This window comes from Phyllobates terribilis, unplaced genomic scaffold (genome assembly GCF_046119375.1).
Source record: "Phyllobates terribilis strain yellow unplaced genomic scaffold, ASM4611937v1 Scaffold_10__3_contigs__length_209671492, whole genome shotgun sequence".
Lineage (NCBI taxonomy): Eukaryota > Metazoa > Chordata > Amphibia > Anura > Dendrobatidae > Phyllobates > Phyllobates terribilis.
In genome coordinates, this window is record NW_027362770.1 from 71,905,303 (window position 1) to 72,193,660 (window position 288,358).

At 44.7% G+C, this 288,358-nt stretch overlaps 2 protein-coding genes across 16 annotated transcripts; one reads left to right on the plus strand and one right to left on the minus strand.

Moving 5' to 3' along the window:
• Window positions 1–60,333: 60,333 nt before the first annotated feature.
• TCF7 (transcription factor 7) lies at window positions 60,334–227,708 on the plus strand. Of its 15 annotated transcripts, none has more exons than XM_073649577.1 (12): window positions 60,339–60,749; window positions 60,822–60,888; window positions 72,658–72,764; window positions 154,052–154,181; window positions 162,183–162,273; window positions 172,691–172,777; window positions 180,838–180,948; window positions 198,339–198,501; window positions 202,368–202,475; window positions 205,844–205,892; window positions 211,701–211,773; window positions 226,451–227,705. In XM_073649577.1, the coding sequence occupies exons 1-12, from the start codon at window positions 60,579–60,581 to the stop codon at window positions 226,755–226,757; spliced, it is 1,464 nt and encodes a 487-aa protein (XP_073505678.1). In that variant the 5' UTR covers window positions 60,339–60,578; the 3' UTR covers window positions 226,758–227,705. The 15 variants fall into 15 exon arrangements, with proteins under 15 accessions (XP_073505682.1, XP_073505676.1, XP_073505681.1 ...); XM_073649576.1 differs by having other exon boundaries at window positions 60,340–60,749; window positions 202,368–202,487; XM_073649575.1 differs by having other exon boundaries at window positions 60,336–60,888; window positions 226,451–227,707.
• Window positions 227,709–276,938: 49,230 nt separating this feature from the next.
• Window positions 276,939–285,161, minus strand: SKP1 (S-phase kinase associated protein 1). The gene is made up of 6 exons (XM_073649590.1): window positions 284,970–285,161; window positions 282,720–282,816; window positions 282,324–282,397; window positions 279,887–280,030; window positions 279,364–279,504; window positions 276,939–278,166 (listed from the first exon to the last, which is right to left on the minus strand). Exons 2-6 carry the CDS (start codon window positions 282,814–282,816, stop codon window positions 278,131–278,133), a joined length of 492 nt encoding a protein of 163 aa, XP_073505691.1. The 5' UTR covers window positions 284,970–285,161; the 3' UTR covers window positions 276,939–278,130.
• Window positions 285,162–288,358: the final 3,197 nt, after the last annotated feature.

Below are 288,358 nucleotides of genomic sequence, written 5' to 3' on the forward strand. Positions count from 1 at the left end.
GCAACCTTACAATATATATTGTAAGATAGCTCACGGACACATACTTGATGGGAGGTATGTATCACAGAGATGGTTGTCATCTGTGACGTAATCCTGGAGTGTTGCTCTAGTGCATATAAGCACTAAGAGGATTGTTTTGTGCTCTGGGCCAGCTTTTACGGGTAGCCGGAGAGATGGGCGGGTCTGGCTAACCACATACCTCACCTCTGGGTGTGGTTAACAAGTTAAAATTGAGGCCGTTGTTTGGCACATGGTCTGTGTATGCAGGGAGAAGGCTTTTTGCTTCTGGACGGTTTATGAGGTAATAAACCGACATGGACATTTAAATGAAATCGCTTCCTGTTTGCCTCCTAGAAACCCCACAATATATTATATACACAGTACAGACCAAAAGTTTGGACACACCTTCTCATTTAAAGATTTTTCTGTATTTTCATGACTATGAAAATTGTACATTCACACTGAAGGCATCAAAATTAAGAATTAACACATGTGGAATTATATAGTTAACAAAAAAGTGTGACACAACTGAAAATATGTCTTATATTCTAGGTTCTTCAAAGTAGCCATCTTTTGCTTTGATGACTGCTTTGCACACTCTTGGCATTCTCTTGAGGAAATCTGGTCAATCGAACCAATTCTGAGACAGTGGTGAAAGTTGGATAGCTTTATATACAAATTGGAATTGACAAATTGGTATAACATTCAGAAACATTGATAACAACCTATTCTTATGACCTTTTTCTTGTAGGACGCCTGTAAGAAATAAACAACACAATTAAAACAATCAGCATCTCTTCAGCTGGAGCTTTTCGTACGTCTTCAACCAGCTCTCTCTATCTATGCTTTAGCAGTTCTTTGATTCTACAAAGTCTTCTAAGAAAAATCAAAGCATGAAAACAAGTCTTTCCATTAGGCAACTGTGGCGCCCCTGAGGGTTCGGTCGCCACAGAGGTATTGCATCTTACCCAGAGGTGTGGTATCTCACTCTCAGGTAAGGAAGGAGTATGGCTCAGGACCCTAACACTACATTCACTACACCACATTTCCGGGGGACAGGGCGAGATTGCTCCTACGGGAGAGCACAGTCCCTGATCCCTGGCTGGAGTGGGGAGGAACCACCTAGAGAGGAGGAACTATGTAGTGGATGGGTGGAGGACGTAGTTTCTGGGAGCACTGGAGTAGAGGTATAAGAGGGAGGGAACCATCTTAGATCAGTGTTCAGTTCCAGTCAGACAGACTGAGGAGAAGTCAGGGAGCAGAGGCTCTGCATGAGCCCTGCTCCACAGGCGGGCCAAGTCAGGAGGCCTGAGCCTGAGAGAGGAGAGGGAGCAGGATGGTTCCAGGAACGAGAAGTGAAGGGACCCTAGGGATACGGGCTGTGCAGAAGGCCACCCGTACGCCCGTTGCTACCAGGAGGTAGAGGGGTCAGGCCAGAACAGGGAACCGGGTCCCTCAACTAGTAGAGAAACCATAAAGGCTCAGTTAGAAACCGGAGGCTGCAGTATTTCAAGTACTGCAGGCCACAAGTCCACACCAGTAGCCCTAAGAAGGTAGCCACATAGGACCCAGGGGACGGAACATACGTCGCCCGCCAAGGCCCGAGTGTACCGGAGAGAAGTGGCGCTGGGTGTGAGGTGCAGGAAGAGGCCAGAGGAAGGTACACAGAACGGGGTCCTGATAAGTGCTCTGGAAATACCTGAGGGTGGACTGGACCCCTCACTGAGTATGCACAGCACGACGGGGGAAGATTGCTTGGTACCTGTAATCTGAACTACAACAACAGTGAGTAAAGACCCTGGGACTGCACTATCTTGTCTCTGTGTTCCTTGCGGCGCCAGCACTCACAGCACTAGAACGCCCTGCACAATCACCACCATCATCTAGTCACGCTGCTCCTGTGGGGAGTCACATCACCTTGCTGCACATACCACCAGCTTCAGCGGACTGCTCCGCAGCGGCGGTTACAAATAACCGCATTCCACAGGAGGCGTAGTCGGACATTAACACCTTTACACATAGACTACCCTTGGTTTGACCGCCCTGGGTCACGGACCGGGTCGCCGCCACGGTGACTACAACCCCCAGCGTCTACAAGGCCCGGCTCCGGGTACCCCCACGGCCCAGGGGGCGCGTCACAACATCTTCCATATTGCCTCTCAGTGGTGAATACCACTCAAGTGGGCTTACCTGGTCCACAGGCAGAGATACCTGTTTCCAGTCGACAGTCCTTGGCACTTGACTCGAGTCACCAAGTGACTCATACGTCAGCATCACGGGCCTCCTCATTTCTCGAGTCGATATCCTCCTGGTGGGTTGTTCCTCAGATACCATGGGTTCTTCGGTCACAGGAGTTTCTTCCGCCGCACTCATTTCCCGTACATCCTCAGATGCTCTTGGAGTTGCCTCTGTAAGTTCATGTACTTCTCCTGAATCACGAGTTTCCGCACGTTCTGGTAATTCCGCTCCTCCTGAGTGTCGATTGGTCTCTTCAAGGACCGGTGTTCGATCATCAGATCTGAATTGGACTTCATCTGTACTCCTTGGTACGAACTCTGGAGCCGCAGGACTTAATTCGCTCTCCTGAGGATGGTACATCACTCTCCTTGTCGGTCCGAGAAATTCAACGGTGTGTTCTTCTCCATCGGAACTTTCAAGGTCACTATCTACCTCCGGAGCGTCAGTCTGTGGTAGTCCCTTAGTCGATATCGGACGATGTCGGTCTACTTCTGGGAAGTCTTGTTGTGGTGGGAGATAATCACCGGGTAGTAGTAAATTCCGATGGACTATTCTGGTTTTCTTGTCTCCCGTTTCCAATTGGATTTCATACACTGGGGTGTCATCAGCTTTCCTCCTTACGACCGCATACACCTTGACTTCCCAGTACGAACAAAGTTTTCCTGGACCGCCTTTCTCACTTACGTTCTTGACTAGCACCCGGCTTCCCGGTGCCAATTCTGCTCCATAACATTTTCGATCATAGTGCTCCTTACTCTTGCTCTGTCCTTGTGTAACCACTTTGGACGCTATGGTGTATGCTTCTGCCATCCGTTCCTTCCATTTCCGAACGTACTCCGGATATGTTCTGTAAGTCTCTGACACCGGAGTATCGAACATGATGTCGATTGGCAGTTTTTGCGATCGTCCATACAATAGGAAAAAGGGTTAGTAACCTGTTGCATTGCTCTTTGTACAGTTATAGGCATGTACCACTTTTGACAGAGAACTCTTCCAGTCTTTCTTCTCATCAGCTGTTAAAGTGCACTGTTAAAATGTTCCACTTGTCCATTACCCTCTGGGTGATAGGGCGTTGTGTGGGATCTCTGAATTCTATAGTACTTTCCTAGCTTGGCAAAGAGCTGGTTCTCAAATTCTCTTCCTTGGTCATGGTATAACCTCGTAGAGAACCCAAACCTCAAAGCAAAATCATTGAAGATCTACTCTGACGCTGTTCGACCTGATTTATTGGTGGTGGCATATGCTTGAGCAAATTGAGTGAAATGGTCCATCACCACCAAGATGTATTCGTAACCACCCTTGCACGTCTCGAGATGCAGAAAGTCTATTGAGACCATCTCAAATGGATACGTAGTTTGAATGTTGCCCATAGGAGCTCTATGGATTTTCCCTTTTGGTAGTTGTTGAATAGACAGGGGGTGATCTTGTTCTCCCGCTTTTATGGTGATTTCCACCGTCAACGGACACCACAATGGTGTGTCTTCCTCCTGATAAGCTTGTATTGCTTGGGTAGTGCTCTCAATTGCTTCCAGACTAACTTCCTCCGAGCATTCTTGCATGAACTCCTCAGGCTCTAGTGGCACTCTTGACAATCCGTCAGCATCCGCACTGCATTTTCCTGGCCTGTACTTGATGCTGAAATTGAAGTCAGCTAGTTCAGCGACCCATCTCTGACCCGTTGCATTCAGTTTGGCTGTAGTAAGGACATAGGTCAAAGGGTTGATGTCAGTGTATACCTCAAACTCTTTGCTGTAGTAGAGATAATGTCTAAATCATTCACAGATAGCCCATTTCAGTGCCAGGAACTCCAATTTTCCGGAATGTAGATGGTAATTCTTTTCGGCATCTGTTAATGTTCTAAAACCGTAACCGATGACTCTCAATTTTCCATCTTGATGCTGATACAGGGCAGCTCGCAGTCCAACTTGAAAAGCGTCACAATGAAGAACAAATGGTAAGTTGAAATCAGGATATCCCAAGATGGGTGGTTTTACCAGATAGTCTACTAGTTCTTCCAATACCTCCTGGTGGTCTGCTGTCCAGAGCATGAGCTGTTGGGACGAAACGACGTTGTTTCTTTTAAGCCCGATCCTACCCGCATTCTTATTTTTCTCCGTGGGTATTGTCGTCTCTGTCGTCTCCCCCAAGAGGAGGTATAGTGGGCGGCAATCCTGGAGAAGTTCCGAATGTAAGTACAATAGTAGGAGAGGAATCCTAATATCTGCCTCAACTCCCCGACGGTAGAGGGCCGCTTGTCTTTTAAGGCCAGTACCAGAGCAATTTCTGCTGGGTCCATGGTATATCGTTCTCCAGACACAATTTTCCCTAGAAATCGGACTTGCATTTTGAACAGTTCACACTTCTTTGGGGTCAACTTAACTCTGTGTTGTTGATACCGTTGTAATACGGTCAACACGTGTTCAACATGCTCCCAGAAGGTTTTGCTGTGTACCACATTGTCATCCAAGTACGGCAGGCAGATATCGTTCATCAATCCTTCTAAACATGTCTCCATGCTCAACTGGAATTCGGCTGGAGCTGAACTGAGCCCAAACGGTATGCTGATCCACTCATATAATCCCCACGATGTGATGAATGCTGTGAAGGGTCTAATGGACTCTTCAACAAACCCTTGGTGGTATGTCTTGCCCTGATCGAGGACAGAGAACCAGGTACTTCCTGATAGGCTATCCAGCATATCTTGGATCTTTGGTATTGGGTGCCAATCAGGTACTGACTTTCGGTTTAGTTCCCGGTAATCAAAGCTGAGTCTCAACGTACCGTCCTTCTTCCTAACACAAACAATAGGAGAGGAATAAGACGACTTTGACTTTTGGACCCAACCTCTGTTGATTAGCTCTTGTAAAAACTCTTTCACTTCATGGTGTAATGGTTTCGGCACAGACATGTAACTTCTGATTATTGGGGTCGTGTCTTTCAAATCTATTTTCAACTGCAACGATGGGATACAACCTATATCAGAGTCATCTTTGGAGAATGCATGACACTCTTCTCTCAGCATCTGTTTTGATACCGCTCAATCTTCAGTACACAAGTGTTCCATGGGTACTGGGGGATCCCAGGACTCCGAGGTGGATCATGCAATTTCTTCCCCTGGGCAACTCCTGTTCCTTGGTGGGGAGACTGAATTCACTGTAGACCCCTGGGCGGGTCTCACAATGGCTGAATATACCGTTTTAATGGTTTCAATGTGACCTAACACAGTCTTTGGATCTAGTCTAATTTCGTGTTTCATAGTATTCATCACCAGTACTGTCACTCGAACAAACCCACCAGTAGGAGTCGTAAGCATAGTCTCACCTAGAACTAGGCCTTCTGGAAGTTCTGAGGAGTCTTATTGCACGAACAGTCTTTAATGGACTTTTCTTCACCTCACCCCCACCATTTGGTTTGCAGGGATGATGGCTGGGCACCAGCCTACCTTGACTTCTTTTAGGTCCATTGTATTCTGTTCTTTCTTTACTCTATGAATCACATTTTCCGCCACGGCGTTGGGTATAGCAAGTGATGTGGCAATTGCATCCACTACCAGCGTCCCTGACTTGTGGTTTGTGATGACCTCACTGATTACATTATAACCCAGGTTAGGATCCCCTGTCATGTTCTGATCACTAGTCATGAGAGAAGGTACCAAAAGCTCGATGGTGTTGCTGTTCTTCATGGCCCTCAGTTGGAAAGTCACTTCCACCCAGTCTATGAAAGGGATTTCGGTCAGGTTGACAGCTTTGCCGTGGAGTTCCACTGGTCCTAAGAGCTCTTTTAGCGACCGAAGGCAGGTATGTGGCAGGTAGCGCCTTCTCCATTCTTCATTTAAAAGGCTCGCTTGGGCTCTGGTATCCCACAGTGCTTTTACCAGGAGTCCACCTAGCTGACACTGTGTAAAACACCTTTCTCCGATTAGGCTGATGAGGCTATCTTTACTGACCGAGGAATCCTCCTCCCAGGAGTACATCATTTGACCTCTGCACTGGGCATTAAGTAACTGATGCCCCTTTCTTTCTTGCAGCTGTTGTAGATGGGAACACACTTGGGGATAGTACTGATGCAGCCATTTTACCTCGCCGTTCTGGGGTTCGGTGAGATTTGGATTTGCTTCTGGGGCCTCCTCCGTGTCGCGGTTACCAGTCACCCACACTGGCAACCTCCTGTCTTTTAACGCAAACGACCGTGACCATTGGCATTCCTTGGCATAATGTCCTTCCTCACCACATCTTAGACAGTGGACACACACCTTTCTCTGATTTGATGAATGGCATGCTTCACAAGCTGGGTATCTTCTGTTTTGGAACCCACTCCTGTGTCTGAGGGATACAAGTTCAGGCCTGGAACAAATCAACTTTTTCACTTCAATCAACTCGGCTCGCAGTTCTCCTATTACTTTCTCCCAGTCAGCGCTGGCGGTCCTCTCTTTTGTTGGTGCTTTAAGGTTCCCTCTCAGAGACGGCTCTATAGGGTCTCCATGATGATCTTCGGACTGGCCACTGGGGTTCTCCAAGTTCAGCTGTCTCATTTTGGTGATTTTAGGAGCAGAGCCTTTCTTTAACTTCTGTTCGCTCTGTGACTCCAAACTAGCTGCCTCATTCATTTTTTCAATTAGGACTTAGTCCAGAATGCCAAGATCTTCTAGGTACTGTTTCAGCTGCAACTTAATGTCTTTGCAGATTAACCCCATTCCCAATGATCTCAAGAACTTCTTCTGAACTAGTCCAGCATCAAACTTCTCTTCCGCTTCTACATCTCTGGATGCAAACAACAGTCTATCCTTCAGTTCAATTGCTCTGAACAAGAAACTTCAGGGTGATTCATTATTTTTCTGTGAGGGGTTAATGAGTCAGTGGAACAATTCTGAAGTACTCTCTTTTTTATAGTGCCCTTTTAAAATCATCTTCAGCTGTTGCAAGGTCAGTTGACTCTTCATTTCTAGCATACTCCAGAGGTTCAATCCTGGGCTGATCGCTTTCACCACCCCCTCAATGATCTCATCTGGCTGGTAGCATTTCTGTAAGCCTGCATCGATCTGATGCAACAAGTTCATATAAGACAGCCTCTCTTTCTGTTCACACTCTCCAATCTGTCCCAGGATCTTGAATTCTTTCCTTATGGTGAGTGGTGTTAGAGAGGACGGTCTCCCTGATTTATCTAACCTGTTAAAGGTCCTGTCTTAGTCTGTCACCCATTCAGAGGTGTTGGTCAATTCCTACAGGGCTGTTGTTAGGGCTTTGAATTGTTCTTTCAATTACTGTAGTTCAGTCTGTGGACAGAGATTCCCGCTTTTGGTAATTGGTGCTGCCCCTCTATCCTCCAACTTTAACCTGGTTAGAAACTGTGTTACTTCCTGGAGGAATGTCCCCATGACGTCTTCAGCTTCTTTCTCCCCCAGCTCATCCATTTTTGCATTAATGGCAGCTAACAGTTGCCTGCGGTTGTGTGCTTTAGAAATCTCTTCTTCTGACATCTTCATATGTTCTGCTATTGTTCTCAATTCTTCACAGGTTAACTGAAGAAGCAGCTCATTAATTCTGTTCATTTGTATTTCCACATCCATTGCTGCTAGTGAGTTTTCTTTAGGGCTGGTCCCATTTAACTGGTGTAGCAGAGTTGAGTTGAGGTGCTGTGCTGCTGTGTTTTTCCAGACACTTTTCCTCTCCTCCCTCTACACGCTAATTCCCTCTCAGGACTCCCTGTACGGGCCACCAATGTTACACGCACGCCGCTAGGTTCAGATAGGGGCGAGACAGGTTACATGAATTCTTTGGAATCCTGGGGGAACCGTTACTCAGGGCGACTATAGACCATGTGCTGCAGCTTCTCTCAGGCACACAGGGGTATTGACCCTCAGGCACAGACACGTAGGTTGTTTCACTTGCTGACCAGACACACTTGGCAAGAGTCCTCATAAATGGTAGAACAGTAGCATTTAATAAGAAGCCGCACAGCCAGTGCAAGTTAAGTCTTATGAGCAACAGGCTCCAGTGACAAACAGTACAGTTTCCTTAGCAGCACAGCAGTTCACAGTTTTCCCAGTACTATAAAACAGTACAGTTCTAGTGCAAAAGCACATTAATCAACACAGCATTTTTTACAGCACAGTTAGATGGAGGAGGGGGGAGGGTTTGCTGAGGGAGATGATCCCTGTGACACCATTTCTTACAGTCCTTATCTTTCTGCTTGACAATACTCTGCACTGCTAGTTCAGGATCTCTACCAGACCTGTGCTTAGCTTCACTCCTCACTTGAATCCTTTTCACTTGCAGGGGCTCTTCAGTCAGATGCAGAACACACACACCACCTTTCTCTTCGGGTCCAGCCAGACAGTAAACAAATTCCCCACAATCCCCCTGGGACTCTGCTAAATCCCTCCCTGTCTCCTGTGACTGTGTTATCCCCTCTAGTTGCTGGATGCTTCTGGAGCACAACACTTCCTGTCTCATGTGCTTGTGTTACTTCTAATAGTTGCTGAATGCTTTTAAAGCAACAACACTACTTGTGACTGTGACACTCTGCAGCAGCCCTACTTCTGCATGTCACACATTGATATCCTACAGATATATAATTTCACATATATGATATGAAGGGACATATTATAAACTTGCACCCTTTAATACCTTTCATGTGAAGTTTATTCTAAAGCCATTTAGGCTTGCATAACCAATAAATAAATAAGTGAAAAAAAGCTACGTGGGATCCCCACTATTTTTGATAACCAGCAAATTTAAAGCAGACAGCTGTGAGCTGATATTATCAGGCTGGGAAGGTCCATGGTTATTGGGCCCTTCCCAGCCTTTAAATACCAGACCTATTATATGCGCCAATTTTGGCACTTTGGCTTTGCTCTTCCTGATTTGGTGAATTGGCAATCGGGGTAATGGTGCTTGAGGTTGATGTCAGCTGTAATGTATCAAAAATCACAGCTGCCATCCAGCACTGGTGTTAGTAATGCAGATGTGTCTATCAGACACCCCCATTACTAGCTCAGTACTCACAAAAATACACACACAAAAAGAAAACTTTATTTGCATAAACACTCCTCGACACTTTCCCTGGTTGGCTAATTTATACTGATGAGCAAAACAGAAACAATGTTTTGAACTTTTGACTTTCAGCCTCCATATCTCACCATCCACTACTGACTTGAACGTGAGACTACCATCATTTTATAGACAATCATCTTGGCTATCTCATACATACATTTGACTTGCAACTATTTAGCATATGATTAGTTATGCAGATTCTTGTCATGTCACTGCATTGTTACTGTTTTGCTCCTAAAAATCTAAATTTTAATTTTTATAATTTTGTAAAGTAGGCAAGTTGTAGCTTGGTGATCCTTGCTTCGAGTGACATATCTGGCTGGATTTGTTCCAAAATTGATGTGTTCTTGCCATCAATGGTATTGATAACATTCTTCTCCAGGACCACATTTTTTCTTGTGTCTTCTTTTTTTACTGTCGAGGTTTGACATCTGACGCACCCCCTGGGCCGTGTGTGTGGGGATACCCGGAACCGGACCTTTTGTGGATGCTGGGGGTTGTAGTCCTTGCGTGGCAGGGACCCGGTCCCGTGGCTCAGGGTGGTCAACCCAAATGGCGGTCTATTTATAGGGTTTTGTGATTAAATGTCCGACTACGCCACCCGTGGATTGCGGTCAGAGTGAACCGCCGCTGCAGGGCAGACCGCTGAGGCTGGTGTTGTCGGTGCAGCTGAGGGTAGTATAACTCCCCACGGGAGGAGTATAGCCTCAGGGCAGTAAATAGGGATGTTGGTGGTAATGGTGCGCGGGAGCAGCAGTAACCACACGGAGTCTGTCTTGCAATTCAGGGTCTTTACTGTTGGTGGTATTAAGGGACCTGTCCGGAATACAGGTTAACAATGGAGGCCTGGTCAGTCTGAGAGCAACTGGGAAATCCCGCTGGTCAGGGGGAGTTTGTAGGCCTACCGTGCTGACTTCACTCTTTCTTGGCTATCCCGCTGTAGTGTGGTGGTAGCCCACGTCTCTGAGTGTACCGTGTTGTTCTCGCCCGTATGACTGGCGACTCGGGCCTTCCGTACTTCTCACCCCTCCGGGGCAGTAGTGGTCCCTCTCGTGTGGCTGAGCCTCTGGGCTTCCTTGAGCCAGAGGACTTGAAGTCCCCTGCATGGTGGTTTTCTGCTGCTGGGCTTATAACCCTCACAGCCTCGGACTCCAGTGTCCGGCTTTGCAAGTCTCTAGCCAGGATGAGCTCTGCTAGTTCCCCTCCTGGCCTTGTGTTCCTCCTCTGCCTACAGGGACTCCTCAGCCTGCTGCTGACCTGTCCCTATCTGCAACTTCACTGGAACTTCTCTCTAACTTGTCTGTCTAACCCCGCCCCAGATCCAGTTTATAAAGGGCAGATTTCTCCTCTCCCTGGACTGAGGCAGGAGGTGCTGCATGCTAATTGTTCCCAACCAGGGAACCTCCCACCTGCTCTCAGACATGACATTGCTGCCACTGTGGCGACCAGACATGGGGTGCTACACATCCGTATGTTACCACAGAAAATGCCAAACTATACCAAGCAGTGTCTTCGTCACCAGTGAAATGTTCCTCGATTTGAAGACTTTGTCCAGTGACTTCACTGTTGACTTGCCTAACTGTTCTCCTATTGACTTCCAATGTTGTCTCTGTATCTTGAATGATCATTGACCGACTAGGTTGAAGTCCTTTACAATTTCCAGTTTGTTGATGTCCATCACAAATGTGTCCTGGTTATACCTGGCAGTAGTCAATATCTTTGTCTTCTTTGAGTAATAGTCCCATGTTCAAACTTTCCATCTTGACACTCCGTAATAAGTCCTTCATTTCATCTACACTTGTTGCTATCAATGCTGTATTGTCTGCGTATTTAAGATTGTTGATGATTCGTCCAGCAATTTTGATTCCTTCTTCTATTTTGGCATGTCCAGCCTTCCTGAAAATGTACAGTACATGTCACCAAGTAAACAGGAGACCTACTGCTAACATTGTTCTTCCTCATATAGTTTTTGTTGGCATGTGTGAATGAGCCAGGAAATTTTGGCCCACCATTATTACATGTTAGAGACTAGCATAAAGAGATTCTTCAGGCATATTATATTAATGACCTATCCTCAAGAAAGGTAATAAATATCAGATCGATGGGGGTCCGAACTCTGGCACTCCACAGATTCTCTGTTATAAGCTCTGGCTACAGCCAGATGTAAACATTGAACAGAGCTTTTCTGTGCATCTTGGCTCAATGTGTATCGACTCAACCTTTGCTGGTTACTGTACACAAGCTGTTATTCAAGGAGCTGTTCTGCAGTACCTGGCAGCGTCTGCTTCACACTGAATCGAGCAGCACAGTGCAGCTCTGTTTAATGTCGCCTGAGCTTAAAAAAGCTCATCTGTGGGGATGCCAGAGGTTGGACCTCAACTGATCTGATAGTGACAACCTATGCAGAAAATTGGTTACCAATACTATCGGCATGAGAAAAACTAAGTACACCCTCTTTGAATTCTATGATTTTATGCTTCAGGGCACAGTTAAAAACCACATGGTACTTAGAAGGTCTTAAATTAACACAACCGCAGATGAACAAAAATCCATGACAGATTATTCTGTGGCATTATTTTTTTTTTAGCAAAAATGAAGCCACAATACAGAAGCAGTGTGTGGAAATGTAAGTTTATTATGTCCTGAAAATCAAAGAATTCAAAGAGGGTGTACTTAATTTTTCTCATGACTATATATGCCCAGGGAACCACTTTAAATACACCTATACACAGGGTCAGACTGTCCTGGCGGGGTACCGGGGAAATCCCCGGAAGGCCCTTGCTGCAGACGAGAGGGAGAAGAAGAGAATTTAAAAAAAAGCCTGCGGTTTTTAGGGGCATGAGCCCTTTAAAAGAACAGGCAGAATATATGCAGGGACGCGCGCACGCAGTGTTCATTACCTGAACTGCCGCGCTCGCACGTCCCAATGAAGCTGAAGCTGTGCGTCTGACATCATCGGCGTATGATGTCATTGTCATGCGCCTGCTGCGACGGGCGCACGCAAGTCAGCCGCCAGCCTATGCTACGAGCGCGCTGGATCTAAGCAGAGGACACTGCACGGCGCCGAAAGCACAGGAACGTAACAGGAATCTTTTTTTTTTCCTGTGTAGATGCAGAATGGGATGAGTATATTGGGGGGCAGGCTGGACACATGGGGGCCTGGATGGATATATGGAGGGGGGCAGGCTGGACTCATAGGGGCCTGGATGGATACATGGATGGGGGCAGGCTGGACACATGGGGCCCTGGATGGATATATGGAGGGGGGCAGGCTGGACACATGGGGGCCTGGATGGATATATGGAGGAGGAGAGGCTGGACACATGGGGCCAGGGTGGATATATGAGGGGACAGGCTGGACACATGGGTGCCAGGATGGACTAATGGGGGGACAGGATTGACACATCTGGGCCAGAAGGGATATATGGGGGGTTGGCAGGATAGATATATGCGGTAGGGGGGCCGGGATGGATATATGCGGGGGGGGGTGGCAGGATGGACAAGGGACATGGGGAGCCAGGCTGGACAAGGGACTTAATTACTGTTTGGGGGCCAGATTGAGGAACATACATTATTAGTTTATGGTGGCAAGTGGGGAACATTATTACTTTAGGGTCCAATTAGGGACATTATTACTTCTGTAATATAATTTACTTTTTAGGAAACTGTTTTCCATGGGGGGACAAAAGGGGGTCCTGTTACTGTGCAGTTCGGCACTATGTCGCTTTTTTCCTTCATCTGGCGTAGTGTAAAAGTCTGGGAAAAAGTGGGAAATGTGCTCTAGAAGAGATCAATTATTGATAACTGTGTGTTATTTTCTGCAGAGACGAGTCCTGGCTGGAAGAAGTGATGACGGTCTGTGCCAAATGAAGAAGAAAAGTGAAGATGAAGGACTTCATCTAGAGAGGTCACTGGTGAGTCAGTGTATTACATGCAAATGCACACTATACAGTATATACAGAGCTCCTGTGTATAATGTCACTGGTGATCACTGCATTACCAGTACACTGTACACTATATACAGAGCTCCTGTGTATAATGTCACTGGTGATCACTGTATTGCCTATACACTATATACATAGTTCTTGTGTATGTCACTAGTGATCACTGTATTACCTGTACACTATATACAAAGCTCCTGTGTATAATGTCACTGGTGATCCCTGTATTACCTGTACACTGAGGCTGCGTGCCCACCATGCTTTTTTTAAGCGTTTCTGCAGCGGAAATTCCGTCATGGAAAAGCTTAAAAAACGCTTGGTAGAAGGTCTGCAATGGTCCCCAATGATAATCCACATGTGCTGTGCACATGCTGCGGAAATTTCCGCTGCGGATTATCATTGCGGAAAAATCCGCAGCACGTCCATTAATTTTGCAGAAATGCGGCGTAATTGCCGCCATTGACTTGCATTGAATCTCATAGTATCCGCATGAGTACATGTACACATGTGGATATTAAGCGATTCAATGCGCGGATGGTACCCAGGTCTACCATAGTTAAAAAATAATTAAAATAAAAAAAACATTATACTCACCTTCTGAACGTATGTAAAATCTGCATGCCTTTTTCCTGCCAGGGAGATGCAGAAAAAATCTGGAGCATTTCTGGTTCGTGGGCACTTAGCCTGACTCTGTGTATAATGTCGCGGGTGATCACTGTATTACCTGTACACTGACACTATATACTGGACCCCAGTATATAATGTCACTGGTGATCACTGTATTACCTATACACTGACACTATGTACAGAGCTCCTGTATATAATGTCACAGGTGGTAATACAGTGTTGTTAGTATTGTGGTTTTTATTCATGATCAGTATTGTAGTATTTGGTCACTATGTGGTGGTAATATATTATCTGGTCGTGGTGTGGTGGTATTTGTTCCTTGTATGTGGTGTTATTCGGTCACTATGTGGTGGTAATATGTGGTCTGGACATGGTATGGAAGTATTTGTTCATTGTATGTGGTATTATTGATGTTCGTATAGTGGATTGTGTTGTGTATGGAGGTCATTTGTTCTCACTGATATTAACTAGGAGAAGATTATTTTCTTTAGGCCACAGCCCTACTATCAGTATTTGGTCAGTATTTTTTTATCAGGAGTGGGAGCCAAAACCAGGAGTGGGTGATAAATGCAGAATTGGTGACTTGTTTCTATTATATCTTTTCTCTGACTGTTCCTCACCTGGTTTTGGCTCCCATTCCTGAGAAAAAATATTGACCGAATACTGACCAAATACTGATAGTGGGGCCGTGGTCTTAGGCCTCATGCACACGTTCAGTATTTGGTCAGTATTTTAAGTATTTTACCTCAGTATTTGTAAGCCAAAACCAGGAGTGGGTGATAAATACAAAAGTCGTGACGAGTTTCTATTATACAGGGTGGGCCATTTATATGGATACACCTAAATAAAATGGGAATGGTTGGTGATATCAACTTCCTGTTTGTGGCACATTAGTATATGGGAGGGGGAAAACTTTTCCAGATGGGTGGTGACAATGGTGGCCATTTTGAAGTCGGCCATTTTGCATCCAAGTTTATTTTTTTCAATGGGAAGAGGGTCATGTGACACATCAAACTTATTGAGAATTTCATAAGAAAAACAATGGTGTGCTTGGTTTTAACGTAACTTTATTCTTTCATGAGTTATTTACAAGTTTATGACCACTTATAAAATGTGTTCAAAGTGCTGCCCATTGTGTTGGATTGTCAATGCAACCCTCTTCTCCCACTCTTATCACACTGATAGCAACACCACAGAAGAAATGCTAGCACAGGCTTCCAGTATCCGTTGTTTCAGATGCTGCACATCTCGTATCTTCACAGCATAGACAACTGCCTTCAGATGACCCCAAAGATAAAAGTCTAAGGGGGTCAGATCGGGAGACCTTGGTGGCCATGAAATTGCTACCTGATGATGTGTTGCCCTTTTTATGCACTGAAGATGGCACGTTCCCTGAGTTTTTCCAACAAGATGGTGCACCACCACATTATGGGTGTCAGGTCCGAGCATTCCTACATGAACAGTTTCCTGGAAAGTGGATTTGTTGTCATGGGTCCAGTTGAATGGCCACCAAGGTCTCTTGATCTGACCCCCTTAGACTTTTATCTTTGGGGTCATCTGAATGCAATTACATTATATTTTACAGATTAATATTGATCTAGGATCTGTCATGTTGTGTATACATTTCATTTAGCTAAAAATAAAAATGTGAAACTGTGAACTGACCCTACATCCTGAATACAGGGCCCTGTGAAGGGTTACACACACAAAATATATTTAAGAATCACTAAGTTACCATATTGAAAGATCTACCAGACAATGCTGGCACTACCTCCATTACTGATAACATCGCTCGCTAGCACTGTCTTGGAACACAGTTATATATGTAGAAGAGTTACAACTCATGAGTAAAATTTGCCATCCCCAGCATTAACACTTGTTGTCTCTTTTTGTCATGCTGTGAGGATACCCGGTAATAAATGGGCACAAGGTAAAGTCCTTTAACCATATAGGAAAATCCAGGGCAGTGACTGTCATAGTCCATGAACTCACCCTAGTTTATTTTAATCCCCTCTCCTTGCAGTCCTTTATCAAGCACCCTTAAAAGGCGTAATGCTATGTGAGACAATTATGGCATATCCAAAGTATATCCCAAAAATGTCTGATAGATGTAAGAACCACCCCTGCTGTCACTGTGAATCCACCTCTGGAATTTTCAAAACTCCCATAAAAGTGAATGTGGGAGCCATGCATGAACAGTCACTTCTTCCTTCCCGATTGCACGAGATGGGGACCCTAAAGGTATGATCTGTATCTATCACACATGTCCAAGATGGGAATACCCATAAAGGGGAGAGCCACACTGCCATATAACTCGGACGAGGATCACAACGCAACGCTTGGACTGGCTGTTGGCTCTCCTAACAGGAGCATGACAGTATGTATTTCTATACAGCTGTCACGCTTGGGTCGGGAGAGGCAACCTCCAGTTCGAGCATTACGTTGCGATCCTTGTCCAACTTATACAGCCGTGTAACTCTCCCCTTAAAAACATTATATGTACCAGGTGTTGGTGTTTCCCAAGCACTTGTATATTAAGTGTGTATTTATGGTAAATTACAGAATTAATGCAGATAATCTATAAAACATATTTTTTTTAATATTGAGCAGTAATAAACTCAGAGGTAAGGCTCTCAGAGCTGTGCCCTGGGTAGGACTGTCAGAGCTGTGCCCTGAGTAGGGCTGTCAGAGCTGTGCCCTGGGTAGGACTGTCATATCTGTGCCCTGAGTAGGGCTGTCAGAGCTGTGCCCTGTGGAGGGCTGTCAGAGCTGTGATTGGGTATGGATCTCAGAGCTGTGTTTGGGGTTCGTACTGGACACCTAGTGTACGATGCTGAACTCTGACCACAGACTTCTCCTGGAAGTCCATTTTACAGTTCGGGAGTTCGGGGAGGAGAGAGGGAGAGTCCAAAGTTCGGGTCCCCATTAATTTCTATGGGGTTCGGGTTCAGGTTCAAGTTCGAGTACAGTTCTGAAACCCGAACCAAACTTTGGACTCCGCTCATCCCTACCTATCATGTGTGATGTGTGTCTTAAGAATAGTGGAACCTTTCCCAGTGTATATGAAAAATGTAAATGGATAATTTGGTGATTTTTGAGTATGAAGGTAATTGTGCAAGTGGATACGACTGTAATGATTACATTTTACAGCTCACAATAAATAATGGCCACATGTTTATATGATTATAACTAACCCATAGACATGTCCTACTTATAGTTCTCCAATTTTTCTTTAAAAAATATTGTCTGTTATTCTTCTATAAGCTGTCCAAAATTTTGGGAACATTGCAGGAAATTCATGGTCTTGGAGAATCAAGGCTGAGAGCTGACAACTGAAAAACTGAAAACCATTGTCAGACCTAATCATGTGTGTGCTGTATTACTATTAGTACAAGTAAGGCCACTATGAGTTTACCCCTATATTAGTCAGCTTTGTGGGGGAAAAGTCCTCTTTGCACCCAATATGTCTGCAGACTATCAATGCTCGTTCAGCATACGCTGGGTCTGTGTATTTAGGTTTACCTATGCCTCAACTGTATTGAAAAGCATGGGCAATTACAATACAACTGTACGATACAGCTACAAAAATCATGGCAGAAGGGCAAATAATGTGGTGTCTGGAGCAATTCAATCTCTCCCCCAAAATGTAATGTTTTGGTAATGAAATGTATTAGATATGAAATATCCAAGATTTAACAACCTCATGCTGTGTATATTTCATTTTTTTATATTTTCCACTTCTGGGGGTAAAAATAGGGCTGCAACGGACGTAGCTGGAGTGTAGGCCTGGACAGGACAAGGGTTTGGAAGAAGGAGGCCAGGAGAGGGTCAGGGTTAACAGTTAGTTTTACACGTTCACAAAGGAAAGTGGGGGGCATGGGGTTAGAGTTATTTAGGTCACAGGAGGTGGGACTTATCCTAAGATTGGGAAGAAAGTTTTGGAGAAAGGGGTGAGGGAATCAGAGGGGTACCATAAAATGAAGAGGAGGAGCCATCGTCTGTGCTGAGGATCCAGGACCAGTGAACGAACAGCCCACCTGCCCTTAGGTTTTCATTTAGTTTTGTTCACAAAAATTCTGGCGGTGGTGTGATGGTTTTTGGATTATGACATTTGTTAACCCCAAGTTGGAGCGGTGCAACTGGGGAGTATTCTTTCTTGTGCTGTTCAGTGTTGAAAAGCCATCCAGAATCGCCTCAGAAAAGAAAATCGTATCTATGCTTGGTTTGATAAATGTAACCAATAAAGGCTGCTGTGGCCATATGTTTCCATGTCACTGAGTGTTACGTCTTATTTTTTAATTCCGTAGACACTTTACAATACCCTAATTAAGAGGCATGATAAGGATATGTGCACACCGAGTTTTTCAAGGAGTTTTTGAGTTCAAACAAAGCGGAAGCTCTCCAAATTCCAGAAAGTTTGAGTTTCTGCTCAGTTTCCACTTCAAAAAGTCAACAAAAAAAGACTCAGGCTATGTGTGCACGTTCAGGAATTGCTTGCAGAAATTTCTGCACTGTTTCTGCACCTCTTGGCAGCAAAAACCGCTGCGGAAAATCCGCATCATGTGTTCTTGATGCGTTTTTTGAGTGTTTTTACCTGCGGATTTGCCATGCGTTTTTTCCAATGCATTGTATAGGCAAAAACGCAGAAAGAATGGGCACGCTGCTTTTTTTCCGCACATGAAATCCTGTCAGGAAAATTCCTGATCATGTGCACAGAAATTGCAAAATGTCTAGAAAGTCATGGAATAAGGTATGCAATGCGTTTTTGGTGCAATTCTGCGCAGAAAAAAACGCACAAAAAATGCACTGTGTGCACATAACCTCAGTGTACACATACCCCAATAGACATTCAGATGGAGCCAAGAGAGAGATCAGCAAAACTGACTGGAGGAAAGTGGCAGACATCAAAAATTCTCCTGATGCCCCCACAAAACACATATTTAACAAAGACCAGTGCAAGTCTTGTACAGTGTCCTAGAAATCAGGCTTCAGGGCAGGAACTTTAACCCCTTACCTACATATAATGTGCATTTCCATCATATTCCGGCCCTATGACTATGATGCGGACTCAGAGGCTGAGCCTGCATCATTGCCAGCAGAGGATGTCTGTGACATTCAGCCATCATCTGCCTCTAACAGCCAAGCATGGAGCAGAACTTCTCTCAGTGCTGTAAACCTGTTAAATGCCACTGTCGATCTGTGACAGCAGCATTTACAGCACGCGTCCCAGGGGCGGGGACACCCATTGGCACGCCCATAACATGATCACAGGGCTCCAAGGCGTTGATATGACTGCTGAAGACCCCTGTGCTTGTTACGACAGTACTCTTATGAAAGCCAGCCTGTGGTTGACATTTTTACTAAATACAGCAATACTGTGGTATTTCTGTGTATAGCACAAACAATCAGATGATTGCAAGTTCAAGTCCCCTAAGGGAACTAAAAAACACAGTTAAAAAAATGTTTTTAAAAAAAATACAAAAATAAAAAATGCAACAATAATAGATCAAAACATTGTGTATACCCCAAAATTATATCAATAAAAACATTGGCTTAGGGCACAAAAAAATAAGTCCTCACATTGCCCCATCACTTGAAAATTGAAAACGTTAGGGATCTCAGAAAATAGTGACACAAACAAATTTATTTATTTTTTTACAAATTTCAGATTTTTTCATTTACCAGTTAAATAAATAAAAAAAACTATGCATGTTTGGTATCGTCATAATCAGACTGACCTGGAGAATCATATTACCAGGTCATTTTTACCATTTAATGAACACTGTAATAAAAAAAAATACAAAATTGCGCTTTTTTGCTATTTCCTCGCCTTAGAATTTTTTTCCGCTTTCCAGTAAAACACATGATAATATGGATGGCGTCATTGAAAAATACAAATTATCCCACAAAACACAAGCCCTTATACGTCTATGTTGAGAGAAAAATAAAAAAGTTATTTCTTTTGGAAGATGGGAAGGAAAAAAAACAAAAGCGCAAAAATAAAAAATTTCCTTGTCGGAAGTGGATTAACCACATCACACCATGGATGTATAGGAACGTCCAAGGTCGAGTCCTTGCATTTGATATGGGCTCCAGCGCTGATCCCGCATCTGTTCCTGCACATGACGACTGATCTGATGGGTGGAAGCGCGTCACAAGTCCCGCCCATTGGCGCCACTGTCACGAGGCGCATATGGCTTGTCATGACAACTGGAGGTCTGCAGAAGGTTACTACTAGAAGATTGTTCAAGTGGCAGAAAAGCTGACTTGTGGAGAGCAGATCCTGCCCCTTGTAGGTCATCACTCTGATTCCCCTAGAGATGACTTGTGGTGAACAGATCCTGCCCCCTTTAGGTCATCACTCTGATGCCCCTACAGATGACTTGTGGTGAGCAGATCCTGCATTGTCTGCCCCCTGTGGGCCATCACTCTGATCCCCCTAGCGATGACTTGTGGTGTGATGATCCTGCATATTCTGCTCCCTGTGGGCCATCACTCTGATCCCCCTAGAGATGACTTGTGGTGTGATGATCCTGCATATTCTGCTCCCTGTGGGTCATCACTCTGATCCCCCTAGCGATGACTTGTGGTGTGATGATCCTGCATATTCTGCTGCTCCCTGTGGGTCATCACTCTGATCCCCCTAGCGATGACTTGTGGTGTGATGATACTGCATATTCTGCTGCTCCCTGTGGGCCATCACTCTGATCCCCCTATCGATGACTTGTGGTGTGATGATCCTGCATACATATTCTGCTGCTCCCTGTGGGCCATCACTCTGATCCCCCTAGAGATGACTTCTGGTGAACAGATCCTGCATTGTCTGCCCCCTGTGGGCCATCACTCTGATCCCCCTAGAGATGACTTGTGGTGAGCAGATCCTGCATTGTCTGCACCCTGTGGGCCATCACTCTGATCCCCCTAGAGAAGACTTGTGGTGTGATGATCCTGCATTGTCTGCCCCCTGTGGGCAATCACTCTGATCCCCCTAGAGATGACTTATGGTGAGCAGATCCTGCATTGTCTGCCCCCTGTGGGCCATCACTCTGATCCCCCTAGAGATGACTTGTGGTGTGATGATCCTGCATATTCTGCTCCCTGTGGGCCATCACTCTGATCCCCCTAGAGATGACTTGTGGTGTGATGATCCTGCATATTCTGCTCCCTGTGGGCCATCACTCTGATCCCCCTAGCGATGACTTGTGGTGTGATGATCCGGAATATTCTGCTGCTCCCTGTGGGCCATCACTCTGATCCCCCTAGAGATGATTTGAGGTGTGATGATCCTGCATATTCTGCTCCCTGTGGGCCATCACTCTGATCCCCCTAGAGATGACTTGTGGTGTGATGATCCTGCATATTCTGCTCCCTGTGGGCCATCACTCTGATCCCCCTAGCGATGACTGGTGGTGTGATCATCCTGCATATTCTGCTGCTCCCTGTGGGCCATCACTCTGATCCCCCTAGCGATGACTTGTGGTGTGATGATCCTGCATATTCTGCTCCCTGTAGGCCATCACTCTGATCCCCCTAGCGATGACTTGTGGTGTGATGATCCGGCATATTCTGATGCTCCCTGTGGGCCATCACTCTGATCCCCCTAGAGATGACTTGTGGTGTGATGATCCTGCATATTCTGCTCCCTGTGGTCCATCACTCTGATCCCCCTAGAGATGACTTGTGGTGAGCAGATCCTGCATATTCTGCCCCCTGTGGGCCATCACTCTGATCCCCCTAGAGATGACTTGTGGTGTGATGATCCTGCATATTCTGCCCCCTGTGGGCCATCACTCTGATCCCCCTAGAGATGACTTGTGGTGTGATGATCCTGCATATTCTGCTCCCTGTGGTCCATCACTCTGATCCCCCTAGAGATGACTTGTGGTGAGCAGATCCTGCATATTCTGCCCCCTGTGGGCCATCACTCTGATCCCCCTAGAGATGACTTGTGGTGTGATGATCCTGCATATTCTGCCCCCTGTGGGCCATCACTCTGATCCCCCTAGAGATGACTTGTGGTGTGATGATCCTGCATATTCTGCTCCCTGTGGTCTATCACTCTGATCCCCCTAGAGATGACTTGTGGTGAGCAGATCCTGCATATTCTGCCCCCTGTGGGCCATCACTCTGATCCCCCTAGAGATGACTTGTGGTGTGATGATCCTGCATATTCTGCCCCCTGTGGGCCATCACTCTGATCCCCCTAGAGATGACTTGTGGTGTGATGATCCTGCATATTCTGCTCCCTCTGGTCCATCACTCTGATCCCCCTAGAGATGACTTGTGGTGAACAGATCCTGCATTGTCTGCCCCCTGTGGCCCATCACTCTGATCCCCCTAGAGATGACATGTGGTGAGCAGATCCTGCATTGTCTGCCCCCTGTGGGCCATCACTCTGATCCCCCTAGAGATGACTTGTGGTGAGCAGATCCTGCATTGTCTGCACCCTGTGGGCCATCACTCTGATCCCCGTAGAGAAGACTTGTGGTGTGATGATCCTGCATTGTCTGCCCCCTGTGGGCCATCACTCTGATCCCCCTAGAGATGACTTGTGGTGAGCAGATCCTGCATTGTCTGCCCCCTGTGGGCCATCACTCTGATCCCCCTAGAGATGACTTGTGGTGTGATGATCCTGCATATTCTGCTCCCTGTGGGCCATCACTCTGATCCCCCTAGAGATGACTTGTGGTGTGATGATCCTGCATATTCTGCCCCCTGTGGGCCATCACTCTGATCCCCCTAGAGATGACTTGTGGTGTGATGATCCTGCATATTCTGCTCCCTCTGGTCCATCACTCTGATCCCCCTAGAGATGACTTGTGGTGAACAGATCCTGCATTGTCTGCCCCCTGTGGCCCATCACTCTGATCCCCCTAGAGATGACATGTGGTGAGCAGATCCTGCATTGTCTGCCCCCTGTGGGCCATCACTCTGATCCCCCTAGAGATGACTTGTGGTGAGCAGATCCTGCATTGTCTGCACCCTGTGGGCCATCACTCTGATCCCCGTAGAGAAGACTTGTGGTGTGATGATCCTGCATTGTCTGCCCCCTGTGGGCCATCACTCTGATCCCCCTAGAGATGACTTGTGGTGAGCAGATCCTGCATTGTCTGCCCCCTGTGGGCCATCACTCTGATCCCCCTAGAGATGACTTGTGGTGTGATGATCCTGCATATTCTGCTCCCTATGGGCCATCACTCTGATCCCCCTAGAGATGACTTGTGGTGTGATGATCCTGCATATTCTGCTCCCTGTGGGCCATCACTCTGATCCCCCTAGCGATGACTTGTGGTGTGATGATCCGGAATATTCTGCTGCTCCCTGTGGGCCATCACTCTGATCCCCCTTGAGATGACTTGAGGTGTGATGATCCTGCATATTCTGCTCCCTGTGGGCCATCACTCTGATCCCCCTAGAGATGACTTGTGGTGTGATGATCCTGCATATTCTGCTACCTGTGGGCCATCACTCTGATCTCCCTAGCGATGACTGGTGGTGTGATCATCCTGCATATTCTGCTGCTCCCTGTGGGCCATCACTCTGATCCCCCTAGCGATGACTTGTGGTGTGATGATCCTGCATATTCTGCTCCCTGTAGGCCATCACTCTGATCCCCCTAGCGATGATTTCTGGTGTGATGATCCGGCATATTCTGATGCTCCCTGTGGGCCATCACTCTGATCCCCCTAGAGATAACTTGTGGTGTGATGATCCTGCATATTCTGCTCCCTGTGGTCCATCACTCTGATCCCCCTAGAGATGACTTGTGGTGAGCAGATCCTGCATATTCTGCCCCCTGTGGGCCATCACTCTGATCCCCCTAGAGATGACTTGTGGTGTGATGATCCTGCATATTCTGCCCCCTGTGGGCCATCACTCTGATCCCCCTAGAGATGACTTGTGGTGTGATGATCCTGCATATTCTGCTCCCTGTGGTCCATCACTCTGATCCCCCTAGAGATGACTTGGGGTGAGCAGATCCTGCATATTCTGCCCCCTGTGGGCCATCACTCTGATCCCCCTAGAGATGACTTGTGGTGTGATGATCCTGCATATTCTGCCCCCTGTGGGCCATCACTCTGATCCCCCTAGAGATGACTTGTGGTGTGATGATCCTGCATATTCTGCTCCCTCTGGTCCATCACTCTGATCCCCCTAGAGATGACTTGTGGTGAACAGATCCTGCATTGTCTGCCCCCTGTGGGCCATCACTCTGAACCCCCTAGAGATGACATGTGGTGAGCAGATCCTGCATTGTCTGCCCCCTGTGGGCCATCACTCTGATCCCCCTAGAGATGACTTGTGGTGTGATGATCCTGCATATTCTGCTCCCTGTGGTCCATCACTCTGATCCCCCTAGAGATGACTTGTGGTGAACAGATCCTGCATTGTCTGCCTCCTGTGGGCCATCACTCTGATCCCCCAAGAGATGACTTGTGGTGAGCAGATCCTGCATTGTCTGCCCCCTGTGGGCCATCACTCTGATCCCCCTAGAAATGACTTGTGGTGTGAAGATCCTGCATATTCTGCCCCCTGTGGGCCATCACTCTGATCCCCCTAGAGATGACTTGTGGTGTGATGATCCTGCATATTCTGCTCCCCGTGGTCCATCACTCTGATCCCCCTAGAGATGACTTGTGGTGAGCAGATCCTGCATATTCTGCCCCCTGTGGGCCATCACTCTAATCCCTCTAGAGATGACTTGTGGTGTGATGATCCTGCATATTCTGCCCCCTGTGGGCCATCACTCTGATCCCCCTAGAGATGACTTGTGGTGTGATGATCCTGCATATTCTGCTCCCTGTGGTCCATCACTCTGATCCCCCTAGAGATGACTTGTGGTGAACAGATCCTGCATTGTCTGCCCCCTGTGGGCCATCACTCTGATCCCCCTAGAGATGACTTGTGGTGAGCAGATCCTGTATTGTCTGCCCCCTGTGGGCCATCACTCTGATCCCCCTAGAGATGACTTGTGGTGTGATGATCCTGCATATTCTGCTCCCTGTGGGCCATCACTCTGATCCCCCTAGAGATGACTTGTGGTGTGATGATCCTGCATATTCTGCTCCCTGTGGGCCATCACTCTGATCCACCTAGCAATGACTTGTGGTGTGATGATCCGGAATATTCTGCTGCTCCCTGAGGGCCATCACTCTGATCCCCCTAGAGATGACTTGTGGTGTGAGGATCCTGCATATTCTGCTCCCTGTGGGCCATCACTCTGATCCCCCTAGAGATGACTTGTGGTGTGATGATCCTGCATATTCTGCTCCCTGTGGGCCATCACTCTGATCCCCCTAGCGATGACTTGTGGTGTGATGATCCTGCATATTCTGCTGCTCCCTGTGGGCCATCACTCTGATCCCCCTAGCGATGACTTGTGGTGTGATGATCCTGCATATTTTGCTCCCTGTGGGCCATCACTCTGATCCCCCTAGCGATGACTTGTGGTGTGATGATCCGGCATATTCTGCTGCTCCCTGTGGGCCATCACTCTGATCCTCCTAGAGATGACTTGTGGTGTGATGATCCTGCATATTCTGCTCCCTGTGGTCCATCACTCTGATCCCCCTAGAGATGACTTGTGGTGAGCAGATCCTTCATATTCTGCCACCTGTGGGCCATCACTCTGATCCCCCTAGAGATGACTTGTGGTGTGATGATCCTGCATATTCTGCCCCCTGTGGGCCATCACTCTGATCCCCCTAGAGATGACTTGTGGTGTGATGATCCTGCATATTCTGTTCCCTGTGGTACATCACTCTGATCCCCCTAGAGATGACTTGTGGTGAGCAGATCCTGCATATTTTGCCCCCTGTGGGCCATCACTCTGATCCCCCTAGAGATGATTTGTGGTGTGATGATCCTGCATATTCTGCCCCCTGTGGGCCATCACTCTGATCCCCCTAGAGATGACTTGTGGTGTGATGATCCTGCATATTCTGCTCCCTCTGGTCCATCACTCTGATCCCCCTAGAGATGACTTGTGGTGAACAGATCCTGCATTGTCTGCCCCCTGTGGGCCATCACTCTGATCCCCCTAGAGATGACTTGTGGTGAGCAGATCCTGCATTGTCTGCCCCCTGTGGGCCATCACTCTGATCCCCCTAGAGATGACTTGTGGTGTGATGATCCTGCATATTCTGCTCCCTGTGGGCCATCACTCTGATCCCCCTAGAGATGACTTGTGGTGTGATGATCCTGCATATTCTGCTCCCTGTGGGCCATCACTCTGATCCCCCTAGCGATGACTTGTGGTGTGATGATCCGGAATATTCTGCTGCTCCCTGTGGGCCATCACTCTGATCCCCCTAGAGATGACTTGTGGTGTGATGATCCTGCATATTCTGCTCCCTGTGGGCCATCACTCTGATCCCCCTAGAGATGACTTGTGGTGTGATGATCCTGCATATTCTGCTCCCTGTGGGCCATCACTCTGATCCACCTAGCGATGACTTGTGGTGTGATGATCCGGAATATTCTGCTGCTCCCTGAGGGCCATCACTCTGATCCCCCTAGAGATGACTTGTGGTGTGATGATCCTGCATATTCTGCTCCCTGTGGGCCATCACTCTGATCCCCCTAGAGATGACTTGTGGTGTGATGATCCTGCATATTCTGCTCCCTGTGGGCCATCACTCTGATCCCCCTAGCGATGACTTGTGGTGTGATGATCCTGCATATTCTGCTGCTCCCTGTGGGCCATCACTCTGATCCCCCTAGCGATGACTTGTGGTGTGATGATCCTGCATATTTTGCTCCCTGTGGGCCATCACTCTGATCCCCCTAGCGATGACTTGTGGTGTGATGATCCGGCATATTCTGCTGCTCCCTGTGGGCCATCACTCTGATCCCCCTAGAGATGACTTGTGGTGAGCAGATCCTGCATATTTTGCCCCCTGTGGGCCATCACTCTGATCCCCCTAGAGATGACTTGTGGTGTGATGATCCTGCATATTCTGCCCCCTGTGGGCCATCACTCTGATCCCCCTAGAGATGACTTGTGGTGTGATGATCCTGCATATTCTGCTCCCTCTGGTCCATCACTCTGATCCCCCTAGAGATGACTTGTGGTGAACAGATCCTGCATTGTTTGCCCCCTGTGGGCCATCACTCTGATCCCCCTAGAGATGACTTGTGGTGAGCAGATCCTGCATTGTCTGCCCCCTGTGGGCCATCACTCTGATCCCCCTAGAGATGACTTGTGGTGTGATGATCCTGCATATTCTGCTCCCTGTGGGCCATCACTCTGATCCCCCTAGAGATGACTTGTGGTGTGATGATCCTGCATATTCTGCTCCCTGTGGGCCATCACTCTGATCCCCCTAGCGATGACTTGTGGTGTGATGATCCTGCATATTCTGCTGCTCCCTGTGGGCCATCACTCTGATCCCCCTAGAGATGACTTGTGGTGTGATGATCCTGCATATTCTGCTCCCTGTGGGCCATCACTCTGATCCCCCTAGAGATGACTTGTGGTGTGATGATCCTGCATATTCTGCTCCCTGTGGGCCATCACTCTGATCCACCTAGCGATGACTTGTGGTGTGATGATCCGGAATATTCTGCTGCTCCCTGAGGGCCATCACTCTGATCCCCCTAGAGATGACTTGTGGTGTGATGATCCTGCATATTCTGCTCCCTGTGGGCCATCACTCTGATCCCCCTAGAGATGACTTGTGGTGTGATGATCCTGCATATTCTGCTCCCTGTGGGCCATCACTCTGATCCCCCTAGCGATGACTTGTGGTGTGATGATCCTGCATATTCTGCTGCTCCCTGTGGGCCATCACTCTGATCCCCCTAGCGATGACTTGTGGTGTGATGATCCTGCATATTTTGCTCCCTGTGGGCCATCACTCTGATCCCCCTAGCGATGACTTGTGGTGTGATGATCCGGCATATTCTGCTGCTCCCTGTGGGCCATCACTCTGATCCCCCTAGAGATGACTTGTGGTGTGATGATCCTGCATATTCTGCTCCCTGTGGTCCATCACTCTGATCCCCCTAGAGATGACTTGTGGTGAGCAGATCCTGCATATTTTGCCCCCTGTGGGCCATCACTCTGATCCCCCTAGAGATGACTTGTGGTGTGATGATCCTGCATATTCTGCCCCCTGTGGGATATCACTCTGATCCCCCTAGAGATGACTTGTGGTGTGATGATCCTGCATATTCTGCTCCCTGTGGTCCATCACTCTGATCCCCCTAGAGATGACTTGTGGTGAACAGATCCTGCATTGTCTGCCCCCTGTGGGCCATCACTCTGATCCCCCTAGAGATGACTTGTGGTGAGCAGATCCTGCATTTTCTGCCCCCTGTGGGCCATCACTCTGATCCCCGTAGAGATGACTTGTGGTGTGATGATCCTGCATATTCTGCTCCCTGTGGGCCATCACTCTGATCCCCCTAGAGATGACTTGTGGTGTGATGATCCTGCATATTCTGCTCCCTGTGGGCCATCACTCTGATCCCCCTAGCGATGACTTGTGGTGTGATGATCCGGAATATTCTGCTGCTCCCTGTGGGCCATCACTCTGATCCCCCTAGAGATGACTTGTGGTGTGATCATCCTGCATATTCTGCTCCCTGTGGGACATCACTCTGATCCCCCTAGAGATGACTTGTGGTGTGATGATCCTGCATATTCTGCCCCCTGTGGGCCATCACTCTGATCCCCCTAGAGATGACTTGTGGTGTGATGATCCTGCATATTCTGCTCCCTGTGGTACATCACTCTGATCCCCCTAGAGATGACTTGTGGTGAGCAGATCCTGCATATTTTGCCCCCTGTGGGCCATCACTCTGATCCCCCTAGAGATGATTTGTGGTGTGATGATCCTGCATATTCTGCCCCCTGTGGGCCATCACTCTGATCCCCCTAGAGATGACTTGTGGTGTGATGATCCTGCATATTCTGCTCCCTCTGGTCCATCACTCTGATCCCCCTAGAGATGACTTGTGGTGAACAGATCCTGCATTGTCTGCCCCCTGTGGGCCATCACTCTGATCCCCCTAGAGATGACTTGTGGTGAGCAGATCCTGCATTGTCTGCCCCCTGTGGGCCATCACTCTGATCCCCCTAGAGATGACTTGTGGTGTGATGATCCTGCATATTCTGCTCCCTGTGGGCCATCACTCTGATCCCCCTAGAGATGACTTGTGGTGTGATGATCCTGCATATTCTGCTCCCTGTGGGCCATCACTCTGATCCCCCTAGCGATGACTTGTGGTGTGATGATCCGGAATATTCTGCTGCTCCCTGTGGGCCATCACTCTGATCCCCCTAGAGATGACTTGTGGTGTGATGATCCTGCATATTCTGCTCCCTGTGGGCCATCACTCTGATCCCCCTAGAGATGACTTGTGGTGTGATGATCCTGCATATTCTGCTCCCTGTGGGCCATCACTCTGATCCACCTAGCGATGACTTGTGGTGTGATGATCCGGAATATTCTGCTGCTCCCTGAGGGCCATCACTCTGATCCCCCTAGAGATGTCTTGTGGTGTGATGATCCTGCATATTCTGCTCCCTGTGGGCCATCACTCTGATCCCCCTAGAGATGACTTGTGGTGTGATGATCCTGCATATTCTGCTCCCTGTGGGCCATCACTCTGATCCCCCTAGCGATGACTTGTGGTGTGATGATCCTGCATATTCTGCTGCTCCCTGTGGGCCATCACTCTGATCCCCCTAGCGATGACTTGTGGTGTGATGATCCTGCATATTTTGCTCCCTGTGGGCCATCACTCTGATCCCCCTAGCGATGACTTGTGGTGTGATGATCCGGCATATTCTGCTGCTCCCTGTGGGCCATCACTCTGATCCCCCTAGAGATGACTTGTGGTGAGCAGATCCTGCATATTTTGCCCCCTGTGGGCCATCACTCTGATCCCCCTAGAGATGACTTGTGGTGTGATGATCCTGCATATTCTGCCCCCTGTGGGCCATCACTCTGATCCCCCTAGAGATGACTTGTGGTGTGATGATCCTGCATATTCTGCTCCCTCTGGTCCATCACTCTGATCCCCCTAGAGATGACTTGTGGTGAACAGATCCTGCATTGTTTGCCCCCTGTGGGCCATCACTCTGATCCCCCTAGAGATGACTTGTGGTGAGCAGATCCTGCATTGTCTGCCCCCTGTGGGCCATCACTCTGATCCCCCTAGAGATGACTTGTGGTGTGATGATCCTGCATATTCTGCTCCCTGTGGGCCATCACTCTGATCCCCCTAGAGATGACTTGTGGTGTGATGATCCTGCATATTCTGCTCCCTGTGGGCCATCACTCTGATCCCCCTAGCGATGACTTGTGGTGTGATGATCCGGAATATTCTGCTGCTCCCTGTGGGCCATCACTCTGATCCCCCTAGAGATGACTTGTGGTGTGATGATCCTGCATATTCTGCTCCCTGTGGGCCATCACTCTGATCCCCCTAGAGATGACTTGTGGTGTGATGATCCTGCATATTCTGCTCCCTGTGGGCCATCACTCTGATCCACCTAGCGATGACTTGTGGTGTGATGATCCGGAATATTCTGCTGCTCCCTGAGGGCCATCACTCTGATCCCCCTAGAGATGACTTGTGGTGTGATGATCCTGCATATTCTGCTCCCTGTGGGCCATCACTCTGATCCCCCTAGAGATGACTTGTGGTGTGATGATCCTGCATATTCTGCTCCCTGTGGGCCATCACTCTGATCCCCCTAGCGATGACTTGTGGTGTGATGATCCTGCATATTCTGCTGCTCCCTGTGGGCCATCACTCTGATCCCCCTAGCGATGACTTGTGGTGTGATGATCCTGCATATTTTGCTCCCTGTGGGCCATCACTCTGATCCCCCTAGCGATGACTTGTGGTGTGATGATCCGGCATATTCTGCTGCTCCCTGTGGGCCATCACTCTGATCCCCCTAGAGATGACTTGTGGTGTGATGATCCTGCATATTCTGCTCCCTGTGGTCCATCACTCTGATCCCCCTAGAGATGACTTGTGGTGAGCAGATCCTGCATATTTTGCCCCCTGTGGGCCATCACTCTGATCCCCCTAGAGATGACTTGTGGTGTGATGATCCTGCATATTCTGCCCCCTGTGGGATATCACTCTGATCCCCCTAGAGATGACTTGTGGTGTGATGATCCTGCATATTCTGCTCCCTGTGGTCCATCACTCTGATCCCCCTAGAGATGACTTGTGGTGAACAGATCCTGCATTGTCTGCCCCCTGTGGGCCATCACTCTGATCCCCCTAGAGATGACTTGTGGTGAGCAGATCCTGCATTGTCTGCCCCCTGTGGGCCATCACTCTGATCCCCGTAGAGATGACTTGTGGTGTGATGATCCTGCATATTCTGCTCCTTGTGGGCCATCACTCTGATCCCCCTAGAGATGACTTGTGGTGTGATGATCCTGCATATTCTGCTCCCTGTGGGCCATCACTCTGATCCCCCTAGCGATGACTTGTGGTGTGATGATCCGGAATATTCTGCTGCTCCCTGTGGGCCATCACTCTGATCCCCCTAGAGATGACTTGTGGTGTGATGATCCTGCATATTCTGCTCCCTGTGGGACATCACTCTGATCCCCCTAGAGATGACTTGTGGTGTGATGATCCTGCTTATTCTGCTCCCTGTGGGCCATCACTCTGATCCCCTAGCGATGACTTGTGGTGTGATGATCCTGCATATTCTGCTCCCTGTGGTCCATCACTCTGATCCCCCTAGAGATGACTTGTGGTGAACAGATCCTGCATTGTCTGCCCCCTGTGGGCCATCACTCTGATCCCCCTAGAGATGACTTTTGGTGAGCAGATCCTGCATTGTCTGCCCCCTGTGGGCCATCACTCTGATCCCCCTAGAGATGACTTGTGGTGTGATGATCCTGCATATTCTGCTCCCTGTGGGCCATCACTCTGATCCCCCTAGAGATGACTTGTGGTGTGATGATCCTGCATATTCTGCTCCCTGTGGGCCATCACTCTGATCCACCTAGCAATGACTTGTGGTGTGATGATCCGGAATATTCTGCTGCTCCCTGAGGGCCATCACTCTGATCCCCCTAGAGATGACTTGTGGTGTGATGATCCTGCATATTCTGCTCCCTGTGGGCCATCACTCTGATCCCCCTAGAGATGACTTGTGGTGTGATGATCCTGCATATTCTGCTCCCTGTGGGCCATCACTCTGATCCCCCTAGCGATGACTTGTGGTGTGATGATCCTGCATATTCTGCTGCTCCCTGTGGGCCATCACTCTGATCCCCCTAGCGATGACTTGTGGTGTGATGATGCTGCATATTTTGCTCCCTGTGGGCCATCACTCTGATCCCCCTAGCGATGACTTGTGGTGTGATGATCCGGCATATTCTGCTGCTCCCTGTGGGCCATCACTCTGATCCTCCTAGAGATGACTTGTGGTGTGATGATCCTGCATATTCTGCTCCCTGTGGTCCATCACTCTGATCCCCCTAGAGATGACTTGTGTTGAGCAGATCCTTCATATTCTGCCCCCTGTGGGCCATCACTCTGATCCCCCTAGAGATGACTTGTGTTGTGATGATCCTGCATATTCTGCTCCCTGTGGTCCATCACTCTGATCCCCCTAGAGATGACTTGTGGTGAGCAGATCCTGCATATTTTGCCCCCTGTGGGCCATCACTCTGATCCCCCTAGAGATGACTTGTGGTGTGATGATCCTGCATATTCTGCCCCCTGTGGGCCATCACTCTGATCCCCCTAGAGATGACTTGTGGTGTGATGATCCTGCATATTCTGCTCCCTCTGGTCCATCACTCTGATCCCCCTAGAGATGACTTGTGGTGAACAGATCCTGCATTGTCTGCCCCCTGTGGGCCATCACTCTGATCCCCCTAGAGATGACTTGTGGTGAGCAGATCCTGCATTGTCTGCCCCCTGTGGGCCATCACTCTGATCCCCCTAGAGATGACTTGTGGTGTGATGATCCTGCATATTCTGCTCCCTGTGGGCCATCACTCTGATCCCCCTAGAGATGACTTGTGGTGTGATGATCCTGCATATTCTGCTCCCTGTGGGCCATCACTCTGATCCCCCTAGCGATGACTTGTGGTGTGATGATCCGGAATATTCTGCTGCTCCCTGTGGGCCATCACTCTGATCCCCCTAGAGATGACTTGTGGTGTGATGATCCTGCATATTCTGCTCCCTGTGGGCCATCACTCTGATCCCCCTAGAGATGACTTGTGGTGTGATGATCCTGCATATTCTGCTCCCTGTGGGCCATCACTCTGATCCACCTAGCGATGACTTGTGGTGTGATGATCCGGAATATTCTGCTGCTCCCTGAGGGCCATCACTCTGATCCCCCTAGAGATGACTTGTGGTGTGATGATCCTGCATATTCTGCTCCCTGTGGGCCATCACTCTGATCCCCCTAGAGATGACTTGTGGTGTGATGATCCTGCATATTCTGCTCCCTGTGGGCCATTACTCTGATCCCCCTAGCGATGACTTGTGGTGTGATGATCCTGCATATTCTGCTGCTCCCTGTGGGCCATCACTCTGATCCCCCTAGCGATGACTTGTGGTGTGATGATCCTGCATATTTTGCTCCCTGTGGGCCATCACTCTGATCCCCCTAGCGATGACTTGTGGTGTGATGATCCGGCATATTCTGCTGCTCCCTGTGGGCCATCACTCTGATCCCCCTAGAGATGACTTGTGGTGTGATGATCCTGCATATTCTGCTCCCTGTGGTCCATCACTCTGATCCCCCTAGAGATGACTTGTGGTGAGCAGATCCTGCATATTTTGCCCCCTGTGGGCCATCACTCTGATCCCCCTAGAGATGACTTGTGGTGTGATGATCCTGCATATTCTGCCCCCTGTGGGCCATCACTCTGATCCCCCTAGAGATGACTTGTGGTGTGATGATCCTGCATATTCTGCTCCCTGTGGTCCATCACTCTGATCCCCCTAGAGATGACTTGTGGTGAACAGATCCTGCATTGTCTGCCCCCTGTGGGCCATCACTCTGATCCCCCTAGAGATGACTTGTGGTGAGCAGATCCTGCATTGTCTGCCCCCTGTGGGCCATCACTCTGATCCCCGTAGAGATGACTTGTGGTGTGATGATCCTGCATATTCTGCTCCCTGTGGGCCATCACTCTGATCCCCCTAGAGATGACTTGTGGTGTGATGATCCTGCATATTCTGCTCCCTGTGGGCCATCACTCTGATCCCCCTAGCGATGACTTGTGGTGTGATGATCCGGAATATTCTGCTGCTCCCTGTGGGCCATCACTCTGATCCCCCTAGAGATGACTTGTGGTGTGATGATCCTGCATATTCTGCTCCCTGTGGGACATCACTCTGATCCCCCTAGAGATGACTTGTGGTGTGATGATCCTGCTTATTCTGCTCCCTGTGGGCCATCACTCTGATCCCCTAGCGATGACTTGTGGTGTGATGATCCTGCATATTCTGCTCCCTGTGGGCCATCACTCTGATCCCCCTAGAGATGACTTGTGGTGAGCAGATCCTGCATTGTCTGCCCCCTGTGGGCCATCACTCTGATCCCCCTAGAAATGACTTCTGGTGTGATGATCCTGCATATTCTGCCCCCTGTGGGCCATCACTCTGATCCCCCTAGAGATGACTTGTGGTGTGATGATCCTGCATATTCTGCTCCCTGTGGGCCATCACTCTGATCCCCCTAGCGATGACTTGTGGTATGATGATCCAGAATATTCTGCTGCTCCCTGTGGGCCATCACTCTGATCCCCCTAGAGATGACTTGTGGTGTGATGATCCTGCATATTCTGCTCCCTGTGGGCCATCACTCTGATCCCCCTAGAGATGACTTGTGGTGTGATGATCCTGCATATTCTGCTCCCTGTGGGCCATCACTCTGATCCCCCTAGCGATGACTTGTGGTGTGATGATCCTGCATATTCTGCTGCTCCCTGTGGGCCATCACTCTGATCCCCCTAGAGATGACTTGTGGTGTGATGATCCTGCATATTCTGCCCCCTGTGGGCCATCACTCTGATCCCCCTAGAGATGACTTGTGGTGTGATGATCCTGCATATTCTGCTCCCTGTGGTAGATCACTCTGATCCCCCTAGAGATGACTTGTGGTGAACAGATCCTGCATTGTCTTCCCCCTGTGGGCCATCACTCTGATCCCCCTAGAGATGACTTGTGGTGAGCAGATCCTGCATTGTCTGCCACCTGTGGGCCATCACTCTGATCCCCATAGAAATGACTTGTGGTGTGATGATCCTGCATATTCTGCCTCCTGTGGGCCATCACTCTGATCCCCCTAGAGATGACTTGTGGTGTGATGATCCTGCATATTCTGCTCCCTGTGGGCCATCACTCTGATCCCCCTAGCGATGACTTGTGGTGTGATGATCCTGCATATTCTGCTGCTCCCTGTGGGCCATCACTCTGATCCCCCTAGAGATGACTTGTGGTGTGATGATCCTGCATATTCTGCCCCCTGTGGGCCATCACTCTGATCCCCCTAGAGATGACTTGTGGTGTGATGATCCTGCATATTCTGCTCCCTGTGGTCCATCACTCTGATCCCCCTAGAGATGACTTGTGGTGAACAGATCCTGCATTGTCTTCCCCCTGTGGGCCATCACTCTGATCCCCCTAGAGATGACTTGTGGTGAGCAGATCCTGCATTGTCTGCCCTCTGTGGGCCATCACTCTGATCCCCCTAGAAATGACTTGTGGTGTGATGATCCTGCATATTCTGCCCCCTGTGGGCCATCACTCTGATCCCCCTAGAGATGACTTGTGGTGTGATGATCCTGCATATTCTGCTCCCTGTGGGCCATCACTCTGATCCCCCTAGCGATGACTTGTGGTGTGATGATCCGGAATATTCTGCTGCTCCCTGTGAGCCATCACTCTGATCCCCCTAGAGATGACTTGTGGTGTGATGATCCTGCATATTCTGCTCCCTGTGGGCCATCACTCTGATCCCCCTAGCGATGACTTGTGGTGTGATGATCCTGCATATTCTGCCCCCTGTGGGCCATCACTCTGATCCCCCTAGAGATGACTTGTGGTGTGATGATCCTGCATATTCTGCTCCCTGTGGTCCATCTGATGCCCCTAGAGATGACTTGTGGTGAACAGATCCTGCATTGTCTGCCCCCTGTGGGCCATCACTCTGATCCCCCTAGAGATGACTTGTGGTGAGCAGATCCTGCATTGTCTGCCCCCTGTGGGCCATCACTCTGATCCCCCTAGAAATGACTTGTGGTGTGATGATCCTGCCTATTCTGCCCCCTGTGGGCCATCACTCTGATCCCCCTAGAGATGACTTGTGGTGTGATGATCCTGCATATTCTGCTCCCTGTGGGCCATTACTCTGATCCCCCTAGAGATGACTTGTGGTGTGATGATCCTGCATATTCTGCCCCCTGTGGGCCATCACTCTGATCCCCCTAGAGATGACTTGTGGTGTGATGATCCTGCATATTCTGCTCCCTGTGGTCCATCACTCTGATCCCCCTAGAGATGACTTGTGGTGAACAGATCCTGCATTGTCTGCCCCCTGTGGGCCATCACTCTGATCCCCCTAGAGATGACTTGTGGTGACCAGATCCTGCATTGTCTGCCCCCTGTGGGCCATCACTCTGATCCCCCTAGAAATGACATGTGGTGTGATGATCCTGCATATTCTGCCCCCTGTGGGCCATCACTCTGATCCCCCTAGAGATGACTTGTGGTGTGATGATCCTGCATATTCTGCTCCCTGTGGGCCATCACTCTGATCCCCCTAGCGATGACTTGTGGTGTGATGATCCGGAATATTCTGCTGCTCCCTGTGGGCCATCACTCTGATCCCCCTAGCGATGACTTGTGGTGTTATGATCCGGAATATTCTGCTGCTCCCTGTGGGCCATCACTCTGATCCCCCTAGAGATGACTTGTGGTGTGATGATCCTGTATATTCTGCTCCCTGTGGGCCATCACTCTGATCCCCCTAGCGATGACTTGTGGTATGATGATCCTGCATATTCTGCTGCTCCCTGTGGGCCATCACTCTGATCCCCCTAGAGATGACTTGTGGTGAGCAGATCCTGCATTGTCTGCCACCTGTGGGCCATCACTCTGATCCCCATAGAAATGACTTGTGGTGTGATGATCCTGCATATTCTGCCTCCTGTGGGCCATCACTCTGATCCCCCTAGAGATGACTTGTGGTGTGATGATCCTGCATATTCTGCTCCCTGTGGGCCATCACTCTGATCCCCCTAGAGATGACTTGTGGTGTGATGATCCTGCATATTCTGCTCCCTGTGGGCCATCACTCTGATCCCCCTAGCGATGACTTGTGGTGTGATGATCCTGCATATTCTGCTGCTCCCTGTGGGCCATCACTCTGATCCCCCTAGAGATGACTTGTGGTGTGATGATCCTGCATATTCTGCCCCCTGTGGGCCATCACTCTGATCCCCCTAGAGATGACTTGTGGTGTGATGATCCTGCATATTCTGCTCCCTGTGGTCCATCACTCTGATCCCCCTAGAGATGACTTGTGGTGAACAGATCCTGCATTGTCTTCCCCCTGTGGGCCATCACTCTGATCCCCCTAGAGATGACTTGTGGTGAGCAGATCCTGCATTGTCTGCCCTCTGTGGGCCATCACTCTGATCCCCCTAGAAATGACTTGTGGTGTGATGATCCTGCATATTCTGCCCCCTGTGGGCCATCACTCTGATCCCCCTAGAGATGACTTGTGGTGTGATGATCCTGCATATTCTGCTCCCTGTGGGCCATCACTCTGATCCCCCTAGCGATGACTTGTGGTGTGATGATCCGGAATATTCTGCTGCTCCCTGTGGGCCATCACTCTGATCCCCCTAGAGATGACTTGTGGTGTGATGATCCTGCATATTCTGCTCCCTGTGGGCCATCACTCTGATCCCCCTAGCGATGACTTGTGGTGTGATGATCCTGCATATTCTGCCCCCTGTGGGCCATCACTCTGATCCCCCTAGAGATGACTTGTGGTGTGATGATCCTGCATATTCTGCTCCCTGTGGTCCATCTGATGCCCCTAGAGATGACTTGTGGTGAACAGATCCTGCATTGTCTGCCCCCTGTGGGCCATCACTCTGATCCCCCTAGAGATGACTTGTGGTGAGCAGATCCTGCATTGTCTGCCCCCTGTGGGCCATCACTCTGATCCCCCTAGAAATGACTTGTGGTGTGATGATCCTGCCTATTCTGCCCCCTGTGGGCCATCACTCTGATCCCCCTAGAGATGACTTGTGGTGTGATGATCCTGCATATTCTGCTCCCTGTGGGCCATTACTCTGATCCCCCTAGCGATGACTTGTGGTGTGATGATCCGGAATATTCTGCTGCTCCCTGTGGGCCATCACTCTGATCCCCCTAGCGATGACTTGTGGTGTGATGATCCGGAATATTCTGCTGCTCCCTGTGGGCCATCACTCTGATCCCCCTAGAGATGACTTGTGGTGTGATGATCCTGCATATTCTGCTCCCTGTGGTCCATCACTCTGATCCCCCTAGAGATGACTTGTGGTGAACAGATCCTGCATTGTCTGCCCCCTGTGGGCCATCACTCTGATCCCCCTAGAGATGACTTGTGGTGAGCAGATCCTGCATTGTCTGCCCCCTGTGGGCCATCACTCTGATCCCCCTAGAAATGACATGTGGTGTGATGATCCTGCATATTCTGCCCCCTGTGGGCCATCACTCTGATCCCCCTAGAGATGACTTGTGGTGTGATGATCCTGCATATTCTGCTCCCTGTGGGCCATCACTCTGATCCCCCTAGCGATGACTTGTGGTGTGATGATCCGGAATATTCTGCTGCTCCCTGTGGGCCATCACTCTGATCCCCCTAGCGATGACTTGTGGTGTTATGATCCGGAATATTCTGCTGCTCCCTGTGGGCCATCACTCTGATCCCCCTAGAGATGACTTGTGGTGTGATGATCCTGTATATTCTGCTCCCTGTGGGCCATCACTCTGATCCCCCTAGCGATGACTTGTGGTATGATGATCCTGCATATTCTGCTGCTCCCTGTGGGCCATCACTCTGATCCCCCTAGAGATGACTTGTGGTGTGATGATCCTGCATATTCTGCCCCCTGTGGGCCATCACTCTGATCCCCCTAGAGATGACTTGTGGTGTGATGATCCTGCATATTCTGCTCCCTGTGGTCCATCACTGTGATCCCCCTAGAGATGACTTGTGGTGAACAGATCCTGCATTGTCTGCCCCCTGTGGGCCATCACTCTGATCCCCCTAGAGATGACTTGTGGTGAGCAGATCCTGCATTGTCTGCCCCCTGTGGGCCATCACTCTGATCCCCCTAGAAATGACTTGTGGTGTGATGATCCTGCATATTCTGCCCCCTGTGGGCCATCACTCTGATCCCCCTAGAGATGACTTGTGGTGTGATGATCCTGCATATACTGCTCCATGTGGTCCATCACTCTGATCCCCCTAGAGATGACTTGTGGTGAACAGATCCTGCATTGTCTTCCCCCCTGTGGGCCATCACTCTGATCCCCCTAGAGATGACTTGTGGTGAGCAGATCCTGCATTGTCTGCCCCCTGTGGGCCATCACTCTGATCCCCCTAGAAATTACTTGTGGTATGATGATCCTGCATATTCTGCCCCCTGTGGGCCATCACTCTGATCCCCCTAGAGATGACTTGTGGTGTGATGATCCTGCATATTCTGCTCCCTGTGGGCCATCACTCTGATCCCCCTAGAGATGACTTGTGGTGTGATGATCCTGCATATTCTGTTCCCTGTGGGCCATCACTCTGATCCCCCTAGCGATGACTTGTGGTGTGATAATCCTGCATATTCTGCTGCTCCCTGTGGGCCATCACTCTGATCCCCCTAGCGATGACTTGTGGTGTGATGATCCTGCATATTCTGCCCCCTGTGGGCCATCACTCTGATCCCCCTAGAGATGACTTGTGGTGTGATGATCCTGCATATTCTGCTCCCTGTGGTCCATCACTCTGATCCCCCTATAGATGACTTGTGGTGAACAGATCCTGCATTGTCTTCCCCCTGTGGGCCATCACTCTGATCCCCCTAGAGATGACTTGTGGTGAGCAGATCCTGCATTGTCTGCCCCCTGTGGGCCATCACTCTGATCCCCCTAGAAATGACTTGTGGTGTGATGATCCTGCATATTCTGCCCCCTGTGGGCCATCACTCTGATCCCCCTAGAGATGACTTGTGGTGTGATGATCCTGCATATTCTGCTCCCTGTGGGCCATCACTCTGATCCCCCTAGCGATGACTTGTGGTGTGATGATCCAGAATATTCTGCTGCTCCCTGTGGGCCATCACTCTGATCCCCCTAGAGATGACTTGTGGTGTGATGATCCGGCATATTCTGCTCCCTGTGGGCCATCACTCTGATCCCCCTAGAGATGACTTGTGGTGTGATGATCCTGCATATTCTGCTCCCTGTGGGCCATCACTCTGATCGCCCTAGCGATGACTTGTGGTGTGATGATCCTGCATATTCTGCTGCTCCCTGTGGGCCATCACTCTGATCCCCCTAGAGATGACTTGTGGTGTGATGATCCTGCATATTCTGCCCCCTGTGGGCCATCACTCTGATCCCCCTAGAGATGACTTGTGGTGAACAGATCCTGCATTGTCTGCCCCCTGTGGGCCATCACTCTGATCCCCTAGAGATGACTTGTGGTGAGCAGATCCTGCATTGTCTGCCCCCTGTGGGCCATCACTCTGATCCCCCTAGAGATGACTTGTGGTGTGATGATCCTGCATACTCTGCTCCCTGTGGGCCATCACTCTGATCCCCCTAGAGATGACTTGTGGTGTGATGATCCTGCATATTCTGCTCCCTGTGGTCCATCACTCTGATCCCCCTAGAGATGACTTGTGGTGAACAGATCCTGCATTGTCTGCCCCCTGTGGGCCATCACTCTGATCCCCTAGAGATGACTTGTGGTGAGCAGATCCTGCATTGTCTGCCCCCTGTGGGCCATCACTCTGATCCCCCTAGAAATGACTTGTAGTGTGATGATCCTGCATATTCTGCCCCCTGTGGGCCATCACTCTGATCCCCCTAGAGATGACTTGTGGTGTGATGATCCTGCATATTCTGCTCCCTGTGGGCCATCACTCTGATCCCCCTAGCGATGACTTGTGGTGTGATGATCCGGAATATTCTGCTGCTCCCTGTGGGCCATCACTCTGATCCCCCTAGCGATGACTTGTGGTGTGATGATCCGGAATATTCTGCTGCTCCCTGTGGGCCATCACTCTGATCCCCCTAGAGATGACTTGTGGTGTGATGTTCCGGAATATTCTGCTGCTCCCTGTGGGCCATCACTCTGATCCCCCTAGAGATGACTTGTGGTGTGATGATCCTGCATATTCTGCTCCCTGTGGGCCATCACTCTGATACCCCTAGAGATGACTTGTGGTGAACAGATCCTGCATTGTCTGCCCCCTGTGGGCCATCACTCTGATCCCCCTAGAGATGACTTGTGGTGAGGAGATCCTGCATTGTCAGCCCCCTGTGGGCCATTACTCTGATCCCCCTAGAAATGACTTGTGGTGTGATGATCCTGCATATTCTGCCCCCTGTGGGCCATCACTCTGATCCCCCTAGAGATGACTTGTGGTGAGCAGATCCTGCATTGTCTGCCCCCTGTGGGCCATCACTCTGATCCCCCTAGAGATGACTTGTGGTGTGATGATCCTGCATATTCTGCCCCCTGTGGTCCATCACTCTGATCCCCCTAGAGATGACTTATGGTGAGCAGATCCTGCATATTCTGCCCCCTGTGGGCCATCACTCTGATCCCCCTAGAGATGACTTGTGGTGTGATGATCCTGCATATTTTGCTCCCTGTGGGCCATCACTCTGATCCCCCTAGAGATGACTTGTGGTGTGATGATCCTGCATATTCTGCTCCCTGTGCGCCATCACTCTGATCCCCCTAGCGATGACTTGTGGTGTGTTGATCCTGCATATTCTGCTGCTCCCTGTGGGCCATCACTCTGATCCCCCTAGAGATGACTTGTGGTGTGATGATCCTGCATATTCTGCCCCCTGTGGGCCATCACTCTGATCCCCCTAGAGATGACTTGTGGTGTGATGATCCTGCATATTCTGCTCCCTGTGGTCCATCACTCTGATCCCCCTAGAGATGACTTGTGGTGAACAGATCCTGCATTGTCTGCCCCCTGTGGGCCATCACTCTGATCCCCCTAGAGATGACTTGTGGTGAGCAGATCCTGCATTGTCTGCCCCCTGTGGGCCATCACTCTGATACCCCTAGAAATGACTTGTGGTGTGATGATCCTGCATATTCTGCCCCCTGTGGGCCATCACTCTGATCCCCCTAGAGATGACTTGTGGTCTGATGATCCTGCATATTCTGCTCCCTGTGGGCCATCACTCTGATCCCCCTAGCGATGACTTGTGGTGTGATGATCCGGAATATTCTGCTGCTCCCTGTGGGCCCAATAGCAAAAAGAACTTCGGCACTCCATACATGAAAATATAAGAAATATTGTATCTAGACTAATGTCACTTTGAAAAATGAAGGTTTTTTGCGCATAATTTGGCCAATTTATGTGTGCCCATCAACCACGACAAGGTCACCTTCGTATGATGGGAAACTAAGCTATGCTACCACTGGATATGCCACTCTTGGGCTGTAAGCCTGTATGGACAATATGTCTCTGCTTGGGCTTTTAACCTACAATGTATGGGCTGGTAGAGCTAGTTAAAACCACCTGTGACTGAATGGGAGGGACACATGGTCAGAAAAAAGGCTGTCAAACTTCTAATAGTGTGAACACGTACCTGCTGCAATGCTCCAGGAGCGGGATCCCAAAAATGATTAATAGAAAAAAGAGAGGGGTCGCTCACTGGTCTATTCGGGTGCTCTGAAGAAAAGAGTAATCTCAATAGCAAAAAGAACTTCGGCACTCCATACATGAAAATATAAGAAATATTGTATCTAGACTAATGTCACTTTGAAAAATGAAGGTTTTTTGCGCATAATTTGGCCAATTTATGTGTGCCCATCAACCACGACAAGGTCACCTTCGTATGATGGGAAACTACGCTATGCTACCACTGGATATGCCACTCTTGGGCTGTAAGCCTGTATGGACAATATGTCTCTGCTTGGGCTTTTAACCTACAATGTATGGGCTGGTAGAGCTAGTTAAAACCACCTGTGACTGAATGGGAGGGACACATGGTCAGAAAAAAGGCTGTCAAACTTCTAATAGTGTGAACACATACCTGCTGCAATGCTCCAGGAGCGGGATCCCAAAAATGATTAATAGAAAAAAGAGAGGGGTCGCTCACTGGTCTATTCGGGTGCTCTGAAGAAAAGAGTAATCTCAATAGCAAAAAGAACTTCGGCACTCCATACATGAAAATATAAGAAATATTGTATCTAGACTAATGTCACTTTGAAAAATGAAGGTTTTTTGCGCATAATTTGGCCAATTTATGTGTGCCCATCAACCACGACAAGGTCACCTTCGTATGATGGGAAACTACGCTACTCTACCACTGGATATGCCACTCTTGGGCTGTAAGCCTGTATGGACAATATGTCTCTGCTTGGGCTTTTAACCTATAATGTATGGGCTGGTAGAGCTAGTTAAAACCACCTGTGACTGAATGGGAGGGACACATGGTCAGAAAAAAGGCTGTCAAACTTCTAATAGTGTGAACACGTACCTGCTGCAATGCTCCAGGAGCGGGATCCCAAAAATGATTAATAGAAAAAAGAGAGGGGTCGCTCACTGGTCTATTCGGGTGCTCTGAAGAAAAGAGTAATCTCAATAGCAAAAAGAACTTCGGCACTCCATACATGAAAATATAAGAAATATTGTATCTAGACTAATGTCACTTTGAAAAATGAAGGTTTTTTGCGCATAATTTGGCCAATTTATGTGTGCCCATCAACCACGACAAGGTCACCTTCGTATGATGGGAAACTAATGTCGTGGTTGAGATCACTCTGATCCCCCTAGAGATGACTTGTGGTGAGCAGATCCTGCATTGTCTGCCCCCTGTGGGCCATCACTCTGATCCCCCTAGAAATGACTTGTGGTGTGATGATCCTGCATATTCTGCCCCCTGTGGACCATCATTCTGATCCCCCTAGAGATGACTTGTGGTGTGATGATCCTGCATATTCTGCTCCCTGTGGGCCATCACTCTGATCCCCCTAGCGATGACTTGTGGTGTCATGATCCGGAATATTCTGCTGCTCCCTGTGGGCCATCACTCTGATCCCCCTAGCGATGACTTGTGGTGTGATGATCCGGAATATTCTGCTGCTCCCTGTGGGCCATCACTCTGATCCCCCTAGAGATGACTTGTGGTGTGATGATCCTGCATATTCTGCTCCCTGTGGGCCATCACTCTGATCCCCCTAGAGATGACTTGTGGTGTGATGATCCTGCATATTCTGCTCCCTGTGGGCCATCACTCTGATCCCCCTAGCGATGACTTGTGGTGTGATGATCCTGCATATTCTGCTGCTCCCTGTGGGCCATCACTCTGATCCCCCTAGAGATGACTTGTGGTGTGATGATCCTGCATATTCTGCCCCCTGTGGGCCATCACTCTGATCCCCCTAGAGATGACTTGTGGTGTGATGATCCTGCATATTCTGCTCCCTGCGGTCCATCACTCTGATCCCCCTAGAGTTGACTTGTGGTGAACAGATCCTGCATTGTCTGCCCACTGTGGGCCATCACTCTGATCCCCCTAGCGATGACTTGTGGTGTGATGATCCTGCATATTTTGCTGCTCCCTGTGGGCCATCACTCTGATCCCCCTAGAGATGACTTGTGGTGTGATGATCCTGCATATTCTGCTCCCTGTGGGCCATCACTCTGATCCCCCTAGAGATGACTTGTGGTGTGATGATCCTGCATATTCTGCTTCCTGTGGTCCATCACTCTGATCCCCCTAGAAATGACTTGTGGTGAACAGATCCTGCATTGTCTGCCCCCTGTGGGGCATCACTCTGATCCCCCTAGAAATGACTTGTGGTGAACAGATCCTGCATTGTCTGCCCCCTGTGGGCCATCACTCTGATCCCCCTAGAGATGACTTGTGGTGAACAGATCCTGCATTGTCTGCCCCCTGTGGGCCATCACTCTGATCCCCCTAGAGATGACTTGTGGTGAGGAGATCCTGCATTGTCTGCCCCCTGTGGGCCATTACTCTGATCCCCCTAGAAATGACTTGTGGTGTGATGATCCTGCATATTCTGCCCCCTGTGGGCCATCACTCTGATCCCCCTAGAGATGACTTGTGGTGAGCAGATCCTGCATTGTCTGCCCCCTGTGGACCATCACTCTGATCCCCCTAGAGATGACTTGTGGTGTGATGATCCTGCATATTCTGTTCCCTGTGGTCCATCACTCTGATCCCCCTAGAGATGACTTATGGTGAGCAGATCCTGCATATTCTGCCCCCTGTGGGCCATCACTCTGATCCCCCTAGAGATGACTTGTGGTGTGATGATCCTGCATATTCTGCTCCCTGTGGGCCATCACTCTGATCCCCCTAGAGATGACTTGTGGTGTGATGATCCTGCATATTCTGTTCCCTGTGGGCCATCACTCTGATCCCCCTAGCGATGACTTGTGGTGTGATGATCCTGCATATTCTGCTGCTCCCTGTGGGCCATCACTCTGATCCCCCTAGAGATGACTTGTGGTGTGATGATCCTGCATATTCTGCCCCCTGTGGGTCATCACTCTGATCCCCCTAGAGATGACTTGTGGTGTGATGATCCTGCATATTCTGCTCCCTGTGGTCCATCACTCTGATCTCCCTAGAGATGACTTGTGGTGAACAGATCCTGCATTGTCTGCCCCCTGTGGGCCATCACTCTGATCCCCCTAGCGATGACTTGTGGTGTGATGATCCTGCATATTCTGCTGCTCCCTGTGGGCCATCACTCTGATCCCCCTAGAGATGACTTGTGGTGTGATGATCCTGCATATTCTGCTCCCTGTGGGCCATCACTCTGATCCCCCTAGAGATGACTTGTGGTGTGATGATCCTGCATATTCTGCTCCCTGTGGTCCATCACTCTGATCCCCCTAGAGATGACTTGTGGTGAACAGATCCTGCATTGTCTGCCCCCTGTGGGCCATCACTCTGATCCCCCTAGAAATGACTTGTGGTGAACAGATCCTGCATTGTCTGCCCCCTGTGGGCCATCACTCTGATCCCCCTAGAGATGACTTGTGGTGAACAGATCCTGCATTGTCTGCCCCCTGTGGGCCATCACTCTGATCCCCCTAGAGATGACTTGTGGTGAGGAGATCCTGCATTGTCTGCCCCCTGTGGGCCATTACTCTGATCCCCCTAGAAATGACTTGTGGTGTGATGATCCTGCATATTCTGCCCCCTGTGGGCCATCACTCTGATCCCCCTAGAGATGACTTGTGGTGAGCAGATCCTGCATTGTCTACCCCTTGTGGGCCATCACTCTGATCCCCCTAGAGATGACTTGTGGTGTGATGATCCTGCATATTCTGCTCCCTGTGGTCCATCACTCTGATCCCCCTAGAGATGACTTATGGTGAGCAGATCCTGCATATTCTGCCCCCTGTGGGCCATCACTCTGATCCCCCTAGAGATGACTTGTGGTGTGATGATCCTGCATATTCTGCTCCCTGTGGGCCATCACTCTGATCCCCCTAGAGATGACTTGTGGTGTGATGATCCTGCATATTCTGCTCCCTGTGGGCCATCACTCTGATCCCCCTAGCGATGACTTGTGGTGTGATGATCCTGCATATTCTGCTGCTCCCTGTGGGCCATCACTCTGATCCCCCTAGAGATGACTTGTGCTGTGATGATCCTGCATATTCTGCCCCCTGTGGGCCATCACTCTGATCCCCCTAGAGATGACTTGTGGTGTGATGATCCTGCATATTCTGCTCCCTGTGGTCCATCACTCTGATCCCCGTAGAGATGACTTGTGGTGAACAGATCCTGCATTGGTTGCCCCCTGTGGGCCATCACTCTGATCCCCCTAGAGATGACTTGTGGTGAGCAGATCCTGCATTGTCTGCCCCCTGTGGGCCATCACTCTGATCCCCCTAGAAATGACTTGTGGTGAACAGATCCTGCATTGTCTGCCCCCTGTGGGCCATCACTCTGATCCCCCTAGAGATGACTTGTGGTGTGATGATCCTGCATATTCTGCTCCCTGTGGGCCATCACTCTGATCCCCCTAGCGATGACTTGTGGTGTGATGATCCTGCATATTCTGCTGCTCCCTGTGGGCCATCACTCTGATCCCCCTAGAGATGACTTGTGGTGAACAGATCATGCATTGTCTGCCCCCTGTGGGCCATCACTGTGATCCCCCTAGCGATGACTTGTGGTGTGATGATCCTGCATATTCTGCTGCTCCCTGTGGGCCATCACTCTGATCCCCCTAGAGATGACTTGTGGTGTGATGATCCTGCATACTCTGCTCCCTGTGGGCCATCACTCTGATCCCCCTAGAGATGACTTGTGGTGTGATGATCCTGCATATTCTGCTCCCTGTGGTCCATCACTCTGATCCCCCTAGAGATGACTTGTGGTGAACAGATCCTGCATTGTCTGCCCCCTGTGGGCCATCACTCTGATCCCCCTAGAGATGACTTGTGGTGAACAGATCCTGCATTGTCTGCCCCCTGTGGGCCATCACTCTGATCCCCCTAGAGATGACTTGTGGTGAGGAGATCCTGCATTGTCTGCCCCCTGTGGGCCATTACTCTGATCCCCCTAGAAATGACTTGTGGTGTGATGATCCTGCATATTCTGCCCCCTGTGGGCCATCACTCTGATCCCCCTAGAGATGACTTGTGGTGAGCAGATCCTGCATTGTCTGCCCCCTGTGGGCCATCACTCTGATCCCCCTAGAGATGACTTGTGGTGTGATGATCCTGCATATTCTGCTCCCTGTGGGCCATCACTCTGATCCCCCTAGAGATGACTTATGGTGAGCAGATCCTGCATATTCTGCCCCCTGTGGGCCATCACTCTGATCCCCCTAGAGATGACTTGTGGTGTGATGATCCTGCATATTCTGCTCCCTGTGGGCCATCACTCTGATCCCCCTAGAGATGACTTGTGGTGTGATGATCCTGCATATTCTGCTCCCTGTGGGCCATCACTCTGATCCCCCTAGCGATGACTTGTGGTGTGATGATCCTGCATATTCTGCTGCTCCCTGTGGGCCATCACTCTGATCCCCCTAGAGATGACTTGTGGTGTGATGATCCTGCATATTCTGCCCCCTGTGGGTCATCACTCTGATCCCCCTAGAGATGACTTGTGGTGTGATGATCCTGCATATTCTGCTCCCTGTGGTCCATCACTCTGATCCCCCTAGAGATGACTTGTGGTGAACAGATCCTGCATTGTCTGCCCCCTGTGGGCCATCACTCTGATCCCCCTAGCGATGACTTGTGGTGTGATGATCCTGCATATTCTGCTCCCTGTGGGCCATCACTCTGATCCCCCTAGAGATGACTTGTGGTGTGATGATCCTGCATATTCTGCTCCCTGTGGTCCATCACTCTGATCCCCCTCGAGATGACTTGTGGTGAACAGATCCTGCATTGTCTGCCCCCTGTGGGCCATCACTCTGATCCCCCTAGAAATGACTTGTGGTGAACAGATCCTGCATTGTCTGCCCCCTGTGGGCCATCACTCTGATCCCCCTAGAGATGACTTGTGGTGAACAGATCCTGCATTGTCTGCCCCCTGTGGGCCATCACTCTGATCCCCCTAGAGATGACTTGTGGTGAGGAGATCCTGCATTGTCTGCCCCCTGTGGGCCATTACTCTGATCCCCCTAGAAATGACTTGTGGTGTGATGATCCTGCATATTCTGCTGCTCCCTGTGGGCCATCACTCTGATCCCCCTAGAGATGACTTGTGGTGTGATGATCCTGCATATTCTGCTCCCTGTGGGCCATCACTCTGATCCCCCTAGAGATGACTTGTGGTGTGATGATCCTGCATATTCTGCTCCCTGTGGTCCATCACTCTGATCCCCCTAGAGATGACTTGTGGTGAACAGATCCTGCATTGTCTGCCCCCTGTGGGCCATCACTCTGATCCCCCTAGAAATGACTTGTGGTGAACAGATCCTGCATTGTCTGCCCCCTGTGGGCCATCACTCTGATCCCCCTAGAGATGACTTGTGGTGAACAGATCCTGCATTGTCTGCCCCCTGTGGGCCATCACTCTGATCCCCCTAGAGATGACTTGTGGTGAGGAGATCCTGCATTGTCTGTCCCCTGTGGGCCATTACTCTGATCCCCCTAGAAATGACTTGTGGTGTGATGATCCTGCATATTCTGCCCCCTGTGGTCCATCACTCTGATCCCCCTAGAGATGACTTGTGGTGAACAGATCCTGCATTGTCTGCCCCCTGTGGGCCATCACTCTGATCCCCCTAGCGATGACTTGTGGTGTGATGATCCTGCATATTCTGCTGCTCCCTGTGGGCCATCACAATGATCCCCCTAGAGATGACTTGTGGTGTGATGATCCTGCATATTCTGCTCCCTGTGGGCCATCACTCTGATCCCCCTAGAGATGACTTGTGGTGTGATGATCCTGCATATTCTGCTCCCTGTGGTCCATCACTCTGATCCCCCTAGAGATGACTTGTGGTGAACAGATCCTGCATTGTCTGCCCCCTGTGGGCCATCACTGTGATCCCCCTAGAAATGACTTGTGGTGAACAGATCCTGCATTGTCTGCCCCCTGTGGGCCATCACTCTGATCCCCCTAGAGATGACTTGTGGTGAACAGATCCTGCATTGTCTGCCCCCTGTGGGCCATCACTCTGATCCCCCTAGAGATGACTTGTGGTGAGGAGATCCTGCATTGTCTGCCCCCTGTGGGCCATTACTCTGATCCCCCTAGAAATGACTTGTGGTGTGATGATCCTGCATATTCTGCCCCCTGTGGGCCATCACTCTGATCCCCCTAGAGATGACTTGTGGTGAGCAGATCCTGCATTGTCTGCCCCCTGTGGGCCATCACTCTGATCCCCCTAGAGATGACTTGTGGTGTGATGATCCTGCATATTCTGCTCCCTGTGGTCCATCACTCTGATCCCCCTAGAGATGACTTATGGTGAGCAGATCCTGCATATTCTGCCCCCTGTGGGCCATCACTCTGATCCCCCTAGAGATGACTTGTGGTGTGATGATCCTGCATATTCTGCTCCCTGTGGGCCATCACTCTGATCCCCCTAGAGATGACTTGTGGTGTGATGATCCTGCATATTCTGCTCCGTGTGGGCCATCACTCTGATCCCCCTAGCGATGACTTGTGGTGTGATGATCCTGCATATTCTGCTGCTCCCTGTGGGCCATCACTCTGATCCCCCTAGAGATGACTTGTGGTGTGATGATCCTGCATATTCTGCCCCCTGTGGGCCATCACTCTGATCCCCCTAGAGATGACTTGTGGTGTGATGATCCTGCATATTCTGCTCCCTGTGGTCCATCACTCTGATCCCCCTAGAGATGACTTGTGGTGAACAGATCCTGCATTGTCTGCCCCCTGTGGGCCATCACTCTGATCCCCCTAGAGATGACTTGTGGTGGGCAGATCCTGCATTGTCTGCCCCCTGTGGACCATCACTCTGATCCCCCTAGAAATGACTTGTGGTGTGATGATCCTGCATATTCTGCTCCCTGTGGGCCATCACTCTGATCCCCCTAGCGATGACTTGTGGTGTGATGATCCGGAATATTCTGCTGCTCCCTGTGGGCCATCACTCTGATCCCCCTAGTGATGACTTGTGGTGTGATGATCCGGAATATTCTGCTGCTCCCTGTGGGCCATCACTCTGATCCCCCTAGAGATGACTTGTGGTGTGATGATCCGGAATATTCTGCTGCTCCCTGTGGGCCACACTCTGATCCCCCTAGAGATGACTTGTGGTGTGATGATCCTGCATATTCTGCTGCTACCTGTGGGCCATCACTCTGATCCCCCTAGAGATGACTTGTGGTGTGATGATCCTGCATATTCTGCTCCCTGTGGTCCATCACTCTGATCCCCCTAGAGATGACTTGTGGTGAACAGATCCTGCATTGTCTGCCCCCTGTGGGCCATCACTCTGATCCCCCTAGCGATGACTTGTGGTGTGATGATCCTGCATATTCTGCTGCTCCCTGTGGGCCATCACTCTGATCCCCCTAGAGATGACTTGTGGTGTGATGATCCTGCATATTCTGCTCCCTGTGGTCCATCACTCTGATCCCCCTAGAGATGACTTGTGGTGAACAGATCCTGCATTGTCTGCCCCCTGTGGCCCATCACTCTGATCCCCCTAGAGATGACTTGTGGTGTGATGATCCTGCATATTCTGCTCCCTGTGGGCCATCACTCTGATCCCCCTAGAGATGACTTGTGGTGTGATGATCCTGCATATTCTGCTCCGTGTGGGCCATCACTCTGATCCCCCTAGCGATGACTTGTGGTGTGATGATCCTGCATATTCTGCTGCTCCCTGTGGGCCATCACTCTGATCCCCCTAGAGATGACTTGTGGTGTGATGATCCTGCATATTCTGCCCCCTGTGGGCCATCACTCTGATCCCCCTAGAGATGACTTGTGGTGTGATGATCCTGCATATTCTGCTCCCTGTGGTCCATCACTCTGATCCCCCTAGAGATGACTTGTGGTGAACAGATCCTGCATTGTCTGCCCCCTGTGGGCCATCACTCTGATCCACCTAGAAATGACTTGTGGTGTGATGATCCTGCATATTCTGCCCCCTGTGGGCCATCACTCTGATCCCCCTAGAGATGACTTGTGGTGTGATGATCCTGCATATTCTGCTCCCTGTGGGCCATCACTCTGATCCCCCTAGCGATGACTTGTGGTGTGATGATCCGGAATATTCTGCTGCTCCCTGTGGGCCATCACTCTGATCCCCCTAGAGATGACTTGTGGTGTGATGATCCGGAATATTCTGCTGCTCCCTGTGGGCCACACTCTGATCCCCCTAGAGATGACTTGTGGTGTGATGATCCTGCATATTCTGCTCCCTGTGGGCCATCACTCTGATCCCCCTAGAGATGACTTGTGGTGTGATGATCCTGCATATTCTGCCCCCTGTGGGCCATCACTCTGATCCCCCTAGCGATGACTTGTGGTGTGATGATCCTGCATATTCTGCTGCTACCTGTGGGCCATCACTCTGATCCCCCTAGAGATGACTTGTGGTGTGATGATCCTGCATATTCTGCTCCCTGTGGTCCATCACTCTGATCCCCCTAGAGATGACTTGTGGTGAACAGATCCTGCATTGTCTGCCCCCTGTGGGCAATCACTCTGATCCCCCTAGCGATGACTTGTGGTGTGATGATCCTGCATATTCTGCTGCTCCCTGTGGGCCATCACTCTGATCCCCCTAGAGATGACTTGTGGTGTGATGATCCTGCATATTCTGCTCCCTGTGGTCCATCACTCTGATCCCCCTAGAGATGACTTGTGGTGAACAGATCCTGCATTGTCTGCCCCCTGTTGCCCATCACTCTGATCCCCCTAGAAATGACTTGTGGTGAACAGATCCTGCATTGTCTGCCCCCTGTGGGCCATCACTCTGATCCCCCTAGAGATGTCTTGTGGTGAACAGATCCTGCATTGTCTGCCCCCTGTGGGCCATCACTCTGATCCCCCTAGAAATGACTTGTGGTGAACAGATCCTGCATTGTCTGCCCCCTGTGGGCCATCACTCTGATCCCCCTAGAGATGACTTGTGGTGAGCGGATCCTGCATTGTGTGCCCCCTGTGGGCCATCACTCTGATCCCCCTAGAGATGACTTGTGGTGAGCAGATCCTGCATATTCTGCCCCCTGTGGGCCATCACTCTGATCCCCCTAGAGATGACTTGTGGTGAACAGATCCTGCATTGTCTGCCCCCTGTGGGCCATCACTCTGATCCCCCTAGAGATGACTTGTGGTGAGGAGATCCTGCATTGTCTGCCCCCTGTGGGCCATTACTCTGATCCCCCTAGAAATGACTTGTGGTGTGATGATCCTGCATATTCTGCCCCCTGTGGGCCATCACTCTGATCCCCCTAGAGATGACTTGTGGTGAGCAGATCCTGCATTGTCTCCCCCCTGTGGGCCATCACTCTGATCCCCCTAGAGATGACTTGTGGTGTGATGATCCTGCATATTCTGCTCCCTGTGGTCCATCACTCTGATCCCCCTAGAGATGACTTGTGGTGAGGAGATCCTGCATATTCTGCCCCCTGTGGGCCATCACTCTGATCCCCCTAGAGATGACTTGTGGTGTGATGATCCTGCATATTCTGCTCCCTGTGGGCCATCACTCTGATCCCCCTAGAGATGACTTGTGGTGTGATGATCCTGCATATTCTGCTCCCTGTGGGCCATCACTCTGATCCCCCTAGCGATGACTTGTGGTGTGATGATCCGGCATATTCTGCTGCTCCCTGTGGGCCATCACTCTGATCCCCCTAGAGATGACTTGTGGTGTGATGATCCTGCATATTCTGCCCCCTGTGGGCCATCACTCTGATCCCCCTAGAGATGACTTGTGGTGTGATGATCCTGCATATTCTGCTCCCTGTGGTCCATCACTCTGATCCCCCTAGAGATGACTTGTGGTGAACAGATCCTGCATTGTCTGCCCCCTGTGGGCCATCACTCTGATCCCCCTAGAGATGACTTGTGGTGAGCAGATCCTGCATTGTCTGCCCCCTGTGGGCCATCACTCTGATCCCCCTAGAAATGACTTGTGGTGTGATGATCCTGCATATTCTGCTGCTCCCTGTGGGCCATCACTCTGATCCCCCTAGAGATGACTTGTGGTGTGATGATCCTGCATATTCTGCTCCCTGTGGTCCATCACTCTGATCCCCCTAGAGATGACTTGTGGTGAACAGATCCTGCATTGTCTGCCCCCTGTGGCCCATCACTCTGATCCCCCTAGAAATGACTTGTGGTGAACAGATCCTGCATTGTCTGCCCCCTGTGGGCCATCACTCTGATCCCCCTAGAGATGTCTTGTGGTGAACAGATCCTGCATTGTCTGCCCCCTGTGGGCCATCACTCTGATCCCCCTAGAGATGACTTGTGGTGAGCAGATCCTGCATTGTCTGCCCCCTGTGGGCCATCACTCTGATCCCCCTAGAGATGACTTGTGGTGAACAGATCCTGCATTGTCTGCCCCCTGTGGGCCATCACTCTGATCCCCCTAGCGATGACTTGTGGTGTGATGATCCTGCATATTCTTCTGCTCCCTGTGGTCCATCACTCTGATCCCCCTAGAGATGACTTGTGGTGAACAGATCCTGCATTGTCTGCCCCCTGTGGCCCATCACTCTGATCCCCCTAGAAATGACTTGTGGTGAACAGATCCTGCATTGTCTGCCCCCTGTGGGCCATCACTCTGATCCCCCTAGAGATGACTTGTGGTGAACAGATCCTGCATTGTCTGCCCCCTGTGGGCCATCACTCTGATCCCCCTAGCGATGACTTGTGGTGTGATGATCCTGCATATTCTGCTGCTCCCTGTGGGCCATCACTCTGATCCCCCTAGAGATGACTTGTGGTGTGATGATCCTGCATATTCTGCTGCTCCCTTTGGGCCATCACTCTGATCCCCCTAGAGATGACTTGTGGTGTGATGATCCTGCATATTCTGATCCCCCTAGAGATGACTTGTGGTGAACAGATCCTGCATTGTCTGCCCCCTGTGGCCCATCACTCTGATCCCCCTAGAAATGACTTGTGGTGAACAGATCCTGCATTGTCTGCCCCCTGTGGGCCATCACTCTGATCCCCCTAGCGATGACTTGTGGTGTGATGATCCTGCATATTCTGCTGCTCCCTGTGGGCCATCACTCTGATCCCCCTAGAGATGACTTGTGGTGTGATGATCCTGCATATTCTGCTCCCTGTGGTCCATCACTCTGATCCCCCTAGAGATGACTTGTGGTGAACAGATCCTGCATTGTCTGCCCCCTGTGGCCCATCACTCTGATCCCCCTAGAAATGACTTGTGGTGAACAGATCCTGCATTGTCTGCCCCCTGTGGGCCATCACTCTGATCCCCCTAGAGATGACTTGTGGTGAACAGATCCTGCATTGTCTGCCCCCTGTGGGCCATCACTCTGATCCCCCTAGAGATGACTTGTGGTGAGCAGATCCTGCATTGTGTGCCCCCTGTGGGCCATCACTCTGATCCCCCTAGAGATGACTTGTGGTGAGCAGATCCTGCATATTCTGCCCCCTGTGGGCCATCACTCTGATCCCCCTAGAGATGACTTGTGGTGAACAGATCCTGCATTGTCTGCCCCCTGTGGGCCATCACTCTGATCCCCCTAGAGATGACTTGTGGTGAGGAGATCCTGCATTGTCTGCCCCCTGTGGGCCATTACTCTGATCCCCCTAGAAATGACTTGTGGTGTGATGATCCTGCATATTCTGCCCCCTGTGGGCCATCACTCTGATCCCCCTAGAGATGACTTGTGGTGAGCAGATCCTGCATTGTCTGCCCTCTGTGGGCCATCACTCTGATCCCCCTAGAGATGACTTGTGGTGTGATGATCCTGCATATTCTGCTCCCTGTGGTCCATCACTCTGATCCCCCTAGAGATGACTTGTGGTGAGCAGATCCTGCATATTCTGCCCCCTGTGGGCCATCACTCTGATCCCCCTAGAGATGACTTGTGGTGTGATGATCCTGCATATTCTGCTCCCTGTGGGCCATCACTCTGATCCCCCTAGAGATGACTTGTGGTGTGATGATCCTGCATATTCTGCTCCCTGTGGGCCATCACTCTGATCCCCCTAGCGATGACTTGTGGTGTGATGATCCGGCATATTCTGCTGCTCCCTGTGGGCCATCACTCTGATCCCCCTAGAGATGACTTGTGGTGTGATGATCCTGCATATTCTGCCCCCTGTGGGCCATCACTCTGATCCCCCTAGAGATGACTTGTGGTGTGATGATCCTGCATATTCTGCTCCCTGTGGTCCATCACTCTGATCCCCCTAGAGATGACTTGTGGTGAACAGATCCTGCATTGTCTGCCCCCTGTGGGCCATCACTCTGATCCCCCTAGAGATGACTTGTGGTGAGCAGATCCTGCATTGTCTGCCCCCTGTGGGCCATCACTCTGATCCCCCTAGAAATGACTTGTGGTGTGATGATCCTGCATATTCTGCCCCCTGTGGGCCATCACTCTGATCCCCCTAGAGATGACTTGTGGTGTGATGATCCTGCATATTCTGCTCCCTGTGGGCCATCAGTCTGATCCCCCTAGCGATGACTTGTGGTGTGATGATCCGGAATATTCTGCTGCTCCCTGTGGGCCATCACTCTGATCCCCCTAGCGATGACTTGTGGTGTGATGATCCGGAATATTCTGCTGCTCCCTGTGGGCCATCACTCTGATCCCCCTAGAGATGACTTGTGGTGTGATGATCCGGAATATTCTGCTGCTTCCTGTGGCCACACTCTGATCCCCCTAGAGATGACTTGTGGTGAACAGATCCTGCATTGTCTGCCCCCTGTGGGCCATCACTCTGATCCCCCTAGAAATGACTTGTGGTGAACAGATCCTGCATTGTCTGCCCCCTGTGGGCCATCACTCTGATCCCCCTAGAGATGACTTGTGGTGAACAGATCCTGCATTGTCTGCCCCCTGTGGGCCATCACTCTGATCCCCCTAGAGATGACTTGTGGTGAGGAGATCCTGCATTGTCTGCCCCCTGTGGGCCATTACTCTGATCCCCCTAGAAATGACTTGTGGTGTGATGATCCTGCATATTCTGCCCCCTGTGGGCCATCACTCTGATCCCCCTAGAGATGACTTGTGGTGAGCAGATCCTGCATTGTCTGCCCCCTGTCGGCCATCACTCTGATCCCCCTAGAGATGACTTGTGGTGTGATGATCCTGCATATTCTGCTCCCTGTGGTCCATCACTCTGATCCCCCTAGAGATGACTTGTGGTGAGCAGATCCTGCATATTCTGCCCCCTGTGGGCCATCACTCTGATCCCCCTAGAGATGACTTGTGGTGTGATGATCCTGCATATTCTGCTCCCTGTGGGCCATCACTCTGATCCCCCTAGAGATGACTTGTGGTGTGATGATCCTGCATATTCTGCCCCCTGTGGGCCATCACTCTGATCCCCCTAGAGATGACTTGTGGTGTGATGATCCTGCATATTCTGCTCCCTGTGGTCCATCACTCTGATCCCCCTAGAGATGACTTGTGGTGAACAGATCCTGCATTGTCTGCCCCCTGTGGGCCATCACTCTGATCCCCCTAGAGATGACTTGTGGTGGGCAGATCCTGCATTGTCTGCCCCCTGTGGGCCATCACTCTGATCCCCCTAGAAATGACTTGTGGTGTGATGAACCTGCATATTCTGCCCCCTGTGGGCCATCACTCTGATCCCCCTAGAGATGACTTGTGGTGTGATGATCCTGCATATTCTGCTCCCTGTGGGCCATCACTCTGATCCCCCTAGCGATGACTTGTGGTGTGATGATCCGGAATATTCTGCTGCTCCCTGTGGGCCATCACTCTGATCCCCCTAGCGATGACTTGTGGTGTGATGATCCGGAATATTCTGCTGCTCCCTGTGGGCCACACTCTGATCCCCCTAGAGATGACTTGTGGTGTGATGATCCTGCATATTCTGCTCCCTGTGGGCCATCACTCTGATCCCCCTAGCGATGACTTGTGGTGTGATGATCCTGCATATTCTGCTACCTGTGGTCCATCACTCTGATCCCCCTAGAGATGACTTGTGGTGAACAGACCCTGCATTGTCTGCCCCCTGTGGGCCATCACTCTGATCCCCCTAGCGATGACTTGTGGTGTGATGATCCTGCATATTCTGCTGCTCCCTGTGGGCCATCACTCTGATCCCCCTAGAGATGACTTGTGGTGTGATGATCCTGCATATTCTGCTCCCTGTGGTCCATCACTCTGATCCCCCTAGAGATGACTTGTGGTGAACAGATCCTGCATTGTCTGCCCCCTGTGGGCCATCACTCTGATCCCCCTAGAGATGACTTGTGGTGAACAGATCCTGCATTGTCTGCCCCCTGTGGGCCATCACTCTGATCCCCCTAGAGATGACTTGTGGTGAGCAGATCCTGCATTGTCTGCCCCCTGTGGGCCATCACTCTGATCCCCCTAGAGATGACTTGTGGTGAGCAGATCCTGCATATTCTGCCCCCTGTGGGCCATCACTCTGATCCCCCTAGAGATGACTTGTGGTGAGCAGATCCTGCATTGTCTGCCCCCTGTGGGCCATCACTCTGATCCCCCTAGAGATGACTTGTGGTGTGATGATCCTGCATATTCTGCTCCCTGTGGTCCATCACTCTGATCCCCCTAGAGATGACTTGTGGTGAACAGATCCTGCATTGTCTGCCCCCTGTGGCCCATCACTCTGATCCCCCTAGAAATGACTTGTGGTGAACAGATCCTGCATTGTCTGCCCCCTGTGGGCCATCAATATTCAAAAAGGGGTCTAAAAGTGACCCTGGGAACTATAGACCAGTCAGCTTAACGTCTGTTGTGGGTAAATTGTTTGAAGGATTTCTTAGAGATGCTATTGTAGAATATCTTCATGATAATAACTGTCTAACTCCATATCAACATGGATTCATGAGGGATCGCTCCTGCCAAACAAACCTGATTGTCTTCTACGAGGAGGTGAGCTCACAGCTGGACCGGGGAGAGTCAGTGGATGTTGTATACCTTGACTTCTCCAAAGCGTTTGATACCGTGCCACACAAAAGGTTGGTATATAAAATGAGAATGCTTGGTCTGGGGGATAATGTGTGTAAGTGGGTAAATAGCTGGCTGAGTGATAGAAAGCAGAGGGTGGTTATCAATGGAGTAAGCTCAGGGTGTGTCAGGGTTACTAGCGGGGTGCCTCAAGGGTCTGTCTTGGGCCCTATATTATTTAATATATTTATTAATGATCTAGTGGAAGGGTTGCATAGTAAAATAGCAATATTTGCAGATGATACTAAACTTTGTAAAGTAGTTAACACAGATGAGGATAGGGCACAGCTACAGGAGGATTTAGATAAATTGGGGAGTTGGGCCAAAAAATGGCAAATGGGGTTCAATGCCGATAAATGTAAGGTCATGCACATGGGAAAGAAAAACAGCAGTCACCCATACATATTAAATGGGAAACCGTTGGGGAAATCTGACATGGAGAAGGACCTGGGCGTCTTGGTTAATAGCAAATTAAATTGGAGTGCCCAGTGTCAGGCAGCAGCTGCGAAGGCAAATAGAGTCATGGCATGCATCAGAAGAGGAATAGGGGCATATAATGAGAACATTGTTCTTCCTCTGTATAAAGCGCTGGTAAGGCCGCACTTAGAATATTGTGCACAGTTCTGGGCTCCGGTGCTCAGGAAAGACATATTGGAGCTAGAGAGGGTACAAAGGAGGGCGACTAAGGTAATAAAGGGAATGGAGGGACTAGAATACCCAGAGAGGTTGTCAAAATTAGGCCTATTTACATTAGAAAAGAGAAGGCTTAGGGGAGACCTCATAAACATGTATAAATACATCAGGGGGCAGTACAGAGATCTCTCCCATGACCTGTTTATACCAAGGATGGTGACAAAGACGAGGGGGCACACTATGCGTCTGGAGGAAAGGAGGTTCCTGCACCAGCATAGAAGGGGATTCTTTACGGTCAGAGCCGTGAGACTCTGGAACTCTCTGGGAGAGGAAGTGGTGATGTCCAACTCACTTAATGAGTTCAAGAGAGGCCTGGACGCCTTTCTTGAGAACAATAAAATTACATCTTATGCTTAGTGATAGTTAATTAATCCAGATTGGTGTCGGGAAGTGAATTTTTTCCTCAATGATGTCAATTGGCCTATACCGCATGTTTTTTTTTTTTTTTTTTTTTTGCGTTCCCCTGGATCAACGCTGCGGAATAGCTGCAGTGCACAAGAAATAGGCTGAACTGGATGGACGCTTGTCTTTTTTCGGCCTTATAAACTATGTAACTATGTAACGCTGATCCCCCTAGAGATGACTTGTGGTGAACAGATCCTGCATTGTTTGCCCCCTGTGGGCCATCACTCTGATCCCCCTAGAGATGACTTGTGGTGAGGAGATCCTGCATTGTCTGCCCCCTGTGGGCCATCACTCTGATCCCCCTAGAGATGACTTGTGGTGAGGAGATCCTGCATTGTCTGCCCCCTGTGGGCCATTACTCTGATCCCCCTAGAAATGACTTGTAGTGTGATGATCCTGCATATTCTGCCCCCTGTGGGCCATCACTCTGATCCCCCTATTACTGCTATATTCAGCGCTGCGGCTCAGGGTGCCTGTCTCTTTAAGAGCCTGCTCTGCCGCCTTGGTTCAGCCCCCGAGTGCTCGGCGCAGCCATCAATCAGCAGGCGGCGTGCTTTGAAGTGCTCTGCCTTCCCCTTGTCCTCACACGATCACAGCTCCAGCCTGCAGAGCTCCTGTCCTGTGCCTGCCATCAGCTCCCTCCAAAGTTTTCCGTGTGCCCCCTCCCCTCTCATGCAGGGCACCGATCGCCTTCCTGGTACACTGTGAGTCCTCTGCCCAAACTCCGTGCCGCCCTCAGTGCCCGAGCAGGGGCTCCAGCAGCTACCATGCCCCAGCTGAGCAGCGGAGGAGAGGAGGACCTGGGAGCCAGCGATGAGATGATCTCCTTCAAAGACGAGGGCGAGCAGGAGGAGAAGATCCAGGAGCATGCCTTCACTGAGCGCGACCTGGCCGACCTCAAGTCCTCGCTGGTCAATGAGTCCGAGGCTCACCCGGAGGTAAGGGCAGTGCCCGGGGCACCGCTGCCAGGCTGCCCGCACACAACTTCTCAATCCCTGCTCTCCCTACAGGCGCTCAGGCGGGCACAGGATGCGCACAGAGGCTACCAGGAGAAGCTGGCCGATCACATGGACGATGGTAAGCTCCACTGCCTCCCCTCCTCCAGCCCTATTCATGCCAGACCCCACCACAGGCTGGGGAGGGCAACTGCTGACCTGTGGCATCAGGCTGCCAGCACACCCTGCGGAAAGCTGCCCACAGCCCCCATAGAACATGAGTGACATTAGTGCCATCGGGGGGTAACTGCTGACATTAATGCCACTGGGAGGCGGTGGGTAACTGCTGCTGCCACTAGTGCCACGGGGGGGGGGTAACTGCTGCCACTAGTGCCACGGGGCGGGGGGGGGACTGCCGACATTAGCGCCACCAGGGGTTAACTGCCGACATTAGCGCCACCAGGGGGTACCTGCTGACATTAGTTCTGGGGGGGGGGGGGGGGGGTAACTGCTGACATTAGTGCCACCGGGAGGGGGGGTAACTGCTGACATTAGTGCCACCGGGAGGGGGGGTAACTGCTGACATTAGTGTCACTGGGAGGAGGGGGGGTGGGTAACTGCTGACATTAGTGTCATTGGGAGGGGGGGGGGTGGGTAACTGCTGACATTAGTGTCATTGGGAGGGGGGGTGGTGGGTAACTGCTGACATTAGTGTCATTGGGAGGGGGGGTGGTGGGTAACTGCTGACATTAGTGTCATTGGGAGGGGGGGTGGTGGGTAACTGCTGACATTAGTGTCACCGGGAGGGGGGGTGGTGGGCAACTGCTGACATTAGTGCCACCGGGGGGGCAACTGCTGACATTAGTGCCACTGGGGGGCAACTGCTGCATCTCAGTCCTTGGATGCGTGCACACCATGCATATTAGTTGCAGCTGTGGATAGTTCCAGCACATCCTCAGATCCGTGTGTCTGTACAGTTAGTTTACAGACACCGACTTTCCAGCATTCGCCGACCGTTATCGGTAAGTGTGTACTGATCCCTATAATAGCCTCTCTACACAGACTGCACTTGTCCATCTGTAATAGGTCATTCAGGGCACATAGGTAGCATTGTTCTCGGCAGCACGAGTACTGCTTACACAGGACATTGCGCTGCCAAGAACGATAATCTTTTGGCTAAACTAAGTGATCATTTCACCCGCCGAACAAGCATTTTGACATGTAACACAACAATATCTTTTTTTCCATGCCATTATTTTTCAGTATGCTTTCTACAGGTGTCCGTTGTGAAATATTCACTGTTTATTGCATTTTTATATATTTTTTTTTTCCTCCAGGCTTTTCATAAGTCTACGGGGGAAAAAAACTCACCAAATATGTACAGTTCCCATTGTTTTTGTATACATGACAGGCTTGAATTGTTAAACGCTGAGGATTTTGTGCACATAACAAAACAGAAAACCCCAGCAGAATAAACACACTTTTTACACAGTGGAGGAACATGTCCAAGGAGCTTGTTCACATGCAGTGTTTTTGCTGTGGTTTTTTTTTTTCTTTTCATCCCTTTTTGCTAAGACCGATGTAATGCAGTGTTTTACACTAGCAGCTAAATGAATGACATTTCTAAAATCTCAGGTACATGTTGTACTTTTTCTCTTGCGTTTTTGACCTGCGGTGTTCTATTTTTTTTATACAATATGTCAATTCTTTCAGTGTTTTTCTCGATTCAGATGTTTGAGGCTGATTAACAACAAAAACGCACATTTTAATGTGGAATCGCTGCTGTTTTCTGGTATTCGTCTGCATTTCTCTTGCAGTAAAAAATGCTGGAAAAGGATTGCATGTGAATATACGAAGCACAGGGCAGCATGGCCGCAGATTTCTTGTCGGAAATTTACCAATGGAAAGTCTAAATCAAAATACAGCAACATTTAAAAAAAAAAAAAAAGTCCACCTGCTTCAGAATTGTTCTGTGGATATATAGTGTGGCTTACACCCATGTCAGTGGTAAATCAGCTGCTATACATGCGGTGTATGTACTGTAGGTCTTCCATCCCGTATGGCCGTATTCTATCACTGAATTCACATGAGTATGATTTTACTGTAAAACTGCAGCAAAATATGCATGTGAAAAATCTGCATCAAATCTGCAAAAGAACGTGCATGTTGCAGCTTGATACTGCATTCACATGGGGCAATCTGCAGCAATGCACCCCAGGTTTCACCCTTTGCACCACAGTAAAAATCCACAGTGTAAATTGAAATTGACATGCTGAGGACGAGGACTTTTTCTATAGCATAAATTGACATGCTGAGGACGGGGACTTTGACATTCTGAGCACGGGGACTTTGTCTACAGCACAAATTGACATGCTGAGGACGGGGACTTTTTCTATAGCATAAATTGACATGCTGAGGACGGGGACTTTGACATTCTGAGCACGGGGACTTTGTCTACAGCACAAATTGACATGCTGAGGACGGGGACTTTGTCTACAGCATAAATTGACATGCTAAGGACGGGGACTTTGTCTACAGCATAAATTGACATGCTTAGGACGGGGACTTTTTCTATAGCATAAATTGACATGCTGAGGACGGGGACTTTTTCTATAGCACAAATTGACATGCTGAGGACGAGGACTTTTTCTGTAGCACAAATTGACATGCTGAGGACGGGGACTTTTTCTGTAGCACAAATTGACATGCTAAGGACGGGGACTTTGTCTACAGCATAAATTGACATGCTGAGGACGGGGACTTTGTCTACAGCATAAATTGACATGCTGAGGACGGGGACTTTGTCTACAGCATAAATTGACATGCTGAGGACGGGGACTTTGTCTACAGCATAAATTGACATGCTGAGGACGGGGACTTTTTCTATAGCATAAATTGACATGCTGAGGACGGGGACTTTGTCTACAGCATAAATTGACATGCTGAGGACGGGGACTTTTTCTATAGCATAAATTGACATGCTGATGACGGGGTTTTCTACAACATGTGGCTGCTATGTGTAGTATGTGTGGATCCTCTATGGATTTTTACCTGCATAAATCTGCAAGTAAAATCCGCAGCATTTCCATCACCTGTGGATTTACCCTAACACCATGACTTAAAATGATCCTATTATTTCCTCTAATTTTGTTTTGTTATTGCAACATTACCAGGGCTGGTTATCGGCCATGAGATACAAGTTTTCTTGCAAGTCTTTACACCTGCTGTTGACAACTGACAACCTTGTTCCCAGCGGTGACAATTGCTCTAAATCTAGTTTTTGCCCCTCTTTTGTGTTTCCCACTTGACTAGATTTGTTTCTGTGATGCGGGCGTGGTGAGCCTGTCATGGATTGGGCAGAATTTGTCCAAACTTTTTAAAAACTGAGGAGCCGACAACTGATCAGATTCCAGATCTAATTTTTCAGAGGTCGTTCAAGTCGGCTGAACACCTATAGGCAACTTTTGGCACAATTCTCATGCCCATCTTATGTCCATATAATTATACTGATGGGTATTTATCTGTGTCTTTAGCAACACATACTTTTTCATTAAATAATTAACTCTTGTATTATAATGAGACTGTAGACACCTGAAGGGCACATGGTGAGTTGATGAATGGATTTAACGGTCTGTTGGGGAGTTCGCACTACGCCATTTTCACACTGTCAGTATTTTACATCAGTATTTATAAACCAAAACCAGGAGTGGAACAATCAGAGCAAAAGTATAATAGAAACACGTCACCACTTCTGTATTTATCAGCCACTCCTGGTTTTGGCCACAAATACTGAGGTGAAATACTGACCAAATACTGAGCGTGTGACTGTGGTCCATGTCATATTTTCATCCGTTTTGCTAATCAGTCTGGGCAATTAAAGTCTATGGGGACCCGGTATAAACAGATGACATAGTTTTTACTTGAGTTTTCCATCTGTGTTTCACTGATCCATTCATAGAGGCTTACAGTCTATGTGATTGAGGTTTTTCAAAATGGATGATAAACAGTGAATTCATAACTGAGGCAATACGGATCACACGTGAGAGAAAAAACTCCATTTTTGATGGGTGTGAATGTAGCCGTAGCCTACGGGGCGCAGCTTCTCCGGGTGCTGAGCTGCAGATTTCCATATGTGAGAAATAACACATGGTTCCTGCAGATCAGGCCCATGTAGCACCATCACTCAGTAACTGGAATAACCAGTAATATCACTGCGCTCCCAGGTACCATTTTATAAGGCTTTGGCTGTCAGGGTGCTGATTTTAAAGGGGATCATTACAAGCCCAGATGCTAGCCCCATTGTGCATTGGTCACCAAGAGCTACAGTGGAGGACGATAGTGACGTGGAGCGAGTACAGTGATGTGGTGGTGGGATGTACGAACAGAATCTCGGCCTGCAGACTTTCAATAGGATAGATTTTATTAAAACTGTCGAAAATAACAAAGAATGCCTCGCATAGCAACCATCACAGGCTCAGTTCACCTGATGAATATTCGGTGCATTCATTCTGCTCGGTATTTACATGCGCAAGCAACGCAGCATCTTACAGTAAAGAAAGTGAATGGGATTTCTATAAACCTCATGCACACCGTGCTTTTTCTTTCTTCCTGGATAAGAAATTGACCTGCAAGTCAGTTTTGAAATCTGCTATATGCCAATTTGTTTTGCAGTAAATATTCGTTTTATTTGTGGATTTTCCCCATATAGACTTATGCGTTCTTATAGGTGCAAATGAGACGCATGTAATGTGCACATGACTTTATTAATAAAGGTTTATCAAGGCAAAGCTACTGGAAGTTTCCAAAAACAAAGTAGTTATTTTTTTTAAACATATGTCAAACGAAAAAGGTAAAAACTGCAGCGCTGAAAAAAACAATTAAATTGTCAGCATCAAAAAGGCCCCAAATGCTCATCGTGGAAACGTAGCCGGAAGAATAGCCTCCGATTGGCTGCTTTTGATAATGCCAGTTTTTGGCAGCTTTATTTTGAGTCTTGTAGCGTATAAGTAGCCCTCCACATTTATAATTTCTGTATAACACCACCCTCAACACTGATTGGCAGTGATTTTATCAAAACTGTAGCAACTAAGAAAGTAAGTGATTAATTGCTGGAATCAGGGTCTCTACCCCTATATCATACTGCTCTCAGATGGGATGGCAAAAACCTGGTGACAGAGTAGTCGATAAATACTGGATGTTGAATAGAGATCGATGGTTCTGTGCAATTTGCCATCAATCATAGAGACTTTCTGTATTATTTATTAGTTCAGTGCCAGAATTTGGGGTCAGAAAGTATTTTTGAATTGTGTGACAGAGATCAAGCTAGGATATAATTGGAAATCCTTATAATGTATTAACCATTCCTTATCCTGTGTACTGTGCTATGATCCGACCGAAATTGTCCCATTTTAGCAATGTGTAAATCTATATATGCGCTGGCCTAAAGATGTTATGTCTGTGTGATGTGGTTTTGTGACTTTAGATAGCAATGATGTCATATAATTACTATGGGGACTGGCTTTATTGTATAGCTTTTTTTTTTTTTCTATTGTGTAGTTTTTCCAATGTTGATAAAACATTCAGTTCAGAAGATTGTGGCCATAATGAATTGCTGGGATGTTGATCTGATTTTGGGCCAGGGACTAAGCCGGCCATACACATGAGATGGGTGTCTTCTGAATGAAGCTTTGCCGATCATTGTACCAACAGTTATATCGGTGGCTTCCCCCATACACGGGAGCACGCCTCTGTTTTGTGTGACAAAGCCTCGCAAGACACTATTTATCTCAAAGCGATCGTTGGTACGAATTCGGACATACCTGATTGACGTCTTCCCTGGCCATCAATTGACCCATACACATTAAACTGTCAATCATACCCTTAAATATTGGTGGATTCAGCCACAATTAGTCTGTGTATGGGGACTTTAATATGTGCCCCAGCCGTAATCTGCTGTAATCCAAACACTTGGCTTACCACACAGTAAATAGTCAGCAAATGTCATATATAGACTACAAGACATGCCAATGTTCCATCTTGTCTGGTGATTTTGAGCTATATATGGTTGGATCAATTCCTTTGACAATTCTGTTGAATGTTTGGTTGGTTTGATCTGTGTTTCCTATGATCCTGAGAACAAGATATCCACTTACCCTTTTCTTGGGAGAGAGGTAGCGACCTTGGTTGGCCATGCTTCATTACAATTAATGGCAAATGGGACAACTGTCGAGAGCATATTATTTATTGCTTTCCAACATCTTCCACAGCGCTGTACAGAAATTGTCATCACTCACAGTATATGTTGGGTTTCACAATCCTACATTTTATTTCTCAGACACAGAAGACAGTAGATTTAGTTTGTTTTTGAGCTTCATTCCGAAAGATTTTTTTATATTTCTCATTGTAGGGGTGAGCTGATATACCCTTTTTTGTACGTCCTACCACCAATGCACAAATACCTAAAATATTCTACGCAATGTAAGTGCAGATTATTCCTTAGGTAATATACCGTAATTGCAAGGATGGAATTGTGGAAAAAAATAAGATGGAAATTGGGATTAAGTGTAGTCACACAGTGTATATTCAGTAATCTAGAGTAAATCATTGAAGGAGCAGCTTTGCTAAGTACAGTTCTGACATTTCCTCTGTAGCGAGCTACCAGGGGAGTGGTGCTAATACACCGCAAAGGAAAATAGCTTGTCAAAATACTTTCACCTCAACGGTTGTACGTCGAGCGCCACTGTACCTGAGTTGTGATTTGTCATGTGTGACCCTATTGTTTTGCTCTTTTTACCTTGAAGTGACATCTTGCGGGATTAGTCATTGCTTCTCCTGTGATCAGAGTGTAAACAGCTCAAATAAATGATGTTTGAAGTACCCAGATAAGTCTAATTGATGAAGAACAAAGGCTTGTGTCTAGACAGCGGATGATAAGGAGTGACATACTGAAATCATCACATCTTTTGTTAGAGAAGTTACCAAATGTAATAACTGTGTCTGTAGATGTAGTGAGCGGATATTAAAATATTCTGCCAGGAGTGTGCCCATGTGTGTGGGAGAGGGACAGTAGATGGTGAGCCCCACTGCTGGCAGGGAGTGATGACCTCTGTATGAAGGGATGCCATATATGTTGTTTCTAGATGGGGAAATAACTCCATAAATGATTAGTCTATTTTACAGACAACCTCCTGTATACTACAAGTGGAGGTTTATTCTCCTCCTGGTTAGGTGTAATCAGAAGTCCTTAGCTGCTTGGCTTTTTGGTGATTGATTTGTATAAACAAGATTTATAGTTGCTCCGACTTATGCAACTTTTTTTCTTTCAGTTGCCCATTTTCTTCATTAAAGGGGATCTGTTAGCAGGATTTCATACCCCAAACTAATCATATGAGCATGTAGCTCTTTCAAGGACCTGAGAAATCTGCAAATTTAATTGAAGAACCACTGTAGATCTGAAGCCTCTGTCACTCAAGCTCTATGCCCCAACTCAGTTCTGCCTCCTTCTGTATGACTGATAGCCACTATGCTGGCAAATTAGCTGAGTGGGGGAATAGAGCTGGAGTGACAGAGGCTTCACAGCTATAATCTCAATTGCATATCAATTCAAACACTGATTTCTCAGTAACAGGGGAACGGACTGGCCATGTTAAGGTTTTGCTTGAATTGTCTTTGGAAGAGCTACATGCGCATATACGGTAAATAGTTTCGGCTGTGAAATCCTGCTGACAGATTCCCTTTAAAGGGGTTACTCTCTGTTGAACAACCATTTTTAATGGCCCCATTGTACTTAATAAATGAACAAAATATACCGGGGTGAATTAAGTATTGAACATGTCACCAATTTTGTAAAAGGTTTTTCTAAGGGTACTATTGACATGAAATTATCTCCAGATGTTGTTAAAACAACCCATCCAATCCACACGGGCAAATAAATCACACCATAGATGTCTATAAATTGAGTTATGTGCAGTAATGAGAAATGACACTGGCAAAAAGTATTGAATACATGAAGAAAGAGAGGTGCAAAAAGCCATGGAAATAAACACCATCTAAAATCTATTAGTAATTAGAAAACAAACCTGCCACTTAGTGAAAAAGGATATCAGCTGGTTAAACTGATGGCCTATAAAAATGTGTCTCATTACCAAGATGACACCCAAGAAACATCTCCTGATGGGTAAAACTAGTGAGCTTTCTCAATACCTTTGCAACCTTATTGTTGCAAAACATATTGATGACATTAATTACAGAAGAATTTCTAAACTACCGAAGGTTCCAGTGAGCACTGTTGGGGCCATTCGGAAGTGGAAAGAACATAATTTCACCATAAACCGACGACAACCAGGTGCTCCCTACAAGATTTCAGACAGAGGAGTGAAAAGAATTATCAATAGAGTTGTCCAAGAGCCAAGGAATACCTCTGGAGAGCTACAGAAAACCCTGGAATAAGCAGGTACTTTTTTTTTCAAAGAAAACTATAAGTAGTGCATTCAACCTCCATTGCCTGTACGCACGCTCACCATGCAAAACTCCATTGCTGAACAAAAAGCATTTTCAAGCGGGTTTAAAGTTTGCTCAACAACATTTATACAAGCCTGTGAAATACTGGGAGAATATAGTCTGGTCAGATGGGACCGAAATTGAACTATTTGGATGCCATAATACACACTTTTTGGAGGCCAAAGGTACCGCATATCACCCCTAAAAACACCATACCAACAGTGAAGTTTGGAGGTGGGAACATCATGGTGTGGGGCTATTTTTCAACATGGCACGGCACTGGCAAACTTCATATAATTGAAGGAAGGATGAATGGACTAATGTACCGAGACATTCTTGATAGAAATCTGCTGCCATCTACCAGGATGACGAAGATGAAATGAGAGTGGAGACTCTCGATTGGTTTCAGATAAGGAAAATCAAGCTGCTAGAATGGCCCAGCCAATTACCTGACCTGAATCCAATAGAAAATATATGGAAGGAACTAAAGCTCAGAGTTCATAGGAGCCCATAGAACCTTCAGGATTTGAAGAGTGTTTGGGCCAAAATCATATCTGAGCAATGCATGTGACTAGTTTCTCCATACGGGGGGTGTCTTGAAGCTTTCATCACCAACAAAGGCTTTTGTATGAAGTATTGAATACATTTCAGTAAGCGTGTTCAATACTTTTTCTCTGCGTCATTTCTCATTATTACACATAACTTAATTTATGGACATCTGTGGTTTGATATCTTTGCCTGTGTGGATTGGATGGGTTGTTACTGAAATCTGGTGAGAAATTCACGTCAATAGCACCTTTAGAAATATATTTACTTAGAAAATTGGTGACGTGTTCAATACTTATTTCACCCTCTGTATATACTGGGTTGGTGCCGCTCCACCTTTCTCAAATTGGCGGCTGCACTCATATGTTAACAGGATGTCACTGCTGCAGCTCTATAAAATAGTGAGAGGTGCTCTAACAGCAACAGATTCAGTAAGTAAGTGTGGTTTTTGTTAATTACAACATTAAATAACTGCCTTTGCCCCAATTTTGTCCGATCTTAGCCAGCCTCTTCAATGAATTAAGGGAATAACTAACATTATCATTATCCCAGACAACCATTCAGTTGTTTAGTGGTGATTGGTTATCATTATTTTGACATTATAATAGATGTAAAATATTTTTAATAAACTTTGGGTACTGAAAGGTCTGCACACAGCAAATTTTTCTGCAGCAGATCTGTATCTAAAGCTGTGTGTGCTACAGATTTCACCCCTGCTAAATTGAAATGAGTAAAAATCCATAAACGTGTCTGCAAGTTTTGCCCCTGCTGCACCCCCTCTGTGGGTTTTTGCCCCTGCTACATTTGAAAGGGGTAAAAATTCATAAATTGAAATGCTGCATAACTGTATCCGGAATAAATGTCAGTTTTCTCGCAGATGTCGTCTGCTCTAGTTTCATTTTTGCCTGGTTCTGTAATCCATTGTGGATTTTGCCTGCACTAATCTGTTCTCTGTTGCTCTACCCTCAAGGACTCCATAGACATCTTGGTCCGAAGCAACCAATTTTTGACCATAATGAACAATTTTCAGCTGCCTCGGCGAAACGCACAATTGTTTCCACTGATGTACTGTTAGTCTGACCAATGAACGACCCTTCTTCGGCCCATATTTGTATACGGAGGCAATTAGATTAATCAAACATAGTACAAAAATAAATCGGAGGATGAAGCAATCAGATCGCAGCTGAAACTGAAATTTTAAAGGATTTTTACCACGAAAGATACATCCTCTATCTACCACTTGCAACTCCATGATCACAAATACAGGGGTCCACATCCCCCATTCTTTCTTACTTTGGCCCAAATTTAGCGAAGCAGCGTGGTTACATATATGTACTGCCAATTTCGTTCATTGTCTGTGGGACTGAGCAGGTTAGCTTAGCACTGTACTTGGTGGTCTTCCCAAGGGGTTCCATATAAAAGATAGCTGTCGGCTGGACCATGGCTCATCTGCTTGTTTGGCCCGGCAGCTATCTCTTCCGACGCCTTCATTCACAGGAGCGCTCGCGTTCTACAAGAGAGCTGTTGTGCTCCTATGACGGCAGATTATCTTGCCGTCTGAAATTGGACTTATCCTTCCCTACCCCGACATTATCTGTTGGGAGAGAGTTGAGAGGTCCCCTTACACATTAGACTGTTGGCTGAGCCTGTCATTGTTAGTGGGTTTTGCCAATGTTATTCTAATTTGTTTTTTGGGGCCTTAAGTCCCATAGACATTAGATGCCGTAGTAATGCGCATGTGCGACAATGCCGCCCTATTCAATCCTGACCACACTGGGGATGAATGAGGACCGTAATTCTAGTGAATTAAAGGGAACCTATCATGTAAAAAAAAAACCTGCTATTAACCTTTTTAAATATAGGGTTTAATCTGCAGGTTAATAGTATTCTAAAGCTGCCCAATGCCCGCACTAAGAGGCTCAGGCTTTCAGTCATAGGGATGGGCCAGCGCTGATTCTGTCACTGCTTAGTGCATAGTGAGTGACGTCTGTAACCGCGCCCTCGGCACTGACTGACAGCCAGCTCTAATGCTGGGCCAATGACTGAAGCCACACTGGCTACCCCTCTGACTGAAAGCCTGAGGCTGCCGGGAGGAATAAAGTTAATTTCCTCCCAGCAGCGGGGCTCTTAGTGCGGGCAGCGGGGCTCTCAGTGCGGGCATTGGGCAGCTTCAGAACTCTATTAATCTGCAGATTAACTTCATATTTACAGATTAATAGTTTTTTTTACATGCCAGGTTCTCTTTAAGGGGATGTCAGCAGTGGGACCCCAAAGAAATCAGACATTTATCACTAGTTTTTGCAAAGGAGATAAATGTCTTTCCTGGGATACAGGGCTGTGCAGTCGGAGTCGTGGAGTTGGAGTCAATTTTGGTGGAGTCGGTATAAAATGGACCGACTCCTAAAATATAAATTGGGTACAGTAGTTAAATGCAGTTCGTGGAGAATATTTTTCATAAGAATTTGGGAAAGTTATGAAATGTCCTATTCCTGATCTAAGGGTGTAGACTTTTAGCTGAGATGAATCTGTGCTACAGTAAATTTATCACTTACACATGAGCCATGTATGAGGGAGCCGGAGTCATGGAAATTGAGGAGTCGGAGGTTTGGCTTACCGACTCCACAGCCCTGCTGGCATAGTCCCCTTAATATATCCAACTACTTTACTTTGTGCTAGTTTGAATAAATCTCCCCAGTTATGAGACAAGATTATGATACCTAAAATGAAAAAGTGATGGGTAAGATATTAAAATAAGTGTTCATTCAAAAGAAAAAAAAATACTTAAAATATAAAAGTCTATTTAATGTTACAAATTTTGCTCTTCCTTTTTAACCTATATTATTTTTTTATTTCTCTATCCCTGTAGGTATTAAACATCAGGAAGAGGTCATGTATAAAGGTTCAGGATATTCCAGCTATCCATTCCTTATGCTGTCTGATCCTTACCTGTCTAATGGGTCTATGTCTACACTGGTGAGTCTGCCACAATACCTGATATTCCGTGGTCACAAAATGACAGATCGACATTTCGGATGATTAGGAGGGTTGTCAGGGATTACATTTTGTTGTCGCACAGGTTTGCAGCTGTAGAGAAATCCAACACAATTGTGCTCCCTTTCCCCAAGTCCAGCGGTGCTGCTCTGCCGCTTTCCTGGTCCTTGTTGACAGGCTGCAGTAGGTTTGTCACGACTGCAGGGAAAGTGACCACTGCAGCCAATCACTGCACTGTTCCTAATGTAAACGGCAGAGCCACTGAACCCAGTGATTGGCTGCAATAGTCACCTGCCCTATAGTCGTGATGTCACTGCTGCAGCCTTTCAACAAAGACTGGGGAAGTGTTGGAGCAGCAATGCTGGACCTGGAGAGGCTCTAAGAATAGGCCATTCATGTTCTAGTTCTTTAGAACTCAATGTTCTGACATCAAATAAAAAAAACCCAGATATCTGGCTCATTAAATGTCACATACAGTGCCTACAAGTAGTATTCAACCCCCTGCAGATTTAGCTGGTTTGATAAGATGCAAATAAGTTAGAGCCTTCAAACTGCAAACGAGAGTAGGTTTTATGAATAGAAGCATAAATCTTACAAACCAAAAAGTTTTGTTGCTCGGTTGAATTTTATTAAATTTTAAACATAAAAGTGTGGGTCAATTATTATACAACCCCTATGTTTAATATTTTGTGGAATAACCCTTGTTGCAATTACAGCTAATAATCGTCTTTTATAAGACCTGATCAGGCCGGCACAGGTCTGTGGAGTTATCTTGGCCCACTCCTCCATGCAGATCTTCTCCAAGTTATCTAGGTTCTTTGGGTGTCTCATGTGGACTTTATTCTTGAGCTCCTTCCACAAGTTTTCAATTGGGTTAAGGTCAGGAGACTGACTAGGCCACTCCAACACCTTGACTTTTTCCCTCTTGACCCAGGCCTTGGTTTACTTGGCTGTGTGCTTTGGGTCGTTGTCTTGTTGGAAGATGAAATTACGACCCATCTTAAGATCCTTGATGGAGGAGCGGAGGTTCTTGGCCAAAATCTCCAGGTAGGCCGTGCTATCCATCTTCCCATGGATGCGGACCAGATGGCCAGGCCCCTTGGCAGAGAAACAGCCCCACAGCATGATGCTGCCACCACCATGCTTGACTGTAGGGATGGTATTCTTGGGGTCGTATGCAGTGCCATCCAGTCTCCAAACGTCACGTGTGTGGTTGGCACCAAAGATCTCGATCTTGGTCTCATCAGACCATAGAACCTTGAACCAGTCTGTCTCAGAGTCCTCCAAGTGATCATGAGCAAACTGTAGACGAGCCTTGACATGACGCTTTGAAAGTAAAGGTACCTTACGGGCTCGTCTGGAATGGAGACCATTGCGGTGGAGTACGTTACTTATGGTATTGACTGAAACCAATGTCCCCACTGCCATGAGATCTTCCCGGAGCTCCTTCCTTGTTGTCCTTGGGTTAGCCTTGACTCTTCGGACAAGCCTGGCCTCGGCACGGGAGGACACTTTCAAAGGCTGTCCTGGCCGTGGAAGGCTAACAGTAGTTCCATAAGCCTTCCACTTACGGATGATGCTCCCAACAGTGGAGACAGGTAGGCCCAACTCCTTGGAAAGGGTTTTGTACCCCTTGCCAGCCTTGTGACCCTCCACGATCTTGTCTCTGATGGTCTTGGAATGCTCCTTTGTCTTTCCCATGTTGACCATGTCTGAGTGCTGTTCACAAGTTTGGGGAGGGTCTTAAATAGTCAGAAAAGGCTGGCAAAAGAGATCTTTAATCCACACATGTGAAGCTCATTATTCTTGGTGCCTGAACTACTTCTTAATACTTTTGGGGGACCAAACAGAATTCTTGTGGTTTGAGGGGTTGAATAATAAATGACACTCTGAATTAACTTTTAACGTTTAAAAAAAAAAAAAAAAAAAAAAAAAAAAAATTTGCTGCAGTGCATTTCCCACTTCCAGGCTGATCTACAGTACAAATGTCACAATGCCAAGTTAATTCCGCATGTGTCAACCAGCTAAATCTGCAGGGGGTTGAATACTACTTGTAGGCACTGTAACTAATGGAAAATGCCATCATTACATAAATATACCTTAAATATATGCACACTGCACTTTTGATAAGAGGAAGCCAGGAGACCAGCAGCAGTACTGAGGAGCGGAGGGGGTCTAGGTGAGTGTGCTTTATTTTGTTTCACAATGAGTCCATTTTGTAAATATTTTTTTAGTAGTGAACAACCCCTTTAAATAACCCTTCAAGCCGTTTTGGATCATTCGGAAGGCCCATTTTTGCATCTGTTTCCAAAGAAGATTATTAAATGGGGTTTCTGTATTCAGGACCATTGTGTACCAACAAAAAGTATGTTGAAAAAAACAAAAACGCCATACTTTACCCCCCATCCCGAGTTCAGCGACGAGTCTCCCTCCGCCTTTGCTCACAGTGTCTGTTGTCTACCTGGCGGAGCCTCTCATCTCACAGATTGGCCGCTGAGCTGTCGACGTGGTGTTAGTGCTACAGACACCAGGAGCAGCAGTAGAGACACAGTGGTGGACCCGGGGAGGGTGAGTGAAGTGGCAGTGAGTAAAACTTTGCCTGGGCACACAACTTTCCTGAAAATGGAAAACCCCTTAAATATATGGTAATTTCCTGTATGTTCCATTTTATAAATGAATGAATGGAAAGTTACCTACCACCGTCACAAAAGTCTGCCAAGAAGAAAAGGTGACGTTTTCTACTTGAATATTGCTTCTATCATTTGAATATACTTTTATATTTTTGCTTTTCTTGTTTAAAGTTTTTTTTCTACTAGTATGTGCCCCCCCCCACCCAATCAGAATTTACCAGCCCTGGCGGATGTAAAGGGCGTGCTGAGTGTAGTTACCGGGCTACGTGCGCTCTTGGGTAGCTGCTGCCAGGTACGGCAGGTTGGTTCCTATTCTTTTTGGGAATCCTCATAATAAGTACTTAGTTTTTTGCTGATTTGTAAATGGAGCCATATAATGATGTGAGGAAGGGAATGAGGATGTGAATGATCTGCAGGTCATTATTTGATGACCTTAAGGTTGTTTCTTTAATGTCGTTGCAGAATGGAGTTCCAATTGCTAAAGCTCCCCCATAATATTATTAATGGAGACAAGAGCGCTCAATGAGGCTCGTGTGTTACCACTCTAAATACTTAGCAGAAGTTTCTTCTTTCCGAGCCTGCTTTGTACCTATGATGGCATTGACTTTGTAAAATTCATAATTTCTGCATGGCCAGAGTAATGTGACTTTGCATGACAGCTGGTGGGGGCTTTTGTAGCCTATTGGAATGTATTGCAGTTAATGCAGGATGGCATGGCAAAATGCGGCAACAATGCGTAATATTGTGCTGCTCTGCTGCTCCGGACCTGGACTCGAGTGCATCAGTCTGATTTTACTTATGCTAAGCCAGATTGTTCTCTCATGTCTGAAATCAATAATTTCACAATGCTGGAATGCCGACCACACACATTGATCTAGTACATTATTGGGTGGTCTGATCTTTTACAGCTTTAACTTCACATCAATCAAAACTATTTAGGCAATAACTTTTTATATTGATATGTTTCATCAGATGATGACCCAGATGACTCCTACTGTGGTTCCCCAGTGGGGTCTGATAAAACTGAAACTGAGAGGTTAAACTACTGTAAACGCGTGAACAAACCTTCAGCTAGTTATTAAATCCTAATGAAAATGTTTAACCCTTTTATGCGTTGAGATTGTGTGGCTTTATTGTGGCTCTCCTCTGTTTTAAAGAGCATGTGCTCATTATTATATATTCTTAATTTATCCTTCTGTCCTAGAGTTCTTGTTTATGGCACAGAAGATTGTATTATAATGTAGATTATATTGCTAACTCTGGACAATGCACACACAGATACACACGTGGTCAAAATTGTTGGTACCCCTCGTTTAATGAAAGAAAAACCCACAATGGTCACAGAAATAACTTGAATCTGACAAAAGTAATAATAAATTAAAAATCTATGAAAATGAACAAATGAAAGTCAGACATTGCTTTTCTGCTTCCACGGAATTTAAAAAAAAATTAAACTCCTGAAATAGGCCTGGACAGAAATGATGGTTCTTCTTAACTTAATATTTTGTTGAAAAACCTTTTGAGGCAATCGCTGCAATCGAACGATTCCTGTAACTGTCAGTGAGACTTCTGCACCTCTCAACAGGTATTTTGGCCCACTCCTCATGAGCAAACTGATCCAGTTGTCTCGTGTTTGAAGGTTGCCTTTTCCAGACGGCATGTTTCAGCTCTTTCCAAAGATGCTCAATAGGATTTAGGTCAGGGCTCATAGAAGGCCACTTCAGAATAGTCCCATGTTTTCCTCTTAGCCATTCTTGGGTGTTTTTAGCTGTGTGTTTTGGGTCATTTTCCCGTTGCAAGACCCATGACCTGCGACTGAGACCAAGCTTTCTGACACTGGGCAGCACATTTCTCTCTAGAATCTCTTGATAGTCTTGATATTTCATTGTACCCTGCATAGATTCAAGACACCCTGTGCCAGATGCAGCAAAGCAGCCCCAGAACATAACAGAGCCTCCTCCATGTTTCACAGTAGGGGCAGTGTTCTTTTCTTGATATGCTTAATTTTTCCGTCTGTGAACATAGAGCTGATGTGCCTTGTCAAAAACTTCCATTTTTGGCTCATCTGTCCATAGGACATTCTCCCAGAAGCTTTGTGGCTTGTCAACATGTAGTTTGGCAAATTCCAGTCTGGCTTTTTTATGATTTGTTTTTTTTTTCAACAATGGTGTTCTCCTTGGTCGTCTCCCATGAAGTCCATTTTGGATCAAACAACGACGGATGGTGCGATCTGACACTGATGTTCCTTGAGCTTGAAGTTCACCTTTAATCTCTTTAGAAGTTATCCTGGCTCTTTTGTTACCATTTGTATTCTTTGATTTGTCATCGTGCAGGGAGGTTGGCTACAGTCCCATGGATCTTAAATTTCTGAATAATATGTGCAACTGTATCACAGGAACATCAAGCTGTTTGGAGGTGGTCTTATAACCTTTACCTTTAACATGCTTGTCTATAATTTTCTTTCTAATCTCCTGAGACAACTTTTTCCTTTGCTTCCTCTGGTCCATGTTGAGTGTGGTACACACCATGTCACCAAACAGCACAGTGAGTATCAGTAGCCCTATACACAGGCCCACTGACTGATTACAAGATTGTGGACACAACTTGATTTAACATGTCCCTTTTGTCACATTATTTTCAGGGGTACCATCATTTCTGTTTAGGCCTATTTCATGAGTTTAATTTTTTTTTATATTCTGTGGAAGCAGGGTTGAAAAGCAATGTATGACTTTCATTTGTTCATTTTCATAGATTTTTAATTTTTTACTTTTGTCGAATTCAAATTATTTCTGTGACCATTGTGGGTTTTTCTTTCATTAAACGAGGGGTACCAACAATTTTGACCACGTGTGTAGTATGTAGTCAGTCTCTAGTACATTCAGCCTATCTCCAATGCCTCCTGCTTGTGATGGGTTTCTCTTGTCAGCTCTATCACAAGCAGGAGTCAGGGGAGACTGCTATCAGTGGTGCCATTAGAGAAGAGCAATGTAATTATGTAAAACTAGAAGCATCATGGGAAATTCACTGCATTAGGAGAACCATATTAAGGGGAAAGAAGAGCTCAACTAACCCATACAAAACCATAAATGGCTTCTAATAGCGGTTCTATTTTTTTTGAAGTGCTTTGAAATTTTAAAGTGTCATTGAGATATGTCAGAAGCAAGTTATTACTGGTAATCTTAGTCCTTACTGATGATGCAAAAAAAACCTAGGCTCTTGTACCCCATTCAGCATATGTTCTATGCCAAAACATTTAGTTGCCATTAAACTTGCAGTAGAATTGAGCCATGTACAAGTGTATGGAGAGCGAGGCTGCGACCACTGGCTGGGATTATGTATAACTCATACATACCCTCTGGTCTTGGGTCTGAAACCTGCGAATCCTGGCAGCGCACAGTGTGTGTGCAGGGGGGGATTCATAAGTCTGCAGGCCCACAGAGTGACTGCAGACCTATTGATTTTTGACCGGACAACCCCTGTAAGGACTTAAAGGCACTGTTGCAGCAAAATGGTTGAAAAGTTTTAATGAAGACTATTAATAAGTTGCTTAATTTTGCACTTGGGAAGAGAATGGATACTAAAAAAAATAAATAAAAAACAACTGTACTTAAAGCCTTTAAGTAAACTATATTATTAGTAGTGTTATGCATTGATAATGATAACCCCTTAAATCAATGAGTGATAATATGAAAACAACCTGATGTCATTACAATTAATACTGTTTGTAGGTAACTGAACTTTACATAACCATTAATTTGTACCTAAATCTCTGCTATGTTATGTATTTTAATGCGCAGTCATCAGCGTAAAAGCAAACCCCTTCACAGAACAAGAACCTTCCCTTCTTACAGATTCCTGAATGTTTGGATTAACTACTGACTTGATTTGCTCGCCCACTTCATTAGCCTTTTCTTTGATTTAACAAAGCCAAGGAAATTCACATGACCCTACCGTTTGAAGCTGGAAGAACCAGTTTTGTAGAGTCGCACGGCAGGACGCCCTTCTATTAGTCCCCTGATTGCCCCCTTGACTGAAACATAGGGTGGGCACAAGTCACCTTCTGGTTCACTTTTGATATGGCATGATTTAGGCTGAGTTCACACAAGCGTAAGTCGATGTCAGTCAGTGGCTAGCCCACATGCAGAAGGCTTGACCGTTTTGCCTTTGAAGACTGCTTCTGTCCCAGTCCAGATGCCTGCGCAGCTCACAGCGATGCACGTGGACCTACGTGACTGATCTGAGAATGACAACCGCTATGGGCTCAGCCTCGGACTTAGCAGTTATAGAAACCCGATATAGTTGTTAATGAATCGGCTGAATATATTGTTAGGATTCATGATTGATTTGTATATAGTGGTGGACATAATAAGGCTGGGCATACAACAGATGGGGTAAGCACACGTTCTGTATGAGTGCAGAGGTCCATACATTCAAACGGTAGCACAATATTAATCAAATTAGTAAAATCATTTTCTGTATTCATTGTGTGAACCTGTTCAGCTGAAGTGATTCTTGTGCTAGAATATACAGTAAGTCATAAAGGCAAATAAACCCAGTATAGACAGCATAAAACCCAAATAATACACATGTACTCAACATGGATTATAGAATATGCTCTCCCTCTTAAATAGTGGAATTTGCACTTTTAGCTACACGAATTGTTAAAGCCATACTATCCTCATAAATCAATCTTCACAATCAATTTTTAGCTCATTAGCAACACTTGGCTACAATTATAAAAGGGTTCTCTCTCTTTAAATAAGGTTCCCTGACTACTTTATTTTTCTTCTGTGCCAGTTTTAATAAATCCACTCTCTTCCTTTTTTCCGCTATTGTTCAAAGTAAGCTTTCGGTCCTTGACTTTTCATGTGATGGCCTTAAAGAGGTTGTCCACTACTTTAGCATTGATGACCTATCCTTAGGTCATCTTCTGATAGTGGCCGCCGCAGGGTACTGCACATCCACCTCCTATTGATATGAATAGGAAGTAGAGGTGTAGTATCAAGCCTCGGCCACTATCCGAAAACGGCCAGCTGCCGCCGACAACAATAACAGTAGATCGGCGGGGGTGCCGGACCCCAGCCGATCAGACATTGATGGCCTATCTTAAGAAAAGGCCATCAGTGCTAAAGTAGTGGACCCCCTCTTTAAGGATTGTCTGCTTTGAAATAAAAAAAACAATCTGAATGGGTTAAAAATAAAAGTAATACTCCTCTCACTGATCTACTTTGATCCTGGATATCTTCAAAAAGTGACAGGTGACTGCTGCTGTCAATCACTGGCTGAAGCAGGTCATCACTGTGGCCAGTGATGGAATGAGCAGAGATTTCCAGTCCGGGAATAATTGGAACAGCATATATTACTAATCAATAAGGGCGCTCGTCCTTATTTAATATATAAATACACAAAAAAATTAACATTTCTTGTTCAGCATTTAATGATCCCACCTGAATAGGACCTGTAAGATGTATGTTCCTTCAGATGGTCAACTGATGTATTAATCTCATGTACAGTTGTCCAAATAGACTTTCCACTTCTCTTTCTAGACTCTTTAGAGGCAATTAGAAAGAAGTGGAACTTTTGTATGAGATCTTCAGTTTATTTGCAGTCTCCCAGCAGCAAAAACCTGGACCTCCTGCTAAACTGATTTACGGAAAAGTCTGAATTGTCTCATTATGACCATCTATGCCAGCAATTGTTTGAAAATTATACACCATTGGCCGTTTAAGAATTTTGTTGTCCATTTAAAATCCAAGTTTGTGGAATAACTGGCCAAATTCGGCTGATCATTTGCCACATTGCACAAGTCTAGTCTGTTTTTTTTTTTTGCTTTGTTTCCAACCACCCCTCTATCCTGTCTGTTTAGTCTGACATGTAAATGGTCAGATTTTGAATGAACTATTGATCAGACACTTTATGGTCAATTGTAGTGTTTATTACAGCGATACAGATATATCCAGTTTTATGCCACTTACTATTATATTAAAGGGAATTTGTCAGCAGGTTTTTGCTACCTGATCTAAGAGCCGCACAATGTAGGCAAAGAGACCATGAATCCATCGATGTATCACTTACTTTACTGGGTGCAGCAGTTCTGACATCGTTTAGATTTGGAAATGCAGCAGAGCTGAGAAAGCTGCCCCCGCCCACACCCGCCTCTGTGTACAGCGGGGTGCCCATCACAGAAGGGGGCAGAGTGGGATGATTGCCCAGTGCCAGCTACTCACAGCAATGATGGTCACTAGCTAATTGAAGCTTCAGTCTAAGTAAATAACAGCACACAGCTGAACATGTGACACATCTTTGAGTTCAGTGTTTTAACCTCTACCTCATGCTGTCCTCAGATTACATAGAAAAAACCTGCTGACAGATTCCTTTTAACTTTAAAGAGATCTGTCAGTAGGATCCACACTCCTATCCCATCTATATGGGCGCTTAGGTCATAGGAAGCTGAATAAAATGATACCTTGGTATCTGTGATCAGATGTCTTATTCCAGAGAGCTCCACATGTTTCTTATATATACATGAGCTGTTCTAGGGTGTGGACAGGAGACTGATCTGCATGAGAATCTGCCTCCAGAGATTATTTTTAATAAAAGGGGCCATTACCAGTGTAAGACATGTAACTATAACAGAACAGGAGAACTGAACTTTTGTCTGGTTACAAACACGTTTGCTGCAGCTCTCACAGCTCTGCTGTATTGCAACCCTGACTGCCTGTGAGATGGAAGCTGAAGCCCAGAGGAACCTACAGATGTGTCAGTTAGGGCACAGTCCGATGACCGTATAAATCGGACTGAGACCGGACTGCAGCTGGTCTCCTCACCCGAGTGTGACAGCTTCATATAAATATATGAAATCTGGTCTGATTTATATGTTTGTCTGACTGTGCCCTTATAGTCCCACACAGCTCTGCAGTGAGATCAGGAGAGCACAGAGCGGCCATTACACATCACACTGGGAACTCTTCTTCATGTATAATAATCTCTGGAGGCAAATTCTCAGGGAGAGCAATGTCCGGCCCATAGATCTTAACAGCTCATATACATATAAGAAAACGTGGATTTCTCTGGAATAAGATATCTGATCACAGATAAAAAGATATTATCTTCCTATGACCTGCATGCCCATATAGACGGCTTAGGAGGGTTCATCCTACTGACAGATTCCCTTTAAGAAACACTTGTGAATGAAGTTTGTGAAGATTAGTTACTGTTTGCTAGAAATTTAGCTTTTTATCTCCATTCCAACCATTGTGATTTTGTTATTTTTTGGTTCTGTTTCTTGTTTGTTTTGTGCCTGTGGAACATACTAGTGTTCTTTCTTTCTGGAGGCTTTTTATGCTGGAAGGGAACTTGCCTGAAGCCAGTATAACATTTGTAGGCAGCGCGGATTAGCTGTATAATCCTGTGTTGAAGGCAGATCTACAAGCATGCGCTCTGCTAGTTGTTATGGGGTCCGTCACTGGAAATCTCCTATTGTGGAGAAGGAGATGATTAATTGCTTTTATACTGCATCTATCCTCCTTTGAGGTGGTTTCAGACATGGGAGTTTGAACCTGTTTAAACATTATTCTTCTTAAGCCACCTTGATACTTGTTACATGTAATTCAATATAGGCTTCAGGGAATGTTCGTCCTGTCGCAACATATGCCTTTCCACGAAGATTTAAAGGGAGGAAGTGCCATACACATCATCCGCTCTTCAGACATTCACATTTAGCCATTATTTATGCTATTAAGCGGTGAAGGCTGTCCCCATAGTCATCCATAAAAATCTGCTTACTTTACAAATACATTTTAAAATGGCAAGTCTCTAAAAACAGATCTTTAGAAATCTACATAAATAAAATTAAAATACCATACGAGTCTTATTTCATAATTGTATTCTACTTTAGAAAAAGAGTTTTTCCCACTGTAAAGCCTATGTGCACCTTCACAACCAATTTTCTTATATTGTATTGAAAAGGGTTGTCCGGTCTGCAGTCACTGTACGAGGATTCTCCGGTGCCTGTGCCGAGAGCAACGAAACGGTCGAGTGAGTGCAAGTAAATGATTTACATACATGCGGTCACGTGCCGAGTAGATGTGTGCAGCCTCACTCACTACAAGTGAATTGAGCGAGGCTGGACACGTCTAGTTGGAATGTGGCCATAAGTACACAAATCGTATACTTGTGATCACATGACCGCCTGCTCCCGACACCAGCACTGGGGAATCCTCACAGCATGCAGTGCACGCGATGTGAGGGTTCGCAATAGAATGACTGCAGATTTGTACCCTTAGGCCACGGTCCCACTATCAGTATTCGGTCAGTATTTTTTCTCAGTAGTGGGAGCCCAAACCAGAAGTGGGTAATAAATGCAGAATTGGTGACTTGTTTCTATTATACCTTTTCTCTGATTGATTGTTCCTCACCTGGTTTTGGCTCCCACTCCTGAGGAAGATACTGACCAAATAATGATAGTGGGGCCGTGGCCTAAAGCTGGAAAACCACTTTAACGTCTGTAAAATAAAAATGGAGACCATTTTCAAAGGTTTGTTTAGTGTGAAGATATGGCCTTGTTCTAAAGACTATCAGACTTCTTCCTGCACAGAGCACCAGTTTCATCGATTTTATTGTTGCATTGCATAAGTGATTTCTTGCTGCGTTTTATTAATGTTCTGCTTGCTCGTCAGTATGTGTACTAATTTCACTTGTAAAGTGTCCAGCATTCCAGTAATCTCATTAGTGTCTTTAGAGCCTCTAACCATTGTTCAAACAGAGACTAGGCCCATCGTGTGAGTGTTGAAAGTAGATCTGGCAGAGCCATCACCACAGGGAGTCTCGCATGCAGACCCAGGTGATGGGTTCGACCTGCGAAAAATATCTTCACTAATGCACATTTAGCTTTTGGGAGGGTGAGTGCAGTTCTGCCTATTCAGGGGGCTGATCCCAGTGAAGGAGAAAATAAGCCACATGTTTAGTGAGTAGTTGGTGGAATGATGTCGAAGGGTAAGGATCTATTCTGAGGACCTGAACCATGGATGGTTCAATGGCATATGGAGTCTTGGAGATTAGTACCGACTGGGCTGGATGAACGTGCTACAGTGGTGGGATATGTCTTTGGGATTTAAACTTTCTTAAAGGATTATTGCTAGTGGATACCTGTACTTCCATCGTTTTATCTGTCATCTGGAGGATCGTGGACTGTGGTTTTAGACTATACTCTCTGGAGATATGAAATCTGTTGGGAGACAGTGAGTACCGCCTGGTACAAAATCAGTGGACCTACTGATCCCAGGTTGGGAACTTGAGGACTGTATTTTGACTATTTTACCTGGAGTTATTCTATTACCATGGATGTGAGGAATAAAATATTGTTGCATCGTTAACCTGCCTAGGTGATTATTTACAACCCACAACCTCCGATCTTCACAGGCCACTACTTTATTTTTTTTTTTTTTTGATGGTCTGTTTCTATAATGGGCCGTAAGTATCAGATCGGTAGAGGTGATAAATTTGGCACTTCTGCTAATTGACGGTTACCGGCTGCAGCTGTTAGTTCTCAGATGCTGCCGAAACACGGCAGCTCCATCGCAACTATAGTGGCTGCTACCATGTTAATTCAGGTTCACCCCCTATTCATTTGACCACTATAGAAATGACGTAGCTGGTGTGCTCCGTCAACAGCTGAGAACTTCCACGTGGTACTGGTAACAGCTGATTGGTAGGTGTGGCAGGGGTCGTACCCCCAGTGATCAGATATTAATGGTGTATCTTATGCATAGGCCATTAATAAAAAAGTAGTGGCCAACCTCTTTTTAAACATTTTATTTTACAGCTACAGTGCAGACAATGTGTATCCATGGTAACAGACAACAAACAAATATACAATTTTTAATGCTGTAGTAATTTTTACTTCTATTGTCTCCCTATTTGCTACTGTAAGTTTGGTAGGTTAGCATGGGGATTGGTGCCTGCAGGGTCAGACTACAGTCTGCTTGTTGTCTGTTACCATGGAGATACTTGGCTGTAGATACAAAATTCTAGGAAATGTGTACTCGCCACCTGCTGAATCGTTCTCTGTTCCTCACTTTTTAGATTCATCGGGACATTTACAAAAAAAATGGCAACAATGGGAGATCTAACCTTTTTTAAGTCGTATTTTTAGTAATCTCGGTTCGTGTTCTACATTCATGTGACAACTTTCAAAAATCTGCAGGTTTCACTTAGAAACCGTAGATGACAAAAAGTGATTTTGTGACAAGGGGCTGAAAATGAGCTTTTTTCATTACACACAATGCAACTTTGGAAAGCAGCACTATATTAAATATAGTTTTAGATATTAATGGAGGAAAAAATATAATGGACTTTTTGACAGGATAAAGAATGAAAAATGATTTAAAGAGGACCGTAAAAAAGTGGTTAATTTTTGCTTCTATTTTGTTCCTCCTCTAAGTACTGTATTTTTCTTTTGTAAATCCACCAGGCTGTTGTAGAGATGTGGCCCTTTTTATTTAGTACTCATTTTTATGGCCTTTACTAAGGGGGTGTGGCTCACAGGACTGTCTGGGGGTGTGTCTTAGAATGCTCTGCATAATTACCCAGTGAGCCCACCCCCTCAGTAAAGCTTCCTGAGACCATAGGAATTGGCTCTAAGTAAAAAGACCCGGATTTCTGGAACCATGTGTCGGACTGAATAAAAAGTACAAAAACATAACTCAGGAGCAGCTAGAGTAAAATAAGAGTAAAAACTGCCCACTTTTGACCCAGTGACTGGTCCTCTTAAAAATTCCATGATATTTTAGCCCAATTAAGAAATGTAAATTTCTTCAAAAAGTGAAAAATATTTAGATTTGAGAGTCCTCATTGGTTGATACCTTTTAATGGCTAACTGAAAAGATGGTAACAAATTGCAAGCTTTCGAGACTACGCAGGTCTCTTCATCAGGCATAGAATAACACAAAATCTGAAGAGTCACATATTTATACACAATAAAATTATTATTAATAACTTAATAATTATAATTATTGTAATATAATTTATTATACATAATAAAATTATACACACTTCTTCAAAAAGTGAAGGATAGTTTTCTTAGAAGTCATCTCATTATTGAAAATGACAAGATGACACAAGTAACACACTTTCTTATTGATGCCATCAGTCGCTGTCTGTGCTGTACAGCTAAGTCCAGTGATTAGCTGCAGAGGTTAGCTGGGCACATCAATGCATTGTAATCAGCAAACATCGGTGAGGAGCATTGCTGCGTTGGAACAGCAGGAGAGTTATCAGGTGAACTGGTTTTGGTAATTTATGCCACACATTATTTGGTCTTGGAAAGTCCCTTTTAATGATTCATTCATTAGTGTGACTGATTTGCATAGTAGACATCGAGGGATTTCAATACTGCCCAATAGGGAAACCAGTTCCAATTTTTTATTTTTTTTTGGAGGGGTGGAGTTTGAGGGGGGATTCTGCTGACAAACTCAGTGAAATAAGAATCTATTTTGAGATCTCTTCCAGTTCCAGTATATGACCTGAGATAATCGTGGAGCCTACAGCAGGATCAATAGCTTTGTGTAGGTGGGAAAGGCTGCCCCCGCTGCACTTTCCTGGACTGGGGAGTGATTCCACTAGTCACGGTTTACAGAAGTAATATAAAACTTTATTGTACTGTTTACAAAAAAACTAGGGATGAATCATCTCAGACGCTCTTATCACAAACTGCTCTCAGATGTGGCGGCATTATTCCTCTGTCAGGTCCGCTTTAATGCCTAATTAAGGAGGTTCCTCTGTTTTTGTGATCAGAGCAGTAGCTACTTTTCCAGTGAGTAGTGCACCATTTTTAAGAGAGACTTCTAATATTTTCTCCTGGATTTTCACCTAAGATGTGATTCACTACATTCCTTGAGGTTTCTGCAAGCCTGTCACGACTATGTGAGTATTTATTTATTTTCTTTCCATAAGAAGAACTTCAGATTTCTCTTATTAAATATGCAAATAAATCCTCTTGTTACATTCGATCATTTAATTCAAAACTTAGGGCTTACAGGCTTCTCAGGACTTTTAATGAAACGTTTTTCACCAGTATTGTTTCAAGTTCGTTCCTTGTGCATACAATTTATTTGCTTGCGAATAATTCCCTTGCTGATGGTATTCCTTGCAGTATGGCATTGCTGGCCAGCCGACTTCTCCTAGTGCTCCTCTAGGTGATTGACAAGTCTCTTGCAATGGAAGAGACCTGTCAAACACCTGCAGTGGTAGTTGGAGAATTGGGCCGGTGGCGGCGCCAGACTAGTTTCGTCTCCACTTATGGTCCTGGGCCTGATGCTTAAAATATATTTGGCTGCAATTGTACTTCCCACATTTTGGGCATCCTAAGCCAGGTGACAGGTTAGCTTTAATGAAAATTGCTGATTAAAGGGTTATTCACAAAAAAAAGACCCAACAAGTTTTTCCCTATCTATAGGATAAGGGATAATCACTTGATCGTTGGGGATCCAGTTGTTGGGACCCCCAGCGATTCCTAGATTGGGGCTCTGGAAACCCGAGAACAGGAGCAGAGGTGCACATGCTTTGCATCTATTCCATTCATTGTCAGTGTGGCTGGCGAACAAAGCCAAGCACTATACTCATAGACAATGATTGGAGTAGAGGTCAAGATGTGACTGAAGAGCTCCATTCTTGGTGTTTTAGAGCCTCAAACTCAAGGAATAGAAGCTGTAGTTAAAGGGGTTATCAGGACATTTTTTTTTGTGCTGCTGGTGAGTGACCAGCCACAATGTGAGCTGTAGCAGAGAGCGAGACATTCCAGGGTCTCTCTCTCTCTGAATGGATATAAAAAAGACTGACCGGCACATTCAACAATTGTGATCAGGTGCAAACTAGGACAATCAAGTCAATAAAGCTAAGAAAAAATAGCTTTACTCTGAATTTCTATAATATGAAAGTAATGAATATAGCAAATTGGAACGGCATTACTGCTATAGAAAATAAAAGTACTTAGCTCATAAATTGGCCAATTCATGAGCCAACGACAGAGCGTACCTCTCTCTGATTGGAGACTGCATGGGTCAGCTAGGAAAATGAGCTGTGGCGCGGAGTCACTTCTCATGCACAAGCCGTGAGTCCGGGATAGTCAAGGAGTTTGAGGTCAAAAGCCAGGATGGTACATCATAAACAGTGAAGAGACAAAGTCGTAGTCAGGAGGATAGCGGATCAGAACAAAGAGGTTAAACAGATGGAGGGTAAGAATGAGGTCCAAGGTCCGGCAACAAAAGAATATCAAGCAAAATACTAGGCACAGAAAAAAACAACCGCACTTAGCTGACAGATGCGCCGTCCGTAACTGCATCCCAGACACTGAGTGGTGGAATCGTTACATGAGTAGTCTGTTTGTGGGAGCTGCAGAGAACTGTGTGAACAATACCCGGAGTTGTACACTGAAGATGATACCGATATTGGTGAGATCGTGTCTCTTCTGTGTATGAACTCTGCTCCGGGACAAAGTATGGTTATCTGTTTGGATGATCCTGCACTGATCTATATGTGCCCTGCTAAATGAATGGTTTATTTGCTGTAATACCTTTTTTGTGCCCAGAAGAGGCTGTTTTTGGTTTTGAATCCCTTGGAGTTTTATGAAAGCAATAAACTGTACCTGTTTGCACCAAACTGCATTACCTTTGTGAACGCTACCTTATGCCTTCACTACCTACCTTCCCTGTTGTGCCCTGCACCAATCTCTGCCAGCACAGAGCGGTCACTGACCTCTTCTTCCGGTGATTCTCCTGCTCCACGTCAACACAGCATCTCTTCTGAGCTGTTGTGTTGATGGGGTGTGACTGCTGATATCATGTTGATTGACAGGCAGCTTCCTGCAGTTGGCTCCCAGCATGAGGTCTGCAGTCATGTGCCATCAACAGAGTAGAACAGGAGAGAAGTTGCTACTCTGACGAGGTGACCTCAGCGGAAGCTGCAGAATCACCAGTAGGAGCAGTCTGTGACCGCTCTGTGCCGGCAAAGATCAGCATCAGGCACAACAGGCAGGTAGGGAGCAACTACCTGCCTGTTATTTCTTAGGCCTATGGTAAAAAAAATTAAATAATCCCGGATAACCCCTTTATGGTTCCTTTGTTGGCAAAACATTTAGGCTGCGTGTTTCAATACTGAATTGGAACATTCATCTTGTAAAATAAGGTATTAGCTGTTGAAATGCGTCTTACCAATAAAGGAGTCTTAACCACATCCTCTATTCCTTGGACCGTCCTTATCGGCTGTGCCCCTGTCCTGCATTTTCTTATATATTGTTGTGCGTCCTGCCGTGCTGTTTGTCCACCATTGCTCAGGAAATAATTCTACAAGCCGTTACCAGGAGGCGACGTCTCATTCTTTCTGTTGCATCAATTACAATATTTGTATACTGATCCATACTACTGACAGAGTAGTTGTTAACACATATTTGTCAGTTCATTCCTAAATTTCTAGTAACGACGCAACACCGAACTCCATGAAAAATTTGAAATCAGCAAATTATTAATTTAGTCTACAATCCTAGAGAAAATAATAAAAGCTTGGATCTGATTGGTTGTTATAGGTAGTCGGCGCTGACCGATTCTGTTTGAACCTTGCTCCAGCTTTTCCTGTCACTTTAACATTAGTTTCAAAGGCCAAAAAAAAAACAGTTTGCATGTTTAGTGAGCATTACAGTTCTGTTTTCTTATGCAAAACAAATAAAATAATCCATTTAAATTACACTTGTAACAAGTTTCCAGATCTGCCCAAGGTGCAGCTGGGGGCATGAAAATACTTTACAGCTGGAATAGCTTGGGAAGTCCTTTTTCTGTTGACTGTGGTCAGCCTTTGCCATGCTTCAGTATAAACAAAGATTCAGGGATGTGGCACACATATAAAAGGAAAATGTGCACTCTGAAACCGCACATCGTGCTGGAGTCATTTGAAAATGAAAACGTTGTAAATCCCTATAACCAAGTGAAATATAATAAATCTGTGAAGGATGGAGGAATTGCGTTTCATTCTCTAGCACTTGTCACTGTGCTTTCGGAATACGGTGCCTCTATCGTGTCTTGTGTTCTGGTGTCCATTGGGTTTGTACCCTGCCCAGTACAGTGCCCCTTCATTCAATGTCTTTCACACTGCCTAGAGATGAGCGAATATATTCCAGTGGAATTGAATTTTACAAAAATCCACATTTGCCAAAATGTGGATTATTATTTATTCATTTTATTTTTTTGTTCACTTTGCTTCCACTCGGCTTTCGCAAAATGGTGGCCGTTCCATTTTTATTAACCGCCATGGGCCATCCAAAGGTAAAAAAAAAATCCTTATACTCGCCTCTTTGAGCCCTCCGTTCCTCACCATCACTGGTCCTCCTCGCCTTATGTTATCACTACTGCCCGTGCGCAGGTAAGGTCACTGCGCACATTGGGACATCATGACTTTGTGTCCGCTCTCACACGTGCAGAATCTTTCTGGGCATCATCAGAGCTGGCAGTCCTGTCCTTGCTTGAGAGGCTCGTAGATTTCAGCGCCAGCAGCGGTGATCAGGAGATGCGGGGAGGAGTGGACAAAAAATATATAAAGCATTTTTAATTTTGCGCAAAATTTAGGAACCTCATGAAGAATTTCGTACACAATCAAAGTGGGCACCGCAATATGAAGTGTCACTAATGTATAAGAAGCATATATAATACACAAGAAGGAGAAAGCTGCACAAAAAATGCAACACACATCCACATATAGAAAGAGTATTTAAATAATTTATTGCCTTACAAATAAAAAGAAAAACACCAAAAAAGAACAGTTTTTGTAAAAATTTAAAGAAAGACAGAAAAACTATTTTGGTGTAGATATAACGATCCAATATAAACCCAGCCAGCAAGCAATGTCCATAATTTGACATGAAGAAGAATAATAATTAAATCCATCCATCCATACAAAGCCAGGAGGATGTCCTTTAAATATAACTTTTAATTATTCCAATAAAATAAATAGCCTAACCATCTATTAATCTATAGAAGTATGTTCTGCCCAGGATAGACATCTACTATCCATAAGCATATTAAGGGTATCCTAATTCAAGAACCCCTATCCGTCAGTGTGAAGAGGCCATAGGTAAACTCTTAAAGACCCCCCTCCCCTCCATGGTCCAATTGTAAACACTATACACACAGTAAACAGATCCTATATCCGGGCTCACCCAGACACCAATATAAACAAATTATATACATTAAAGTGTATTAGTGAAAAGACATGCATAGATCTCACCCATCTTCACCGTGGTGAAGCCATAGGACGACAGGGGGCCCCTTTCATGTTGTTCGAAGATCGAGATATCTACCCTGCCTTGCCTTTTGCATTGACTTCTGCCCTAACAAGGGCAGTATCCAAGTGTGGTTCTCATGCTGCTTCCCGAGAATAGAATCCCTCCCGACACTTTTCTTTCTCCAAAAAAAGAATTCATCAAGGGAGTGTACTTGAAAAGAATTGGGCAATAATAAGTCACAAGCAGTATGAGGCCCAAATTGCTCCAAGGTGAAAAAGCAAAAAAGTGTCTTGGTGGTCATAAAGTGCCATGTGTCTTAACGAAAAAAATGGTGGTGCTCTTCTCATTTGGAGATACTGAGTGCTGCAATCTCCATTTTTTTTCTTAGGAGATCAGGTTAGGCGATTTCTTAAAATTGGAATGATTGAAAGTTATATTTTTAAGGACCTCTTCCTGGCTATACACACGTGGTCAAAATTGTTGGTACCCCTCATTTAATGAAAGAAAAACCCACAATGGTCACAGAAATAACTTGAATCTGACAAAAGTAGTAATAAATTAAAAATCTATACAAATGAAAGTCAGACATTGCTTTTCTGCTTCCACAGAATTAAATAAAAAAAAAATTAAACTCATGAAATAGGCCTGGACAGAAATGATGGTTCTTAACTTAATATTTTGTTGAACAAGCTTTTGAGGCAATCACTGCAGTCAAACGATTCCTGTAACTGTCAGTGAGACTTCTGCACCTCTCGACAGGTATTTTGGTCCACTCTTCATGAGAAAACTGATCCAGTTGTCTCGTGTTTGAAGGTTGCCTTTTCCAGATGGCATTTTCAGCTCTTTCCAAAGATGCTCAATAGGATTTAGGTCAGGGCTCATAGAAGCCACTTCAGAATAGTCCAACGTTTTCCTCTTAGCCATTCTTGGATGTTTTTAGCTGTGTATTTTGGGTCATTATCTGTTGCAAGACCCATGACCTGCGACTGAGACCAAGCTTTCTGACACTGGGCAGCACATTTCTATCTAGAATCCCTTGATAGTCTTGACATTTCATTGTACCCTGCACAGATTCAAGACACCCTGTGCCAGATGCAGCAAAGCAGCCCCAGAACATAACAGAGCCTCCTCCATGTTTCACAGTAGGGGCAGTGTTCTTTTCTTGATATGCTTAATTTTTCCGTCTGTGAACATAGAGCTGATGTGCCTTGTCAAAAACTTCCATTTTTGTCTCATCTGTCCATAGGACATTCTCCCAGAAGCTTTGTGGCTTGTCAACATGTAGTTTGGCAAATTCCAGTCTGGCTTTTTTATGATGTTTTTCAACAATGGTGTTCTCCTTGGTTGTCTCCCATGAAGTCCACTTTGGATCAACAACGAAGGATGGTGCGATTTGACACTGATGTTCCTTGAGCTTGAAGTTCACCTTTAATCTCTTTAGAAGTTATCCTGGGCTCTTTTGTTACCATTAGTATTATCCATCTCTTTGATTTGTCATCAGTTTTCCTCCTGCTGCCATGTCCAGGGAGGTTGGCCACAGTCCCATGGATCTTAAATTTCTGAATAATATGTGCAACTGTAGTCACAGGGACATCAAGCAGCTTGGAGATGGTCTTATAACCTTTACCTTTAACATGCTTGTCTATAACTTTATAATCTCCTGAGACTACTCTTTCCTTTGCTTCCTCTGGTCCATGTTGAGTGTGGTACACACCATGTCACCAAACAGCACAGTGAGTATCTGTAGCCCTATACACAGGCCCACTGACTGATTACAAGATTGTAGACACCTGTGATGCTAAGTAGTGGACACAACTTGATTAAACCTGTCCCTTTTGTCACATTATTTTCAGGGGTATCATCATTTCTGTCCAGGCCTATTTCATGAGTTTAATTTTTATTTTTTAAATTCTGTGGAAGCAGGGCTGAAAAGCAATGTCTGACTTTCATTTGTTCATTTTCATAGATTTTTAATTTAATTTATTACTTTTGTCAGATTCAAGTTATTTCTGTGACCATTGTGGGTTTTTCTTTCATTAAAAGAAGGGTACCAACAATTTGACCACGAGTGTATATGTATTATAAACCTGAGGTTGATTATGTGTATCAAAGACAGGTTTTGGAGCTATAAACTACATCCATCCATCCCCTGGCCTATACTAACGATCAAAAATATTATTGAAATCATAAATGTATAGATGAAGAATATACCCAGCGCACAAGTAATCCCTATGTACAGCAGGGCTGTGGAGTCGGTAAGACGAACCTCCAACTCCGACTCCTCAATTTCCATGACACCGACTCCATGACTCTGACTCCCTCATACATGGCTCATGTTTAAGTGATACATTTACTGTAGTAAAATGGTAACATCAGGCTTTTAATCATTATGATACAATAATCAAACTATTTAGATAGAAAATAAAATATATTTATTGGAATACAACTTTAGAACAAAAAACTTTTGCATATTTACCATTTATTGTACACTATGCAGTAAGTGGGAAAAAAACAGTTTTCAACAAAAACTTACTGAATAACATTTGTGCAGTCTATGAATTTGTTCTGAGAAATAGTATCGCCTCCATCAGATCTTCCACCATAGATGACCTCAAATCTGACCTAATTATTTTAAGGCTAGAGAACAACCTCTCTACACTAACCACATGGGCAACATCTCTAACAATTTAAGGGTATAAAGGAATTGCCTCGTATACAGTCAGTTTTGATGAACGATTGAACTCTTCTACTAATTTGAGAGCAAGTGAAAAATTTTGTAATTCCACAATTGCCTCTTTTCCAGCACGCCTCTTCAAGATGGAATCAATTTTAGTGGTTCTGGCAGCAATAGCCAATTTCCTCAGTTTCCTAATCAGAGTTGCAGCATGTCCCTCTTGCAGATTATCTCTTATTACCAGCTGCAGCGTGTGCACAACACAGCGCATGTGATGAATAGGAGAGAGGTGTGAAGCAGCTTCAACAAGATCATCTAATTGGAAAGAATTATTTTGCGGTTCTTCTGTAGTAATATCTGTTTGGTCCTCCGTTATGGGAACAGGACTGTGGCCTTCCATCTCCAACATACTGAATCTGAAATGTTCTTCTAGCTACTGTTCACCTTCATTATTTTCATTCTTCAGTTTAATTGTACTTTATCATGTTTGAAACATTATCAGTTATAATAGCAAGAACCTGTCCTTTTTTTGTTCTTAATCCTGCTTTCCTGTTCACTCCAGCAGTTCTGAGATGAGTGCAGGAATTCCTTCCCTGTGTGTTTTTTTTTTTTTTTTTTTTTTTTTTTTTTTTTCGTTCCCCCCCCCCCCCCTTATATGTAGATGAGGAGCTTCACTACTCATCATGTACATAAACTGCAGCACAGATTAATCTCAGCTAAAAGGCTAGACCCCGAGTGTTATGAAGTGCTACAAGCACTAAGGAAAGATAGGAAAACTGTCCCTACAATAGGACTAAGCTGATTCCCCCTATTCCCTGCTTTTTCATTGACAGGTCACTCCTTTCTCAGTGACTTGTATCCCCCTGTCCAAGATTCTGAGCAGATGCAATCAAATCCCAGGTTGTCTCATTAGAATGGGTGGTGCATGTGCAGTAAGCTACTGCTGATAATGAGGCGCCAGTCCATTGACCTTGTGAACTTATTGTACATGCGCTGCCTCTTCTGATAAAACAAACCACTGCGGCTGTGCAGGGAAAACAGGTCATTGAGAGAACAGTGACCTGTCAAAGACTGTCGGTGGTGGGTGGGGTAAAGGAAGAGCGTGCAACAGAGCTGTAAGTGCAGCGACCACCCCACCACACTTGTAACTCAGAATGTATTTCTCAAAAATGTCCCAACGAAATACTAAAAGCTGGGTATGAATGTAACAATCATTAAAGGGGCTTTAAATTCATGTCTAAATTATGTCCCTTATTATGCTTTGGGGTCCCTCCAGAAAAAATCCTTATACTCGTATCTTCGGCCCCTTCACTCGTCACCGTCACCTGTCCACTTCGTTCCAGCCGTGTCTGCACTGGCTTTCCCTGGGCTTGCATGACATTATGTCACATGATCCCTACGGCCAATCAGCACTGGCTTCACTCTCCTCTACTACGGATGTAATTGACATCTGGAGGAAGTGAGAGCTACTGCTGCTCTCTCACTTCCTCAGGATGTCTTGATTTGTTGAAAGGCAGGGAGAATGAAGCCTACACTTATTGGCTGCAGGGATCGTGTGACATAATGTCATGCGAACACCAGGAGAGCTAGTGCAGACACTGCTGCACGGCAAGGTGAGTAGTTATTTTACTGGGGGCAGAACATAGGGATTCAGAGGTGGTTGTCCGAGTAGTGGACAACCTCTTTAAGGCGAACATGATACATGAAAAACAGACAAAAAATAACAATCTAGATAAAAAGGCTCAAATGCAATAATAAATCGGGTCCTAGGTTTCATAAGAGATTTTCCTGTGGACTAGACATATTAAATGATTAGGGACGGTCTGTAGAACTTTACAGTTTCTGCATTCAGATCTTAGGACAAAAGTGTTTTGCTAACAGTTTAACCACCACAACATTTTTTTTCTCATAGAGATGAGTTGTTCTGTGACTATGAACCATATGAAACCCATTAAGCTCACTCTTGTAAAATCCACATCACTTTTACCACATGAAAGGAGGATCCTATAAATAGCCGCGCTCAGAGGATGCTGGAGTAGTCGCAATTTCACTGATCATCAAGTGGTTTGTTCCTTGTCCATGCCTGGAGCTGGGCTTTTCTTGGATACTAGAAGTAATGTTTGATTTGGGCATTTTCCCTTCCTCCCTACATTGCTACAAATAACTAAGATGTCCCCTTTATTTACAAGTCGGAAGCAAAATAATTTGTATGAAATGTTACATCGCAGCAGTAAGGAGAGAAGCTCTGTGTCCTCAATTCATCAAGACCGGCAGTTTTCACGCCATTCTTGAGGAGATGTGCCGGAGTCAGACCCTTCTGATTCTTAATGAATGAGGGGCATCCGAAAACTGGCAATCATCACCATGTGCACCTCGCCACAAATCTTACTACATTTGTGATTGGAGTAAGATTTGTGGCATCAGAATGCTGCCGCTCGTCATGAATTTGACACGCGGGAGTTGTCACACGCCCGTCCCGCCCCAGCTCCCCCTACTTTGTTGGAAGTGTGCGAAAATGATGTTAGAAAGCCAAAAGTCATTAACTTTTAGTACAGCCTTGCATTGTGCCAAAACTTTACGACTTTTCAAAGCTTTTTACACCAGAATTCGTTGTCGGCCCCAATGTTTGGATAGAATTGGCTACATGGTCAGAGATTCTAATCTAACAAAATATAGAAACATCTTTCAATATCATCAAAACCTCTTATATCGCTTACAACACATTTACTAGCCATATTTTTTTTCCAAATGTTTGTTTTTTTTGGGAAGGGGGGGGTTCCATCTTTGTTGGGTTTTTTCTTTGAGAACTCTGCATGGTATAGGTGTGGCTTGTTTTTTTACCCATACGCTTCTATATAGGAAAAAGTGCATGAAAACATGAAAAAAAACTTCATGTACAGTGAGAGCAACAAAAAATGCTTGTGGCATTTTTTTACAGGCTGCAAAAATACTATGTGGAAGAAAACTCTCCATGCGATGAGCCAAAAACAGTTGCTCTGTATCTTGAAGACCACAATTAGGCTATGTGCCCACGTTGCATTTATGAAGCAGAAAATTTCTGCTGCATAAATGCAAGTCCTCTCCCGGAAAAACGCATGCGGAATTCCGCACGCGTTTATCGCGCATTTTTCGCGCGTTTATCACGCGTTTTCCACATGCGGAATTGCCTTGCGTTTTTTATGCATTGGACAAAGGCAATTCCGCTTGCGGAAACGCAAAATTAAATGACATGCTGCGGATTTTTGAACGCGGCATAAACGCTGCGGAAAAATCCGCAGCATGTGCATAGAACTTGCGGAATCCCATTGGGGACCATGGGGTGCGGGTATACATGTGTTTTTCAAGCGTTTACGCTGCGGAAATTCCGCAGCATATACGCTTGAAAAATGCTACGTGGGCACACAGCCTTAGCCATTTCTTAAGCATTTCGCTGTTCTCTCATCTGTACAGGTGTTAGTAATTCCATCACTTGTGCAATACTAAACAAATCCTACAAACCTGATCTGTTGGGGGCTGTGAGGACTGCAGTGGTGGAACACTGACCTAAACTATCTTGCATTGGTCCCAGTAATATAGTTAACACTGTTATGTGAGCTGTGGGGATATTTCCCAGGATTTCTAACTGCTTCTACGCTACATTTTTTGTAAACCCGTTCATCTGTGTGACATGTCCTGTGGTCTTCTCTCTGCTGGAGTCATAGTAGAAAGTCCGAAATTTCCATTATATAATGATGGGAACATCATTTGTGACAACATCTGCAAGGAGTTTGTATGTTCTCCCCGTGTTTGCGTGGGTTTCCTCCAGGTTCTCCGGTTTCCTCCCACACTCCAAAGACATACTGATAGGGAATCTAGATTGTGAGCCCCGATGGGGACAACGACGATAATGTATGTAAAGCGCTGCGGAATATGTTAGCGCTATATAAAAATAAATATTATTATTATTATTGTTTCATGCTGCATTTTGTGGGGACTGATTTCCCTTCTGAAACCATGCCATGCTTTGTTTCTTTATTTGGTTCTGGCTTAATTTTATGGAAATAACTTATCAATCTATTTGTGTTGGTTTATAGAAAAATAGGATTTTTTCCCCATTTTTTTTCGTTGTTGTTCAGATGTTTTATTTAACATTAAGGCTGTGTGCCCACAATGCGATTTTTAAGCGTTTCCGCAGCGGCAATTCCGCTTCAGAAACGCTTAAAAAACGCTTGGTAGAAGGCCTGCCGTGTTGACCCGGGTACCATATAACCTGTAAAAAAATAAATAAATAAAAAAAAAAAGAATAAAATAAAAAATAAATATTATACTTACCTTCTGATGGCCCGTGGTATGCTTGTCTTTGCTTGCCGGCAGATCGCGGTGGACTCAAGGACCTGCGCTGACGTCATTTAGTCATGTGACGGCAGGTCCTTCAGTGTACCGCGACCTGCCAGCAAGCAGATCAGGACGGATCGCATAAAGACTCCAGGGGCCATCAGAAGGTAAGTATATGTTTATTTTTATTTTTTACCATTCTTTCGGACACGCTATATAAATCCATGCTGTTTGCATGGATTTATATAGTGTGACCAAGTTGTCAAGCACTTTCCAAGTGATGCTAAAATCGCTAGGAAAGAGCTTGTCAACCCGCATGCGGAAATGCATGTGAAGAACGCTTCACTTCCGCTTGTCCCTGGCAGGAAAAACGCATGTACAATCCGCATGTACAATCAGCATGCGTTTTTTCTGCCAGGGGCATTTCTGCATCGTGGGCACATAGCCTTAAACAACAAAAATGTAAGGGAATCTGCGATCTGGTCTACTCTGATTCAGTAGGGTTACTGGGAGTCTCGAGTAAGCTGACATTTAGGGACAGATGACGCCATAGCACGATAGCACGAGAACATTGAGGGCTCAGCACTGGGCTGCCGCTTCGGGTGAGCAGCAGCCAGGCGTCAGCAAGCGATCCAACAATGGGGTCAGGGTTTCCATTTCTAGTTTGTGCTGCCTTTAAAGACTGATTGCCTTTCCACTAATATTTCCCATCCCTACTTGTCAATATTTTTTTATTTTGAGCATCAGTTACTCATTTATTCATCTTTAAAACCTCATTCAGACGTCACTAATTTTTGAAGTGCGCAAAGAAAACAGTGCGAGTGTCGACACAGTTTGGTCAATGTCCGTTTTTGCCATCAGAGTTTGGTAAGAGTTTCATCAGTTTTTTTCGCATAAAAAGAAAAGAAAAGAACACAGTCCAATTTTTCAATGACCCACAGACGCTGCATTGGTGAGTTAGAGCCGACATTCGGATCTACCATACAAGACTCCATGTTTAAGGGGAAGGCCATTGGGTCCAAGGAAAAAATTGGACATGTGAACTACCCCATAGACTATCATATTTACGAGTGTTATCCATGAAAAGCATGGCAAGAACTCTTACCTGCTTCCAATGGTCCATATGTGTTTGTAATGAGACACAGTTTACTTCTGCTGTACTGTTAGTTGTAATCACACACAGCTCTGCAGTGAGATCGGGAGAGCAGCCATTACACATCACACTGGTAACAGCCCCTTTCACTTAAAATAATCTCTTGAGGCAGATTGTCCTGCAGATCAGTGTCCTGATCAAAAATATTAACAGCTCATTTACATATAAGAAAAATGTGGATTTCCTTGAATAAGACATCGGATCACAGATATCAAGGTATAATGTTAGTCAGCTTTTTATGACTTGCATGCCTATGTGGATGGCTTAGGAGGGTTGATCCTACTGACAGATTCCCTTCAAAATCCTGCTTAAAATTTGAAATCAGGGGTAAAGTGCAAAAAAAGAATGCAGCAAAATCGCAGTAAACATAGAAGATTGTTATTGCACAGTTTGATGCAAACACCTGCAGAAAAACCCAGCATTTATGCTACATGTGAACATGGCCTAATTCAGCTCTGTGTGCAGCCATGTGCCTGAACCTTTACACTAGATGCATTACACAGGACGTAATTACAGTAAATTGCGCACTTAATGTTCTAGTATAAATACTTTTAATACTTTTGCCCTCTGTTTAAGTGATATGTTGATATCTGAGAGAGATGTGAAACAGTCTGGCCACTTCCTTGCTGTGATACTGGATGAACAGCTGCATTCATTTACCACTTGGCATTTCAAAGGATATGTTATTTTTTCTTTTTTTGGTACAGAAAAAAGTTGTTGTTTTTCTATAGGAAAATCCATTCTAGTTTTATACCATTTAATTATTCAATTATTTCAGTGTGTAATTTTAGGTTTAGATTTTCCCACCCCAAATACATTTTAGACTTCTAACAAATGTTTTACTTTGGGGTTTTAGAAACGTTTGTAGGCTTGGAGTCAAATAATAGGGTGTATAGTAAAATGACATTGTTGTCTTAATGAGCTGGAATGAAGTTCATTAGGGTTGAGCTTTATTGAAGTCAGATGGAGCATTGCTGAAGAGCATTTTAGGAAATTCAATTCTTGATGTATTTCAGGCATGTTGTATCCCATGTATCACTCATTTGGGACATCTAGAAAGATATCATGCAAGTGAATTTCTTACATATGGCATTTAGTTAAGTATCAAATATTATAGGGCGCCACTGGGAAAGTTGAGCCAGATGCCCCCAGTGTGAGGCCTTGATCCCTATCCCAACGTGGTCGATCAGGTTAGAGAAGGCCTTTGATGTTCTTTCTTGTATAATAAAGTCTGAGAAGATCCATTGTCATAGCGTAAGTCAGTTTTTCTTTTTTTTTTTTCTTTGACATATGTTTTTTTTAGAAATGTTGGAAATACTGTGTTATGCTTTAAAGGAGAAGTTTTGCCTAAAAATAACATTTCTAAGGTCCATAAACTGTCCATTGCTCTATCACAAAGAAAGAAGTTCTGAATGTAATGATTTGGTAAGCATTGCAGACTGCTAGTACTTATTTATACGTCATCAATGATGCCTTCGGACAAATTGCAGTGTCCTGTCCCAAGAAACGAGGCAACTGACGTTTTCTTCTCCAGAATACACGTGTAGTAAGTGTCCTGTCAACAGCGATCTCTGAAAACCAGAAAAGTGTGTGTCAATCCCAACTCATGGAGGTGCAGCCTGGTCTTCTGGTCTTCTCTCAACTTACCTGTGTGGTGAAATCGTGATGTTTCCACTTTTTCATTTTGTTACAGGGAAGCTGAGAACAGAAGGTACTGTGACCGCTTTATCAGCCTCCTAACACCATACATGACCCAAGTATTCTCTCTAAACCGCTGAGATGTCAATCACGCTCCTGTGGGCCCGATACCAGCGTGCTGTTGGAATGATTGACAGCTGTCCCCGACTAGTCCAGGTACACCCACACAGAGAGGATACCACCTAATTCTTAAACATACTGCAGCAGCGGTTAGGGGTAATGGAGGATCATTACAAACAGTACTAGGGTACTGATCAGGTGTTCCTAGTACCTTCTGGGGTAAAAAGATTCACGCAGTGGATATGACGTTTAGTATGGACCATTGTTACAGTCGGATGTCACTTGTGTAGATGGGATCCTCTGTCTGGCATGACCCGTCTGTCACTTCCCATGGCGTGTGACATACATCATGATAGCAATGGGCTAAGAAAGCAACATAGATATCGGGAGATGCTGAACTGAGAATGCCGGCCAGAGAAGTGAAGTGGTTGTAACATAGGCCTGGACCAGAGATCAGAACCGTGTGCCGAAAATCTTTGCTAATCTCTGTATGCCACAAAGTTTCCTATCTGACTTCTATTTTTTAATGCATTTGTACTAGCGCATGAGCCTCTATGCCAACATGGTTGTATTTTATAGATTAGAATCGTGTATATGATCAGTTAATTCATACAATGTGCCCTCCAGTGATCCTGAGATCAGGACTATCTATCCTGATGGCATATTGGTGCGTAGTGGTGCGCATGCACAGCCTCCACTTTGTTCATTGTGTATTGTGATGACACAGATTCTAATCTTAATTACCCAGACCTCTAGATATGTTAAGCCAGAAGAAATGCACTATTGTGTTTTGTGTTGACTTTAGAACTTGTTTGTGTTTCTTTGGTGGGTCAAGAAGAATTGACCAGTATTTGTATAACCCTGAATGTTGACTTCTGTTGGTCTGTGAACAATGATGTTTGTTACTATGTTAATTGCATATTGTACTAAACCAGCTAGTTGTTGATTTACAAGAGCACCAACTATGTAAATTGATTAAATACTCAAACAATGAGACCTGATCACTGCACCTTTTCCCCGACCTGTGACTGATGACCTTAGCCACATATGTAAATATACAAAAGGGTTTTCAATCCTGCTGAAAAGAGAATAAATATACACAAGTTGGCCTTGTATAAGTAGAAAGCAAAGAACATTGCTGAAAGACTGGACACTGCCAGAATCAGCTACAATGTACCAACTCCAAAAACATAATAAAAAAAAGAGGAATAATGAAGCTAAATGGTAGAAAACATTGAGTAATTTTATTATATCAAAAAGTTTAGCATCACATAATAAATCGTTTGATCATAGCATAGACAAACAGAGGTGCGTGATGTCAGAAAAGCACAGCACCCAATGGCCCACAAACCCGTACCCACTGCATGGAAGTGTAACCAGTGGGATTAGGGGACCTGAGTAAGGTGAACAGAGTAAATGAATACAGGATATGGGCAATGATAGTATACATTTATAAGCAACAGTCTGTAGCAGCATTAGCATGTGCCCATAGTCAAATAAAATATCCGAAACCTTACCAAGGATTAGAATGGAAGGGCCAGAAGGTGATGGAAGAAGGAGATCTGTGGAAGAAGAGCCTTAACGCGCATTTCGACTGAGGATTATTGGCTTTCTCAAGACCAGTATTTGTATAACCCTGAATGTTGACTTCTGTTGGTCTGTGAACAATGTTTGTTACTATGCTAATTGCATATTGTACTAAACCAGCTAGTTGTTGATTTACAAGAGCACCAACTATGTAAATTGATTAAATTCTCAAACAATTAGACCTGATCGCTGCACCTTTTTCCCGACCTGTGACTGATAACCTTTGCCACATATGTAAATATACAAAAGGGTTTTCAATCCTGCTGAAAAGAGAATCAAGGAGAATCAGAGATTCAGACAGACTCTTCAAGACAGTAGTTTGGTAGCATGGCTCCATCCAGAGAGACACAGATTTGGATTCTACAGGATTTCAGCTTAAGGGCATATGCCCCTGACTGGAAGGATACAGATCTGCTCCATTGACCATCAGAGAACCAATGGATACATTTGGGGAAACCAGGTTGGGACAATGAGGTCACCTGGTCCCCTGGATATGTTGTTTGGGGTTGCCAGGTGGGACCCTCTGGTCGCCTGGAACCCATGGAGTCTTTCGAAGAAGCCAGATTGGGACCCTCGGGTCTCCTGGCCTTGCACCTCGATGGACTGTGAGCTTCCTAAGCTTGCCGCTACCTCTTCTCTGTGGGGTCCCGCCAAAAGCAGGGGAGACGGGGGGGAGTGCATTAGTTGTGGTAGTTGGCCCTGGAAGTCCCAAAGTCGCAGTTGTTCTATCCCCAGCGGGCCAGCTGAAGGGTGAGACTGTGTAATGTTGTACCATCATTGGTATTTGCTGGGGCTGTTCTATGTGTTTATTGTCCAATTGTCCATTTGGTGGTTGAATAAAGTATTGCTACACTCTCTTACCCTCACCCTGTGTTGTCTGAGTAGTATTATGCCCACGGAAGACCCCGGGTCTTTACATGAATGGGACTGACAAGTACTGCGCTCCATTATTTCACGCATTCCCATAGACAGTGAATAGAGTGAAGGTCGAGCATGTGCAAAACTGATCCAATCACAGTCGTGTTTTTGGGATCACTGGGGGACGAAGATAGGAGGATACCTTGATTTTTGTGGAATAACCCTTTAGACTAACACAAACTTTTATATAGACATTTTGTTGCAATGAGCTATATAATGCCTCCAGCCTTGAAGTATTAAAGGGGTTTTCCCACAAACAAAAGTTCATGTTAACCAATGGCTGTGTCTGACCGTGTATGGAACATGGTCTGATCATACCACATAACTCCTGGGCAGGGAAAAAAGCAAAAGAGTATACAGACAGGACCCCACGGGATCGCTGAGAACTTAATTTGTGAGGTAAAACATAGTTTAAAAACAGGCAGTGAAATGTTTTACCTCACAAAATGAATCCTCTGATCCCCTGCTCTAATGTCTGTATACTCTCTTGTTTCCTCCCCTGCCCAGGAGCTGTGGTATGTTCCGTACTTTTGTTTGTGGGAAAACCCTCCTTCCTGTTTTGCGTGGCCCCTCATCCCCAACCTGATATGCATGGCACCCCAATCTACCATCCTGGTATGCATGGTGCCCCAATCCCCCATCCTGGTATGCATGGCCCCCCTCATCCCTCTTCCTGGTATGTATGGCATCCTTCATCCTGGTATGTATGGCCCCCCTCGCACACATCCTGGTATGTATGGCACCTTCATCCCTCTTCCTGGTATGTATGGTCCCCCTCACACCCATCCTGGTATGTATGGCACCTTCATCCCTCTTCCTGGTATGTATGACACCTTCATTCCTCTTCCTGGTTTGTATGGCACTCTTCATCCCTGTATGTATGGCCCCCCTTATCCTGGTATGCTTGGCACCCCCTGATCCCTGTCACGCTGCACAGAAAAAAAAAATAATCATACTCGCCTCCTCTCTCCTCCAGCGCTGCGTCAGGCTCTGTTGCCGAAAGGGATCTCACTGTGTGAGCCACTCACACAACGAGATGCAGTGTCGGAATAGTCACTGCTCCCCACGCCGGGACTGTGTGCGTGGGGAGCAGTGACCATTCACTCTCCTTAATAGCGCTCACACTGTACCCGCAGCGTGGCTCCTGCTGCGCTCTGCGGTCAGCGTGCCCGCTATTAAAGTCTATGAATATTCACGACACCCATGGGAGTGGTGAATATTTATGGACTTTAATAGAGGGCATGCTGACCGCCGAGCGCAGCAGGAGCCGCGCTGAGGGTTCAGTGTGCGCGCTATTAAGGAGAATGAATGGTCACTGCTCCCCACGCACACAGTCTCGACGTGGGGAGCAGTGATTATTCCGGCACAGAGCGGGACACAGCGCTGGAGGATGTGAGTATAATTGTTTATTTTTTTTTCTGTTCAGCGTGACTGGGATCAGGGGGTGCCAAGCATACCAGAAGGAAGGGGGCAATACATATAGGGATGAAGGGAGCCATACATACCAGGAAGAGGGATGAGGGGGGCCATACATACAGGGATGAAGGGTGCCATGCATACCAGGAGCCGCGCTGCAGGCACAGTGTGCAGCATATTAAGGAAAATGAATATTCACTGCTCCCCACGCCCCCACATCCCTCACCACCCACAGCCACAGTATTTATGTATATTGGACTAGAAGACGCACCCCCCACTTTCCTCCAAAAAAGAAGTGCGTCTAAGGGTATGTGCACACGGTGCAGATTTGCTGCGGTTTTGACAGCATAGTGGATGAGATTTCTAGAAATCCCATGCCCACTATGCATTTTTGTGCACCTGCGGATCACCTGTGGAAACTGACATGAGGTGCGTTTTTCAGATCCGCAGTATGTGTATTTCTCTTGTTGAAACCCATGCGGATTTTCCCCATAGACTTGCATTAGATGAGGAAAATCCGCATGCCTAAAAACCGCATGTGTGTTTTGTGTGCGTTTCCGCATTGGAAATGCACACAAAAACGCTACATGATGATCAATAAAGTTTGTTTAAAAATTAAAAACTATTCTCTAAGTTCAACATGAAGACATGAAAAACGCATGCTGCAAAACCGCATGTAAAAACCGCACCAAAACTGCGAGTAACCTAATTTGCATATTAGGTGCGGAAATTTTGCAGCGTCAAAACCGCAGCAAATCCGCACTGTGTGCACATAACCTTATAGTCTGAAAAACACGGTAATACTTGAGAAGCATAATTCACATTCTTTGACAAGCGGGATCGCTGTTTATCTTGGAACCTTTGGCTTGCACAAAAGTCTTGAGAAAATGATTTATAGCTTGCAGTTAACAAGCAGCGTGCAGCTTAATTGCTGCCTGAAGTGAAGCTTATATCAAATCCAATGACGCTTTAAAGTGGAAAGTCGCTAATCCCTTTCTCCAAACGGACTAAATGATTTGCATGTAAATCATTGGAACAATTCTAGTTTTACTGCTGCTTCCCCCATACTTTATGTCTATGTATCAAGAGCCTTGGCCTTCCGGTGGAATTAGTCGCATATTAACAAATACAAAGTAAACATTGTTTTTGGTCAGCGAAGTTATTAGTTTAAGGGTATGTGCACACGATGCAGAAATGAAGCAGAAAATTTCTGCATCATTTCTGCATCTCCCTGGCAGAAAAAACGCATGCAGATTGTGCATGTGTTTTTCCTGCAGAATACATGCGGATCCACATGCAGATTCACATGCGTTTCCGCATGCAGATTGACAAGCGCTTTCCAGGCGATGTTAGCATCACCTGGAAAGTGCTTGATAACTAGGTCACACTATATAAATCCATGCAAACAGCATGGATTTATACAGTGTGAACCGAGAGAGTGTATATACTTACCTCCGATGGCCCGCGCTGTCCTGCTCACTCCGTTCTCCCGGCTGCCGGCAACTTTGAATTGAAAGACCTGCCGACGTCAGCGTCACGTGACCCGTCACATGACTCTGACGTCACCGCAGGTCCTACAACTCACTGTAAGTGCCGGGAACCAAGCGGGAGGGCTGTGCGGGCCGACAGATGGTAAGAATACATTTATTTTTTATTTTATTCTTTTTTTACAGCTTTTTTAATGGTACCTGGGTGTGGATGAGACTCTTCTCTCCTCTACACCCGGGTACCATCCGCACATTAGAACGCACCAATTACGCAAGTACAAATGCTGTCTTGCGGAATTGGCGCGTTCTAATGCAAGTCAATGGTGGCGAAATCGCCGCGTTTCCGCAAAATTAATTGACATGCTGCGGATTTTTGACCGCAGCGTTAACGCTGCGGAAAAATCCGCATCATGGGCACAGCACATGCGGATTTCAATTGGGGAACATTGCTGCCCTTCTACCATGCGTTTTTCATGCGTTTCCGCGGCGTTTACGCAACTGCAAAAACGCCGCGGAAACGCATGAAATACGCATCGTGTGAACTCAGCCTTAGTCTGGATCGTATCCGCTTGTGATGGAAGTCTTTTTTATATTCTGTCTTATAAAGGGAAGGTTTTCCCACTATAGGAATATTTGTCACTTGGATGTGATGCATTTTATGCAATATTATTCCTTTATCCAATCCCAGATTATTGAAATAGGACTACAGATCTGCCGGTTGGAAAGCACTTTAGATTGTACTTGCCCAGCACTCACATTGTGAGAAAGCTTGTGCTCTAATAATGGAGTACATATTGCTCTCATTAGCTGACAGGTCTAAGGCACAGCATGCCCTGTATATTTTCCACAATAGAGTGATTTCAGTAGTAGCATAACATTAGTAAAATAAAAAAAAAAATATCTTTATGCAATCCATAGTACCTAATACTTAAAGGGGTTGTCCACTACTAGGACAACCCCCTTCATAAACTGAATGTTGGGCTCAGATAAAATTAAAAAACCTAAACTCACCTCCCGTGCCGGCTCCATTCCAGCACTCACGGTCGCGGGGCTGTGATACGGTGGAATGACACGTGATGCCCGGCACCCAATCAGCTCTGGCGTCACTGTCCCCGGCTTCGGACAAACTGAACATGAAGAGAAAGCGAGCGCTGCAGCTGATCTCAGGTTTCCTCCGGGTTCTCCGGTTTCCTCCCACACTCCAAAGACATACTGATCGGGAATGTAGATTGTGAGCCCCGATGGAGACAGTGCCCATAATGTCTGTAAAGTGCTGTGGATTATGATGGTGCTGTACACGCAAAGCATAATAATAATAAAACCCCATCTGAGAGCAGCATGATGTGGAGGCAGAGACCCTGATTAGAGCAGTGTGTCACTGGGCTGGTTGCTGCAGTTTTTGATAAAATCTATGTTTTATCTGCTGCAGATCTACCAGTTCTCTGAATGATGTGCTCTGTATAATCCCACCCACATCACTGATTGGCAGCTTACTGTGCATAGGCAGAAAGCTGCTGATCAGTTGTAGTGTTGGGGTTATTTAGAGCTCTTGAATATGGAGGACTACATGGCAGCAGGTTTACTAGTCCTCTAGTGATAATTTCCTGCTGATAAAACTTTGATTTTTATCAAAACTAAAGTAAGCCGCCCAGTAAGTGAGACTTTATTGGAATCCGGGTCTCTGTCTCTACATTATGCTGCTTTCAGGTTAAGTGGCAAAAAAAGTGGTAACAGATAGGGAATCTGTCAGGTCCTCAGTTACTAAGCAACGGCACCATTTTCATGAGGAGGACCTTAGTATTTCAGAACCAATTACCGTTCTATGTCTATTATCTTTCATAGTCCCATTTGACTTTTGCGGATAAGAAGCCTCACAATGAAAGGGATTTAATTTGTGTAAAAGATACACTTCGTTCACACGAGCCCATGGGTAAAGCATTCTTTTTCACCGCATGTGATAAAGAATATCTCTTTGGTGATACATTATATACTATAGACTAACCAACGATTGCTCTTATTCCGAGAAGCCATTAGATGTTTAGTCTATTGAATGGATGTGAGAAAAATCTTCAATTAATGGCGGCTGAATAAAAGGCATTTATTGCCGCTCCATAAAATGGTTAATAATATTGCTGCTTTAAGATTAAAGAACGTCCAAAGCTCCCCAACTGTAGTCAATTTAGTTAACCAGCATTTAGATATTTTTAAAATCCCAACCTATAATTTCATGCATTCCTGGATTAGTGCTTCTCAGAAACTATCTGTTCACTTTATTTGCATTCGGAAATGATGTTCTTGCCGGCTAGCAGAGTCCTCCTGTTGCTTCTAGGGCAATTGTATGATTTCTTACTGACCTTCAACAGCTGAGGGGGGTCAATTAAGAAAAATGCAGATTTCCTTTCTTTGTTTTTTTTTTAAAATGTATCTAAAAGGAATAAAACCTCTTAAACCTTTCCTTAAGTCTCAAGTTTTATTACATTTAGCCATCTCTTAGAAGTCCTACACAGAGAGGGACATTTCTAGACTTCTGGGCAGCCAATGGCAACTGGCACTTGCAAACAACAAAGTTGCCAATGAACATAGTTGGCCATACTCTCTCTGAGGCTACCGTACTTAAGATGGTGCTACACATTAGATAGAAAGAAGTGTAGGCAAGCGATTATCTGGGGAGCGATCATGTCACCAATGTAACCATATATATTTAGTCCATGTTGGCCTTTACCATCATTCAGACTGGCCGTACCCTTTCACTGACCTCGGGCAAGAATGAACAATCCTAAAAAAAAGTCTCCGGGGTCCCTTTTCTAGCTTACGGCATGTAACCAGTGTGGTCAATCAGTGGCCCCAGTGATGCCCAGTGGTTGGCTGCTGTAGGTGTGGGTTGAGAAGAGGTGGCCAGGAGACCAATGACAACCCAGGCCGCAGAAGGAATATTGGGAGAATTCACAAGTGAGTAACTTTTTTTGTTTATTTTAATACCATGCTTCTCCCATTATATAAAAAAAAAAGTTATGGATAACCCCTGTGAGAGGAAGACCAACAAATTGACAGAATGGACCAACGCTGCTGACTTTTACAACACTTTCATTCGGTAACAGCTTTTGACTGATCTAGTATTATGTCAGCTTTGGGGCTTATTTTCTTAGTAAACTTCTGATGGGAATAATTGGGGAACGTCACAAAATCTTTCTAAGTACTACAAGCTGGGATGTCAATATATTCATAAACTGTACACTGAATAACAGATATGTCACAGTGCAGAAATCTAAAAATCATGACCCATCATTGTTATTTTATGGGGAGGGCAAATAAATATTAAATCAGACCTGTCCGAGGGGTAACAGGTCCTATTACCATGTCCAGTTGTGTTTAATGATAGAATTTATGAATCTCTATTGTGGGATAATATTCATCTTATCCCTAAAGTTTTCACACTGACTTGTTAAGTTTTGGCAGTCCCATGATGAGCGTTTTGTTCCCTTATTTGGTTGTTCATAAGACTTTGGAAAAATTGTTGCAGCTTTGAGTATTCAGATTTTTCTTTTCCCAAGTGAGCTCTACATAGATTGTCATGTAGATAATGTATCAGCCCCGAGAGGTTCAAATATCACTGAAATGTCCAAGTGGAAAATGGCTTCTTCATACGTGCTCTCGGCCATGAAGACAGGTCATGATCTTACCATGCCGTAATAACTTTATAGAGAAGCCTTGCTCACACTGTAAAGTGCTCAATGCTTAGGGTGCAAAAAAATAAGACCTAAATTGAGCCAAAAAATCAATAGGCAAATTTCTGCCAGAATCCAATGAGTTACATGTGTATTTTCTCTAGAAATTTCTGAAGAAATGCATTTTTGTGGATGAAATCTGCTGCGAAAATCCAAAGCATAAAAAAGGTCAAATTTTGTAGATTTCAAATGGATACTTTAACCATCATGTACTAGAAACTTTGTAAAATCTCATTGATTTGGTTGACCTACAGCATATCCTGCCTGTGTGAACATACTCATAAAAGTAATATACATTTTAGATTATTCTTTTGTGGGAACACTTTGGTTGAAACTTATTAAAGTACTATATAGCCCTAACACAGGGCTTTAAATCTACTATGGACATTTGTTTAATACTCAGGGTAGAATTCCACTAGTGAATGTATATATCACTATTTCTAGCTGCATCTGGCCAATTTTAAGGTGTTTTTATGCTATTTCAATAAAAAAAAAAAAAAAAAAAGTGGAGGAAGGGAGTCATGTAAACTGTTGTGTTCACCACAAACACACCTGACTATGAAGAGCTTATTATTGTGGTTGAAGCCAAAGTACTGTGGAAGTGTATAATACCAAGAAAGAATTGTGGCGCTCTCTACTGGGAGTCTTTCTTCTGAGGACTCTGGAGAGAGTGGCGGGTGAATGATATAGTGTCTTGAAAAGTATTCATACTCCATAAACTTTTCCACATTTTTTTCATGTTACACTCACAAACTTAGATGTATTTTATGTAATATACCAACTCATGGTAGCAAGTATTTGTGAAATATAAAGGAAATAATACATGGTTTTTAAAAAATATAATTTTTTAAAATATTTTTATTCAGTTCCCTTGAGTGAATACTTTGTAGGACCACCTTTCACTTCAATTGCAGCTACAAGTCTTTTGGAGTATGTCTCTAGCAGCTTTGCACACCTAGAGGCTGACATTTTTGCACATTCTTCTTTGCTAATTAGCTGTAGCTCAGTGAGATTGGATAGAGATCATCTGTGAACACCAAGTTTTAAGTCTTTCCACGGATTTTCAATGGGATTCAGATCTGGACTTTGGGTCATTCAAACACATGAATACCCTTCGATCTGAACCATTCCATTGTAGCTGTGGCAGAACAGTGGTATGTGAAAGTTTGGGCACCCCTGGTCAAAATTACTGCTATTGTGAACAGTTAAGCAAGTTGAATATGAATTAATCTCTAAAAGGCCTAAAGTTAACAATGACACATTTCCTTTATATTTTAGGCAAAAAAATATTTATTTTTATCTTTTACATTTTAAAAATGACAAAAATAAAAATGGGCCGATGCAAAAGTTTGGGTAACCTTGGAGATTTTTGTGCTCGGATAAATTTGACCAAGGTTTCAGACCTTAATTAGCCTGTTAGGGTTATGGGTTGTTCACTATCCTCGTTAGGAAAGGTCGGATGATGCAAATTTCCCAGCTTTATAAAAACAAGCCTCCTCTAACCTTGTGCCAAAAAACAGCAGCCATGGTTTCTTCTAAGCAGCTGCCTAGCACTCTGAAAATGGTGGAGGCCCACAAAGCAGGAGATGGCTATGAGAAGATAGCAAAGAGTTTTCAAGTTGCCCTTTCCTCAGTTTGAAATGTAATTAAGAAATGGCAGTTAACAGGAACAGTGGAGGTCAAGATGGTCTGGAAGACCAAACAAAATTTCAGTGAGAGCTGCTCGTAGGATTTCTAGAAAGGCAAATCAGAACCCCCGCTTGACTGCAAAAGATCTTCAGAAACATTTATCTTAATTTGGAGTTGTGGTACATTGTTCTGTTCAGGGACACCTGCCCAAATATGGCCTAAATGGAGGAGTCCTCAAAAGAAAACCTCTCCTGCATCCTCACCATAAAATTCAGCGTCAGAAGTATGCAAAAGAACATCTAATTAAGCCTGATGCATTTTGAAAACAAGCCCTCTGGGCTGATGAAGTTAAAATAGAACTCTTTTTCCCAGGGCTGTGGAGTCTGTAAGCCAAACCTCCGATTCCGACTCCTCAATTTCCATGCCACCGACTACACAACTCCGACTCCCTCATACATGGCTCATGTTTAAGTGATAAATTTACTGTAGCACAGGTTAATCTCAGCTAAAAGTCTAGACCCTTAGATCAGGAATAGGACAGACATTTATAGGACATTTCATTTATTTCCCAAATTCTTATGAAAAAATATTCCCCACAAACTGCATTGAACTACTGTACCCAATTTATTATATATTTTAGGAGTCGGTCCGTTTTATTCCGACTCCCCCAAAATGGGCTCCGACTCCTCGACTCCGACTCCACAGCCCTGCTTTTTCCACCATGATCAAAGGTATGTGTGGAGAAAAAAGGGCACAGAATTTTGGGAAAAGAACATCTCGCCAACCATTAAGCATGGGGGTGCTTCAATCATGCTTTGGGGTTGTGTTGCAGCCAATGGCACGGGGAACATTTCAATGGTAGAGGGAAGAATGGATTTAATTACATTTCAACAAATTCTTGATGCAAACATAACACCATCTGTAAAAAAGCTGAAGTTGAAAAGAGGATGGCTTCTACGAATGGATAATGATCCTAAACACACATCAAAATCCACAATAAACTACCTCAAAAGGCGCAAGCTGAAAGTTTTACAAATGGCCCTCACTGTCCCCTGATCTGAACCTCATTGAAAATCTATGGCTAGACATCAAAATAGCAGTGCATGCAAGACGACCCTGGAATCTCACAGAAATTATAGAATCTTCCAAGGAAGAATGGATGAAAATCTCTCAAACAAGAACTGAATGTGTTTACACGCTGTGGTACTTTCAAAAGGGGGTGCTACTTGGTACTAACCATGCAGGGTGCCCAAACTTTTTCTTTGGCCCATTTTCCTTTTTGTAATTTTTAAAATGTAAAAGATGAAAAAATATATATATTTTTTGCCTAAAATACAAAGGAAATGTGTCCTCTTTAACTTTTAGACCTTTTAGAGATCATTTTATATTTAACTTGCTTAACTGTTCACAATAACAGTAATTTTGACCAGGGGGCCCGAACTTTTACATGCCACTGTATGTTTAGGGTCATTGTCCAGCTGAAAGGTGAATCTACACCCCCGTCTTAAGTCTTTTTGCAGCCTCTAACAGGTTTTCCAAAGCTCCATCCATCTTCCCATAGGGGGCTGAATACAAATGCATGTTACAATTTTCTGATTTTATATTTTAAAAAAACCTTATATCATTTCCTTTTATATTTCAGCAATACTTGCTACTTAGTGTTGGTATATCACATAAAATTTTGATAAAATATATGTTTGTGGATGTAACATAAAATTGTGGAAAAGTTCACGGGATACGAATACTTTTTCAAGGCACTCTACATATGGCTATTCGAGAACTGTATTGCAGTGTGGAGAATGTTCACATTTTCCATTAGATAAATTTGGCCTCTGATCATGGTCGGGAGAATAATATGGTGGATGTATTGTGAGTTGGTGGTGTTTTGTCTATTCACTTCTTTTATAAATATCAAGTAGTCCTATCTGGAGATCAGTATTTGAGGTTCTAGTTGTTTGATAGTATAATAAATGTTTTTTAGGAGATGCTTAAAGACTCGCATACATATTAGATTTCATTTGTGTGAACCCACCAAGTTTGGTGGGAGATCGGTTGATGATCTGATGTGTATGGTGGCTCCCTGACTGTCCTGTGACAGAACAAGTCAGGGAAATGTAAGAATTGGTTGGATGGAATTCAATAACACAAGATACTTTTGTTCGGTGGGAAGGTAAGCCTCTGCCAGATAATTCTGACAGCGACTCTTTCTTAGACAATACATGAACGCTGAGCTAAATGTTCCTGTTTATAGGCATGTCAGGCAAGATGGCTGTCAACTGAAAGCAAGTTCTTCTGACTGATATCTAATGTGTATGGCCTGCCTAAGGGTATGTGCACACACGTTATGTTTTGCTGCGTATTTGCTGCAGATTTTTATGTCAATTTTCAGCTGCGTCTGGCAGCAAAGTCTATGAGAAACCAGAATTCACTGTTCCCACATGTTGTTGATTTTGTTTGCTGCATATTTTCAGTGATTAGAAAAATGCTGACAGAAGTGACATGTCACTTCTTTCAGCATTTTTTCAGCGTTTTTTCACCCATAGGAAGTAATGGGGGGATGAAAAAACGCTACAAATGCGCAGCAAAAACGCACCAAAAAATGCACCTGCGTATTTTACTGTGTATTTGCAGCGTTTTTGATGGCAAAATAGAATGGGAGTCTTTTTTTTTTTCACAGAACTTTATGTGCATTACTAAATAGAGACAGAAGGACGGTGAAAAAAACACAGCAAAAACACAACAAAAATCGCAGCTAAACCTGCTTTTTTGACGCAGCTAATCTCCTGTCAGAGAAAAGTTATCAGCAGATTTTGGTGCAGAAAAAACAGAACGTGTGTGTACATACCCTCAGGATCCATTTACATGCTGGACTGACGGCGGCACGATACGACTGTTGATTGGTAAAGGGTGCATCACCAGGAACCACATTTTTTTTGTGCTGCACAAAAGTTCATTTCAGTAATTGAACAAGCATTTTTCTCAATCTTCAGGCGACCGGCAGCTTGTTCACAAAACAAGATAATCAGGAAACGAGCGTTTTTTAACGCTCTTTCACGATAATCTTGCCGTGTAAATGCCTCTTATGTCTCATCTGTATGGCCGCTCTATATTTGACATGTCATGAATGTAGCTTTTTATTGTGGTTACTATAAGAAGTATTTTACTATGTCTTCTTACTCTCTCCGTTAGTAATATAGGGCTTGTTTATTCTTTCTTGTTGTTGTCCGATTACAGGAAGAGTGACTGGAAACCAGACCCATTCAGTACCATCTATGTGGTGGAACATAATTGGGTCAGATCTGTGCATTGGTCATCATTTACTAAGAATTGTTTTACAGTGGTAGGCAGAAGTGACACTGACCCATTTACGATTATGGATCATTTAGAAAAACCTGGCTGAGTAGTTAGACCATTTCCTGAGGAAGAGGAGGCTTGACATATTATGTTGCAAGGTATATTTTGGTCTAGATTGTATTGTCTTAATGTGGTTTTGATGACCCAAAATACATTGTCATACCACTAGGTGTGATTTCTGGCACCCGATGGTCAGCATTAACCACAAGAAAGATTTTTATAGCTGTATATATTGTGCAATTACCTTCTAAATCATCCTTTTATTATATAGTATTCTAGCTGGCCACACAAATGACAGCATTGAATATTCACACCACAAAGCTTTACGGTGGAAGCAACCATAAGAATATGTATAGGGGATTGTAGAAATAATAATTCTGGGAACATTATATGGCATCAGAATTGTTTTTGTTTGCCGGATAACATAATGTATGCTCTTGTTACTGTCATTTATTAGTGACGAGCGAGCACTAAAATGCTCGGGTGCTCGACCCGAGCAATGAGCCCAATGTAAGTCAATAGGAAACTCAAGCATTTTTCCGGCGCCCCCCCCCCCCCCAGAAGTCTGCAGGGGGCCTAAAAATCGATTGGAACAGTGCTGAAATGACATGGGAAAAGCATAGGGAAGACCCCTTAAAGCATTTCTGACTTCCAGGTCACTGCTGTGAACAATGTTGTCAGAGGTATTACGCCACTTTTAGGACTCACAATAAAACATACAAAAACTAAACCAAAATGGATTTTCCTGGAAAAAATGTTAAGGAACATTCTTTCCAGGGTAATGACTTCCATATAAGGCAAAATAAATACCCCCCCCACAAAAAAAATGCACTTCCACACCTTGGGCTATGTTCACACGTAGCGTTTTTGATGCGTTTTTGCACTTTTGCATTGCTTTCATCGGTGAAAAATACATTCACCAGTAAATGTCATTTTAACATTTTAGTACCTTATCTGGCCATGTGGAGTGTGAGACATGATCAGGCACATGCATACAGTGCTGAAATGAATGGGAACAGCATGGGGAAGACCCTTGGAAGCATCTCTGACTCCCAGGTAACTGCCTAAAACTGTGGTTATCTGACGTGATCCTATATTACTGTGGTAATAATAGAGACATTTTTGGCAATGTGACAAATATTAACCCCTTAAGCCCCGCGGGTGGTTTGCACGTTAATGACCGGGCCAATTTTTACAATTCTGACCACTGTCACTTTATGAGGTAATTACTCTCGAACGCTTCAACGGATCCCCCTGATTCTGAGATTGTTTTTTCGTGACATATTGTACTTCATGATTGTGGAAAAATTTCTTCGATATCACTTGCGTTTATTTGTGAAAAAAACGGAAATTTGGCGAAAATTTTGAAAATTTTGCAATTTTCAAAATTTGAATTTTTAAGCCCTGAAATCAGAGCGATATGTCACACAAAAGAGTTAATAAATAACATTTCCCACATGTCTACTTTACATCAGCACAATTTTGGAACCAAAATTTTTTTTTGTTAGGGAGCTATAAGGGTTAAAAGTTGACCAGCGATTTCTCATTTTTCCAACAAAATTTACAAAACCATTTTTTTAGGGACCACATCACATTTGAAGTCACTTTGAGAGGTCTTTATGACAGAAAATACCCAAAAGTGACACCATTCTAAAAACTGCACCCCTCAAGGTGCTCAAAACCACATTCAAGAACTTTATTAACCCTTCAGGTGCTTCACAGGAATTTTTTGAATGTGGAAGAAAAAAATGAACATTTAACTTTTTTCACAAAAATGTTAATTTAGACCCAATTTTTTTTATTTTCACAGGGGTAACAAGAAAAAATGGACCCCAAAATTTGTTGTGCAATTTCCCCTGGGCACGCAGATACCCAATATTTGGGGAAAAAATACTGTTTGGGCGCACGGCAGGGCTCGGAAGGGAAGGAGCGCTATTTGACTTTTTGATTGTAAAATTTGCTTGAATAATTAGCGGACGCCATGTTGTGTTTGGAGAGCCCATGTGTGCCCAAACTTTGGAGCTCCCCCACAAGTGACCCCATTTTGGAAACTAGACCCCCCAAGGCACCTTTCTAGATGCATAGTGAGCACTTGGAACCCCCAGGTGCTTCACAAATTGATTCGTAACAATGAAAAAGTGAAAAAAAAAAACACTTTTTCATTTTTATGAATCAATTTGTGAAGCACCTGAGTGTTCCAAGTGCTCACAATGCATCTAGATAGGTGCCTTGGGGGGTCTAGTTTCCAAAATGGGGTCACTTGTGGGGGAGCTCCAATGTTTGGGCACACAGCGGCTCTCCAAACGCAACATGGTGTCGCTAACAATTTGAGCCGATTTTCCGTTAAATTTGTTAGAGGACACCATGTTGCATTTAGAGAGTCCCTGTGTGCCCAAACATTGGAGCTCCCCCACAAGTGACCCCATTTTGGAAACTAGACCCCCCAAGGCACCTATCTAGATGCATAGTGAGCACTTGGAACCCCCAGGTGCTTCACAAATTGATTCGTAACAATGAAAAAGTGAAAAAAAAAACACTTTTTCATTTGTATGAATCAATTTGTGAAGCACCTGAGGGTTCCAAGTGCTCACTATGCATCTAGATAGGTGCCTTGGGTGGTCTAGTTTCCAAAATGGGGTCACTTGTGGGGGAGCTCCAATATTTGGGCACACAGCGGCTCTCTAAATGCAACATGGTGTCCGCTAACAAATTTAACGCAAAATTGGCTCAAATTGTTAGCGACACCATGTTGCGTTTGGAGAGCTGCTGTGTGCCCAAACATTGGAGCTCCCCCACAAGTGACCCCATTTTGGAAACTAGACCCCCCAAGGCACCTATCTAGATGCATAGTGAGCACTTGGAACCCCCAGGTGCTTCACAAATTGATTCGTAACAATGAAAAAGTGAAAAAAAAAACACTTTTTCATTTTTATTAATCAATTTGTGAAGCACCTGGGGGTTCCAACTGCTCACTATGCATCTAGATAGGTGCCTTGGGGGGTCTAGTTTCCAAAATGGGGTCACTTGTGGGGGAGCTCCAATGTTTGGGCACACAGGGACTCTCTAAATGCAACATGGTATCCGCTAACAAATTGAATGGAAAATCGGCTCAAATTGTTAGCGGACGCCACATTGCGTTTGGAGAGCCCCTCTGTGCCCAAACTTTGGAGCTCCCCCACAAGTGACCCCATTTTGGAAACTAGACCCCCCAAGGCACCTTTCTAGATGCATAGTGAGCACTTGGAACCCCCAGGTGCTTCACAAATTGATTCGTAATAATGAAAAAGTGAAAAAAAAAACACTTTTTCATTTTTACGAATTAATTTGTGAAGCACCTAGGGGTTCCAAGTGCTCACTATGCATCTAGATAGGTGCCTTGGGGGGTCTAGTTTCCAAAATGGGGTCACTTGTGGAGGAGCTCCAATGTTTGGGCACACAGGGACTCTCCAAATGCAACATGATATCCGCTAACAATTTGAGCCGACAATTTGTTAGCGGATATCATGTTGCATTTGGAGAGTCCCTGTGTGCCCAAACATTGGAGCTCCCCCACAAGTGACCCCATTTTGGAAACTAGACCCCCCAAGGCACCTATCTAGATTCATAGTGAGCACTTGGAACCCCAGGTGCTTCACAAATTGATTCATAAAAATGAAAAAGTGTTTTTTTTTTTCACTTTTTCATTTTTACGAATCAATTTGTGAAGCACCTGGGGGTTCCAAGTGCTCACTATGCATCTAGAAAGGTGCCTTGGGGGGTCTAGTTTCCAAAATGGGGTCACTTGTGGGGGAGCTCCAAAGTTTGGGCACAGAGGGGCTCTCCAAACGCAATGTGGTGTCCGCTAACAATTTGAGCCGATTTTCCATTTAATTTGTTAGCGGATACCATGTTGCATTTAGAGAGTCCCTGTGTGCCCAAACATTGGAGCTCCCCCACAAGTGACCCCATTTTGGAAACTAGACCCCCCAAGGCACCTATCTAGATTCATAGTGAGCACTTGGAACCCCAGGTGCTTCACAAATTGATTCATAAAAATGAAAAAGTGTTTTTTTTTTCACTTTTTCATTTTTACGAATCAATTTGTGAAGCACCTGCAGGTTCCAAGTGCTCACTATGCATCTAGAAAGGTGCCTTGGGGGGTCTAGTTTCCAAAATGGGGTCACTTGTGGGGGAGCTCCAAAGTTTGGGCACAGAGGGGCTCTCCAAACGCAATGTGGTGTCCGCTAACAATTTGAGCCGATTTTCCATTCAATTTGTTAGCGGATACCATGTTGCATTTAGAGAGTCCCTGTGTGCCCAAACATAGGAGCTCCCCCACAAGTGACCCCATTTTGGAAACTAGACCCCCCAAGGCACCTATCTAGATTCATAGTGAGCACTTGGAACCCCAGGTGCTTCACAAATTGATTCATAAAAATGAAAAAGTGTTTTATTTTCACTTTTTCATTTTTACGAATCAATTTGTGAAGCACCTGGGGGTTCTAAGTGCTCACTATGCATCTAGATAGGTGCCTTGGGGGGTCTAGTTTCCAAAATGGGGTCACTTGTGGGGGAGCTCCAATGTTTGGACACACAGGGGCTCTCCAAACGCAACATGGCGTCCGCTAACAATTTGAGCCGATTTTCCATTCAATTTGTTAGCGGACACCATGTCGCGTTTGGAGAGCCCGTGATGTGCCTAAACAGTGGAGCTCCCCCACAAGTGTCCCCATTTTGGAAACTATACCCCTCAAAGATTTTATTAAGGTGTATAGTGAACATTTTGAACCCAGAGGTACGGCACATTATTTGTTTACATTAGGTCATCATATTGAATAAGTTTTCATTATTCTTGAGCGCAAGTGCTCGCTACTTGAGTTTGCATCGGGTACTCAGGTATGCACCATGTACAGCGTGTGCTCGAGTGACATGCTCGAGTCCCTGCTCCGCATGTTTCACGGTTATTAGACACCCAAAAAAAAACATGCGGGGATCGCTCGTGCATGGCAGGCAATCCCCGTAAAGTTTTTTGGCCGCGAAGCATATGGGGCAGAGACTCGAGCATGTCACTCAAATACCCACGATACTAAATGCATACCAGAGCACCCGATGCAAACTCAAGTAGCGAGCACTTGCTCTCAACACTAGTCGCCATATCGTCATCTTTTTTTCTTACTTTTGAAAAAAATCCCAACCCCAGCCCTAACCCTAGCACAACCCTAGCCCCAGCACAACCCTAGCCCCAGCACAACCCTAGCCCCAGCACAACCCTAGCCCCAGCACAACCCTAGCCCCAAACCCAGCCCTAACCCTAGCCCAATCCTAACTCAAGAGTTTATTTTTGACGCCGTTCCTTGTGCGGTATAAGTGATTAGACGACTTTATTCTTCGGGTCGGTGTGATTACAGCAATGCCAGAATCATATGGGGTTTTTATGACTGACAGCTGTCACACACTAAAAGACGCATTTTTTGTAAAATCTAGTTTTTGCATCGCCATATTTTGAGAGCTATAATTTTTCCAAATTTTGGCAGACAGTCATGTGACGGCTCGTTTTTTGCGGGATGACTTGACGTTGTTATTGGTGCCATTTTCAGGCACGTGACATTTTTTGATCGCTTTCTATTCCGATTTTTGGGAGGCAGAATAAACAAAAACCAACAATTCAGGAATTGGTTTTTTTTTTTTTTTTTTATTCTGTTCCGCGTGTGGTAAAATTGATGAGGCAGCTTTACTCTTCGGGTCAGTACGTTTACAGCGGTACCACATTTGTATAATTTTTCTATGTTTTGGCGCTTATACACAATAAAAGCTATTTTATAGAAAAAAATATTTTTTAGTATCGCTTTATTCTGAGAGCTATAACTTTTTTATTTTTCGGCTGATGGAGCTATATGGCGGCTTGTTTTTTGCGGGACGAGATGACGTTTTCAGCGGTATCATTTTTATTTATATGCGTCTTTTTGATCGCGTGTTATTCCACTTTTTGTTTGGCGGTATGGTGATAAAGCATTGTTTTTTGCTTGGTTTTTTTTTTTTTTTTTTTACCGTGTTCACTGAAGGGGTTAACTAGTGGGACAGTTTTATAGGTCAGGTTGTTCCGGACGCGGCGATACCAAATATGTGTACTTTTATTGTTTTTTTTTTATTTTTTTTATAATAATATTTATTGATGGGTACATTATATTTTTATTTTTGGTGTATTATTTTTTTTATTTTTTTATAATATTTTTGCACATTTTTTTTTTTTTTTTTTTCCACTTTCACACAGTTTATACACTTTATTACTTTGTCCCACTCTGGGACTTTCACTTTTTTTTTTCTGATCGCCTGCATGGCACAGGAATGGAGCACCATCCCTATGCCATGAAGGCTGTCAGAAGTGCACAGTGTGAAGATTGCTTGGAGATGCACTGCGCATGTCCAAGCAATCTTCCTGCTCTCTGGTGACCCGGATGTTGTCATGACGACATCGGGTCGTCATGGCAACACCCGGGAAGCCTTTGCAGACTGCGCTGGAAGCCGGAAGAGGAGGTGAGTATCGGCGATCACCTCCCCTTGCCCCCGCAATGCCGCGATCGACTTCGATCGACTTCGATCGCAGCATCGCGGGGGTTAATGTGCTGGGAGCGGTGCGTGACCGCTCCCTGCACATAGTACCGGGTGTCAGCTGTGACAATCAGCTGACACCCGGCGGCGATCGCGCCCGCACAGCCTGTGTGCGCGCGCGATCGCCATGACGTACTAATACGGGTCTGGCTCTTAAGTCCCAGGGCACAGACGCGTATTAGTACGTCAGATGTTATTAAGGGGTTAAACTCCATTTAAAATGCGCATGGTGCATGGCAAGGGACGGGGAAGTGAACATAATGGTGATGGTGCACGCCGGGGCCTTGGGCAAGATGAAACTGCTGAGTGAGCACAACAAGCACCCACATCATGTTGAACTACCTTCCTTTCTTTGTTTATAGGGGGCCACAGAATACCACTCTTGAAGCCAGACCAGTGTGAAAAGATTAATGGTTGGATAGCAGTTAAATAATGCTTCCAGTCAGTTTGCAACCACCACCTGTCTTCCACACGGTCCAGTCTCAATAGCCTTGAGTCTGGACCACGTTATTTGTTTTTGCTATGTATACCCCTTTTTGACATGTAAGGCGCTCTAATAATACTTACAATAATCTTGAACACAAACGTGACCGCGACTGGTACAGGAGGAGAGAGGACCCTGCCCGTGGGGGCTCCCAGTCTACAAGGGATGGATGAGGAATAGGATACAGTAGGTGAGGGTAGAGCTGGTCATGCAGCGGTATGGTGGAGCGAGGGTTACTGCAGGTTGTAGGCTTGTCGGAAGAGGTCGGTCTTGAGGTTCCTTTTGATGGTTTCAACAGTAGGCGAGAGTCTGATATGTTGGGGTAGAGAGTTCCAGAGTAGGGCGGATGCACAGGAGAAATCTTGTATGCGATTATGGGAAGAGGAGATAAGTGTCACACTGGATATGGGGAGAACCCAATGTATAACGACACGAAAAGGGAAGGTGCCCTACAAGTGGGGAAAGGGGGAGTGGAGACCCCTAAACAGCTCAAGCAACAAACCCTGACTCCGCTATGGACACTATATAGGTTCTACACCTATCGACGAGCAGGAAACCTGGCCCTAGCTGATCCTAAAGCTAGGCCCTAAGTAGGGAAGGGAAGGGGTAAGCACTAGCGAGCCCCACTGCAAACCTAAAGTACACGTAAGCGAAACAAACAAGGGAATACACTTCGCTTAAAGATGACACTGGGGAAAACAAGGCAACTAACCACGGCGGAACTCCAAGAAAATTCTAGCCAACTACTAGAATTCCAAGCCTGAATAGATAAGAACAGTCTATCACCAGGCACTCTTTGGAGAAATTGAGTGTATATAAGGATACACGAAGGGTGTGGTAATTAGCAGCAGAAGATGAGGATCACCGCTGGGTCCTAATGGTATAATCCCCAAGCAAGGTGAGGATCACCACTGGGTCCTAAAAGAGAGAGGGATCATGAAAGGATCAGGAAGATGTTTGCAAGGCCAAACGCAGCGACCCTCTACAGCTGGACCCTGTATGGCTCTCTGTCAGACCTGACACACCCATGACAATGAAGGAGATCTTGTGAGGATCGGAGGTTGCGTGTAGGTATGTACCGGGAGAGAAGGTCACAGATGTATGGAGGAGACAGGTCGTTGGTGCCTTTGTATGCCATGGTTAGGGTTTTGAACTGGGGTCTCTGGGCAATGGGGAGCCAGTGAAGGGATTGACAGAGGAGATGCCGGGGAATAGCGGGGGGATAGGTGGATTAGTCGGGCAGCAGAGTTTAGGAAAGATTGGAGGGGTGTGAGAGTGTTAAAAGGGAGGTCACAAAGCAGAAGGTTGCAGTAGTCAAGGTGGGAGATGATGAGGGCATGCGCTAGTGTTTTTGCTGATTCTTGTTTGAGGAATGTGCGGATCTGGGAGATTTTTTTTACTTGGTGTCTGCACATTCCTTAGTTGTCCCTACCCTAGTCCTTAGAACGTAAGCACAAATATGTATCCACCCACCCATAGGCCACAATACTAAACTGCCACATTTCGCGACTGCTTGCTCTAGAAATTCTGCCTTTTAGGCTTGTGGAGGCGGAAGCTTTCCACAACCTCATGGCGGCGGCTGTCCCTCGGTACTCGGTCCTCAGCCGCCACTATTTCTCCCCGTGCGCCGTCCCAAAACATTACCCGTACCCTCACCAATGCAGTTACTGTGAAGGACCACCTAACCACAGACACTTGGATAAGTGCTTGTGGCCAGGGACGGTACATCTTACTGACGGCACACTGGGTTAATATTGTGGAAGCCTGGAACCAGTTGGACCCTGGGATAGAACACGTCCTCACGACGCAGAGTATTGCGGGTCCTGTGTCAATCAAGCTTCAGCACAATGTTCACAAGGTAGATAGCAGTGGTGGTCGGTCTCCTAGACAACGCGCAAACTCCTTCATGATGATGGAGGCCTCCATCGCCATAGGTTGCTGGTTGTCACAAATACTTTGGAGAATCATGATAGCTCTTGTTATGCTGTAATTTAAATGTAGTTTTTACCTTTTGGTCCAGCAAGGGTTAATGTTAATCTCTTGCTGGCAACCGACTCTGACTCCTAAAATATATAATAAATTGGGTGCAGTCGATCAATGCAGTTTGTGGGGAATATTTTTTCATAGGAATTTGGGAAAGTTATGAAGTGTCCTATAAATGGCTGTTCTATTCCTGATCTAAGGCTACATTCACACACAAAACCGCATCACCTGAAAGGTTTTTGAGCTTATAGATGTTTTCAATAGCAAAAGCAGATTAGAAAAACGCCGAACAAACTGACATGCTCATTCTTTGTGAGGATCCACAGGCATTCCTCACATGTATTAATGCTGTCAAACAGTTGCAAATCATGAGCACGGAGTGACTAAAACATAACACCCGAGCACGCTGAAGATACTCGGAAAACACCCGAGCATGCTCGTAAATCTCGAGTAATGAGCATGCTCGCTCATCACTAATTGTAATACACCAATATGTGTAAGGCAATAATTGCTGTGATTATAGTGGCAAAGACAGCAGGCAAGACACAATCCTAATTTAGACCACAATGAGTGTCTCCTTTTGAATATAGTTGATAGAGACAAGGTATCTAGTCCAAAAGAAAGTGCAAGGAAGAGGTCTACAGTGTACTGTTACAAAAATGTATAAATCCACCCTCATTATCACTCTAATAATCCGGTGTATAGACCAATAAGGTGCATAGATGCCACAAGAAGTAGAATGTATATTATTGCACAATGCCCTGTTTTGTGAAAAAGGTAAATAGACCAAAGAGGTGTAACAATGCCTCAAGGAACCATAGATATGTAATTGCACAATACCCTACTTTGAGGCCTAGTGTCCACGAAGCTGAAATGCTCCCGATTTTTTTCTGCATCTCCCTGGCAGGAAAAACGCATGCGGATTGTACATGCGGATTGTACATGCGGATTTTACATGCGTTTTTCCTGCCAGGTAGAAGCGTTTGTGAAGCGTTCTTCACATGCATTTCTGCATGCGGGTTATCAAGCGCTTTTCCAAGCGATTTTAGCATCACTTGGAAAAGTGCTTGCCAACTTGGTCACACTATATAAATCCATGCAACCGGCATGGATTTATATAGTGTGACCAAGTTAATAGTTAAGCGGTCGCGTGACCTGTCACATGACTAAATGACGTCATGGAAGGTCTTTTTACACCATCGCGAGCCACCGGGGAGTCAGAACGCACCGTACAGGAGACCGGGGGCCATCAGAAGGTGAGTATAATGTTTATTTTTTATTTGAAATTCTTTTTATTAACAGGTACTATGGTACCCGGGTCTGGAGGAGAGTCTCCTCTTCTCCAGACCCGGGTACCATCCGCACATTGAATCGCTTAATATCCACATGTGTACGTGTAGTCATGCGGATATTATGTGATTCAATGCAAGTCAATGGCGGCAATTACGCCGCGTATCCACAAAAATAATGGACCTGCTGCAGATTTTTCCGCAATAATAATCCGCAGCGGAAATTTCAGCAGCATGTGCACAGCACATGCGGATTATCATTGGGGACCATGGGGCACGTATTACCAAGCGTTTTTTAAGCGTTTTCGCTGTGGAAATTCCGTGATAAAAACGCATAGTGGGCACGCAGCCTAACAAAACACAGAACTCACAAGACTGTATGAAAAGAGAAATTTGTCAAGAGGCTATGGCTTATCTCACAAGGGAATAGAAGTGATCATCAGATCAGAACCTGATATATGACAGGCAGATTCAGTATAATGAGAAACTCATCCATAAATGGAGAGATGCTTACTTGAGTGCAGCTGACCCACATGGCGAAGTACACACGTGGTCAAAATTGTTCGTACCCCTTGTTTAATGACCGGAAAAACCCATAATGGTCACAGAAATAACTTGAATCTGACAAAAGCAATAATAAATTAAAAATCTGTGAAAATTTACAAGCGAAAGTCAGACATTGCTTTTTAACCCTGCTTCCACAGAATTTTTTTAAAAAAATTAAACTGATGAAATAGGCCTGGATAGAAATGATGGTTCTTCTTAACTTTAATATTTTGTTTAACAAGCTTTTGAGGCAATCACTGCAATCAAACGATTCCTGTAACTGTCAGTGAGACTTCTGCACCTCTCGACAGGTTGTCTCGTGTTTGAAGGTTGCCTTTTCCTGATGGCATGTTTCCGCTCTTTCCAAAGATGCTCAATGGGATTTAGGTCAGGGCTCATAGAAGGCCACTTCAGAATAGTCCAATGTTTTCCTCTTAGCCATTCTTGGGTGTTTTTAGCTGTGTATATTGGGTCATTATCCTGTTGCAAGACCCATGACCTGCGACTGAGACTAAGCTTTCTGACACTGAGCAGCACATTTCTCTGTAGAATCCCTTGATAGTCTTGAGATTTCATTGTACCCTGCACAGATTCAAGACACCCTGTGCCAGATGCAGCAAAGCAGCCCCAGAACATAACAGAGCCTCCACCATGTTTCACAGTAGGGTCAGTGTTCTTTTCTTTATATGCTTCATTTTTCCGTCTGTGAACATAGAGCTGATGTGCCTTGCCAAAAACTTCCATTTTTGTCTCATCTGTTCATAGGACATTCTCCCAGAAGCTTTGTGACTTGTCAACATGTAGTTTGGCAAATTCCAGTCTGGCTTTTTTATGATTTTTTTTCAACAATGGTGTTCTCCTTGGTCGTCTCCCATGAAGTCCAATTTGGATCAAACAGCGACAGATGGTGCGATCTGACACTGATCTTCCTTGAGCTTGAAGTTCACCTTTTTAATCTCTTTAGAAGTTATCCTGGGCCCTTTTGTTACCATTCGTATTCTTTGATTTGTCATCAATTTTCCTCCTGCGGCCACGTCCAAGGAGGTTGGCTACAGTCCCATGGATCTTAAATTTCTGAATAATATGTGCAACTGTAGTCACAGGAACATAAAGCTGCTTGGAGATGGTCTTATAACCTTTACCTTTAACATGCTTGTCAATGATTTTCTTTCTAATCTCCTGAGACAACTCTTTCCTTTGCTTCCTCTGGTCCATGTGGAGTGTGGTACACACCATGTCACCAAACAGCACAGTGAGTATCTGTAGCCCTATACACAGGCCCACTGACTGATTACAAGATTGTAGACACCTGTGATGCTAATTAGTGGACACAACTTCATTTAACATGTCCCTTTTGTCACATTATTTTCAGGAGTATCATCATTTCTGTCCAGGCCTATTTCATGAGTTGTTTTTTTTTTAATTCTGTGGAAGCAGGGCTGAAAAGCGATGACTGACTTTCATTTGTTCGTTTTCATAGATTTTTAATTTATTATTACTTTTGTCAGATTCAAATTATTTCTGTGACCAATGTGGGTTTTTCTTTCATTAAACGAGGGGTACCAACAATTTTGACCACGTGTGTATGTACCCCGACAATGCCGTTTCGCAAAGTGCTTTTTCCCAGCAGGGCGTTCATGTTTCTGTACGGTTAGACACAGCCATTACACAGTACATAACAGGAGAACATTTATAAGATTATCTCAGCACAGGAACATTTTATTTGAACACATCCAATTGTGGAACTTATTATTATTCCAAGATCTATTGATTAAAATTATCTTTTGTTTGTGGGAAAACCCCTTTAAGCATGGCTTTTTGTATGTCTACACATCAGCTGTGATGGACTGGGCTAGTTTAACTATTGAAGTAATCAGGTTACCAACCTCTTTACATATTGTTTTGGTCAGGAAACCATTTCCTCTTTGAACATAGGACAGCAAGCCAGGTGGCCGGAGCCAATGATGGAGCAGCCATGCACTATAGAACATATCCTCTGGCTGATGGCTGTTCTGTCATTCTCTTACTATACACCTTTATAGGCATGTAGACTATAACGGTCTTATGCGGAGCATCAAAGTTATTGGTCTTGTTTAGACTTCTTCCAGTAGATGACAGCAATAATTATTATAAAATATTTAGTAACTTTTTGGGAAAACAGTCAGCAGTGGAGTTTACAGGGTAGAACCATATGCGCTTATGGTCTTCCCTTTGGACTCCCAGCTATGTGAAACAGGGAACACCAATTTACTTTCTGCACTCCTGTCTATCAGACATTGATGGTATGTAATTTTGCTTTGTCAGAAATGTCACAGATGGTAAGACCCCCTTTTGATTTCTTATTGCAGCCCTTGGAAGTGATTCGATATGTCAGTATCTGATTAATATAGATTGTGTTTTGGGAGTGCCAGACTACCTTTACGTTCTATTGTGCATTTAAACGGCTTGTCCTCTCTTAGGCAATGTATTTATTAAACTAATGTTCTATCAACTTAATTTATCAAACAGTTCTCCCCAAACACCAGAATGGACCGAGAAACTGGGCTTGAAATCCTTAGATGCCTCAAGAGTTTCCTAGCTGCTTTGGCCTTGGAAATATCGGAGCATTTTATATCTCGGAGCTTACATTTGTTTCCAATTAGTGTCTACCACCAACCCATGGCTGTATTGAAGCCAGATTATACGGTATGGGTTTGTGGTTGCTTAGTTGGCAACATTTGTCAGTATATCATTAACAATGGTTCTTCTTTTCTTTTGATCATTAAGCTCCATATGGAATTGTTTTTAAAGACGACCACTTATGTCCTTGCAAAATAAATGTTTCTTTCGCTTGTTTTGCTGCTTCTATATTTTCATCGAAGTGAAAACGCCCCTAGTGGGGCATACCGTCATTAGTACGGACTGGTCATCTGTGATTTTCCTCTAATATATTAAGTCCTGTTCTCCCCATATTTGCGTGGGTTTCCTCCGGGTTCTCCCCTTAACTCCCACACTCCAAAGACATACTGATAGGGAATGTAGATTGTGAGCCCCGATGGGGACAGTGCCGATAAGGTTTGTAAAGCGCTATGGAATTAATAGCGCTATATAAGTGAGAAATGAATAAAAATAAAGTCCTCTGCTACTGTGGCTGTTACTGTGGACATGCTAGTGGTTAGCTAAAGTCTGAGTATGGAGCCATTTAATAATTACAATGTATCTGCCACTAGGAAGACCTCATCTAAAACAACCAGAATGTCTAACAGCCACTGCATAGACCCCCGAGCCTCCAGTTTAGGGGGGGGGGTGACGGAAAGTTCTTTCTGCATGCAAATCCATGTTTACCCCCACCTGCCATGCTTGGTGACTTCTATATTAGATGCCAGCTCTCTCTGATGACGGTAACTATTTGCCAGTAGCCTACACTTTTTGACAGCTCCTGAGTTTAGAGGACTGTTCACAACATACCTTCAGGGTCGCTTCTGCCTTCAGGCGAGTCATTTGCCTGGGGCTCATTGGTGTTTTCATGGATATGACACAAACTCCATAGTCTGTGTGGCTGTGCGGACAGATTACCCGCAAAGGAAAAATCAGAGACTTGGAATATAAATATATATTTTTGAATATGAGAAAAATGGATGCTACACTGATGAAGAAAACCGACACCCAGGCCAAACACTGCTGAAACTCTGATCCAGCACACTGATGGAAATCGGCCCGTTTATTTTTCTCATGAAAAAAGAAAAATACTGACTGGTTTTGGATGTTTTAAATTATTTAATTCAGTAATTTAATAAAGTGGTTGTCAGATTTTAAAGATGAATAGCACAAAGGCTTGATCTCCTTAGTTAACCCCTAAGGTGACACAGCCTGAAGTATCTGATGGCATTTTGATGAAGGTAAGAATTCTGTGCACATTGCCCATTTCCTGTCTGGGAAAGCAATGATGCACACCACAGCTTGCTGTTTTCTGCATTTAAGGGGAGATTTCACTTGCTCCAAAAAATTTTAGATAAATACTTTATAAAAGTCCATGAAAGAGAATTTGTCATTTGCGCAAAAATATTGAGTTAAATGCCTAATAAATATCTCTGCACTCCCTGATTCTGATGCTCTTTTCCATTTTGCTCTGTGTCACTCCACTGCTTTTTCAGTGCGCATGTGAAATCTCTGCTTGCAGACCAACTGGGCGTTTCTTTAGAGTCTTCTTCTCTGGGGGCGTGTGCTTTCATCCAGCCCTCCTAGACACTGCCAGTCACAGATTGGCAGCTGATCTAGCAGTCTCAGATGCTATCAAGCTCTGGTTGGGAGAGTCTGGGAAGGAGGGGTGAAAGCTCCCACCCCTGAGAAGACTGCAGAGCAGACATTTCACAAGCTGAGCTCTAAAAGGCACAAACCTGAATATCTCTGCAATGGAGCAATGCAGCGCAAAGCTGAAAGAAGCTTCAGAATTGGAAGTGCAGAGATTTTTACAAGGCATTTAACTCCATTTTTTCCCCACAAATGACAGGTTCTCTGTAAATGGGTTTTACAGTCGGAAGCATTTGCCACTTTGCTATAGGATAGGTCCTGATAATCTGAAATGTAAATGCTTAGTATTGCCAAAACTGAATAACTAATTCCTTTAGGCATATGATGACACACCATAAATACTGTTACTTCTCCCAAATATGCAGCGGGGTAAAATCCTGCAAGCAGATTCTGCTGTTTATAACCATTATCCTTGGGGATGTATATATGGATAGGCTGTGTGCATTGTTTTTATGAATTTATTACAATGAACGTCATATATACACTCTTTCTTGGGTATGATCAAAGCGTTGTCACTACTGCCGCTAACTAATTTACTTGTGTATTGTTCCATTGATTGTCCCTAAATTTGTTCTTTGCGGTGATTTTATCACTCAGCGTGAGAAATGGATGTGTAGAAGTCATTTGGAGGTTTTCTGATATATACCCAAACAAGATTATCCTTTTATTTTGTATGTACAGTGCCTACAAGTAGTATTCAACCCCCTGCAGATTTAGCTGGTTTGATAAGATGCAAATAAGTTAGAGCCTTCAAACTGCAAACGAGAGTAGGTTTTATGAACAGAAGCATAAATCTTACAAACCAAAAAGTTTTGTTGCTCAGTTGAATTTTATTAAATTTTAAACATAAAAGTGTGGGTCAATTATTATACAACCCCTATGTTTAATATTTTGTGGAATAACCCTTGTTTGCAATTACAGCTAATAATCGTCTTTTATAAGACCTGATCAGGCCGGCACAGGTCTGTGGAGTTATCTTGGCCCACTCCTCCATGCAGATCTTCTCCAAGTTATCTAGGTTCTTTGGGTGTCTCATGTGGACTTTATTCTTGAGCTCCTTCCACAAGTTTTCAATTGGGTTAAGGTCAGGAGACTGACTAGGCCACTCCAACACCTTGACTTTTTCCCTATTGAACCAGGCCTTGGTTTTCTTGGCTGTGTGCTTTGGGTCGTTGTCTTGTTGGAAGATGAAATTACGACCCATCTTAAGATCCTTGATGGAGGAGCAGAGGTTCTTGGCCAAAATCTCCAGGTAGGCTGTGCTATCCATCTTCCCATGGATGCGGACCAGATGGCCAGGCCCCTTAGCAGAGAAACAGCCCCACAGCATGATGCTGCCACCACCATGCTTGACTGTAGGGATGGTATTCTTGGGGTCGTATGCAGTGCCATCCAGTCTCCAAACGTCACGTGTGTGGTTGGCACCAAAGATCTCAATCTTGGTCTCATCAGACCATAGAACCTTGAACCAGTCTGTCTCAGAGTCCTCCAAGTGATCATGAGCAAACTGTAGACGAGCCTTGACATGACGCTTTGAAAGTAAAGGTACCTTACGGGCTCGTCTGGAACGGAGACCATTGCGGTGGAGTACGTTACTTATGGTATTGACTGAAACCAATGTCCCCACTGCCATGAGATCTTCCCGGAGCTCCTTCCTTGTTGTCCTTGGGTTAGCCTTGACTCTTCGGACAAGCCTGGCCTCGGCACGGGAGGACACTTTCAAAGGCTGTCCTGGCCGTGGAAGGCTAACAGTAGTTCCATAAGCCTTCCACTTATGGATGATGCTCCCAACAGTGGAGACAGGTAGGCCCAACTCCTTGTAAAGGGTTTTGTACCCCTTGCCAGCCTTGTGACCCTCCACGATCTTGTCTCTGATGGTCTTGGAATGCTCCTTTGTCTTTCCGATGTTGACCATGTCTGAGTGCTGTTCACAAGTTTGGGGAGGGTCTTAAATAGTCAGAAAAGGCTGGCAAAAGAGATCTTTAATCCACACATGTGAAGCTCATTATTCTTGGTGCCTGAACTACTTCTTAATACTTTAGGGGGACCAAACAGAATTCTTGTGGTTTGAGGGGTTGAATAATAAATGACACTCTGAATTAACTTTTAGGGTATGTGCACACGATGCAGAAATGCTCAGGATTTTTTCCTGAGCGTTTCTGCATCTCTCTGGCAGGAAAAAACGCATGCGGATTGTACATGCGGTTTCCTGCCAGGGACATGCGGAAATGAAGCGGTCTTCACTTTCATTTCCGCATGCGGGTTGACAAGCGCTTCCCAAGCGATTTTAGCATCACTTGGAAAGTGCTTGTCAACTTCACACTATATAAATCCATGCAACCGGCATGGATTTATATAGTGTGTGAATGTCAAAAAATAAAAAATAAATCTATACTTTACCCTCTGATGGCCCCCGGTGTCCTGCTTCATCGGTCCCGGCTGCCGGCAGTGAAGACTTTAGGACCTTCCGACGTCAGCGTCACGTGACCCGTCACATGACTCTGACGTCAGCGAAGGTCCTTCTTCATTCAACCGCGAAGTGCCCGGGAAGCCGGCAGGACGCAGCGCGGGCCGTCAGAAGGTGAGAATATATATATTTTTTATTTTATTCTTTTTTTTTTAATGGTACCTGGGTCTGGATGAGAGTCCTCTCATCCACACCCGGGTACCATCCGCACATTAGACCGCATGAAAAGCGCATCAACATATACAGTGATGCGGATTCCATGCGGTCTAATGCAAGTCAATGGCGGCAAAAGAGCAGCGTTTCCGCAAAATTAATTGACATGCTGCGGATTTTTGACCGCAGCGTTTACGCTGCGGAAAAATCCGCATCATGGGCACAGCACATGCGGATTTCCATTGGGGAACATTGCTTCCCTTCTACCATGCGTTTTTCATGTGTTTCCGCAACTGCAAAAACGCCGCGGAAACGCATGAAAAACGCATCGTGTGAACTCGGCCTTAACGTTTTAAAAAAAAAAAAAAAAAAAAAAGCACTGCAGCAAATTTTGTTTTTGTATTTCCCACTTCCAGGCTGATCTACAGTACAAATGTCACAATGCCAAGTTAATTCCACATGTGTCAACCAGCTAAATCTGCAGGGGGTTGAATACTACTTGTAGGCACTGTATGTTGTAAATCTGACCTTCTCACATACCACAACATTGTCTCCCAGATACTTATATAAATCTACCACTCAAACACCTACTTTATAGCACTAAAGGTGGAACAGGAAACAAAGGCTTTGATCGTGTCACTACTTGTCCTAATTCCAGCTTCATGAATTGATGTAACACATAAAAATCTTAAGAAATAGAAGAGCAATATTGTGTGTGTATGATATAGATGTGGAATTACAATTGACAATGTTGTCTAATTTCTATGAATGAGCACATACTACAAATGTTATCCAAAGTAATATAGGAATCTCCCACCCCCTCCCGAATACCTAAAAAAAAAAAAATGCAATTTTAATAGGGGTTTTCCCACAACTAGAAGTTATGGAATATTGCGTGATCATGTAAGTACCGTACTTACTCTTTGGCAGGTGTCAAATGGCCTATACCCGCCCAATCCATAGCACTGCAGCTCCTTCAATGTTTCCTTGAATATCAGTGGCCAAGGTCCAAGAGTTCGAGACAAAATGTTATTAATTATATTGACAATGATCCATAATAATATCAGTTGGGGAGTACCTAACCCTAAGCTTTGTTTTAGTAGGCTCGTAAAAGTAACATTTAAACTACCGCATATCTTTTATGAGATCTGGCAACCATTTATTGAAAAGAGGTGTACCAGGATTTGCATGGAAAACCCATTAACGACCCCTACAAAAGATGACATAGAAAACTCAGCTGCTTAGAAATGGTTCTCTTTCTATTCCCTATAAGTCAGGGCTGCAGTAGTGTGTGTGTGTGTGTAGATAGATAGATAGTGCTGCACTGAATTTGCCATTATTAGGACACTTTTGAGATTATTAATGTACATGGGACAATCTAGAAGCTGCCTTCTCTTTAAATATTAAACATATAAGAATTACATCTTTGCCTCTTCTTCAGGTGTAATAGTTTTTTTTTTTTTTTTTTTCTCAGTAAATTTTCAAATAATTGGATGTGATCTGCCAAAGCTTAAAAGACAACAAAGGAAAGATGGCAGACTCTTCCAACTTCTTCCTTTGAGTTTAATGAGTTCTCTAATGAGATGATGACCACTCTACACCAGTCTACTCTGGTAATTTGGAAGTAGAGCGTGTCTAGATCAATGCACAGTACATGCTGAAACAGAGAATTCTCTATTTAATTGCAACTGGCAAACGTACTAAGCAGAATTAGTTCCCGAATGGCAACAACTCCTTTTAGATTCACCTACATGTCTAATTGAGGGGGTCTTCAAAGCCTCTGTTGTGCTCGGAGCTCGTTCCTCTCACGCTTTTTTTTTTTTTGATTTGAGCTTTTTGCCCTGGTTACATCTGCCCATAGCAAAGTAGAGAGTAATGATCAGAACTGGGCTACAATGTGGTGTAAGCCTTTGGAAAAATTCCCAGGAATCGTTTGTTGAATTTGGTAAATAGGGCAAAAAATTGTTTAATTCAATAGTAGAAAATAGTTACTCAAAAATTATTTTCCAGAGTAGTTTTTTGTGCACCTTGAAACGCGTTTCATTTTGAGAATTGATCAATCTTCTTCAGCACTCCAGCTACAGAGGTCCGGCTGGATGCCCACCTGTGAGTGGTAGTGTTTCATGTACTTTTCTGTCCTGATGGCTCAGCTAAGCCTGCAGAGCGATTTCGATATTGGCTGGATTTTATCCAGATACTCCTACAATTGATGTCTGCCCAAGCACACAAGGTGAGCCTCTGTAATGTATCCACATGACTTGTCATTCCTAGTCCATATGTGCTAACCCTATTAATGCCACTATATTCTCTGTTCTGTGTTTTCTTTTATTTGTCCCTAATATACATATTCTGGATATGTTCATGCCCAAAATTGGAAAAAGTTTATGAAAAGGCCAATGTACCACCCAGTATGTTTTTAGATTTTATTTTGAGAGAACTCTATCAGTGTTTTCCCAAATCCAGTCCTTACGGCCCCCAGCAATACTAAGGAAATCCTGAAACATACTGTAGACTGTAGGGTGGGCACGAGGGCTGGATTTTAGAAGCACTAATCTGGACTCTTTCAGCTGTGTTGATCAAACATTAAAGGGATTTTCATGATTGGGAGTCACTCTGTGACTGCAGACTTGTGAATTCTCACAGCATGCAGTGTCAGGATTCTCCGGTGTCAGCAGCGAGGCTGGGCATTCATGTGAACACATCTATACATCATGCAGACTTCCGGCCACATTCCGACTAGACGTGCGGAATGTGGCTGGGAGTATGTGTATTTGCTGTCACATGAGTGCCCTGTCTCGCTGCATCGGAGAATCACGACACTGCGCGATGTGAAGATTCACAATTCTGAAGTCACAAAGAGTGACTGCAGACTTTCATACCACCTGGACAACCCCTTTTAATGGGAATGTGTGACTTTGAAAACCATTTATTTATTTATTTATTTTTTTTTATTTTTTTTTAATCAAAATGGATTTAAAATTCTGTGTTGATTTCATTTATATTGGCACTCATGCCTTCTTAGGTTTAAAGGTTCATTCTGACTGCCTGCAGCTCCCTATCAGGGTACGTTCCCACGTTCAGGACCCGCTGTGGCCCTAACGCTGCAGTACTTCCACACCCATTATGCAAATTGGTGGACACGCATTTTACGGTTTTTACACATGCGGATTTTCCTCATCTAAGCAAGTCTAAGGGGAAAATCTGCATGCGTACCCGCAAGAGAAATTGACACGCTGCGGATTTGAAAGACGCGCCGCATATCACTGTCACGGGTGATTCTTCAGGTGCACATAGACACAGAGACATGCTGTTCCCCCACTTCTTCATATTGTCCCCCCCGCTCTTACCTCTTCATACTGTTCCCCTACTTCTCCATCCAATCCCCTCGCACACCATATGTTCCCCACATGCTCCCAATGCTCCATCCTGTACCCCCATTTTTCCATATTGTCCCCTATGCTCCCACCCCTCTACTGTCCCCCATTTCTTCATATTGTACACCCAGTTCTCCATATGGTCCCCCACTTTTCCATATTGTGCCTCCACTTCTCCATACAATCCCCCCACACTCACACTTCTCCATATGGTCCTCAGATGCTCCCATTTCTCCATGCGGTCCTGCACTTCTCCAAATGGTTCACCCACTCCTTCATATTGTCCCCCATGCTCCCTCTTCTCCATACTGTCCCAACACTTCTTCATATGGTCCACCCACCCCCATACTGCTCCCTCTCACAATCTTCCCCTCTGCACCATAATATGCAAGCACCAATGCTGTCCTTAGCCGCACTGCGGCTCCGTGATTACAGCAGCAGAGTGATGAAGTCAGCAGTGTGTAACCTCATCACTCCAGTGCACATCGGGACGGGGAGATGACGAGCGCTCCCCTACCTCCCAGCGTTGCAGTGTTGCATCAGATGGATTCACGTCTAATAGACGTGAATACATCTGAGCACAGCGAAAAGGGAGCTGGCGGCAAGCCGCATGATGTGCAGCCCTGGCTTAACCATATCGGAGCACTGTGCACTCCGATATAGTTAAGGGTAGCGTATCTCCCGAGGTGGGGCCCCCCTGAGCACTGGGCCTGGTGCGACCGCACCCTCTGCCCCCGGGTAGCTATGCTACTGCATAGACGCACAGTGGACTTGGAATTTCTAGAAATCCCGTCCACTATGCTGTAACATCTGGCCGCTGCGTTTTGGATGCTGCATAAATACGCATCGTCAAAACCCAGCAAATCCTGAATGTGGCAATACACCCTTAGGGTAGGTTCAAATGTGACAAACACTTGCTTTTTACGGAAAATCCAAATCGATGTCTGCATGTAACATGAAGATTTTGTAGACTCACCCCAGATTTCACCACAGCTAAATTCAATGGGGATAAAATCTGCTGTGAAAATCCTCCACAGACATTGTCAATTTATTTTTATGGAAAGTTTTTCACAGCGTATGGATGAGATTTGTAGAATCTGGTCTAACTCTACACGGTGAGCGCTCTGTTATTACTGCCCGGCACTTTGGCCGTTTGCTTTGTACATGCACACACTGGAGGGCAGACTGTTATGGAGCAGGGGAGTGATTGCAGCGTTCCCACTGTGTAGTTGAGCGGTCAGGGTAAGGCCATTTTCACACACGGCATAAATGCTGTGTTTTTTCCTCATGTTTTCTGTAAGTGCTATACATTATAGCAATGTTCTCTGATTATTGCACTTTTGTTGCGTTTTCTTTAATGCGTTTTCCCATTTATTTAATGCATTTTTGTTGCAAATTTCAAGAAGCGTTTTTGATGGGTTTCTTTACTACATAAAAACTTTGATTCTGCGCTTAAAAGCCCCTATAAAGGTATTTTTGCATATGTATTTTGAGTCTCTCCATATGAGCCGAAAGAGAAAAAATGCACCAAAAACCGCACAGTTCAACAGCGTCATTAGACTCGCAATGGGCTGAGTTTTCATGATATCACATCCACTTTGATTGCACTGTTAAAACGAATCTGTCAGCAGGTTTTTGCTCATCTGAGAGAAGCGTAATGTATGAAAAGAGACCCTGATTCCAGTAATGGGTGCAGCAGTTGTGACACAATCAGAATTTTTAGCTGTATCATGTAGCAGAGCTCAGAAAGCTAATCCACCCCACACCACAGCTTTCTGTGTACATTGTATATTGACAGTGAGCTGCGTGTCAGAGGGGGTATGGTCGGACCACTTGCCAAGAAGGAGCTGGTCTGGGCAGTGATAATCTCCTGTTGATAAAACATGCATTGTATGGAAACAAAAACATGCAGCCTAATAAATGACACATCCCTGAAATCGTTGTCACTAATCCTAAGATTACATAACAAAAACCTGCTGACAGACTCCCTTTAAATGTATTTTCTCTACATAGAGAACATGGCCTCATGGCTCCCTGCACCTCCCCAATGTTTAGAAGCGATCAGTTAACTCCAGTAAGCCAGCCAGGCAGAATTATAAATGCTATTTAGTTGCAGATTACTTCTATGTCTGCGGGTAGATAGCATTTTTGGAGGTGAGAGATTCCCTTTTAAATGTGTAAATAGATTCAGCATGCTCTGTTCTGATCCTTTTCAGCATGCTCTGTTCTGATCCTTTTCAGCATGCTCTGTTCTGATCCCTTTCAGCATGCTCTGTTCTGATCCCTTTCAGCATGCTCTGTTCTGATCCCTTTCAGCATGCTCTGTTCTGATCCCTTTCAGCATGCTCTGTTCTGATCCCTTTCAGCATGCTCTGTTCTGATCCCTTTCAGCATGCTCTGTTCTGATCCCTTTCAGCATGCTCTGTTCTGATCCCTTTCAGCATGCTCTGTTCTGATCCCTTTCAGCATGCTCTGTTCTGATCCTTTTCAGCATGCTCTGTTTTGAACCTTTTCAGCATGCTCTGTTTTGAACCTTTTCAGCATGCTCTGTTTTGAACCTTTTCAGCATGCTCTGTTTTGAACCTTTTCAGCATGCTCTGTTTTGAACCTTTTCAGCATGCTCTGTTTTGATCCTTTTCAGCATGCTCTGTTTTGATCCTTTTCAGCATGCTCTGTTTTGATCCTTTTCAGCATGCTCTGTTTTGATCCTTTTCAGCATGCTCTGTTTTGATCCTGTTCAGCATGCTCTGTTTTGATCTTGTTCAGCATGCTCTGTTTTGATCCTGTTCAGCATGCTCTGTTTTGATCCTGTTCAGCATGCTCTGTTTTGATCCTGTTCAGCATGCTCTGTTTTGATCCTGTTCAGCATGCTCTGTTTTGATCCTGTTCAGCATGCTCTGTTTTGATCCTGTTCAGCATGCTCTGTTTTGATCCTGTTCAGCATGCTCTGTTTTGATCCTGTTCAGCATGCTCTGTTTTGATCCTGTTCAGCATGCTCTGTTTTGATCCTGTTCAGCATGCTCTGTTTTGATCCTGTTCAGCATGCTCTGTTTTGATCCTGTTCAGCATGCTCTGTTTTGATCCTGTTCAGCATGCTCTGTTTTGATCCTGTTCAGCATGCTCTGTTTTGATCCTGTTCAGCATGCTCTGTTTTGATCCTGTTCAGCATGCTCTGTTCTGATCCTTTTCTTTGGGGGGGGGGGGGTCAGACTCTTCCATCATACTCCGTACTCTTCCATCATACTCAGTACGTGCTTAATAAATGGCATATTCTGTTTGCATACACACACTCTTTTGCCTGTGCGACAAAAGCGTACCCAGCGCATGTACTGGTAATAAAAACTAAATGTGAACACACACTTTATGGGGATGTTATTTTAGCCAAAGCCTGAGGCTTAGTGCCCACGATGCAGATTTGAAGCAGAAATTTTCTGAGCATTTCTGCATCTCTTTGACAGAAAAAATGCATGCGGAGTTTTCAAGCATTTTTACATGCATTTATTGATGCTTTTTTTTCAAGCGTTTTTCCAAGTGACTTTGAGCATCACTTGGAAAAGGGCTTGACAAGTTGGTCACACAATATAAATCCATTCAACTGGTGTGGATTTATATTGTGTGACCAACTTAGAGGAAATTTCTAAAGCTGCATCTAAAGTAAAAAAAAAAATTGAAATAAAAAACCTTGTATTCACCTCTCCAGCGGCCCCCAGTCTCCTCCCGGCGGTGATCTTCTCTCCTCTTCTCTCCTCGGCGTCCCGCGGTGTACTGGAAGGACCTGCGGTGCTGTCATTTAGTCAGCTGATGGTCACGTGACCATCACCTGACCGCTGACGTCAGTGGTTGCGTGACCATCAGCTGACTAAATGACGTCACCGCAGGTTCTGCTACTACACCGCGGGACGCCGAGCAGAGAGGATGCTGCCGGGAGGAGACCGGGGGCCGCCGGAGAAGTGGCTATGAATATTTTTTTTTATAATTCTCTTTTTACTTGCAGGTTCTATGGTACCCGGGTCGGATGAGAGTCTCATCTTCTACAAACCCGGGTACCATCCGCACATTGAAACGCGTAATATCCACATGTATACATGCGGTTCAATGCAACTCAGTGGGCGCGATCTTACTGCGAAATCGCGCCCAAATTGGTTGTGCTGCAGATTTGTCCGCAATGATAATCCGCAGCGGAAATTTCCGCAGCATGTGCATAGCACATGCGGATTATCATTGGGAAACATGGCAGACATCTTAACAAGCGATTTTAATGCGTTTCCGCGACGGAAACGCATTAAATCCGCATCGTGGGCACATAGCCTGATTGTCTCTTGAGGGTCATTAGATGTAGTACAACGCTGGATTAGAAAACAGCGAGCGCCTTGAGGCATGATGTTGGCATTCATGTCCCTTTAGTATCTGTTGGATGTATAACAAACATACTATACTTATCCTCCCAGACACATAGCTGGAGGACCAAAAATGTTATAATTAGATTAGAAAGGTGCGACAAGCTCAGACACAAATGTAGCAATTAGTCGAACATCAATGAAGTGCCAACTATTAGCACAGCACATTCCCTGCTGTCACCGAACCTGAAATAAATCATTATGTGCACATATATCTTCAAAGGCTTCAACGTTAACCCGCTCATGATTTCTGGAGAAAACTGGCTCTTTAGTACGTCGGCGATATTGGTCACTGCTATTTTTTCTTGAACTACCTTTAGACACTATTTTAGACTACATGATTATGGTCGATGAAGATGAACTTTGAGGGGATATTTGGCTTCATTATATTTAGTTTTTGCCCATTAGAGCACAAATGGCTATTTCATTTCTATGGATCAAGGAAGATGAGAGCGGACTGGCATCTCCAAGTAAAATTGCAGGTTAAAATCACTGATCAGCTGTATTCCTCCTTGTGATCTCTAGCTATGGTAGAGGTGAAGATGATTATCCTTATGGAGAGGCACATGTAGAGAGATACACCTCTGCCGCGCAGTCTTAGCCCTCGCGGTCATCTTCATTTTTGTAAGGTGATCATCTTCTTTGGTTTGATTTAGCAGACATTGTCTATAGGTTGTTCCTTTTCTTAAAATGATTCTGAACTCTCAACACATAGATGTCACTTGGACAAATGATGGATAGATGTAATGTCTTCTGTCTTTTCATTGGATGAAAGTAAGCAGAATCGGGTGACTATCTGATAAATCAGATGGCATTTCAACACGATCCTTTTGTTTTCAAGGAAGATTAGCTAATGCTAGAGGCGTCTGGTTGCGGCTCTCTCCATTTTAATCACATGAACTCTCCGCTGATGGCAGTCGGCTTTCACAACGATGTCTTGTGTATGGACAACTTGTAAGAGTTTGATGTTCTGCTCATCAGGCCAATCCTCATTGCTGCTGATTGTTTGCTAAAGGCGCATGTACACTGGCTGATAATCCTACAGATGTGTAGTGTGAGTGGGTTTGAGCGCCTGAAAGATGCGTCCAAAAGAGCTCGTTCATCGTTTCCGAAATCGTATATGCAAACGAAAAAATTCTCATTCATCTTTCCAAAATTGTGCAATGTAAATGGAAATTATTTGAACATTCAATGATCAGACTGGTAAAAGAGAGGACTGGAAATGTAAGTCCTAAATAGGCCTGGCTCTCTGTGATTGGACGATCGTCTTCGGAGTCAGTTGTTCAGTAGTTTTTAAAGCATTGGAACAAGTACATATTCGGGTCATATTGTTCACCGTCATTATCACAAATGCTGCTGTTCATGTAAAAGCGTGAAATTGATTATCGAACATTTTATCGCTAATTTGATTTCATTTTCTTTGTACGATACCAACGGAAATCTTTGTAGAATACTTTATGAATCCATGTATTTGTAATAAATAGGATCACTTCTGGGACTTGAAAGTTGAGCACGCCTGCACTTCAGATTATCGGTGAGAACACTGTACGTGATGTCCGATATTACAGTTGCTATTCAACCATGTTATTTGTAGTTCTCTTCCGGTATAAATACTTGTCTCACATCATTTGTTGGTGGTGAGTGACTATCGCATTGTTCATTGTTTAAGCCATTATCTGTACGTGTAAATGAACGCATTGTCAAAGTTGCATGAAGGCCGCGTACTAAGCAGCAAGTTCTAGGACTATAAGCAGCGCTTTTACAGATTGTGCCTCTGATTACTATGATTTTTAGCAGTCGGCGTAGATGAACAATAAGTGATAGGAAAGACAGAGGATTGATTGAGCTGTGGAGTAGCTTGTCTTGTGTGAACACTTCATTACAGATCATGCATTCATTGTTTCATGATTGTAACTGGCCATGTTCTTGTGCCATCTCAGTTTGGTGAGTCAAAACAACACATTCTCACCCTAGACTCCATTCATGATCTCCTTTTTTGTTGCCATTTTTGCCTCCAAATGAAAATGCCAGAATATGTAGTTACATCTTTACCCTTGGGCATAAACACTAATTTAAAGCTATCCGACATCCAGATACTCCAACAGACTGGAGCACTATTAGGGGCTTTCGTAGCAACGCACATTCTCATAGCATCAACCCAAGGAAACCTTCCGGCCACCGTGCTTGTGAGTGAGCAAAACACTTGTTCAATAGGTGATTAGATTGTATATGCTGGCAAAAATTTATTGCAATCGGCAGCACATTGCCCATCTTAGACATAACCTGATACTGTTTGGTTACAACAGCCTGTAAACAGGAGAGTAAATGAGTTTGAAACAACATGATACAGGTGCATCTCACTAAATTAGAATATCATCAAAAAGTTTATTTATTTCAGTTCTTCAATAGAAAAAGTGAAACTCATATATTATATAGAGTCATTACAAACAGAGTGATCTATTTCAAGTGTTTATTTCTGTTAATGTTGATGATTATGGCTTACAGCCAATGGAAACATAAAAGTCATTATCTCAGTAAATTAGAATACTTTACAGCTTGAAAAATGTTTTTAAAATCCGAAATGTTGGCCTACTGAAATGTATGTTCAGTAAATGCACTTAGTACTTGGTCGGGGCTCCTTTTGCATCAATTATTGCATCAATGCGGCGTGGCATGGAGGCGATCAGCCTGTGGCACTGCTGAGGTGTTATGGAAGCCCAGGTTGCTTTGATAGCAGCCTTCAGCTCGTCTGCATTGTTGGGTCTGGTGTCTCTCATCTTCCTCTTGACAATACCCCATAGATTCTCTATGGGGTTAAGGTCAGGCGAGTTTACTGGCCAATCAAGCACAGTGATACTGTTGTTTTTAAACCAGGTATTGGTACTTTTGGCAGTGTGGACAGGTGCTAAGTCCTGCTGGAGAATAAAATTTCCATCTCCAAAAAGCTTGTCGGCAGAGGGAAGCATGAAGTGCTCTAACATTTCCTGGTAGACGGTTGCGCTGTCTGTAGTCTTGATAAAACACAGTGGACCTACACCAGCAGATGACATGGCTCCCCAAACCATCACTGATTGCGGAAACTTCACACTAGACCTCAAGCAGCTTGGATTGTGGCCTCTCCACTCTTCCTCCAGACTCTGGGACCTTGATTTCCAAATGAAAATTGGAACTCTGGGATCATGTGGAGTGTCTCAATGATTGCCTTCTGGACATCTGTCAAGTCAGCAGTCTTCCCCATGATTGTGGAGCCTACTGAAACAGACTAAGGGACCTTTTTAAATAGGAAGCCTTTGCCGGTGTTTTTTGTTAATTATTAAAATTTACTGAGATGACTTTTGTGTTTTCATTGGCTGTAAGCCATAATCCTCAACATTAACAGAAATAAACACTTGAAATAGATCACTCTGTTTGTAATGACTCCATATAAGTTTCACTTTTCGTATTGAAGAACTGAAATAAATGTAACTTTTTGTTGATATTCTAATTTTGTGAGATGCACCTGTATATTTAGCCAATTGGTGCTTTATAGGGCGCAGTCAAATGCAGGGCTGTGGAGTCTGAGTTGGTGTCCATTTTGGTGGAGTTGGTATAAAATGGACGGACTCCAACTCCTAGAATATATAATAAATTGGGTACAGTAGTACAATGCAGGATGTGCTGTAAATGTTTTCATAAGAATTTGGGAAAGTTATGAAATGTCCTATTCAGGTCTGTTCTATTCCTGATCTCAGGATCTCTGCTTTCAGTTGAGAGGAATCTGTGCTGCACTTTATGTACACGCTCAGGAGTGAGGCAGGGCTGTGGAGTCTGAGTCGGTGGATTGGCTTACCAACTCCACAGCCCTGGTCAGGCAGCTACTGTATATAACTCAAACCGCAATACACAGACTGGCCAGCGGCTCTGCCGACCCGAGCAAGACTGATGCATAGAAATATATGAAGCTGTCAGCATTGGGTCGGGAGTGCCACCGGCCAGTCTAATTTATATGCATGTCTGACTGTGCCCTTAAGGTGCATTGATGAGCAAATATGGCTACGTCTAAATACACCACAAGATTTGGCACATTCACTTGGTTATCCAGAACCATTTGGCTATTTCTCACTAACCAATCAAAAGTATGGACTACGCAAAGAGGTGTCCTTGGTACAGGCAAAATAAAGAGCAGATGGGTCACGCTGTGCATCACGTACAGCATGGAATTCCCTCACTGAGTAGCGTATCCTACAGGTGCAACAGATTCCTGTTCTTTTTGGGGGTAGCTTCCTGAGTCCTCAGTGGGGTTTTGCCCTACCTCCTTAGATTTGCCTAACTTTGGGTCATGTGGTGTGAGAAAACCAAGCCCATGTTACATACGGTTATTGCCCAGTACACGTTCTGTAAGAGAAGGCGAGCGGCTCTGCCCCCACACCTTACACTGCGGAGTGGTGGTGTTACTTTCTGTTGCTGGTGTCGGTTTTGTCAGCAGCTGTATACTGTGTGGTGACAGCGCCAGCTGTTACAGGCAGGTAGTGGTTAACCCATAGCGCTTGTGTTTGCTGTATTCTACCACCTCAGTTGTACCTTTAACCCTAACTTGTGTTCAGGTGTCTAACAGTAAAATTAACCAAAGAGTAGGCGAGTATGACCCCCTCATCCCATACACTCGTGCTTCTATGCATTTATTGGCTTACATGAGTCCGCTCACTAGTTATTCAGTACAAGTTTAAAAATAAGCTTGTACTGAATAAATATATTTATTAATGTCTCTTTATAACTATGTGACGGTGCTTAGAGGTAGACGTGCTTTCTGTAGGAAGACCTCATAGTTATTGTGTAAGCACAGCAGCTCAGGAGAGATCTTTCTCAGTAGACCTGACTACCATCCCCAGGGCAGATATGCACTCACATATTCACTCAGCCAGTACATATGCCTACAGTCACCACTAGAGGGTGTCACTGTCAGCTTTCAACATCCATTTATAGGGCGTCTGTCAGCAGTTTTGACCTTGTAAAATTGCTGACAGCAGTAGATCTAAGACCTGGAAGCTGCGCAAAACATCATTTTGTGTATGTTGATACACTCCTCAACATTGAAATGCAAGAGGGAAAAGTCATGCAATTATGGAAATCACAGGGTGGATAGACATGTTAATGACATGCAAATGATGAAAAAATGGTAAGAAAATTTTCCAAACATCTCAGTTTATTCAGTATAGAATGTGTGTGCCACTTGCAGAAATACATGCACTTACACGCCTTGGCTGCTATCAATGAGGATATTAATGGTTGTCTGAGGAATGTTCTGCCACGCTGAACGCGCTTGGGCACCCAAATTATCAAGATCCTCTGCTGGCAGCTTAATTTGCCTCTGCCGATCATTGACGTCCCAGGTAACACATATAGGCCAGGCAGGCTGCTCACAGTAGCACAAGCAAGCTTAGAGGGAGTCATCTGGGACCTTTCTGTTGTACAACCAGGAGCCTGCTAAAGGGGTCACTCAGAGTAGAGGGGATTGTTATCACTTGGAGGTGCTGTTGCAACCCCATGACGTGTTGGGCACCATTCAGACATCCTACGCTCTGCAACCAATGTTCATAGCCTTTCTCGCAGTGGAAGAATCATCTTGGATACAAGTATATATTAGACAGCAGCATAAATCACAGCCAAGCTGCACAATAGCAGCCAGGTATATTCTTCACTGAAATACTCCAGCGTTTCAGATAATAAATGGTTTGAGGGCACTCTAGGGAGAGGTCTGATTAGTCTGGCTCTGCCCCGGACGGCATCGCCCAGCATCACACATGGGATAGACCTTTCAATCAACTGGAGCCAGTCTCTGATTCATGCTACTTGTGGTTTATGCAGCATGAATCGACTGATGGGTTCCTTTTGTCAACTGGATCCCCTGTTTGTATGATTTTGACTGCAGTTTTGGTGGATTGCATTTTACCGCTGGCAATAATACTTTGCAAGCTCGAGTACTGAGACTGCAGCTGTTTTGTAACTCTTATCATTTGTATTCTCTAACTCAGGGTTCCCCAACTCCAGTCCTCAAGGCCCACCAACAGGTCATGTTTTCAGGATTTCCTTAGTATTACACAGGTGATAATTGCATCACCTGCACAGGCAATAATTCCATCACCTGTGCAATACTAAGGAAATCCTGAAAACATGACCTGTTGGTGGGCCTTGAGGACTGGAGTTGGGGAACCCTGCTCTAACTTATATGTTGGCTTTCTTTACTTTTAACTTCTTCTATATATTAGCATGCACTTAGCCCCTAAAATCAACTTGGATTTTGTAGGAATCCTTAGTAAAAAATTTCCTATAAATGTAGAAATTGAGCATCTGAGTTAATGAGTCTTAAAGGGGTTGTCCGGTATGTTTAAAAAAAATGCCAGTGTGTGTTAATGATAAATAGAAACTTCTTTCTAATTACCTTGCGCTGCTAAAGCTGCCTGTGAGAGGCGCTATCGGTGGCCACTCACAGGCAGCACGTGACCCCACGCTGACGTCACGACAAGTTGCGGCTGCAGCCGGGGGTCCTTCTTCCGCATTCCACCGGTGGCTGCTGGGTTGTGGACGGGGTTATTCCCCTGCGTCACACCCGGCATCCATCGCACTCACCCTGTCCTCATTCACTGGGAAAGCGCGTGGTAGATGCTGGGTGTGACGCAGGGAATAACCCCGCCCACAACCCATCAGCCACCACTGGGACCCCAGCACTGAGTCACGCCTCACTTGTCGTGACGGCAGCGGGGGGTCCCGTGCTGCCTGTGAGTGGCCACCGATAGCGCCTCTCACAGGCAGTATCAGCTGCGCAAGGTACTTAGAAAGAAGGTTGTATTTATCATTAAAACACACTGGCATTTTTTAAAAGTACCAGACAACCCCTTTAAGATGCCACATGGGTGCCCACTGATTTCAGCAGGACTGGCTGACTCTTCTATATTTATGGGGACTTCGTGACAAATGATGTTTGGAAAAGAAGAATTTAGAATGTTGTAATTCAACAAGTGATTGTTTTTTTCACACGTGAGAAGCTGACTCCAAAGGGGTCTGGCAGCAGTTTACTACCTCTCCCCATTGAGAACACATACACTGGCTGCCGAACCAAGTATATAGAACATGTTTATGAGGGAGAAATGGCTCTTGACCAAACGTCTCATGGCTATTTAAGTTGTGTAGTCATTTTAACCGCCATTTTACTTTTTGTTTCATAAATCAATAGTTCACATGAAAATAAGCAACTTTATAATAAATCTTAATAGAGGAGTCTAGCAGCAGCTCTCTCAAGGAAATCCAGAGCATTCCGGCCGAGCCAAGTGTTCCTATGTATGGGGAAGATGGCAGATGGCCAAACAATCATTTGGCCAACAGCTATCTAATGTGTATAGTGGCCTTTAAGGGGTGATTGAAGTACAAAGAATTTTCATCCTAAATTCCTATTTCGTACCATAATCTAAACTACTTTCTAATATCTTTCTTGAATTAAAAATTCCCTATCCTTCCCTAACTATTCCTCTTTTTTTTTTTCCCATTTCCTTTTTGATGCTTCATTTGAGAATCCCAATGCATGCTGGGATACTCACCGAAATGTTAAGGGGCAGAGGCTGCTGTTACTGCCACAGCCCCTACCCCCTTCCTGAAATGTAGTGTCATCAGTGACACCCGTTTAAGGGGCTGGGCTAGTCTGTATGCGATGTGCACAATGATAGCGCCCACTCTTTGCAGCTCAGATAAGCAGTAATGAGCCGGCTACAGAGTGCATTGTCAGAATACCCAGTGTGCTGAGACCAGCGTCACCCCTGCAAGTGACGTCACTGGTATCTGCATGCCGGGTATTCTGTAGCCAGCTTGTTACTGTTGATCTGAGCCGCCAACAGAGTGCGCTGTCTTTGTGCACATCGCACAGGGACTAGCCCAGTCTCTGAAATGAGCGTCACTGACCGCAGCCGCTGCCCTGATGACTCTTCGTTTGAGTATCCCAGCAGGCACTGGGGATTCTGAAACAAAGCGTCCTCAAAGAGGAAGTGAAAAAAATAAAAGCAGTTAGTGTAATTAGGGAAGGATAGGGAATTTTTTAATGGAAGTATATTTGAAAATAGTTTAGATTATGGCATTAAATAAATTGGGATTTAGGATGAAAACTTACCTGGTAATTGTAAGCAACTTTTATATTTTGTTGGACCAGTTAAGTTTACCAATCCAGCAATTTTAAGGAAACTGACCACACCCTATATAAAGAAGTCTGCACATCGGTAAAGGCCCTTAAATACCACAGACCGTGATGATAAAGGTATGTACACTCTTAAGTGGTTGAAAATGTTTTCTAATGTAGAAATATGAGCTACCTGGTGTTGTCAGGATAATCTGTTTTGGGCGTAATCTTCTGAGGCTGCCCTTGGCAAAATGTTCCTTGACATACGGTCTACTAAGAAAGGGACTGGCTACTTGTTTCAGAATCTTCCCTGGCATATACCACAGAATCCTTTGATGTGATGAAATAAGGCTTCAGAAGGACATTCTTATTTTAGTAAAATCTATATCAAAGTGGTAATATATCTAGTTAATGCTGCTTCCAAAAATGCAATTTCTCCTTGGTGGAAAAGAGTGTTTACACAAAGCACGGTCAGAAAATAAATTCCATCATGCCTAAGATTTGTGCATTTCTCTTAGATAGGAATGGTGCTGAAGTTCCATTTGATCAGTAGGAGGAGGGGAGGAGAGTTAAATAACGAATGAAATATTCTTCCTGTCTTTGCATTACCACACAACCAGTGTTTGATTGTGATGGTTGACAATAGTCATAAGCCGCCCCGTCCTGCTGGATCCTTGGTTGATGTCGACAGTGACAGATCGACCTTTAGGCTAAGAACCATAAAAAAACTCAGCAGCTTTTCCGCTGCATATTCGCTTGCAGAAAATCTGTTGAATTTTACTGCCTGCAAAGTGCATAGGGTTTTAAGAAATGTCATGCACATACTGCGAAATACATCCGCAGCGTGAATTTACAGGAACTGCAGGATTGAAATCCACAGCAAGTTCATTAATGTGGATGTAGGTGTGACTTTTACACCCAAGGTACCTTTTTCGCAATGATGTCCACAGTGGTGATCAATGCTGCCAGTATCACTGCGGGACCTCCACAGCCCGAGGTCCACAGTAAGTATATTCTGTGGTAATCTAGTCTTGGACTAGGGCTACATTGCCATTGTGATCTCAAGGTTTCCCATGTTATAGTTGATTTTTAATAGTTCCAAGAATTTGGACTTTGTTGTAGTTCTTGAAATGATTGAGTTACTACTTCCTGTTAGGGAAATGCGGCCTAAGCATAATTGATACAGGCAATAGAGGCAAGCAGCAGTGGGAAAATAAGATTACTTGCAGTAGTCCTTTCAGAGCAATGAATGCACTATATGCACCACCTACAGCAGCTCCTCTGGTCTTCCGGCTGCAGAGTAGAACTGAGATTTATTCTTCATAATTTAAATGGTCACTGTTTCATCAAACTTTGCATGAACCACTAATATGTGCAAATATAAGAAACTTTGTAATACAGCTTAACAGATAAAGCTGCATCTTTCTCCACTAATTAGCCACTTCTTCACCTGCCCTCTGAATTCATCATCCACTCAAAAAAAAAAAAAAAAAAAAAAGCAGCTCAAATCCATCTTGGTCAAAGCAAGGCAACAGCCAGCATATTGAGGTTATTAGGTTATGCTTTGTATTATAATCTATGAAAAGGAGAGGGGGAAGGAGGTGTGAAGAGCTCTCGCCTCAGTGAAAGACAGGCAGACATAACTGCAGCTTCAAAGAACTGTTTTATCTCACTCCAGTACTGGATTCACATCCACACTGCTCAGTACTGCTCTATAATGTTCTCCATTCTACTGCTTCTTATGAACATGTGCTAAACTAAAAAAGAACAGAAATCCTTCTTTCTGTACACTGTGTATAGGAGACATAATAGCATCTAGTTTCTACCCAGGAGCTCAAAGTCAACTGAAAATTAGAGACAGAACCTGCAGAATTGAAAACTGGAGAAAATGCGTGATACAAGTAATATATTGGTCAGAAATGGCATTATTCCTCAAGTACACACACGGGGAAGCTTATTCTGGAAAGTTATTTGAGATGATAGGTACACACTATAGGTCCAATTCATTATTGCATTTGTCAAGGTTTTGGTGTTTTGCAACCTTTTTTGTTTGCACCAAATTCATTTTTCTATTTGCACATTTTATGAAGTCTGTTTTATGTGTTTGCTTATTTTGGAAAATACTAGATAGTAGAGAGGCCATGTAATACGATTACATTCTCCATACAATTTTCAATTTTCAGTAATAATAATAATTCTGTATATCCATCCTGTTACACACCATGTTCCTGGTGTGTAAACCAAACTTGGGCCCCAAATATGATGTGAACATAGCCTTAAATCTTTGACCTGTTGCATGATGAAATCCGTTAAATGCTGATCACTGGTGATGACATGATGTTGTCTTAATTGATCAGTAATTTCTTGCAAACCCAATATTTCACCTTATCAGAGCCTTAAGTGTCCTCCACCTTACTTGACATCACACAGTGTTCTTTCATTTGATTTACACTAGGTTTCACATATGTTCTCACCTTCAATCCAACAACTTCAGACTTCCATCCTCCCAGGATCATTTTTCAGTCTTCCACCATCCTATGCCTGTGTTTAATGAATTTTTTAAATTCTGAACCTTTTATTTATTTTTTATTTATAATAAATCATATAAGGTTTTCCCCATTGTGTGTCTTTATTATTATTATTATTATTATTATTATTATTATTATTATCTTAATTGGACAGAAAAACAGGAGTTAATGGTCGTAATTATAAGAATTTTTGTATTCACATTTAAACATGAGTAGCTACTGTGTATTAAAGGGGGCCTTTTACCTCTGAGTATATTGAACGGGTTACATCTTGGAATTGTGGCTGCAGAGCTGAAAATAACATCTTTTTTTATTTTTTAGCTTCTCATCTCTATTGCGGAGATACTAGCATGTAAAATTTGATAAATCTAACTCTGCTTTATCAGAGATTTGTCTCTGGGGCCTGTACTTCTTCTCCTGTATGATGTTGACCAATCAAATGCAGGAGGTGAGAAAAGAACACACCCCTAGAAGGTCAGAAGAACATGCTTTCTCCTATGAGATGTAATGATAAACAGCCCTTCTCTCATAGTAACAACTAGTGTGGGATATATAAATCCAAACCACCACAAAGAGTAACTAAGGTTTAAAATATATTATATTTATTGATATTCTTTAAAATTAAAGATATAAAAACAGTGGATAACCCATACCACAGATGTAGGGTGTTAAACCATGAATCATTACAAGAGGTGTATGTATATACTACTTGGCAATATATTTAGGAGGTAAATGATACTGAATATGCATAGAAAATATCCTATTTAGCAGGTGAACAGCTCAATCCACATCAAAAGATATACACATGCATAATAAATAAGAGCCAACATTACCTTAAGCCAATGTTTGTATGAATGAAAGCATGGTAAACACCCTTCTCTCATCCCTGATTTAGTGGAGTTTAATTACAAACACCTCTGCAGCTCTCCTCTTAGTGCTGTCAGCTCTTCCCTCCCCCCCACACTAACTGCCCTGAGCTGAAAACTACAAGTGGTATTTGTAATGATACTCAGTGCTGCTGTATTTCCCCTCTCACCCTTCACTGACTCTAGATATGAAAGATACAGGAGGTGTTTGTAATCACACATGGCTCTGTTGTACTCTGCACAGTAGGTGCAAAGATCTGGGCTGAGAGCAGAGCTGTCTACCATTATGTCTCACAGGAAAAAACAAGTTCCTCTTAACTTGTGGGTACTCGTTTTCTTTTTTTTCCCATCATGCAAAAATGAAAAAGTACACAACCCCAAAGATACATTTTTGGTAACCCTCCAATGAGCTTATGATAAACTCTAATCTAAGTTAATATTTCTGCAATAGAAAGGAGAAATTAAAAAATAAAAGCTATGGCCTTGATTCATCAAAGCTTTTACGCTAGAGGACGCGAGGCAGAGCAAATATTTTGAAACTTTTGGCGTTTTCACACAATTTTCGCCCATCTCTGACAAAGTGGGTGGAATTGGGGCAGGACGGGCTTGTGACCCCAGATTACCGAGATTCGTGACGAGTGGTGCCATATCTTATGCCACAAATGTTACTGACTGAAGTAAGATTTGTGGCGAGGCGCACATGTAGGTGCACGCCACTTGGCGCCTCACCTCGCCTGTTTATTATGAGGTGTGTGCCTTGTAATGAATCGGGTGCCTCGCACTTCATCCCATCCCCGCATCAAGACCGTGTAAAACACCATTCTTGATTAATTTGGGATGTTGTTTTATTCAGCCCTGCAGCCACTATTCCAGCTTGTGACCAGTTTAACATACTCAAACTGGTGAAAGCAAGTACACTCGAGTAATGACCGCTAATATGGGGTTTCATAGTCATTCCTACTCTAGGTGTTCTCCTATTCCAAGATGCAACCAGTTCACAGGTGACTTATTAATCAGATATTAATCCGATTAATACTGAAGAACATTCAGTTGTTTTTGTATTGTTGCACGAGAATTAAAGAACATAATATTACACATTGTTTAATATGAGGATTGTATTATAAAAACATTTTGGACTTCTAAATTACAATAAAAAGTTTTGCATTCCTATTAAAGTTCTGTCATTTTGAAAATAAAAACAAAGCCTTGTGATTCTTAGGGATATAATCCAATGTTTTATTTTGTCTTTTAGTCCAGTAAGGTTCCTGTGGTGCAGCCATCGCATGGGGTCCACCCTCTCACTCCTCTCATTCCATACAACGAGCCATTCAGTCACAGTTCCCACTCGCCACATCTTCCTGCTGACCTCAACCAAAAACAAGGTAATTTCATCCCAGTGGTGACCGATCCGTTTTTACCTCCGAAAGGCAAGCTTCCATTTAATGCATTATCCATATAAATGTAATTTAGCTACAAAGGAGAATATAGTGTCACATAAGATGTCCTCACCAACTATAGTCTTGGATTCACAACGTGGTAATGCTCTCCTCTGAGCATTCTTTCAGGGGTTAGGATTCCCTGAAAATGATAGTCATGGCTGAAAGCTGGGTTTGCATCCTAGGTCATGGGTCTTCCAGCAAGACAATGACCCCAAACATACTTCAAGAAGTACCCAGAAATGGATAGGATAGAATCGAAGCACTGGAGATTTCTGAAGTGGCCAACAATGAATCCGGATCTAAATCCTATTGAACAGCTGTGGAGAGATTTTAAAATTGCTGTTGGGAGAAGGCACCCTTCAAATATGAGAGACCTGGAGCAGTTTGCAAAAGAAGAGTGGTCCAAAATTCCAGTTGAGAGGTGTAAGAAGCTTGTGGGTGGTTATATGAAGCGATTGATTGCAGTTATTTATTCCAAAGGGTGTGCAATCAAAGATTAAGTTGAGGGTGCCACCAATTTTGTATAAACGTGAATAACAAAACGTTTTATTGCAAAAAAATTTTGGGAGAACAATTTCAAGGGTGCCAACACTTTCGGCCATGACTGTATAATAACCTGCCCCTCAAGTTACCAATTCAATTGAGGCAAACTGTACAAAATTAAGAACTTAAAAACTTTGGACTCAATGACTTTCTTTCGGATGATGTTTTTGTCTTTTTTGCTGGGCACAATAGTGTATATGTGATATTGTGTCCTGCATAAGTGATAAACCGCTACAGTGGTGTACTTGATTAGCGGTATACTTGATTAGCGGTAATACTTGGTCTTCAGGGGCCGGAATCTTTGAATTTATGGAGTGCCCCTTCAATATCTATACTATTTCTCTGCGTGCCAACTCCCCCACCACCATATTTTCATTAAAGGACTTCTCGACCATAGTTCTGTCCATAATGAAAGTTACTAATGTTATTTTATTGTATACCATATTGAGTCAGAAAGGGCTTGATATGAAGACTTAATATTCTTTTTAGAAGTTAGAGGTATTCCTGACATAGCCATTCTGCCTATATGCACCAGGTAGTCAGGACTCTGGAAACGCCCCAGCAGATTTAGCATAGAAATAAAATGAAGTTACAGAAACTTTGTAACACAGCAAGGTACGCTGTTTCTGTAACTCACTGATTGGCTGCAGTGCTGTCGGAGTAGCGTCAGAGCTGCAGACACTAATAGACACCGGGAGCTGCGGCAGAGACTCAGTGCTGGACCCAGGGAGGTTGACTAAGACCCAGTTTTGTTTTTTTAAACAAACTTCATTCAGGGGACACAGGTTTTCTAGAGCCGGTTAGACCATAAGGGTGCTAATCTTTTGTGCCTGGTGAGTCACATGCAACTGCAGTCCTGTGTAGAGATGAACGCATCGCTTCGCACAACCCCGGACCACGGTCCAGTTCATTGCTCTCGGGCTGTGGACAGGAGCTGCACAAATTTCTTGAGTTTCCAGGCTCACCAGCATGATGGATGATTCGCCGGCCTGGCATGATGTCACCTGTGTGCAGCATAAATGACATTGCGTCAGCAGATCATAAGCTGAGCCTGGGCTCCTGGAGGGTAAGGAACTTCACGCAGCTAATGTCCACAGCCAGAGAGCGCTGACCTGGATTGAGGTTGCAAGAAGTGATCCGATCATCTGTAGTCCTGAGCTAATCAGAGATGGGGAAAACCTGCTAAAGTGAGGAAACCAGCAAATAGGTAAAACATTTGCAAAGTGAATTTGGTCCTAAATTTAGAACTCGGCACATGGAAGCCCTTCAGTCTTTCAAGTGTTAACTTTATCGTTGACTGTCTAGGGGAAATAATGCCATAAGGAAAAACTACTTGTTTTACTTTCTATAGATGTGTGCTTCCTCGAGGTATGTTCACACTGAGATTTTTGAGGAATTTAAAAAAACAAACAAAACATAATGAGTTCTTCAAGCAGAAACCGCTCCGGAAACTCTGCCAGAATAAAGCACCCCATAAAATGTACAAAATTCACAGCAATGTCAGAAGAACATTGCTGTCTGCAGGTCCTGTTTTGTGTCCTCTTTTAACCAGGTCAAGTTTCGGAAACCCTGAAGTGACATGCTCATTCAAAGTTACCCGCTTTCTATTCCTAAAGTATAGCGTTACCGCCTCCAACAGCGGAACTGCCGTAAGAACCAGGCAAAGATGCCGTCAAAGCCGTCTCAGGAGGACAGTCACCAGTGTTTTCTTGAAGTGGCTTCTGGGAAAACTTGGCGGCTCCTCTGAAGAGTTTTTTGCCACCTTTTGGTCGGATGCTGCTTAATTTTTGAGATGTTTTATTCAGAATCCGCTTTTTTTTTTCCCTCATGCATTTTTCAGAACCTTTTCAAGGAAAAAAAGCTCAAAAAATCCTCATATGAACAACAATTTGATTTTCCCATAGAAATAAGTTGGAAGGGTTTTACAAGAGTTTGAGGAGGATTTTCCTTCACTTTGCTATGACATATTGACTTTGTAGTATGAGAAATTGGATTCATTAATGAAATATGCGGAAAGGTGGGTATGATGCCACTCAGTTTGTCATTGTTGGGGGTGGTGGTGCATATAGTGGATGTGGATGTCTTGGTGTTACCAGTGCATAGTCATCAGTCCGGGCTCTTCGTGCAAGCCTCACTTGGTTTTGGGACTGTGGAGGTTTCTGCTCATTTCCATAGTAGCTGCAGAGGAGTACTGACTGCTGGAAGGTCAGCATAATGTCCTAGCCTAGGTACCTTATATAATATTGCAGTTTTGTACACTCTGGACCTCCTAGGCAGTAAAGGCGATGTATTCTGAACCCTGCCAGCCTCTTCAGGTAAAATGTGCTAATGCGCAGACTTGCTGAGCGCTGCCCTTCCTGATTGTGCGCAGCATTAATAAAGTGCAGTCCTGTCTCCTTGCAGTGATCTATATACTTGTAGGGAGTGGACAGAAAGCTGATCCCAGAGGTTCCTGGAGAGGTGAGCAGACCGCTGGGCACCAGAGCTGGCCATATGCATGAGAGCTGTCAGCTACACTCTCCCACTCACACATATACTCAGCCTAGCCTTCATCTAACTAATGGGCAAAGGAGATAAAGCCGCTGCCATTCTCCTCTGTCAGTGACTTGGTTCCTCTGAAAACAAAAAGATTTGCCATTGAAATTTCCGCTGCCCAATCCTTATCTCTACTGACATCATTTGTAAGGGGTGGACACGGCCCCCATGCACATCAGAAGTTTGCACGGTCCCCCTGAAATTGGCTGGTTTGGATTACCTTTATCTAATTTTGTATTCAGGCCTCAAGTATGAACCATTAACTCTCTGCACTAAACCACTAGGGACACAGACATTAACCCATTCTCTACCCTATACCAACAGGGGTGTTGGCACTGATCCCTTTAATATAGTGTTTGTGTGGAAGGAAGTTGGCCTAGACACCGTAAAAGACTATTTAAGTAGATGCTGTGTAGTGCGGTGTGCCTGCCCCCTGTAAGGTGATATAGTTGGCGCTGTATGGCAGTATCTGAATTCCCCAGGGTAGCAGTATTAGTGCCCTGCCTCCTAACAGCTCTGTTCACTAGCTACAAAAGCCTAGAAAGAACAAGAGTCCCTCAGTCTGTGGACCCTGGAACCTGGTATGAGACAATTAATTTTTTTTACCAGCAGAAAATATATGTATCCTCTATGTACAGGACCCCCTACCATCTATAATTGGCAAGTATTGTAATGGTTAATTGAAGGGCGTGTCCACTACTTTTATATTGATGATCGATCTGTTGGACACGTCCTCAATATCCGGTTGTGAGAGTGCGATGCTCGGCACCCACACTGATCAGCTGTTTCCGGTACGGGCAGCTGCCGGATGTTGTGGAGCTGAACAGTACAGCGCTGTTGACTAGTAGTAGTGGCCACGGCCGGGTATTGCCGATCCACTTCTATGTATTTGAATATTGGCGGATGTTCATTATCCTGCCACGGCCACTATAAAGACAACGGAGCTATTCTGTGTGACTTCGCAAGAGCTGACATCCAGTCGTCGCCAGCACTGGAAACAGCTGATTGATGGGGGAGCAGGGTGTCACTAACCCACGATCTGGTAATGATGACCTATCCCGAGATAGATCATCAATAGAAAAGTAGCAGAATGCCTTGAAAGTAAATGTGGAGTAAATATTGTTTCCTATTTTATTTCTTTTGCAAGACTTGGATAGCTTGTGTTATGTGGTGTAAGAAAAGAGAGGATAGTACCAGCTAATGGCGTCTGAAGCAGGGATTCCAAGGGACCACTTGGCAAACAGAGAAAATGACTGAAGAGAAAACTCCAGCTTCATAAAAAGATCAAAATTTATTTTCAAAGCAGCTTAAAAGTTCTGACCATCCATAATAGGTACAGCAATAAGCGTTTCGAGCTCTGAAAAAAGAGCTCTGATAAAGAACGCCATGAGCTTCGAAACGCGTATTGCTGTACCTATTATGGATTGTCATAACTATTAACTTGCTTTGGAAATAAATGTTGAACTTTTTATGAAGCTGTATTTTTCTCTTCAGTCATTTTATGTGGTCTAACCCCATCTGTTGTCGATAGGGCTGTAGTTTACGGTCCTGCAGCCAGTACAGGTGATGAGCCAGGAACGACTCATAATGAGCTGTGCATGGGTAGAAGATAGGAAGTAGATTTTGTCAGCAGGCGAAGAGCTAAGTGTTCATGTGGTGATGAAAATGGAAAGTGCATTATACCATAATTGAGAGCAACCAGTCATCCTTTGAAAACAACTGTATGAAACAGGAAACCGTGTTGCTTCAACAGCTATGTATTTGGTTTGCCCGTGGATTTCACATACGCTAAGAGGTGTTTGCCCATACTTCGGTAGGTGGTTGTGGTCTTATCTACCTAACAACAAGTAGTTGTTACAGGAAAAGAGAAAAAGGAAGCCGACATAACATGCCATATAAAGCGGACTGTATGAACACATTGGGGGAGTCCAGACATGGCCGATTGGTGAATCTAGAGTATGGATGCCATGCATATTCCTAGCCAATCACAATACATGGGGAGAGATTCCACCATGTAGTGGAAAAATGAAAAACTGAGCAAGGCGCAGATTTTCTCTGCGGAATTGATGCCTTTGTATGGGGTTAAAATCTGTTTTTGAATCTACAGCCCAATCTGCAATAAAATCCATATGTAACACATGCAGATTTTGCGGCAGAAGCACTTCAGAAATATTCCGCCCTGAGGGGCCTTAATCTTAGATGCTTTTTCTATTTGTTACCTTTCTGCAATCCATCACACAATCAGCATGCAGATTTTGCGTGGACTTGCTGTGGATTGTGAAAATGTCAGAATCTTCCATGACATATGATTAATAGCTTTGTGAGTTTTCAGTCCTTCTTTACATGGGATAAGGTGACTGTATAGTTGCATGACCCCCATTTTAAGGGCAGTTTACCCTGGCCAATTTCGAGCCTTTAAGCAAGCACCAATTGATTATACCCAACAGGGTGACAAATGTATCGGGCCGACAAAAACTGTCTGCGTGGAAAATGTTTGTCTATCTTGGCTACTGAGTGAGGTTGAGGGGGCATTTGGAGGATCCTGAATTACCGAGATTAAGAGATCTGCATACGTCTGGATCTCATTACAAAAACACTATATAGGGTGGGCCATTTATATGGATACACCTAAATAAAGTGGGAATGGTTGGTGATATCAACTTCCTGTTTGTGGCACATTAGTATATGGGAGGGGAAAAACTTTTCCTGATGGGTGGTGACCATGGCGGCCATTTTGAAGTTGGCCATTTTGGATCCACTGTTATTTTTTTCAATTTGAAGAGGGTCATGTGACACATCAAACTTATTGAGAATTTCATAAAAACAATGGTGTGCTTGGTTTTAACGTAACTTTATTCTTTCATGAGTTATTTACAACTTTCTCTTTGTTTACAGCCATTGACATGTCGCAGAGGTTAACACGTGAGGAATGGATAAAAATTGTGTTGATGTCTGGTGAACGCAGTACCCGGGTCATTGCAGCAGATTTCAATGCAAGGCACCCTACGAGACCACCCATCTCCCATGCTACAGTTAGCAAACTGCTTACCAAATTTTGTGAAACAGGTTCAGTGTTGGATTGGCCAAAATGTGGACGCAAGAAAACTGTCACTAATGAAGAAACATCAGTGGCTGTCCTAGCTTCATTCAGCAAGAGCCCACAGCGTAGCACTTGCCGCATGTCACTGGAGAGTGGCATCAGTCGAACATCCCTCCGGAGGATATTAGCTGCTCACAAATGGCACCCTTACAAAATCCAGCTGCTGCAGCATCTCAACGAGGATGACCCAGATCGGCGCACTGAATTTGCAGAATGGGCAAAACCAAAAGTGATGAAGCAAACTTTTTTGTGAATGGTGAAGTTAACAAACAAAACCACCGCTATTGGTCTGACACTAACCCACAGTGGATAGATCTCTCCAAGATTGTTGGAACACAAAAATTGATGGTATTGTGTGGTATATGGGGTACAAAGATAGTGGGGCCATTCTTCGTCAATGGAAACCTCAATGCCACTGGATATCTGAAATTGCTACATGATGATGTGTTGCCCTCTTTATGCACTGAAGATGGCACGTTCCCTGAGTTTTTCCAACAAGATGGTGCACCACCACATTATGGGTGTCAGGTCCGAGCATACCTACATGAACAGTTTCCTGGAAAGTGGATTGGTCATTGTGGGCCAGTTGAATGGCCACCAAGGTCTCCCGATCTGACCCCCTTAGACTTTTATCTTTGGGGTCATCTGAAGGCAATTGTCTATGCTGTGAAGATACGAGATGTGCAGTATCTGAAACAACGGATACTGGAAGCCTGTGCTAGCATTTCTTCTGCGGTGTTGATATCAGTGTGTCAAGAGTGGGAGAAGAGGGTTGCATTGACAATCCAACACAATGGGCAGCACTTTGAACACATTTTATAAGTGGTCATAAACTTGTAAAAAACTCATGAAAGAATAAAGTTACGTTAAAACCAAGCACACCATTGTTTTTCTTATGAAATTCTCAATAAGTTGGATGTGTCACATGACCCTCTTCCCATTGAAAAAAATAAAGTTGGATCCAAAATGGCCAACTTCAAAATGGCCGCCATGGTCACCACCCATCTGGAAAAGTTGTCCCCTCCCATACCATTCCCATTTTATTTAGGTGTATCCATATAAATGGCCCACCCTGTACTTAATTTTTGCATATAGGGAAGTTTGCTTACAGGTCTGATGGGGAACAAAAGACACTCTTCTAACGAGAAAATACAGCTCTATGGATACATGTGGTATGAATTGTTCATGTATTGATAGATAAAATCAATAAATAAGTGATTTCATTAAAGGGGTGTTTTCAAGATGGCTCTTGAGGAGCGCACAGCTTTACTGGTGGCTATGCGCTTCTGAAGGTAGACTGCTCGGACCGGGCTTGGACTGTGCAGCATGGGAGAAGAGGGCTGAAGCAGGTTGGATGCCGCCATCCTTGCGGATTGTGAGTGGTGCATACAGGCTGTAAAGCATAGTACAGAAAAGGGTAAAATTGCAATGTGCTTGTAAAATCAAGCAACTTTGCAATTTACCCCTTGTTAAAGATCCTGATCATTCTCAAGCACAGAGGGATTTTTCCTTTTATCAAGTACAACTTGTTGCTTAGATTACTGGCCTCCCTGCAGGTCATCGTGGCCGGTTACCTAGGCAAGGAACAGTGATCAATATTGATAGTTAATTCACAATATTTCGGAATTTTCGTCTCTACTCTTTAGAAAAGTTGATTATGTTTGGGTAACTTGACATAACTACAGTATATAAGAATGTGTTTTTATATATATAATAATAATATTTCATCCGCTATGGCAGGTAAATATTTGCTTTTTATTCTATAGGTGCTCACAGACCTTCCCAAACACCAGATATTCCAGCATTTTACCCTATTCCCCCAGGAGGGGTCGGACAAATATCCCCTTCTATGGGTTGGTGAGTATCCGCTGCTCAGAAGAGATTTATTCGTTATAGACCTAAATAATCCTCATGTTTTTGGCAAATGCTGATAACCTGTTCATTCTTCTGATGATTAACAATGAAATAGAAAGTGAATGAAGTTTACACGGCCACCGAGACTTCTACTACCAAAGTAAACCAAATCATACCCATGTAGGACTGACATGAGAAACCTTAGGTAACAATGACATAAGCCCAAAGAACCTCAATTTGTTAATCAAATTAATGACAAGCCAAAATTGCCAACTGGACACCTAGAAGAATGCGTTACCTGCATTTTTTAAGCCACTCTTCTGTTTTTGTATTCCGATATTCGTTGATGTGTTTTGCAGCAAAATCTTCCAAATAATGCACATGGTTCATGAATTTTGTGCAAAATCTTTATTTTTGTCTTTAACCTTTTTTAGAGACTTATTTGCACAAAAAGTCATATACTCCATTAAATGTTGCACAATTTGAACAAAAAGTTTAGTCGTATGTTAAAATAACTCCAAAGGGGAGAAATTTAGAATTTTGTGACTTTTTAAAAAGATCACAATTGATTAGTCATCTGAAAACATCCAGACCCCAAACTACGCCTACAATGTCGGACATTTAAAAAAAAAAATGAACACCTATAAAATAGGCTTCAAAAAAGTGAAAAACGCCAAAAATAAGGCAAAAAAACATGCGCAAATGCAATGTGTTGAGCCCTTGGTTTCTTAAATGGTCTCTGTGAGTTATACAATCTGTTTTTAAAGAGAATCTGTCAGCAGGTTTTTGCTTTGGAATCTGAAAACCGCAAGATTTTGGGGTAGAGACCCTGATTGCATCGATGTGTTACAGGACTGCTTGGTGTAGTTTTAATAAAATCCCTGTTTTCTCTGTAAACATAGCAGAGCTCAGAATGCTGAGCCCTGTATAACCGTGCCAACATCTCTGATTGGCAGTGTGCAGACGAAGATACCAATCAGTGGTGTGGGCTAGATCACACAGATTAGCTGGACTGCCTGGCATGGGCGAGCTATTGTATTGAAACTACAGCAATTTGCTGTGCAAGTGACACATCCCTGCAATCAGGGTCTCTGATCCTATATTTTACTGCTCTCAGATTTCAGAGCAAAACCTGCTGACAGATTCCCTTTAAGTAGAGGTTAAACTGCTATTGCAATGTGAACACTAACTGGCCACTGATTTGAAAGTGAGTCATTTGATTTATATGGCTCTACACAGTCTTCTGGAATGCAGACCTCAATTTGGTTATTGCTATTAGAGATGTCTTTTCTCTTTCACCTCAAAAAAATCTTGAAGGGAATCTGTCAGCAGGTTTTTGCTATGTAATCTAATAGTAGCATAATATAGAGACAGAGAGTCTGATTCCAACAATGTGTCACTTACTGGGCTGCTTTGTGCCGTTTTGATAGAATCCCTGCTTTGTCTGATGTAGATGTAGTAGAGGTAAGACTTCTGGGCTGTGTATACCCCTGCCCACATCCCTGGCTTGCAGCTTCCTGTGCACACTGTGCATTGTCAGCAAGCTGCCAATCAGTGTTGGGGGCGGGGCTACACAGATTAGCCTGACTGAACTGCACCTTAGGCATTGATAATCTCCTGCTGATAAAACACTTTGTCTTGAAACTACAACACACAGCCTAATAAGTGACACATCCCTGGAATCAGGCTCTCTGCCTGATTAAATAGCAAAAATCTGCTAAGAGATTCCCTTTAGTAATGAAAATGTCAGTGCTAACCAATTTTTTTATTTATTAATTTTTAGTGCACGGCATGTAAAGATTGATTAAATTATCAGCATAAAAGAAATGCATTTCAAAGTAGTTAATATTTTTGGTATAGCACTAGTTCCTATTGAATTTCTACAATTCAAGGAGGAATATTTGGAATGGCACAATAGAGTGCTAAAAAAGATGCCCCAGAATTGGTAATTAATAGGCTAGACAAGTATTATCTATAACAGACATGTCACGCGACTTCAGATTTGCCCTGGATTTATGGGCCGTAAATGTGTTAAAAGAATAAAATAAGCAACACTTTCCTATTCAGTCCTGCACTGTCACAGCCCGGCTTCCCTGGTGGTTCTAGCTGGTCCTGCCGCAGTCAAGTACGTCATTCACGTGACCCCTAAAGCCAGTCTTTGCCCTTGCATGTTTGACACATGACCACTGGGCCAGTGAGCAAGGTACTACTCTCTATGTGGTTGTCACATAATAATGTAAAAAAAAATTATCAAATTATATATCAGTGCACTTCCAAATAAAAGTATATCTATATTCAGGAATATCCAAGAATTTGTGTTACGGGAAACCATTTAAAGGTAATAAACTACACTTTGGCTGCAGTTATATCTAGAAGTACAATAATCAGAGGAGAGCTAAACAAACAGTGAATTTGAGAAGTTAAATAACCATTTTCACATCAGTGCTCAAAGGATAGTGGTACGAGAATGGGGAATTTGCTGAAACAAGGGGATTTCCCTCTACAGAGTCTTAGCCTAGCGTGCGGTTTGGTGCTTCGGGCAAGTGGGACCATTTCCAGGTAATATGATGTTAATAACCAGCTGAGGTCTACCACGTATAACAAGAAATAATGGAGATCCCACATGAGTGGGTATCTAAAAACATAGGTCCACTCAAATGTAGTGAAAAACTTGTACATGTGCATTTGTCAGGACTGTACAAATCCAAGGAGCCAGATAGTCAATGCACTTAGAATCTACAGCTGGTGACTTTTTGTCTTGTTTCTATTCATGTGTACAATCCATCTTCTGTTTGGTGGCACATTGAGGATGGAATCAAATGAGGTTCAACCCTCTCTGGATTTACCTGGGTTTTTGGCTTGTTTTGTAAAGATTACTGGTGGTAGTGTGGCGATCAAAGGAAAGAAATAAACATACTACCCACTAGTATCAGTTGCTTGCTGTAGCTTTGCAGCTCTGATGAGCTCTGGCAAACTGAAAATCAAGATGTTCTACTTACCAGTCACCTATCCCTGCAGTCAGTCAGTGGCTATAATCACATTTATTATACGTTAAAAAAGAGCAGAAAAAACACTTTCATTTTACATGAATTTTCAAGGGGTGTTCTCATGTTATTAAATTGCGTTAGTTAGACAGCATGACAATAAGCAAGTTTGCTATTGACTTGCTTTTAATACCTGCCGTCATTCTCAAACTATGAGAGCTTTTATCTTATATAGTGACCATCAGACCCAAGTGTGCACAGTAGTTACATTTCAGGAGAGGAGTTAACTCCTGAGATACCAGGTACCTCTATACAGCCCATTGCTCACCTCTTCCCCAACCTCTCATCTCCTGACCTGTTATCAGTCCTGCAAATCCTGCAACTCCACCAGGGTAGTTTACAGAGCAGTTCTCCTGAACAGTTCTCACTTTCCCTGAGCCATGTGCTTGTTCAAAGGCCCCGTTATCTCAATATAAATATATGGTGAAAAGAGTGTCGATTTCAGAACAAGCACAGCCAGACTTAGTGTGTCATAGCAGCAGAAGCGCCAGCAGTTAAACAAATCTATGGAACCAGAACTGGCACTCAGAGTAGTGCGTGCCCCACCCAGAAACAAAGAAGTGAATGGTTGTGCAGCAGTGTGCTTCTGAACACACAAGTTGAGAATAACCATACAAAGAACAAACATATAGTTGAGGCTGGAGCTACATGGAGACTTTTTGTACTGTTACTTTCCCATTTTATGGAACTAAAGGTACAGTTTAGAAGAATACTTTGACATCATGATACTTTTGTAGAGTGCTCCCTTCATTCAATTGCAAAAATTAGAAATACAGCACCAGAACCACCATCAATACAGGAATTCATCACCAGAACCTTTATTTAGTATATGAATACATTCACCAGAACCAACATCAGTACAAGAATACATCACCAGATCCACCATTAGTACATGAATACAGTACAAAAACCACCATTAATAAAGAACCATCATCAGTGAATGAATACATCACCAGAGCCACCATTAATACATAAATACAGTATATGAATACATTGCCAAGCTTAGTACAGCAATCACTTGTAATGTCTGGTCAGCCACATACATATTTGTATTGCTTTAACCTGCAACCCCCAATATGTCCTTAACAATGATGAGGAGATATTGGGATTTGTTGTTAACGGCCATCATCGGACTGCTGACTATAGAGGAGCCACAATACTAAAGAGACGTAGTCCATATCACAGATAAACATTTAAACCCAGGTACCTTTTTATAGGTGACATCTTTGATTCTTTGCATTCCTTTGTCTAGATCATGTCCAGACACCATGATGACATCTCATCTCTGCAGACTTCCATTTTTTTCGGTTTTCTGCAGCCCATACCAACACTGTGTCATAAGTGTTATTATGCCCTCTTTATGAAAATAAGTGTCATAATGTCCTTGAATAAAAATTTCTACCTTTCACTGTGCTCCTGAAAAAATTAATTGCTCCTTACTGTGCTTCCTGGCCTTTCCTATAAAATATGAAATTTAAAACTATCTGTCCTTATTAGCTATAACTTCCACACTGTACCTATTATAAGTGCCCTCCACATTGTCCACTTTCCATACAGGGCATCTTCTTCACATTGGCCCCTCTCTATACTTTGCCCCATACTGTGCCCCCACACCCATACTGCTCAGTCTCTATACCATGTCTACTCCTTAGTCACCCCACCTCCATACTGTGCCTACATACTGTCTCACCACGCTGCCCACTCGCTATACTTCCCCCTCACACTGTGCCCACTGCCCAGTCTTAATGCTGTGTCCCCTCCTTACACTGTCCCTCTCTAGATACTGTCCCCACACACTGCTTCCTCTCTATACTGCCCCCTCCATATTATCCAGTCTCTGTGTCCTCTCACACACCCCACCCCCTCACCATATTACTGCCATTTTCTACTCCTCTGCGGCACAGGAGTGATACCAACAGTGTGATCAGTTAACCTAATCACGCTGCTGTATGTTGACTTGATCCTGGAAGAGCCTGCTGTCAGATTTCATATTTTACTCAATCTGAAAAAGTGCTGTGAGACTGTCTTTGACCTATTCTTCGTGCTGACTCTCAGTTGAACAAACTGTTCGTAGAATAACCGAATCCCAATTCCAGAGGGTGGCAAAATGCTACCCGATGGGCGTCCCTCAGCTGGCTCTACCTGGGGCAAATGCCCTGCGCCTGCCTCCTACATCCCCCCAGTTTGACCCCCTCTTTGAAATATACATCCATTCAAACCTTTTATATCTTTTATCTGTTGCTGCATTCCCAAGTACTTAGCAATTTCATTCATGCGCAAATAAGGCATTAAATACTCTTGGTGCAATGGATTACTTAAGGAGCCACTGCCTCCTGAGGTTGTTTCCCCGCCTAACACTAGCCTCTTTAGCTTGAAAATTATATCTTGCTGTCTGTATGATGTCAGACGAAAGACAAGGAAATCCGGCCGTGAGCAATTAGGCTAAAGAGGCTGGAGCAGGACAGTGAAAGAACTTTAGGAGGCAGAGGTTCCTAAAGTGCTCTGTCACACCCAATGCATTTAATGCCTCATTTGCATATGCATTACAATTCCTAATTGCTCAGGAATTTTTTATGGGTGGAAGCAGTAAGTATTAAGGAATTTCCTCTCTTGCTGTATTAGCATAAGTGGCTGGCTGATATCTAGGTATATATTGTCTAACAAGCACATCCAGCATCACATCCCTAGTAATTTGTGTATATCGGATTGAGACTTCACAGGACATAACCTTCCCTTTAATTGTTACAAAGAACATGTTAGTAAAAATAAGTTTAATCAGGCCCACTCTTTAATGCTTTTGTACACTTGTACTGGTGAGAAGTGACTTATTACACTGGGATATTAGGGAGATGGGCTGATTCCCAGATCATGAATTACATTCATCACGATGAGAAAGGCTCCTAAAGATGTGGACAAACCATGTCAAACTGAAAGGAAAATATACTTCCCTTCCTATCCATCAACCTTGATTTCCAATTGCACTAATTAACATGTCAGACTCATTTAGGGTGAAGGTGTGAAGGCCTTAATCCTTTTGTATTCTAGTAATTTGTCCCATGGAGTTACAAATGTCACTGTTGGATTAACTTTGCGCATTTCTGTTTTGCTTTGGGACGGAATGTGGAACTTCAAAGGGCGCCGATGTTCTGCAGCGTCGGGTGTTTGTTGGTGTGATCACAACATACATGATTAACTTTTAAGTAGTGTGGGAGTGATTGTACGGTAGTATGACAGGCTGTAAACAGAATGGCAGCACGGAGGTAAACGCAGGCTAAACATGACAGCCGAATTATGGCATTGCCGGGACACATAACTAGTGCTCACACTGTCAAATATGTGTGGTATGACAGGGGAGAAAGCGTTCCCAATACTGGTCACACAGCGTCTGGATTGTACAGACAGCAGATTATGTAGTATGAGAAATAGCGGTGGAACAAAGACACAAGGTAATTTGGGGCCTTCTCCATTTTGAGATGCTGTATTGTTGCGGGGGTATTACAGATTGTACTGCTTATTCTTCTATATATACTTTATTTTGTTACAGGATTGCAGACTTTTTATTTTAGCCGCGCAGTGTAGTGCACATTCCCAACTACCGTATTTTTCGGACTATAAGACACATTGGACCATAAGACGCACCTAGGTGTTAGAGGAGGAAAATAGAAAAAAAATTTAAGCAAACAATGTGGTCATGATGCCCTGTTAAGGGAGGGGGGGTCTGCTGCTGACACTGTTATAGGGGTAATGTCCTCCAATTCTGTTAATATCCCCCATCCTGATATATATAAGATATACTTTATTTATCCCGGAGGAAATTGCGGTATCACAGCAGCAGAACACAGATCTCGAACATGACACATATGATAACATAACATTTGGAATGCTTTAGACATTGCTTTTCAGACATTTGTTAAACACCCCCATAGCTGTTGGAACCCCCTCCTTCCTGTTATACGTGGCCCTCATCCCCATCCTGGTATGTATGGCACCCCTCATCCCTCTTCCTGGTATGTATGGCACCCCTCATCCCTCATCCTGGTATGTATGGCCCCCCTCATGCCTCTTCCTGGTATGTATGGCACCCTTCGTTCCCCATCCTGGTATGCTTGACACCCTCTGATCCCCATCCTGGTATGCATGGCACCCTTCACCCCTCATCCTGGTATGCATGGCACCCTTCATCCCTCATCCTGGTATGTATGGCCCCCCTCTTCCTGGTATGTATGGCACCCTTCATCCCTCATCCTGGTATGTATGGCCCTCCTCATGCCTCTTCCTGGTATGTATGGCACCCCTCATCCTGGTATGTATGGCCCCCCTCATGCCTCTTCCTGGTATGTATGGCCCCCCTCGTTCCCCATCCTGGTATGCTTGGCACCCTCTGATCCCCATCCTGGTATGCATGGCACCCTTCATCCCTCATCCTGGTATGCATGGCACCCTTCATCCCTCATCCTGGTATGTATGGCCCCCCTCTTCCTGGTATGTATGGCACCCTTCATCCCTCATCCTGGTATGTATGGCCCTCCTCATGCCTCTTCCTGGTATGTATGGCACCCTTCGTTCCTTATCCTGGTATGCTTGGCACCCTCTGATCCCCATCATGCTGCACGCAAAAAAAAAAAATTATACTCACCTCCTCTCTCCTCCAGTGCTGTGTCCTGCTCTGCTGCAGACCGGGATCTCACTATGTGAGCCGCGCATGGCGTAACTGTCATGCGCCCTCATACTATGACATGCTGTGCCAGAGTAGTCACTGCTCCCCACGCCGGGACTATGGACATTGGGAGCAGTGACCATTCATTCTCCTTAAAAGCGTGCACAGTGTAGTCACCGTGCTGCTCCTGCTGCCGCTCTGCGGTCTGTGTGCCTGCTATTAAAGACCATGAATATTCATTACAACCCACTCCCATGGGCGTGGGGAGCAGTGAATATTCATTTTCTTTAGCAGCAGGCACAGTGTAGGATGCAGCAGCGGGGCTACTACCTCCTGTGCCCCGCTCCGCTGCCGTTCCCCCCCCCCCCCACAGCCACAGTATATATATCAGACTATAAAACGCACCCCCCACTTTCCTCCAAAATTTTGGAGGAAAAAAGCGTGTCTTACAGTCCGAAAAATACGGTACTTGTTTTCCATCTCCACTTTCCTTTGGCACCTGAAAAGCTACAGCTGTCAATCAAGGAAGAGGGACAGAGGAGGTGGGAAGGAGCACTGAACTACTTGATCACGCCAATCATGCACTTAGCAGTCATTTTGTGCTGACACAGGACCTTGTATCAAATTTTTCATATTGAGCTGGACACACAATATAACAGTGGCTGAAGAGGAATAAAATGTTTTTTGTTTAGCTTTGTTTTTTAATTCCACCTCTCCGTTGCAAATATATTGGCGTTCAAATAAGTTACCTTTTGTTAAATTCAAGTGGGTGTTATTAGATAGCAACTCATTCAGGGAGAATTAGAACCAGCGAAAAGAGCCCTGGCTGAACGTGGAGGTGGATCATTTGCTCTACAGCACCATTCATTCTTTATGGGAGTGCCGGAGATTGTTGAGAGCAGCACTTGGCTGATCTTCTGCACTCGTATTAGAATGAATGGAGAGGCGCATGATCTACCTTCTCTCCAATTCCAGATTGGTGGGGGTTAATGTTGTGCAAACCCAGTGATTGGAAAGTTATTCCCTGTCCTTTGGATAGTATAAAGCTTTCAAACTTAAGAACACCCCTTTAAGGTTATACAAGAACAGGCTCCCCCATTGCTGGCATCTGTCATTTACTCTTAAAAACTGTTCTATTTCTGGGAAAACATTGGGCATAAGTACTAGTCCTTAGAGTAGACAAAGTTAAAATGCACCAAATTTATCATGCTGGTTGGCAAATCTGGGGTATTTTTGTCTTTAGATCGTCTAATCAAAATTCATTCCACCTTAATTGTCTTACTTTAGTAAATTTGGTTAATTTTACAAACACCCTCATTTCTAGTGTGTAGTGTGGAGCAAAATGGGTGTAAAACCCTTAATAAATGTGGCACATGGCCTGTGCACCAGAATTCTGGCTCATATTAATTAGTAAATCTCCCCCCATTGGTTAGAAAGGAGTAGGGAATAGGAAGAAAAGCTATTGGAGTGGGTCTTGTATGGCTTCTCAATGCCCAGTTATGATTGCCGGTTTCAATACACACATGAGTTGGGGAGACACTGGAGGAGAGCTGTTCAGATAATTCTTCTTCCTGTCCCTGACTCCTTTTGAGAGGGTACCTATCACCAATCTGCGGCTGCCCTTTTATTTAATAAACAGTGGGCAGCGCCAGTTTGGTGACTTCTCTAGATATAATCCAGTAGAAAAATTCATCAGAAGTAGCCTGACTTTTTAGCAAAGTCAGGCCCGAACTTCTGAGTTGTGGGATCCTGTCAAGAAGAGCGGGATCCCACAACTCTCTGGGGTCCCTCTCACAAGATGCATGAATTGAGCATGGCGTGTAATTTTTTATGTTACTGAATAGTGACTGTGGAGGGTTGTGAAATCCTGCTCTTTTTTTCCTGGATTCTCACAACCTTGAAATTGCAAGCTGACTTTGTAAGAAAGTCTGGCCTGGTAGTCAGTAACTTGGGTCTACCCGCTGTTGTATTAAAGGGAATCTGTCAGTAGGTTTTTGCTACCTCATCTGAGAGCAGGGTAATGTAGGTAAAGAGAAACTGAATCCTATGATGTATCACTTAGATTACTGGGTGCAGCGGTTCTGACAGAGTTTTTAGATTTAGCAATATAGCAGGGCTGAGAAAGCTAACCCCGCCCCCACCAGGCTGTGTATCTACAAAGTCCATAGACAGTGAGGTGCCTATCACAGGAGGGGGCGTGTCTGACAGCCACACAGGCTGCTGTAGTCTAGCAATGATAAGCTCCTGGTGCTAAAATAATATTTGCAAGTAAACAGCACAAAGCTTGATAAGGGAGGCATCGCTGAAATCTGTATTTTAACCCCTACTTCATGCTGTCTTCATAATACATGGCAAAAACCTGCTAACAGATTTCCTTTAAATATAATGGGCAGCCCCAGGCTGGTGATAGGTACTCTTCGCAGTGTGTTTTCTCTAAAATGCCAGTGTACCCGATTAAATCATGGCTGACTATACAGAGACAGCCTGTGCTTGTTTTGTGCTGTCAGGGTTCCCTATAACCTTAATGCATTATGGTGGAATTCTGGATTATTCTGTAATTTTCACACACAATGTATTCTGTGTTCCAAAAATGGGAGCCACCTATCCCAATTCTATTTGGATAAATTTATCAATAATATTGTGAATCATTAATTCAAAATGACTCCTTTATGTTTGAGACACCAAGTTGACTCCATGGATTGTTTTCTCCCACTCGCAGGCAAAGTCAGCCTGTCTATCCCTTATCTTCTTGTGGATTTAGACAGCCATATTCACCAGCATTGTCTACAGGTGCATCATACTCCAGGTGAGTATCGGACCAGTGAGACAGCGCCTCCCTGTGTTCAGTGCTTTGCAGCTTCCAGCGCTCCAGCTTTTTCGCCATTTTCGTCCATCGTGCAAGTTGCAGTTGATACTAGCTTTTCCGTGTTGCCTTTGTATCGTCCTAATGTCCGCCTCTGAAAGATTGTCCACTTCAGTTTCCCTATGCAAGTAAATGAGTGCAGCAAAAGGAGCCGGCTTTCCAGCATTCTCTTGCAGATTTTATGTCTTGTGCGTTTCTATATTTTGCTGTTCCTCTTACGTTCTTGGTTGTGTTTAAAGCCTGAGGCCATCTTTGTGAGTGTACAGGAAGACACCGAATATTCCATGCATATGTTTTCATAATCCGTTCTTTCACTAGCAGACCTTTTACATGAACACACAGCATTTGTAGCCCTTCATTCATATAAGGAAAGTTCTGCGTAGACTATGCCATAAGATATAAAAGGGCTGTAAAGCCGCTTACTTAGTTTCCTGTTTTTTTTAAAATACATCCAGCATTGGTAACCTCGAATGATTTCATTCTGGTTGTCACAACTACGTCCATTATCATGCTTTTTTTTGCCTATACTACACTTTCAAATTTAAGTTTCAAATCAATTAAAGAGAATCTACTAGCCGATTTTTGCTATGTATTTCGAGAAAAGTATGATGTCAGGGCAGAGACACTGATTCCAGTGATGAGTCACTTAGTTTAGTGGCTGCAGCAATTGTGATGTAATCACATTTTTTTCTCTGCTGAAAATCTAGCAGTGTTCTAAATGCTGAGCTCTGTATAATTCCACACCTCTTACCGTCTTCTGTGTACCCTGTATATTGACAGAAAGCTGCTAATCAGTGTTAAGGGCGGGGTTTCACAGGAATAGGTGGAATGAGGCCACTAATCCTCTAGTGATAATCCCCTGGTGATAAAACACTATTTTTATTGATGCAACAGCACACAGCCTAGTAAGTAACATGTCTCTCGAGTTAGAGTCTCTGCCACTACATCACGCTGCTGTCAGCAGGATTTCATCCCCTCCCAGCAGGATTTCATCCCCTCCCAGCAGGATTTCATCCCCTCCCAGCAGGATTTCATCCCCTCCCAGCAGGATTTCATCCCCTCCCAGCAGGATTTCATCCCCTCCCAGCAGGATTTCATCCCCTCCCAGCAGGATTTCATCCCCTCCCAGCAGGATCTCATCCCCTCCCAGCAGGATTTCATCCCCTCCCTCAAACTAGTTATATGTGCTTATAGCTCTTTCACAGGTAAAGTAAAGTAAAAAAACTCATTGTGGGAGCATAGCTGTCATGCAAGGTGAGGGAAAGACTAAGTGCAGCACGACGGGAAGAGGGGGAGGAAGCTCAAACACTAGGGAACAGGGGAGAGGCAGATCTGATAACACCCTGTCTCCCCTAAGGTCCCTAAGTAGATTCCGCACCTATCGCCCAGCAGGAAACCTAATCCCTGACAGCCCCTAGCGATAGGCCCTAGATAGGGAGGGGACAGGGTGAGCACTAGTCAGCCCCCACTGCAACTAAAGACAAATGGGTAAACAGACAAGGGAATACACTTAGCTGACTTAGAAGACACCAGAGACATTATGCCAACTATCCTCCAAAGGAATTTCAAAAAGACAATAGCCAACTACTAGTAATCCAGTCTTGGACAGAGGACAATAGAGCTATCACCGGCGACTCTCTGGAGAGACTGAAGGTATTTAAACATCCAGCAAGGGTGTGTAAATTAGCAGCAGAAGGTGGAGGTCACTGCTGGGTCCTAGAAGGAGAATGATATCACTACACTACAGAGATGAAAAGATCAAGAAGGTGCCTGCAGAGCTAAGCGCAATGACCTTCTACAGCTGGATCCAGGATGACTGTCTGTCCCACCTGACACACCCGTGACAATAGCCTTACATGGGAAAGATGGGTGGATAAGGATGCTGGGCACTGGAGGGGGCCACACCCACCCCAATATGTACTACACAAAAAAGAAAAAAATAGGACCCGCACACCTTTAGTATTAATTAATGCACTGGTGCACAAATACGCTATGTGGCAAAAATAAACATACACTGTGCGTCAGTACACTGCAGCTAATGAATACATAAACTCCAATATTGCGGCAAACATTAAAAACGGAAGAGTTTTTTGATCAAAGAGCGCAAAAGCCATCCAACCACATCAAGGTGACATTTTAATATGGATGGACATTTAGGTGGCTAGGGACCATCCACATTAAAAGGACACCTTGACTTGATTGGATGGCTTTTGCACTCTTTGATCAAAAAACGCGAAGTACCTTTTACATTTTTAACGTTTGCAGCAATATTGGAGTTCATGTATTCATTAGTAGCAGTGTGCGGACGCATCGTGTATGTATACACTACCGTTCAAAAGTTTGGGGTCACCCAGACAATTTAATGTTTTCCATGAAAACTCATACTTTTATTTATCAAATGAGTTGCAAAATGATTAGAAAATATATTCCAGACATTGACAAGGTTAGAAATAATGATTTTTATTTGAAAGAATAATTTTCTCCTTCAAACTTTGCTTTTGTCAAAGAATGCTCCCTTTGCAGCAATTACAACATTGCAGACCATTGGCATTCTAGCTGGTAATTTGCTGAGGTAATCTTGAGAAATTTCCCCCCATGCTTCCTGAAGCCCCTCCCACAAGTTGGATTGGCTTGATGGACACTTTTTGCGCATCATACGGTCAAAGCTGCTCTCACAACAGCTCAATGGGGTTGAGATCTGGTGACTGCTCTGGCCACTCCATTACAGAGAGAATACCAGCTGCCTGCTTGTTCCCTAAATAGTTCATGCATAATTTGGAGGTGTGCTTTGGGTCATTGTCCTGTTGTAGGATGAAATTGGCTCCAATCAAGCGCTGTCCACTGGGTATGGCATGGCGTTGCAAAATGGAGTGATAGCCTTCCTTATTCAAAATCCCATTTATCTTGTACAAATCTCCCACTTTACCAGCACCAAAGCAACCCCAGACCATCACATTACCTCCACCATGCTTGACAGATGGCGTCAGGCACTCTTCCAGCATCTTTTCAGTTGTTCTGCGTCTCACAAATGTTCTTCTGTGTGATCCAAACACCTCAAACTTTGATTCGTCTGTCCATAAAACTTTTTTTCCAATCTTCCTCTGTCCAATGTCTGTGTTCTTTGGGCAATGGGCAATATTTCTTTTTATTAGCCAGTCTCAGATATGGCTTTTTCTTTGCCCTGAAGGCCAGCATCCCGGAGTCGCCTCTTCACTGTAGACGTTGACACTGGCGTTTTGCGTGTACTATTTAATGAAGCTGCCAGTTGAGGAGCTGTGAGGCGTCGATTTCTCAAACTGGAGACTCTAATGTACTTGTCTTGTTGCTCAGTTGTGCAGCGGGGCCTCCCACTTCTCTTTCTACTCTGGTTAGAGCCTGTTTGTGCTCTCCTCTGAAGGGAGTAGTACACACCGTTGTAGGAAATCTTCAGTTTCTTGGCAGCTTCTCGCATGGAATAGCCTTCATTTCTAAGAACAAGAATAGACTGTCGAGTTTCACATGAAAGTTCTCTTTTTCTGGCCATTTTGAGAGTTTCATAGAACAAACAAATGTAATGCTCCAGATTCTCAACTAGCTCAAAGGAAGGTCAATTTTATAGCTTCTCAAATCAGCCAAACTGTTTTTAGCTGGGCTAACATACTTGTGCAAGGGTTTTCTAGGGTTTTCTAAACATCCATTAGCCTTCTTACACAGTTAGCAAACACAATGTACCATTAAAACACTGGAGTGGTGGTTTTGGAAATGGGCCTCTATTCACCTATGTAGATATTGCAATAAAAACAAGACGTTTGCAGCTAGAATAGTCATTTACCACATTAACAATGTATAGAGTGTATTTATGATTCATTTAATGTTGGCTTCATTGAAAAAAATGTGCTTTTCTTTCAAAAATAATGAAATTTCTAAATGACCCCAAACTTTTGAACGGTAGTGCATGTTCGTACATTGGCCACATAGCGTATTTGTGCACCTGTGCATTAATTTAATACTAAAGGTGTGTGGGCCCTATTTTTTCTTTTTCTTAATTTTTTCTTTTTTTGTGGATACTTTTCCTTTGAGTTCATTGAGATAATAGCGCAATACAAATGTTTGTTGGTGTTGCGTTAATGTTCCAAAGTTTTACTTAGCCCACGTGCACATGTTCATTATTTGGTCAGTATTTTACATCAGTATCTATAAGCCAAAACCAGGAGTGGAACAATCAGAGGAGACGTATAATAGAAACGTCACCACTTCTGTATTTATCACCCACTCCTGGTTTTGGGTTACAGATACTGATGTAAAATACTGACCAAATACTGAGCGTGTGGACCTGGCCTTAGAGAAATTTTACTGCAATGGAGGAAATTATCTGTATTTGTTTCCATGGTTACAGACTACAAACAAACCCTGTGTAGTCAAATCTTTTACTTGTCTTTCATCTTTTTTCTATTTTTTAGTCGCATAGCTTTTTCTTTAGCATAAGAGAACCTACCCCTACTTGCTGGCATTCCTGGCGCCGATTCTGATTGCTAATCTGTGTGTGACTTCCTGCGTGAGTGGCGCCACAATGACGACATTACGATACTAATAAGAGGCACGGGGTTGCCAGCATATAGTAAGAGCTTCCACGGACCACTGACGTGGCCACTGTACCAGGGCCCTGCAAATCTTTTTGCGCAAGGCTAATGCCGAGCCTGCCCGACAAGCCATGATGGGTACAAGGCAGGAGAAATCCTACATAGCTACCAGGTGCTTATAGAACATGAATATACTTGTCTAGCACTATCCATCAAAGTATAAAACATTAAAGTTTTATCTTTTCATTTTGAAATATTCAGTCATAAGATCTAGGACATCCTAGCACACATAGTGATGTCAGACCTGAGGAAACATGGCTCCTAATCCTAGCAAAGAAGAGGACTGATGGGAGGAGAGTGCGACTGCGAATTCTACAACTATGTATATCATTATTTATTTCTTTTTGATTTGAGTAGTGTTCACATCCGTGCAGTATTTCTCCATTTATAAGAGTATGGAACTACTTTCACACCTAGCTTCCATCTATCATACTGTTAGATAACCCCTTTAAATGTGGGTATAGATACCCACTGCGTATTACTTATCAGCTCAACTTTTTTCCCCGAAGTACTATAAAAGGTGCGGGATTTCTCATTTTTTAAATTTTCGCAGTCGATCAGTGAACTTTATCATTTGTGTAGTATCTCCACCTTGTGGCGCATTCTGGCATTACACATGCTTCTATTTTAATAAGTTGAAAACTTCTAGTAAAACTGCATTTAGTCTTGCATGCAAAAGATAGGGAAGCATACAGTAACATGCTTGGCAATCTTATAATCCTGCATCTGTTCCTGCCACATAGGGCATGTCTCTATTGTAATTGTCTTTCTTCAATTCATCCTTTTGCAAGAAAATGACGTTTGTGTACTTATTACCCATGTGATTTATTATACCCCCGAGGAGGATGCAGAAAACGATGCTACCTTTGGGGTTCTATCTGTTTTAGTGTTTGGTGGATTTTTATTTTCCAGATTTGTCATAGATTTCACAGTTCAAATGAACTGCAAAATTCATCACAAGTGAACATTGCCAAAAAGTCAGAAAACTTGCCATCTTGAGTTTTTGTTTAGTGGTATTTGTAACATACCTGGCGGCGTCCTTGCATGGTGGTCCATCTCCCACTGTGCAAGAGCGCGCACTTGATCTCCAGTCCAGAATGTCTCTCTGGCTTCCCTCCATGCTGTCTGTTTGTGTCTGTTTCTGCTGCTTAAGGGCGGCGCCCGATCACTTCCTGCTTTTTGTACCTGCTGTGGGTCACACCCCTTTGTGCGTCCTCAGCCTATTGCGGTCTGTCACCTGGTATATAACCCAGCTGCTCCAATCAATCCCTGCCTGAGCATTGTGCTTCATTCAGTGTGTGCTTGCACTCTGAAGGTGCCAGGTCCCGTTCTGTGTTCTCTTGTCTGCCTATCCTGGAGGCTGTATTTCCAGGCCTGTCTGAACACGCTCCTAGCCTGTTCCTCCCGCCTTCTAGGGGCTGATTACCTAGACCCGCTCCTGTATCTTGTCTGTCCTGTCTGAACACGCTTCTTGCCTGTTTGTCCCACCTCTCTGGGGGCAGTATTCCCAGACCCGCTCCTGTATCCCGCTGCAGTGTCTGTCTCCTCCGTACACTCAGTTCCAGTCTGAACTCTCTCCTATCCTTTACCTGTTTTGCCTCTATGTCCGTTCCCTTCCTTTTTCTGCAGAGTCTGAACTCGTGCCTAACTCCTGCTTGTTGTCTCTGTACTCCCGTTTGTGAGTTTGTGGTCCACTCGCTACTTCACTGCAAGTACCCTGTGGGTATCTGGCTCTGCCTTTCTCTTCCTGTCTGTTCCGTGTGAACAGAGCCCTGTCCCCCCTGCTCTGGCTCCTTTGCTCACCGCTCCGGCGGTTCTAGCCTGCTCTGGCTCCTTTGCTCACCGCTCCGGCGGTTCTAGCCTGCTCTGGCTCCTTTGCTCACCGCTCAGGCGGTTCTAGCCTGCTCTGACTCCTTTGCTCGCTGCTCCGGCAGCCTTGCTCCGCTCTGACCCTTTTGCTCACTGCTCTGGCAGCCTTGCTCCGCTCTTATCCTTTTGCTCACTGCTCCGGCAGTCTCGCTCTGCTCTTATCCTTTTGCTCACTGCTCCGGCAGTCTTGCTCCACTCTTGCTCACCGCTCCAGGCGGCCTCGTCCTGCTTTACTCTTGCTCACTGCTCCGGCAGTCTCGCTCAGCTCTGACCCTTTGCTCACTGCTCCTGGCGGCCTTGTCCTGCTCTACTCTTGCTCACCGCTCCAGGTGGCCTCGTCCTGCCCTGCTCTCGCTCACCTCTCTGGGCGGCCTCACTCTGCTGTGTTTGTCCGCCACATCTGTGGTTCTGTTCCTGAGTCCCAATGTGTACTGGGTCCTATCCCGCCAGTGTCCCTACCTGCTAGTGCCTCCCTGTCTGCACTCTAGCTGTGCTTGCCTGTACCCCTCTGCCTGTATTGTTCCTGAGTCCCAGTGTGTACTGGGTCCTATCCCGCCTGTGTTCCTACCTGCTAGTGCCTCCCTGTCTGCACTCTAGCTGTGCTTGCCTGTACCCCCCTGCCTGCATACCCGCCTGCCTGCATCCCAGTCGAGCCAGCCTATACCCACCAGTCTGTGTGCCAGCCTACCAGTCTGTTCCTGTATTCCCCTGTGTGGGTCAACAGCCGTGTCCGGGGTCTGTCCTGGAGTAGCACCTGGTCCCTCTGCTCGGTTCCTCCTTGGTGCACTGGCGTCGTATGCCGTCGTGCGACCCTGGTCGGATCGGGTGAATACCTAGTTACGCCCCTCCAGGCATTCACTCTCCGGCACGGTCCAGTGGAATCACTACAATCACATGCACACGCCGCTCAGCCCGGGCGTGTGCATTACAGTATTCATTATTTTTTTTTTGTTTTGTTTTAAATCCGACAATAGAAATGGTGCCTGTGTATATAATGTTATGTGAGTGATATAAAATTGACAAGTTGGCACACATTAAGCCTCTCTAATGCAAAAACTGTGATCTGTAAGGAGAACAAATGGTGAATAAGGGATCTGTGTAAGCGTCTTTTACTACCGTGACAATTTTTCATTAAAGTGTGACCTTGTGTCTCAAGGGATATTGGACTGGAAATGTTATATTTGACTATAAGAATCGTATGTTGAGATAAATTCTTGTTAAAGGTTTCGACCATTTGTTAAGCCGAACAATCAACATAGAAGCTTCAGATTAAGAGATCATTGGTATAGAAAGCGAACACGTGACTAATAACCATAGGAGATGATGTGCTAATTCTAAATCCCAGGCTTAGTAGAAACATGGAAGCAAGTAAGTAAAGGGCTGCTGCCAGCCATAGAAGGCAGGAAAAATCTTCACATGTACGTCCGATTGAAGATCATCTATTCATCACAAACAGGCAACAGACATTTTCTTGACTGTAGAAGAATTAATCTTTAGGAAATGCTTTGTTTTTAGGTTTACGCATCCCCTAATGCTTGGCTCCGGAGTTCACACCACGGGCATCCCTCATCCAGCCATAGTGCCTCACTCAGGGAATAAAGATATGGAATGCTATGATCGGGGCATGTAAGTCACATGCTGCTAGTTGTTTGGTTTTTCTATTGTTATTATGAAAATATTGTATTTTTTGTAAAATTCTTAGATAAAATTCATTGTGTTCCACTTACATGCCCTACTAGGACATCGTAGAGGGTGGTCCTCTGCTCAGGACCCTAGTCATAGCCAGACTGGCTGTGGACTTCATTATAGTAACTGCGTCTGGGGAAAGTCTGTCTTACCCAAATAATCCCTGGAAATGGGAACTAAATGGCAGAACTGGTTGTGTTGAGACAGTGTGGATAAGGAATGTAGAAAGCTCTTTTTATACAGCAGCTGACGCAGCAGTCTGGTACAAAACTGCTAGTTAATGGCAAATCTTACACCATTAATGGCAGAACACTGGGTATTGGATATTGCCATTGTTAGGCCTCCCAAGAATGTGTGGGCTGTGTGCTGACCACCATTGGCTTGCACCATTTTATGGTATTCATAAATATAATATTCATTACAGGGATGTAATCTGCCAATTTTTATTTGCTTTGATTCACAGACAGAAACCTGGTCCTACTCCGCATGTGCAGCATGGAGCTCCACTGCTGTGACCAGGAGATGGCCATGGTATAGGCTATCTACCACTAGCTCCAGGTCACAGCAGTGAGTTAGCATTCAGTAAGACAAGGTAGAAAACCTCTTCATACCTCATCACCCATGATATCTCCAGTATTAGATCAGGATATCCACTAGGAGCCGGAACCAGGTTGAGGTGTTGGCAATCTACTAGTGCACCATCTTACAGCAAGCATGGCAGGAGCAATCACAATGAAAACCCAGCCAGACAAATATAAAATATGTAAAAAAAAAAATTGGGGATCATTAACCATTACCTTAGTTAGGTTACCTGCACTTACACATATCCTGATTCTATATCTTGGCAATATTGTGTGAACACTGTTTCTGTACTTTGGTGCCATCTTGTGGCCATACTTTATTATTGACCAACATTGTTCCTTTAGATCAGGCTTCATTATTAATGAATATTTCTTCCATTAACTTTGGTATATATAATGATTAATTATTATCCCTACATGTTCTTGCTTACATATATTACTCACCATTGATCTACTAACTTTTATGTATTGTATTGTTACTGTTTGTCATTTTATAAAATTATATAGTTTACCGTTTGAGAAATAAAATTTATACCTTTTTATAATTCTACTATGACTGACATTTCAGTGCCACTCACCCCTGGGGGTCTATTGCTCCACTATTTTGTAGGATTTATTCATTTGGGAGTTGCACTTTCCCTATTGGTATTATGGTTCTTATGCATGATTTTGGTCTTTTTCAATATCATGCAGACTACTTTCAAAAATAGAAGTCTTAATAGTTTGCCTATTATAAACTGATAATGTGAATGAACAAAAGAGTAATCTATATCAAATCATTTATTAGTGGGACCTCCCTTTCCCTTCAAAACGGCATCGATTCTTCTAGATATACAGTACAGACCAAAAGTTTGGACACACCTTCTCATTTAAAGATTTTTCTGTATTTTCATGACTTTGAAAATTGTACATTCACACTGTAGGCATCAAAACTATGAATTAACACATGTGGAATTATATACTTAACAAAAAAGTGTGAAACAACTGAAAATATGTCTTAGATTCTAGGTTCTTCAAAGTAGCCACCTTTTGCTTTGATGACTGCTTTGCACGCTCTTGGCATTCTCTTGATGAGCTTCAAGAGGTAGTCACCGGAAATGGTTTTCACTTCACAGGTGTGCCCTGTCAGGTTTAATAAGTGGGATTTCTTGCCTTATAAATGGGGTTGGGACCATCAGTTGTGTTGTGCAGAAGTCAGGTGGATACACAGCTGATAGTCCTACTGAATAGACTGTTAGAATTTGTATTATGGCAATAAAAAAGCAGCTAAGTAAAGAAAAATGAGTGGCCATCATTACTTTAAAAAATGAAGGTCAGTCAGTCCGAAAAATTGGGAAAACTTTGAAAGTGTCCCCAAGTGCAGTTGCAAAAACCATCAAGCGCCACAAAGAAACTGGCTCACATGAGGACCGCCCCAGGAAAGGAAGACCAAGAGTCACCTCTGCTTCTGAGGATAAGTTATTCTGAGTCACCAGCCTCAGAAATCGCAGGTTAACAGCAGCTCAGATTAGAGACCAGGTCAATGCCACACAGAGTTCTACCAGCAGACACATCTCTTCAACAACTGTTAAGAGGAGACTTTGTGCAGCAGGCCTTCATGGTAAAATAGCTGCTAGGAAACCACTGCTAAGGACAGGCAACAAGCAGAAGAGACTTGTTTGAGCTAAAGAACACCAGGAATGGACATTAGACCTGTGGAAATCTGTGCTTTTGTCTGATGAGTCCAAATTTGAGATCTTTGGTTCCAACCTGTGTGTCTTTGTTCGATGCAGAAAAGGTGAACGGATGGACTCTACATGCCTGGTTCCCACCGTGAAGCATGGAGGAGGAGGTGTGATGGTGTGGGGGTGCTTTGCTGGTGACACTGTTGGGGATTTATTCAAAATTGAAGGCATACTGAACCAGCATGGCTACAGCATCTTGCAGCGGCATGCTATTCCATCCGGTTTGCGTTTAGTTGGACCATCATTGATTTTTCAACAGGACAATGACCCCAAACACACCTCCAGGCTGTGTAAGGGCTATTTGACCAAGAAAGAGAGTGATGGGGTGCTACGCCAGATGACCTGGACTCCACAGTCACTAGACCTGAACCCAATCGAGATGGTTTGGGGTGAGCTGGACCGCAGAGTGAAGGCAAAAGGGCCAACAAGTGATAAGCATCTCTGGGAACGCCTTCAAGATTGTTGGAAGATCATTTCCGGTGACTACCTCTTGAAGCTCATCAAGAGAATGCCAAGAGTGTGCAAAGCAGTCATCAAAACAAAAGGTGACTACTTTGAAGAACCTAGAATATAAGACATATTTTCAGTTGTTTCACACTTTTTTGATAAGTATATAATTCCACATGTGTTAATTCATAGTTTTGATGCCTTCAGAGTGAATGTACAATTTTCAAAGTCATGAAAATACAGAAAAATCTTTAAATGAGAAGGTGTGTCCAAACTTTTGGTCTGTACTGTATATAGTTATAGTTATGGTGTGTGTGTGTATATGTAAATGTAAGACGCCACTTCCGGAACCTCTCTGGGCTGTGGCCTTCCAGTCTGGAGTCTTTGCCACTCCAAACTCCACAACAGAGAAAAAATAACAGGACTGAACATTTAAACTTTGCTCAGCCACACCCTGGGGTGGAGGTATGGGGAATGACGCCCCTCCCATCTCTGTCATTCCTATAAAACCACGCCCTTTAAAAGAGTTAACCCCCCCCAGCATATAACATGCTAGCAGAAAGTTTATTGGTTCTAGTTCACACAGGCTAGCAACCTGCGTGACACATACCCCCCCTCATATACCATACCAGTGGCTCGGTCACATATCCCCCCCCGCCCAAAGCCAGGGGTTTGGGCACCTTCCGATACGAGACAGGGCATCAGTGTTCCTGTGTAACTTCCTGGGCCTATGCTCTACATGAAAGTTGAAGTCCTGAAAAGCTAGGAACCATCTAGTTACCCTGGCATTTTTACCCCTCTTTTCCCTCAACCATCTCAACGGGGCATGGTCTGACACGAACTTTAAACTTTCAGCCTAGTAGGTAGTATCTTAGTGTATCTACGGCCCACTTTATGGCTAAACACTCCTTTTTTACTATTGCGTAGTTTTTCCTCGCAGGACAGCTTCCTGCTCAGAGAATGGGATGTTCTTCCCCATTTATCTCTTGAGAGAGTACGGCTCCTAGATCAACCTCTGAAGCGTCTGTCTGGACCACAAACTCTTAAAGTCTGGTGTTACCAGGACTGGCTGTTTACACAGTGTTGACTTCAACAGTTGAAACACGGTCTCTGTTTCCTCTGTCCACTTCAGCATGGTTGACCTGGTGCCTTTTAGGAGATCCGTCAGTGACGCAGCCATCATGGCAAAATTTGGGATAAGCCGCCGGTAATATCCCACCATTCCCAGGAATGCTCTTACTTGCTTCTTGGAGAGCGGTTGGGGCCAGATCTGGATTGCCTCCACTTTATTAACTTGCGGCTTTATTTCGCCTCTCCCGACAACATAGCCCAAGTACTTGGCCTCCTCTTTTCCAACGGCGCATTTTTTTTGATTTATTGTAAATCTCGCCTTCCTTAGAGCATCCAGAACGACCTGTAGTTTAGGTAGATGACTAGCCAAGTCTGGGCTAAAGACTACAATGTCTGCTACTAATACACCTGTTACAGAAACCAGGCTCGCCAGGACAGCGTTCTGCAGTGAAGCTGCGCTCAGGGTTGCCAACAACTTTATTTTTTTATTTTTTCTGGAATTTCTGGAGTTGGCCGCTCTTGTTGCGCTCTACTGTCCTGTTGCTTCCTGCAATGTGTATTTCGGGGGTGAACTGTACATGAGGAGACAATGGGGGCAATGAAGGACACTGCACATGGGGTGCTGGATTTCATTTGGAGAAGGCTGATTGACAGCTCTGCTCACATGCACCATCTTGATCTGCTATTTTGAGGACAGGAGAGTCTGTGAGGAAGATTTGCAGGAGGAGAACCTATACTACATACTGACACCTACATGTGCTAAGTTTTAGCAGAAAAGTTTGTCATTTCAAAAATGTGACTAAGAAAAATTATCCATGTCAGGTGAGGATTGGAACTTTAGCAAAAACTTTCGAAAGGCGTCTTGTTTTTGCAGGATAATGCACCACCCACAAGTCTCATATTATCCTGCACTCAAATTGAAATTGTTAGTCATCTATCATATTCTCCTGATTTGTCCCCATCTGATTATTAACGTTTTCCGAAAATCAAAAAATACCGGTAGTGATCGGATGTAAATTTACAACAAATGAAGCGGTAATTGATGCTGTGGGCTCAGGATCTGCAGATCAGGATAGCCATTTATTTTCTTACGGATGACAATTACTTTTTAACAATATAAGTGACAGAGTGGGTCATGATCTGCCTCACTGTCTACACTAAGCGGATGTCTGACCCATTCTGTTGGCTTTACGGTGAGTTAAGGCCCCCAAATACATTAGATACCTGTTGGCCGAACGATCATTCAAACGTCATCTGTCCTGGAATGAGTCGGGAGACCACCATACAATATCGGCGGGATCAGCCAAATGGTATATTCTAATGTGTATGGGGGAATTGACTTTTCACTTGTGGCAGGACTTGATAGATAGAATATATTTATAAGTATATGAATGTATATAGTTTCATGTTTAGGAGTTTGTATACATGGTCTGTATACCTGTCTGTTTTATGTATACAGGAAATCTAACAGCTGATATATACTGTCCGAACCACGGGCAGCATGTATCAGACATTGGCTTCATCATTTCAGCCAGGTATGTTTCACTCTGAACCACTGCAACCGTTCATAGAAAGACATGTATATAAATGTCAGCTAGGGACCATGGCTCTTGGTTGACTAGTCAGAGGTTGGACCTTGGCAGCTTCTCCCTGCCAGACTCCCCCTTGCGTAACAGTTTTCTCCCTATACACATACATAGGAAGAGACCTATTGAATAAAGAGAACGAAGTGAGGAAAAGCTGCCGAGACTGGTGTCTTGGACTAGTCATTCAAGTGGCATAGTTGCCAGCCGGCATATAAAGGGAACCTGTCACTTGCCCAGAAATGCTATTTACCCATAGATATAGTGGTAATCTGCATGTAAATAGTGTTTAAACCATGCCTGTCCAGCCTACTGGAGCAGTGGCTACCGGGAAAAATGAAGTTTTGTTCTCTATACAGCTGCTCGCTTACAGTCATTTTAGCGGTTACTGTCACCACTACACAGTGAGCGTAATCACTCCCTGGCACATTGCTTGCCAGCCAGCTCTCTATTGTGTGTGCAGAGTTGGCAGTCAATCTATGTGCCAGTGAATGATTACAGCACGATCACGGTGTAGTGATATGACTCAATGTGAGCAGCTGTATGGAGAAGAAAAGTAATTTTCTCCTTGTTGCCGCTGCAAGCATGGTTTCAATGCTATCTACCTGCAAATTTCCACTGTATCTATGGGTAAATAGTGTTTCTGGAGGTGACCGGTCCCAATATGGCTTTCCTCTGAAATGCTGTAGTATCCCACAGGTCCACTAGGATTCAGCAAGCTGCAGGGCTTTATCAAAATTCCCTTGTGTGGACAACTTATTGAGTTCTAATTCTGAAATGGAAAAGTTCCTTTAGGATGTGTGGCATATTTCTGGGATATGACCTCACCTCCTAATAGGTCAGGTCCCAACTTTGCTATAGCACAGCTCTAAACCAGCTCTGTGGTCCCGTCACAAGTAGGGTGGTCACTACCATTGATCAGAAAGTGATTGCTTTCTCCAGCCATTTTTGAGGGTGACGCTAAAAGGACAAAAAAAAGTTTAATTCAAGTAAGCTAACAAAAAGTATAGACTAATATATAGGTTTTTTATTTATTAAAATATTTTTTTTTCATAGAAATATTCAAATATCTACAAATAGCAAGGACGTGTACAAGTGAATTTTGCATCTATACAGCATGGAGATCGGTTACATTTTAGTTTATGCATGCATTCATAAAAAAAAAAAAATCATGAATACCATAACAATACAATCCCTCATGCAGTTAAATCAATGAAAAAATAGAAAATTAATGACTGATGTAATGTGGGTAAGGAGAACACAAAATAGAATATTTCTCACCACCGACAATTGCTGCATTATGTTGTGGCTCCTGTAGGGATGACCTGAGTATAGGAATCTCTTCTATAATTCACATATACCCTAGTAGAGAAAATAGATTGTTCAAACTCTGAAGGGGATGTGGCTGTCCCTTACTAATCACACATTTGTCTACCTAAAAATGGTGCGTAATATTAAATTCCCTAAAAATTCTTAAAGGGAAATCTCACTGTGATGTATGGACCCCAAGTGCAGTGCAAAATGCTTCTGATTGGCATAATGCATGTATACTTAAGGTCTTAAAATGAACTGGTACTATTTGCATGTAGCTATAGCATGGGTCCTAGGGTGAGTTTTACTGATGGGTCCTAAGCACCTCAGTCTGACTCGCCTACAGCACCTGCCACACTTATAAAGGATGTACTGCATAGGGCAATGAGTGTTATTTTACAGTAAGGACTTTGGCATGGCATAATTCTAGGTTTCGGGTGTAAGAAGTAAAGAAACACATGAAATAAACCAGAATGTGTGTTAAACCTTACATTCCTTAAAGTGTCCCCATTTTCTTCAGATGACACACCCTTGTCATTCTCTCAAGCAGCTTCATCAGGAACATGTAGAAACCTGTCAGAATTCCTGTTGTCCTTCTATAGTTTGACCACTAGTGGCTGCTATTGTTCACCTTAATAATTGTGCTGCAATTCCACTCCTTACCACTGGAGGCTGCTGTTGTGTTCTGCAATTGCCCTTTACTAATATGGCAGATTCTGAACCTGCAGAATCCATCTTATTTACTGTTTGGGCTTACTTAAAGGCACATGGATTTCTCACTTATTGCTTGAGTATTGTGTCTAGCTGTTAGCCTAGTTTCAGTCTCCAGATCCTGAACATTCTTAACCAGACTGTTCTCATTCATCTACAGATTGTTTACTGCAACTTCTTTGCTTTATCCAAGAATTTCTACTACTGCTTGCTGTTCCTGCTTGTGCTCCTTCTGCCACTGGTTTCCAGCAGTACTACACCAGTATCGTAACAAAACCATCCTCTCACCATTTCTAGGTCTCACAAAGACATGGTGGTTAGCACCAAAAGTGTCTCATCAGACCACAGTACAGATTTCCACTGATCTACTGTCCAGTCCTTGTCTTGCTTGGTCCAAACAAGTCACTTCTTGTTTGCAGTCCTTAGTAGGGGTTCTTACATCTAGTCCTACAAAATTGTACAGGTTCAGGGTTTTTTAATGAACTCAGGAGACTTTTTTGTTTTCCATAGACTGCTTAATAGAAACAATTGAATTCATCTTGTAACGGAGGAGGGAGGTGTATTATGCGGGAGTGTTTTATAGTGTATCTCACAGGCATTTATCAGGGGGATTTCACAACACCTACCTACACCAGATGTCTCCGACATATACTATAGGTATAGTTTTTTTTTACTGCATGCGTCTGTGTATATATAGTGCAGCAGACACTATTCCAAAGCGCAAAATATATACTATCTATACAAGCCCGACAGTGGCAAAAAGGACATTTGTCTTTGGTTAGGTTAATAAGGCCCTATGTAAATATTTGATGTAAGCGTAGGGAGTTCTGGCAGATACTGCAAATGTACAGTGCAAAACGCATTTTACAGTGTGGGGAGGGGAACTTGGGGGCATGGGGTTCAATTTGCCTTATCTGCTCAGTGTAGCATCGGCGTCTCTGCCCCGTTCTAGGCAGAGACGCCGTCCCTCTCACCTCCCCGCTCCTGGCACGGCGTCCTCCAGCGCCGCTCTCCCCGCTGCTTCCGGCGCGCGCTCCTTCCCCGGCAGTGTGCTTAGGGCGCGCGCGCTCCCCCTCTCTTAAAGGGACCGCGCGCGCCGTCCTAAGGAGTCCCCGGCCAATTGCCGGAGGACCTCCCATATAAAAGGCACCTCCTCCAAAATGGAGGTGCCCGAGCAATGTTGTTTGCACTGTGTCTCACCTGTGCTTCAGCCCTCAGGTCCCGTTGCCAGTTACCTGCCAGATTCCTGCCAGCTTGCTGTCTTTGTCCTGCCTGATATCCAGTCACCTGCCTGCCAGCCTGAGGTCCGACGGTCTGCCTTCCAACTCCAGTCAGTCTGTCTAAGGACCAGCTTGCCCGCTCACCCGGGAGCGCACGTCTGCTACCTGCCTGCTAGCCTGAGGTCCGACGGTCTGCCTTCCAACTCCTGTCAGTCTGTCTATGGACCAGCTTGCCCGCTCACCTGGGAGTGCACATCAGTTACCTGCCTGCTTGCCTACCTGGAGGCTCCGCCGTCACGTGCTGTGACCATCTGCCTTTCCAGAGACTCCTGCCCGCTCACCTGGGAGCGCCCACCTGTTACCTGCCTGCTAGCCTACCTGGAGGCTTCGCTGTCACGTGTTGTGACCACCTACCATTCCAGAGACTCTCGCTTGCTCACCTGGGAGCACACATCTACCACCTGCCTGCTAGCCAACCCGGAGGCTCTGCCATCACAGGTCGTACCTACCCTTTACCAAGAGACTGCCCCGGTCGCTTGCCGTAACTCCCTGCCCGTTCTTTCAGAGACTGTCCCGGTCACCTGCTGTGACTGCCTGCCCGTCATCCCTGGTTGCCACCCGCTCCCTTACAAGGTCCGCCCCCTTGTATAGTAGCTCAGAGGTTCCGCCTCCCAGACCCGTTACAGTTTGCTCGGGCCATGGAACCCGGTGGCACCCAAGCCCCCTCGCTCTCGGACCTGTGTCATGAACTGTCCCGTCAAAGGTCCCAACAGGAGTCCATCCTGGGTCACTTGCGGAATGTCAATACTCGCCTGGACACTCTGACTGCTCCACCAGCAACCTCCGCCAGTGCCATGTCTCGCAATCCGGCAGCTCCGCTGCCCACTAATACCATGATATCCTACCCCGGACCCCGGCTTTCTGCACCTCCTCGTTTCGGAGGCGACTCCGCCCAGGCTCGGGGCTTCATAAATCAGTGCACCCTGCACTTTGAACTATTGTCCCACCAGTTTAACTCCGACCGAGCCAAAATTGCATTCATCATGTCCCATCTCACCGGGGAGGCCCTGGCCTGGCTAAATCCTCTATGGGAGAGAGGAGACCCCCTGGTGTCCAACTTGCCTGCTTTTCTCACGGCTTTCCGGAAAGTCTTCGACGAACCCGGACGGAAGACCTCATCCGCATCGTCACTGCTACGCCTCCGTCAGGGAAGCCTCACCGTGGGCCAATATGCCATACGGTTCCGTACCCTTGCCTCGGAGCTGGCCTGGGATAATGACGCTCTGGTTTCCGTCTTCTGGGAGGGTCTGTCCGGCCGTATTAAAGATGAACTTGCCGGTCGGGACATTCCTACCACCCTTGATGACCTGATAACTCTTGCCACCCGGATTGACCTGCGGTTCCAGGAGCGTGCCCAAGAGGTCACCCGTGAGAGGAGGTTTCCACGCCTAGCTCCTACTTTTCAGCAACCCGTCACTCCCTCCGTCTCTCCTGAGCCTATGCAGGTCGACCAGACCAAGATGGTCGGTTCTCGCCAAGAATCTCGCCGAGCCGAGGGAAGCTGTTTCTATTGTGGCAGTAAGAAGCACTTCATCCGTTCCTGCCCGGAAAAGCCGGGAAACGCCAGTGTCTAGGACCACTAGGAGAGGTCGTCCTAGACAAAAGTAAGTCCTCTCCGTCTCTGACCTTACCGGTCTCTATTGCTTGGGGAGAAAACAGTCTCTTTGAACTCGCCCATCTGGATTCTGGAGCTGCTGGAAACCTCATCGCCCAGTCTCTGGTAGAGAGATACCATATTCCCACCAAGTCCCTGGCTGAGCCATTGTCAGTTGCCTCCGTGGATGGAAGACTTCTCTCGGAGACCATCCTGCTCGTCACCGAACCTATAACCCTACAGGTGGGAATGCTGCACTCTGAGGAGATCTCATTCCATGTGCTGTCCGGACTTTCTCACTCCTTGTTGCTAGGTCTACCTTGGCTCCAGACACATGAACCCGTATTGAACTGGCGATCCGGTGAAGTACTCCGATGGGGCCCTGACTGCCATAGGACCTGCCTGGTTCCAGTCCGTCCACTTTGCCCTCAGCCTACTCCAGCTAACTTACCTGGTCTCCCGGCTCCCTACTGGCCCTATGCGGATGTCTTCGGTAAGAAGGAAGCTGAGACGTTGCCACCCCATAGGCCATACGATTGCCCGATCGACCTGGTACCTGGCACCACTCCTCCCCGTGGGCGTATCTACCCGTTATCTGCAGCCGAGACCCGAGCCATGTCTGAGTACATTGAAGAGAATCTGGCTAGGGGATTTATCCAAAAATCTACCTCCCCGGCTGGAGCCGGATTCTTCTTTGTCAAAAAGAAAGACTGCTCGCTACGTCCCTGTATTGACTACAGAGGACTCAATCTCATCACGGTAAAAAACAAATATCCCCTGCCACTCATCTCCGAATTGTTTGACCGGCTCAAGGGCGCCAGGATCTTCTCCAAGCTGGATCTTCGAGGAGCGTATAATCTGGTCCGTATCCGTCAAGGAGACGAGTGGAAGACGGCATTCAATACCCGGGACGGTCACTACGAGTACCTTGTGATGCCCTTCGGTCTCTGTAATGCTCCCGCGGTCTTTCAGGAACTAGTCAATGACATCTTCCGTGACCTCCTGTACTCCTGCGTAGTGGTATACCTGGACGATATCTTGGTCTTCTCTCCGGATCTCCCCACACACCGGAGGGATGTTCGTCAGGTCCTGCTTAGGCTTCGGCAGAACCACCTTTACGCCAAATACGAGAAGTGCCTCTTCGATCAGACCTCCCTTCCGTTCTTGGGCTATGTCATCTCCCAAACAGGTCTGCAAATGGATCCCGAGAAGCTCTCTTCCGTTCTAAAATGGCCTCGTCCTGAAGGTTTGAAGGCGATACAGCGATTCCTGGGCTTCGCTAATTATCGTCTTTTCATCCCACACTTCTCGTCTCGGACTGCTCCCATATCTGCACTTACCCGTAAGGGGGCTAACCCCAGGATATGGTCGCCTGAAGCCGAGGAGGCCTTCCTTTCCCTAAAAAAAAGCCTTCGCCTCTGCTCCCGTCCTGCACCGTCCGGACTGTAATAAACAATTCTACCTGGAGGTTGATGCTTCCTCCTCCGGAGCCGGAGCGGTGCTCACCCAGAAGTCTTCTACCGGGAGAATGGTAACGTGCGGCTTCTTCTCTAAAATCTTCTCCTCGTCGGAGCGCAACTACTCCATTGGAGACCGGGAATTGCTAGCCATCAAATTGGCACTGGGAGAGTGGCGCTATCTGCTTGAAGGGGCTCTCTACCCGGTAATTATCTACACGGATCACTAAAACCTGGCATATCTCCAAAATGCCCAGAGGCTCAATCCTCGCCAGGCCCGGTGGTTGTTGTTTTTTGCCCGCTTCGACTTCACTCTTCATTTCCGTCCGGCGGACAAGAACGTCAAAGCTGATGCCTTGTCTCGGTCCTTCCTGTCCTCCGATCAAGAGGAGGAACCTACGCACATCATCGACTCCTCCAAGGTGATGAATGTGGCCCCCTTGGATCTGACTCGTCTTCCACCCGGTAAGACGTTCATAGCTGTGCCAGATCGGGAGAGGGTTCTTCGCTGGGGACATTCTTCTAAACTAGCTGGCCATGCTGGCCAAAAGAAGACCTTTCAACTTATTGCCCGGCATTACTGGTGGCCTACCCTACGTAAGGACGTGGTAGACTTCGTCGCGGCCTGTTCATCCTGTGCCCGTAACAAAGTTCCCCGACATCTACCTGCCGGCCATCTCCTGCCCCTTCCCGTACCTGCTGCTCCTTGGCAACACATCGCTATGGACTTTATCACCGATCTTCCAGTTTCTGCCGGTTGTACCGTCATTTGGGTTGTCGCTGACCGTTTTTCTAAGATGGCCCACTTTATTCCCCTGCCTGGTCTTCCGTCTGCACCCGAGTTGGCTAAAGACTTTATCCGCCACATCTTCCGTCTCCATGGTCTGCCCCTCCACATCGTGTCGGATCGTGGGGTTCAGTTCACCTCTCGTTTCTGGAGAGCCACTTGTAAGCTGCTGGACATTACCCTGGATTTCTCCTCCGCTTACCACCCTCAGTCCAATGGTCAAGTGGAGCGGATCAATCAGATCTTGTCCAGCTACCTCCGGCACTTCGTGGATGCTCACCACTCGGACTGGGTGGATCTCCTACCGTGGGCCGAGTTCTCTTATAACAACCATGAGAGCGAGTCCTCTTCCAAATCCCCGTTCTTTATAGTTGGTGGCCAACATCCCCGGATTCCACTTCCTGTCTCCGTTTCTGTGGACAACCCTGCTGCGGAGTCTCTAGTCAGCGAAGTTTCTACTATTTGGGAGAGCACCAGGTCCGCTCTTCTTCTCTCCTCTGAGCGGATGAAAAGATATGCTGATAAGAGACGTCTGGATCCGCCCCAATTCCGTCCGGGAGACAAGGTTTGGCTCTCATCCAAACATGTGCGGCTCAAAATACCCTCCTACAAGTTGGGTCCTCGATTCATCGGTCCCTTCGAAGTCCTCAGGCAAATTAACCCTGTGGCCTACAAATTAAAACTCCCGGCCACCCTACGGATCCCCAACTCCTTCCACGTGTCTCTCCTCAAACCCGTTGTCTTTAACTCTTTTTCCAAAAATCCAGGTGTCCCTCCTGCTCCGGTTTCCGCTGATGACCTCTTTGAGGTAGAGAGTATTCTGGCCTCCAAGAGGGTAAGAGGAAAAACCTTTTTTCTGGTAGATTGGAGGGGGTTTGGTCCTGAGGAGAGAGCTTGGGAACCCAGGGAGAACATCAACGCCCCGCTTCTCCTTGAAAAATTTCTTTCTGGCCAAAAAAAGAGGGGGCCTAAAGGGGGGGGGTACTGTAGCATCGGCGTCTCTGCCCCGTTCTAGGCAGAGACGCCGTCCCTCTCACCTCCCCGCTCCTGGCACGGCGTCCTCCAGCGCCGCTCTCCCCGCTGCTTCCGGCGCGCGCTCCTTCCCCGGCAGTGTGCTTAGGGCGCGCGCTCCCCCTCTCTTAAAGGGACCGCGCGCGCCGTCCTAAGGAGTCCCCGGCCAATTGCCGGAGGACCTCCCATATAAAAGGCACCTCCTCCAAAATGGAGGTGCCCGAGCAATGTTGTTTGTACTGTGTCTCACCTGTGCTTCAGCCCTCAGGTCCCGTTGCCAGTTACCTGCCAGATTCCTGCCAGCTTGCTGTCTTTGTCCTGCCTGATATCCAGTCACCTGCCTGCCAGCCTGAGGTCCGACGGTCTGCCTTCCAACTCCAGTCAGTCTGTCTAAGGACCAGCTTGCCCGCTCACCCGGGAGCGCACGTCTGCTACCTGCCTGCTAGCCTGAGGTCCGACGGTCTGCCTTCCAACTCCTGTCAGTCTGTCTATGGACCAGCTTGCCCGCTCACCTGGGAGCGCACATCAGTTACCTGCCTGCTTGCCTACCTGGAGGCTCCGCCGTCACGTGCTGTGACCATCTGCCTTTCCAGAGACTCCTGCCCGCTCACCTGGGAGCGCCCACCTGTTACCTGCCTGCTAGCCTACCTGGAGGCTCCGCCGTCACGTGTTGTGACCACCTACCATTCCAGAGACTCTCGCTTGCTCACCTGGGAGCACACATCTACCACCTGCCTGCTAGCCAACCCGGAGGCTCTGCCATCACAGGTCGTACCTACCCTTTACCAAGAGACTGCCCCGGTCGCTTGCCGTAACTCCCTGCCCGTTCTTTCAGAGACTGTCCCGGTCACCTGCTGTGACTGCCTGCCCGTCATCCCTGGTTGCCACCCGCTCCCTTACAAGGTCCGCCCCCTTGTATAGTAGCTCAGAGGTTCCGCCTCCCAGACCCGTTACACTCAGGATACTAGAGTAGCTTGCCCCTCCCTGCTGGGAGTCCAAATTCCTACATATTGCACATGTCCTATAAACAATCTCTCAGGTTTATTCCATCTAACTAGATGGTGACCATTTTATGCTCTAGTAAATAGGGATATTAGTTCCCTAGAAAAAAAAACTGTTTAACTTGCTTATTATAATAACTAGATGGTGGCCTGATTCTAACGCATCGGGTATTATAGAATATGTATGCCGCCGACCGGGCGCAATTAGCAGAGCGTTGTTTAAATTTGGCGCCAAAATCGCTGATTGGTCGCGGCCGGCAACCGCGACCAATCAGCAAAGCCGTGTTTAAATTTGGCGGCAATATCGGTGATTGGTCACGGGCGGATGCCGCGACCAATCAGCGAACCGTGTTAGTGAGGATCGAAGAGCGTTGTTTAAATTTGGCGCCAAAATCGCTGATTGATCGCGGCCGCGACCAATCAGCTAAGCTGTCTTTAAATTTGGCGCCAATAATGCTGACTGGTCGCGGCCGGCGACCGTGACCAATCAGCGAATACTATTAGTGAGGACCGGGGAGCGGCGCTGCCTGTGCGGGTACTTCCGCTGCGAGCAGCCGGGAGATGAGTGGCTGCTCGCAGCAGAAGTATCCTGACCGGCGGCGCCGCTCCCCGGTCCTCCCTTCACACTTGCCGTCGGGAGATCAGCGGCCCTAGGCGCTGATCTCCCGACGGTAGCCGCATGGAGGGCAGCGGCGGCGCCGCCGGTCGGGGTACTTTCGCTGCGAGCAGCCGGGAGATGAGCGCCTAGCGCCGCTCATCTCCCGGCTGCATCGCTGCTGACCTCCGTGCGGCAGATGAGCCGCTAACGGCCGCCATCTTTTTCTGAAATCCCGCGTCTGATTGGTCCGGCCGCGGCCAATCAGTGACTCGGGATTTCCTGGACAGAAGGACAGACAGACAGACAGACGGGATAAGACAATTATATATATTAGATAATCTGTATATAGCGCTAACATATTCAGCAGTGCTGTACAATTCAGAGGTTTAAATCCAACAGTCATAAGTAACAGTTAAAGATAATACAATAATTAAAGCAACAATAATGACGACCCTCCTCATAAGAGCTTACAATCTACAATGAGGTGGGGGTGACACAAAGTACAGGTGTTTATTTACAATGATGGTCCAGCCATCTTGATGGAATGGGGGGTAGATAAATGGCTACATGAGCTCGTCACCAGCCAATATTTGTATTGCTTTTGGGTGCAGTGGAGTTTGGTGGAGAATTATGTTTGGAGAAATAGTGATTTTTATAGATTTTTTTATAAATATATAAAAGGACATCGATTAGGGAACTTGATAGGCTAAGGCCGCCCTAAACAAATGTGTTTGTTTTTTTTTGTTTTTTTTAGAGAGCACCTAAAACTGTAAGTTGTGATTAGTCCTAATTTCTTGGGGAAGAGCATTCCAAAGAATAGATGCAGCTCAAGAGAACTCTTGGAGCCGGGAGTGGGAGGTACGGGTTAGTGCGGATGTTAGTTGAGAAACGCTTGAGGAGCATAGAGAACGGGTAGGCTGATAAACAGAAATGAGGGAGGAGATGTAGGGGGGTGCCGCACTATGGAGAGCTTTGTGGGTGAGAACAAGCAGTTTAAATTGGATTGTACAATGTGTAGGCAGCCAGTGCAATGACTGGCACAAAGCAGAAGCATCTGAGTAACAATTAGCCTGATGGATGACCCTGGCTGCTGCATTAAGGATGGACTGGAGAGGGGAAAGTCGAGTGAGGGGGAGGCCAATTAATAGAGAGTTACAGTAGTCAAGGCGGGAGTGGATGAGGGCGACAGTGACTATTTTTGTTGTTTCCAAGGTGAGAAAGGGGCGGATTCTAGAGATGTTCTTCAGGTTCAAGCGACAAGAGTGGGCAAGAGATTGTATATGGAAGGTGAAGGAAAGATTGGTGTCAAACACAACACCCAGACAGTGAGCCTGCTGGCTAGGTGGTGTTATGGTGCACACATGGAGAGGGAGATGTCAGTTTTAGGGAGGTAAGTAGACAGCGGGAGCAGAAGTTCAGTTTTGGAAAGGTTGCGTTTCAGATAGAGAGCGGACATAATGTTGGAAACTGCCGACAGACTGTCACTGGTGTTCTGTAGTACAGCGGGGGTGAGGTCAGGGGATGAAGTGTAAAGTTGTGTGTCATCCGTATAAAGATGGCACGGAAAGCCAAAATTGATGATGGTCTGTCCAATTGGGGCCGTGTAGAGAGAGGAGGGCCAAGGACTGAACCTTATGGGACCACAATAGCGAGAGGAAGAGGAGAAGTGGAGCCAGTGAACGATACACTAAAGGAGCGCTCAGAAAGATAGGAGGAAAACCAGGAGAGAGCAGTGCCCTTTATGCCGATTGTGTGGAGCATAGAGAGTAGGAGATGGTGGTCAACAGTGTCAAAAGCTACAGAAATGTCAAGAAGAATGAGCAGAGAATAGTCACCATTAAGTTTTGCTGTCAGAAGGTCATTGGTCACTTTGATGAGTGAAGTGAGTGTTCCATTTGCTTTCCTATCAGCGGACTGAGCAATAGAAGCCAAACCGCCTAAATATATGTGTATAGAGCAGAGGAGTAATATGGCAACTGCTCTGACTCTCTGAAGAACCTCACCCCATATCTCCTGCCAAGAAACACTGTCTAACCACAGCCCTGTGCCTGTCAGGTGGACAGATATGAAAGTGCTTGTTTTTTGTTAGATGAAAATTACATCTAATAGATTTAAAGTACTGTTAATATTCTACTTTATCTCATCATTAATGTCTTATTATTTATTTATTATAGGAAACCTCACTCAGAACCAAAAAGAGAGAGAGAACCCAAGAAACCGACCATTAAGAAACCACTGAATGCTTTTATGTTATATATGAAAGAGATGCGTGCAAAGGTTATTGCTGAGTGCACATTAAAAGAGAGCGCCGCTATCAATCAGATTCTAGGAAGAAGGGTGAGTGCCGATGCCAATGCTAGATGTCTAGAGTGGAATTATGTTGTCTCATACCTGGTGTATTGTATTGAACATATGAACGGGAATCGCTGCTCCATTGCTGCATTCTAAAAAACGTTAAAAACCTGTTTATCGTTCGACAGGTGTGAACTATAGAACTTCTATTCTACTAGAATATTATTACTGATCACTATTATGTAAAAGATGTTCTGAAATAAACTGCTTAGTGCAGGGATTTCAAACTGACACACACAGAGGGCAAAAAGGAAAAACTTTGACAAAGTAGCAGGCCGACCAGTATACAGTATAATGAGCCCCACATAGTCCTCCATACAGAATAATGGCCCCACATAGTCCTCCATACAGAATAATGAGCCCCACATAGTCCTCCACACAGAATAATGAGCTCCACATAGTCCTCCATACAGAATAATGGCCCCACATAGTCCTCCATACAGAATAATGGCCCCACATAGTCCTCCATACAGAATAATGGGCCCCACATAGTCCTCCATACAGAATAATGGGCCCCACATAGTCCTCCATACAGAATAATGAGCCCCACATAGTCCTCCATACAGAATAATGAGCCCCACATAGTCCTCCATACAGAATAATGAGCCCCACATAGTCCTCCATACAGAATAATGAGCCCCACATAGTCCTCCATACAGAATAATGAGCCCCACATAGTCCTCCATACAGAATAATGAGCCCCACATAGTCCTCCATACAGAATAATGAGCCCCACATAGTCCTCCATACAGAATAATGAGCCCCACATAGTCCTCCATACAGAATAATGAGCCCCACATAGTCCTCCATACAGAATAATGAGCCCCACATAGTCCTCCATACAGAATAATGAGCCCCACATAGTCCTCCATACAGAATAATGAGCCCCACATAGTTCTCCATACAGAATAATGAGCCCCACATAGTCCTCCACACAGAATAATGAGCTCCACATAGTCCTCCATACAGAATAATGGGCTCCACATGGGGGTGGTGGTTCTAGTTTTGCGGGCCAAATATAATCACCCTGCGGGCCAGATTTGGCCCACGGGCCAAAGTTTGGCATGTATGATTTAGTGAAACTATTTCGATATATATAAGCAAATATGATACAGAAGTCATAAGAACCAAACATAAAATAAAAACTTGGCAGGGAAAAAAGTTACAAAAATAGAAATAATGCCAGTGCACAACTACACCCTTTGTTCAGTTTGAAAAGAAAAGAACAAGATCAGACCGACCTATTAGTAATTAGAAATTGGACTAAAGCTCCCGAAAAATATTAGATGGCCATACGGTCGGTCGGTTGGCCAACTGCTAACTCTTCCGAGTCCTCAATAAACAGGAACTCTTCTTGGCGGAGCACTCATGTATTCTCTACGACAGATCGGTTAAAAGGCCTTTACTCACGGAGAACAAAAGGATCGGCTGTTGGAAATCCACTGTGCCTGATCCTTCTCCATGCCGATATTATTAATTGGGGGGAGAGTCAGGAGGCCCCCATACTGTCGGCCAGTCGGGTTTGGCCTAGTTTGATCTAATGTGTATGGAGGCCTTTAACTTTTCCCACCTTGTCGGTGCTCACATGACTTTAGCCACTGAATAGTGGATTTGATACGTATAAAAGCCAATTTTTTCCACTGTTCTTTGTTCACAATGGCAAAGATGAAAAGTTGCTGAGCAGACCAGAACTGCTCACCAAGCACAAGCAGTCTAAAGAGTACAAGACCTTGGCATCCTGGCTTCATCAGTTCAAAATGTTATGAAGCAGTTTGCTCCTCATGGGGCAGTCAGGGGCTTTCCAGGTTGTGGTGGATAAGAGGAAAATTAATGAGGTACTCGACAAAAGTTGGTTTCAATGTTGCAAAGAAACCATATAAGACATCTAAATAGTTCCATGCTGAACTGGAGGCATCTAGAGTGATGGTTTCAACCACTGCCATACACTGCACACTAATCCAAACCGTGATCTATGGGCAAAGAAAGGCATAAAAAAGGGCATCTGAACCTTTGGCAAAAACACAATCCTTCTGGAAAAATGTTTATGAACAAATGAAACCAAACTAGAGCTTTTTGTCCATGCATACTAGCATTCTGCTTTTAAACAACAAAATGAAACCTATAATTAAAAAAAAGTGCACCCTACCTCTATTGAAACGTGGTGATGTATCCATAATGTTGTAGAGCTGCTTTGCTGCCTCTGGGACTAAATGCCTTGAATGTGTTACAAGAACAATTTCCTTCCACCTCCAACAACATGCAGCGTCTCTACAAGTCGTTCCTAATATATTAGGAATTCAAACCTGGTGAAGGGTTCATGTAGTTTACAGAATGGAGCATATGTTGCTAATGCATGGATTTAATGGAAATGAAGCATTTGAAAATACACTGAATATAATCAGAAGTGTTTTTTGTGTTTTTTTTCTTTAAATGGTGCAAGAGCAATGAAATGATAAGATTGTTTCAGCCAGCATTTTAGAGTGGAATGGTCTCACCAGTATAGGAAAACTAGGGTCCTACAGAGGCAAAATGAGCCAAAGCACACATCCAGAGGGGAAAAATGTCTGTTTTATACTGGCCAGCCATGAGTCCTGATCTCAACCCATTGGAAAATCTTTAGACCGCTGAAATCTGATATTCGGAAAAGGAACCCTGCAAACGTTTCAGATCTAGACAAAACTACAGTGGAAAAATTACCAGCAAAAAGGGGCTAGAAGATCATAGATGGCTACAAACAATGTCTGAAGGCCATTACCTTTGCCAAAGTTTGTGTGGCCAGATATTAGGGAAAGATATTCATGTCCTATGTTATGTATGTTCTTTTATTTCTTTTTTAACTGCCTGCATGTGTGGTGAACCGGTAACGTTTTATCGAATGTACTGGACATGCTGTTACAGTATTCCGATGATGCAGGCAGTAATATCCACTCATCTCTGAAGATATTGACTTTTCCATAATAAACAAACCAGGGCGCCAATCATGTTGACCACAATTGTATGACACTTCGTTTTGGAAACCAGCTAATTAATTGTTGCTATCTGTTGTCACCTGGAAACTGTCAACAAGCAGGTTATCGATTGCGAACATATCTCACTGTGGCTTGTGTACCTACGAGGAGAGGCATAAGTAACCCGTAGAGTGTGTGAATATGAAAATGTAATTCCTTAATGTTTGCCAATCTGAAGCCTACACGCTGCCAAGCTTTGGTGGTCGACGTCTTTAGTTTAGTGTTGACATCAGGACTTTGGATCATAGACCTGTAACTTCACTAGATGTTGTAATCGTACACTTGAGCTATTAAGATATGTTTGCCTGTTTTTGTATATTTATTCACCCTTCAGCTAACATTACTAAACCTGACTTAAACCACCTCTCCAGCTTTTTTTTTTTATATATCCGCGTTAGAGTGGCGTCATTATAATCTAAGTTCCCTAACCCTAGTCTTAAACATACTTGCCACAGTCTTCTGCTCTTCCAGGCGCTGCTCCAATCCTGTGCTGCCATCTTGTGACCGGAAGCCAGAGGTAATGGTCATAAGCTCTCAATGTAATTCTATGAGAGCCACGTTCTGGCCTCGTTCTGGCTCTCATAGACTTAAATTGAGTTGTGACTTCCAGCTGGCTCCAGCAAACTCAACCTGCAGAAGACCGACCGGAGCAGCGCCAATGAACAGATGAAGATGGCAGCTGGTGAATGTAATGCTAAGGGCAGGAAACTTAGATTAGTGACACCAATCCAGCTGTAAAATAAAGCACCACTCCAGCTTTTTTTTTTTTTAAGATGTAGAGCGTAACGGTAGTCCTTTATTATACTTGACATTGCACATTACTAATTAGTGTTATTTTTCTAGTGGCACGCACTATCCAGAGAGGAACAAGCAAAGTACTATGAACTAGCTAGAAAAGAAAGGCAGCTCCATATGCAGCTCTACCCTGGCTGGTCTGCACGGGACAACTATGTAAGTAAAGAAGTATGTATTCCGATCATATCTATTATATTACATCTGTCCAAAGTGTCTGACTTTGTAGTTTGACTTGTTGATATGTGTTTTAATGCATCTGTAGTAACAGAACAATTAAGTCTATTCTAAGGTTGTCTATGGAGCATCTCTGCAGTCCCCTTGCTTCCTGGTTGCTTGGAGGGGTGGGTACGCTTCCTTGAGTGATAACATATAGAGTTAACATATAGCGTTAACCGTGTATTTAGTCAAGCAGGCAACTTAGGAAAATGAGAACTGCTTGGGGAACTGCCCTTGGTGGGAGCCAGGAGGGCTGGTGATTTTTACAGAACTGATAATAGCAGCTCTGTCAGGATCTCACAGGGAGAAGAGTAGCTAAATGCTATGTAGATTAAATATGCTGCTGAGAGCCGACTGGGATTTTAGGGGTTAACTTCTGGAGTTCAACTACTGTACATATGCTGCCCAGCTCTGGTAGCCAAGTTAATTGGAAATCGGCTGTTCACTATGTAAAACAAATGTTCTCACAGGAGTAGAATGAAAGCCGATAGAAAAAGCAAATTGCATTTTCATGCCGTCTAACTAAATTAATTTATTAACATAAGAATATCCCTTTAATTGGAGACCGCAATACATTTTTCCTATTTGTGATTATTGATATTATTAATGATAATTACATATGAATGTCTCATTTAGATATTGTACAAAATATCGATGACTTCATGTTTTCTTATGGTTGACTTTTTACAATATCTCTGCATGTCTGATGTTTAACAATAGTTACTAATGCGGTTAACTTTTGTTCTAATGTGGCTGAGCATTGACCCATGAATTGCCCGCTTCTTTCAAAACTTTGTTAGATACTTAAGGCAGATTTGTCACCAAATTTCACGATATAAACTATATGCATTATTAAATATATTTTAGACCTGATAAGACTTGTATTTACTACAGCATTTAATCCATGCCAGAATGGCAGTATAATCCAAATATTAAAATGAGCATTTCTAAGTCCAGCGATAGATTGAATACACTTGGATTTATGAACTATTTCAAGCTTCACCCACCCACCCTGACTGACCGGCGCAGCTTATGCTGAGCAGTGTGTGAGATATCGGCAGCAGCAGGGAGGAGGACTCTGAGAAACTATCAGTTAGTCTAGATGGGCACAGATTGAATTAGGCTTTCATACAGGATTATATAGCCAGTATAATATGTCTTTTCAAGGTAAAAACACCAGAATCGTTAGGTCTAAGAGATCTATTTAATATTGTGCACAGTTTGCGTTGAGAATTCTGGTGACAGATCTGCTTTAAAACTCAGGTTGGTTTTGTATTAAGAAAAGACCTTTATAAGCTGGCAACATTAGCGAGAACATAAGGGATGAGCTTTAGTGTTGATAAATGTAGAGTAATGCACCAAGGCCGCAGTAATCATATTGCTGCATATACATTGAATGGAAATCTAGTAGGGACTACAGAACAGAACAAGGACTTGGGTATTCACCATGTCAGGCAGCAGCTGCAAAAGCAAATGTTTAGGATGTATGAAAAAGAGAGAAAATCCTGCGATTCCAATGTATTATTACTAGGGTTGAGCGAGTATGTTCTGTCCGAGTATGCTCAGGCCGAGCTCCGAGTAGTTACAGCTGCTCGGTGATGAGGTTAAATCGCTCCCGTGTACATGATTTGCAACTGTTTGACAGCTTTATTACATGTGAGGAATGTGTAAGAAATAGACATTCCTCCCATGTAATAAAGCTGTCAAACAGTTGCAAATCATGCACACGGGAGCGATTCAACCATATCACCAGGCAGCTGTAAATACTCGGCGCTCGGCCCGAGCGTACTCGGCGAAAGGGTTAATGGAACATACTCGCTCAACACTAATTATTACCCCTCTACAAATTGTCTATGAATCTAGATTTTAATGGAAGCACTCATCCCATCAAAATTTTTATCCTCTTAATATATTGCAGTCATCATAGGACCATGTTGGCGTTGCACTGACTGTCCGTGGGTCTCATGACCCAGACCTTACAACCTCATAGGCATATACAAGTCTGTCAAGTTCAGATCAGGAGACAAGCAAACAGTCCGTGCATTAAAGTCCCTACTCAGACCATGACACCTATGAGGCTATCAAGTTTGGGTCAGGAGACCCACAGACAGTCTGTGCTTTATGGTCGGTACTTGGACCATTGCACATGGATGTGTGAATCTGGCATTATAATAAGAGGTTTGAAAAATTGGGTCTGTTTAACTAGGAAAAAAGATGCCTCAATGGTGATCTCATTTACATGTATAATACATGTGTGGTGGGTAGAAACATCTGGCACACAATGTACACCTGAAGGAAGGCAATTTAGTCATCAGTATAGAAAAGAGTTCTTTACAGTTAGAGTAGTAAAACTTTGGAATGCCCTATCCCAAGAGGTAATATGGGAATGGCCGATATTACTTCAGTATTTCAAAAAAAGCTGGTTGTTTTTCTCATACCACAAGATATCAAGGATTCTAAATAAACTACTATTAAATGCTCTATAATTGTAATTGATCTGGAAATGTTGAACTTGTTTTATTCTTTTTTGGTTCAGCCTTTGTAAGTATATATAGGACGCCATGTCCGCTGGGGGCACTCAGTGTTGTGCAAACCTTTTTTTTCTCAATTGCCATTAAAGAGGTTGTCCAATGAAAGCAAGTTATCAGCTATCCTATCCGTAATTTATTAATCGCACTGATCGGCAGAATGGGGAACTTCTATCCCCTCTAGAATGGAGTGTGCCTGACCACTCGCTGCTTCATTCATTCCCTATGGGACTGCCTAGTGCTGCGCTTGACTTTTTCTGGCAGCCCAATAGAAAATTAATGCCGCAGCGATCAAATGTCTGATTTGCCACAACATATTTGTAACGGGGATAAAATCTGCCGATCAGTTCGAGTCTCTGCCTTGGGACACCCATTGATCAACAAGTCATAGGATAGGTGATAACTTGTTCTACTGGACAACCACTTTACGTTTCATTGCATCCCCAACTTTAGAAATATCTGATGGTTCCAACTTCTATATTCTGCAAACGTTTGGCTCGAGCACCTGGGTCTTATAAGATATTATGAGGGTTGCATCTTTTATTCTGAATCATTGTGGTAGTCAAATGTTTTAGTTTGTGCCATTTTTACAGGTAAACAGCAATTTAATTTGTAAAAAAATAACCACAATAACATACACATGTAGGAAACTGCCTATTGTGGTCGACTAGTATGTTGATGTGGCTTTCAGTAGCACAGAGGCTGCTAGGGCCGGCTCCACCCTTATTGATGTGTCTATTTTACTCATGCTTAAATAACTAATATTTTATTTTTTCATAGGGTAAAAAGAAACGAAGAAGCAGAGAAAAACATCAGGATTCCAGCTCAGGTGAGATATTCGGATATTAACAGGATTAATATTGAACGGACTTCAGAATAAACAAAAAGCTGAGTTTAAACACACCTTTCTGGCCAGAAATTAATATTTCATCATTTATTAAAATCCGCTGTGAATCTTGATGTGAATGAGTCTGCAAGTATACAAGGGTGGACAGACTCTCAGCAAGTGCACCGATTCACATTATTGCCCGCATCATGCCATCATATAAAACTGACTTAACGTATCATGTTTATTTATGACTGATAACAGCAGTCATATGATGGCCATATGGGTTAGCTCTATCTTTAGTAAACAGTGAATATAAAAAGTCTACAGCGCCCCCTATTAAAATGTCAGGTTTTTGTTATGTAAAAAAAAAATCAAACCAAGAAGATCCATTTCGGAATTTTTCCACCTTTTAATGGTACTCATAATCCATATAAATTCATTGAGAAACAATCTGAAATCATTTTGAAAGGGAAAATAAAAATAACACATCTAAATTAATGTGGTTGCATAATTGTGAACACACCCTTATAATTGGAGATTTGGTTGTGTTGATAATTTGCCAAACACATTTAAACTCATGTAAAATAGTAGTCAGTACAGAGCTGCCAGCTTTTAAAGCGATTCTGATTAACTCCACATAGTCTAAGGGTGCGTGCACACTGTCAGTAAACGCTGCAGATTGGACGCAGCGCAGTTACACTGTGTGCAATGCGCAGCGGCCAGATATTAGAGCACAGTGGATGGAATTTATACAAATCCCATGCCCACGATGAGTCTCCGTGCACCTGCGGCTCACCGGCAGAGACTGACATGCTCCGCATCTTTACAGACCGCAGCAAGAGAAATTCTATCACTGTAATGTATAGGATGTGATGAATCCGCATGGTTCAATGAACACATGCGGATTCACCTCCGTGCAGCGCTTTGGACGCAGCACAAGTATACTGCGTTCAAAGCGCTGCCAAAAAAGGATCGTGTGCCCATACCCTAACTGTTCTAGTAGAATTTTCCTGACATTTTCTAAGTTGCATTTCACAGCAAAAGCCATAGTCTGTAAACGGCTTACAAGACAGCAAAGGGATCTCATTGTTGAAAGTTATGTGAGGAGGAGGGCACAAAAAAATCTCCAGGGCATTGGATATACTGTGAAACACTGAAGACTGTCATCAAGAAGTGGCTTATATTTGACACAACAGTTACATTACTTAGAATTGGACATCTCTCAAAAATTGATGACAAGAGGAAAATTGGGCAGGGAGGCTGCCAAGAGGCCTTCAGCAACATTATACGAGCTGCAGGAATTTTTTGGCAAGAACTGCTTGTGTACTGTATATGACAATAATCTCCCATATTATTCGTTTGTCTGGCCTGTGCAGTAGAGTAAAAAGATGAAAACCTTTTTCTTACAAAGAAAAAGATCCAAGCCCAGCTATGTTTTGCCAAAACCTACATCAAATCTGCCGAAAAGCATATGGGAAAATATGTTCTGGTCAGATGAGATCAAGGTTGAATTTTTTGGCCATAATTCCAAAAGGTTTGATTGGCAAACACTATGCATCACCAAAAGAACATCATACCCACCAGGAAGATTAGTGAAGTCAGCATTATCCTTTGGAGCGGTTTTTGGCAGCTGGAACTGGGGCTTTAGTCAAGGTAGAGAGAATTATGAAAAGTTCCAAATATCAGTCAATTTTGCATCAAAACCTTTAGGCAAAGCTAAAAAGCTGAAGATGAAGAGAATTTTCCCCTTTCTGCAGAAGTGAATCTAGGTTTTTTTGCACCCACAGCAAAAATTCAGCTTGGCACCCCCCCTCCTATTCATAACTATGCAGTTTAAGTAGTCATTATGTGACCACTTATAGGCGATTTGTATACACTGTCCTGTGCCCATAAGCTGCTCTTCTTGATTCTTTCAATGTTCAGTAAAATACTGTAGACCCTACTTCACTGAGAGAAACAGGAGGAAGAGAAGCTAGTGCTCCTAACATAAATGCAAATGTAGTAACCCTTAACTTATCAGACGGCACAATACTTTATTAACATAGTGTGGTAAAGTGACTTGCTCGGCTCTCCAGAGGCAGACACAGGACACACGGTTTGGGTTAACTGCCTGCTGGTTTATTCTGTGGCATAAACTCCAGCAGTGTCCCATAAAAATAAACAGACCCTCTCGGGGTTAACGGGAAAAACAAAAAGATAAATAGGTATGACAGAGTCCAATAGTAAGCGAGGCTCTGTCCTCTGCAGGTAGCAAAGTGAAGTCTTCAGCAACACCAGTCCTCCGGTGTTGCTCTCTGGTTTCACCCAAACACAGCCTGGAGACTTCACTCTCCAGACCACACACTCCAGAGGAACAAAGCTGACTGAGCATTTAACTGTGCTCAGCCACACCCTGAGGGGAGGTAGGGGAATCGCCTCCCACCCTCTTTGCCATTCCCATAAAACCACACCCTTTTTAAGAGAGTTAACCTCCCAGCATATAACATGCTGGCAGAAATTCAGTAGGTTTCAGTTCACACAGGAGAGCATCCCATCGTATATCAGACCAGTGACTCTGTCACAATAGTCATGTATCACATTATTTGATAAGTTGCGGATTGTTACATGTGTACAGGATCAGAACCAATAGCAGTACATGAATACAGGACCAGAACCTATATCCATACAGAAATGCACCATCAGAACCACCAACATTACAGAAATGCATCACAAGAACCATCAAGCGTACACAAGTGGATCACCAGAACCACCAACAATATAGAAGTACACAACCAGAACCACCAACAGTACATGAATACAATACCAGAACCTCAAACAGTACATAAATACAGCACCAAGCTTAGCACAGCAATCAACTGTAACGTTAGGTCAGCCACATATGCATTGCATTGCATGAACCTGCAACTCCCAGTATGTCCTTAACAATGGTAAGATATTGGGAGTTGTTAACAGTCATAATCAGACTGCAGACCATACAGGAACCACAGTATTGATGAGACGCAGGCAGTATCATAAACATTTACATCCCGGTACCTCATTGGTGACATTTTCTTTGATTGGCGTCATTCTTTCTTTTCTTCTCCATTTTGTGCAGACGCCATGATGACTTTTTTTTACAGCTCATCTCTGCAGACTTAACTCTTCACCAGTTTTCTGCAGCACATCCCAATATGACACCCTTAAAAATATCAATACCATTATGATGCTCCTGCAAAAAAATATCTGTCCTACTGTGCTAACTTATAGGCGTCTTCTCCTCCTGGGGGTGCCAGAGAGTGACTTCAGCAGCCTGATCAGCTGACCTGATCATGCTGTTGATGTCCCCCTGACCCAGAAGTGCTGGCAGTCAGGGCTTCAATTTGTATTTGAAAGACATGAGTACAATTGAATGCTGGGAGCTGGTGTTACACCTTCTCTTAGCCAGCTAGCAGCTTGACAGCAGGGTCTGCAAATTACCGAATCTCACTCCAGGGAGCGGCAAAATGCAGCCCATGCCTTTCTGCACAACGAACACAAGCATACCTCAAAATCAACAAAAGAATGGCTTCGCTAGAAGATAAATTTATGAGATGGCCGCATCTGAAGCCTAGACCTGAATCTGATTGAAAATCTGTGGGTTGATCTGGAGAGGGCTGTACACGGGAGATGCCCTCGCAATTTGACAGATTTAGAGCGCTACTGCAAGGAAGAGTGGGCAAAGATTGTCAATCCTAGATGTGGCATGCTGATGGATATCTTCCCAAAAAGACTGAAGGCTGTCATAAATTCAGAGGGTACGTCCGCAAACTATTAGTTTAAGGGTGTGCAGCCACATTATTTTAGGTCTTTATTTTTCTTTTTCCACCTGGAAAGGTTTCAGTTTGGTTTTTCAGTTGAACTGTACAGATTTATAGGTGACATTAAAAGTTAGAAAAAGTTCTGTAAATACTGGGTAAGAAGAAACCGCTCTGCTGAGAGTACTGGAGGAAGGGGGTGCACAGTTCTTACTTTTGGTTAAGAGGGGCAGTTTACTCCTTGGTGGGAGGCACTACTTGGTCTAGTAAAAAGTGGCTGAAAATGCTGTGATTACCGGTGGAGGGTACAGCCGCATTAATTGCTAAAGTACATTGGAAGAAGAAGGAAGTGAAACCTGTGCATGACCTGTAAGGCCATGATTACAAATACTTTTTCACTGCCTTCCCATGTGGTGCCGTTTGACTATTTCAGGTAAAAAGTACAAGCTAACTATGACGCTGCAAAACCTTACCCTGTGGAAGCGACAAACTCCTCTGAGATTCTGGCTGCATGGAGATCCCCACTTACATGCCCATAGCCACATTGTGCATTCTTCTGAGGGCACAACCACTACTATAAGGCTATATTTTTATGAACCTTTAATACATTGATCCTCAGATAGCGATCAATATACTTGCAGATGATCTGTCATGTATGCGTTCCAATCAATTTCAATCACATTCAATCAGAGATATTGAAAATAGTGAGGAATTTAATCCCAAAATATGGTATGTTAAAATGTTGGATTGCTTCTCACTATGCAAGACCTCAGCATACTTCAAGTCAGTTGAGAACTCCAACATGTGTAATGGCCATGTGATGCCTCTTATAACATCTTAGAGCTGATGGACTTCTAAACTGTGACATTCGTGTGAAAGATCCTAGAAGGGCCATAGTGATGCTTCTGCCTTGCAGTTAAATCTTCCATCACATCTCTTTTTATTAACTGCATATAAGTGAAGCTGGATATCACCCCCAAATCCTTCAAGAACATACAGTGTGCACTGCGCATAACTTGACTATTGCAAGTGTTGAGTGTCACCTGGTGAGGTGGAATCTCAAAGCCTTATGTACAAATAAGTAATTGTTGAGCCGACAGGCTGGTGCATTGGAGGCCGTAATGTTTGGACAGCAACTATGACTATATAGTAGTAGACCACAGGAAACCCGGAGACACAGTGAATATAGACAAATGAAACTAAGTTGAGATAAAGGAACAGTAGAGTATTCTCTTCAGTGTAGCAGAGCTGGGTATGTCAGGAGACTCTCTTGCAGACAAATAGCAGAGTCCAGTGATGCAACAGAGCTGGGTATGTTAGACTCACACATAGTGATGTTGCAGTGGAAAACTGAGCTCGGTATGTCAACAGACTCACTTGTAGTGATTTACCAGAGCCCAGTGAAGCACCAGAGCTGGGTATTTCAGAAGGCATATTTGCAAACCGGGTTAATGAAGCATAGTAGAAGTCCAAGATAGTAGCTACCATGCCAACTACCCGAATACTCGCGTGTTAATTTGCTGCCTGAGCCAGCCTATAAGGCCTGAGTACATGACTTCAGAGGTAGTTCTTAATTTCCATGGTATCCAGACTTACAGGAGAGCCGATGTTGAGCGGAAGGCCGGCGCTGGAGCCAAGACTAGTGAGTAACCATAAGTAAACTTCTGGAACAAGGAACCTCGAATTTTCCCTTAAAGAGGAAGTTTACTTCAATTGGGCAGCTGCGTATTGTAGTTCCACTGGAGTGAATGAGTTTCCAAAATCTAACAATCTCTGAGAAGATGAATGGGACACCAATGCCCCATCAGTCTAGTGGTGCAAAGGGGTCCTAATGCACAGATTGCTGTTAGACGGTATTGGTCATCTCTAGGGAAAGCTTTGTAATGAATGTTCTGTACTTTGTTATTTTCCTTTGCGGACACTTTGCATCTATTTGTCTGTATCTTCAAGTTTAAGTGGCTAAATATCTGTTGCATCTTTTCTTTCCTTTTTTTGTGTGCCTCTGCCTCCTTCCTGCGCATGTTTCTATACTCAGATCCTGGCTCCCCTAAGAAATGCAGAGCTCGCTTTGGCCTCAACCAACAAACGGACTGGTGCGGCCCATGCAGGTGTGTATGACCAACTGTGGTGTCTGCTTCTATGGCTTTCCTTCCTTCACTCTTCTGCATGCTCGTACTTTTAACATGCTTGCTTGTCTTAGAGGGTATACACCAGTTTCTATTTATTATATGGGTTTATTTGGTGATGCTTAACAAAAGTTCTTGTGGCTATTAACTATTGCACTGCACTGTAGAATAAAATGCATTCCCCCCTCTTTTCCCTTTTAATGGACCAGTATCAACCATATTTGTTATGTGTAAGGGGCATTTGACCAAAGTTAGCAAGATTTAAAGTGAATGAACAAAAGAGAAATCTATATCAAATCAATATTTGGTGTGACCATCCTTTGCCTTCAAAACCACATCAATTCTTCTAGGTACACTTTCACAAATCAGGAATTTTATTAGATTATAGTCCAGTGTTTGAGTATCCAATTATACCAAATAGGTGATAATGCTTATCATTTTGTAGCTTGAAACAGACACCTTGTAGGAGGCTTAAAACAAGGTAGTTATACTTCATCAGCAAAGTCTTTGTGCGGCAGATGAAAGACGCATCATGTTTACGTTCCTTCGAAATTGGTAGATGCTTGTAGTGTCCTCTTCCCAGAACTGGCAGTAACCAGTGCGACCAAGGTACACACAACTACTGGTTGGAGAAATCTGGCCAGAAGTGGTCTTCATGGAAGAGTTGAGGCCAAAAACCATATCTTGCACATGGAAACAAGGTCAAGTGAATAAACTATATTACGAAAGTATCGGAACTTGACTGCAGAAATATGGTAGCAGGTGCTCTGGGCTGACGAGTCAAAATGTGACACATTTGGCCATAACAGAAGGCAGTTTGTTAACTGAAGGACTGGAGAGCAGTACAATAATAAGTATCTGCTGGTAACAGCGATGCATGTTGCAGGTACCCTGCAACTTTCAGGATGCATTTCAGCAAATAGTCGGGAATTTGGACAGTATTAATGGTTTCAATGCTGAGAAATACAGGCAGATATTTATTCATCATGCAATATCATCAGGAAAGGAAACTGATTGATTGGTCCCAATTTATTCTGCTGCAGGAAAACAAAACCAAACATACAGCCAATATCCAAGAAGAACAAGGAGTCCTGGAAGAGATAATGTGTCCCCCACAGAGCTTTGACCTCAACATCATAGAGTCTGTCTAGAATTACATGAGGACAAGGAAAGATTGCACAAGCCTACATACACAGAAGATCTGTGGTTAGTTCTCCAAGATGTTTGGAGCAACTTCCTTGCCCAGTTCTTTCAAAAACTGTGTGCAAGTGTATCTAGAAAAATTGACTAAACTGATTAAACTAATAACAGTTCTATTTTTTTAAATAATTTTTATTTTTGCAACATTTTTTCCACATTCTGCTTTTAAACTTTTGTACAGGATGTTTGTGTGTAATATACAGTATATTAATATTGCATATATTTGTGTGTATTTATATAAACATGGATAGATATATGGTCCTCCGCAACAAAAAAATACCATGTTTTTTGGAACATAAGATACACGTAACAAAGCGCAGGTTTAGATGACAGAAAATAACTTTATTTTCTACTTTTTAGGGAATGCATATGGGTGAACCTACACCACTTTTTCCAGGTTAATTCAGTGGAAGTGGAAAGCATAGTTTAAGCAGGTCATCGGACACTTTTTAATTATGCATTTTACACTGCTGGTACAGAAATGAATAGCATCTGTAGCTATCAGTCTCCCAGTCAGTCGGTTCAAAATCTGAGGATGTCTGCAGTACCGTTGTCCCTATTGCATGGAGGATCTACCTAGCTCTGCCCTGAAGCTTCCCCTGCACTTCTCCATTGCCACTAAGTCAGTATTGTGTCTTCAGTGTGGAATTAACAGCTGATCATTGCAGCTCTGAAAGCTCCCAGGCTCGAGGAAGCGGCATGAGGAATGGATGTATGCGTCTTCCTTATGATAGCAGAACAAGGCTTGCCTCTCTCTTGTCAAGTTCCCGATGAGCAGTCGGAGCACTTTATTAGCCCTCTGCCTCATTAAAAAGAAATCAGTTAGAAAGCTTTAAGAGATTTTGGGAACTGCAGACCTACCAAACCCCTTACCCTTGCGTATGTGGTGCTACAGTCATCCTTCGTCAAGCCATTAGCTAAAGTTCATCCCAAGTAGGTGGTGGATGTATCTGATTTGACAGATGAAGCATGGCAGGAGGTGGAGAGAACCTTCTACTCTTCGGTGGTAAATGCTAGGGACTGCTTAATCTAATCTAAATTTCTTAATCTGGTTTGCTACTCTCCTGGAAGGCATAGTATGATCAGGGTATCCTGCTGTGATTTATATTTTTGGTGTAGGGCAGCATTTATTTTTTGAATTTGGTTTGGTCATGTCCCAGGGCGTCCACATTTTGCTTAGAGGGTCTTTTACTTTTACACGAGCAATTTCACTACCCTAGGGTCCTGTACCCTCAGCAGTGTTTGTTAGGAGTTGTGAATGATCAATGGATCTCATGGGAAGATTTTTTTTCATTTTATTTCAGATTTCTACCTTTCTGGCACAGAAAAGTAGAAATCAGGGCGTGGAAATCTATATCCCGTCCTTATCTCATTGGATTCAACTGGTGACTAAATATGTGCCAATGTATAAAGTCTTATATAGTCACAGGAAAGTAGAAAAGGTGTGGAATAGAGGGTTGGAGGAGATACCCACCACTACATAGGTGCATTGGTTGGATATAATGTTGCATGCTGTGTATTCAGGCTGTCTGATTTGTGTCGATTTTTAGCAGTTGGAGAGTTTGGTGGTTATGAGTGTTGATGTATGATTAGGGCAATTGAGTGGTTGTTTCTGATGTTGGCGCTCAGGTTTTGCTGATATATTTACTGTTGTGATTGTTGTCATGAGTATTACCATTATATGGCCTTGTTATTGCTCTTACCAAAGTTTGGACTATGTGTAACCACTATTTTTGGATGATACTTACTGTTTTATGACTTATTGTTAAGCTGGAGATGAATCTGAGCGCACCGAAATGTTTAACAGTTGTTGCTATTAATGCTTTAAAAACAAAAATAGAGCGGGGTCAGGGAAACATAGCGCTGCAGAGAACACCTGATTCCAGACTATAAGAAATGGAGACTTTTTAGCAAGATTTTTTTTTATAGCTAAAATATGTAATTTAGTCAGATTTTTATGCTCTTTGCGAATATACCTTTTAGTGTTTCCATGCGATATTCGCGCATATGGATGTGATAGACGTGTTACCCACTGCGTCCCTTTCCCCATCTACTAGCTAGAGCAGATAGGCTGCAGGAAGGCGAGGTGGCCATTGATGGTAAGTGGTGCTGATCACTAAAGGGGAAATGAGTACGCTGTAGCTGCTTCCCCAGCAATGGTGGCCCGGGTCCAGGCAGAGTGCGTGGTTACCTGCAAAAGTTCTATTTGTTTGTACTCTAATACTCTATTATTTTACATTCATACATCGGTTTCCATTATATTTATTTATTTTTGCCCTTCAAAAACACTCTGATTAGTGAAGCATCCCCAAAAACAATAAAAAAAAAGGATAATTTTTTTCCCCAAGTGTCATCCATTTTCTGAATTGTCTTTCATTATTGTCTCTTAGCAATGCATCAATGAAAATCTGAAAGCAAACAGATGGTTTAGGATTTTATCGGTTCCCCCCATACACTTGAATGGCTAATTCTGATTCACAAAAATGGATGTCAGGACAGGCACTGCTAACAAACTTATGTGGGAATAGTTCTATTAAACTCTATGGTTCTGAATTCCTCACTGCCATGTGACTAAAGGCCCCCCATACAAATTACACTCCGTCAAAGTGGCCAACCATGTCATGTGTATGAGGACTCCCAACTAATGGTGGAGAAGGTAAGGATCAGGCAGCCTGAATTTCAACACTTGATCCACTGTTCTCCCTGGAGACATGTGGAAAAGGGTTACCTTGCTCTCCCCATGCAGAATGCTTCACCGAGCAGAATGAACATGTGTTTCAGATGCAACTTTCGGCTGAATGAGTTTTTTTGTAATAGTCATGTAATGTGTTTGACCATTTTTAAGTGGTTTAACCCCTTAAGGATTCAGTAATTTTTCATTTTTGAGCTATTATTTTTTCCCCTTCTTCCAAAAGCCATAACTGTATTTTTTCATTTACATAGTCATTTGAGAGCTTAATTTTTTTTTATACCTACTTCCAGTTTGATGACATTTTGTTTGAGAATCTCCAGTGCATGCTGGGATACTCAAACGAGATGTCATCATGGGGTAGATGCTGTGGTCTGTGCCGCAGTCTATGGCTATGTGCCCACGATGCAGAAATTTTTCCTGAGCGTTTATGCATCTCCCTGGCAGAAAAAAACGCATGCGCATTTTACATGTGTTTTTTCTGCCAAGGACAAGGGTTTGTCAAGCGTTTTTAGCATGCAATTTCGCATGCTTTTGTCAAGCTCTTTTCCAAGCAATTTTAGCATCACTTAGAAAAGTGCTTGAAAGTTGGTCACACAATATAAATCCATGCAACCAGCCCCATTGCCCCTTTCCCTCCCCCCGAGAGGCGACTTGGCAATCATTTAAATGCTGTTGACAGTAGTATCTAAATGGCAAAATAGCAGCGATCAGAGCAGACTCTGGTCGCTGCAGTTAGAGGCAGATGCCAGCTCTATACACACGCACCCAATGAAAATGTGTCACAGGTTAACGGATAAAGGTAAGAGGCGTTATTATCTAGTGAAAAAATACACACAGATACTATAGATAAAGATTCTCATTCATTCCACAGGAGAGGCTCAGCTGTGACGTTGTGGATATCCTGCCTACTCCTCATAGTCACAGCTGCACATTTTTCTGTATTCAGATCATTAGCTTATGGTTAGGGATGTTAGGACAAGTTTGACACACTGACCGAGTTGGACCTGTTCACCAAGCTTTAATAGTAATTACTAGTTACATTGTAGTAGCGTGACATCTACAAAGACATCTCCCTTCTTGTGTTGTGTGAGCAGCGGTGGAGCAATGTTCTCAGACATACACAGGATTAGCAGCGAGCTTCTTTAATTCCCTAATTAATAATGGTTTAGGAAGCAGACATGCTCGCAAACCTTCTGGTGTAAGGTCTCTATTTTCATGCATGAGAAATATCTGTTTTTTTGGAGGGGTTTTAATGGGTAGTACTAGATACGGGTAGATCGATTTGTTTGACTCCTGCCCATGGGCCAGAGACTACTGATCACCTATGGCTGTATTCACGCATTGTGTTTTTTGTGGTCTTTTGGTGCACTAAAAAAGCAGAGGCATGTCCGTTTGGTCCAGTTCACAAACCCAAGTCCCACGTGCCAATGAGTGAGTGCTTTCTGTAAATTACAGCACCAGAATACCCTGAGTGTTGCATCGGTGTGCTGTCCAGTGCAAACATAGACCTGTGAATTCAGGCTTTAGGGTTCATGTAGGCCAGTTATGAACCGCAATGCACAGACTGGCCACGGATCTCCTGACCCGAGCATGACAGCCTCATAGAAGTATATGGCAAGATTGTGCATTGCGATCTGTGATTGGACCGAGATCCACAGATGTCTGCATGAGCCCTTAGGCATAATTCAGACATCAGTGCTTTTCATGTACACAAAGAAATAGTACGGATGTCATTAGTATTTAATTCATTGGATAAATTGCTTACAAAGTATCTCAGATCCATTACAATGTTAATCACGGACAGCACATAGATTGTACACTGATGCCATCCGAGTGCTGGACGCAACTTGGATTGGTACTTTTCATCTGTGCTGCAGGTAAAAATCAGACCTGTCTCTGTGAGTTTGCACAGACACAAGGTCCATTAAAATACACGGACATGTGAATAGCCCCATAAACTATAATGAGTATGTGTGGTATCCATGAAAAACCTAGAACACACACGTGCAACACGGGACGTCTGAATGGGGCCTTAGTGTGTTGCTCTTCAGGAGTTGCTCTTCTCTGGAGTTTTAAAAACCTAAAGTGTCATTTTGTTGTTCCCTTGTAGTTTTCTGAGCACTTTTTCCGTGGTTTCTTTTCCAGACCTCTTTTTTTTCTCTTTAAGCATCTTTTTGGACATCTTTTTATGGTTCTTTTCCTGATGTTTTTCAATTCCATTAAACAATAATGAAGATACTAGCTCTTTATTAATCAAAAACACTGACAAAACGCTTAAAAATTCTCTCTGGCTCTTTTTATTGACTGTTTTGGAAGAGTATGGAGTGTCTTTCAAGTTGAAAACACATGAAGAATGTACATGTTATTACTTTTAAATGCTTTGTGTCTTTTGTAATCCTGAAAACGTTAAAAGAAGCTCAAAAACCTGAACATATAAAGAGCTAGTCGTTTTTATATAGAAATGAATAGGTCATTTCTTTAGAACATGGTGGAACAATCTTTTCCTGTGTTTTCTGCTCCAGAAATGCTGGAAAAACAGTGTGAACCTGTCATTTCAGGTAACTTTTTAGAATAAGCTGTCCTGTGTGTTGAGGAATATTTCTGGCCTTATATATGACTTGTCTTGCTTTTCACCAGTGTTACCCTATCTTTTATTTTCAGTTCTCTCTGAATCAGTGGGAGGAAACTGGCTGCTACGATGTCTTTCATACACAGTACATAGATATAGAATAGATTCTTTCTCTGTTTAGCAGATGTTCAGAAGCAGCAACTTGGAAGAGATTGTATAGCAGTACTGATCTGCGTGGCTGTGAATCCAGCTCTGCAATAAGCTTAGAGGCTGGCCACTACTTTTTTATTGATGGCCTATCCTTATCGCCCACACAGTTGTCTTTTCAGCCTATATAACTTACACAATGAAATTACAGAATAAATTCCATAATATAGAATATCCATGTCTCTTTATATGTGGGAATACAGTATTGTATCTCTGTTTTCACATAGAATGCTAAGGAGATTATGTAAAGAAGTTCTCCTGTATAATATGACTGATATGTCAGTAAGAGCTACAGAAAAGTGTGCTTTGAGTCTGGGCTCAGGAGTTCCCTTCTCCATGATCCTATCCCAATATGTAGTAGGTGTAATAATATCAAATACCTACAATTAGAAATGTACTATAGTATTTTTGATTTGCTATCTCTTACCTCATGTGCAGGCAATACAGGACCTTAGGTATCCATGGTTACGACCACTGATAAAGTGATAGTTAGCTAGCTGCTAGTGGTCGTAACCGTGGATACCTAAGGTCCTGCAATGCCTGCACATGAGGTAAGAGATGGCGAATCAAAAATACTATACCACATTTCTAATTGGAGGTATTTGCTAATATTATTATTATTACACCTACTACATATTGGGATAGGATCTTGGAGATGGGAATACCCCTTTAACTTGGAGATTTCAGACCTTAGTTAAAATTTACCGTTTGATAATTGCAAAAAAGGCTCCGCATTATATCCAGAGCACCCAGTGTGTTTCCTATTATTCAGTTGTCCTGTTGGATTTATAGCACTCCTGCCATGATATTATTTATCTTATTTACTTTTTTCCCACAATTTTAAAACCCATAAACCGCAAATCTGCTATTGTCTTGATAGTTTTCATTTAATCCCAAATGCCGTGCTGTTTAAAAAAAATCTGTTAACTTCTACCCAATATCACCATTCTGACCATAAAGTATATGATTTTGTTATAAATAACTTACTATAGTATTATTGCCTGTCTACTGTGTAGATGGCAGATCTGGAAGTTTTTGTTGGGCTACCAGTGGCCCGTCAGTGCCTTGTGATCATGTTGTGGTGTATTGAAGGGCTGGAATAGGGAGCAGTCTCCTTTTGTCAAGCTCTTTAGTTTAACCCCTTAGATGCATAAGCCAGTCTCAAAATGCTGTACTGCACAAATACTGTGAAGCTCGGACATCTGAAGCCATCCTATGTGTTAATATTGGAGCTTTTAGGCAAGGCAATCTGTGACTTGTAATTTCATCATGTGCCCCTCTTTTACTTCCACCTGACAGTTTTTATGAACTATTAAGACATTTACATCATCATTTGATGGTTTTTACTATGCACAAAGTGGAAAATCAAGGAGGTTTTCTCTGAAACATTGGGTTGTGTTTATCCAGCAGAATTGTATAAACTATACAACTAGGAACTGTAGCTAAGTTTTAAAGCGGCTGTCTCATCAGAAAAGTCAAGGACAGCAAGGCATCTCCCTACAGCGGCTGCTGGATGGAAAATCTAGTTATTATTGGCAGCTATTTAGATGAATGGTCATCCATGTGGTACAAGGGCTTTCATACAGGGTGAGTCACTCGCTACTTTACCCAGAAAAATTGCTGTATGGTAGACTGGTACTGAGATTTGGACTGTACATCCATTGGTTCATGATAAGTGAGAGTGCAATGACCCTCAGTGACAGCAATGCGAAACATCCTCGCGCCGAGTGGTCTCACGACTTGTCGCCCCTCCGGTCGTCTCCACTACGAGATAGACTTGCTACACGCCTTTCTGCACATCGGTAGTTTGGTGCTGGCATTTCACTCCTGCTGAATTCCTTCTCCATTTGATGACTATGTACAGATACAATTTGGAGGAGCGTGTTTTCATTGTGAAACCTTATTGGAGAACAGAGTCCTTACAGAGGTGCGAAAGTGAGTTTCTAAAGAAGTTTGGAGGTCGAAATCTGCCATCCAAACCGTATATTGAAGACATGATGACAGAGTAATTTCTAAGGGACTGTGGCCATCAAGATCTCTTGATTTAACTCCTTCACGATCTTGGGATTTTCCCTTTTTGCGGTTTTGTTTTTTGCTCCCCTTCTTCCCATAGCCATAATTTTTTTTTCCCGTCAATATGGCCATGTGAGGGCTTGTTTTTTGCAGGACAAGTTGTACTTTTGAATGACACAATTTATTTCACTATATAGTGTACTGGAAAACATTCCAAGCGTGGTGAAATTGCAAATAAAGTGCAATTCCACAATTGTTTTTTTGAGTTTTTTAGTTACCATGTTCACTAAATTCCATGACCTGCCATTATGATTCCCCAGGTCATTACAAGTTTGCAAATACCAAATATGTATAGGTTCTTTTTTATTTATATGGTGAAAAAAAAGGCGCAGTTTTCCGAGACCCATAGCGTCTCCTTTTTTTGTTATTTGGAGCCAGTTGAGGGCTTATTTTTTGCGAGCTGATCTGACCTTTTTATTGATAACATTTTGGGGTATATACAGTGTTTTGATTGCCTGTTATTGCATTTTATTGCAATGTTGCAGCAACCAAAAAAACGTAATTCTGGCATTTTTATTTTTTTTCTCGTTTCGCTGTTTACCGATCGGATTCAATCTTTTTACATTTTGATAGCTCGGGTATTTCTGAACACGGTGATACCAAATATGTGTATTTTTGTGTTTTATTTTGAATGGCGCAAAAGGAGGGTGATTTGAACTTTTATGTTTTTTTAATATTTGCAAAAACTTTTTTTTTCTACTTTTTACTTGCTTCAATAGTTTCCTTAGGAGACTTGAAGCTGCGAACGTCTGATCACTTGTGCTACACGTAGCAGTGCTTCAGCCACGGGCCGGCGTTCATAGCAGATCAGCAGTGACCAGCACGGGGGGGGTCTTCTGCAGACCCCCGGTTGTCATGCCAATCCATCAGCGCCCCGCGATCCTGTGATGGGTGCCAATGGGCGTGGTTTGTGACACGCTTCCGGCACGATCATGTTAAATGCCGGTTAGAGATTGACAGCGATATTTAACATGTTAACAGCTGCAGGTGGATCGCAATTCCACCGGCAGCTGCTACGGGCTGTCAAATCAGCTGTCATGTGCTGGATAAGCTCTGGCGCAGAGCCGCATCAAAGGGGGATATAGGATCTATGACGTACCTATGGGTCGTGGTGGGGTTAACACCACCAGTTTTTTTTCCCTTTGGTGCCATTTGAAAGGCCGGGTGTACAGTAACAATCCACGAACATTACAGGCACTCAAAGAGAACATACAGCAAGAAATTCAGGCTATGACTCCAGATGTCTTGGGGAATACATTCAACAATATGGAACAGCGTGTGCAGGCGTGCTTGGATGCGAACGGTGGACATTTTCAACACCTGCTTTAAAACATCAGTTTCTCATGAACCAAGGTATGTACAGTCCAAATTCCAGTAAGTTGCAGCAGTTTTTTCCAGGAAAAGTAGCGAGTCAGTCGCCCTGTAGTACCAATATGTATTAAGGGGGTCTTCTAGTCTAGATGCCCAATTTTTATGCTATTTTTGCAATTTTTTTTTTGTGGAATAAGGTTTTTTAGGCTAGGGTCCTTTTACAATATATTTACACATGTTTGACGTATTATTACAACTTTGTATATGAAAAGCGTATAAGTACTGTAAAATGCATTGAAGTGGACAAGGAAAACAAAACGGTGGTGAGCGGTTGCCACGATCCCAGCTGTTGTGCTTGTCTGAAACAAAAAAAAAAAAAGAAAGATTCTTAATTACTAAAGTTGTCGCTATCTCTGGTAGCAGAAATAAACAAAAAATGTGAAGATTAAAAAATGGTGTCCTGCTGAAAATTGAGTACCGATTTTTGGCGCAATTGGAGGCCTGTCAAAATAAAACTAAAAAAGATTTGACTTGATTCTGGTACAGGAGATACTTACGTATTCCAGGACCATAGAGTTATACTTCCTCGTGCTCATAAAATTCCTGCAGAGCTGCTCTTTTCTGTGATGAGATCGGTCTTCTCGAACGGAGTCAGGCGAACGCCATTCTGAGTAAATTAAATGATGCTCGTCCCAAGTGTGAGCGTACATCTCCGCTTGCTGTCCAATAGTCATTCCCATCACATCCATTACTTTAAGAATTAGCATAAATCCCTTAATAAAGATAATTATTGCCAAAAATGTAGCTATATTCACAATCTTTGCACCCAAATGAAGATGTTTCTGTGCAAAAGTCCAGATGAGTGAGTTGAGCGATTCGTTGTTATGCGTTTATGCTCCAATACAACGTTCCAGCAAATCATCATTTTATTAGCTCTCTGATCAGTGAGAGGTGATTACTAAGGGTCATAATACTAAGGACTATTTTTTAAAAGGCTGCTCAAAAAACGACCATCTATTGGGCAAGTTAATCCAAAAGATAAGAAAGCATACACACACACAAGGCTGACGGAATGCGGCATTGTGCACCGCGCGGTCCATCCTCAGGCACTGAGCATGTGTCGGAGATCGCTCTTTAAAAGATGCTATAACTTTTAATATTTGCGAATTGAGCTACATCGTTTTGCAGATATAGTCTCCAAGCTAAACACATGAAAAATCTGAAAAAAATAATCGATTTTTCAGATCTAGTAGACAAAGACCCCCTTAACTCTAGAATGTTATAAAGAGTGATCAGATGAAGTCATTCCTTGTCATTAAAATTAATTTAAAGGGTTTCTTCAAGAAATGTAATAAAATAAATAATGCACATTTAAATATTAAACATTTTTCTAAAAATGACCGGCAGCACGGTGGCTCAGTGGTTAGCACTGCAGCTTTGCAGCGCTGGAGTCCTGGGTTCAAATCCCACCAAGAACAACATCTGCAAGGAGTTTGTATGTTCTCCCCGTGTTTGCGTGGGTTTCCTCTGGGTTTTCCGGTTTCCTTCCACACTCCATAGACATACTGATAGGGAATTTAGATTGTGAGCCCTAATGGGGACAGTGCCGATATTGTCTGTCAAGCACTGTGGAATTAATATCACTATATAAGTGAGTAAAATAAATAAATAAATAAATACATTTATTTAGCAAAAAGGTATGATTTATCTACTGCATTCTGTGAGGATTTTAAACCTGCCAACTGTCAGGACAAGCAGTAGGACAGACTGTGTGAAGCAGGAGACAGACTACCACTGTCGGGCTGACTGAGATGGATGTTCATTCTCAGTCAGCTAAAGAAAGCAGTTTATCGTCTCCTTTAGTCCAACTCCACTAAGTGTCCTGCCAGGTTGACTGAACAGAGGAGTGTGCCTTCACAATGCCTGACCTGACGCTGCTCTGACATGACCTCTTGTCTCGTGTTTTATGCAGCCCATCCTACTCCTATGTGTCCTCTGAGATCTAGTACGAGCTGTGATTGATGGTTGCTGCCATCTTGGAATCCTAATGGAGTGCAGAAGATAATGCATTCCTTTTTTCTATATAAAGGTATTGAGAAAAATGTTTAATATTTAAATGTGTTTATTTTAGTACATTTCCCAGAGAAATCCCCCCCCCCCAAAAAAAAAAAAAAACGAAAGACATTTCCACTGATTTCAGCCCTGCCACAAAATAACCTGCTAACATAATTTCAGTGATGATCTTGTTAGCTCAGGAGAAAATGTTAACGAGGACTTGGCAGCTGATATCACCTGCTCTTCCATTTCAATATGGATGACAGACTGGTTGATTTAAGGACAGGTGCGTAGAGCCTTTCATCCGAGAGAATCATGCGATTATGCCAAAGACCCTCTGATCAGAGTGTCAGCATAGTGTGATCTGATTCTGTTGCATGAGAGTAATTTTTCATATGAATGATTAAGAAGTACTAATATTTTTTTGGGGGGGAGTTCTGTGACATTCCCAATTTTGTCACTGACTTTGTTGTAGTACCTGAAACAAGTTTGTGGACTGATTGTGTGTGCTTGTAATTATTGCTGCTAAAACTGGTGATATGGATGTGAACTACTTAATTACTTCATAAAATGTGGCTTCCTTTACCTGGTCACATTGAGGATGAGTGAAGGGTTAGGGCTATTACAAGCACTAATGCATGCTTTGATTCTACCATGCGGATATTCGATGTGCCTGCGTACACTGGCACACATACTGTTACTGGTCCATGTCCGTTACTCACATGGACAGCGCACTGAACAAAAATACTGGCATCTGAGCATTTTGTTTAAGAAATATTTCTACAATGATAGTTAACATCTTAACAAATATTTTTGGCAGAACATGTATATATGAAGTATACACTTGAGTCCAGAAGTATTTGGAGTGCGACAGAATTTTCCTGATCTATGGTCCATTTAGATGAGCCGATAATCAGCGAATGAGCAGAACACTTGTTCCAGATTATTAGGTCATGTAAACATGTCGGTGATGACCCTACGAACCAACAAAACACTCATTCGTCGTGTGACCGGATTACACTGGCATAAAACTCATGGTTAACATTGCCTTATATAAGCAGGGGATGTACTGCCAACAACATGATGCTGTATGGGGACAGAATGATTGTATTAACGATTGGTTTGTTGCCCGTGGTTTTTGTCAGCCTGTGTAAACAGGCCGGTAAATGATTGCTGGTCAACGTGTATGTAGTTAATTAGATCTCAATAATCATCTGAAATTAACCTGTCTAAATCGAGCACTAGACTCTGTACAGCGGAATTGAAACAACGCTATCAAGATGTCGCTATAGTTTTGACCTTTTTAAGGGAATACCTTCCCACCTTTTGCATTTACGGCATATTCACAGGATATGCTATAGCTGCACAATAGGTATTCCTCCACTGGGACCAGCATCCGACTCTCGATTGTGAACTGCTGTCAGAGGAGAGGGGGCTGCACATGCTTATCTATCTACATTCATTTCTATAAGAAGTTTGAAAATTACAAATCATCAGGCTTTCTCGGCAGCTCTCGGAAGATCTGTAATTACTAGTCAATTTACATCTCGATATGAACCCATTGAATTTATATTGTTGAAGGTGTCTCTCTGTTTTACACTTTGACAATAATGTGCTCATCTCCTTGACTTGGCTAGATGTTGTGAAAAAGTTTGTTTTCTTGATTCTGTGATTAAAAAAAAATAAATTCTGTGATTATCCACTTTAGTTGTCTTTGCTGCTGTTGGTGCTACATCTTTTTTTTTACCACTACTTAAGTACACCTGAACTCCAGATCTTTTACCTCCGAATTTTATCATGAAATAATAAGGAAACTGTACTTAAAGGTGCAAATATACCGTAGATAACTGTTGATTGGATTAGCACGTTTAGCTGAAAGTTCTCTCTCCTGATCCCCTTATACAGTATATCTGAATGTTTACAGACAAACATTCATGTGTTTTTTATGCCGCAGACAGACTCCATCTGGTAGCCACTTATCTATCTGCAGTAGAAAAGGATGGGCGATTAAATTCCAACTACCCAACCCTTCTGCTACGGGAGAGTCAGGTGGACCCTTATACAGTAGATTATTGACTAAAATCAATGGGTTTAATCTATATGGGAGCCTTAAAATGTTTTAATAGTCAACCAAATTTTTATGGGTTAGAAATAAATGACAGGGCTATGTGAAAAAAGTAATTTCTAAATGGTTAATGCAATTTATAAATGTTAAAACCTTTTTAATTAATGCTGAATCTTTACACTTCGGTCATATTGTTTTGTTACAAATCCATTGTACTGGTGTACAGAGGCTAAAGTATGAAAATTCTGTCATTGTCCAAATACTTCTTGACCCATCTTGAGCTGTGATGCCTATGGACCAAACAGAACTAATTTGTCCATAGCCAAAGTTGAATTTCAACCAAGAGTATACTACTATCAGAATGATATCTGAGTAAAGTGTTTGTTTATTCTCTGTATTTTTCCTATTTGTATAGCTTGTTTCCGATTAGTATGTGAAATGATGGACTTGCCCTTTATTTACAGATAACTCTCTTCACTGTTCTTAGGAGGAAAAAGAAGTGCATTCGGTACTTACAAGGAGAAGGACGCTGTGGCAGCCCAATTTCTTCCGATGGAAGTGCTGTAGACTCTCCCTCCTCCTCTCCAGTGACTGCATTCCAGTGCATATCAAATTCTGCTTATTCTTCTTGCACGCTTACTAGCCCAGCTGACTCTGCACAAGCTGAGCAAAGCTTTTCTCTGCCCGCTTCTATTAAGGCCATATCTGCAACGGTAACAGGACATATAACCACAGTCTCATGTCATCCAACTGATGCCCCTGAAGAGTCCTCAACAGGAGTCGGTCCAACGTAACATTTTGATGGTCTCGTCCTTTTCTTCGCCGTTGGCTATGCTGCATTGGACACTTTTCTGAACCTATATATGATAAGACTGTTTGAAGACAGAGGACCAGAACAACATTTAGCCCACCATCATCTGAATCAAAACTGAAGGACATTGCTTCATTTTTCTCATTTATACCTATTTTTTTTATTCTGCAATTGAACTTGATTAGCTAACCTTTAAGAAATACTTTTTTATTTTAATGACAGGACAATCTTATTAGCTCTTGTATTTTAATTTTCAAAAGTATCCATTTTACAGTATTGTTTACAAATGTCTGTCCAGCAGGATTTATTAAAAAAATAGCACTTGAAGCCCATAAATATATTTGTCTGTTAGATCTGGGACGTTGCCTCCTGTATCGCAAGAGGAGATTAGGAGCTGCTGTACCCAGCATAAAATGGTACGAGGCTCTTGCACTTGGTTGGATTAATCTTTCTTAGGTGTGTTTTAGTTTGTCATCATTAAGAATTGTTTATCCAGTGTGTTCGGCAAGATCCATGGCAAGCCCACATGACAGATTCTAGGTTTACTAAGACAGTCACAAATTTCAGGTATTGACCTTAAATGCAAAAGATCAACCAGATAGAAGAATTCGCTCCAATATTGTTTTCATCCAGTGGAATTTTCCAGTGGTGACCATTATGGATACATGTCAGTGGCTACACAGACCATGGCAGAGCAAATAGGCATTGGTCACTTCTGTAGAAGTAGCTACTGTGTGGCTGACAGTTTAATGGTTTATTATGGCTGGTTTACATCGTTAAGGACAGTTCCGTGTATGTTACTATGTGACCAAATCTAGGTTTACACTATGGTTTGGATACTGCAATATTTAATGAGGATCTGTCACCCCACCGACACCTTATTTTGTAAATACTACAAGTATACAGTAAAGACCAAAAGTTTGGACACACCACCTCATTTAAAGATTTTTCTGTATTTTCATGACTATGAAAATTGTACATTCACACTGAAGGCATCAAAACTATGAATTAACACATGTGGAATTATATACTTAACAAAAAAGTGTGAAACAACTGAAAATATGTCTTATATTCTAGGTTCTTAAAAGTAGCCACCTTTTGCTTTGATGACTGCTTTGCACACTCTTGGCATTCTCTTGATGAGCTTCAAGAGGTAGTCACCGGAAATGGTCTTCACTTCACAGGTGTGCCCTATCAGGTTTAATAAGTGGGATTTCTTGCCTTATAAATGGGGTCAGGTGGATACACAGCTGATAGTCCTACTGAATAGACTGTTATCTGCTTTTTTTCTTGCCATAATACAAATTCTAAGTAAAGAAAAACGAGTGGCCATCATTACTTTAAGAAATGAAGGTCAGTCAGTCTGAAAAATTGGGCAAACTTTGAAAGTGTCCCCAAGTGCAGTTGCAAAAACCATCAAGTTCTACAAAGAAACTGGCTCACAAGAGGACCGTCCCAGGAAAGGAAGACCAAGAGTCACCTCTGCTTCTCAGGATTAGTTTATCCAAGTCACCAGCCTCAGAAATCGCAGGTTAACAGCAGCTCAGATTAGAGACCAGGTCAATGCCACACAGAGTTCTAGCAGCAGACACATCTCTACAACAACTGTTTGTTCAGCTGGCCTTCATGGTAAAATAGCTGCTAGGAAACCACTGCGAAGGACAGGCAACAAGCAGAAGAGACTTGTTTGGGCTAAAGAACACAAGGAATGGACATTAGACCTGTGGAAATCTGTGCTTTGGTCTGATGAGTCCAAATTTGAGATCTTTGGTTCCAACCACCGTGTCTTTGTGCGACGCAGAAAAGGTGAACGGATGGACTTTACATGCCTGGTTCCCACCATGAAGCATGGAGGAGGAGGTGTGATAGTGTGGGGGTGCTTTGTTGGTGACACTGTTAGGGATATATTCAAAATTGAAGGCATACTGAACCAGCATGGCTTCCACAGCATCTTGCAGCGGCATGCTATTCCATCCGGTTTGCGTTTAGTTGGACCATCATTTATTTTTCAACAGGACAATGACCCCAAACACACCTCCAGGCTGTGTAAGGGCTATTTGACCAAGAAGGAGAGTGATGAGGTGCTACGCCAGATGACCTGGCCTCCAGAGTCACCAGACCTGAACCCAATCGAGATGGTTTGGGGTGAGCTGGACCGCAGAGTGAAGGCAAAAGGGCCAACAAGTGCTAAGCATCTCTGGGAACTCCTTCAAGATTGTTGGAAGACCATTTCCGGTGACTACCTCTTGAAGCTCATCAAGAGAATGCCAAGAGTGTGCAAAGCAGTCATCAAAGCAAAAGGTGGCTACTTTGAAGAACCTAGAATATAAGACATATTTGCAGTTTTCACACTTTTTTGTTAAGTATATAATTCCACATTTGTTTATTCATAGTTTTGATGCCTTCAGTGTGAATGTACAATTTTCAGTCATGAAAATACAGAAAAATCTTTAAATGAGAAGGTATGTCTTAACTTTTGGTCTGTACTGTACGTCACACGAAAGAACAATTCTGGAGCAGTCTTTCTTAGACAGCTTTCATACATCTTGCTTGGAAGAACTGGGACTTCAATAGATCAGAAATAGAAGATGCTTACCAACTTGAAGCCTAATACAAAGTTAGATGGTCATATAACAAGTGGGTGAGGGATCTAGAGTTTGACATCCCTTACATGATCTATCCTCTTACTGTCACCTTTGGGAGGTCAAACTCCAACACATAGAGGGCCAAAATTAAAAATTTGGACAAAATCGCAGGCCAACCAGTATACAGTATAATGGACCCCACACAGTCCTCCATACGGAATAATAGGCCCCACGTAATCCTCCATACAGAATAATAGGCCCCACATAATCCATACAGAATAATGGGCCCCACATAGCCCTCCATACAGAATAATGAGTACACATAGTCCTCCATACAGAATAATGAGCCCCATATAGTCCTCCATACAGAATAATGAGCCCCACATAGTCCTCCATACAGAATAATGAGCCCCACATAGTCCTCCATACAGAATAATGAGCCCCACATAGCTTTCCATAAAGTATATTGAGCCCCACATAGTCCTCCTTATAGTATTATGGGCCCCATATAGTCCTCCATACAGAATAATGAGCCCCACATAGCTTTCCATAAAGTATATTGAGCCCCACATAGTCCTCCTTATAGTATTATGAGCCCCACATAGTCCTTCTTATAGTATTATGAGCCCCACATAGTCCTTCTTATAGTATTATGGGCCCCACATTGCCTTCTATACAGTATAATGGACTCCACAAGGTTCTCCATACAGAATAATGGCCCCACATAGGGGTGGTGGCTCTGGTGTCGCGGGCAAAATATAATCACCCTGCGGGCCAGATTTGGCCAACGGGCCAGAGTTTGACATGTATGATGTTAAGGGATTCAAAAGAATAAATCAGATATGTTGTTATGAACCCAAAGGCTAAAGGAATATACCAGTTTTTGCATATGTAGACTTTTTAGTAAACAAGAACAAATGCCTATATTGACCAACTAGTGACTGCAGCATCTAAGTGATTGATGGAAGGAAGAGGCTTACTTTTTCACCCCTCCACCACCTGTACAACATAATCAAATGGTATTTATTGAGAAGCAGCCAGACCATGGCCTCTGGGTCTGCCAACTATGGTTGCCTCTTTAAGAGAATGTGTCATCAGAAAACTACCTATTGTTTAAATCATGTTTTTGATGTATTATGACATTGTTTGTGATTGATGGATCTTGTGTTATAAGCTGTATATAGAGATCTTTTCAGCCATTGTAACTCTGCCTCTGATGATAATGAAACTGCTGTAAACTCTTCTTGAGAACATGAGTCTTAAATATCCAATGTGAAAATTGCAAGAAAACTTTTTTTTAATTAAAAGGAATATAAGTAGGATCAGCCCTTCTAAACCGTCTATATTGTTGGTCATAGGAAGCTGAATAAAACAATACCTAAATGTCTAAGATCTGAGGTCTTATTACAGAGAAATCCATGTTTTTCTTTTCTTAAAATGACCTGTTCAGTAATAAAGGACGGACACTGATCTGCATGAAACTCCGCCACCAGAGCTTATAGTAAATAGAAGAGGGTAATAGTGTGAGACGTGTAACTATAACAGAACAGGAGAACTGAACTCATTACAAACCATCTCTGCAGCTCTCACAGCTCTGCTGTACTGCAATAATATTACATCACTGCTGCCTGCGACATTGAAGCTGAGAGGAACCTGCAGATGTGTTATCAGCTCTGCAGTGACAGCAGCCATTACACATCACACTAGTAACTCCCCATTTCATTTACAATAAGTTCTTGAGGCAGATTCTTGGGGAGATCTGTGTCCGGCCCATAGATCCTAACAGTTCATTTACGTATAAGAAAAACGTGGCTTTCTTTGGAATAAGACATCGAATCGCAGATGCCAAGATATCATCTTATTCAGCTTCCTATGACCCACATGCCCATATAGATGGTTTACAAGGCTTGATCAGATTTCCTTTAAGATCCTGATATGAAAAACAGCCATAGCTAAAAATAAAAAAAAAAAATACCTGTAACACAAAACCAAATTTAAACAGGTGATAATTTTCTGATGATGCATTGTTTTTTCTTGTACCAAATTAGTAACCCACTGCCACTTGTTAAATGGCTTAAAAAATTAAAATAATATTTTTTGTTTGAGAGCGCAGTTTGCTGAACTGGATAAACAAAGTCGAATCACCCCGTCTCCTTTCTGAGCGGTGCAGTGTGCCAAACTATAGACATGTGTGGCATTACTCTCGAGCGGAGTACCCACTACGGTGTTTACAGGATGTGTCTCTAGAAGTACAAACTGAGCACAATGCATTGCACAATAAGCTGGCATATTTGTAGTATTCACTCTGCAACATTCACTGTGTGTTAAATTCCCTGAGGGGTGTAACTTCCAAAGTGTGGTAACTCTTGGGGTGTCTGCTGTTCTGGCACCTTACATGGTCTGCAATTGGTGCCTGCAAACTATTTTTGGAAAATCTGCTCCTAAAACCAAATGACGATCCTTTGCTTTTGAACACTTCCATGGTAAGTAGTGACCGACCACATATGTGCCACCTTCCCACCTGCTTGTTTTCCTTCTATCTCTGTGCTTTTCTGTCTCTATAAAGCCATAGCAGTCAATGGCAGAAGAGGGTGATGGAGATAGAGGGAAAATAAGCAGGTGGAATGGTGCACTTAAATGTTTGGCCACGCAAAGGTATCGAGCACCTGTACTTGGTTTGAATAGTCATTCTGTGCTGACAGTGTTCCTTTACTTGCTAGAGAGCCTAAGCTCATGTACTCTCGTGTATATGGGACCCTTATCACACCGTGAAATATGCATATTTTTATGAAGAATCTTCCACATACTCCATCAGATGTCATATCAGACAGAATTCTCCCCTAGAAGTCCCGATTGTCTGCATAATGGAATCTTGCACAAAAGTAAGTGAGCCATAAAATGGTTCCATATTGTGTACAATACCATGGGCTGAAATGCACAACGCCTTTTTAGCAGAAAAGTTGCAGTTCAGGGATTCTGTGGCAGGCGCATTAATTGGGGAAGTGAGAAGTTGTCTACAACCAAACCTGTCAATAGACCGGTCCCAAGTTATTTGCAGTATTTTAAGTAATTTTTCAGTAAATGTGTCCTTTGTTATAATGATCAGTGATCTAGGTCACGGCCTCTAACATTAAATCGCGTCAAACAATGACTTTAGCCTATAAGGACCGGTCATCTTTGCTCTTTAATTTTTTCCTCCCCTTATTCCAAGAGCCTTAACTTTTTTTATTTACAGCGTTCATTTTAGGGTAAAAATGACCTGGAGATATGATTCTACAGGTCAGTACGATTATGGAGATAGCAAATGTGCATAGTGGGGTTTTATTAAGTGGTGAAAAAAAAATTCAGAAATTTGTTAAATTTGATTATAATTCCTATTTTCCGAGAGCCGTAACATTTTCCATTTTCGGGATATGGAGCTTTGTGAAGGCATTTTTTTTTCGTTCTGAGCTGATGTTTTTGATACCATTTTGGGGTAGATATGATGTTTTATTAAATTTTTTGTGTTGTTGCAGCTGCTGGACAACAGCAGTTCTGGAGTTTTGATTTTTTTTTTTTTCTCATGGCGTCATTTACCGATCGGATTCATTTACCATATTTTTTGAACTATAAGACGCACTTTTTTCTCTCCAAATTTGGGATGCATATTATAGGCCGACTGTAGCTTACCAAGGGAAGGTGGCGGCAGGAGTCAGGCGATGCTGCGGTTCCTGCTCTTGGAGGAGAGGGTGTCCGGAGGTACGATGCTGCAGGCGATGTTGTGAGTCCCAGGGTGCTAAGACGGTCCTCGGCGATACTTGGCGGTGCGGGGGCCCGCCGACATTTTGTGAAAGTCCGGCGCCCGTGCACTTCCATGTTTTCTATGCAGTGAACTGCGCCTTCGCAGATTGAGATCTCAGCACCGAGATCTAGTCTCCCGGGATCTCAATCTGCAATGCGTTTCCCTTCCTGAGAAAGGGGAATTATGATTCACCGAAACGCGTTGGTTTTGGCTATTTGGACACCACAGGACTCCATACTCCACAGCGCTGACGTCACAGCCGCGTGGTTACCAGGGTCGCTACCGGTCGGTGCGCCCTGGTCTTGTTTCCTAGGACATCTTCCAGCATTACGCTGCAACGCCTGGACTTCAACACGCGCAGGAGCACTGAAGATGCCGATTCACTCCCATCCTTCTCCAGATGATGATTCAACCCCTCCAAACATTGACTTTACTCTTTTTTTCCATTTTTTAAGCGGGGTTTTTATAGAACTTAATATTTGGTACGGAAACCTTTGTTTGCAATTACAGAGGTCAGGCTTTTCCTGTAGTTCTTGACCAAGTTTGCGCACACTGCAGCAGGGATTTTGGCCCACGCCTTCATACAGATCTTCTCAAGATCGTTCTGGTTTCAGGTCTTTCGATGGGCAACACTGAATTTCAGCTCCCTCCAAAGATTTTCTATTGGGTTCAGGTCTGGAGACTGGCTACGCCACTCCAGGACCTTGAAATGCTTCTTATGGAGCCACGCCTTAGTTGCCCTGGCTGTGTGTTTTGGGTCATTGACATGTTGGAAGACCCAGCCATGATCCATCTTCAATGCTCTTACTGAGGGATGGAGGTTGTTGGCCAAAATCTCGCGATACATGACCCCATCCATCCCCCCTTCAATATGGTGCAGTCATTCAGTCCCCTTTACAGAAAAGCACCCCACAAAGTATGATGTTTCTCCCACCATGTTTCACGGTTGGGGCGCAGTTCTTGGGGTTGTACGCATCCTTCTTTCTCCAAACACGGCGTGTGTAGTTGATACCGAAAAGTTCTATTTTGGCTTCATCTAACCACATGACCTTCTCCCATGCCTCCTCTGGATCATCCAGAAGGTCATTGGCAAACGTCAAACAAGCCTGGACATGTGCTGGAGTGAGCAGGGACACCTTTCGTGCCCTGCAGGATTTTAATCCATGACAGTGTAGTGTGTTACTAACTGTAATGTTTGAGACTGTGGTCCCAACTTTCTTCAGTTCATTGACCAGGTATTCCCATGTAGTTTTGGGCTGATTCCTGACCTTTCTTAGAATTATCCTTGCCTCACGAGGCGAGATCTTGCATGGAGCCTCAAACTGAGGAAGATTGACAGTCATCTTGTGTTTCTTCATTTTATAATAATTGCGCCAAGGGGTGTTGCTTTCTCAACAAGCTGCTTGCCTGTTGTTTTGTAGCCCATCCCAGCCTTGCGCAAGTCTACAATTTTGTTCCTTGTGTCCTTAGACAACTCTTTGGTCTTGGCCATGGTGGAGAGGTTGGAGTGTGATTAAGTGTGTGGACAGGTGTCTTTTATACTGGTAACGAGTTAGAACAGGTGCAATTAATACAGGTAAAGAGTGCAGTGTAGGAGGGCTTCTTAAAGAAAAACAGGTCTGTGAGAGACAGAATTCTTGCTGGGTGTTAGGTGATCAAATACTTATTTCATGCAATAAAATCCAATTTATTTATTTAAAAAATCATACAATGTGATTTTGTGGTTTTTATTTTTAGATTCTCCCTCACAGTTGAAGTGTACCTACGATAAAAATTACAGACCTCTCTATTCTTGGTATGTGGGAAAACTAGCAAAATCTGTAGTGTATCAAATACTTATTTTCGCCACTGTATACCACGCAAAATAAGTAACATTTACCACATGTCTACTTTATATCAGCATCATTCTTGAAATTACTTTTTTTGTTAGGGTTAAAGATTTAGCAGCAATTTTTCATTTATCTTCAATGAAATTTACAAAATCTATATTTTTAATGACCACTTTTGAAGTGACTTTGAGAGGCCTATAGGTCAGGAAAAAAAGAGTAAATTTGGCTGGAATAGATTTGCAGACGCCCTGTTGCATTTGCAAAGCCCTCCAAGGTGCCAAAACAGCAGCAGAAAGGCCCCAAAAGTTACCCCATGTTGGACACTGCAAGCCTCAAGGAAATTATAGACGAGTGTGATGACCATCTTGAACCTATGGGTGCTTCACAGTATTTTATAATATCAGTCCATGAAAAGTAAATAATTTTGTTTCCCACAGAAACAATGCTTTAGCCCAAAAATTCTCATCTTCACAAGGGTAACAAGAAAAATTGCACAAAAAATGTCCATAAAAGAGTCCATTTTCTCCTGAGTCTAAGCAAAAACCCCACATGTGGTTGGAAACTACTGTTTGGGCACATGGCAGGGCTTGGAAAGGAAAGAGCGCCATTTGACTTTTGGAGCGCAATTCTTGCTGGATCAGATTGTGGATGCCATGTAACATTTACAAAGCCCCAGAGCTGCTAAACAAGCAGAAACCCCCCAAAGTATCCCCATTTCGGAAACTGCACTCTCAAGTAATATTTCTAGGGGTATAGTGAGCATTTTAAACCGGTGATTTGCGTAATTTTATTACATTAAGCTGTGAAAATGAAAAATGTATGTTTTTTCCATGAAAATGTTGCTTTAGCCTCAAATTTTTAAAAAGCAGAAACCACAATTCGTTGTGCAATTTTCCTTAGTATGCAGATACCCCATTTGTTGTCAGAAACCACTGTTTGGGCACATGGCACGGCTCAGAAGTGGAGGCGCGCCATTTGACTTTTGGAGTGCAATTCTTGCATGAATAGATTGCGTTTGCCATGTCATATTAGCAGAACCCCCAATAAGTGACCTCACTTTACAAAATACACCTCTCAGTGAATTCATCTAGGGGTAAAGTGGGCATATTGTCACCTCAGGTGTTTCACAGAATGTTATACCATTGGGCGGTGAAGATATTTTTACCACTAAAATGTTGTTTTAGTCCCAGACTTTACATTTTCACAAGGGAAAATAGCTAAAAACGATCCTAAAATTTGTTACATAATCTCTCCTTAACATGGCAATGTCCCATATGTGGCTGCACAGTACTGTATGACCACAGAGTAGGGTTCGGGAGGGAAGGAGCTATATTTGACTTTTGGAGCCCAGATTTTCCGAGAATAGTTTGCAGACTCCATATGCAAAGACCCTAAGTGCCAGGACAGCAAAAATAAAAAACCCGAAACACCCTTAAGCGACCCCATTTGTAAATTACAGCCCTCTGGGTATTCATCTGAAGGTGTATGTACTGACTATTTTGACTTCATGGGTGTTTTACAGAAAGAAGCGGAGTAGATATTTGAGAGAAAATTGCAAATATGCCATTGAAGTAAGCAATACGTTATGCTCAGCTCGTGCTTCTTGAGACATTCACCTTGTAAATTAAATGGGTTGTCCTCACTACAGAAATGCCAAACATGGGGACGCTAACTGTGGTTTAGGCACACTGTGGAGCACAGAAGGCAGAATTTGGATTTCAGAGTGCAGATTTCATTGGATTGGATAGAGTTTTGTGCAACCGTGGAAATCTCTCTATTTCCATTAACAGATGACAGATCAGTATTTTTGTGGGTTGTGTTGAAGTTTTTATTGGTCCCATTTTGGGGTATATAACAAATTGGATCACTTTTAAGGCTCTATTGTCATTTATCCTGTGCTCTATGCTGAGTACTTACCCTTAGGTGGGAAAACCAATGTATGTGCACCTTAAGTATTTGGTGCAGAAATTTCTTCACATCTTGGTAGGAAAAACAGTGTAAAATACGCATGTTTTGACTCGTTTTTAGATGCATTTTGGTGCAGATTTTTCTCCACTCATTGGTATGGGTGAAATCTGCAGCAAAAAAAATGCTGAAAGAAGCGACATTCTGCATACTTTAATCTGCAAGTCAGGCATAATTAACGTGTGCATGAGACTTCTGGATTCTCATTCACTTTGCTGGGATCAGGAATCCTTAAGGTTTTGTTACAAGACTGCACAGAGAAAATGTAACAAAAATCTCTGAAATATGTGATTCAGATGAAACCCTTGATGGATCCACGCACTATAGTGAGACAGGTAGAGTGCACAAAACTGTGGTCAACTTCAATTTTGGACATGTCTGAAAAGACACCTAAAAAAATGGACACCACTGAATCATGGGCCAAAGAGAGTCCACGGTGCCTCCATTTCCCTCATTATAGGGAATCGTCCGTCTGGGGTTTTATCGGAATCACGTATTTCAGAGATTTACACGGAAAACACGGTGTAAGCGCTTAGCGTAGAGCACAGGATAAATGTGAGCCGAGCCTTACTGCAATCTTTGGGAGGCAGAATGAGCAAATGAACAGTTCAAGAATTGATTTTATTTTACGTTGTTCACTGTATGGGATAAGTGAGAAGTTTGCTTTATTCTTCGGGTTATTATGATCACAGTGATACCAGATGTATGTAGTTTTTTTGATTAGCTACTTTTGCAAGCTAATAAAAAAAAAACTTCAAAAGTCATTTGAGGGCTTGTTTTTTAAAGTTTTTATTGGTGCCATTTTGGGATACAGTGGCTTGCGAAAGTATTCACACACTGCCTCCCCTTTCCTTGGCATTAATTGGCTACCTCACAACCTGTAGGGTTTGCATCAGTTCATGTAAACAACTGTGCCTACAACTGTGAACATGTCTTTCTTTTTTATTTGGAAACAAACAACAAATAGGGCAAAATAACTGAAAACTTCAGTGTGCATAACTATTCACCCCCCCTAAAGTCAGTACTTTGTTGAGCCGCCTTTTGTGGCAATTGCAGCTGCAAGTCGCTTTGTTTAAGTCTCTGAGCTTTCCACATCTGGCGACTTGAATGTTTGTCCAATCAATACTCAGGGCAAAACTGCTCCAGCTCCTTCAAGTTAGATGGTTTCCTCTGGTGAAGAGCAATCTTCAAGTCTGACCACAGATTCTCAATTGGATTAACTCTAGGCTTTGACTAGGCCTCTCCAAAACATCGAGTGTTGCTTTAGCAGTATGCTTTGGGTCATTGTCTTGTTGGAAGGTGAACCTCCGCCCCAGTCTCAAATCACTGACAGGCTGAAACAGGTTTTGCTCAAGAATATCCCTGCATTTTGCACTATCCATCTTCCCCTTGACTCGGACCATTTTCTCTGTCCCTGCTGCCGAAAAAAGTCCACACAGCGTGATGCTGCCACCACCACGTTTCACTGTGGGGATAGTGTTCTTGGGGGGAAGGAAGGGAATATAAGGGTGCGGTCATGGGTTCCGAAAAATCCCATTGCCGGTAAGTAACTAAGACTTTATTCATTCACCCATGACAGCACCATGAGAATTACAGAGAATGAAAATTCTAGGGAGGGACCACAGCCTGGAGCACCCTTCTCCCAAAGGTGAGATCGGTAGAGACACCCATGTCTAGCCTATAGTGTCTGTAAAAAGTAGAGGGAGAGGACCAGGTAGCGACCTTACATATCTCATCTATGAAAACACCAGTCTTCTCCGCCCGGGAGGTCGCCACAGCTCGAGTGGAATGAGCCCTCAGACCTGCCGGTACTTCTTCACTTGATGAGTAGGCGAGAGCGATGGCATCTTTTATCCACCTAGCAATGGTGGGTTTCGAGGCCCTACACCCTTTTCTAACCCCTTGGTGACGCACAAAAAGGGATCTATCTTTCCTAAAACTTTTAGTGACCGAAAGATACTTGATTATGTATCTCCAAACATCTAAGAAGTGTAACCTTTTCTCCTCCTGTTTTTTTGGATTGGAACAAAAGGATGGCAAAACTATTTACTGAGTCCTATGAAAGCGGTTAGCTACCTTAACGAGGTAAGCCGGGTCCAGTTTAAAGATTACTTTATCCTCTAATATTTGAGAAAAAGGTGGAGCTGAGGACAGGCTTTGGATGTCACTCACTCTTCTGGCCAAAGTTAATGTAACCAGAAGAGAAGTTTTAAAGGAAATTTTTTTTAGGATAGGCAAATCTAAGGGTTCAAAAGGTGAGGTGGTCAACGCTGTTAAGACCAAGTTCCAGTCGCAAGGCATCAGATTAGTTTTTGTAATGGGCCAAGACCTAAAAGATGCTTTAATAAACCTCGAGATCCAGAAATTCCCAGCTAAACAAGGCCCCAAGTGGTGACACCTGAACCTTTAGGCTATGTTCACATATGTTGGGTTTTTCAGCATCACAAATCTGCAGCAAAACTTAATCTCTGGGAGGAAATCAGCTGCATCAAAAACGTAGGTATTGTTGCATTTTTCCCACATTTTGTTAACTGTTCTTCTGTCTCTATTTATGCATGTACATAAAGTTCTGCGAAAAAAAAAATCCCATTCTATTTTGCCATCAAAAACGCTAAAAAAAAACGTTGATGCAAATTTTGGTGCATTTTTGATGCGATTTTTCTGCGTTTTTTTTCACCACCCATTACTTCCTATGGGTGAAAAAACGCTGAAAGAATTGACATGCTCTATTTTCCAAAAACCCAACCAAGGCACAAATTACGCAACAACATAAAAAACATCATGTGTTAACAGAAAATTCTGGTTTCTCATAGACTTTGCTGGTACAGCAAAACGCAGCTGAAAATTTGCATAAAAATCTGCAGCAAAAAACACTGAAAAACCCAACCTGTGTGAACATAGCCTTAGGGTACTGGTGGATAACCCCAATTCAAGGCCTTTCTGAAGGAATTCTAGAATTTTGCCTATAGGTGCCCCATCTTCAACATTAGCTCCTGAAAAGGCCAAAAACTTTTTCCAGGTTCTTGCATATATATGTGTAGTGATTGTTTTTCTACTACATAAGAGGGTATCTATAGGGTTTGATGAAAAACCCCTTCTTTTTAATAATGCCCTCTCAAATTCCACGCCGTCCGGTGTAGACCCAGTGCATGAGGATGGATTATTGGCCCCTGTGAGAGGAGATCCGGAATCTCTGGAAGAACCCATGGGTCCGAAACTGACATTTCCCTCAGGTAAGAGAATCAAGGCCTCTTGGGCCAGAAGGGAGCTATCAGCACAATCCGAGCTCTGTCTAATCTGATCTTTCTGATGACTACCGAAAGTAGAGACACAGGAGGAAAGGCATAAGCTAGACTGAATTTCCAGGGGATCAGGAGGGAGTCTACCACTAGGGCATTTTCACTGGGTTTAGGGAACAGAAGTCCTTCACCCTTCGGTTCTGTCTGGTGGCAAATAGATCCACCACTGGGAGACCCCATTTCTGGACTATCTGAGAAAAGATTTTTGATTTAAGACCTATTTTCCTTCTCTTAGAGTATTTTGGCTCAAGAAGTCTGACTTGGTATTCTCTTTTCCGCTTATGTGTAAGGCGGTAAGGGAGAGATGACTTTCTGCCCTTTGCAACAACCGATCTGAGACCTTCATTAGAGTCTGTCATCTGATTCCCCCTTGGTGGTTTATGTATGCAACTGAAACACGGTTGTCCGACAAAACCTTGACGTTTTGGCCTTGTAAGGATACAAGGAATCCGCTTATTGCTCGTTCCACAGCCAACAATTCCTTAACATTAGAGAACATTTTTTCGTCCTTTGTCCAAATACCCTGGATAATTTCTCCCCCTAGATGGGCCCCTCAACCTGTGGGACTCGCATCAATGGTTACTATGTATGATAGATTTATCACCCAGTGGACCCCCCTGGACAGGTTCTGGATTTCCAGCCACCACCAAAGGGATTGAGTTGAGCGAGGGGATAATGTCATTCTACCCTCCAGATGTCCCACTGCAGGGCCCTAGAATGGTACTGTGCCCATAAAACTGCTGGGAAACATGATGTCAATGTTCCTAATAAGGACATTGCCTCTCTGAGAGACAGAGGGGGCTTGCATAGCTTCTTTCACTTTGTGTTGAATCTTCCTAATTTTTGAGCCCGAGAGGCAAGATTCTTGTACTTCAGAATCAAGTATAACACCTATAAATTGTTGGGTTTTCATGGGCACTAGCCTAGATTTTTGAAGGTTCAGTAACAAACCAAGGTTTTTTAAGGTGGACACCACTTCCTCCAAATGTTCTTTAGAATGGTGGAAGGAGTTCCCAACTATTAGGAAATCATCTAGGTAAGGAATGATGAGTACATCTCTTTCCCGTAGATGTGCCATAACTTCGGCCACTACCTTAGTGAAAACTCTAGGAGCCATTGCTAGTCCAAATGGAAGGGACGCATATTGGAAGTGCTTAATCACACCCTCTAATCTTACCTCCACCCTGAGGTATTTTTGATATTCCTCATGAATGGGTACATGGTAGTACGCATCTTTAAGATCCAGGACCGCCATGTAAAACTCAGAAAAGAGTAGCTTTATTGCGCATTTAAAGATTCCATCTTAAACATGTGTACTCCCAGATATTTATTCAGTGAATTTATTTAAATTTATAATGGTCCTGAAGGAGCCATCGGGGTTTGGTACCAAAAAGAGAGGGGAGTAAAACCCTTTTCTGGTTCTAGGACTTCTAATAGAACAGCTTTCTGGGTTAAGTCCTGGACTTCCATCTCCAGAGCTAACTGTTGTGCTGGGGAGGAATGAAAGGGGGTTACCATAAACCTTTCCCGGTAGGGAGACCGAAACTCCAACCTCAGACTGGAGACCGAGGATCCAACTACTGGCAGAAATATATTCCCAGGCAGGGAAAAAGAAGGAAAGCCTTCCCCCCCCCTACCTGGACAAAAAGTCATTGTCCCGATTTTCAAGCTCCCTGAGAGGAGGACCCAAACAATAGTCCTGTACCTTTCCCACTGCGGACTTCATACTTGTCCTGATCCTTGGCTAGCTTACTCTTTCGGAATGATCGCCTATATGTAGGCATGGAAACTGAAAGGAACCCTTTCTTGGTGTCTCCCGCCTTTTCAAGTATTTTTACATAGTTACATAGTTTATAAGGCCAAAAAAGACAAGCGTCCATCCAGTTCAGCCTATTTCTTGTGCACTGCAGCTATTCCGCAGCGTTGATCCAGGGGAAGGCAAAAAAAAAACCATGCGGTATAGGCCAATTTACATCATTGAGGAAAAATTCACTTCCCGACTCCAATCTGGCAGTCAGATTAAATCCCTGGATTAATTAACTATCACTAAGCATAAGATGTAATTTTATTGTTCTCAAGAAAGGCGTCCAGGCCTCTCTTGAACTCATTAAGTGAGTTGGACATCACCACTTCCTCTCCCAGAGAGTTCCAGAGTCTCACGGCTCTGACCGTAAAGAATCCCCTTCTATGCTGGTGCAGGAACCTCCTTTCCTCCTGACGCATAGTGTGCCTGTGGCACCCCAGGGGTCTGGTTACCACAGTAATAGCAATATTACGTCTGAGAGCAGGTGGGAGGTCTCCTGGTCAGGAACCTTAAGCATGCAACACTTCCTGCCCAGTCCTGGGAGGGGAAGAACTTCCCCTATATAAACTGGGGCTGAGGCGGGGTTAGGAGAGAAGAAGAGGAGTCCCAGACAGAGACACAGTCTGGTCTGGAGTGGAGCAGAGACAGGGAGAGCAAGATCAGGAGCTATGTGGGAGCAGTGATAAAAGGGGTCAGAGACTGGAAGCTATAGAGCTCGTCCTGACTGAAGAGATCTCACCGGACACGGAGTCCGAGGCAGTGGGGACTGATCCATACCCAGCAGCAGAAACCGACCGGCAGGGGATTTCAGGTCCTCTGGCCAAGAAACCCGAAGGCACGGTCACACGCAAGGGACCAGCACCGCCGTTGTGGAGCGGAGGCTACCAGAAGGCCCCGAGTCACCGGCCATACGGGTGAGCACCACACGGTACACTCAGGGACGTGGGCTACTTTTACCCGCTTCTAGCAAGGTAGCCAGGGAGAGTACAATAAGTTGGGGAGGCCTACAACTCCGCCTGGCCGGGGGAGATCCTATCTGCTCACGGACTGACCAGGCCCCGATCGCTAGCCAGTACTCCCGGGAGGGTCTACCTTTGCCACCAGTAAAGACCCTGAACTACACCGCACCGTCTCTGAGTGGTTCCTGGTGCCTGCGTGCAATTCTGCTATCCCCATCATCCACGTCCACTGCCCTGAGGCCATACCCCTCCCGTTGGGGGTTATACTATCCACGCTGCACAACTGTACCACCGGCCTCAGCGGTCTGCCCTGCAGCGGCGGCTTCATAACCGCATTCAACGGGTGGCGTAGTCGAACACTATAACATCTTCTACTAAATTCTGCCACTTGGTTTGACACCCTGGGCACGGACCGGATCGTCGCCACGAGGACTACTACCCCGATCAGATCCGGCTCCGGGTAGTCCCCGCGTGCGCAACGCTACACAACAGAGGCCCAGGGGGCGCGTCAACTTTGGCGTAGTCGGCAGGATTCCGTGCCCGAAACCACCGGGTACTGCGTGCCTGGAAAAAAAAAAAAAAAGAGACTGTTAAACTTACCTGTGGTGAGGATTCCCGCCATCCGACGCCATCTTCTGCCTTCTTCCCGCCATCCATGGAGTTTTCCCGCCATCCGACGCCATCTTCTGCCTTCTTCCCGCCATCCGTGGAGTTTTCCCGCCATTGGACGCCATCTTGAGGACGCCGTGCGGGAAGAAGAGGGGCGTGGACTCCGAAAGCGCGCGAGAACTGAAGCTCCGCCTCACGTCCGGACGTTGCGTAAGGTCCTGGAAGGAGCCCAGCAGACGCCGACGTCACAGGAGCGCGACGGAAGGTCCTCAACCCTGACGATCCACTGCGGAGCCGCGGCCTACGGAAGAGGATCATCGCAAGGTAGGCCACGGTCCACTAGGGGGGAGGAGGATGTCGGATACAGAGGAGAGCTTCACTGCCACAGCCACCGCCAGCGCCACCGCTGCTGCGGTCATGCCTTTCACTATGCCCTATATCCCGGGGGCAGCCTGGCTACCCCAGTACTCAGGGGAATCACATACCCTAAATGACTTCAGAGAAAGGCTGGATAGCCTCTTCCAGGTGTACCCCCTCACAGAGGAGCAAAAAGTGAGCATCCTGGTGGCTCAATTAACAGGGGCAGCCCAAAGGGAGGTAAAGTCCTGGCCACTCGGGAGGAGGAGGACTGTCGCAGAGATACTAGCCCGGCTGAAGGACACCTTTGATACCCGTACCTCAGCCGAGATCAAGCTTAGATTCTACGGGTGCAAGCAGCGAGCACATGAGAATATAAGGGACTATGCACTAAACCTACAAGAGGCCCTGAGAGCCATTAAGCAGGACGACCCTGACGGCGTGGGAAACGAAGACAAGCTGTTGACTGAACAATTTATAGAGGGTCTACATTGCAATGCCCACCGAACCCAGTTGCGGGCAATGGCCTTACAGGACCCTCATCTGGACTTTGCACAGTTCAAGGACAGAGCCATCCGGGTGCTCCGAGAACCGGCACCAGGTGGCGCTGTGACCCACAGACGCCCTACTACCACTTACCACCAGGAGACGGCGCCCTTGTCGGCAGGGCCTGTGGGAGCTGATGCGCAGGCTTTAAACAATGACCCGGCTACAGACCTGCACCATCAGGTCCAAGAGCTAACTAAAAGCGTTGCTGCGCTAACCCGAACTGTGCAGTCTTTACAGGTTTCTACTCCAGGGAAGATCCAGCTGGCATCCGGACCGGAGGACATCCCGTGGCGCCGACCAAGGAGGACCCCACCGGCCAGAGGAAAACCCAGCGACCGATACAACGAGGACGGACAACCCATCTGCCGCCGCTGCAATCAACCCGGACATATGGCAAGGTACTGTCCTTTAAACTGGCACAACCTGGGGTAGAGGGCCAACCCCTAGGAATAAGATCACCAGGCCCATCGAACTGGCGTGACAAATACGTGGGAGGACGTCCAGTCTTGCCTGTGGTACTGGATGGCATTCCTATGAGTGCCCTACTGGACACCGGGTCACAGGTCACCACCATCCCGTACGTGTTCTTCAAGCAGTACTGGAATGACTCGGATATAACCCGCTACCCTGACGACGACTTGAGTATCATCGCCAGCAATGGTCAGCCCGTGCCACAGATCGGATTTAAAGAGATGACCATTAAAATCGGTAAAGTCGAACTGACAGCACAGGGACTGATCATTGTGGACATTGACAAGCGCGAGAGTCACCCAAAGATAACTCTAGGAACTAATGTGATTGAAAATTGTCTTGCAGATGTGATTCTCATTTTACAGCAGGTTGCCAAGAACGCCAGTTCCGGCCAGCAGCGAGTTCTCCAAAAAGAGATCCGGGCACTGATGCGACGGCAACAGGTGGAACTCTCCGGTGGTGAGATTGGTAGCGTGAGAATGTGTGACCCTTTCCCTATTGCCATGCCCCCGAAAAGTGAAATGATGATTTGGTGCCGGGCAGCTATTGGTCTGAGAGGTAGAGATTACCAGGCAATGGTGGAACCAGTCTACTCAGACAGTAGGCCCACCATTTTGACAGCACGGGGGGTGGTCGATGTACGCCATGGGAGGGTGCCCGTTCGCATCATAAATATCGGGGAGAGAGAAGTACACCTGCCCCGGTATGCCACGCTAGCCAAATTGTTCACCATAAACCAGAATTCTGTACAGGCCGTAGAACCCTTGCCTCCATCTCAACCAGAGGAAGGTAACGGCTCTAAGCAACAAATGGAGGACTGGTGTCAGCAACTACATTTGGGTACTGACTCCACTCCCTCACACCAGAAACAGGGAGTCTATCGGGTGGTTCAAGAGTACGAGAGAGTGTTTAGTAAACACCCGTTAGACTTCGGGCGAGTAAAGGGGGTAGAACACCACATCCCCATGGGAGACCATCCTCCCATAAAGGAGAGATACCGACCCGTACCCCCTGCACACTACCAACACGCCAAGGGGATGCTTAGAGACATGAAGGAGGCTGGGGTAATCAGGGATAGCTGTAGTCCCTGGGCAGCTCCACTAGTCTTGGTTAAAAAAAAAAAGACAACACCATGAGAATGTGTGTAGACTACCGGAAAATCAACCGTATCACACACAAAGATGCGTACCCCTTACCAAGGATAGAGGAGTCTTTGGCTGCTTTAAAATCTGCTAACTTCTTCTCCACTTTGGATCTCACTAGCGGGTACTGGCAGGTTCCTGTAGCAGAGGCGGACTGGGAGAAGACCGCATTCACCACCCCGATGGGACTTAGCGAGTTTACCTGCATGCCGTTCGGACTCTGCAACGCACCAGGAACCTTCCAACGATTGATGGAATGCTGTCTGGGACACCGGAGCTTTGAGACGGTCCTGTTGTACCTGGACGATGTTATAGTTTATTCCAAAACCTACGAGGACCACCTGAAACACCTGGCGGAAGTGTTTGAAGCCCTGGCAAACTACGGTCTGAAGGTGAAACCGTCGAAGTGTCACCTGCTAAAACCAAAAGTGCAGTACCTGGGACACGTGGTGAGTGCTGACGGAGTGGCTCCCGACCCTGATAAGATCACCGCGATTAAGGAATGGCCAAGACCCTCTAGCGTAAGGGAAGTACGGCAGTTCCTCGGGTTGGTAGGCTACTACCGAAGATTCATTCCCGGTTTCACCAAAAAGGCAGCTCCTATGCAGGACCTCCTGATAGGCCAGTCCAGGAAGGCCAAGAACCAGAAGCCGCCCTTCAGATGGGAGAAGCTGGAAGAAGAGTCCTTCCGCCAGCTGAAGATGGCCCTCACGGGGGATGAAATCCTGGCATACCCTGATTACAGCCAGCCCTTTATCCTCTACACCGACGCAAGTAACATCGGGCTAGGAGCCGTACTGTCCCAGATCCAGCAGGGGAGAGAACGGGTAATTGCTTACGCCAGCCGAAAACTGCGACCCACCGAAAGAAACCCTGAGAATTACAGCTCATTCAAGCTAGAGTTCCTGGCAGTGGTTTGGGCAGTCACCGAACGCTTTAAGCACTACCTCGCCTCTTCCCGGTTCACCGTGTACACGGATAACAACCCGTTGACACACCTGGACACTGCAAGACTCGGTGCCCTGGAGCAGAGATGGATGGCCCGCCTGTCCAACTATGAATTCACGATCAAATACCGGGCAGGACGCTCCAATACCAACGCGGATGCCTTGTCCAGAATGCCAAACCTACCGGACGTAGGGGAAGATCCAGAGGAACTGGAAGAAGTTGAACTCCCCGCGTTCCACCGTCATGGGACTACCCAGTATTCCCACCGTGTAAGGGGTAAGCAATCCGCTACGTTCAACCCCTTACCTCATTACAACTGGGCGGAAACGCAAGACAGTGACCCCGCCGTCCGACTGGTGAAGGAGATGCTGACTCAGCCAGATGCTCGCCTTGACCCAGACGCTCCGGAGGAAACCAAGCAACTGTGGGCTGAGAAGAGTCGACTGTTCCTTTACAAGGGGAAGTTGTGCCGTAGAATGGTTAACTCCCGGACGCATGAACTGATCTGGCAAGTAGTGGTGCCAAGAAGAGACGCGGCTATGGTACTGGAGGCATACCACGACGGAGCTGGGCACTTCGGATGGAAGAAGCTGGAGTTCCTGCTGCGCGGGCGGTTCCACTGGGTAGGCATGAGAGGAACCATCGAGAGGTGGTGCAGAGACTGTGGCCCATGCAACCTAAGAAGGAAGGACCGTGCCAGTCAGAAGACTCCCCTGCAGTCCATCGTCACCAGGCAGCCGTTGGAACTGGTAGCCTTGGATCATGTAAAACTGACCCCCAGCAGAAGTGGCTACGTCTATGCGTTAACCATCGTGGATCACTACTCCCGGTTCTTGGTTGTAGTCCCCGTCAAGGACTTAACGGCTCAAACAGCAGCTAGAGCCTTTCAGCAGCACTTCTGCCGTCCACACGGATACCCAGAGCAGGTGCTGACGGACCAGGGACCTGCCTTTGAAGCGGAAGTCTTCCAGGAGTTCTGCACTCTGTATGGCTGCCGGAAGATAAGAACAACACCCTATCATCCGCAAACCAATGGACTCTGCGAGAAGATGAACCAGGTGGTGATAGACCTTCTGAAAACGTTGCCCCTGGAAGAACGCAGTCTGTGGCCTGAGAAACTGCCTGATCTGGTGGACCTATACAACCACATCCCTGTAGGTTCTACCAACTGTACCCCGGCTTACCTAATGAGAGCAAGACCTGGTAAGCTGCCTGTTGATCTGGATATGGGAGTCCTGACACCCGAGGACACTTCACCAGAAGCAGACTGGGACACAGAGAGGCAGCAGCAGTACCGGAAAGTACAGGAGAGCGTTGAGCGAAGTCTCTGTCAAGCAAGAGAAAGACAGGAGAAGACTTACAACCAGTATGCTCCCGCTGTTCCCCTGGTACCTGGAGAGCAGGTCTTGAAAAGGAAGAAACGGCTCCACAAGTTGGACGACCAGTGGGAGAAGGACCCGTACACCGTACTGCCATCAAGCCATGAAAACCCAAAAATCTGCACAATCAGTAAGGATGGAGGAGAAACCACAGCCATTGTCTCCCGAGATCACCTGAAGAAGTGTCCCGAGCAGCTACGAAACCCTGAAGAAGATCAAGAAAACCCTCGACCCGCAGAGGAAAGGGAAGAAATGGTCAGTACTGTACTCGGAGACTTCCCTCGGTCTTGGACACAAGTAAATGGCGCTGTTGTGGTACCCGTCCTCACCTTCCTCCAGCCAGCATCCCAAGTGCCTACGGAAAAACAGGTAGAGCTGGAAGAGCAGCCGGTCCAGGAGGCAGAAGACCCCACACAAGCAGACCAGGAGAATCGACCCTCTGCTTATAGTGAGCCTGCCGTGCTCCTAGTGAGCCAAAGAACCCGTAGACAGCTGCCCAGCTTACCTTTGACAGCTCCTACACCCTGTAGCTTAGGACCGGTCAGTAAGCTCCGTAGGTCTACTAGGGCCACTAGAGGCCAGTTGCCAGTACGTTGGAGGATCTAAAGTGTTCAGACTGTTTTATTGGTATTTACCTGTTTACTGTTGCTTGTAAATAATTATGTTTTTCCAGTTATTTTATAGGTGTCTTTTGTGGATTAACCGGAATTCTTTGTATATATGTTTGGAGCGTAACCCAGGAAGGGACTAAGACTGCTAAAGACTCGGGGTAGGACAGACCCCCACCTGGTTACGGCTCCCTGTTCTTTGGTGAAATGGACACCCTTATTGCTTCAAAAACTGCACCCGGTTGCGGACACGCTGTGACCGCCCTAACGTGTTTTCCCTTATTGTATTGTTCCTGTTTATACCCTGTTATGTTTTCAAAAATATGTTTAGTCCCGGAGTACTAAATTTTACTAGGGGGGAATGTGGCACCCCAGGGGTCTGGTTACCACAGTAATAGCAATATTACGTCTGAGAGCAGGTGGGAGGTCTCCTGGTCAGGAACCTTAAGCATGCAACACTTCCTGCCCAGTCCTGGGAGGGGAAGAACTTCCCCTATATAAACTGGGGCTGAGGCGGGGTTAGGAGAGAAGAAGAGGAGTCCCAGACAGAGACACAGTCTGGTCTGGAGTGGAGCAGATACAGGGAGAGCAAGATCAGGAGCTATGTGGGAGCAGTGATAAAAGGGGTCAGAGACTGGAAGCTATAGAGCTCGTCCTGACTGAAGAGATCTCACCGGACACGGAGTCCGAGGCAGTGGGGACTGATGCATACCCAGCAGCAGAAACCGACCGGCAGGGGATTTCAGGTCCTCTGGCCAAGAAACCCAAAGGCACGGTCACACGCAAGGGACCAGCACCGCCGTTGTGGAGCGGAGGCTACCAGAAGGCCCCGAGTCACCGGCCATACGGGTGAGCACCACACGGTACACTCAGGGACGTGGGCTACTTTTACCCGCTTCTAGCAAGGTAGCCAGGGAGAGTACAATAAGTTGGGGAGGCCTACAACTCCGCCTGGCCGGGGGAGATCCTATCTGCTCACGGACTGACCAGGCCCCGATCGCTAGCCAGTACTCCCGGGAGGGTCTACCTTTGCCACCAGTAAAGACCCTGAACTACACCGCACCGTCTCTGAGTGGTTCCTGGTGCCTGCGTGCAATTCTGCTATCCCCATCATCCACGTCCGCTGCCCTGAGGCCATACCCCTCCCGTTGGGGGTTATACTATCCACGCTGCACAACTGTACCACCGGCCTCAGCGGTCTGCCCTGCAGCGGCGGCTTCATAACCGCATTCAACGGGTGGCGTAGTCGAACACTATAACATCTTCTACTAAATTCTGCCACTTGGTTTGACACCCTGGGCACGGACCGGATCGTCGCCACGAGGACTACTACCCCTATCAGATCCGGCTCCGGGTAGTCCCCGCGTGCGCAACGCTACACAACAGAGGCCCAGGGGGCGCGTCATGCCCCCTCGTCTTTGTCACCATCCTTGGTATAAACAGGTCATGGGAGAGATCTCTGTACTGCCCCCTGATGTATTTATACATGTTTATGAGGTCTCCCCTAAGCCTTCTCTTTTCCATCGTAAATAGGCCTAATTTTGACAACCTCTCTGGGTATTCTAGTCCCTCCATTCCCTTTATTACCTTAGTCGCCCTCCTTTGTACCCTCTCTAGCTCCAATATGTCTTTCCTGAGCACCGGAGCCCAGAACTGTGCACAATATTCTAAGTGCGGCCTTACCAGCGCTTTATACAGAGGAAGAACAATGTTCTCATCATATGCCCCTACTCCTCTTCTGATGCATGCCATGACTCTATTTGCCTTCGCCTTTGCCTTGAACAGAAGAGGTACTCTCCTTCACAAGGGATGGAGCAAAGTATTGCCCTGGCTTGGAGGTCCCCGGGCCACCACTTTAGCCACCATACTCGACGAGCAGCATTAGATAAGGCAGCTGACCTTGCTGCTAACCTCACTGAGTCCACTGATGCATCAGCCAAGAAGTCTGCAGCGCCTTTCTAGCCACTTTATCCTTTATCTGGGACTCCAGTTGTTGCAACCAAATCATCAGGGATCTGGAAGTGCACGTTGCTGACATGGCTGGTTTTAAAGCAGAAGTTTCCCAAGTTCCTTTGAGGAAGGCATCTGCCTTCCTATCGAGTGGGTCTTTTAATGCCCCCATGTCATCAAAGGGCAGAGAAGACATTCTGGAAGCCTTGGTTTTAGATGCGTCCAACTTAGGGGCTTTATCCCAGGAGGAAGAAGATGATTCCTCAAAGGGATACTTTCGCTTAAACCCTTTCTCTCTGGCCTCTTCCACTACTTTTGTACTAACCCTTGTATCTTATCATTCAAGGAAAAGCATCTTTTCTTTTTCTGGTCCAGACCCCTAAACATTAAATCCTGGACCGATCTTTTCCGTTACTCGCGTCCACAATGCCCATTGTGGAACGAAGGCATCCACCTCATTCAGAGGAAAGCAGTAGCGACCAGAGTCACTATCAGAGGATGAAGCCAACAGGGAGGGATCCTCTGAGTTAATTTCACCAGATATCAGGGAACTGTCCGTAACAGGAGAGTCCTCCATATCCCCTCCCCCCTTGGCTTCTTTTTCTTTGAGAGGGCTTTATTAATTTCACTCTTAATGAGGGATTTAACCCTGCCAAAAAGTTAGGGGTCTCTTCAGCTACTGCCTGGTCAATGCATGATTGACAGAGTCTTTTGGGGTAAGTGTCTGGCAATAGGGTCTTACACAAGGCACATTCCTTGTGCTTTGATTTAGAAATGAACTTCTTCCCCTGAAAGATAGGAAGAAGGGAACTCCATTACCAAGTGAATATTCACGAAGATCACTTACCCCATATTCAATCGGTCGGTACCAGCATAGACGAAGGACCTTTCTCAACCGAGGGATCCTCCCTAGAGGTTGCAGATTCGTCCCATCTGCTGAAGCTGCATTGGCTGGACCTACTCCCAGATCAGCGCTTCCACCGCTATTGCGAGGGCGACGTCGCACCGAATTCTCCAGGGGCTCCCCAGACAGCAGTTGATGTTGAGGTTGCTGCTGCTGTTCCTGATCTGACTGCTGATTATCCATCATTAATCAGATGGCTGGGAAGCACCTGCTCAGAGGAACCAGTTTTTTAAATACTGGTCACTGAGCCCAGCACCTGAACTTCCAGGTCACGTGACCCCCATGCGGCGTCCAGTACACTGTCAGTTTTCCCCAGTAGGGAAGGCCCCCCTTACTGCTGGTGCAACCGCCCCTGTGCGCATCACCAGCTAAACTAACAGCCTCACACTATACTCCCGGCCATTATTGGAGGAGAGCAGCAGTTAGCGAGAGGAGTGGAGGCAGGACCCAGGCACCCACACCGCACAGATACTTCAGCTGGCCCTGCCCCTTTGCCGGTCAGCGGCCGTGTCCCCCCCCCCCGGCAGCGTCATTGTTAGTCATTGGCGACGCCTCCCGATGCACGTCACTGACCACGCCCCCAGCAGCTCCAAGAGAAGCCAGGGCACTTCCGCATGTGGGGAGGACTGGATTCAAGCCAGGGACCAGACAGTCTAATCCACGCTGGAGTCGATCATCCCTAGGCAGGGGATGCTGCTCATGCTGCCATCCATCATGGAGCAGGCCCCCTTGAGCCCACCGTGGCACCACCAGGAACCCTGCACTGACCAAGGTGGAGAAAGCATCCCCACCTAATCCGGTCAGCCAGGCCTGGGAAGAAATCTATCTTCATCCACGCAGGTAAGCCTGCACAGGTTCCCCCCCCCGTCAAGGACAGGAAACCAAACTGAGGTGGGAGAGAGGTGCTGCCCTTTTTAGCCTGTAGATTTCCTGTCCTTGGTGGGTGGATCCCCTCTCTCATGGTGCTGTCATCGGTGAACGAATAAACATGAATTAAGCACAAAATCTTTATACTAGTTTTTATTTCCATGCATTGGGAACATTGCACACTGTTTTCTAATTCAAAACATGAAGAGAAATGTATATCATTTTTAACTACTTTACAGAAAATAAAAAATAAACATTGGGCTGTTCTAAAAAATAGCGGTGTATCCATTTGTCTTTACAAACTCACAAAATGTATTCCTTTTTTGGAGAATTTAGCATTCCTGTGTATCACTAACCTGTTTAGTTGTATACCCATTTTTTTTTAGAACTGCTTCACATCTATGTTACATAGAGCCAACTAACTTCTGGCACCTGTCAACTATGATTTCCCACCCAGGAGGCTTTGACTACATCCCACAATTTTTTGTCATTTGTTGGCTTTGCCTCAGAAACTGCATTTTTGAGGTCATCCCACAAGTGTTCTATTGGATTAAGGTCCAGGGATTGGGCTGGCCACTCCATAACCTCAATTTTGTTGGACTAGAACAAAGATTTTGCTTGGTTCCAGTGTGTATTTAGGGTCGTTGTCTTGTTGAAACATCCATTTCAAGGGCATATGCTCTTCAACGTACTGCAACATGACCTCTTCAAGAATTTTAATATATGCAAACTGGTCCATGATCCCTGGTATGCGGTAAATAGGTCCAGCACCATAGTAAGAGAAACATGCCCATATCATGATGCTTGCAACACCATGCTTCACTGTCTTCAGAGTGTACTGTGGCTTGAATGTACAGCTTGGGGGTCATCTGATGAACTGTCTGCAGCCCTTGGACCCAAAAAGAACAATTTTACTTTCATCAGTCCACAAAATGTTTCTCCATTTCTCTTTAGGCCAGTTGATGTGTTCTTTAACAAATTGTATCTGCTTCAGTACTTATACAGTGTATGTATGTGTATATATGTGTGTGTGTATGTATATATATATATATATATATATATATATATATATATATATATATATATATATTATATTATATAATTTTTTTTTTAACAGTGGGACTTTGCGGGGACTTCTTGCTAAGAGATTAGCTTCACACAGGCGTCTGTCACAGTACTCACAGGTAACTTGAGACTGTCTGATTATCCTGGAGCTGATCATTGGCTGAGCCTTTGCCATTCTGGATATTCTTCGATCCATTCGAATGGTAGTCTTCCGTTTTCTTCCACGTCTCTCTAGTTTTGATTTCTATTTTAAAGCATTGGAGATCATTTTAGCTGAATTGCCTATCTTTGTCTGCACTTCTTTATAAATTTTACCCTCTCCAATCCACTTTTTAATCAAAGTACGCTGTTCTTCTGAACAATATCTCGAACCACCCATATTTCTCAGGCTTTCAGAAATGCATGTACAACATATGCTGGCTTCACCCTGTTTCTTCACCGAATGATAGACCTCACTAATTGAACTCCACACTGCTATTATTTTGAACACATCCCCTTTCAATTAATTATTCAAATACACAAACCTAAAAATATACAGATCATGAATGCAGAGTCTGTTGGTTTTCTTAGAATCTACTGCACCAACTAGTGAATTGTTTGACATGTGGTAATATAATTTATACCAAAAACAGTGATTAATCTGGTTAGTCATATTGGACTGCTATTTTGAACATTACTGTAAGCATTACGCTTTAAAATGCATCATTGTGGCAAATCTATCCACCGCCTGAAAAGGCAGTGAGGTCCATAATAATTACTCACTTTATAGAAAATGAACACTCTAGTAATTGGTCTTTAGGCACTATACAAGATTTTGTGCTTCTGAGTAGTGATGGGCGAGCACTAAAATGCTCGGGTGCTCGATGCTCGGGTCGAGCACATTGGAATACTCGGGTGCTCGACCCGAGCAACGAGCCCAATGTAAGTCTATGGGAAACTCGAACATTTTTCAGGTGGCTCCCCCCGGCGGTCTGCAGAGGTCCTAAAAATTGCCCAAATCGATGGGAACAGTGCTCAAATGACATGGGAACAGCATGGTGAAGACCCCTGGAAGCATTTCTGACTCCCAGGTCACTTCTGTCAACAACATTGTCAGAGATATTACGCCACTTTTACGGACTCGCAATAAAACATACAAAAACGAAACCAAAATGGATTTTCTTGGGAAATATGTTAAGGAACATCCTTTCCAGGGTAATGACTTGTATATAAAGCAAAATAAATAACCAAAAACAAAAATGCTCCTCCACACCTTGGGCTATGTTCACACGTAGCGTTTTTGATGCGTTTTTTCACTTTTGCATTGCTTTCAACTGTGACGAATGCATTCACCGGGAAATGTCATTTTAACATTTTACAACCTTATCTGGCCATGTGGTGTGTGAGATATCATCAGACATATCGTGTTTCATTTATGAAGGAGGGACTCTGAAAGTCACAAAGCCTATTTTTATCAGGCGGCCTTTACTATTCTTAAAGGGCCAGCAGTCGGCCCTCACTATTCTTAGAGAGCCATCAGCCGGCTGTTTTATTGTTCCCATTACTAAAGAGTGGGTCTCCTATACTGTTATTGTGTATACAGTGAGTGGCAGGGCTGCCCAAAATTTGGACGCACCCCAATACCCCTTTGAAGAGACTCTGTTTTCAGGAGGCCCTCCTCTATGTTCCCATTATTAGGAAGTAGGTCTCCCATTGTGTTTGCCTATGCAGTGAATGCAAGGGCTGCCAAAAATTAGGAGGCACTCCAATGCCCCTTGGAAGAGACGTAGAGGAAGGCCTCCTGAAAAAAAATGTTCCCATTATTAGGAAGTGGGTCTCTCATTGTGTTTGCCTATGCAGTGAATGCAAGGGCTGCCAAAAATTAGGAGGCACTCCAATGCCCCTTGGAAGAGACGTGGAGGAGGGCCTCATAAAAAAATGTTCCCATTAGAAAGGAGCGGGTCTACTATACTTGTAATGCCCATGCACGGACCACGGTCACCCTGGTGATGTGGTGGAGGATGAGGAGGACAAGAGCAAATAGCCAAAATCAGGAAGCGCATACCCATGTGTGGGTCTGAAGAGGTGCATGGGAATACACCTCCCAAAAAAAGACACTGGATTTGAGTTTGTTACGCTGCTATCATTCGGTGGTGTTGAGAAGTCTAGCCCAATCCAGCCCTTGTTTATTTTTATAAGAGTCAGCCTGTCAGCATTTTCAGTTGACAGGTGGATGCGCTTATCAGTTATAATTCCACCAGCGGCACTAAAAACCCGCTCTGATAAAACGCTGGCGGCAGGGCAGGCCAGGACCTCCAAGGCATAGAGAGCCAATCAATTCCACGTATCCAGCTTGGATACCCAATAATTATAAGGCACAGAGGAATCACGGAGGACGTTGGAACGGTTGGCAAGGTACTCCCCCAGCATCTTCCCAAACTTTGCACTCCTTGTGAGAGTACCCCACGCCTCAGGGCATGTGCGATGGGGGGGGGGGGGGGCTGAGAAAATTCTACCAGAACTTTGACAGTGTTCCCCTGCCTCTGCTGGATTAAAGTTGTGTCTCTCTCGCCTGTATTCCTTGGTTGTCCAACGCTGTGACCTCTGCCGCCATCGTTTTCAGATGGGAATTTTTTAATAGTCCCGCAACAAGGGCCTTCTGGTACAGCCCCATTTTGTAGACCTGTCCGCCTCAGGAATAAGAGATATAAAGTTCTCCTTGTAGCTTGGGTCTAGAAGTGTCGCCAACCAGTAATGACTGTCACCCAAAATTTTGAGAACGTGAGGGTCATGGGAAAGGCAGTGTAACATAAACTCAGCCATGCGTGCCAGACTGCTAACAGGCAAGACTTCTGTGTCCTCACCAAGAGGATGACTGACCATGCTCTCCTCCTCTCTGTCCTCTGGCCATCCAGGCTGAACAGATGGTATGACAGCTGTACAGGTAGTACCGTCTATAGCGCATGAAACTAGATCCTGTTCTTCCTCCTCCTTCTCCTCTTCCTCAATGTCACCCAATCCACGTTGGGATGAGATGAGGCTGGGCTGTGTGTAATCACCCTGTATGGTTCCTTGCTCCATCTCATCGTGCTCCGCCTGCAATGTATCCTCTTTGATTGTAAGCAGAGAGCATTTCAGAAGACAGAAAAGCGGGACGGTGACGCTAATTATGGCGTCATCACCGCTCACCATCTTGGTGGAGTCCTCAAAGTTTTGGAGGATGGTACATATGTCTGACATCCATGTCCACTCCTGAGGTCTTATGTGTGGAGTCTGAACTGAATACCGACTGCCTTGTTGATGCTGGTACTCAACAACTGCCCTTTTCTGCTCACAAATCCTTACCAACATCTGCAGTGTAGAGTTCCAACGCGTGGGGATATCACACACCAGTCTGTGAGCCGGAAGCTACAAACGCTGCTGAAACACAGAAAGGGCAGAGGAAGCTGTAGGTGACTTTCTAAAATGGGCACACAGGCGGCGTACTTTAACAAGCAGATCCGGCAGCTCCGGGTAGGATATGAGAAACCGCTGAACCACGAGGTTAAGCACATGGTCCAGGCATGGGTACGTGTGTAAGCTCGCCTCGCCTCAGAGCCGCCACCAGGTTCCGGCCATTGTCACACATGACCATGCCTGGCTGTAGGTTCAGCGGTGTGAGCCACAGATCTGCCTGCTCTTTTAGAGCTGTCCACAACTCTTCAGCATTGAAAAAGGAGAACCACCGAATGATAGGTCCAAGCAGACAAAGGAATTTTAATAAATAACCTTTATTGTGAAGTTATGGTATAAGTGGCACTACATGCACAAGCATAACCACACTACAGGGCCAAACATAATGTACAGAGAGTCATTATTATTGCTGTTACACTACAGTCATGTGCTGGACTAAATATCAAACAAAATAATAGTAAGCAAGAAGGCAGGTAAGTGATAGATAGATAACCAGGATTACTGATCATGGGCAGATGCTCTAGAGTCAAGACCTACATATACTTATATTGTAGTTGAATAAATTCATTGACCATTCCAATGTAAGTAACAGATGAATAGCCAGATGCATGAACATACATAAGTGCTCAAAGAGCCAAAGTGTACAATACACATATATTATAATTAGATGATTAGCTATTCATGTGCTTCATATACCTGGGTTAATGGTACTCATATTAGATCCATGACATCATGTCCTGCAGTAAGAAAACCGGTTCCATACCTGCATAAATAGCCCAGCATATGTAAGTGGCACCGTGCGGCGTAGCCCCGTGCTAATCATCTAATTATAATATATGGGTATTGTACACTTTGGCTCTTTGAGCACTTATGTATGTTCATGCATCTGGCTATTCATCTGTTACTTACATTGGAATGGTCAATGAATTTATTCAACTACAATATAAGTATATGTAGGTATTGACTCTAGAGCATCTGCCCATGATCAGTAATCCTGGTTATCTATCACTTACCTGCCTTCTTGCTTACTATTATTTTGTTTGATATTTAGTCCAGCACATGACTGTAGTGCAACAGCAATAATAATGACTCTCTGTACATTATGTTTGGCCCTGTAGTGCGGTTAGGCTTGTGCATGTAGTGCCACTTAACCTTTATTGTGAAGTTATAGTTTATTTATTAAAATTCCTTTGTCTGCTTGGACCTATCATTCGGTGGTTCTCCTTTTTCATGTGTTTTACCGAATGGTCTGCCATTCTCAACTGGTCCATATAGTAAGCACACTATTATTTACAGACCTGGTGACTTGCGGGTCTAAGCATGGTCAGTTTTTTGTGCTGCTACATTTAGTGTTGTTTGTATCCCAACTCTTCAGCATTGTGCGGTTTGTCACCTAAGCATATTAGCTTCAGCACAGCCTGTTGCCGCTTGGCCGAGGCAGTGTTGCAGTGCTTCCAGCTTGTGACTGATGTGGTCATTTCGGAGATGGAGGCTGAAGAGGAGGAGGAGGATGAGGTGCAGGAGCTGTAGGCTGTGGGGGCAACTCTGACCTAGGGACCACAATCCTTGGCGTTGAGAGGACGTGTTCCGTCCCAAGGTCCGACTGGGTCAGCGAGATGTACCGTCCCTGCCCACAAGCACTTGTCCACGTGTCCGTGGTTAGGTGGACTTTCCCGGTAACAGCATTGTTGAGGGCATGGCTAATGTTTTGGGACACGTGCTTGTGTAATGCAGGGACGGCACACCGGAAGAAATAGTGGCGGCTGGGGACCGAGTACCGAGGGATGGCCGCCGCCATGAGGTTGTGGAATGCTTCTGTCTCCACGAGCGTAAAAGGCAACATTTTGAGCGCAAGCAGTCGTGAAATGTGGGAATTTAGTAGTGTGGCCTGTGGGGCGTTGGCTGCGTATTTGCGCTTGCATTCCAAGGACTGGGGTATGGACACCTGAACGCTGCGCTGGGACAAGGACATGGACGTGCTTCCTGATGCTGCTACTTGAGTGAGCAACGACAGGTGCAGGGCAGGAGGCATCTTCGCATGAGCCATGGACAGGGGATTGGCTTTCATGCACAACAGCGGAAGAAGCAATGGTGCCACCCGCAGACACTGTTACTGGACCCTGGGGTTCGGCCCACAAAGTCAGGTGCATTGCTGCCATGTGCCTGATCATGCTGGTGGTGGTCAGGCTGCTAGTTTTGCCACCCCTGCTGATGCTGGCCTGGCAGGTGGTGCAAATGGCCTCTTTGGGGTTATCGGCAGTCTTTAAAAAACAACCAGACTCGGGAAGATCTAACAGTTGTACTGGCAACTTCCTTCGTGTTGGTGTTACGGGGAACGGTTGCCTGCCTTCTGTCTGCGGCCACCACGCTGCTTCTTCCTGCTTGTTGGGGTGCTCTGCCTCCCTCCCCCTGTGTGCTGCTGTCCTCGCTCTGTATGTTCTCCTGCCAGGTTGGGTCAGTTACTATATCATTCACCACCTCGTCTTCCACTTCCGCATCCTGGTCCTCCTCCTGACTTTCTGGCAATTGTCTCATCATCGTCCACCTCTTGTGACACTTTCCCACTGTCACCTTCGTGTGACCGTGACTGCTCAAATATTTGGGCATCGCTACATGCGATCTCCTCTTGACCCCGCTTCAAGTGGACTGGGGGAGAGGCCCGAATCTATAAATGGAAAAGTGAACAGCTCTTCAGAGTGTCCAAGTGTGGGATCATTTGTCTCCGGGCACTCGGCATGGTGGGAGGAAGGAGGATCAGGGTGAGGAATATGCGGTCCAGACTCCCGGCTACTGAGACTTGACCGTGTGGAAGACAGGGTGGTGGTGGTAGCATTATCCGCTATCCAACCAACAACCTTTTGACACTGCTCTGGGTTCAATAGTGGTGTGCTGCGGTCCCCTAGAAATTAGGACAGGAAGGTCGAGCGAGAAGATGTGGGTGTTTGTTGTGGCACAATTTCAGCTTGCTCACGGCCTCGGCATGCACCATCACGTCCAGTTTCCTGTCCCTTGCCACGCGCCTTGCCCATTTTAAATGGAGGACAATATCTTCCACGCTCACTACAAATGGCTGAATTTGGAGTGAAGTTATATGTAATCCGTGTGATGGAGAAACCACAATTTTAAATACCTGACCTGTAGGTAACTATTTTGAACAGCAAACCGGTGGCAAAAACTTTGCTGACACACTGAAAAAAAATTAGAATGGAGGCCAGAATTGGCAGAATTTTCAGAAAACATATATGTGATCCGTGTGACAGACAAACCACAGTTTTAAATACCTGGCCTGTAGGTAACTATTTTGAACAGCAAACCGGTGGCAAAAACTTTGCTGATACACTGAAAAAAAATTTGAATGGAGGCCAAAAATGGCAGTATTTTCAGCGCAATCATATGTGAATGTGATCCGTATGACAGAGAAACCACAGTTTTAAACACCTGGCCTGTAGGTAACTATTTTGAACAGCAAACCGGTGTCAAAAACTTTGCTGACACAATGAAAAAAAAATTGAATGAAGGCCAAAAATGGCAGTATTTTCAGCACAATTATATGTGATCCGTGTGACGGACAAACCACAGTTTTAAATACCTGGATTTTTAGCGCTGTAATATGGAAAGGACCTGGCTGTATTCTGCAGTGCCAACAAGCAAATGGCGCACAAAAACGGTGTTCTCTGGATTGCTTTTTAAGCAAATAATGAGGATTAAGATCCCAAAAAAAATTATTCCTGGCCCCTGAGACCTGGGCCTTTGTCTAGAAATATCTAACAGCAGCAGAAGGCAGAACTGGAATGGAGCCTGTTGTGCTATATGCACTGCAGTCTGCTATATACACTGCCTGCCTGATATCTCTGCAGATGGATTAGTCCTTAGAAGGACTGTTTGTTGAGATGAATATGTGTAATGTACTTGTTTTTTCCCTACACTACCTAATACACAACCAAATCTCTCCCTAGCTCAGCAGCACCTATCCCTACACTGCCTGATTGCGGAGTAGACTGACGAGCAAAGCGGCGCCAGGTCTGATAGACATGATGACCCTGTGTGGCCAACCAATCACTGTAGTGCCGCAACCAACATGCCTGTGGCATTACAGTGAGTGGCAAGCAATCCCTGCATGTTGATTGGCGCTCTAAAGAGCGCCAAACATGCAGAGAGGGGACCCGAGCATCTGCCCGAGCATCTCACAAGTACTCTGCGAGCTCCAAGCATCTCGAGTACTGAGATGCTAGGGCGAGTACCGAGTACTTGCGAGTATGCTCGCTCATCACTACTTCTGAGTTAGTACCCTCCCAAATAAGGAATGTATAATCTTTTAACATAGTTTGTATAGTTTTGGTCTGGAATTCTATATCACCTTGAATGTAAAGTCTCAAATGCCCCATGAATCAGTTTGCGAAACTTTACAGCTATGAACCAGGTCAGCTGTGACTTAAAGGGAACCTGTCACGTCCCAGTTGCTATGTACACAGCCCCTATAGCGTTGTTAGTGATGCAATGTGCATCACTAACAAGCTGTTTTCATGAAAATCGGTGGTAATATAATGAGGTTATAACGTTTTATATACTTTCTTACCTGCTCGTGTTCCGTCATAGGGGTGTGATTCTCAGATTCAATCATGGGCGGGTGCAGCGTTCAGTCAGTGCTGGCGCCGCCCATGACATTTGAATACTGCTCCGGGCAAACGCTAGGTTTGAGGGGCACATGCGCATTTGCACACGTCGGGCCGCTGGTCCGGCGCGTGCGCACTGAGGCTGTGATTACCAGCTTCAGTGCGCACGCGCTGTGACTGTGGCTCCCGGCGCGTGTGTAGTCAATGTATCTTGCGGTCACCGCATGCGCAGTGACACTGCAGCGGTGACCGCATGATGCATTGACCACGCACGCGCCAGGAGCCACAGGTCACAGTGCGTGCGCACTGAAGCTGGTAATCACACAGCCTCAGTGCGCACGCGCCGGACCAGCAACCCGACGTGTGCAAATGCACATGCGCCCCTCAAACCTAGCACTTGCCAAGAGCAGTATTCAAATGTCATGGGCTGGCTGAATGCTGCGCCCGCCCATGACTGAATCTGAAAATCACACCCCTATGACTGAATACGAGCAGGTAGGACAAAGTATATAAAACATTATAACCTCATTATACCACCGATTTTCATGAAAACAGCTTGTTATGCTGTCATTCAGCTTGTCATGCTGATAAGCGTGAACATTGGCTTGCTTATTAATGCTGTAAATCAGGGGTAGGGAACCTTTTTCTGCCAAGAGCTATGTGGATATTCATACCATCCTTTGGGGGACGTACAAATTGTGCGCTATCTCCACCCACAAAGTGCATCCTGACGCTGGCACTGGTATTACATGCACCTCAGTGCTCAGTAGTGAACGCTGAGTGCTCACACAGCAAGAAGAAATGAAAAGGTGGCGATCAAAACACAGCTGCCGGCCCAAGCACTAGGGGTTCCTGGGAATCTGCCCAGGGGCAGGAGAAAATAGAATTAGTCCTTACCAGTAATTCGTTTTCTAGGAGCCTTCCACGACAGCATTGGAGGATATCGTCCACGCCCTATTGGGGGACAGGAACACAGAGAGGTTAAGAGCCCCTCCTCGCTGCCAACCACCAGTGTTTACCAAGATCGCCTGGAAAAATGGTTACCTGACAGTTCCATGGAAATCCAAGAACAACGTAGGGAGTAGTGTTGAGCGAGTATGTTCTGTTCCGAGTTCGGCGAGCACCGAGTATTTACAGCTGCTCGGTGATATTTTTGAATCACTCCTGTGTGCATGATTTGCAACTGTTTGACAGCTTTATTACATGTGAGGAATGTGTAAGAAATAGACATTCCTCACATGTATTAAAACTGTCAAACAGTCGCAAATCATGCACACGGGAGCGATTCAAACATATCACCGAGCAGCTGTAAATACTCGGAGCTCGGCCCGAGCATACTCGGCGAAAGGGTTAACAGAACATACTCGCTCAACACTAGTAGGGAGGGAAATTCGTGCTGTCGTGGAAGGCTCCAAGAAAACGAATTATCGCTAAGGACTAATTCTATTTTCTCAAATACGCCTTCCACGACAGCATTGGAGGAATACCAACCATATTTCATTAGGGAGGGACAATAGCTTGAAGGACTTTCCTACCGAAGACTAAATCCCTACTAGATGATAGATCTAATCTATAATGTTTGGAGAACGTGTGAAGGGAAGACCACATAGCTGCCCTGCAAATCTGTTCTGAAGACGCACCCGCTCTTTCGGCCCAGGAGGCTGATGTAGATCTAGTAGAATGCGCTATCAGGCCAACCGGTGGAGTTAGCTTCTGTTTGATGTAGGCTTCGCTGATTGCCTTCTTAATCCAGTTTGCTATAGTGGATTTAGCAGTTTTCTTTCCTCTGTTACACCCTGAATGTTGGATAAAAAGATTCTGGTCCAACCTCCAGGACTCTGTTGAAGATAATGTAGAACGATTCTCTGGATATCTGAGTGGAATTCGGCTTCCCTCAAATTAGCAGGATTCTGACAGAAGGAGGGAAGGATGACTTCTTGAGAGCGAAGGAAATCCGACCACCTTCGGGAGGAATGAAGGATCCAGACGAAGCGTAATCCTATCCTCTGTTACCTTCATCTAGGGTTCTCTGATAGAGAGAGACTGAAGTTCTCCCACTCTTCGGGCTGAAGTGATGGCTACTAGAAAAGCAGTCTTATGTAAGAGAGATTGCATCGTGCTAGAGGATAGAGGCTCAAAAGGAGAGCGAGTTAGTCCTTTGAGTACCACATTAAGATCCCAGGGAGGTACATGACCCAGATTCCTAGGATGAAGTCGGAGTGCCAAAATCATAAATCTCTTGATCCATCTGTCGGAGGCAAGATCTTGATCGAACACCTAGCTCAGGGCCGAAACCTGCACTTTGACAGTACTAGGTTTAAGTCCCAATTCCAATCACTTCTGTAAGAAATCAAGGATCTGGGCTATATTAGGGTGTAGAAGATCAGGAGTATCAGGAGCACACCAGGAAAGAAACTTCTTCCATATTTTGGTGTTGGTCACTGGTTTCCTACTTTGCTGAAGGGTCCTTATAACCTTCTCCGAGAGATCCCTGGATTTTAGGATCTCGGCCTCAGTAACCAGGCTGCAAGGTTTAGCCACTGAGGTTCTGGGTGGAAGAGAGGACCCTGGGAGAGAAGGTATTTGACCTGTGGACGTATCATTGGGCCCTCTAGGCAGAGTTCTGAGATTGCTCCAAACCGGGACCTCTTGGGTCACAGAGGGGCCACCAGTATTGTAGTAACTTTGTCTAACCGAATCTTCTGGATGGTTCTTCCCAGAAGGGGAATTGGAGGTAATGAATACACCAGTCTGAAGTGCCATGGATGTGCGAACGCATCTAATTGTAGGGTACTGTCTCTTCGGTCTAGTGAGAAGAAAGGCACTTTTGCTTTTAGGCGACAAGCAAAGAGATCTACCTCCGGGAGACCCCATTTTGATACTAGGGACTGAAACACATGTTAATTAAGGCTCCATTCTCCTGGATGGACATCTTTCCTGCTCAGGAAGTCAGCTTGGGTGTTGTCTGAACCTCAGAGGTGAATTGCAGATAGAGACTGAAGATGTTGTTCTGCCCAGGAGAATATTCTGCCAGCGACTAATTTCAGGCTGTCCACCTTCATGCCCCCTTGATGTCGAAGGAAGGCAACTGTGGTCATATTGTCCGAGAACACTCTGATGTGTGCCCCCTGAATCAGGTTGACTGCAGTTTTGAGAGTTTCCTCCACTGCCTTCAGCTCCCTGAAGCTGGAGGACCTGATACTGATCTCCTGACTCCATCTGCCCTGGAACGGAGTCTGTGCCACCATAGCCCCCCAACCTCGAAGGCTGGCATTGGTGGTAATCGTAATTAGAGGCTATTGAATCCAAGCGATTCCCCTCTGAAGATTTTTGGAGTTCAGCCACCAGGTGAGTGAAGCCTTTACCCGACTGGGGGGTCTTGATTCTGTTGTTTAACGAATCTTGTCGGTGAGCCTGAGCCCATGCTATGTCTGGATACAGGCCGTCATTGATCCGAGTAACGAAATGGCCACTCTCAAGGTTGGGTTTTTCTGATCCCTGAAAATCGAAACCTTGGATCTGAGTGCTGCTTGATGTTCCTGTGGAAGAAATGAAGTTTGTCTGTTGGAATCTAGCAGGACACCCAGGAATCTTCTCCTTGATGAGGGAAGGAGTTCTGGTTTTCTGAGGTTTCGAATCCAACCAAGAGAGCGAAGGATCTCTAGGGTTTTAGAGACATGAAGGTTGAGGGTCACTACTGATGGGGGGAGACTATCAACATGTCGTCTAGATATGGAACTATACAAATACCCTGCTTTCTGAAAAGCGCAATAACTTCTGCCATAATCTTTGTAAACACCCGAGGTGCCGACGAGATGCCGAAAGGCAGTACGTTGTACTGGTAATATTTTGTCACACTGTTCCGGGTGTTTGTATAGGCAACAGTTGTGGACTTCTTTGTTTGTGTGAAGGAGGACTTTAGGCTGATGTGACAGTAGATGGCGATGTTGTGTAAAGTTTCCTTGTTTACTGTATTGTAAAAGAAAAAAGTCTCTCTTGTTTTTTCTGTTTTGTTCTTACTTCCTGGTGCAGTACTGTGTGACTGTGCGTTTTTCTTTTACCTCATGTTCTGAGAAGTAAAAGCTTGTTATCCCATGTAATCTGCTCTGTGAAGTTTCTACCGCAACTGTGGGTATCCAGAAGCTGTGCAACAGGTTATGGGCCCAGGCACCGAGGGACCCCAGACACCCAGGACACCGGAACTCTCAGCAAGACCCTGGTGAATGCAGAAGAATTCTTCAGTACAATTCTCTCCAAATAAGTAAGACAAGTTAAAGATGACAAGTAGCACAGAGCTAAAACTCACAGTAGCTAAGCTGAATAATGAGAATTATCAGTTATGGAAGTTCAAAGTAGAAATGTTATTGTCTAAAGATGATTTATGGGAAGTAATCACTACAGATAGATCTGATGAAGATAATCAGACATGGGATAAGAAAAATAGACAAGCAAGAGCTACCATCAGCCTATTAGTGATTGATGCTCAATTAATCCACATAAGGAATGAGGATACAGCAAAGGGAATGTGGGAAGCACTAAGAAAGCTACATGAAAGACCCAGCTTAAATCACAAGTTATTTCTGCTAAGAAAGCTTTACAGTATGAGACTAAGTGCAGACAATGACATGCAGAAGCATATATTCTCTATTATGGAAGTGATAACACAGCTGAGATCAATTGGTGAAGATATTAAGGAAAGCCATGTAGCAGCAATATTATTGTGTAGTTTACCGGATTCATATACTGCTTTGATAAATGCACTAGAGACAAGACCTGAAACAGACATTACATTAGAGTTTGTGAAGACCAGACTCATAGATGAATATCAAAGAAGGAAAGAACAAACAAATGATTCTTCTACTGAAAAAGATAATGGAAATGCTCTTAAAGCCACAGAATCAAAAAGACCCTATTATAAAGAGACCATAGAATGTTTCAGATGTAAGAAAAAAGGACATTTAAAGAAAGACTGTACTATATGGAAAGCAGAACAACAGATTACATTATAAAGAGAATACACAGAAGGTGAAAAACACAATTTCTGATTCATGTGAAAATAATTGGAATGGCACATTTAAAGTGACTGATAAGAAATCATTGTTGGGTTGGTTTATTGACTCAGGAGCAACAAGTCACATGACAAGTAATAAAAATTTCTTTACTGAACTTAATTTAAATAAGAAGGAAGCCATTTATCTTGCGGATGGAAGCAAAATAACTGCAGAAGGTGTTGGACAAGGAATGCTAAACTGTTCTAACAAGTTTGGGCATGATTCAAAAATACTTGTACAGGATGTGTTATATGTTCCAGGATTAGAAGGAGGATTGTTATCTGTAAAACGTCTAACAGCTAAAGGGCTTACTGTAAAATTCAAAGATGATGAGTGTACAATCCTAGCAGGAAACAAGGCAATAAACAATGTCAAGGCAGATGAACAATTATATCATCTAGACACATTAAAGGAACAGAAGAAGTTGTGTACACATGATCACAAGAATTGTATTCACATGTGGCATAGACGTCTAGGACACAGACAACCTGAAAGTATAATAGAGCTACAAAGGAAAGAATTGACAAAGGATCTATTGATATCTGATTGCTCAATTACCGTAAGATGTGAATGCTGTATAAAATCAAAAGCCACAAGGATATCTATTCCTAAAGAAAGTGAAACGAAAAGCACAAGACCACTTGATTTGGTGCATACTGACGTATGTTGACCCATGAAAGTGACTACATCAGGTGGCAATAGATATATGGTGACTATTATAGATGACTACTAAAGATACACAGTCACATACTTGATCAAGAATAAAAGCGAAGTTTTCAATAAACTAGTAGACTACGTGACAAAGTCGAATAACAAGTTTCAGAGGAAGCCAACTGTCATTAGAAGTGATAATGGAGGTGAATTCACTGGACACCAAATAGAAAACTACTTAAGAAAAAATGGTATAGAGCATCAAAAGACTGTTCCATACACACCTGAACAAAATGGAGTAGCAGAAAGGAAAAACAGAACTCTGACTGAAATGATAGTTTGGAATCTGTCAGCATACACCTTATCAGAGAAATATTGGGGTGAAGAAGCAATGACAGCTACATATCTACAGAACCGACTTCTTTCTAGAAAACTGAAAAAAAAAACATGAACTGTGGCAAGGTATGAAACCAAGTGTAAATCATTTAAGAGTTTTTGGCTGTAATTTTTTGTATTCATTCCAACAGAAAAACGTTTCAAACTTCAAAATAGGTCCATGGAAGGAATATTTGTTGGATATAGTGAAAACTGCAAAGGATATAGAATCCTAGATCCCAAAACAGACAGAGTTATGGTGAGTAACAGTGTGACATTCATTGAGGATCTAAATGAAGACACTATGATTTCACTGGAAACAAAAAATAAGAAAAACAGCAATGATATAGCTGAAAGAATATCTGAAAAAAAAGAAGTTGAAATTAATAAAAAATAGAATACTGAAAGTGAAGAGAAACAACTACAAACAGACACAAAACCAAGACATTCAATAAGAGAAAACAAAGGAAAACCTCCAATACGCCTTTCATACTAGGCAAGTACAAGTAAAATTTATGAGCCTACATCTTGGGAAGACATATCTCGACTTCCTGAAGAAAAAGCCAATAAATGGATAGAGGCAACAGAAATAGAAATAAAGTCCATGTATGACTCAAAAACATGGACACTAACAGAATTACTAGAAGGAAGAAAAGCTATAGGATGTAAATGGGTTTTTAAAGTAAAGTACCGAACAGATGGCACAGCTGAACGATACCAAGCAAGACTCGTAGCTAAAGGTTATTCTCAAAAATATGGAGATGACTATGATGAAACATTTGCTCCAGTTGTCAAACATACTACAATAAGAACTTTGTTTGCAGTTGCAGCAATGAAACAAATGGACCTGAAACATCTGGATGTAAAGACAGCATTTTTGAATGGAAGTTTAAAAGAAGATATTTACATGGAACAACCTCCAGGATTCAAAGATGAAAGTAACCCAAACATGGTTTGCAAATTACAGAAAAGTATATATGGTTTAAAACAAGCTGCTAAAGCGTGGAATGATAAAATCACGGAGGTGCTCACAAATGAAAAATTTAAAAGAAGCAAAGCTGATCCTTGCCTGTACACAAAAAGACTAATGGACAGATGGATCTATGTACTCATATGTTGATGACATTTTAGTTTGTTTTGAAAAAGAAAGGGATAAAGAGGACATACTAAAAATCCTGAATCAACGTTTCGAGATCAAAGACTTGGGAAATGTGAAACAGTACTTAGGAATACAGATAGAAAGAGAAGAAGATGGAAGTTTCCTACTTAATCAAAATCACATGATTCAAGACATAACCGAAACATTTGGATTGAAGGATGCAAAACCAGCAAAGTCTCCAATGGAAACTAATTATCTTAAAGAGATGAGTAGTGAGAAAAATGTGTTACAAAATAATGAAGAGTACAGAATGGTGATAGGAAAAAGACTGTATCTAGCGACTGTTACAAGGCCAGACATTGCAGCAGCAGTAGGATTTCTGAATAGAAAAATGTCCAAGCCAAATAAAGCGGATTGGAATGCTGTGAAGAGAGTAATGCGTTATTTGAAAGGAACCAGCAATGTTAAACTGAAACTGCCAACAAGTGATAAATGCATTTTAACTGGATATGTTGATGCAGATTGGGCTGGAGATCCAACTGACAGAAAATCTATCAGTGGCTATCTTTTCTCTCAGGTGGACCAATTAGTTGGACTAGTACAAAACAATCAATAGTAACGCTGTCATCAACAGAAGCAGAATATGTTGCAGCAGCACATGCGAGTCAAGAAGTTCTATGGTTAAGACAATTGCTAACAGATCTAGGACAAGCACAGTTGGAACCAACAAAAATAAATAAGGACAATCAGAGATGTCTTGTTCTTGCTTAGATGGAAAGCGTTAACCCAAGAACCAAGCACATTGATGTGAAGTATCATTTCTTGAGGGACTACCAGGAATAAGGAATCCTGAAATTAGAATATTGTCCAACTGAAGATATGACAGCAGACATTTTCACAAAGGCATTGAATGCTGAAAAACATCAGAGACTAATGAAGAAACTGGGTTTGACTGAATAAGTCTTTACTGTTGAGAAAGGGAGTTGGTATATGCAACAGTTGTGGACTTCTTTGTTTGTGTGAAGGAGGACTTTATGCTGATCTGACAGTAGAGGGAGATGTTGTGTAGTTTCCTTGTTTACTGTATTGTAAAAGAAAAAAGTCTCTCTTGTATTTTCTGTTTTTGTTCTTACTTCCTGGTGCAGTACTGTGTGACTGTGCGTTTTTCTTTTACCTCATGTACTGAGAAGTAAAAGCTTGTTATCCCATGTAATCTGCTCTGTGAAGTTTCTATCGCAACTGTGGGTATCCAGAAGCTGTGCAACACAAATTGCAAAGCGTAGGAATTTCTTGTGGGACGGATGGATGGGTTTATGGTAATATGCATCCTTTAACCCCTTCCCGACCCGTGTCACACCGTCTGTGACATGGAAAACAGTTCGTTCCTGACAGTGTCACACCGTCTGTGACATGGAGGGATCGCGCCCCTGCAGCGCCTGCGAGCGGGGTCGCTCAGGTGTCACAGTTGCTACTGCAACTGGACATCCTGAAGTCGACCCCACGGGGGGTGGATTAACCCCCCCGTGCCTGGGACCCCTCCGATTGGCTGTTTCATTTTCACTTTTAGTGAAACTGCCAATAGGAATGAATTAAATATTTCACCAATGAAAATTGGTGTAATATTTAAATCTGGGCATGGCCTGATGCTTACAGCATCAGCCATTGGCTGGGGGGAGTGTCACCTCTGTGCCCCCCTCCCCCCAGATCTGATTGGGGGGCTAGCGTCACATGGATACTAGCCCCAATCAGATGTGGAGGGAGTTTTTAATGATGGCCGCAACTGCCCAGCTCCTACCCGTCCATGGATCGTGTGGTGCTGTTGTGGACCCTCTGCTGCTGCCCCCTGTGGACCCTCTGCTGCTGCCCCCCGTGGACCCTCTGCTGCTGACCCCGTGGATCGCGTCTGCCGCCGCCGCGGATCATCTGCTGCCGCCGCTGATCCACATCAGGTAGTATTGCCCCCACTCCCCCCGACCCCCCCTTCACTCCCCCCCTCCACTTTCATACCTGCACCCCGACCTCCGCTCCCTCTCCCACGTCTTCATCCACTGGCTGCTGCTCTCCTTCTGACAGCCGGTGGACTGTGATCACAGGCAGCAGCAGGCTCAGTGTAAATGCCCTGCTCCTGTGATCAAACCCACCATTCCCCATCTAGATAGGTGCCTTGGGGGGTCTAGTTTCCAAAATGGGGTCACTTGTGGGGGAGATCCAATGTTTGGGCACACAGGGGCTCTCCAAACGCAACATGGTGTCTTCTAACAATTTGAGCCGACAATTTGTTAGCGGACACCATGTTGCGTTTGGAGAAGCCCTTGTGTGCCCAAACATTGGAGCTCCCCCACAAGTGACCCCATTTTGGAAACTAGACCCCCCAAGGCACCTATCTAGATGCATAGTGAGCACTTGGAACCCCCAGGTCCTTCACAAATTAATCCGTAAAAATAAAAAAGTGTTTTTTTTTCCACTTTTTCAGTTTTATGAATCAATTTGTGAAGCACCTGGGGGGTTCCAAGTGCTCACTATGCATCTAGATAGGTGCCTTGGGGGGGTCTAGTTTCCAAAATGGGGTCAGTTGTGGGGGAGCTCCACTGTTTAGGCACATCAGGGGCTCTCCAAACGCAACATAGTGTCCGCTAACAAATTGAATGGAAAATCGGCTCAAATTGTTAGCGGACACCATGTTGCGTTTGGCGAGCCCGTAATGTGCCTAAACAGTGGAGCACCCCCACAAGTGACCCCATTTTGGAAACTAGACCCCCCAAGGCACCTATCTAGATGCATAGTGAGCACTTGGAACCCCCAGGTGCTTCACAAATTGATCTGTGAAAACAAAAAAGTACTTTTTTTTTTCACAAAAATTTTCTTTTAGCCTAAATTTTTTAATTTTCACATGGGTAACAGGATAACATGCATCCTAAAATTTGTTGGTCAATTTCTCCTGAGTACACTGATACCTCATATGTGGTCATAAACCACTGTTTGGGCGCATGGCAGGGCTCAGAAGAGAAGGAGCGCAATTTGACTTTTGGAGCTAATTTTCCATTCAAAAAGTAAAATGGCGCTCCTTCCCTTCTGAGCCCTGCCGTGTGCCCAAACAGTGGTTTATGACCACATATGAGGTATCAGTGTACTCAGGAGAAATTGACCAACAAATTTTAGGATGCATGTTATCCTGTTACCCATGTGAAAATTAAAAAATTTAGGCTAAAAGAAAATTTTTGTTAGAAAAATTAAAATGTTCATTTTTTTCTTCCATGTTGCTTTAGTTCCTGTGATGCACCTGAAGGGTTAATAATCTTCTTGAATGTAGTTTTGAGTAGCTTGAGGGGTGCAGTTTTTGGAATGGTGTCACTTTTGGGTGTTTTCTGTCATGTACACCCCTCAAAGGGACTTCAAATGTGATGTGGTCACTAAAAAAAAATGGTTTTGTAAATTTTGCTGGAAAAAAGATAAATTGCTGATGAACTTTGAACCCTTCAAACTTCCAACCAAAATTTTTTTTTTTTCCCAAAATTGTGCTGATGTAAAGTAGACATGTGGGAAATGTTATTTATTAACTATTTTGTGTCACATCACTCTCTGGTTTAGCAGAATAAAAATTCAAAATTTGAAAATTGCGAAATTTTCAAAATTTTTCCCATATTTTTGATTTTTTCACAAATAAACGCAAATATTATCGACCTAAATTTAATACTAACATGAAGCCCAATATGTCACGAAAAAACAATCTCAGAATTGCTAGGATCCGTTGAAGTGTTCCAGAGTTTTTACTTTGTAAAGGGACACTGGTCAGAATTGACAAAAATGCCAAGGTCTTTAGGGTCAAAATAGGCTGGGTCCTGAAGGGGTTAAGTCGACTGTTGCCATCACATCTTTCCCTATTAGTGGGATAATTGACCTGATGGACTCCATCTTGAAACGTTTATTTTATGTAATGGTTTAGGGACTTCGGGTTATGATGCGAGGGGCCCGTGAAGGCTTCCATATGAGAAATAGTCTTGAGTAATGACCTGTCCCTTCCTCGTCAGGAAAGACTGGCGATATTACCCCGGAATCCAGTAGGTCTTGTAGACCAGCTGATAGTAGGTCTTGGGCTTCCCGAAAAGAAAGGGAAGTGACCTTTAGACCTCGGGGGGGACGAGACTCAAACTCCAAGAGAAGACCCTCTTTGATGGTGTTGAGGATCACACAAGATATTGCCTGCCACTGGGGAAGAAGCCCGAGAGACAGCGCCCTACAAGGACGGAGCAATTGCTTTTCCGACTGCTGGTGTTGTTGAGGCACCAGGATGTTACGGGCTTTGCCTCCTTTGGGGTAGCTCCAGTGCCCTGATTTTCCTTTCCCTTTATATTGGGAGGGCTGATTCTGAGGGGGACGAAAGGAACGCTTCCTGGCTTGTTTCTGTTCAGGAAGGGTTTTCTTTTTGTCAGAGGCCTTTTCAAGAATATCATCCAGAGCTGGCCCGAATACATATTTCCCCTGAAATGGTATGGAGCAGAGTTTCACCTTAGAGGTGACGTCTCAACTCCACATTTTAAGCCATTGTGCACGTCGAGCAGTATTGGATAATACAGCAGCTCTAGCCGCGATACGGACTGATTCAGCCGAGGCATCAGCAAAGAAGCCTCTGGCCGCACAAGTCGAAGATATATTAACCTTGAGGGAGGCAGAAGAGGTTTCCCATGATTTTCTAAGGACACTTTCCATTTTCCTGTCCAGGGGATCCTTTAACTGGGATGAGTCTTCAAAGGTGAGCGAGGTCTTTTTTTTTTTTACTACCCTTGCCACCTGGATATCAACTTTAGGAATGTCCCAATAAAACTCTTCACCCTCCAGGGGGTATCTATGCTTTAACTCCGAAGGGGTGGTGAGACAGCTTTCCGGAGCTTCCCACTCCTGACGAATGAGATCTCAGATGATCTCATGTACTGGAAATCTAGCTCACTTTTTGACTTAAGACCCCTGAACATTTCATCCTGAACAGAACAGGGGACCTCAACCTCTTCTAGCCCCAAAGTGCCTCTGACAGAATCAAGCAACTCCTCTATATTATCTGAGGAGGAATGTCACAGTCTCTGTTTTTTTGATGGAAGCTAAGGATTCACTTTCCCCAAATTAATCTGAGGCTGAGCTACTAGCCCCGTTGGGAAAAAAACATCCGAATCTTCCTCTTTTTAGGGGGAGAGGACCTGGAGGATGAGGTGTAGTGAGGCAGAGCAGCGATAGACGCCTGGACCTCCTGCCTGACCAGCAATCTGAGCTCATCTAGAAGCGAGGGATTTTCTTCCTTAATTATGCGGTCTGTGCAGGGCTGGCATAGTTTCTTCCTATATGATGAGGGCAGTTTTTTGGCGCAGATACCTAACATGCGGGATGGGTTCTTATCCTTCTTCGTAGTGGGGGCCTGGTCTTCCTAAGAGAAGGGATACCCAGATTAACTAGAAAGGGGGGGGTAAAAAGTGTCATTACAAGAGAGGGGCTAAGTTAATCCCCCAGCGACCGGACCTCCCCTGTACTACTCTCTGTAGCCGGGGGCGTGCTGGGCTCCGCAGATGCAGGGATAGAAGATCTGTCACCCTCCATGATAGAGATAGCCTTACCTGATGACGTCTTCTGGCGGGTTGTTGAAGCAAAAAAAAAAAAAAAAAACCCGTGCCCCCAGCAAGGAACTTCCTGTTCCCTCCCCCTTCCGGTCACCTGCGGGCTGTTAGGCGAACACGGAGTCCAGTTCCCAGGAGTGCGCACAAACCATGTGCGTTCCAGCGTGGAATGCATAATTCCGAACCCGGAAGTGACTAGAGGCCTTAATATGATGTCACTTCCAGGCGTGTGTGCCTCCCAGAGACGCCGATAGGAAGGGGGAGACGCCGGAGAGCTGAAGCAGGCCTCCGGCATGCACGGTACCTGGCCTGCTTTACCCTCTATGGGGCGCAGGAAGACCAGGATGGTCCCAGATCGGGAGCAGACAAGGAAGGAGGATGGGAGCACCCACGTCCGACCACTGCCCGACAAGTAAGGAAAATTTCTATCAATGCTGCCGTGCCGGCCTGACATCACTGAAAGATCTCTCCATGTCCCAAGGGGGACAGAAAAACACTGGTGGTTGGCGGTGGGGAGAGGCATTTAACCTCTGTGTTCCTGTCACCCAATAGGGCATGGACGACATCCTCCATTACTGTCCTGGAAGGCGTATTTGAGAAAATGCCATTGTGGGCCTGAGGTTCCCCACCCCTGCTGTAAATAATGCCCATATTTGTTACTCTCTCAGCAGGGATGTTTCCCAACTAAAAAAAATATTATCTAGCATAACATTTTACATTACCGTCCCAGAGCAATTTTATCAGTTTTATCAAACTAAACTTGTAATTGTATACAGTGACACACCAAAGCACCTGTGAAGATCAGTCTCCACTCATCCTCCCTTTCCTTGTGAATGGCTAGTGAAAACCACTACCCCGCAAACAGTGCTGTCAATGGGAATGTTGACTCTTCGTTATGTACCAGATTTATTAAACTGAGTTCATGTAGGTTTTATATAGGAGCCCACATGCATACTTTGCAAACAGCCCTAAGTCATGCTCCATTTTTCTACTTCCATATTTAAAAAAATATTTTCCACTACTTAGACAACTGCTGTCTTAATGTTATGGTCCCAATTGTAAAAAAAAAAAGAAAAAAATGTTATGCTCATACCCCACCCCAAAACCATTCCAGTATGGTCAGGGCCAGCATTCACGTGACACTGGCTGCAGCGCACACATAGCATAAAGCCGTAGCCATTGATGTGAAGCTTTGTTCACACTCCCTGCAGACAAAAATCAGACGGCAGATGGAATTGTGGCTTAACAATATCAACAGAGCACCAGGACACATCGCTGGAAAAGCCCGAGGGCAAGCATAAGGATTCTGTGGGGGGGACTTTACATATATTTTAATTGGGAATATGTCCACGTAGTGGGAAGCCCTTGTAACACAAACCAATTAAACGTGTTTATTAAAGCACAAGGCTGCACAGTGCAGGGCTCAAAATTTGTCTTTCTAGATGTGTCCATGTTCAAATCACAGCTATTATACAATGAGGGAAACATTTTATTTATAAAAGCACCAAGTGCCAGTTCCACTAGGCAGAGGAGCGGTTGCTGGAGTCGGTAATAGCACCACACACCATTCTACCTCGATTAAATGCCAAGGCCAGAACCAGCACTGTGCTGGAAAGGACGTCAGCACAGCCTCCAGGATCCAGGGCAGTTATTTGGTTTTTTAGATTTTTTTTCCAGCCAAATCATAGCAGTGTTGTAAAGAGTGGAAACAAAAAAAACTCCCCAAAACCCATAAGAAATGTTCACATTTAGGTATTGAGCATAAAGACTACTTCAGCGCTTGATTGAAAATAGTTTTTATATTTTACTGCGACTTGACCGACCCATGAAGAACAGACAAATTAGCAATGTTTCTGCTCCAAGAAGACTTTTGAAAGATACATCTGTTGGGTAGAAGTCCAGTATAAGACCACGGCCCCATATTTTTTCTCAGGAGTGGGAGCCAAAACCAGGAGTGGATGATAAATGCAGAATTGGTGACTTGTTTCTATTATACATTTCCTCTCCTGGTTTTGGCTCCATCAGAGGAGATGTATAAGAGAAACAAGTGCACCAATTCTGCATTTATCACCCACTACTGACCAAAAAAAAACTGATAGTGGGTCCATGGCATAACCCACTGTCAGTTTTTGGTCAGTATTCGTAAACCAAAACCAGGGATTTGCCGTGAGCAAGCATATTCATTTCCTTGTTACATTTAGGTATTGTCACAGAGGCTCTCGGGAAGTACAGAGTTGTTTTTAGTGAAAAAAAAAGCCCCAAAACCAAAGCATTTGACAATGTCCTTTAAATTTGATTTATTAGGAAAGTTTAAACCTGCTCTTTAATACAGATTAAAAAGTATAATGAACACTGAACACAACACAACATATATAGAAGCTAGAGGAGGGGAGGCTGCACAGATCTGCTAGGTGGAGGAGGTGCGGAGCCTGATCAGCATGTCATTTTCAGCTTAACAGGAGTAAAGTAAGTAACTGAGCACCTCACTTAAACTTTTCTAGCCAAGCTGCCTGGTTAAAGGTTTCAATTCACAATCTTCCAACAAAGAGCACAAACGTTAGAATTTGTCTTGAAATTGCAGTCTATGGGAAACTTTGTGATATACCAGCATAACATTTCTTTACACGGTATTCCCATATCTTGTCACTGGGTTGCTCACTGATCCAGGGAATGAATGGGATCTAGTACTGCATTCCCATCAAAGGTTTTTGTACATAAGGGCAGCACACCCACCCGAATCTGCAGCCAGCATCATCACGTGAATGGATCGGTGCTGCAGTTCCCTGCACAACCAGGTGGCCCAGCGCTCTGCATAGGCAGTGTAGGGACCGCAGGACTACAGCCTAGCAATATACCATCAGCTTTTAATATGGGAATACCCCGTTACCAGGGTTATAATTTCCACTTTAACGTGTAAAAGTCAGTCCAAACTTATTTTCCCAAAAGCACCAGCCAAAAAATTAAATAAATAGACAAATGATGTGAATGCCAATGTGTAAGCGGATTTACTAAAAATGAAAAGAAAAACAGCAGCACTTCTGCAAACTCCATATATATCTGGTGATATGTGGTCTAATGAAGATCCACTGTTGTGTTTCCTGCTGTGTCGTCATGCAGCTCGGATCTTACATCACGACCACCTAAATATAAAGTGGAGCAGTCTGCAATCTCTTGGCGAGGAGATGACGGGCCGGAGAGCATTAGGGATCGCATCTTCTGTCTTCACAGCACACATCAGATTCATTATAGTTTATAGGAAGTCACAACAGATTACAATGGTAAAAACACAGTTTGAGGAGAGGAATTGTTACTCAAAAAAATTATATATATTTATATAGGACACAACATGCAGCAAAACGCCCTGCTGCTAATATGAGAAACTGCTGAATTGTCTATTATAAACAGAGCAGTGCAACTATTTGGAACGATTCTTACAGTGTTCTAGTGACGAGAGGCACAGCGGATCATTTCTCTTCACACCACTGGTTCTCTTTGCGTACCTAAAACATAGAAAACGATCATAATGGCAGAAAGGGTTCACAGGAAGCAAATACAGAAGTTAGTGTTTGCTCTTAGGGGCTCTCATCCGATCAGACCATGAGAAGCACAATTACCAACGTACTGAGAGAGCGGCAGTACTATTAAAAGCCACTACACAATATATGGTGCGCGCGCACCATGCCCCCTTATGTGATTGGTGAAGATTAGGATCCCAGCACCTCCACCAATCTGATACAGACCTTTCCTAAATGAAGTCTTAGAAAACCCCTTCATAAGCAGTACATCATCACTATCCTTAATACAATGGACCCTCATCACCAACATTAGTACATGCTGCTCTTATGGCCTCACTCAGACATCAGTGTTTCACTTAAAGGGGTTTTCCCAAGAAAAAAAGTTCATTTTAATCAATAAATCTTGGAATAATAATAAGCTACACAATTGAATGTATTTAAATAAAATGTTCCTGTGCTGAGATAATCTTATAAATGTGCCCCTGTGTACTGTGTAATGGCCGTGTCTGACCGTACAGGGACATGGTCTGATCATACCACATCTCCTGGGCAGGGGAGGAAGGAAAATAGTAAAGAGATATTACATCATGGGATCACAGTGGATTCTTTTTGGGAGGTAAAACATTTCCATGTCAAAGAAAGAATAATTTGTGATCACCTGCTGTCCCATTGTCTGTATAGTTTTCTTTCTCCTCCCCTGTCCAGGAGCTGTGGTATAATCAGACCATGTTCCTGTACGATCAGACACGGCCATTACACAGTACACAGCAGGGGCACATTTATAAGATTATCTCAGCACAGGAACATTTTATTTACACACATCCAATTGTGGAAATTATTATTCCAAGATCTGTGATTACAATGAACTTTTGTCCATGGGACAACCCCTTTAAGTGTTCTATGCATATGGATTATAGCGTATACTGCAGCCTTCATAGTTCGGTCTAATCGGAAGAACAGCATTTCTTCCATGTGTACAGAATTGTGAAGGCTGCAGCCAGTCAGCCGCAGTGGTCACATGACATTATTTACATCACTAGACTGCCAGGCAACACAAAACAGATTATTTTTTCTCTATGTGGTAAGGACTTGGGACACCGGACAATTACTTTTGTTTCATAGGAGAAAAATAAATTTTAAACCAACACATTAATGAAGTCAGTATATTTCCAAACAAGTTACCTGTGCCTCTTCCTCTTCAGTAAAGTCGTTTTTAATATTAAAGGTCTTCCGAATTTCTTCTGGCGTTTTGCCTTTAATCATGTTTGCCACAGTTTTGCAGGTTACATCAAGCAGACCTTTAATATCCAAGTAGTTGGCAGCCTGGATAAAATAGTAACTCAATAAGTTATATGGCAAAATCTTTACCCAATTCTTCCGCTACACGACCCCTGTACATATACAGGAGAGGCCTGTTCTGGACCTTAATCACTCGCCCAGAAGAAGCATCTAGAAACAGTCATCCTGGAGGACCCAAGTAATGTCCGCAAATTCCAGACTGGTTATTACAAAATGTCCCCATATATTTTACACGAGAGAAGGGGGTCCTAACAGGGGACACAGATTCATTCGTTAACATGGGACCCTTCTAATGTCATTACCGAAAGCAGAGAACCCTTTTACTGTCTAGTTTGTTACTTTTCATCACAGTTGGCATCCAAGACATGGCATCTATAGCTCAAAAATTCAGGCAAAGATTACTCACCAGGATAAGTTCAAATAGAGTTCCTTGGTCTACTTTAAGAAATTCCTGGTCCCATACAGGGATATCATCTGTCCTCTTCTCCTTATTCTCATCATCCTCGGGTGGGGGAGGGTCATCTTTGTGGTGGGTGCACCATTGGATAACCTGCAAAACAGTAAAAAATGAGTAACCCAAAATGAAGAGGAAGCCTATAAATGGTTAGCCTTCCCCCACCACACATGGACTTTTGGCGTTCAACATGGTGGTGGCACAAAATGATCCACAAAAAGGTCAGCTGAAGACAAGGATCTGAACAAATAGAACTGTGTGATAATCACTTATGAGGAATCATGGACACAACTCACTGGACAATCTCAGTGGATCGTGGAGAGATCTCAAGCGTATAACAAGTAGTAGAAAGTTAGTTAAGGTTCCAGACTCAACGAGAAATATAAGGAGGCACAACTTTCTGGAGATGGTTTGATCACTGACATATTCCTCAGCTAATACTTTAACCTCTGCATGACTGGGCAAATGCTTTTCAAACTTTATTGAACAAAGTAAATTTTAAAGTGGATTTCAATCAATACATCTGGAAGTAATAATAACTTCCACAATTGGATGTTTAAATAAAATGTTCCTGTGCTGAGATAATCTTATAAATGTGCCCCTGCTGTGTACTGTGTAATGGCTGTGTCTGACCATACAGGAACATGGTCTGATCATACCACAGCTCCTGGGCAGGGGGGGAAGCAAAAGAGTATACAGACATTACAGCAGGGGTTCACAGCTGATTCTTTGTGTGAGATAAAGCATTTCCCTGTCTATTTTTAAAAAATATTTTACCTAAAAGAATTAATTTGTCATCCCCCGCTGTAATGTCTGTATACTATTTTGCTTCCTCCCCTGCCCAGGAGATGTGGTATGATCAGACCAGTTCTGTACACAGTAAAGCCCTCGTCTCACATAGCGAGATCGCTGCTGTGTCACGGTTTTGGTGACGCAACAGCGACCTCACCAGCGAAGTCGCTATGTGTGACACTTTGCAGCGATCAGACCCCTGCTGTGAGGTCGCTGATCGCTGCAAAGTGTCCTGGACCACTTTTTGGTCGTTGCCCTCCCGCTGGTCAGCACACATCGCTGTGTGTGACCAACGGGAGCAGCGATCAGGCTGGTAACCATGGTAAACCTCGGGTTACTAGGGGCACATGCGCACTTAGTAACCCGCTGTTTATCATGGTTACGAGCCTGCTAAAGTGAGCGGTAACCTCCCGCTCACTGTAGCAGAGTGGTAACCATGATAAACAACAGGTTACTACGTGCGCGTGTGCCCCTAGTAACCCGAGGTTTACCATGGTTACCAGCCTGCTCCTGCTTCAGCAGGCTCGTAACCAGGAGCAGGACATTGTGGAAAGATTCTTTCCACGATGTCTCTGCTCCCCTGATCGTTGGTGAGCCTGCCTGTTTGACAGATCACCAGCGACCACATAGCGACGCAGCAACGATCCCTGACAGGTCGTATCGTTGTCGGGATCGTTGCAGCGTCGCTAAGTGTGACTGGGCCTTAAGACAGTTTACACAGTACACAGCAGGGGCACATTTATAAGATTATCTCAGCACAGGAACATTTTATTTAAACATCCACTTGTGGAAGTTATTATTCAAAGATCTATTGATTAAAATCAACTTTGTTTGTGGGAAAACCCCTTTAATGCATACAAGCCTTACTGTATGGATTGGAAGTTAAGGTGTTCATTGTGGCACAGTTCCTAACCTCAATGGGCGTTTCAGTTAGGAAAAAGTGTATGCCCACAGTTCTGATCTATCTTTGGACATTGCCTTTTTATGACTGGACTGAAAGAACATGCCCACAGAGCTGAACGAAATTAAGACACCCAGTTAAATAAGAAAACTTAATATAATTAGATGTTAGTGATTTTGGTGCCCTGTATGTATAGAAAAAGGTGGAGAGAAAAAGAAAAACACATGTTTATCTACATCGCTGCGACCATGTGTAAAAAGTGATGCTCCGCCAAGTGTAAAAGACATTAACAGTGCTGCATTTGCCTGACAGATGAAAATGGTCCTTATGGTCTTGTCAGGGTTAGGCAAATGCCAGCAGACCTTTTCCATGTGTGTAGTGAAGTGCAGGGAATTATTCTTTATTATATAGAGGGCCACTGTAAATTATGTTGATATATATGCTACTGTATGTCTATCCTGTGTTAGATCCTTTCTTCTGAGCAGAGGTCTGATGGCTCGGACTTACTGTCCCCATGTTTTACATGGGAACAGTGTTACGCTGTGTCATCATGGATCAATATCAGCACATGGCAACACTCAGATCTATATATACACTACAAGGGTCTCAAAAATGGCCTACACATTTTACTACTAAATGGCCACTGCAAAGATTACATTTCAGGTCTCCAGCAAATGAAGACTAATCTACATTTACCTTTTTGAGAATTGCTGCATTAACATTAGGAAGTGGCACAGGATCATCATCCCCTTCATCATCCATGCCCAGATCTGAAGAAGTAGCAGAAAGATCAAGTCATACATTGAGAGAAACAATGCAGATCACTTACAGCACCATTCAGATGTATACGTTTACAGCTATTGCGGAGGAGAAACGCACCATACTATTTTAGACAAAGGCCTATATTTTTATTTTTTTCTTAATAGGACAAAACAAATTCACATGGTAATAAAAATCATCAGATGCTTTATAGTGAACGTCACTGCAGGATCCGCATCTTCTCCCATGCAGTCCCCGATATTCTAATATTAGCCAAAGAATTACAGACACCAGATGAGTACAGGTAGCTAGAATGACAGGCCATGAACTCACCTTCCAGCATTGTCTTGATGGTAACGGATTGCTTTGCAATTTCTACATCTACTTCGAAGATCTCACCATCAGAGCTCTGCAATTTTATTGAAGGCATCTATGGAACAAGAGCCACAAGTTATGATTTCCTGCAACTCAAAGCAATTACTACTCCGATTTCTTCCGGAATGGATCTATCCAACATAACAAGAGATGAATAAAAAACTAAGAGGTTTGTGTGAATAAGTCAGCTTTTTAGAAGCTCTAGTCCACATGCGTCTAGTCCTCATGGGCCAAAGTCGGCTCACCACTCATTATGGGGCACACAAGGTCAGGACACAGAAGGACCGCACAACCCCTTTAAAAATAAATCAAATAAATCAATAAATACAACCACTGAGAATTTGCAGCCTTGACATAGTCCGAGCATAAAAAAATCGTGTTTTTTTTTTTTAAACCCACACCACCCTAGGGCCATTCAAGTGTGGTATTGCTATGTAGTGGACAAGCCCTCTAAACAACATTTCAATAGAAAACACTGGCCCTGCTCTTACACAATTATTGTCAGTATTCTCCACACACGTTCAGAGGCTCTTGTCAAACATGAAAGAGCTAAACTTAGGTACAAAATCAACCCTATTTTTCCCCAACAGGACAAAAGTAGAACGCAACACTCACCACTGATTAATCCAATACTAATTTTAGATGCATGGTCATAGGATATAACAGACACGAGGCTACAGAGGTTTCATCAAGCCTTCACTTCATCCATGGTCAGATGAAGAGTGATTACACATGAAACAGTTGTAGCTTAGGACCATGCATGAAAAATAAACATTGGATTCATCAGTGGTGAGTTCTGCATTCTACTTTCATCCTGTTGGAAAATAAAGCCTTTTAAACATAACATACAACTTAGTGAAAGTGACACAAATATGGCTGATTTAGGATCTCTTCGGGTATGTGCTCACGATCAGGAATAGCAGCGTTTTGGACACAGTATTTTCACTGCGTTCTAATCACGCAGTTAAATCTGCATGTGGCACAATTTCAGCATACATGATTCAAATATAGGCCCAGATTCCTTTACGAGCCACAGACCCTTAATTGTGTTGAAAAATATATCTAAAACAAGAACAAGTCTGGAGAAGGGCTCCCCCCTCGCCCCCATTCTACAAAAATTAGGGTGGAATGTTAGCACATGTAACTTGATCAGCCCCGGCGTGTACCTAATCCCATGACGGGACAGATCCATTCTACAGGTTAGGTTTCATCTACTGAGAAAAGTGTTAAAAAAAAAAAAAGTGCAGCGTTAATAGTGTTCCCCTCTTATAAAAAGAAGAAAGCCACCTGAGAAGCGCGTCAACCTTTAAAGCAATCCATGGCAGTGAAAGCAAAGTGATGGGCGGGGTGGGGGTAAAGGTGATTGCTTTATACAGACGGACACACTTCATGACATCAGAAGATGAAGACACCCTGATGCCCACACAGTACCAGGCCAATAGTCTGGAGTTCACAGATGTACACCTGGCATGCACCCAAATACACCCACAAACATGGACAATATGGTGCGACCGGCAGCGGAAGTAGCAGCAAGCGCCAGGTGGCGTACGGCTGTGACAGTCTGGTACACACGCGTCACACTCAGGCCCGTAGGCTAAGTCTGGCCTGCAGGCTGCTTAGGTTCAGCCCACGACACCGGAACCACCACTCCTGTGTGGGGCCATTATTCTGTGTACTGGTCAGCCCGGTTTTGACCTGGACATCCCTGCTCTGGTACCAGCTCCGCTGTGCGGTTAGCTTGTGGGCATATATCTGCTGGCACACCACCCTGTGACCCGGCACGCCACCCTGTGACCCGGCATTAGGCAAAAAAAAAAGTTGCGGGTCTCAGAAAATAAAAAGTAATAACAACAGAGGAAGGAGTATGGATGATTTTCCCCACTTCCTAGTACGGGCGATGGTAAAAGGAGTTGAGTCGGAGACAATTGTAACCATGATACAGCTGTGTGGACGGAAAAGTAATCGTTATGGAGGGGGAAGGAAGGAGCACGGCTGGCCCAGCGCTGAAGGGGATGTCTGAGGGCCACAGGCGCCGCTCCATGCGGGGAGGCGGTGTAGCGTCACCGGGTGAGCAGCCCCAGGGCAGGCGGCTGCTGGGCTGACACAGGCCGGCCGCATCCATGACCGAGGCCCGGAGCAGGAGCGCAGCCTCCGCCATACTGCACACACGACGCTCCTAGAGAAGGCTGTCCTCCGCCATGAACTCACCGTGCTCAAGCGCGTCCAGATACCAGACACAAGGCCTCACCGCTGCCTGCCGGCCACACTACTCCACCTCCTAGGGAGCTGCGTCACCCGAGCCTGGCGGCAGCAATAGGCGGGGCTCTTGTAACGCACGGAGCAAAGTCCTGTGTGCTAGAGCTTAATCACAGGTGTACAGTATGTCTCCAGGAACGCGGGAGCTTCTGGGTAACATACATCACTAGTGGTCTCCAAGAAAATGGCGGCAAAACCGGATATAGGAGATGAATCTAGGGCACGTTACCTGTGCGCCTGTGGGATTCTACCTCATGCGCCAAGGCAGGGTGCTGCCGAAGTGACAGCCTATCAGAGGGACTAACCGAGATGACAGCCAATAAGGAGGCAGAACGCCTATTACGTAAAGGAACTACAGCCAATGAAGGCGTGGCGCCGACTAGTATCCAGGGAAGCAGCTGGGTTCTCGCCTGGCAACAGTCGTCAGGAGTGTGGAGTCAGAGCATTGTCACTGTCAATGGCAGAAGCCTAGAGACGCAGAGGGCGCGCGGGAGCGGGGTTAACTCCGTAATGGCCGGCTGCTGTGCAGGAGCCATAGCCCACTGTAGTCACAGATGTGGCCGCACGAGGCGCTGCACCACAGTCTGGATTATTTGCGAACAGCCATTCAATTCATTTACATTTTGTTATGACACGAATATTGAAAATAGGCTATTTCTAAGTTTTTCTTTGTATTGTACACTGTTCTGGTCACAGCCGCTTGGGCTGACGGAGTCTCCGGGCTGTCACGGTCGGACGATTCCTCATGTGGTCGAGTTTTGTGTTTTCTGGCAAGTAATAAAATAGTTTTCTATCACTGGACTTTCCCTTTTTCCTTTATTTTTTGCATGGGATCATCAGACGTATAATGCTTTTGTTTTGTCTTTTTTTCTACTATTGCTCATTTTTACCTCTGTAACTGGGACATGCATAGGAGCCCTGGTTACAGGGGAAAACCTCCAGCGTCGGTGCCAGCTCACAGGCAGCGCGATCAGTGTCTGCGGGGTCAGTGCTGGGAGACGCCCTGTGGTCGGCAGTGCCAGTGCTTCTGTACCCCGCCTAGAACACAGGAAGGGACTGAAGACCTGCCCCCGGCGTCCCCCGACACTTCCCAAATGACCCCAGACCTGCTGCATGTACAGTAACCCCGGGTTGGTCCTTATAGGGTTAATGCTTTTCTTCAAGCACTCTGTAGCAATTTTTCTCAAATTGTCATATAAAATATGTGAAAAATTACATAAAGGGAACCAGTCACCCCCATCCTTGACCCATCCTCTCTGTCTCGCTATCGCCCCATCTCACTTCTCCCCTATGCCTCCAAACTACTGGAACAACGCGTCCATTCTGAGCTGTCCTCCCACCTCTCCTCCTGCTCCCTCTTTGACCACTTACAATCTGACTTCCGTCCGCATCACTCCACTGAAACTGCCCTGACTAAAGTCACCAATGACTTACAGCCAAATCCAAGCGACACTACTCTGTCCTCCTCCTCCTGGACCTGTCCTCAGCATTTGACACATTGGACCAATCCCTCTTACTACAGATTCTCTCATCTCTTGGCATCACAGACTATGCCCTATCCTGGATCTCCTCATACCGAACAGACCAGACATTTAGCACAGAGGTGTATCTAAATCTTCTAGCACCCGGGGCAAGGATTCAGTTTGGCGCCCCCTCCCCTCAACACATGTGATTTGCACACTTAGTCACATGCCGACGAGCTGCTCTCCATAATTCTCTCTGAGAGAAGCAGGAAGAGAAGCTCGTTGTCACCTGACCATCAGTATGAATATCGCATAAGTGAAGTGAACCTGTAAGCAGAGCTGAATCCTGACAGTGAGTATATTACACACTTTTGGGATTGGACATGCTGCAGGGCTTCATTTTATAATTAAAGGGCTTGTCCAGATTTGAGATCAAAGTCTGCAGTCACTCTATGTGACAGCAGGCTTCTGAATTCTCACAATGCATGCACTGCACACTTTTGGGATTCTCGCTTGCCAGTGGCAAGAGTGGACGGTGATGTCAGCACAAGTATGTGATTTGTATACTTCTGGCCACATTACGATTAGACATGTCCGACCTCGCTCAATTCATTTTTACGTCTAGTCAGCACATGACCGCATGTATGCAAATCGTCGGCACAAGAGATTCCTGACAGTGCGCACTGTGAGAATTCAGACGTCTGCAATCACATAGAATGACTGCAGGCTCATCACCAACCTGGACAACCTCTAATGCTCCTAACATAAATAAAAACATGACAATTAGTCAGTATCACAAAAAACATTTACATCCAGGTACCTGATAGATGATGTAATGTTGTCTCTGGAGTCCTTCTCTTTCTTCCTCTTGTCCTAACTCCTTGATGACTTTTTTCATCCACAGCTCATCTCTGCAGACTTCTTTCCTGGTCTTCTGCAGCACATCCCCACATGATGCCCTTAAAGATAGCAGTGTCATTATAATGCTCCTGAATAAAAATATCTGCTCTACGCTGAGATCCTGAATAAATAATTGCCCCTCACTATATTCCCTGCACAAAATATGACTCCCACATTGTCCCTCTTATGGTACATGTGCTCCACACCGCCCTTTCCTCATCATACTGGACCCCCTTTTCACACTGTCCTCTCACACGGTGTCCCCCTAGAGGACCCAGTCTGTATACTGTGCCCCATCATCACACTCCCCCTCCTTGGTATACTATCCCCTCCTGGCTGTGCCCTTACACTGTCCTGCCATGCTACCTCACCACACTACTCAGTCTCTATTCTGTGCCCACTCACATTTTCTACCCATACTATCTCCTCACATATTTACCCGTCGCTCTCCATACTTCCTCCTCACATATCCCCCCCCGACTCCCCATACTGTGTCCGCACACTTCCCATCACCCTTGCTTCCCATACTGTATCCGCACACATTGTTTCCCTCACTCCCCATACAGTGTCGGCACCCACCCCCCACTCGCTCCCCACAGAGTAAGTCTCATCCCTCCACACAGAATATATCCCCCCTCCACACTGAATAAATCCCCCTCCAAACTGAATAAATCCGCCCTCCACGCTGAATAAATGCCCCCTCCACACTGAATAAATCCCCCCTCACCATGCCTCCACGCTGAAAATCCCCCCTCCATGCTCAATAAATCCCCCCTCCACTATGAATAAATCTCGCCCCCCATACTGAATAAATCCCTCCCTCCACACTGAATAAATCCGCCTCTGCATACTGAATAAATCCCCCCACGCTGAATCTTCGGTGTCTTCAGCTCCACAGACGCAGGAGCACTTACTGCCAATGCTGTTCTCTCTTCTGGACGTCAGCGAGTGACGTCAGCAACGTGATCACTTGACCTG

Bases quoted from the DNA above. Each gene is read 5' to 3' on its own strand.
- TCF7 (XM_073649574.1), top strand. From the start codon at position 60,579: ATGCCCCAGCTGAGCAGCGGAGGAGAGGAGGACCTGGGAGCCAGCGAT. The intron at 154,182-162,182 runs GTAATTTCATCC...TTTATTCTATAG, and splicing joins TGACCTCAACCAAAAACAAG to GTGCTCACAGACCTTCCCAA. The intron at 198,502-202,367 runs GTGAGTGCCGAT...TTATTTTTCTAG, and splicing joins ATCAGATTCTAGGAAGAAGG to TGGCACGCACTATCCAGAGA.
- SKP1 (XM_073649590.1), bottom strand. From the start codon at position 282,816: ATGCCTTCAATAAAATTGCAGAGCTCTGATGGTGAGATCTTCGAAGTA. The intron at 279,505-279,886 runs GTGAGTAATCTT...TATTTTATCCAG, and splicing joins CTCTATTTGAACTTATCCTG to GCTGCCAACTACTTGGATAT. The intron at 278,167-279,363 runs GTAACTTGTTTG...TCTATGTTTTAG, and splicing joins CTGAAGAGGAAGAGGCACAG to GTACGCAAAGAGAACCAGTG.